Below are 276,870 nucleotides of genomic sequence, written 5' to 3'. Positions count from 1 at the left end.
TGATGCACACCCACCCCTCAGGGAGGGCAGCAAACTCTCACCAGGCAGCAGAGACCTTACAGGCCCTCAGCAGGGCAGGAACACTTCATGCCTTTTGCAGACTGGGTTCCTGTTCATACCTGTGAGCAAGAGCTGAGTCCCCCCCTCACCTACCCCAGAGTCCCAAAGCCAACTCCGCATTCGCTTCAGTGATCACGCCATGATTCACTCCATGAGCCACACTTCAGCGTATGTTTCACTTTTGGGTATCTACCACGCTCCACATGCAGTTACTCTCTGCATTGTGCATTTTACACTGAAAAGTCTCATCCGGAGTGTGACATTTCCCAGTTTGCTTTAGAGAAGACCATCTGACATGAGTGGCATGAAAAACCTCATCAAGGTCAAGACAGAGGGCATGGACTACTGTTTCGAAGAAAAGAATAGGTCTGTTGAGAGTTGGCTGCCACTCCTATCCTGTCTCCCAAACTGATTCTCTAGGAACTGGCAGCTAAGTAATCTGGTCCATAATTCCCATGGTTATTCTTCTTCCCACCTTTACAGCACATCTTGGGGACTGATTGAGTGCTAAAGCAACAAGGGAAGCCCTGCCTAAGGCAGACTTCTGCAGGTCACCACCACTCAGGAGGAGACGTGCAATGATTCCCAGCTCCAGAGGAAGACGCTGGCAGCCCAAAGGACGCTAGCGCTGCCATGTCTAGCAAAGCACTGTTGTCCTGCTCTGAAATGCGTCCAGACAGCCTCCCAGGAAGGCTCAACAGGCACTTACTTGCTTCCACAGAAGCCAAGGCAACAGCTGCCAAAGGGTGAAACAGCCCTGTCACTAGTTTCAGCTCATAAGGAAACACAGCCCCAGAGTCAGAAACAGGGAAATCGGGAAGTCGGAGTCCTCTGGAGCACAAGCAATGCCTAGGACATAAGGAGATCCCCAGGAGCAGCCCCATATGCAGCAAGCAACAAAACTAGAGCTCTGCCCTAAGGCTCACACAGCTGTGCAGCACAAGTGCCTCTTCATCTGTCCCTCTGTGTACTGCGTCAGCTGTGAAGTGCTCAGAGTTTTCACGGAAGCATTACTTATGTCCACACCGAGATCTTGCTGCCATCTTTAAAAAGTACAACACAAACATATTAGGAAGAGGAACATGCTACAAATCATGATAAAAAGCCACCAGAGCTTGCACCTTGCTAGATAACAGTCAGACAAGACCCAGATCCATAGAAAATCAGCCTCATTAATTCCACTGTGCATAGAACTACTTCTCAGCTGAGAAATCGTCAAGCTGTGTGTTAAACCACCTGTGCCTCTACTACAGCAGCATCCCAACTTTCCTCAGCCCCTCCAGCAGAAAAAGCTTCGAGCATTTCACAGTCCCCACGACCAGCTTGTTTTTCAGAACTGCAAAGATTTCAGACTGAAAAGGGAAAACAATCAAAAAGCCCTGACTCGCAGCACATCAGACTCATCCTACCCTGCAATTACACCCTCAGATCCTCCAGACATACCAACACAGGCTCCTCTCCTCTCCTCTCCCTGGCTGTGCAAACACCTCTACACAACCCTGGTCTTTCTCCCATAGGAAGACATCCTAGAAGCACGTCTCTGCTAGGTACCAACATGCTTCCAGTGTTCACGGGTGGACATGGGATTGTCCAGGCTGGACACAGGGTGCAAAACCTGAGAACAGCACATGGGCTGTTCACTTCCAAGCACCAACAAGAAAATAAAGAGAAGACTGCAGGGAAGTCACTTAAATGTTGCTACCTCTCGCACAGCAAAGAAAACCAACAAACATTGGGGGGAGCTGACTTCTTATCCCTCCAAAGCGACAATTCTTCCTTACAGAGCCTTATTTCCAGCTCTGCCCAGTGCTGGCAGGTCTACGCTCAGTGCCCAGCCCTCCAGAGAGGAAACACGCACTATGGCAACCGACGCCAAGGTCGGGCAGGCTGAGGCTGCTGTATAAGCACTCTTCCGACTCCCACACATTCAGTAAAGGGCACGCAGTGTCCTTTGTCCAGGCAGAAAACGCACTCGGGGGTTCCTGCAGAGAGGAGGGAAGACACCATCGTTTGCCTTTGGCAGGGGGAGGTTCAGACTGGAACAGGAAGGAAGAATGCTTTTCCAACGAGTTTCTCGGGAGCCGGAGTGTCCAGCTCCTAGTTCATCCTGCTGCATTCCTCACAGCTCTGCAGGTATCACAGCCCAGGTCTCCACCAGCACGTTTCTGCTCTAGTTGGCACATCTTCCCTATTTACAGCGAGCTGCTAGGACAGCCTGGCTTTCCGGCAACACCCATCTCATCTTTCCTCCCCTGCTCCCATTCGGAGGAGTGCTGCAGAAGACAGGGAAGGAACATGCGTGCACTGAGCTTTGTGGCAGTTGCAGCAACCAGCTGGGAATCCATCAGCTAGCGCATCCTGCCAGGCAGAAACCTTCCTCCTGTATTCAAGCCGATAACCGGGAAATCACTGAGCATCAGCAATTTCAGCAGCCCACTTTTCTGCCTCTCAAAACCGCTCCCACATACAAGAGCTTTAAGAAGAAAGAGCTGGAAGCTTCACTGCTTCTATCTTAAACCCACAACAGCTGCCGCAACGGAAACAAGGACGCCAGACTAAATGGGTGCATTAGGTTACAATGCCTAATGCTAGAAGGCTACAGGGAGCAAAATGAAAAAAAAAAAAGCACCAGGGAAATCGGGAGTCAACTAAACTAGGACAGAGACTTTAGAGACTTCAGGTCTACACATGCCTCAACAAATTCAGTTCACTGTCTCCCTGCATGTCCATGGACCAAGTATACGTGAGATGCCAGGGTACTGTCACAACTTGCACAAGCGATACTGTCAGGACAATAATTGCAGCTTCCTTCAAAACACAGCTGGCCTGCCAGCACTTTCTGCGTAGAAATGGGTACAGATTTTTCACAGCAAACTTTCCTGCAGGAGAAGGCGATCTAAGGATATGGTACCTGCAGAAAAACAGCTGGTTCTGGAAAAGAGTTTCCTGTGGAAAAGAGTAAATCTGACCCACAGCAAGAAGGGTTGACCACAACTGGGAGACAGAGCCGTCGTGCTCAGGGTCATCACCCTGAGGGTGATGAGGGTCAGCCCACCTGCAACAGAGCCACGGAAAAGGGATGAACTGGTGCTGCCGAGTTGCACATCTGACAGTCAGCATTTCCAAAGCTGCTCCAAAATGGGTAAAACAAGAAAGATAATCAGCTCTGTATGGCGCCCAAGAACTTCACAGCCAAGAGCAGCTGCACACACACATGTTAAGGCTTTAGAAACAAAGGCGAGAGAAAGATGTTTTGCAGATGAAGGGACAGATGGATGTGCAGTCACCTTCAGGGTGATATTAAGAACTGCGACATGAGTAAGTGCCAGAAATTAAAGGGCAAATGCTGGACTCCTAAAAGCAAAAACCAGTGGAATAGTTGCAGTATATGTCTCCATCCTGGGACACATGCCTGCTGAGGTTCACGTGAGGCACAGAGCATACTCTGTGATGCTTGTTACCACTGCCAGAAATGCCTGGTACATCTTCTGCTCCCTTAGAGCCCCTAAGAACACACAAAGAGGAGATCAGACAAGGGTCAGCACCCTGGGAGTTCATACCCCGCGTATCTCCGAGCTGCAATCCCAAGCCAAAAGATGTCGCTCAAACTCTGACGTGTATGAGGTCCTCTACCACCATTTGTCTCTGGCTCATGTGTTTCCCCCTGCTGTCAAAAGAGGGGGCACCCCAGAGCCCCATCTTCTGCCTGAAGCTCTTTCCCAACCCCAGCCTCCAGCCTGGGCCCTTCTTGCACTGCAGACAGTCTAGAGTCAAACCAACACAAAAATGACTTTAAGTACCACAGAGAGACTGTTGTGTTGCAACTTCCTCCCTAACAACAGAGTCTGACCGTTGTATTACTTGGAAGGGATGCCTAGAGGTCTCTTAGAGGTCTCTGGCTCATCCCCTCACTCAAAGCTGGCATCTGATCAGGTATCTGTGTCTAGTCAAGAGTTGAGTATCTCCCAAAATGGAGATCCCACAAGCTCTTCAGATCTCTGTCCCACAGCTTAACCATCCTCATGCAGGAGTGGGGGAGGAAAAAAAAAAAAAAAAAAAAAAAAATCTTCATCTGAATTCCTTAGATAAACTCCTTATTAAAATTTGCCTTTGCTGAATACCACTTCAGGACAAAGGGGCCAGGCACCACAGCACTAGACACTACCCCAGGCCCACCGAAAGGAATGCAGCACATTTCAGCAGGGTCCCACGGGGACAGGCTCCCTCTGTCCCAGAGCAAGAGAGGCAGCGCAGTCCACCTCCAGCGGCAGAGCAGGGAGCGGAGGCAAGGATCTGTCTTACGCACATTCTCCTATGCCCAACAAACAGGGGTCTCCTCAGCATCCAGGCAACACCTCGCATGGTTTTAAAGCCAATCTCCAAGCCCAGAAAGGATTCGCCCAACCAGCTTCCCCAAGCTTTAAAGCTATGTGTAACCCAGTACAAATTGACTGTGCTGTCGGAAACAGCCCATCCCTCCCTATCCCCTGGACAGGGAAGGACCTAGGCCAGGATTGCTTCTTTCAGCAGCAGCTGACACATGCCAGCTCTAGCTGAGTGTGAAGCTCCAGGGGTTTTTCTAGATACCAGAAGGCCTGTGTTGGGAAAGTCTGTGCTGCCCATCAGGCTGCAAGAGTCCCAGGGGCCTTTAACTAGGACTACGGAACTAAATTTGCAGCTCAGGTGGCAGGGCTCTCCTGCAAAGAGATAGCAGGCTGCCTTTATGCTCTTCCCCTTCAGCACTAAACACTCCTCTCTGTGCCAGAAGCTTCAGCTCCCCACCACCTACAATCTCTAACAGAAAACGCACCGCAGCACTGCCTCCCTGAAACTGAGGGCAAGGTGGTGGCAAGTCAGCTTTACAGGGACTTGGCCACAGTGACTCAGGTTCACGTCACTACAGAAAGGACCTGGGAGCTTCCCATCCCCCTCCTGCTTTCCAGCCCACACCTGGAAACGGCAAGACAAAGGCTACTAGGGTTTGTTCTGATTGACCAGAGCAAGCAGTTTCTGTGTTACCAATGCATGATCCGACTCCAGTAAGTGTCTGGGCTCTGAGGAAGACAGAGGAGATGGTCTGGTTAGCTTTGTATCAGATCACTCATTCCTTTCAAGACCAGAAATGTCTTACTCCTTTTATTCATTAGCAACCAAAGAACACAGCAGCTGGAGGCAACAAGGGTTAAAAAAACAACAAACCAACCAAGACCACCAACAAACACCAAAACCCCAAAACAGCACCAACATGTGCCATTAGCAGAAAGCCATTTTGCTCCTTACTGCAGTTCATGCTGTTTACAACCGCAGCTGGCCAGGGAAACATGCACCTTTCAGCAGGCCATCAGAACCAGAACAGCAGTCTTCATCACCCCCACCAGCAAGCTTGTGCTAGCACCACCAGATCAGCTGACAAGACCTTGCTTTTAAACTCTTGCTCAAGTCTGCAGCAGCTCACTAAATCCATTCTGCATCTGCTGCGCCTGGGACTACAGTGAAACACCATTAAAACCCGTTTCCAGGCTAGCGGAGACAAGAGCTAAGCAGCTGGAACGAAGCCAGGACAAGCATCTCTTCCTAGCTTCAGGATCTGATTGGGAGTCTCGCTCTGTAAAAGAGCCATGACCTTGCCCTGACAGCACGAAGCAGTATTCAAGAAGGCAGAATAATTCCCAGGAGCCAGTGCCTCTGCAGGCACCTGTCTCATGTGAAGGCTGTGCACTGGATGTGCCTCGGCAGTCTGGGACGCGGCCAGGACGCAGCCGAGACCAGCGGGTGCCCTGGGGCCGCTCCGCGTACCCCACAGGGCTCTGGAGTGCCCACACTCCCTCTGCAGCATAGCTGGGGTGGCCGCAAAGACCAGCTGACTGCGGGCTGCAGGAGTGAGCTATCATTTCCAGAAGCAGCCGGGTCTCGTAAACGGTGACAAGGCAGCCAAATTCAGAGAGACAAAGCTCTACCCGCCCAGTAAGCAACGGAGCCGCTTTACCTCTGGCTCCCCCGACCAGCTAGAGTTCTTTGAGGACCTACGTGGCTCTTTCTGAGCAAATCAAGCCTTTATCCAGCAACTCTGCCAAGGTCAAAACCTTGCCGTGTGTCCTCTGTGTCCCCCCCAGAGAGCCATTTTGGTGTCTGGGGTTAATGCTGTTGTTCCTACCTGGACACTCCTCCCAAGCAGCCGATGAGAGAACCCGCACCCCCAGCGCCTTCCGCCAACTACAGCAAAGCTCCGCCACGTCTATTTACCCTCCCAGATCTTTGACCCGATGCGTGCCGAACGCCACCCTCCTTCCCCTCACGCAGGGGTGGGTGCTTGCCGCGTCTCCAGGGTGGGCTGGGGGACAGACCAAGGGTGCCAGAGGAGACCCCGGCACGGAGCCGCGAGTCCGCCAGCAACGCCAGGCGCAGGGAAGCCGGCGGCTGCCGGTGATGTCCCGCCGCCTCCCACCGTCGTGCAAACCTCTCCCGGCCGGAGCCTTCTGCCGCAACGCCATTCCCCAACCGCATCCTCTCCCTCCCAAGAGCTTACCAGCAGCTCCAACCCCCCCCCCCCCGCCGCCCCCCTACCCCTCCGAACAGCTCAACGAGCGGTTTATTAACGGGGCGAAGGTTTGGGGGGGGAAAGCAAGGCTCTGAAAGTCGGAGAGCCAACGTTTCCGCGGCTTTGTCTGGCGGCAAAGGCCATGGCGGGGACGCCGTCACCGTGCGGCGTGTCCCCCCGCGGCGGGCGGGACCCGGCCCCCTCCGGCACCGGTGCCGGAGGGGGCCGGGTCCCGCCCGCCGCGGGGGGACACGCCGCCGGCTCCGAAGTCCGCCGAGCCCCCGGCTCCGCGGTCGCCACGACCCCGCCCGCCCAAACCTGCTCGACGCGACGTCTCGATGGCCGCCGCTCCCGGTCCTGCGGCGCTGCGGCGGAGGCGGGGCGGAAAGCGAGCCCGGCCCCTTTAAATCCAACATGGCCGCCGCCCCCCGCAGCTCGGCGCATGCGCGGCGGCGATGGCGGCGGGGCTGTGCCGAGCGTTCGGGGCTCTGCTGCTCTCCCGGGCCCGGCTGCCCGGCCCGCCGTGCTTACCGGAGGCTGCCCGCCGCGGGTTGGGCGGCTCGGAGCCGCGTTGCACCACGGACCCGCTCTGGAAGTGCCGGGTCAAGTACACGGTGCGGCCCGTGGGCATGAAGAAGACGGGCGGCCGCGACCACACAGGTCGGCGCCGGGGCAGGGGAATGGCGGGGGGGGTGGGGGGGGGGTGTGCGGGATCGGGCCCGCCTGCAGCCTCTCCCCGTGTCCCGCAGGCCGCATCCGCGTGCGGGGGATCGGCGGGGGGCACAAGCGGCGGTACCGCATGATCGACTTCCAGCGGCTGCGCTACGAGGAGGGGGCCCCGCCGCAGCCCTTCACCGAGAAGGTCATCAACGTCCGATACGACCCTTGCCGGTGAGTGCGCGGGAGCGGCACCGGGCCCTGGGATTGGGGGGGTTGCGCCTGGGGCCGGCCCCCCAGCCACCCCCGCCACCCACCGCCCATTCCCCGCGCAGGTCGGCCGACATCGCGCTGGTGGCCGGCGGCAACCGTAAGCGCTGGATCATCGCCACGGAGAACATGCAGCCGGGGGACATCATCAAGAACTCCTCGCACATCGGCAGGATGGCAGGTGGGCGCCGGGGCCGGGGGCCCGTCATCGTTGGCGGCGGCGGTGGCGGCTCCTTGCCCGGCTCATCGGCGTCCGTCTTCCAGTGTCGGCCAACGAAGGGGATGCCTACCCGCTGGGGGCTCTGCCCGTCGGCACACTGATCTGCAACCTGGAGAGTCACCCCGGGAAGGGAGCGCAGTACATCCGGGCGGCCGGTGCGTCCCCGGGCGGGGGACCCCCCGTCGGCAGCCGGGGTTGGCTTCGCGCGGAGGGAGAGGAGGGTGGCGCTCGGGGCGGCCGGTGACGAGGGGTTGCTGCCCTCCCTTCTCCCCGTGTTAGGGTGCAAAACGGCCTCCACTGTTGCTTCGTGGTGGGGCCTTGAGGTCCTGTCCTCGGGCAGGAGCACTGCACGAGGGGCAATGGTGGGGGCTCTGGGGAGTTCCCAGCGTGGGGGTGGGACACTCTGTCCTCCTGCTGGGGGCAGCTGCCCCCTCTCCCTCTCCCTCTCCTCTCCCCGGCTGCAGGGACCTGCGGGGTGCTGCTGAGGAAGGTGAACGGGACAGCCATCGTGCAGCTGCCCTCCAAGAGGCAGATGCAGGTAGAGAAGCCAAGCTGTCCCTGCCCCGGGCGCGCGGCTGTGCATCCCTGGGGAGGCCTTCAGCTCTTCCCCATCCGCTAGGTGCTGGAGACCTGCGTGGCCACAGTGGGCCGCGTGTCCAACGTCGACCACAACAAGCGGGTGATCGGGAAGGCGGGACGGAACCGCTGGCTGGGCAAGCGCCCGCACACGGGCTTGTGGCATCGCAAGGGCGGCTGGGCCGGCCGCAAGATCAAGCCTCTCCCGCCCATGAAGAGCTACGTCAACCTGCCGCGGGTCGCGGCGCAGGAGTGATGCCAGAGACCAATAAAGCGCTCCCCGCACCGCCGCTGCCGCCCTGCTGCTGCCTGTTCTGCACGGGGCATCGGGGGGGGGGGGGGGGGGGGGGGGTGTTGGAGGGTTGGGGAGGGGGTGCCGCCGTCCCTCGCTGTCCTCCCCGTCCCTCGCTGCCCTCCCCAGCTGCCCCGTGTTGCCCCCACCTCTCCCTCTGCTCCCAGCCCGCTGCGGCCGCCGTTGCCCCACGGTGCTGAGCTGCCCCCCGCGGGTTACCCCCAGCCGGGCGCGGGCCGCTGGCGAGCGAAGTTTGGCCCTGTGCGGCTCCCGTCCGGGCGGGCCGCCGCGCATGCGCGCCCGCAAAGCCGGAAGCGGCGTGGGAGCCGTGTTGGAGGTAACGCGGCGCTGCTCGGTCCCACGGTGGAGGGCCGGGCCCGTTCCTTGAGCGGAGCTGTTCCGGGCCTTTCCTTTCTGGGGAGCCCCGCGGGAGGCCTTGGTACCGGAGCCCCGAGGTGAGGTCGCTTGGCCCCCTGGCGAGGGGCTGCGGCGGCCGGGCGCCTCTCGGTGCCCTGGGAGCTCTCCCTCGGCCCACACTTCGAAGGGGCTTTGTCCCGGCCGTCAGCGGGGCCTGCCCGCGCCAGCCCGCTCCCCGGTAATCGTGGGGCCGTGCCGGGCCGCCCGCCTCCCAGGGACCGGGTGGCTGCCTGGCTGGGGGAGCCCCGTCGGCACGGGGCCGGCTTCGGCAGCTGAGCTTCCCTCCTCGGGCACTGCTCTCCGCGCTCCCGCCGTGCCCGCAGCCCAGAGATCGCCGTGTCCTGCTCCCTTATCATGTGCTGTTTTCCAAGGAGAAAGTGAGCTGTGTCTCATGCTCGTGGTGTTAGGGGCCTACAGCGCCGACCTTGAGTGCAGCCGGCTCAGTAGCGCCTTTTATCTGTTACGCTGCCGTGGTTCAAGCACCACAGGGTCGTGGATTTCCAGCCACGGCAAAGCCTCTGACTCAGCCACCCCTGCCTAGCTCCCGCTTCCCCTCTGTCTCTGCAGGCACATTTCCTGTCATGGTGGACGAGAGGCGTGATGGCAGCCTGCTTGTGCACCTGGGACCCAACCTGCAGGCCCACCCGGAGGAGGTGCTCCGGCAGCGGCGGGGCCACGACGGCCAGCTGGAGTATCTGATCCAGTGGTGTGTTGTCAGCCTGGAAGAGAGAGCGGTGGGCGGCAGCGGTGCCTGCTCTGCAGAGACCAAGCCGGAGAACATCTCGATGTGGATGTCTGCTGAAGAAGTCTGCGCCAGCTGCCCAGCGCTGCTGGGCAAGAGGGAGCTGGCAGGGCCGCGGGTGAAAGAGGAGAAGGCAGCCAGTGCATTGGGTGCAGATGTGCCGCTGGATGAAGCCTCGCTGCTGGAGATGAAGGCTGATGTCAGGAGCCTGGTGCGGCGAGCTGGGCGGCAGATGGCCAAGAGTGGGGCCCCCAAGTCCTCCATCCTCAACACCATCCACGTGCTGAGCGCATATGCCAGCATTGGCTCGCTGGCAGGTGCCTTCAAGGAGACGGGAGCCCTCGACTTGCTGATGGAGATGCTGTGCCACAAGGAGCAGCAAATCCGCCACAGTGCCGGCAAGATGCTGAGGGCCCTGGCTTCGCATGACGCAGGTGGGGGCTGGTGCTGCTCGGTGCCACTGAGGAGGTGCTGGTGGGCAGCTGAGGGGTGCTAGACCTGTCGCAGGTGTGGGATGCCTGGGAAGCAGTGTGTCTCGGGGCTCGTTGGCGAGAGGGGAAGGATCAGAGTGGAGCTTCCAAGCGGCTCCCTGGTCGTAGTTGTCTGGGGTGCTCTAAGACTTGGGAGCTCTTTCCCCTGATGGGTTCCTGAGCTGGGATGCTGACTAACTGTTAGGAGGACTTATGCCAAGGGATTTGGCAGAGCGTTGGGGTGTCTCTGCTGCATGCTGTGAGTTGGAAAGGCTCTGGCCCATTCTTGGCAGGGAGCCTTTCCTCAGGCCCTGATGGGCAGGGGCCTGGTCCTCACCCAGTCCTCTCATTTGAGAGGAGCTGCTGTGGCTTGGAAGTTCCTGATGAGGTTGAGGGACACAGCTGCCACTTTCCTGTTTGCAGGTTCAACCCGTAGCAAAGCTGAGCACCCATCCCAGAGACACACGGACACACACAGGACACTGGCACGGCTGGCCACAGACAAGGCGCTGCCTTCAACAGCACGTACATGCGGGACTCACACAAACACGAGCACAGACAGCCAAGTCCCCTCCTCCTCTTCGCCTGGCAGAGACAGAAGGTCGCTTGTGCGGCACACACGGCACTCTCCAGATTCACCAGCACTCGCCAGATTCACAAGCACACACTTCACAGATCCCTTGAGTACCAGCACGGCCCCTCTGTCTGCCTGGCACCCCTGCCGGGATCCGAGCCCTGCTGCCTGCCTCAGGGGCCCCCCTGCCCGCCACCTGGTCGAGCCCGATGCTCGGTAGCAAACACAAAGCACTCCGACACTTGTCCCTCACGCAGTCCGCTTGCAGAAGTCCCTTTGGACTTCCAGCACAGACCGCCACCCACCTCACACCCTGGCCTGGACCCAGGGCGTTCTGCTTGCCAGCTAGTCCAGCATGAAGTTTTGCTGACGAATTGCGTGCACAGCCCACGTGCAGCAGGACTGGGGAAGATACAGGCGCTCGCCCCCCTGACATCAGGCACTGCAGCCCTGCTTCAGCTGCTGGTGCTGAGCTCCTCGCTCGCCTCCCTCCCAGCAGCCAGTTTTCTGGGACAAGCACTGTTCCCTGCCTGGAGGCTGGTGGCTGAGGACCCCACCCGCTCCAGTCGCTAGCACTGAGACCCTCGCACTCGCTCCAGTAGCGGGCACCACAGGCCAGGGGCGCCTGCACCCCTAATCTGACTCCAGCAGCTGGCACCCAGTCCACCCCATGCCAGTCTCCCCAGTAGCGGGCACTCCAGGCTCAAAGTCTGTGGGACCCTCCCCAGATCCCAAGGGTGATGGCCCTCCCAGCTGCTAACGCCAGGACCCTCACTCGTGCCGGTCGCCGACACGACAGGACTCTCACACCCCCAGTCGGGCTCCAGTTGCTGGCACCAAATTCCACTCACACACACGCAGGGCTCACCAGCAGCCGGCACTCAGTCCCTCGCAGCACACGCACACGGAGGATAGAGATAGTTTTAGAAAAGATTTAAGAAGATGATGTAAGAAAACAGGACAAACCACGGCGATGGGGCGCAGGGCTCAGAGAAGCGCACTGACTGGCCACGGCTTACAGGTGACTGGCCCCTGTTATACCTCCTTCTGTGCACCCCTCTGTGTTCCTTGCCAGTTCCCTTCCCATGCACACTGCCCTGTCGTTGGCCTAGTTCCACTGAGTCCCCTCCAACATCCCGGACCCTCAGGGTTACATCCTGATCAGTTGCAAAGTCCCAGTTTGTCTGCAGTTTCTTCTTAGCACGTCAATTAGTGCAGCTGACTGGGTTCATTTCGACTTACTATCTTTGTTAACTGTAGTTGGTCAGGTTTTATGTCTCCGGGTGTTTGTCTCCTTGCCTTTCCTTATCATCCCAATTTGTCAAGGTCCTTAGATTATCTTACTGAGGAGTAAGCGTTCTCACACTCCAGATGTCCTCACTCATTAGCATGACTGACCAGATTTGTTTCTCTTCACTGCCTCCAGTAGCATTTGTCAGTCAGGTTTGTGATTCTTTCTGTTCTTCTTTATGGCTTCCTTCTTCCTATCCCTTTTTTCAGTGAAAAGATCCTTGACTGGATACACTTAAAGGAGCAGACAGTCTCCTTCCCTTACAGTGAAGACCTGTGCCAACGGGCTCGGCAGAGCCTTGGTGGGCAGGGGCCCAGTCCTCACCCAGTCCTATTGTTTGAGAGGAGCTGCTGTGGCTTGGAAGTCCCCAGTGAGGCTTGGGTGCACCTGGGAGGTTGCTGGTGGTGGTGTGTTCCAGAAGAGATCTGGCTTTCCCTGTCCTAGTGCCTGAGTTCGTGTGGATCTCCAGATGAGGGGCTGATTCAGGTTAAAATGCAACTTTTTTCTTCCCTGGATCCCTGCGCTGGTGTCAGTTACTTGGGGTTGCTCCTTTGGGGGACTCTTGCAGCTTTAGGGGTGGAAAAAATGCTGTGTTTCTCAGTGGAGCAAAATGTTGTCAAAGCCAGATTGAAGGGCAGAACGTGGTTCTAGGTGACACTGAGCAGCAAAGCTGTTCTTGCCTGCAAGTCCGTGTGGCGCGGGGAGGGTGGGGTGAGGGTTATCTTTATGGGCCCTGGAGGGTTTCTGTTGTTGTTGCAGGCAGCCGGGCCTATGTCCTGCTGTCCCTGAGCCAGCAGGATGGCATTGAGCAGCACATGGACTTCGACAGTCGCCACACCTTGCTGGAGCTGTTTGCTGAGACAATATCTTCTGAAGAGCAGTGTGTGTCCTTCGAGGGCATTCACCTTCCCCAGGTAGCAGCAGGCCCTGCCAGCCCTGGACCTGTGGGCTTGCGGGGTCTGGAGGGGCGAGAGTGGGGGGCCGGAGCTGGTGTCCTTGTCTGGGCCAGGAGGGCAGCGAGCAGCTGAGCAGGACTGGGTGTGGGGAGAGCTGGCACGGGATCTGGGCCTGGCTTGAGGGTGAGGGGTGATGGAGAGGCACATGGAGAGCCTTGTCTCTGAGGAGGGTGATGAGGGTGGGCTGAGAGGTCTCCGCTGCTGCCTGCTGGTGCGGAGCTATCACGGGAGCCTGATGACTGTGGATGAGCTGGTGGCTGGGGGCGAGCTGGGGGCCGGAGGTGCTCCTCAGGCTTGGGTCTGACAGCCGTGCTTATTGCAGATCCCCGGGAAGCTGCTGTTTGTCCTGGTGAAGCGCTACCTGTGTGTCACTTCTCTCATGGACACGCTGAGCAGTGGCGCGGAGGAAGGAGGGGAGCGGCAGGACTGCGCTGTGGCCAGCCCGGTCGCTGAGGAGAGGAGCCGTGTGAAGCAGGAGTTTGAGTTCAGCATGGCCATGGCCAACCTCCTCTTGGAGCTGGTGCACGTGATGGGCTGGGACCACAGCCACGAGGCAGAGCTGGTGCCCCAGCAGGACCTGCGGCCTCGCACCACCCACTCCATCTTCCAGCCCAAAACCCCAGCCTGCACCGCTGCCCAGGCAGGCCCCACGCCCCCACCGAAAGAGCCCAGCGTCTTCAAGACGCGCTCAGCCTTCCCGAGCCGCAGCAGCTACGTGGAGTATGTGCGGGCGAACCTGGTGTGCGGCATGCGGGTGCGCATGCTGGAGGACTACGAGCAGGTCAGCGCCGGGGACGAGGGCGACTTCCGCCAGAGCAACGACGGCACGCCGCCTGTGCAGGTGCGCTCCGCGGCGAGGACGGTGGCCGGCGAGGGTCCTGTCCGCTCTGCGGCACGGTAGGGAGCGCCCAGGGAGCTGGGGCTGGGCTGGCCTTCCCTCAGCCGGGGGTGCGTCGGGCTCTTCCTCCGCAGGTGTACTGGCAAGCCCTGGGCTGTACGTACTGGGTTCACTGGCACATGGTGGAGATCGTTGGCCCTTCGGGGCAAGAGGAGCGCGAGGGCCAGGAGAAGGTGTCCACCCTGACACGCAGCCTCAGACCGGCAGGAGGTGAGCAGCCTGTCAGCCGGGCCAGTGGCCTCTCTCCCCAGCCCTGCTGCAGCTGCACGCGGGCCTTGTGGCTTCTGCCAGTGCTGGGTGTCCCAGTGCGGTGCCGGGGCTGGAAACAGGTTAGGGGAGCAGTGAGCTAGAGGTGCCCATTTCGAGCATGTGCTTTTTCTGTTCTGCAGCCCAAAGAGGTTCAAGTGAAGATGGTAATCCCCATCTCTACAGCTTCTGGGGTCTCCTCCCAGTGTGTTCCCCCTCTCTCGCTGCCCTCCTGTCACCTTTGTTTCGCACAGCAGGCTGTGGGACGGTGGGGACCTCTTCTGCCCAGATAGTCCGCAGGAGCTCTTTCCCCGGGGAATGTGGGGAGCGTGGCAGAGGACGGGGGAACTGACAGAGCTGACGGTGCCCTTCCTTGCTCTGCTGTCCTGCAGTGGCGCAGCCGTTTTTCTGGAAGCCCTTTGGGGGTCTGTACTCCCTGCCTTACCTGGGGGAGCAGCCGGCCGAGGCTGCAGAGGCCCTGAGCCGTCCCGAGTGGTGGGAGCTGCTGTTCTTTGTGAAGAAGCTGGAGGCAGAGGAGCAGAAAGAGATCGCCTGTCTCATCCAGCAGGACCAGGGAGAGCAGGTGCGGGCCAGAGCCTGCAGTGGGGAAGCGGGAGGGAGAACACTGGGGAAGGGCCCGGGCCCGGCGGTGGCGATGGCAAGCGTGAGTTGTGCAGGGACAGCCCGGACGGGGCAGAAACGGGAGTGAGAGGAGAAGGTGAGCGGGGGATGGCAAAAGTGTGGGGAGCTGGGCACAGCAAAGGGGCGAGGAGAGGTGGGAGGGAAGGTGGTCTCCCGTGACGCTGGGCGAGCGGCTGTGTCCAGCGAGGTCTGGGTAGGCGAGGCGAGCCCAGGGGGTGATGCTGCCGGTTGGGGTTGGGTGGTGAGTGCAGGTGGGAGGCCTGGGCTGGCGGGAGCTGGGCTGGGCACAGCCAGGGGAGGGTGGCCCTGGGGAACGGCCCTGGGGGCCTCCGGCGGTGCATCCTTTCTGTGGGTTCTGGCTCTGGCTGTCACAAGGGGCGCGGGGTCTGTGGCGAGTCCATGAGGGTGAACTTGACCCCGTCTGTGCAGCTGTCGGAGGTGGATGAAGAAGCCCTGATCCAGCTGTCGGTACCTGCGGAGCTGGCCCGGAAGGTGCTGCGGGTCTTGGAGGAGCGGTGCCAGGGCAGCACTCGGCGTGACCTGCGCGGCTCCCATGTCTACGTGAAATACTTCCTCGAGAGGGGGACCGAGCAGGGTGGCGGAGGGAGCACTGCGGTGTCCCCGGAGGGTGCCAGCTGCAGGAGTGCTGGCCCTGAAGGCCCGACGGCGAAGGAAGACCTTTCGGCAGCCCCCGCTGCAGCGGCGAAGTCGGATTCCGAGCTGTTCAGCGAGCTCCTTGCGAGCGAAGGGCTGTTCTTCCCAGAGGTGACAGAGGAGCAGGCCAAAGGTAGTTGCCTGGTATGCGCGGGGGCACAGGCACGGTGCTGGAGGCGGCTCCGTTGCCTCGGTGGAGGAAGGCTCTGGGCAGACGTGGGAGGCCAGGCGTGGGGAGGGGGGCCTGTGGGTGCTGGGTCTGCGGGTGCACGGCACCCCGGGAGTTGCGGGGCTGTCGCCGCTGCTCTGACGCTTGTGTCCCTGCCTCCCTCCCGTCAGTGCTGGGCAGCTCCGAGGGGCTGAGCGAGAGGGGCTCGCTGGCCAGGATTGGAGCCGTGGTGGACGTGATCCAGAGCAGCAGCTCAGAGGTGGGGCTGCGCTTAGCCGGGCTGAAGCACATCGTGAAGATCCTGGAGGAGGAGCCTGAGGCCGAGCAGCAAGTCGGGAAAGCCTGGGGCGGGCTGGAGGCGAGGACAGTTGGGTGAGCCATGGGGTGCTGCGCAGCCTTCGTGCTGGCTGGGGAGGGCTGTGTGGGCAGGGTGGGGGAGAGGGAGTGTGAAGGCCAGTGTGTTCCTGCATGCTCAGCAGGAAGAGCAGTGGATCCTGTGTCCCTTTGCCCCAGGCAGTCTCATTTCTGGGGTGACCCAGCTGCAGTAGAGCCGTGTGGGCAGGAGAAGGTGGCTGGCAGGGCCCAGAGTGCCGGCGGCAGTGCCCAGAGGCTCTTCCTGAGGTGTCTTTTGCCGTGCAGGGAGAAGCTGGTGAAGGTGACAGTGGAGCTGCTGAGCGCTGAGGTGGCCGAGAAGGCCGTGGTGGTGGTGACGCTGCAGCTGGTGGCCGTGCTGATGGCGAAGCACGACTGGCGCGTGCCATTTGCCACGGAGGGCGGCGTGCGGGCGGTGCTGGCCTGCATGCAGCAGCACGCTGCCTCCGCCCTGGTGCAGCAGGCTGGCCTGGCGGTGAGCGTGGCAGAGTGACGCCGTGGGTGGGCAGCCGTGGGTGTGGCGGAGATGCCCGCTGCCCTCCTGACTGCCGTTGGCCGTGCAGGCCCTGAAGGTGCTGGTGGGAGCTGTGGCCGACGAGCCCGGAGGTGCCGGTGAGAAGCCCTTGCCCCTGAGCCATGCCGACGCGCAGATGATGCGGGAGATCTTTGCCAGCATCGGCTCTGCCTCCAGCGAGGGCTCGGCAAGCCTGCTGAGTGCCATCCCCGCTGCCATGAGCACCATGCAGAGCGTCCCAGGGTAGGGGCAGAGCAAGGACAGTGTCTGGGGCTGGGGGGACCCTGTGTGTGGATGGGGGGGGATAGGATAGAGGTGGGTGGCCTGTGGGTGCAGGGGAGGCTCCGTGCCTAGGGGAGGAAGGCGCCTGCATCGCTCTGTCCGTGCAGGGGCTCGTCGGGCGTGCAGAACGGCTTGCTGGTGGTGAACACGCTGATGGAGAGCCACCGGGGCCTGGCGGAGCAGCTGGCGAGCTGCGGTCTCGCCGCGGTGCTGCAGAGCTGCTGGTGGGACGGGCAGAGCAGCGGCTGCCCTCACGCGATGCTGGCCCTCCGCGCCATCAACTGCCTCGCGGAGCAGCGGCTGCCCCTGGGCCCGCAGACGGCAGGTAGCGTGCGGCCCGCACCCCGCCATGCCGTGGCCCCGCTCGCGAGGCGAGCGCCCGGGCTGGGCCCCCGTGTCCTTGTCGTGGCAGGCAGAGAGGCCCCGCTGGACCCGAGGGACGTGCGGGCGCTGCTGGGCGGCCTCGGGGACGGCGTCTTGTCCAAGGACGTGGTGGTGGCCCTGGAGCGGCAGCTCTGCGGCGAAGGCCCTGTCCCCTCTGGCGAGGTGGCCCAGCTGCTGCGGGACCGCGGGTGCTTCAGGCTGCTGCTGCGCAGCTTTGAGCTGCTGGAGGCAGAGAAGGGCACGAGCCTGAGCATCCTCAGGTGGGTGCGGGGGGCTTGGTGGGGGTCTGGGGCCTCCACAGCAGGTGTGCGAGTGCTGGTGGTGATGCCGGGGGGACACGGGGTGTGCTGGTGGGTCCTGGTGGGGCTGTTGTCCTTCACCGGGGGCAGGTGGGGGTGGTGACGGGGCTTTCCTGGGGCACAGGACCCCGTGGGGACAGAGCAGCGCGTGCCTGGGTGCTGGTGGGGTGTCGGAGGTGCCTGGGCAGCCTGGGCTCCCTGTCCCTGCGGGTGCTGGCCGTTCCCACAGGGCAGGGAAGCGGGGCTGCCTCTGGCATGGCTGTCTGTGAGCCCCGGCCTGAGTGGACCCCTCCGTGACGCAGGATCCTGAGCAAGTTCCTGGACGGTGACCAGGAGGTCGCGCTGCCCTGGCACGAGTGCGTGGAGCCCTGCCTGTCCTCCCTGAGCGCCCAGAGCAGCGACCGGGAGGTGAGGGGGCCCCGGGACTCCCAGCCAGTGGTGGGGCTTTGCCGGCTGTGCCATGCATCGGCCGGGCCTGGCACTGGGGCAGCGGGGTCCTCGCCCGCAGCAGCCCGGCCTGGATGTGGCACCGCGCTGGGAGAGGTGGGGAGTGGCCGTCCCGGCGGTGGCCGTGGCCTTGTCACGGTGGGCGCTGTGCCCATCGCTGCGCCCATCGCCGTGCCTGGCCGGCTCTCGGGGCGCTGCGGCCATGCCAGGGTGGGGGGAAGGAGCGCGGCAGCACCGCGCTGGTGGGGCGTGGGGGGTTCCCCGCTGACAGCTGCCCGCTCGGCAGGTGGTGCAGGAGGTCGTTGGCTTCCTGCACCGCCTGGCCACCGCCAGCAAGGACTGCGCGGTGGCCATGTGCCGTCTGGGCGCCCGCGAGGCTCTGTCCAAAGCTCTGGACAAGCACAGCACGGCCCCGCCGCTGGGGCCAGCCCTGCTCGACCTGCTGACGGGCTGCGAGGAGTGCGCCGGCCTCTACAAGAAGCTGACGAGCAGCATCTTGGCTGGCTGCATCCAGGTGGGCCTGGGCGGGTGCAGCTGCACCGGGGCTTGGGGTGCTGGGGCCGTGCAGCCGTCCCCGGCACCGAGGGGCAGCCGTCGGCTCTCTGCCTGCCGCAGGCCGCGGTGGGCGAGGGGAGGAGGGCCCAGGACCCCCGGTGAGAGCCTTGCCCCGTCCCGTAGCTGGTGCTGGGGCAGATAGAGGAGCACCGCCGGAGCCAGCAGCCCATCAGCATCCCCTTCTTCGACGTCTTTCTGCTCAACCTGTGCCGAGGTGAGAGCGGGGAGCGGGAGCAGGAGCCCGGCGTGTGCCAGGCTGGCGGCTGGAGGCTCCGTGTGCTCTCCCTGCAGGCTCCAGCGTGAAGGTGAAGGAGGACAACTGCTGGGAGAAGGTGCAGGTGTCCTCCAACCCGCACCGGGCCAGCAAGCTCACGGACAGGAACCCCAAGACGTACTGGGAGTCAAACGGCAGCAGCGGCTCCCACTTCATCACTGTGCACATGCAGCGTGGAGTGGTGGTCAGGTGGGCCGGGGCCGGCAGGGCCAGCGGCGTGCGGGGAGGAGGGGGCTGTGGGGCCCCGTGCGCGCCCTGCCCCAGCGCGGGGGTTGCCGGATGCGGGCAGCAGCGCGTGGGGCCGGCAGAGCCGGGGCGGGGAGGTGGGCACTGCTGGGCAGCACCGTGTTTGCCGCGCCGCAGGGAGATGAGCATGCTGGTGGCCAGCGAGGACTCCAGCTACATGCCGTCCCGCGTCGTGGTGCTGGGGGGCGAGAGCCCCGCCGCCGTTGGAACGGAGCTCAACGCCGTGAGTCTCGCACGGGCTGCTCGGGCTGCCGGGCCCCGCGGGAGTGGTGGGCTGGTCCTTGCCGCACCCTGGGAAGGTCTCGCCCCAGTGCAGGGCCCCGGGAGGTGCCCCACGGGGCGGTGGGGTGCAGGAGCTGTGCTGCGGAGCCTGCTCCTGGAGAGCTGGGCGCGGGCAGCCCTGTGGCCGGGTCTGCAGCCGGCTGGAGGGCTGGGGCTGTGAGCTGGGAGCGGGGGGAGCCCCGTGGCTGCACAGGGGCTGCTGGGGGGTAGAGGCTGTGGCTCCAGGGGGGTGGCCCGGGGAGCAGGCAGGGGGGCTGGCGCTCGCTGAGGGCGCGCTGAGGGCTGTCTGTCTGCCTGCAGGTGACCGTCCTGCCCTCGGACAGCAGAGTGATCCTGCTGGAGAACATGACCCGCTTCTGGCCCATCATCCAGATCCGGGTGAAGCGGTGCCAGCAGGTGGGGGAGCTGGGGCCCGGGCCAGGGAGCTGGCAGCGAGGGGCGTCGGGGCTGTGGCTGAGGCGCTGAGGGTCCCGCTTTTCTGCAGGGTGGTATCGACACACGCGTGCGTGGCATCGAGGTGCTGGGTCCCAAGCCCACGTTCTGGCCCATCTTCAAGGAGCAGCTGTGCCAGCGGACGTTCCTCTCCTGCACTGCTCGGGCCCGTGCCTGGTGCCAGGAGATCTGCCAGGACCGGGGGCGACTGCTGCAGCTCTTTGGCAGGTGAGTTGTCCCCTGGCTGCGCCGTCGTGTCCCTGGCATCCCAGGGCCTGGGGGGACGGTGCTGGCAGCCTGCGAGGGGACTGCAGGGCTGGGAGGGGAGCAGGTGGGTGTCCCGCCCGGACGGGGAGAGGCCCTCACTCCTGCCTGGCCGCCAGCGGTCCCAGAGGGCCGGGGCCACCACGGGGTCCCCAGGCTGAAGCTGGCTGGGTGGGCACGGCTAGCCCACTGGAGAGGCCCTGGCTGCTGAGGGCGAGCGGGGCTGCCGAGCCGTCGTGCCCGACGCGGCACAGGGCAGGAGCAACCGCCGGGCTCTGCTTCCCCGGGGGCCCCGTGGCCGCAGCGGGTGCTGGCAGCCCCGTGCTTGCTGCCCGGTCGCCGTTGCAGGCTGAACCGGGCACTGCGGCACGAGCAGGGCTTCGCCGACCGCTTCCTTCCTGACGATGAGGCGGCCCGAGCCTTGGGCAGGACGTGCTGGGAGGCCCTGGTGACCCCCTTGGTGCAGAGCATCACCAGCCCAGGTACCCCGCGCTCCCGGGGGCCCGTCCACGCCGTGCCCCGGGCTGAGGCGCCCGGCTCTGAGCCTGCTTGGCCCCGCAGACCCCCGTGGCGTCAGCCCCCTGGCCTGGCTGCTGGGCGAGTACCTGGAGAGCGTGGAGGTGCCGTGCCGTGACGCGGGCCGCGGTGCCGTCTTTGGTTCCCGTGTGCGGCGCCTGACCCAGCTTCTGGTGCACGTGGACCCTGGTGGCCCGGAGGCAGCGGAGGCGAGAGCTGATGGTGAGCGAGGGGCTGCTCTCCCGTGGGGCTGGGAGGGCCGTGGAGCAGAGCCCCAGGCTGTGTCCGTGGGGGTCGGCTGGGGAGCTCTGGGCAGGTCCCGGTGCCAGGAGGCTCCCGAGCGGGGAGGGCTGGTGGCTGTGCCCCCGCAGCGGCCGTGCCTCGCGGCATCTCCTCTGTCCCGCGCCCCGCAGGGAGAGGGGGAGACTGCTGGGGGTCGTCATGCGGAGCCCGGCCGGGGAGCCGTGCTGAGCCCGGGCTGGTCCCTTGGCAGGCGGGAAGGAGGGGAAGCAGAAGGAGGTGCCGGCCAGGGCTGCGAGGGCGGTGGCGGAGAAGCGGAGCGGCCTGCAGGGCATCGCGCAGTGCTGGCGTGGCGTGGTGCAGCAGCAGGTAGGGCTCGGAGGCACGGCGGTGGGGCCGGCGAGGGCGCGTGGGGGCCTGCACCGGGCGGGTGTAGGGGGCAGCCGAGGCCGGCGGTGCCTGGGAGCGTGGGGAGGGCGCGGGGCTGTCGCTGGCCTCTGCGGGGCCCAGAGGGGTGTGGGGACACCCTGCCACGCTTGGCACCCCGGCAGGGCTCGGGGGTCAGCCCGGCCCCACACCCAGGCTGGTGCTGCGGGGCAGGAGACGGGTACAGTGCGGGGCTGCTTTGCTCCTCTGGGCAGCCGCTGTGCTGCTGTCCTGCCCCGCAGCCCCTGCCCAGCCCTCGGGGCTGCGCTCCCGCCTCGCCGCCAGCTCTGGGTAGCCCTTGTCGGCACCGGGGCTGCGGTCGGCCCCTGGCCGGAACCGGGGCGCTTGGTGTCGTTGGAGCGAGCCTGGGGCTGTGGACGTTCCTGCGGGCCCAGGGCACGTCCCGCCGCAGGACTTGCCCCTCTCGTGCTGTGTCCCGCAGGTGCAGCGGTTCCTGGAGGCGGCAGGGCAGGCGCCAGACCTGGTGGAGCGGTACTGCGGGCTGTACCAGCGCCTGCGCGGTGCCACGGAGGAGCTCTTTGGGCAGCAGGGCGCCTTCCTGCTGGCGCTGGGCCAGGGCTTCGCGGGGGCTTTGCTGCAGCTCTCCTTCCTCGCCGCCCTGCATGTGAGTCGAGGGAGCGCGGCGCCGGGGCCCCGGGCGCGGGCTGGGGAGGCCTTGGGGCGAGCTGCGGGCGAGAGGTGTCCTGGTCCCCACCGAGCCGTGGAGCCCTGCCCTGGACGGTGCCCAACAACTGCAGGTGCGCGGCGCCTGTCACGGCATGGCCCCGGCCCCCGCACGCTCCCGCCTCGGGCTGGAGCCTGGGCACCCCTGGCCCCTGCCTGAGAGCCCCCGGGTTTCCCAGGTGCCCCCCCAGGGACTTTCCCCCGCCTGGCCCTGCGGCCGCCCGGCGAGCCCCCTCGGCAGCCAGCCCCGTCCCTCCGCAGGTGAGCGAGCGGTTTGCCCGCTACCTGGACGGGCAGATCCAGGAGCTCCACGGGGCTGGAGGCGGCGCAGGGCCGCTGCGGCGGCTGCAGCAGATGCTGGAGCCCTTCGTCGTCCTCAGCGGCCTGGAGCTCGCCCACAGCTTCGAGCACTTCTACCGGTGAGGGGTCTCTGCGGGGCCGGCGCGGCATGGCGGCGGTGCTCCTGCTGTGCTCTCCTGGCCGCGGCCGGTCTGCGGGGGCTCGTTCCCTGCCGGCGGCGAGGAGGGGAGGCCGGGGCTGCCGGGGCTGAACGCCCTGCGGAGCGGCCAGGGCCGTGGCTGCCTCCTGGCGCGGGGGCCGCGGGGCTGGGGCCGGCCCCTGGCGTGACGCTGGCGGCTGTGGCAGGCAGTACCTGGGGGCCCGGCTCCTGGTGCGAGGGCCGTCGTGGCTGGAAGGAGCCGTCGTGGAGCAGATCGGGCTGTGCTTCCCCCGCCGCTTCCCGCAGGAGATGCTGAGCGACATGGCCGAGTCGGAGGAGCTCCAGCGGCAGTTTGGCCTCTTCCAGCTGCAGGAGCGGGACAGGCGGCTGCTGGAGCCGGGCTCGGACCCGGGCGAGGTGAGCGTGCTGGCGGGGTGGGGAGGCCGGGGGCCGCCCGCGTTCCTCGCGGGGATCCGGGGCCCGTCCCGAGCCCGCCTCGTGTCCCCGTGCCCAGGCGCCGGGGCCAGCCCCGGTGGCCGATGTGCCGGCGGTGGAGGTGCTGGCGCTGTCCCCGCGCTGCTGGCCCGTGTCCCCGTGCTGCTACATGGATGAGCCCGGGAGGTTTTTCCCGGCGGCGCTGAGCTCCCCCCTGGACGAATTTGCCGAGTTCTGCCGGCGGGGTGAGTGTGGCGGCAGCGGGCGTGCGCGGGGTCCGGCTGGGGCCCTCGGCAGCAGCTCTGGCAGAAGCGGCCGAGCGCGGGGCCGTGCTGGCGGTGCCTGGCAGGGCTGGCCCCGGTGCTGAGGCCGTGTCTGGCAGGCCAGGGCCGGCTGGGCTGGGAGTGCACGAAGCCGCGGCGGCTGCAGTGGACGTGGCTGGGCCATGCTGAGCTGCGGTTCGGAGACTGCGTCCTGCATGTCTCCACGCTGCAGATGTACGTCCTGCTGCACTTCAACAGCACCCAGGTAGGGGCCGGGGCCACAGCGGCGAGCGGGCGGTGGTGGGTGCTGCGGCGTCGCGGGGCCGAGCCCTCCCTGCCGGCGGGGTCCCCGTGGTGGCGGTGGCAGGGCCCCCTCACTCGGCCGGGGTTCTCGGCTGGCCATTGCCCTGCCGCGGCCTCCTGCAGGAGGTGGCTGTGGAGGCCCTGCTGCGGGCCACGGGGCTCCCCGCGGAGCTGGTGCACCACGCGCTGACACCACTGATCCATGGCGAGGGCGTCCTGGTGCGGAGCTGCGCGCCGGGAGGTGAGCGTGAGGCTGGGCCCCGGGTGGGTGCTGGGTGCAGGGGTGGGGGTGCAGGAGTTTGCGGGGGAGGCGGGTGGGCTGTGGCGAGTCTCTGCTGGGGCTGGGGCGTGGGTTGGCGTGGGTGGCTGGGTCTCAGGCCTGCGTGTGGGGTTGGATGCTGGGGGCTGTGTGTGTGGCTGCTGCGTGGGGCCGTGTGAGGGGACGGGGATGGAGCTGGCCCTTGAGGGAGCAGCGGGAGGGCCGGGGGTGGGTGCGAGAGCCGCACGTGTGTCCTGGGGCTCCTTCAGGGCCCAGCTCGGGGCTCGGCTGACCCTGGGCCGGGTGCTAGCTCCAGGTGTGCTGCGGCTGAACCAGGCAGCCCTGGCCCGTGCGTCCGGCCGCCACCTGAGGCTGCTGCCCCGGCAGAGCTACCTGCGGGCAGAGAGGGCTGAGGTCAGCGCCCTGGAAAGGAAGAGGAACGTCCTCTGCTGCCTCATCACCCGCATCCTCAAGGTGGAGAAGCAGCTCCACATCGACAACCTGGTGTTCAGGGTATGGAGGGCTGGAGGGGCAGAGAGGGGCTGCCCGGGTGCTGCACCGTGCTGCAGTGTGGGGCTCCTTTGCTGCTGTAGGTGATTGATGCCTGTCAGAAGGGCGAGTTGGGGCCAGGGCTGCAGTTCCTGAGGTTCTTCTGCCACAGCGTGGACGTGCTGTCCTGCATCCTGCGCCTGCTGAACCAGGGCTATCTCCGGCGCCAGGAGGAGAGGCCTCACGTCTTGGAGTATGTCTCTGCTGAATCCACAACACCTCCTACCTCCCATGTCCAGCCCCAGGTTGCCTTCCAGACTGTAGAGATTAAGACGGCAGCGAGCCTGGCCTCTGCCGAAAGGAGACAGACTTTTTCCACCTTCAGGTAGACAAGGACCTGGCTGGGCTAGGAGGACAGGGCCTGGGGAGGGGGTGGGGTGATGTCCAGTCTGTCTCTTCCTGAGCACTCGTGGGTTTTATTTTAAATAAACGAGCCAAGCTCCACCTGGTCCCAGTTGGCAGTCTGTGGGCAAGCTCAGCTGGCTGATGGCTGGGAGCGTGGCCAGGCCGTAGCGCTGGTCGCTGTGCCCAGGCAGTGCTGCGTGCCGCGGGGGGGGGAAGGCACCGCGCCCTGCCCACCTCTGCTCTCTCATGGAGGGATACACAGACACACACCCCCTCCCTGCCATAATGGTACCAGCATTAATTTATTAAAATTAATCCCGAAAAGTAACCGTACAATAAATTTAAAAAAAATAGAATCTTGTAAAAAAAAAACCCAGGTGCCCCCATGCCACACCTCCAGCTGGCAGCACCGTGGGGCAGGGCTGGTTGGGAAGGGGTGGGGAGGTGAGGGGGGACACTTCAGCAGCACTGTGCCAGCCTCAGCCGCCGGAGGACGGGAAAGCGGGGCCCGGCCCAGCGGCACGAGGCTGGCAGCGGGGCCGCGCGGGGTTGGTGGGCCCTGCTCAGCCCCTGCCCCCTCCCCAGGGCCCCTGCCGGCTCCAGCACCGGGGAACCTGCCTGGGCCCAGCCCGGCTGGGGCCCCGGCTGGCTGGGGAGCTGGCCCGGCAGGCGCAGCTGGGGAGAGCAGGGGGGGCCCTGAGCCCTTTCGGGGTCCCTGCTGGCTGGTGCCACCCCTTGTCCCAGGCTGCTGTTGGGGGTCGCGGGAGGCAGGCGGCGTGGTGCCCTGGCTGGTGTTGGAGGGTGCACGGACCCAGTCTCGCTGGCCTCACCTTCACGGGTCTTGGCCCCCAGGGAGCGGTGCGGGTGTGGGATCTCCCTCTGCAGAGCAGGCAGGGGCTGGGCCGCGGAAGAGAGGGGACAAGAGCGTGTCCGTCTCCCCGTCCCCTCCTGCGACCCTCCGCAGCTCCGTCCCCGGGCTGCCCCAGCATCTCACACACTCTTCGAGTAGCCAAAGATGCCCACGGGGAGGTACTTGACGTGCGTTGGCCACTGTGCTGCCAGCTGGAAAAACTTCACATCGTTCCACTCCACCCCATCTATGGAGACTGAGAGGAGGGCGCGCGGTGAGGCACAGCCGGTCCCGTCCCTGTCCCCTGCCCCCGGCAGCCTGCGCTGCTCCGTCCGCCCCCCCCAGCCCCCGGGGGGCTTGTGCCCCCCCTCACCTCGCAGCATGGTGTTCTGGTGCTTGGCTGTGCAGATGAGGCGTGTGATCCCTTCGATGACTTGGCTTTTGGGCTCCAGGTCCTTCTCTTTGGGTTTCTTGCTCAGAAACATCACTGGGGGCGGAGGACAGACAGACAGGACCAATGTGAGGATGTCCCCAGCTGGCCCTGGGTGGGAGCCCTCACCCCAGGGCTGGCTGCACTGCCAGGGTCTCAGCCCTGCCCCTCCTGTGGGCTCCCCCCTCCTTGTGGCAAGGGACTGCGGCCCCCCCAGCTGGAGAGCACCCTGGGGTGGGCTCAGTTACCTTTCTTGTTTTTCTCCTTGGTGACCACGGTCATGGCCATGGTGCTGGGGGGCACCAGCTCCCCTGTGCCGGGGATGCGGCTGACCTGGAGCGAGCGGAAGTTGCTCTTGAGTGTGTTCTTGATACCCGTCTCCCGCTTCTCCCCCTCCTTCTTCCTGTCCGGCCCTTGCGTTGTCCAGTAGTCCACCTGCAGGCCCATCACCTCCACCCCGGGGCTCAGCGACCTGGACGCGATGGGCAGCACCATGGAGCACACGGCTGCTGGCATTGCTCCTCTCCCTCCCCGCGGCCCGGCCTGGTAACCCCGGGATGTGGCAGCCTCCCCAGCGAACGCCTCGAACTCCCCCCTGCCCCCGGCACCCGCTGCCTCAGGCGGAGAGGGGCCTCCTTACCCAGCGCCCGAGAGGCCACTGCTGACGGACGGGGAGGGCGGTGGAGTGCTCACGGTCTCCTTGCCGTAGGGGGATGCTCCGCCGGCGGCCGGTGCTGAGCTCAGCAGGGAGGGGGTGCAGGCTGTGGCATCATCCGAGTCCACTGGGGAGGAAGAGAGTGAGTCGGGGGGGGGGAAGCTGGGGGGGGACACCAGCAAGGGCCTCCCCGCAGCGGAGGAGGGAGCCAGGGAGTGTGGGCTCCCAGGGACTCACCGGAGGCGCTGAAGGACTGCTCCACCAGGCCCACCTTCACCACCTGCGAGGATGGACGCGTCAGATGATCCCCTGGCCCCTCTCCCCCCGGCCCCCCAACACGACCACACTCACCCCCACAAAGGGTACAAACTTCTGGCAGGAGTCCTCGTCGGGGCTGCGCAAGGAAGAGACACTGGTCAGGGTCTGGGCGTACCGAGCGCCGTGCGGCCAGCCTCGTGGCCCAGGGACCCCCACGCTGGCAGGGGCCGCTGCTGGCTCGCGGCCGCTGGGAGCGTCTCCTCTGCCCTCCCTCCCGTGGGACCCCTGTCCCCGACATGGCAGCACAGGGCACACTACACAAGGAGGCAGGGGGTCGGCCCCTGCGGTGCTGGGAGGGGGCTTGCATGCGGGAGGGCAGCCCTGCCCCGCTGCGGGGCCACGGCTCCTCTGCACGGCAAGAGGGACGGACGCACATGGGAGGGAGGGGGGGCCAGGCAGCGGCACAGCAAGCACAAGCCAATACCTGATATAAAAATCAAAATAGAGACTTCTCTTCCTTGCGTGCCAGAAACCAAGAGAAGGGAGAGGTGAGAGTGCAGCTGGAACACGAGCATCAACCCCCGGCAGCACGGTGCCGGCTCACGGCCCCCAGCCCAGCCCAGCCCTGGCAGCCAGTCCCCGCCGTCGGGGCCGTCGCAGCCCGCCGGAGGGGGGTGGCAGGGGACAGCGCCGCTGGCCTCTCGCCGTGGAACCCCCGCTCCCCTCAGCACCTCGCCGGAGGAGCAGAGCGCGGGGCTTCACTTGCTTCTCCCCCGGGCGCAGCCCAGGCTGGGGCCGCATGAGGCAGGACCCAGGGCCGTGCTCACCTCTTCTGCTTGTAGGTCAGCATGGCCTCAGAGATGGGGAGCTGGTGAGAGAGGCTGGCTCCGGCGATGAACTGGGCCACGCGGCCTGCGATGTCCACCGTGTCTGCGGGCGAGAGGAGTCGTGAGGGCCTCGGTGGCAGCTGGGCTCCCCTCCAGGGCACCGCTGGCCCCGGCCTGCCCCGCTGCTCACCCGCGACGGGGGGCTCGGCCCTGCTGAACAGCTCCCGCCATGCCGTGTCCAGGAAGAGAGTGCTGTATTTGTTATCCACCGAGGCCAGGTACTTGGCCAGAGGGTGAGAGCCTGTGCGTGAGAAGGGCGACGTTGGCTCCAGGCCAGGGAGCCCGGGGTGGTGAAAGGGGACAACCCCGGGGCCGGGCTCACGGCAGCTCTCACCCAGTGGCACGAGCAGGAAGCGAAGGTAGTTGAGCCAGTCGGGTGTCTTGCTGGCCAGCTGCTCCACGAAGAAACGGAGGACAACGCTCAGGTAGCTCTGGTCCCCTGCCACCACCACCTTCACCGGGGGAGGCATGTGGGAGTTACAGTTGCAGCTGCCGAAGGGAGAGAAAAGAGGACCGTGAGGGAGGCGCAGTGGCTCAGCAGGGTGGGTCGGGGCTTCCAGCTTGCTGCCACAGCCACAGGTGCAACCAGCACTGGGATCTCCCGCTTTCCCCAGGGCCTACGCCGGCTCCCACAGTTGTGTCCACAATCCCAAAGGGCCCTAACGAGCCCTAGGGGTGCCAGGGCCCTTGCCAGCCCCTCCCTGTGGTCACAGGGAGATGCCAGGCTGAGGCCAAGCTGTACTCACTATCGCTGGATGCGGGAGACCGTGGTGTTGAAGGCTGCCTGGATGTCCGCCACGGAGCAGGTGGATACGACCAACTGCTTGTGCGCCTGGAGCTGCTCGCTCACGTACTGTCAAGGCAGAGAGCTCGGGTTAAGGCACCCTGCAGGGGACAGCACCAGCCCGTGCATGCCCTGTCCCCTGTCCCCACCCACACCGTGCAGGGAGGCTGAAGCCATCCAGCCACCCCCCGTTGCACACCCCAGCACCCCGCTCCTCCCAGCTCTGCGTCAGGGGTCTGGCTGCCCTAGGGCCCTGCGCTCGCCTTTCAGCACAGCAGTCACCATCCTGCCACGGCAAGGGCAAAACCATCCCAAGGACCAGGCTGTGTCCCTTGAGATAAAGGGTTTGGTCCAGAGACCCTCCGATTTAAATCCTGCCACCCCACAGCCTGGCCCAGCTCTAGGCTAAATCCCCCTTTGCTCACTCCCTTCCCTCGCTCTCTCCCCCTGCGGCACTCCAAAATCCTTCCGTGCCTCTTTAAGTGTCCGTGTGCAGCTGAACAGTGGCAAACCTGGCAGTTTTGCTAGACAAGGGGCCTAAGAAGATGCCATGACAGGGTCTGGGACTGGGCATTGCTCCTTTTTTCCCCATCAGGACAAGAGCTAGAGCAGGAGCACGCCAAGGATGCATGGCTTGCACCACCTCTCACTGAGAAGCCCTTTCTTCTGCCACAAACCCTGCCTTGATTTTCCAGTGCTGTTTCTGCGTGTCAGAGGTAGCTGCAGGATCCCAGAGGGGTCTGACCAGTCCTGCTGTAGCTGCTGTTTGCATGTCTGTGCACACGTACGTGGCCCTGCTCACCCCCAGCAGTCACCTCCTCCGTGCACTGGGAGGGAGGTGCTCGTCAGGGGCTAAGCCCGTCCTCACATGGAGGGGGTGACCAGCATGAGGCCTCACGCACCTCCCTGCCCAGAGACCCCAGCTCTGACAGTGCAGTTCACGCTCCCTGGGAGCAGCGGGCTGCGCTCTCCTGTCTCTGAGTGGGACACAGCACCTCTGCTGCGTCCCAGGGCCTGGTGCCAGCAGAGTGAGTCTGGCACCTCTGCCAGGGCACCCAACAAAGCTCAGACCAGCGCGGTCACCGGGAGCTGGCACCAAGCAGAGAGGGCACAAGGCACAGTCCGCTAACCAGCCTCTCTGGGACTGCTCAGGGCATCGTGCTCTGAGGACCCAGCAGCGCTGGTGTGCGGCACATGGCAGAGGAGGCACACCAGACTCCCACGTGTGTAGCTCAGCACCATGCTAACGCACCATCTCCCTGAAGAAAGAGCCACACTGGGGAAGAGGTGGGCACAGCTGGTGCCAGTTTCCCTAGGACACCCTGCCACAGCTGGAAGAATGCCCTGGGACCCCGCTTCTGCTCCCCCCGCACGTCCAGCTCCCGTGGCGCCTGCTCACCTGCCCCTGCCACTCCGCGACGTTCACCAGCACAATGCTCTCGGGGAGCTGCTCGTCTGAGACCAGGATCTGGTTCAGCTGATCGTAAACAGACTTTCGGGGCACCTATGACAGCACCAGCACAAAGGTTAACCCCAGCTGGCTGCCTCGGGCGCTCTGCCCACAGCCGAAGACCTGGCAGGGGTCTCGAGCGAGAAGCCTCCAGGTGAGGCGGCTTCCAGGGCCTCACCTGGGTGCTGTGCCATGAGTCTGGAGAGCTCTCGCTGTCCAGGCTGCTGGCGCGGCCACCCTGTCCCTTGGAGCTCTGCCGGTCCTTCACAGAGGTGCTGCGGGGACGCCACAGCTGCTTGCTCTCTGCCTTGCTGTGAGCAAGAAGGAGGAGCAACACTGCTGAGGAAACCCCACCTCCGCCAGCCCCCACCCGCTCCAGGGAGCCAGCGTGGGCCCTCCCAGGCCTGGCACGGGGCGCGGACCCTCCTTACCTGGGGGACACAGCACCAGGGAGCTCGGCTTTGGTCCCGGGGCCCAGCTGGACCAGCCTGTCCACACTGCCCTCCCTCGTGGCGGCCTCTGCGGGGGCCAGCCGTGGGCACGGCTCCTCTGCAGCCAGCTCCTGAGGGCCACACACAGTCACTTCGCACACGCCGCTCTCCCTGCCCTGCTCCCACACCCACGGGTGCCCCCGTCCAGGACAGGCCTGGTGGCCCCGCTGGAGAACCAGGGCTGCAGGGCCTCGAGGGGGCTGGGCTGCATCTTCTGCAGACCCTAACCCTCCTTCCACCCTTGCTGATCTCCAGCCCAGTCTGCTTGTCCCCCCAGTCCCACTCCCAGGCTACCCCAGTGAGCAAGGTGGGGCCTGAGGAAGCCCCAGCCCGGCTCCACACCCCATCGCCTGGACTCACCACTGCAGGGACCTCCACTCCTGGCTCTTCCTGCGGTCGCAGCACTCCCGGCTTCCGCTTGTCCGCCTCGCCCTGGGGGACAGGGAGCGGGGTCAGAGCTGGCCAGAGCGCCCCGAGCAGGGCAGCTGCCAGTGACCCACGCCTGGCCTCACACGACACATGCTCCCGTAGGGGAGCCCGGTGTCCCCCTGGGACCGGCCCCAGGGGGTGCCCCCCATCGCTACCTGTCTGCCTGCACTGGGAAAGAGAAGAGGAAAGAAGGGAAGGAGCAGCCCCAGGCAGGTGCTGCCAGGAGCTGTGGTCGCAGAGGGAGCTGCAGGCACTGCGGGGATGCTGGGCTGGCTGGGGAGGGAAGGGGGCAAGAGGTGGTGGTGGTGGTGGTGGTGGTGTAACTCACAGGGCTGCCCGACTCTTGATCCTGCCCTTTCTGGCTGTGCAGACTGCCGATCTCAGTCTGGGAACCAGAATGAGAGACTCCCTCAAAGAAACGCCTGCAGAGAAACAGACAGACGAACGGACGGACAGACAGACAGACGGGAGAGAAAAAGGCAGGAATAAGAGAGGAACAAAGTCACCGTGACCCCAGCACGCCCCCGCCGGCCTGTCCCAAGCACAGAGCGCTGTGGAGAGGTCCCCAGTGGGACACAGGGCCAGACACCGAAGTGTCCGAGCGACTCACAGCCTAGGAGCAGACCAACAGCAGACTGACAGCCCCCCGCACCACAGTCTGCTGCAGTGATGCTGGGTGCAGGGACAGGACAGGGCCCCCCCAGACCAACAGGGCCGGACCTGTGACCCCAGTGCGGTGGAGGCAGGGTCCCTGTCTCCTAGCCAGCAGCAACTTCTCTCTCAGCTGATCCCCTGCCACCGCAGTGCAGGGTGAGGACCCGCCACCTTGCCCCGTCCCATTGGTACATGGTCTCTGTCAACATCACGACTCCAGCGTGCTGCTGAACCTCTCTGCCCCCTCCACACCACCACGGCTTCCAGTGATTTCTGCTGCTCTCCCTTCTCCTCCCCTTTTTCCAGTGAGGGCTCCTTGCCTCTGACTGTTGCTGCTGCATTCACTTACAGCAGCAGCTTCCACCCCCTCCTTTCTGCTTTCCCCTTTCCAGAGGCTCTGAAGTCCACAGTACTGCACACAGAATCACATGTGAGGTCGTGTAGCAGCACAGCAATGTCCTGTTTTATTCCCCAGCACTTAAATTTGCCTTTTTTCACATCTCTGAGCTGATGTTTTGGTAGAGCTGCACAGTGCAACTCCAAGGTCCTGTTCCCAACTCACAACGGTCAACACAGGAACACCCTTGGGGCAGCAGGACTGTCTCTGCCATCACAGTGTGAGAGCTTCGACCTTTGTTTCCCCTTTTTCCACCCATTATTTACTTGCCAAGGACCCCCTCCACATCCTGTGGGCTGCTCAAAGGCCAGTCTTTAGGAAACAAGCAGGCTCTATCACTGGATCTCACCCGTCAGCTTTCCCAGGACCCTTGCAGCAATCGCAGCCCATCTGCAGTGTGTGGCTTTCCTGCAGGAGATGTGAGCCAGCTTCCCTCCAAGCTGGATGTAGACATTTGCTCACTAACTCCCATGAAAAGTTTCTCCTGATCTGCCTGGTGTGCAGATGGCTTCCAAGGATGGCTACAGAGGCACTGGATATAGAGCAGTTCTTCTGTTTTACGACTCTGCCAGAGTCTCCATTGCTTTCTATCGTCCTCGTCTGGATACATCTGCAGCTTTCTACAGGATACCTACAGACCTCTGAACATCCCGGCTGCTCCTTTTACTTTCCTTTGAACATGTTTCCTCACTTGTATACAGCACGCTGCGCTGCCAGGCACAACAGTGTTTGTCAGGTTCTTTGCGTTTACTGCTCCTACAGGGACGTTTCATCTCAGTAAACGATGGTCCCCACCACAGAGCAGCTCTTCAGCAGCAGTGTTTGTACACTGGCTGGGAGAAGTCAAGGCTCGATCTTCCTCTCACTGGCTCTGCAACCAGCTGCTTCACGACATGTTTGTTTACCCAAGCTACAGGTTTAGAGTCGGCATTGTGCCCGGGTGGGACGTTTCTACCAGGTGACACAGGGATAAATGATGTCTCCTGTTATTAACATATTTCTGCTCTCTCCACCCCTCCAATCTCTGCTACAGGACCTCGGGCATTTTCACCACCCTGTACAGTCCTTACTCTGCACTTGCCTTTTCTCAGCCAGCAATTTCAATCCATACAGACCATGTTAACAACTTAAGAGTCAAACCAGAGAAATATGTAAGTTTTCTACTAATTCACCCCCCAATCAGCATATCTCCCACAGTCCTCTGTACTGTCCCAGTAATCCCACCACAACGTGACATACCCCTGGCACCTCAAAAAGGTATCTTCATCTCCTCTTTTTTCTCAGACATTGGATGTGTCTAGATTGTATACACACGGTCTGGCCCTCAACGCCCCATTTAAATGGGGCTGTCTCCCTGTTCCTCATGGAAGCTGTGTCTGTTTCTGCCCTCTCTCACTTGTAATTCAGAAGCTTTCATCCACAGAGAATGTGTTACACTGAGCACAGAGCTCTTCTGCAGTTCTCCGCTTTCCCTGTTCTGCAGTTTAAAGGCTCTTCTATAGGCATGACGGAGTCCGAGTCTCAGCAGGTTGAGATTTAGGTAAATTCCAGCCCTTCCGCACAACCTCCTTCTGTTTTCAATGAATTAGCCTCCTCTTTCCCATTCGCTTTCCAAGTCACCTCTGGAGACATTTGCTCCTTCACCTCTGATCTTCAATCAAAGGCTCTGACTGTTGAGGTCTTACCTAACAGCCTCAGTTCTAGCTCCAGTTTCACCCCAGTGCAGGAGCAGCCCACAGCTGCGTGGCCTCCCTGGTCGATCAAAAGGATGGCTATCTGCTCCCATCACCACTGGCCCAATACAGGGCACCAGCCACTGCTCACCATTAACGACTACCTTAATGCCCTTGCTCGACAGAGACCTTCCCAGTGTCTAGCAAGGCTGCCTATGACAATAAACAAACTCAACGTGAGGATCACATCTTGAATTTACAGGCTGGGCTAGAAGGTCATCACCAGCTGAGAAGGCAACGCAAGGCCTTGGAACCATGCAGTCAGTAACTAAGGACCTCGGCAGCCGGCTTCCACGTCCCCTTAGCAGAAGTACACACCCAGTAATGCGAATTCAAGGAGATACACATTCAGCACTGCCAGAAACTGAGGCACTAGAGAGCAAACCAGGCTAGGGACACTTTGCGTGCAGGCTGAAAAACAGCCCAGGGCCCAGCAGGCTGTCCAGCCAGAGACAGCAGCAAACACCCAAGGAAGATGGTAACGGCAAGTACAAGCACAAACCATCACTTACTCTAGGATGCTCTCCAAGTGACTAGATGTTTGTAAGTAGGCACTTGCAGAGCCAGAGCAGGGTCTTATATTTAAATACTCTCAATAGACTTTCCTATTTATCTGCAGTTTACATAGTTTTACACAGTTTACCTACACAAACCATTATCTAACCTCTAAAAGACCTTCCTTTTTCTCCTAGAGAACCTTTGTTTCTTTAAAGCCTTTCATGAGAGACCATGCGAAACTCCTTTTGGAGTACAAGCAGACCACCCAAGCAGCTCCCCCTTGCCCACGTGCCTCCTGTCTCCTTCACGACAACTTGTGGGTTTGTAGAAGACATGACTTCTGCCATCTTCCTGTTTCTTCCCCAGTGCCCCATGCATTCCTGAATCCAGCAGGTTTAATTTCATACAATTTGCTTGTGGCAGACCAAGTCTGCCACCCCTGCTAAGTACCTTCAGCAGGGATTCCAGCTAATCCAAACTATATTTAAAAACCAAACTATAGAAACAACAATGACAAGTAAGCTTGGCTTGGTTAGAAGAGACCCAGCGCACCGAGGCAGCCAAGTAGAAAGACAATAAAAGACAACTTGCTCTCAAAAGGACAGCACAGAGACAGACTAGCCATGAGCAGAGAGGCCAGGTGAATGCAGACCATGTGGGAGAAAAGCCTGGTTTCACTGCATGGTCCACTGGAGACCTCTCTGCTAAGTCAGCAGTGCTCAGCAGAGCAAGTCAAGCCACCGGGTGCCTGGGGAACGGGGTGAGGAACATCGCTGATGGTTGCTAGTCACATGTCTGCACAAAGGGTGGGAGCGCAGCATGCGTATCTCACAGGGACACAGGGACTGGCCCAAGCAGTCAAAAAGTGCTCGAACGACAGGCATGCTTCCGTATGGAGAGCCCTGAGAAGTCCAGGACTGTCAGCAGAAAGATACGAGAGCTGGGAGCAGCAGGGGCTTAGATTAAATAGGTACTCTTCCAGCAGATCAACAAGCATCAGATGCCAGACTAGCAGGAAATGAAATGAGACTAAATGTGAAGGAAGCCAGTTTTAATGGGCAAGTTTGAGTTTATTAGAATATGCACGTGAGGAGCTCAGTGGTGCCAACAGAAGATGGTGATGGGAGTGGAGACAAGATAACGCCTGCATTAGCCTGAGCAACAGAAAAGTGTCAAAGGGCATTTCTCCAGGTCCCACAGACTGCGCTGTCAGCCTGTGACTCCCTGGAACCCTTACCTCAGGGTGGGCTTGGGTGTACTGTGCACACTCTCATTGTCCTCAATCTCCGGGCCACTGTCACTGTTGTTGCACTCTTCCAGGCTGTCATAGAGCAAGCCCAGGTCTTCCTCCACCTCCTGGGTCTGGTCTACAGGGTCAGAGTCCAGGACCTGTGGGAGCAAGCGCAGAGGGCAATGAAGAGATACGGAGTCACCTGCATCCCAGGCCAGGGACATACAAACTCCCTCCCGGCCACGAGGCACATCATGGCACTGTTCCCACCTCAGGGAGCCAAATCCAGCCTGTGGAAGAAGCAAGTGACACTACCACCGTGCCAAAGGAGGGTGCCATGAGTGTGACATCCGAAGGAGTCTCAGACACCCATCATACTCGCTGGGAGTTAAGACACCTGGGAGGTCCTCCAGGGACTGTGCTGCACACTCAGTGCAGGCTCTCAGACAAGACCAGCTATCTCCAGGCTGACGCTGGCCTGCTGTCTCACTCGTGAACAGGCTTGCCACTGCCATGCCAGGTCCTGGGGCAGAGCCAGTGCATGACAGCACCCTTCTTCCCCTGGTTCTCCTCCCCAACAGGAAGGTGGTTGTGATTTAAGCATGAGGCCCGCAGTTGCCTTCCTGAAGCAGAAGGCTTTGGAAAAGCCAAGCTCCAGTCTGTGCCATATCTCACACCACCTTTGGTAACACCCCTGAGCACCTGTGGCTCATGCCTCGAGCTCCCAGTGAGTGGGAACCAGCACTCTGACACCTACACGTCTGCAGGAGACACTGCCACGTGGGGCAGCCTTCCTGCTTCTTACCTCCTCTGTCACTTTAAACCTCTTCAGCAAAGCCACAAATTTCTGCTTAAAGTTCGGTTGCTAAAACAAAACAAAGGAATTAAAAAGATCAGCAGAGCTACCAAAGCAGGTTCCAAGATGACTAATGTACTGGCCATGGTTACTCTCTTTAACATGCCGTCGGCTCTTCTCTGGGCCCACAGGCCCAAGGTCAGCTATGATCTCCCTTGCTCTTTAAATTTGCTGTAGGATTTGGACTAAATCTGGACTCTGCAAGAAGCCGCTGTATCTAGGCATGAGGGAGGGCGAAAGGACTCTCTCTGCTACAGGCTGGAACAGCACTTTCTCTCCATTTAAATCCCCTTTCTCCCCAGACCATCTGGTTGAGGAACGCTGCCTTCAAGCAAGAAAAGATGGGGAACAAACTCAGGAAGAAGGTGCCAGGGACCTGCAGGGCTGAAGCAGATGGGGACGAGGAGATGCTTGGAGAGCAGGAGGCTGGCAGAGCAGCTCCCCCCTTCTGCTGACAGGCAGAAGAGCTGCTAATGGCTCACCCTTCCTCATGCCAGCCTTCCCGTTCCTCAGGGAGGGAAAGAGAAGAACCATGTCATGGCAGCAAGCGAAAACTGTGTTGCACACAGATCATCACTGATGGGAAGCCAGGCTAAACACAGTACAGACCATGAGCTGGGGTACAGCCCTGAGCAACAAGTTAACTCATTAAGGACAAGAGGTTTGGCCCCTCTTCTCAGAGCCAAGGGCTCCCTCCCCGGCTCTGCACCAGTGCCAGAATCCCTCCCGAAACCCTCCTTGCTCCCTGCAAGGAGGGGAGGGAGTGAATCCCTTCCATCACGTTGTAAATGCTGATGTTACTCTGGTCATTGATGTGGTTCGGATCATTTTCCTCCTAGCCTTCTTGGTTTTCCTCAAGTCATCCTCTTCATCAAACAGATCCTGCAGACAAAAGGTCAGAGCACATCAGAGCAACTCAGAGCGCAGGGCGCAGCAGCTCCTAGAAGCTCCTCTGCCCCATGCCTGCCCCCTGTTTTGAAAAGCTTTGGTCCACTCTGCTCCCAAAGTCTTGCTTCTCAGTTCTCCTGCCTCTCTCCATGCAGGTCCTTCTCCTTCCTTAGCACTGTCCCCTGTGCCTTTGCCCCCAGGCCCCTCCTGGGGGACATACACCAGCAAGATTCAGAGAAGAGACAGCAGCTTTCTGCAAGCTGTGACCTAAACCTCTTCTCTCTGCACTGACCAGTCCCCCTGTGACCCATGTGTTGTTCTCCTGCTCTCTCCTCTCTAGGGTTAGCTCAGAGGGCGCACCTGAGCTCACAAAAAGTGTTCTTCCAGGGATCAGCCTCAATGATGCACACAGCTCCCAGGTAAACAGGGCCCTGATGTGTTAACCCAGCACGATGGGACAGGTAATGTGGAGGACCCTGAAGAGGAGTTTGTCCCTGTGCTTGACCAGCACACTACCACAAGTCTTTTTCAGCCTGAAGTGTAGGCACCACAACAAGAGGACAGCAAACAGCAGTGGCAGCTCGTCACAGGGCTAGGATGGGTCTGCTGCCTCTGACCATTTTCAGACCCAGATTGTACTTCCGAAAAGCTCTGCTCTCTCTGAGAGAGGGCAGCCTCCAGCCTGTTATCACAGGGAGACGGGAATCTGGTGCAAGGTGGAGGGACCTCAGCAGGGTTTTGTGCTGCAGACCAGACGTCTCTAAGCACACATGGGTGATACCTATGGCTCTCCAAAGTCCCTTGCCCCACCATAGACTTGACAGCAGCCCACAGTTCTTCCTTCTGTCAGGTATTCTAGCTCTCTGCCCTCTGAAACCCTGACAAATGCTTACAACTGAGATGAAAGAGCTTAGTGCGATCGGGACCCTCAACCCCTGACTGTTGCTCCAGAAACAGGACCAGGATATAAGCCACCCTGACAGACCTCCCTTACCTGACCCTGCACAGCATCATCGCTGGCTTCCTGCTCTGAGGAGAAGCTGTCATCCTCTTCTTCGGAGTAGTTATCAATGTCTGGGGAGCGATCTGAAAGCAGACAATGCAAATGCCACAGCTAAGCATGGTGCCTGTCATGGCTCCAGTGAAATGACTGGTATTGCTGGCAGGCGCTTGGGGACACACTCCGTTACTCATGCCCTGTCCCAAACGCTTGCCTTCAGGTCTGTGATGAGTGCTAACACACCTGAAGCTTTGATTTTAGGACCTGAGGGGATGTTCCCGTCCTCGTGGTCAATGGGCTGACTGGACAAAGAGTAGATGCTGATTTCAGCCACTCGGATGCTCACATCCTTCATGTTGCTGTGGAGGCCCAGAAGCTGCCCGCCATCCGTCGGGTGCTGCATCACCTAGGCAGACAGACAAACCCCTTGCCAGGGTGACACAATGGCAGCTGGAAGCCCACCCCCTCTCTCTCATAGCTAGCCAGCAACCCAGAACACTCACAGCACCGAGCACCCGCCAGCCAGCCCAGCTCGCTTCCCAGCGCTGGCACACGGAGGCCATGCGAAGCTCCCCTTTGCCCCCAGCACCCTGTACCTCGGCCATGTTAATGATGCCAACTGCAAGGGTCTTGTAGCCCAGGATCGTGCGGTTCTTGTATCTCTTCCTCCGCTGCAGCATGATCTGCAGTTTGTTGCCATCTCTCTTGAGGAAGTGTGGGTACTGGGGAAGGGAAGCACAGGGAAGATGGCAGCATGACGGCAGGGCTCAGTGTGACACACAGGTAGAAAACTCATCCTCAGTGCTGACGTACAGCACAGTCTGAACTTCTGAGCTTTGAGGTGCCCCTCAAAGGCCACCTGCATCCCACATCATTCTCCAAATACACACTGCCCAGCAAAACAACCCCTGGAGCAATGGAGCAGCTGGCCAGCAGCAAGAATCCGTGCTGTTATGACCTGAGCGTGGGCAACCACAGGAGGCCCCTCCTCAGAGGCTGCCCCCCTCACACTGAGCCCCCAAAGCTGTGCTTGCCGAAAAATGCGAGGGAAGGGGAGTGCCAGGAAGCCCAGGGGACCAGGCCACACAAGGTACCTGCAGTGAGAAGGTCAGCTCCAGCTCGGTTTCCATCAGGCCGCCAGGCGGGAGGATGTATTCATTTGATCTCAGGACTCGCTTTGAACCCTACAAGAAGATTGGTAGACTCAGGCAGCTAAGCCGGACCGCCTTGGCCACAGACTCCACTGCACCACACACACAAGTCAATGGTGCTCACAGCTCACAAGCAAAGAGCCAGTGCCTTCACTCTGTTCTGTTCCACCTCACAGAGCCACCTTACACACACCAACCACCTCTTCACAAAAGCCTGCAGTTTCTCCTGAGCTGCCAAAGGCCCCTTCTTCTTGCCCATTTGCCAGGGAGCACTTGCTCTTCCCAAGCTTGCTCTGCCTAACCCAGCTCTTTGCGCCTGGAGCCCACCACACACTGCGGGGGAGCACACTGCTAGAGCCAGAGGGAGCCCTGCATACATCACCAGCAGAGGAAGGAGAGGGTCCCAACACACCGCCCAGCCAGGAAATGGACAGGTCCTGGAGCATGTCTCTGCCCCCCAGCAGACGGACCCAGTGCAGACCCCTGCCCAAGCACAGCTGGCAGGATGGCTCTGCTGGGACCAAGGCAGGATCTCCCAGGGGAATCTGCTTGCCTCTCAGAAAGCTCTCACAGGCTTGAGAGGTGGGCCTGTGCGAACCTCATGAAGTTCAACAAGACGAAGTGCAAGGTCCTGCACATGGGTCAGGGCAATGCCAAGCACAAATACAGGTTGGGCAGAGAATGGACTGAGAGCAGCCCTGAGAAGAAGGACTTCGTAACGCTGGTTGACAAGAAATTCAACATGACCCAGCAATGTGCGCTCGCAGCCCAGAAGGCCAACTGTATCCTGGGCTACATCAAAAGAAGTGGGGCCAGCAGGTCGAGGGGGGGGATTCTGCCCCTCTACTCCACTCTGGTGAGACCCCACCTGGAGTCCTGCGTTCAGCTCTGGAGCCCTCAGCACAGGAGAGACATGGACCTGTTGGGAGTGGGTCCAGAGGAGGGCCACAAAAATGATCAGAGGGGTGGAGCACCTCTCCTATGAGGAAAGGCTGAGAGAGTTGGGGCTGTTCAGCCTGGAGAAGAGAAGACTCCAGGGAGACCTTATTGCGGTCTTCCAGTACTCGAAGAAGGCCTATAAGAAAGCTGGAGAGGGACTTTTTACACGGGCATGTAGTGATAGGACAAGGGATAATAGCTTCAAGCTGAAGGAGAGTAGGTTTAGATTAGACACGAGGAAGAAATTCTTTACTATGATGGTGGTGAGGCACTGGAACAGGCTGCCCAGAGAAGCTGTGGCTGCCCCCTCCCTGGCAGTGTTCAAGGCCAGGCTGGATGGGGCTTTGAGCAGCCTGGTCTAGTGGAAGGTGTCCCTGCCCATGGCAGGGGGGTTGGAACTAGATGATCTATAAGGTCCCTTCCAACCCAAACCATTCCATGATTCTATGATTCCTAGTCTTTTCCTCAGGCAACAGTCCTTATCTTTCCACACCTGCAGATGTTTTTTCGGACCCCCCAGGAGTCAGCAAGAGAGGCACTCTGACCACATGCCCACTCAAACTCTTTCCTGTACTTTTGTCCTATCTTTACTATCTCTACAGCTGCTGACAGAGACACTGAATGACTTGGGCGATGAAAAATGCTGTCTGCACCCCCTAGGCTCTCTTGATCACAGGGTGGCACAACTCACTGACCACCCTAAAAAGGTCCATGTCCACTGGTTGTGTCCCCGCAGGGCTGTGGGACCAGCTCCAAGTATGAAATAGCCCACGGTGGTTCTTCACTCTCTCCTGCCTCCCTATGAATGGGCCAGCAAGCTGAGATATTTATCTCGGGAGGCAACAGGGTAGGCCATTACAGCTGTTCTTGCAAAACAGTTATCATTAAATCCTAGAATACCAGGTTGAAATGGACTTCAAGGATCATCTGGTCCAACTTTTCTTGGCAAAAGCATGGTCTAGACAAGATGGCCCGTTGCGCTATCCAGCCAAATTTTAAAACTCTCCAACATTGGGGAATCCTCTACTTCTCTGGGGAGATTATTCCAATGGCTGATTGTTGTTGTGAAAAACTTTCCTCGTGTCCAGTTGGAATCTCCCCAGGAGTAACTTGTACCCATTACCCTTCATCTTTTCATGTGACTCCTCATAAAAACGGAGTCCCCACCTTCTTTGTAGGAACCCTTTAAATACTGAAACATGGTGGTAAGGTCTCCCCTAAGCCTTCTTTTCTCAAGGCTGAGCAAACACAGTTCTCTCAGCCCTTCCTCATATGGCAGGCTTCCCAGTACTTTGATCATCTTTGTGGCCCTTCTCTGGACCCTCTCCAGCCTGTCCACATCTTTTTTGTACAGCAGGGACCAAAACTGAACACCATATTCCAGGTGTGGCCTGACAAGCACCAAGTAGAGTGGGATAATTATTTCTTTATCTCTGCTGGTGACACCCTTGTTGATGCAACCCAGTATCCTGTTGGCTTTCTTTGCCACAGCAGCACACTGTTCACTTATATTGAGCTTGTTGTCCAACAGGACCCCAGGCCCCATTCCACAGAGCTGGTCTCCAGCCAGGTAGACCCCAGCCTGTGCCACACTTCTGTATTACGTTTTTCCAGGTGCAAGACCTTACACTTGTCTTTGCTGAACTTCATAAAGTTCTTGTTAGTCCACTCTTCCAGCCTATCCAGGTCTTCCTGCACGGTGGCTCTCTTTTCTGAAGCGTCCACCAGTTTGGTATCATCGGCAAACTTCAACAGGGTACACAATTGCTTTTGTGACCACTCCTTAATTTAAGCTGTGGGCTGGTGAGCAGATGGGTCAGAGCTAACCAAACAGGCACAGCAGTCCAAAGGAACGGAATCCCATCCCATATACGTTGTCACTTCCCAGGACCTCGCTGCATCCCCATGCTCTTCTCAGCTTGATCCTGACATACATCACGGCGAGCGGGATCCTAAGTTGGCCATGGCCAGAGATCCTTCAGCAGCTTAGACAAATCCTAGATGTGGCTGAGGTTAGGTGAGGTTAGAACCTTGGTGAAGTTAGAGCCTCCAGCTCTTCATCTCCACTGCAAATGGGACAGCAGCCCCAGAAGTCATGACGGGAGCATACAGGTGGCACCGTAAAGGAGACCACAGCTACATCCCTCTGCAATTAAAAAGAATAGCAATGGGCACAGGCGTGTTTCTGCATCCAGCGAGCACCAAGGAAGCTTGCTGATGGGAACTTCAGCAGGGTTCAGCAGACCTGGGTGGCACTGATATAATGCCTTACTTGCACCTCCATTGCTGGTGTTACCCAAGCTAGCAAGACTAAAAAAAACAACCAACTTATAGAGAGGAGGCAAGAAAGGCCTCCACATTTTTCAGTGATTCAGCACTACAGTTCTCATTGACACCACAGCAAAGACAAGCTCTAGTGAAACTCTCCTTGGTTTTCAGAAGGCCCAGCCTGAGCTATCTGCACCACTGATCCCAGGAACTGTAGCAGGAGTGAGACTTTCCTGTGAAAGGTCTTCCTAAAACTGAAGAGAGGAGGTGAAGCTCATCCCCTTCACCACCTGTGAGCTTACCTGGCCAAGAATGCACTGCGTTTTCCTTCCTGAACTCTTCTTTAATAAGAGATGACAGGTGGTCACTATGACAGTGCCCATTTACTTTAGCACATTTACCATGTGCTGTTTGTTCAGAGAGACTATCCACCAAAGACATGTTCTTTCATCAAACCACACATACTGGTGCAATTATTCTTCTTGAGGATGCTATTTCTGGGGACAGAGTTACAGCAAAGGAAAGGTGAGGACAGCCTGGGTGGTGCGTCCAGCGAGTGAAGGTTTCATAAACATTGTTGTCCTGCGTGTTACTGCCCTTTGCCATTATGGAAATTACACACCCAGCTCCAGTCCTTGGTTCTGGCCCTCAGTGAAACACCAGTGCACATCCATGTGGCATTGCAAGGACTGGGACAAAGGCTGGTTCATTATCACAGTCCAAGCATAAAGGAGCAGCAGCGGAGCTCAGAGACCCCTAAACAGCAGCACTTTCTAGGTCTGCGCCAGTTCTTTATGGGTACAATGACCTCTCAGGCTGCAACCTGGCTGAGATCAAGCCCTAGGAGATATCTTGCCTGTGGGACCACATGAAGGGAAGAGATCATAACGTTTCAGCTCAGAGGACCAGCTCCCAGGGCACCATGGAGTGTAGCACTCGGGACATGGGGTAGAAAAAGGGCCAGACATTGTACTGCAAATGCCTGAGGTACAGCCCTTACAGCAAGGTAGAGACACTACCTAAAGCTCAAGTTCAGCCTGCAAGGTACGCCAGGATTCATGAAATGGATAGCATGCACATATCCCGTAGGAAACACTGATCACCTTCAGGAGCAAACCACGACCCAGCAGAACCTAGCATTGCTCCAACTAAACAGATTAGAAACTTGCACCTGGAGGCTACTACCCGCCTATCAGCAACAGGGAGTTCAGAAGAATTGGGGATTTCCAGTAAGGTTGACACAAACCTCTCGAGGTTCAATAAAAGCAAAAGCAAAGTCCTTCCCTAGGTCATCCCATGACTTTGCTGCCTGGGAAGAACCCCAGACAGCCGAACAGGCTCCACAGAAAGGGACAGAGGGGATCCGGAGGGACATCAAGGTACTCCTAGATGGGCAGCATGCCCTGTTGCAGCAACGACACCCATCTCAGCCTCAGCAAATGTGCAGGCAGAGAAAAGGGATTCCACCCCTTTATTCAGCACTGGTGACACCACAACTGGATTCAAGAGCTGGTTTGGGCTCCCCAGTACAAGACAGACATTGACAGACTGGAGCAAGTCCAGCAGAAGACATCAGGATGGTCATGGGCTGGAGCACAGGACAGGAGAGAGCAAGTGAGCTGGGTTTGTTCAGCTGGAAAAAGAGAGGGTGGAGGGTTATTCTACTGCTGCCTACAGACACTTAGCAGGAGGGTGCAGAGAAGACAGAACTGAACTTCTCTCAGAGGTGCACAGGGACAGAGTGAGAGGTAAAGGGCATGAGCTGGAACATGGGAAATTACCATTAGATCTTGAGATTATTTTTTTTTTCTTCTCTCTGTGAGTGCAAGCAAACCTTGGGACAGGACACAGGAAGACTGAGGATTCTCCATCACTTGCGAAATTCAAACCTCAACTGGACACGGCCTTAAGCATCTGATGTAGCTCAGCTGTTCTGCAACTCAAGTAATGTCAGGCAAGACCAACTTCTCAGCAGAACAGCTGAGTACCACCATCAGTACTACAGGAGAACTTAACATTAGACTGTGACAGTGAAGATCACAGATGACACAGACTGCAAGGAAGTGGAAAGCAATAGGGAGAGGTTGTGGTAACAGAATTTCACTACCGAATAGACTGAAAACATACAGAAGCTTTCACTACTATACACAGGCATATGATGCCCAGGTGTGGCTTGCAACGTACTATCCCCAATTTCAGGTATAAATCTGTCCTGATGGGTCTTCTTTAAAACATGGAGTTGAGGCTAGAAGAGCATACCAAACCTGGAAAAGGAGAACTAACACAGTATGGGAGACCAGGCCAAGGCAGACAACAAAGCACTACTCAGAATTCAAGCTAAAGGTGCATTTTGGGAGAGAACAGCCCACTAAATATCATCAGCAAATTTAGTTATTTCGGGGGTAGCTGGGATTGCTCAGGCAGGAGTGGAAAATCCTACAAGCAGTTGCAAAAAGTTTAGAAACAAAGCACGAGTGAGGTGTAGACAGAAAACTCTGCATGTACCTTCCATGCATAGCAAGCATGAGCAAAAAATCCAGGTTCCTCCAGGGAGCAGGGCCAGGGTAGCAGGCAGGCCTGGTAGAGGCAAACGAGCTTCTCAGCCTGGCCTGCTTTGCAGCACACATTCTGGTCCGCTAAGCAGGGGTTGCCAGCATCATCCCTCTACAGCAGCACCAAGGGTTGAACCTGAGTCACCAGCCACATCCTGCAAGCAGCTGCAAGAAGATCTGCATCTCTCCCACAGCACCTGTCACAGGAGCCGAAAGTTCTGGGAGTGCTGGGGCTTTTCTTCTCACAGAATCACAGAATGTTAGGGGTTGGAAGGGACCTCTGTGGGTCATCTGGTCCAACCCCCCTGCCGAAGCAGGGTCACCTACAGCAGGCTGCACAGGACTGCATCCAGGTGGGTCCTGAATATCTCCAGAGAAGGAGACTCCACATCCTCCCTGGGCAGCCTGTTCCAGTGCTCTGTCACCCTCAGAGGGAAGAATTTTTTCCTCATGTTCAGACGGAACTTCCTCTGCTTCAGTTTGTGCCCGTTGCCCCTTGTCCTGTCGCTGGGCACCACTGAAAAGAGTCTGGCCCCATCCTCCTGACACCCACCCTTAAGATATTTAGAAGCATTTATAAGGTCCCCTCTCAGCCTTCTCTTCTTCAGGCTAAACAAGCCCAGCTCCCTCAGCCTTTCCTCGTTGGAGAGATGTTCCAGTCCTCTCGTCATCCTCATAGCTCTCCGCTTGACTCTCTCCTTTCTTTGAATGTTTCCTCTATTTGTGACTCAAGACTGGGTGTTTCTGAATTACGGTAAGTCTCTCTCCTGAGAGGAAGCACCATGTTTCCCTTCACACCACAATGAGGTGTAATGCCAAGACAGGTATCCGCACCTTAATGGAGCTGAGCCAGCCACATCTGAATCTCTTAATGCCACACTGAACAATACACAGAAAGAAATGCTCTGTGACATCTCCAGTCTGTTAAATTAAACAATGAGGGATAAAGGTTTAAAATCACTCAAGTGGCATAAGAGTAAGTCCCCTTTTTCACAGCAATTCAGACTTTATCTCACTGGAAGCCACTGAACATTAAATATTTAGACCACCTCTGGGAAATGGGCATATTCTGTAGATGTAGAAAGCACCCTTAGTCCTTTGACAGCGGCCTTTTCAGATGAAGGGACAGATAACAGCACGTGCCGCACTTTGAAGCTGTCTTTTAAGACCAAAAGGGCATGATCACTGTGAGAATGAGATCAGATATTCTAGACGGGCTTAGATAGAGCAGACTTAGATTGAGCAGACTGTCTCCAGTGCTGGGGCTATTGTCTTGGTGCCAGCCCCACTCACAGCTACTACTGAAATGAGAGAAAATACAGCTCCCCTTTCCACTAGTCCCACCCTCTTGGGAACTTGCAGATCCTCCCCAAATTACATGCATCAGCTGTTTCCATCCAAAAGACGGAGATGGCAACGCTCACTGGGCAGCCTTCAAACAGCTTCTTGCTAGTGTTACCTAGGAGAGGAGCAGGAGGGATGGATCCATCTGAGGCCATTCTGTAGGCAGGCCGCGCTGAAGCTGCCTACAGCTTCCATCTGCCTTCCAGGAAGGCTCAGCAGTCCCTGACCCTGCCAAGGTGGCTGCTCAGGCAGGTGGAAGTAGCCTGGGGAGCCTGGGGAGGCACAGAAATCCACCCCACTCCCACAGTGACTGTCGAGCCACAAGGTAATGCAAACAGAAGCATTCTCCTCCAGGTTCCTTCAGCTTTGCAGGGAGCCTACCCCAGCGTGCAGACACCGGTATGTGGCCTTGCAGAGAAGAGGTGACCATGTTTAAATTAAGACCCTGAATGTAGCTTCTGTTCTCTGGCAGGGAAAGGAGCCCTGCAGTGAAGAGCCCCTGTGGCCTCAAACAGTCGCTGCTGAGGGCTGTTGATTTCTTCGGCCAACAGGGTGCAAGGTTGGCCTGCAGCAGGAACAGGGCTGATCTGTTTGAAAGAGCTGGAGTCCCACTGTGCAGCTTCTTCCACAGTCTCACATTTGCAGTGCATGAGAGGGGGGGCAGCTGAGGACGTACGTACTCAGCACATGGCAGCTCCAGCAAAGAGGGGCTGCACAGGAGCCCCAGGTTCCCCAGCCCAGAGAAGCACAGACAGCTTGGGCCGACAGTGCAGGAGATAACAGGAGTGAGGGATCAGCCTAGCCCTCCCAGCCACGTGGGACCCACAGCCCCCAGCTGGCTCCCAGCCCCCCAGTCCCATGCTGCTGGCACCTGTGGCCCAGCCTTGGTCGCTCCCGCATCTCCAGGGGCCAGGCAGCTCTCTCCTGCTGAGGCTGACCCCTTGCTAAAGCCTGCACCAAAGGGGCACAGGTCTCAGGGCTGAAAGCCCAGCGCTTTCAGCTCTCCTGAATGACACCATACACACAGTAACGGAAAGGCCAACAAAGTGGGACACTGACCAATAGTGTGTGGACCACAACACCCTCCTGCTGCCCTCTATCCAGGCCCCAGGTTTAACACATTTTGCTTTCAGTTCTTTCTGTGCAAGTGAATCAGGTCTGCCATGAAGGCAAACCCCAGCTTCCAGAGCTCCACTAATACTGCAGCTTCCAGGACTAATCCAGGATTTAGATACTAATATGTGCAGCACAAAGAGCTCTGTAGGAGTGCAAAGCTGCTGAGCTCCCGCCCCACAGTGCTTTCAATGGGATCAGCAGCTTTTCTGCCAGCTGACAAGAATGAAGGAAGGACACCAGCATCCCAGCTAGGTTAGGGGAGCTGTGGCAAGGACAGCATACTCAAGAGGCATCTTGCTTCCATGCTGTCCTTTGGCAGGTGAAGAGGACGCGCCTGCACCCACAGGGACCCATCTCTTCACCACCAGCTGCAGAGAGGGAGGGGAGAGGATTGCACACACCAAGATGGCAGCAAATTCCCTCTCCCTTTGGTGACAAAGATCCTCTCCCCTCCCCTCTGCCTGGTTCAGAGCAGAGGCACCAGGCCTAGTGGGGATGCACAGAGAAAGAGAAGGAACAGCAGAGGCAGCAGTGAGATCACACAGGGTGCAAATATCAGCAGACGTCATGCACAGAGCTGCTGATCCCTTGCATCCTTTCCTTTCCACCCTTCACTTCCCAGGAGGGGATCCAGATGGAGGGCACTGCCAGAACCACCCAGCACTGAGCCTGTCTAACAGGTCGGGAATGGTGGGGTAGGGGATGCCAAACTCCAAACAGCAGCTAGAGAGGAGGGCTTCGGCTGAGGCAGCCAGGGAAGCAAGACGCGCTCTGTCCCAGTGCAGACGCCTAACCATATTCATCCCTGATACAAACCAGCACCAGGCAGCTTGCTGCTGTCCCTGGGGTGTCAGCCCCACCTGCCTGAGAGTCAAAATCTCCCCAGGGGTGCTAACAGAGACAGAAGCAATGGGTTGGCACAAGGCAAGGGACATGCAGACCAGCACTTTCACAGACGGCACAAGGATGGGCTTGCTGCCCTCAGGTAGCAGCAAGGAGAGGAGCCTACCTGAATCTTCACAGCGATAAGCACAGAGCTCAGCTCTTTGTCCAGCTCTTTCAGCACCGTGAGTTTCTTCAGGCGTAGACTGCAGAGCCTGTAAGACAGAGAGAATGGGACACATTCAGGCACCACCATCCCTGGGACCCTGCCACATGGTACCCGGTGCTCGGAAGGCAGCCTGGATGCTTGGCCCAGCCGCAGGCAGAAGCTTGGCCGAGGAACACTGGCATTCACGCGCCACCGAGACAGCCCATCAGAGGAAAAAAGGAAAGAAGGAAAATTAACGGAGCTAAAGTAGGCTTAAGGGATTAGCATACGACAGGAAGTCCAACAACAGGCCATGTGGTAAAGAGATCCCTTCCCAAGCAGGGCTGTTGCCAGCTCTGCTTAAATCTACCTTGGCCACAGTGCTGTTTATTTATAAACCAAAGCACTTAAATCCACTCTTATCCTGGACTTAGTTAAGGCAAATGTTCCCATGCAGACATCACAACTCAGCTCTTCTCTTGGACAGTATCACACAGAGCTGACTCGGGAAGCTGGGAGGCAGCAGCCCTGCAGGAAGCCTTGTGCAGCAGAGCCACCCTGACAGCCTCAAATCCCAGGCACTCAGCATGGTAAACGGCACTTCCAGGAAAAACCCACGAAGGAGCCTGAGGCTGACTGAGAAGAGCTACTTTCGCTGCTCAGAGGATTAGTCAGTGCCTGTAAGACAGCCAGCCACCCAGCCCTCCTGCCTAGGAGCCTGCAGCAGGACTCCCACGGAGACTACTCGCGAGGAACCATGTGTCAGGGAGCACAGGCCAGACATGTTTTCACAAGCAACACCACCACTGTCATGTTTTGCAAGCTAGCCTCTGTGCTCCACGTTCAACATCTGCATGGCTGCACCCAGTGGCACCCAGGACTGTTGTGGGTACCAGTGTGCTGTACCTGAGATTTAGGCCACCCTTCCTGAGAACAGATGGGCTATTCTCCAATACCTTTCTGTCTGACACACTCGTCAAATCTACTTGCCCCTGCTTTTTTTTTCTTTTTTTTAAGAACAAAAAAACCCTGCTCTTGCTATGCTAATGTACAGCAACAGTGTAGAACAGCCCAGAGGTGGAACAACACTGGAAAGGGAAGGACAGACAGCCATACTGATACTGAAGGACAGGTTTAGGGCTTAGCAAGCACTCACCTCCTACCACATGCCTGACCTCCCTGCTAAAATGATTTTAGCTTGTGCAGAAGGTTTGCTGGACTGTAACTGCAACCCTGCTGCTCTGTCCTTTGTGTTTGGACAGCAGGGCATGGTGGAGACCAGAAGTCAGGAAGCTGTTAGTGCAGGCCAGCTCTGCCCACCTCTTTGCCAGATGGGCTGGGTTCCTTCAGCCAAGGCCCAGGGCTACAGCCCCCTAAGCCCTCGTACCCTGTGCACCCCAGCACTGCAATCAGTGATCCCATCCCTGTCCACCCATCCCCTCTGAGCCTCTGCTTGTAGGAAGGGAGAAATCTTACGATCTAGGACAGGCTTCTTTCTCCCCAGAAATACTTTGGCAAGGCTAGGAGTGAGCTGTGGGGAGCGTGGCCAAAGACAAGGAGGCCACCCCTAGGGCAGAGAGGGCAGGACTGAGTGCTGGCCAGAACGACGGGGTACAGCAACTACACCAGATGTACTAAGGAAAAGTTTGCAAAGAGGCTAAGCTTGGCTAACACCATCACTAGCCAGTGCTAATTTCAACTGTCCTTAGTCCCTAGGAAAGCCACAGAGAGGAATAAGGCTTGAATGTGTAAGGCAAGGACAGAACATCTGCTCATATTTTCCATACAGCACTGATTGAGTCATGATTGTTACCTGCATGGAAAAGTTATCCCCAAAAGATTAAAACTTCCATAATGATATCTAGTCTTAATTTGAGGATATCGAAAGATTATAATTCTACCTGGCAGTTGTTCTCACTGTGAAAACACGCTCCTTACCCAAACTAATCCACTCATTAGTTCTTCATGCTCCTCTCTGAGGCACTCAGGAGTCCTGTCAGTACCTGGTATTTTTCCTTGGGGAAGAGTATGTGCATACTGATCAGCTCTGCCCACTTGGGCAGCTCTTTTATCTCAGATAAGGCACTTTAAAGCTTCTTTCTTCTCTTTCTGCCCCTCTCCAGTTTTCAAGATCTCTTTCATACAGTGGGAGACCCTGTCCTTCCCATACCACATGCAGGAAGGTGGTTACCTCCTTCCACCCTCTGCTCATCCCCCTCTACAGCACTTGAAGATCTCACTAACTCAGGTATAGCTTGTACCCTGCAACTCCAATACCTTCTCAGAACAGTGCTTTTTAAAATACCGCTGCCCTTCCCACAGGGAGTAGCACGCATGTTCTGGAGTCTAAATGTCTTTATTTGCAGCACGAGAGCACACAATTTTTAAAAGGGTGCTCCCTAGTAGGTTGGCTGTCCCTGATGACCCCCTTTTGATCTGTTACTTAACCAATCCCTGCATCACCCAGACTGGTGTCACCACTAGGTGTTTAGTGCCAGTACTGGACAGCAGTGGGTCTCACACTAATCCCTGCAGATCTCTGTAGCCCAGGATCGCTCCCCAGCGATCAGAACGGTATGGCTCTGAACACTTCAGCCAAATCCCACAGCAACTACCTCATGGGCTCACCCAGAACTGATCACTGTGTGAACCCCCCAAGTCACTGAACTTTTTGGTAGATAAGTTATAAACCTGGATCTACTTGCTCATATAATTAAGAAGAAAAAGTAGCAACTGCTCTTGAGCTGTGGAACTACTGCAAGGACTTCCTCTATATTGAGTTGTGGTGAACATGACTGTGTAACACTGACAGCAAGAGTGACTGACAGAAACAAAGAAAGTGAGCCCTAACAGGACAGTCCGACAGTCTCCTAGAACTCCAGTACTCCTACACACCACTACTGATCGTTTGCTGGTGAGAGATACTTGTCATTTCCTGGTATTATCTTCAAAAATGCTGCCTTCTTTCCACCACTAACTGGGATGGTCAGTTAGTCAAAAATCCCCTTTCCTAGTCCTGGCTTTTTAAACATGTCACAAAATAAAGCAGCTCCTGCTTTTCACTTCTTCTGCTCTACCTCCTTATTCAACCTGGTACTAAGCAGGAGCACACACCCCACCATGGCTGCTGGCTGAGGAGGTAACAAACAGGAGTAGATGTACATACACATGCACTCACACACCCATCCCTGCCACCACCCCCAGCTACGATGATGGCAACGAAAAGGAGCACAGACACAGACACACAAACGCATGCACCCCGACAGCACCGCTCACGGCTAAGGAGCAGGCACACGTGTGCTCCAACACACATGCACACAGACACACACTCACCGTAGCGAAGCAAAGCAAGCACTGACTTTCAAAGTTGGGATTCTGAACCACAAGCAATCACATCAAAATAAGACGGGGAGGGGGAAGGAGCAAGCCTAGGAACTCACCGAATTAACTGTCTGACAACATCAAAATCTCAAAGCTGAAATTTTCTGAGTATGCAATTTTCTAGAGTATGTTCTCAGACACTGAAGTCATACTTTGAAAACATCCCAAAGCATCATTCTAGGCACATTTTTTCCTTTTTTTTTCCCCGCTCTAAGTTGCAGCTTCCCAGCTGTTTCCTTTCTCTCTAGTTAAATGACGAATTTGGAGGTTTTGTTCTGAAGTCTGATGCAACACTTATAATATTATCAAAAACCTGGCCTGTGAGTTCATCTTGAAAAGCAAAGCTCCTGTAACACATGCATTTTGTGAAATTCAGTGCCAGCAGCAAAGCACTGGCTCCAGCTGTTGTTTGCAAATTTACCCAGCCTCCTGTCCCAACAGGTAACTGCTGCTCACAGTGGCTGGTTTTACTGTTGCACCTCAAGGCCAGTGTTCCGGTGAACGCCACAAATCTGTAAAGCCCCTGATGCTGGGGGAATGCACGTCAGAGGTACAGTTCCTAAGGCTGGTGGAGAGGGAAGGAACATGGGATGAAAATACATCTGTGCACAGTACAGGAGGAGCAGGTTAGAGCCTGTGCTTTGCCCACAAGCCTGAGAGCAACTAGTAAGGAGAGGAAAACAATTTTTACCTACCTATGGCCTCAGCAAAAAGATTTAGGGGTACACCATACGCAGTGGGGGAGCAGCAGCTTTAGAAGCACCCTGCAGAACTGGAGCTGCACAACTACCCAAAAGTTATCCACAAACTGGCAAAGGTGCCTGCCAGAGAAGCAGCTTGAGCTCTGTGTAAACAAGGAACATCAGACATTTCTTTCCGCACAGGACACAGGCACTGAGGAGGCAGAAGTGCCGAGGAGCACTTCCACCGGGATCATACATGGAAGATGAAGGCTAGAGTACAAAGTGAGGCAGCAACGGGGGCTCTTTGAATGGTACATCTGGCTGCTAACAGGATATAAAACCTTAACAGCAGCTCTCACACTCCTTTTGCGCAAACACGGTACATTTTTTCCACTGGCACCCTGGGCTGTTCAGCGCATGGCTTACTGACCACTGGTGAGTGGCAGCTCATTCTCCGGGCAGGGTTTTTTTCTTGAATATTTGCACTGATTTCTTTAAGCAGCAGCAGTCAGGCTCCCTGGGTTTTGCCTGTAGCTCCCATGCCACCTACAAACGTTAGAACACATCCACCTTTCCCAGCACTGGCCCTCCACACATCCTTGTCAGCACCATCACCCTTATTAGATGCACAGTCGGCTAAGCCTTTAATAGCTGCAGTTTAGCAGCTCCTCTATATTTTTCCTGACTTTGACAGCTCAGGTTTGCCTTTCCAGGCGCTATCCACCCCCGAGACCGGGCTTCTGGAGAGCTGCCAGACGTTCAGTGGGGCTCACAAGGTGCGCAGGGGACATCCCTGCACCCCTGCCGAGCCGCTGTGCAGCACTTATTTCCCGCAGAGCTTCCCACTAGAGGGCAGAAGGCAGCCAGCAGCACCAGGCACCCCGGGCCACGGGGATGCCCGGCAGACGGGCCAGTCTCACAGAGCAGCTTGTAAACACAGCTTTACCCCCTCTGATCACAGGGGTGTCCAGCCCTGCGGCTCACCTCTGACAGTGGCCAGTGCCAAGGGAGGTGCTACCAGTGAGATACCGCCTGGAATGCCCTCTCAGCCACAGCTTTCTGAAACCGAGACACTCCTGAGCTGTAAGTGCTATGTATGCACGAGACACCACTGACGCACGCAGCGGGGAGGAGAGACCTGCTCCACTTTCAGAAACCAAGTCCCTGTTGCCAGCAAACAGGAGCGATGAAATGGGACAGCAGCAGGTTCTTCATCAGGCCCCGCAGCTCGGGCATCAGGATGTGTAGGTGGGCCAATTACGTGCTTTAAGAGGAACTGGGATGAAAGCCGACATCAGCCTGCTTTGAGAGCCTCCCCAAGAGAAAGTGTGACAGAGCACTCACAGCTTGCTAGCACACTCTTGCGTCTCTGCCCTCCAGCAACTGCAACTGCTGCAGCCTGGGAAAGGCAAGTAAAGCAAGCTGCACTGAAGTGGTCTAATACAGTAGGGTGCAGAGGCCAAAGGACATGACCCCATTCCTTGGGGTCCCCAAGGAAAGAGCTAGGGCCAGGGCCACCAAATGCCTGCGGTGTGTCAGGTCCCCTAGCTGAGCTACGCGAGGTGGTGCACAGCAGAACAGCCCTGGTGCTGACCAGCAATCCTCTCCTTGCCATGAGAGGACCACTTCGTCTCCCCAACATCCTGGCTGACAGCAGCTTGCTACCAATAGCGCACATCTGCCCTGCTGCTGCATCCAGAGCAGACGTCTATCACTGCAAATTGCAGTAGGTTTGACTCCTCCCAAATCCCAAGCGACCTTCCCAAAGGAAACCCCAAAGAATGAGGGACAGGAAGACAAAACTCCCAAGTTTGCTACATCCCCTCACTTCCTGCAGAGCATTTCACAGCTTAGGGCTCTGCTAGCGTTAGGAAATCCATCCTGTTTTCCCATGTGACTATTCCTGGTCCCCTCCATCATCCTACCTCCTTCCAAGTCTAGACAGACCGAACCCAAGGTCAAAGCTGAGACATTCTGGAGGACCAGCTGACACTCTTCTTCCTTTTGCCTCTGAGGGTTATAATAGCGAAAGAATGTAAAGCCCTTGCTGAGAAGGAGGTCCTTCTCCCCACAGCAGCAAGTTGGCTGCACTATGTGACAGAAGGACAGAGGGCAAAGGCATGCTGGGAACAGCAAAGAATGCTAGTGTCAGCAGGGCATACATTACTAAGAGCAAGACAGCATCCTCAGTCCAGACAAACGGGGGGCAAAGGGAAGAAAACAGTGTCCTGCAAGTAGATACATCTACCTTTCCTTGTCTTCATGGCTGGCTGCTTGCAGCTGCCCAGAGTCCTCCTCACAGCCTTGTGTCCTGGTTAGCACATGCCCCCTGGGATGGCCATTCAAGACAGACTGCGGCGTAGTTTCAAAGAGGCCAGTCCAGACCCTGACAGTGCAGCACATTAAATGCGACCTCAGCACCACTGTCTCAAATTGGAGCACCTCATTTTTTCATTTTTCCTATCCTCACAGGAGAGAAAGCCCATCCCAACAGCCCCCCGCCATCCTCATCTGGCTGGGCAGTCCATTCTTAACTACATTAAACATCATCATCTCACCGTGTATGTACATCTATCAGGCATGCCCTGCTCCGATCAGCCCTTGGAAGAGTGCCTAACTCTTTAATCTCTGGGCAGATGATCTCAGAACAGCTCTGGTTTGGTCAGCGACCTGCCCTTGAGCCTGCTGCACCCAGCTGCTCTATTCAACACACTCAGAAGCGGCTTTCCCACTGCAGGGACCATACGTGGGTCTGCCCAGAAGCTCCGACTGCCACCCAGAGGCCTCCCAGGAACAGCCTGCTCTCCCATCATAAGCTCTCAGCACTCCTCTGTGTTCAGATATATATTTCATAGCATTGCAATACCACTGAGATGGCACAACCACTCACAACAGACGCACAGGAAAGAGCAGGTCACACCCCAAAGAGATACAACAGTTAGGACAAGGCATAGCAGACATATCAGGCTGGGTCAAATGCACCTACAAGATAAGGAGGCTCAGACAAGGGACAAGAACATTGACAGACTGTGTGCATGTCTTGGCCACCAGCAGTACCTACTAGTGATCACCAGCAACAGCTATCAGAGCTGCTTGCTACCTGTGTGAAAGCAGTCAGGTGTGAGTGAGGATCGAGCACAGCCAGATAATGGATTCACTGATTTTGTCTGGAAGACATAAGACTCACTCAGCATTACAGAAGAGATCTGTTGGATTATCTAGGAGAATGTCTTTCTAAATACCTAACATCATGTGCAAATTCATTCTCTTCCCCAGGGCTTTCAAAACTGGTATCTGGCAGCTGTAGCCAAACTGTAGCCAAAACTGTTCTTGGACCAGCCACCATATTTCCTTCACAGGGTTTTAACAGGTTATGCTTTTGAAAAATCCTTGTTAAAAGAGACCAGCCAAGATGCACTACTGAGTGTACCCCAGCCCTAAACACAGGGAGTCATGCCAGGAGAGGCACACGGACTGGCAGCAGTGCTGTGCTCAGGGTGCATAGTACTTTCCTTTCCAAAAAGCTACATCTACTACAGGCTTTCAGCTGCTTTTGTGCTGCCAAAATGTTAACGTGCATGCAGTGCACATGGATGTAGATCCGAACTACTCATAACACTGCATTTCTAATAAAAGAATGGCTGCTCAGGACAAGAGCTAATATCGCGATCCCTCTGTTTGGTTGCTGCCCATGGCGTAGTGAGGAAGGGTGGGCTCTTCCAAGCAGGAGGGCAACGAAGCAGAGGCATGCAGATGCATGGCTTCTTCAGTGCTGTTGCAGAGGTCACAGCATCCCGAATTAGGGACAGAGCAGGCCTGGCTGCAGTGGAAAAACACCTCTCGCACCAATGCCTGGTCAAGGCCATACACCAAACCAGGGAGTATTCCCTGTTCTCCAGCATCCCCACTAAGCACAGACAGCAGTGACACTCTCAAGGCAGCTGGGATTCCCACTGGCCAGGCCTGCAGCAGACTGCTCCAGAGCATGTGTGCTTTCTTTCTCGAGGCTGCTGGGCCGTCCTCTGAGGTTTGGATGTGCCTTATTGCATAGGCAAGTGTATGCCAGCATTTCTCCAAGCAAACTGCTTCCAAACAAGGCAAATGCTGCTTTCTCAGACCAATGCAAACGCAATAGTGGAGGCAAGCCAAAGGTAAGCCTATATGATGAAATGCTCCCTTCCTATTCTCAGGCAGATTTCTCTAAGCCCAACTGTCCTTTGCAGGCTCCATAGCTACAGACATCTCCACACTGTTGGAGTCAGCAATACAGGCAGCCTGGAAAAGAAGTGGACGGCTCTGGCCTACTACCTGTCTGTGTTGTGGGCTTGTGTCTGGGACACAATGCTCGCTGCCACACTCATTTCCAGGATGGCTCAGTGTGGGACACTGCACACAGCAAAGAGACAGCTAAAATCAATATATAACCTGAATGCCACCTCCTGACTGCTTCCTCCTGAGAAATGCCACCTTGTGACCCATCACTGCTGTCGACTGAGAGCTCCCACATGCTTTGCCAGCCTCGAGAGCGAATCACACTCAAGACATGCATCCTTCCTACCCTGATCTCAGGGGTCACTCCTGCCAATGGGGCTAGTCCCACTGGGAGGAAAGAGCAGCTGCTAGTGTGGCACCGGGCCTACCCAGTGCCACAAGGTCCCGGGCAAGATGAGTGCTGCTTGCGTACGCAGCCAGTGCAGAACCTGGGCAACAGGGAACAGACCACTACAGCCCGTCAGCATTGGCAGGGTTCCTCCTGCTCCTCCTCCCTAGCAAGTCTCCTCTCTCCAGACAGAATTCAATATAGAGCTCTGCCCAGCAGACCGTATGAACTAGCAGGGACTGAACCTACCAGTACAGAGAGTTAAGGCATGTACCACTGTTCACTGAGGCAAGCTACAGCCTTCTGCACATCCAGCTTTCCTCTGTGCTATTAAACACTTTCCTTCTGAGCCAAGCCACTCCAGGGAAGAGCTGCTCCATCTCTGATGGCACTGGCACAGCCCTGGACCCAGCACAGCTACCAGCCAGGCTGCTGCTGTTTTATCACAGCTTCATGCCTGCCTGTAAAGCCGCACTAAATGCCTCCCTCACACAGTACAGCTCTGCTCCACAAGCCCCCAGTCTGCCCAAGTAGGCAACATAACCACACTAAGGCAAAATGCAAGGAACAGGTGCCAACGACAAGGCAGAGAATGCCTAGCTCTCCGCTCTGATGGTGCTGCAGCTTCGAAGTTTGAACTGACACATTTTGCTGCTTGTGAGGCTTCCCTGCACCCTCCTCATACCCAGGGATGTGGGTTTTAAACTCTTCTCCTTCTGCTCTTCCATAAGTACTAAACAAAGTTGCCCAACAGGTTCAAAAGCTAAGAGGAAAGACTAAAATACTCTTGGGAACTGCATGTTTCCCAATAAAATTATTTTCCTGCCAACATTTAATCTGATTCAAGTCAGATACAAACCTGGCACCTCACAATGTAATTTTACAGTCTGGTCATGCTGCTCTGTGCTAGAAAAAGTCAGCAACAGAAGAATGCCTCACCGAAGCATCATGGCCTAGCATTATCATCCCCAGGATCTGCACAGGCTGGAACACTGCTATTTTAACAAAGTTGCTGTGCTGTCTTCCCAGATGTATTCAGCCTCTGTTCACAGCTTTCCCCACTGGTTTTCCTTTAAATCTTATCCTTCTAACCAGTTTGTAATTTGGTACCCACCTGTACTTTCATACTGCGGTGCTGCTGAAAGCACTGCTTTTCACCCACCACGCAAGAGCTCCGGGTCTCTGAGGACCACCTTGCAGGCAAAAGCAAAAGGGATCCAGGCTGACTAAAAGTGAGCTTAAATTTTCTGCATGCAATTTCCCAATGTGTTTTTAACCTCTCTGATACACAGGTCTCTTAACCCACTGATCTAGACCAGTGAGGCCACTGTGCTGACCACACACTACACAAGAACCCTTGTCTGAAAAGTGGGGGAGCTATAAAAGGACAGCTGTTAAAATCACAGGAGAACAATTACTCTGTGCATTCAGTGTCAAAAGCAAGATCAGATGGTGGAAGGGAAACCCTGCGATCTGCCTAGAAAGACCCTGTCCAAGCTGTTCCAACCTGTCACTGTCACGGACATACCAAAGATATCTCACACACCCCGTGGCAAGGAGCTGCAGCTTACCTGGTGCTACAGAGCAGCTTTCCTTTTAGCACAGAGACACCTGCAAACGCTCTCCTGTGCACTGCTTCTCCTTGTCAGTCAGCTTCAGAAATAGCCCCTCCTAGCAGAGGCATCCATCTTGTCACACCACTGCAATCCAAAGTTGCTGGGCTATTTCTACCCAACCATGCATGCTTTTCTGAGGCAGAGACACCACACAACCCATGCAGCTGCAGTGGAAGTGAGAAGGTTGTACACACCGCTATGGCTCATGCTAGACCCCTAGCCGAGGGCTAGCACGGTGTTTACCAGAAACCCGCAGCAACAGAACAGTGCTTTGTGCTCAGGTCCACCCCTGTAACACCAGGCTCCCTGGCAGCAGGCATCAAGGAGCATGGACCGGCTACCCTGCAAAAGCAGAGGAGCTGTGTCCAGGGAGCAGCCTGAGCTCCAGCAGGCCAGAGCAGGTGCAGTTTCCCCTTGAGGGCCTCTCCAGGCGAAGCACGCAGCCATTCATGCTTACTGGCACCACAAGATATCCCAGCGGGCGCAGCCCCTGCTCTCAAAGGCGCTGCAGCTTGGGCTCAGCAGCGTCAGACGGTTACTCACAGGCTGACAGGGCCCTAGGGGCTCCAGCAAGCAACACGCAGGCTAAGCAGATGATTCTCTGCACCTGGAGCTGCTCAATTCCAGCCTCTGTCCCAGTGGGACAGTACATTCTTTCCAAGGATCACTGTGCACGGCCAGCATCTCAGCAACATGCAAGCAGAGCCAGGAGCTATCATGACAGACATTTTGTCTAGCAAAAGGGTCCGTGAATAACCTAGTCTGCCTCCTCACCACATCCTGTGTTACAGCCACACGGGGCACATGCAGCCATCCAAAGACACCCTGGCCTTAGCCAATCTGAATTCATAATATACATGAAAAATTCAACATCCTACCAATCACTCATTCTCTTTAAAGCACATTTTTGTAGTGCTCACTGGAGCACCGGAGTGCCTACTGGAGAATCCAGGAACTGGAGGGACAGGTGGTTTATCACACAAACCTTCCCACCAACCCGTGGGAATCTGTGGACAAAGCGAAGGATTTCCTGCACGATAGGTGCACACAAAGACAGCTGGTGCAACAGAGGTGCTCCTTTATGCCCGTTATCTGGGCACGTGTTGGCCTAGTCAAACCTGTATGTTCAGATGTAGTGTCCTTGTTTTCTTTCTTTCTGGATTTTATACCGGAGGTTGTTAAATATTTCTGAAATGAGTTGTCCCCAGCTCTTCTACACGGCTTGTTAGAAAGGCGTATGCCAGTGCACATACCTTGGGACTGGCCCACAGGCAGCTCTGCATCAGCCAATTGAAGTAGAAGAGACAAAAATGCAGCTTTTTTGGTTCACTGATCAAACTGTAAAAGAAGCCTATAAAGGAAATAAAAACTAGCTCAAGCCCAGAATAACACTGAAAAGTTTTGAAAACAGCCATGAGGGGATACCTCTGAATCTGACGATGTCTAAGATGGAGGAAGTGGTTAAGAAGGCAGGCAATAAGACTGCAAGTGACAATTTTTAAGAGAAGGACAAAAGTCAAGGGACAACAACAAACTTAACTAAAAGAGCAAACTTAACTAAAGACCCAGGTTCTGCACATACTAGTAGGGTACCACTCAAAGGAAAACCTAGTTCAGAAATACCTGGCAGCTCCTTAACAGATATGCTGTGAAGGCACGAGACAACCCACCCTAATGCCCCAAGTGAGGGGCAACACAGCAGCCTGGCTAGATCACACTATCTTCAGGCTAAAGAGCATCGCTACTCAATCAGAGAGGAAATCACTGCAGTGCTTTTGAGTGGAAAGGCACTTACTGGGGTTCACAACCAACTACTGCGCTGCTTTCTAGAACTTCTCTGTCCACATCCACGTGAGGCTGAACTGTGCAATTTCAAACGGCCACAGTAGGTTCAGCTGCACCCATTGCTCGTTATCTACAGCCGGCTTCTTCCTGATGAAGGGTATATGCCAAGCCTGCACTAGTTCAGGTTTTTAAACATACACTAAAATTGCATTGGCAAATTTAAATTCGGCTTTACAAGAATAATCCCTGCTTAAAATTAGCATGTAATTAGAGAAGCATGTACAGGTCAGTTAAAACTAGACCCCACTGTAGTTGCTCCTGCCCTCATCAAGAATATATACAACACTGTCAGCCTTCACGTTGCAACAGCCAAAGCATGTGCAGCACAGGACCAAGGCACGTCTTTGCTCTGGGACAAAATTTACCTGCTTAGAAGCAACTAACTCTCTAGCACTGTCACAAGGCACAAGCTCATCCAATCACACCCTAGTCAAAAGTGAATATTCTGCATGTAGAAATCAGCCTTGTTCAGCGCAGGGTTTTTATCAACTTTTTCTGCAACTTGCTTTGTTTCATCTGCACACAATCATACCTAATTATCCCACATATCCCAAGTGATCCAACTCACACTCAGTGTCAAAGGGGCTTCTAGGCACCATCTGTGCCTACATGATGGTCTGTATCATCAGAGGAGATAAAAGGTGACTGCAAGGACAGGACAGGACGGGAACAAACAAACAGCACAATCGAAGGAAGGAAGAAGGTTCACTTCAGAAGAAGAGGCAAGAGGACCTTGTAAGAGCAGGATCACTGTAGGCAAAAATTGCTACTTCTGGGGAAGCCAACAATGAATGGAAGTCTGTCAGTCAGTCCTGGGAGCACAGCACCTGCCCTTGAAAATCACCTTCCCACAATCTGCAGTTCACAAGGCATAGTCCTCCAGGCCAGGATTTTACAGCTGGACCTTGCTAATAAAGTACACAGTCCTGCCCAGGCCCCAGGCCAGATTCGTCAGTCACGGATGCACAACTAACTCTTTCCAGGTGGGTGTGCTTTCTGGGGACCACACAACAGTGGCTATTCATCTGGGCTGAGAACCTCGGTCCTTCAGCAATCCTGGGTCTCCCTTCAGATTTCATTACACTTGAGCCCCAGTGCAGCAATAAAATTTGCAAAAAGCTCTTCTATTTAATCTCCTCCATAACAGCCTTCCTCCAAAGTAGATGTGCAGATAAAAGCCAAGGCAGCACTTCTTAGACCGGACACAAAAGTTGAGATATTCTATTCAAATCTTTTACGAAAGAGAAATACACCTAAAAAGTACATTGAAATTTTAAAAGTCATACTACTATACAGCTAATAAAAGCTATTTTTTGTGAACTTAAAAAAAGTTTTTGCAGTAAACATGTTTCTTAGTTTTAGAGAACTCAAAGTGAGCACAGGGAACCCAGCAGACTGATGTCTAGGAACCAGAGTCAGCTGAGTGCTAGCCCCAGCATTGACAGTCCTTTCCTGGCCTGGGGGCACAAAGCGAAGACTTCCACAAACAGAAATGAAACGCTTTGGTTCATTGGCAATTTGCAGAGTTAAGAAACCCAGCTGGAAGCTTGAAAAAGCAGAAAGCTGATTTTCCTCTTTGAACCTCCAAGTAACAGGGGAGAGTGTATACGATAAGATCTGCTAGCTCCAGACTCTCGTAGGGCATTGAACAGAATCCAGTCTGCAGCAGAGCCCTGGGGAGTCTGGTGGCAGCACCAGCAGCATCACTACTAGCATTTGGTACTCCAGCTCTGACCCATTTTGAAGAAATGAAGTTTATGTCATCTGACAGCCTTGCATGTTTCTCTTCTCACCACCAAAAGGGACAAGGGATCCAACTATCTTCCAAGTCTCTGAGGACTCCTACTAGCAGCATACAGCTCTTTAACTCTGTCAAAGAGGCTTGAGGTCCATTGTATCTGCGCTGGCAGAAATCACAGATAAGTGCACGTTGCCAAAAGTAACTAACATGAAGATGCATTGGTCTTGTTGTGCCTAAATAAGATTCTCTTCGTTGGCCCAATATTATTAGGATAAGTCCTTGTGAGTTTTCTGAAGAAAACCTCTCTCCCTGGGACATGTCTTTGTGATACGAACTGGCGAGGCACTTCCATCTTGAAATTTATGCCTCCAGCTGAGCCTGGCATTATAAGACACCCAAATTTGATGATTTTGATATAGATTTGCACTTCAATCCCAAAGCACCAGCAGAGCAGGAAACTGAGGCTGTAATCTTGGCACATATTACTCCCATATTCAAAGATTAGTTACCAGGCTACGAACTGGCAGCATGAGAAACTCTTGCTCACATCACCCAAAATCAATTCTACATACAGAGAACGGCATAAAACCACCAATGTTCATGAAAACCTGACCTGCCTCACCAACATAAAGCAAACTTGCTGTTCCCATTTTGGAAGCCGACCAGCACCTACCGAAAGCAGCAACATTGAATAAATTTCTTGCACGTTTGAGGCATCTAGAAAACTCAGCACCCGCTTGATTACCAGCTATGCACATTTGCAAAGGGGAAGAGATAGGTTTGACCTATCTAAATGCTGATTGCCCTCAGCAATGCGAGGATGGGTCTACCTACTACAACAAAAGAGGCTGCTGCTGTTCACCTGCTTTCTTCTCTGTCCAGCCTTATGCACATACTTGTCTGTTACAAGCACAGTCATTCTTAAAAGTCATTCTCATTTTTGTTCTACTGTACCACGGTCAAACGCGATCCCTGGGTACAGTACAAGCTTAAAGCAGGACACACTGCCACCCTCCAAGACTTGTCAGTTCATACTCTGCAAGTCCAGAAGGCTGTTAAAAAGCCCGTCTTCAAGGTAGCAAAGCCTCAGATGCGTAAGAGCTACTGTGCCACACTTTCCAATGTCTTCTGCAGGCTGCAAGTCATTGCACCAGCCAGTGGCACAGGGTAAGTCCCTCCTCATCCATGTCCACACTTCATTGCCTGCTGTGGCAAGCTCAAGCAAGAGCATCCTGCAAGCTGCTGCTTCATGCAGCAATGCACAAACACAGCCCATGCAAAAGCAAAAACACTCCTGGTCGAGCTCCACTCTTTGCCTGCCTTTACCAGACTGTGAGCAATGTACATCCAAAGACCTTTCACCAGGCACTGCTCTGTCTCCAGCACATGACACACAGCCATGAAAATGAAGATGGATATGGGAAGGAAGGCCAGCTTGTTCTGAATCACTCCCACTGCAGCCTGGCTTGGGACGTGCCAATGCTGAAGGAAGGCAGATCAGGGTGCAGTGGCAAAAGTTCCTCCCACCAGAGCACTTCTCTGACAGTTGTCCTGCAGCAGCAATTGCACATCTTTGAAGGCCTCTCAGGTAAGAGGAAAGAGACCCATTTGGACTAGGCTCAAAACACTCCTCTTGGGAGAATGAGGGATGCAAGCAAGAGCTACTCCAGCCAGCCAGGTTGCCAGAAGTTGGACAGTAATTCTCAGCTCCCATTGAGCCTGGTCTGAACTGGACACAGCATTTCATTGCTTGACTAAATTTCTCTTCCACTGCTGTAGGGGAAGACAAGCAACAGCAATCCTTCCACACACACACCATCCCCCCAGCTCTTCCCCTCCAGATACAAAGCAAGTAGCCAAAACACAGCTGTTTGTACTCTTCTCTTCCCTTTTGCTACTACAACGGATCACCAGAGCTTGGACGATTCACCTCATCCTCCCATCCCACTGCACGACTTAGCAAAGCTGCTGGTTATTCAGTCACACCTCCTCAAGCCCCGCAGCACAGCTCCGTGTTTCGGATGAGACGGCAGGGCACAGAAAGGGAAAGTAAGATGCCCAAGATCACAGAGAAGTCGGACACAAAGGTCCCACTTCAGACTTGCACCTCAGGTCACCAGATACCACTCTAGCAGGAACTGGTATTTTGATAGAAGCCTTTATAATTTACTTTAATGCCACAAATCTTTTCAATAAAAACAGATGGAGGTGGATTGTGCTGGGCTCTTATCGCCTTCACCAAATCCCCTTTCCTCCTCCCAGACAGCCCTGACAGGCCGATTTCCCCGACCTACTTTTCCAGAAGAAGCAAAGTTTCAGCTACTTCCCCTGAATTGCAATGAGCTTCCACACGCCAGCAAGCAGCTTCTCAAGAGCAGGGGAGTGAGCAGCCAGCACTTCCCAGGAGAAAAAGCCACACCACGAGAGAAGCAGAAGCCCTCAAGCCCTGCCACCAATGCAAGCCCACCCAAACATCCATGTACACTGCAGTGCAAAGACAGGGTTTAGCAACACTTGATGCAAGCTGGGCTCTGTACGTGAACACATATGTTTCCCCATGGCAAGTTTAAGTACGTTCTGTTCACACACATGGACACACACAGAGGTGGGAGAAGGAGAGGCCCAGCAGCACGCACTCTCCCATCTCCACAAGCCCTCTGGCAGATGTTACAGGGGTGTTGTCCTTCCCCAAACGCTCAGAGCCTCTCTATGAATTTGACTGGATCCTTGTGCCGGCAAAATGCAGGGGAGACAACTGCCAAGAGGCAACAGCAAACACCCTGGAGGCGAGGGTCACCAAAGTAAACCGTGGGTTCACCAAATCACCCTTTCAGTTTCCAGGTTCTCATTTCTGAGAGGAGAGATGAACATCTGCAGTGCAAGAGGGTCATCATACGGCCCTGTCAGCCAAAGTAGCTGTGCAACAACCACAGTGCCAGCTCAGTCCTGGGTGCCTGAGCAGGCACTGCACATTTCATGGATTAGAGCTGAACTGCAGAGTGCTGACGAGTGAGCTCTGTTTTCCCAGTGTCTGGAACAACACATGTTTTCTGTTCCCAGTTATTGTCTCCTCACTTTCCACTACACTATGAGCTATCACTGCCAGCTCCTTCAGATGGGAGAGTAGAAGGTCTGGCTGGCAGAGCTTACACATAAACACACCTGAATGGCTGCAGCACTGGGGACATGAGTATAGGTACAGAATAAAACGCTTGCTACTGCACTACTGTATATAACATGAATACAAAAAAACCCCACAGAGCTCATCAAAACCTGCAGCTGGTTCAGACCGTTGCCACGGTAAGCTCAATCATTTGTCTCCAGCTGACAGAGTGCCTCACACAATGGCTTCTGTCAGAGTCTCATCAGAATGTACTCTTTAAACTACACTTCATGACTTCCCCGGGCTTCAGCATCGATTTTTCCTCTTTCTAAGGAAAGCAAAGAAGTCTAATATCACCTGGCACTTCACAAAAAGAAACTGAATGAAGGAATATGCCTACTTTAAATACCTGTGCTGATCTCTGGGAAGTTTCAAGGGCTCAGACTAATATTTTACCAAAAAGGGATGCGTCAGATTCTTCACACTCTCAAATCAAAAAGCAAAAATAAGATTGAGCCCGAACAGTTCAACTTGCATTCCTGAAATGCAAATCTAAGCTTCATCCAAGTCTTCAGCATGCCATCACAAACTCTCCCTAAAAACTTAGGCAGCTAAAGCTCTGCAGAGAGCAAGTGTGTGTGAGTGTCTGTGAAAGACAGTCCCTCAGCAGACGCTCCCTGGGCTGGAGTTCTTCGGTGCTATAGCAATCTTCTCCAAAAAGGAACATTTCTATTTAGGATTACACTGAACAGGTATCTGAGTGCAGATCCCTCCAGATGTCCACTGGAGAGCTTTCACCATGACAACTGACTATGTATTCCTGGTATTTATTTAAACAACTATTTATCTATGTGAGGACTTTCCCCTTTGTTCCACGGCAGCCTCGCTTTTTAAAAATCTCCTCTGAGAAACCTTGCTGTATGCCTTTTGGAAATCCAAGCAGTGTATCAACTGGATTTCACAGTCCTTATGCCTCAACAATTCCAAAATGTCTGAGAGGCAAGCCTTCTTTTTACAGAAGGGGCCATGTACCAACATCATAGCTACCCATGTGCTCCACTACCTCTGTTCTTTAGCTTCTACTAATGTGCTTGATGCTTACTAGCTTATAGTTTCTCAAATCTCTCTTAAAACCCTTAGAAAAGTGTGTTTTCCCATCAGCCACTCCCAGTCTCCTGGGAATGACACTGGCTGAAGCAAGAGGCTACATATTGCACTCAGTAGTCCAGCTGTTACGGACTGGCATCTTCCAGACTGCTCCTATGAACCTAGTTGTGGGCTACTTGTTCAGGTTTTTTCCATAAGTTCTTCTGCCACCACTTCAGGCTGTAAAAGGCTTTTCCAATGCACCCACTACAGAGAAAGGTTCCAGCCATGGAAGCACCCAAGCTGTTCACCTTCAGAGTCAGGAGGTTGTGCTTGCCCTTGCTACGTTCTTTCTGTAAAGGCCCTGTCAGCCACAGTCAGGACTCAGAGCTAAGGCAGTTCCAGACCGAAACAGTACAACTATATTCATGTTCTTAGGTCCACCCTAATCCAGGCAGTGATCATGCAGATATCAAGATAACTTCACATAGCAGGATAGCTTTTTGGACTTTTTTTTTCCATTTTGTTAAAGATTCCGCAGTCTCAAACTGCACTACAATAAAGTTCGATTCCAACTGTCAGGGCTAACAAAACAGCAGAACTAAAGCAAGGCTACACGAGTACCTTTAATCCAGCCTTCTTTAATGTTCTTGTTTCAGACTTCTCTAACGGTGGTTATGTATGTCCATTCTTCTTGTATTGAAACACCCCAACCCCTTTTGCAAGAGGAACTTCATCTTCTGAATCAAGAAATACCAACCTATTTAAATAAAAAAGCCCTCCATTCTTGGAGCATAGTTTCTTAGTAAACAACTGGTGTCACAGCTTCAACTGTACTGCACTGCCCTTGCAGTGTCCAGCACTTCTGTGTGAGGCTGAGCTGTTAGTACCGCCAGAACAAAGATAGCAAAGGCAGTGTGCCTTGCACCCAAGGGATGAGAAGGGATGACAAACCAATCTGGATTTGTCGCGGTGATTCTCAAGGTCGTTCATCCTCAGACAGAAAAACCTTCTCTGAAAACAATTTCGGTCTATGAACTAGCCCATCACACCAGAAGGCACGGGCAAAGAAACAGTCATTGACGCTAAATTAACTGAAGTTACTTTGTCTCAAGACTCCCATTTCTCTAGCCTTAGAGAGAAAGAGCAAACAGAGCTTGGCAGTCTCTGAAAAGTGTCAGACGCACTACTGAACCTGTACAGCTCCCAGAAACGTGGGAGGAAGTAACACTAACACAGAGACTCTTCAGCAGAGAGCTTCCCCAGAACACGCAGAGCTGCACCAGACATCCTCTCCTTCCCTCCTCCACGAAGGCCTCCAGAGTTCCCGCAGGCACGTTCAGTTGCTGATGTGCAAAGAGACCACTGCAGCACACCACTCTTTGCGGGACAGCTGGGTGAGCACAGGGCCACAGCAGGAGAAAGCCATAGTACCGATGCTGCGGTACTCAGTGCCCTCTGTCATGTACATGCCACCACGCTGGCCTCCACCGTTGTCACTTACAGGCACCACATTCAACTCCCAGCAGATTGAGATGGGGTGAGGGGAGCACAGGGGGCTGCTCCCTGCAAACAGATTGACACAGCAGAGCCCTTCAGCGCTGCTCCCCTAGCAACCGAGGCAGCAGACAGGTCTTTTTGCCAGCTTTCTACCTACCAGCTGCCTTCACAGTATCTGCACTGCTAGCTGCATCCCCAGCACAGACAGGCAGCACTGCACACAGCCCTGGGAACAGAGCACCTTCACTGCACCACGCACAGTGCGAGAGGCGGTGCTTTTCCTGAAAATGATACTCTGACTTACATGGTCGGACAACTTTAACTGCCCCTCTGCCAAGTCATGACTGCTCGGCCTGTTTTCTTTTGGTGGACAGGTCCTTAAAGTGGTATCTGAGCAAGAACCGCCTGCAGATTCACCCTAGGAGGTGATCTTAGTGACAGACTCACAGATTGGAAAATGGCTCAGAATGACCAGAAGATGCCCCAATGAGAACCTGCTCCAAAAGGCTTCTCAGCCCTTGGATCCATGGCTTCCCTAAAATTACCAGTCAGTAGCAAGCTGCCCAACCACAAGAGTACCCTCCGCAGACAAGTCACAGAAGACAGCCAGACCCTAGGGAAGGTTATTCCCAGACCTCTTCAACCACAGTACAATCTGCTTGGTTAAAACAGACAGAATCTCCTCACACCAATGACTGCAATGTCTGTGGTCAATAAAATGATGTATTACTGTGAGATACTGCCCAACCATCTCTTTGTTGTAAGAGCACTTGCAGCTCTTACCACAGACCACTGCTGCTGTTCCTTGCCAGAGTAATCTGTTGTGGACCTCCGTGTACACACACAACATGCACAGCCAGTGGATGGGCTCTTGGAAAAAGAGCAGATAGGCAGAGTAGAGACAGCCAGCTGAGCTCAGCAGAAATGGATGAACTTCCAAGACCTACTTCCCATGCCTTCTCAAAGTACTGCAGCCATCCTGAAATCTCAACTTCCTCAAATATTTAAAAAGCTGTTGGACAGGTATCCAAAAGCATCAGAAAACTCACACCTGAGATCCAGCTGAAACTCAGCCAAAAAGTCAGGTACAACCAAACAGATCAGCATGGTCGTGCCCAAGAAACTTGATGCAGCTGCAGTCTGGAAATCAATTTTTTTTTTTTTTTTTAATTTTTTTAGTCCAGAGTAAATCTTCAGCAGCTGTGAACTGCAGCCACTGTTTCCTTGGTAACAGAGGTGGCAGGACATCTCTCCCCAGCAGGGCTCTACAGAGCCCTCCCTGGAGAGCCACAACCAGGGCAATGTGCTAAGGGCACCCTTGGATCTGCAGCCACTCCTCAGCGGGCACCCACAGCACCCACCTTAAGTCTAGTACCCTGCTGTTGGCAACCAACTGCTTTGACAATAGGTCCACAGCATATAACCACTGGACTCACACAACACACAACAGCTACAAGTCCAGGTACCACTTGAAGATCAAGAACACTGTCAAGGTCTCAACATGCCCCGGGCCTGTAAAAGACTTTCCAGGTCTGCGTCCAAAGGGTGAGCAGTGATAAATAAAGCAGTAGGTAAGACTGCAGGACGTAAAAAAAAAACCAAAACAACAACCACATTATCCAAATCAGGAGCTACTGTCCTCAAAAATAGATACAGGGCTACTTGCTCAAACTGGAACACTACATCCACAACAGAAGCATCCTCTGCAGCCCCAGTCTAGGTGCTGGTTGTGAAAGGGATTCCATCAAAACAGTTATTTTTAAGACTCAGATCTTTAACTTAAGATTTTCACTAGGTTGCGTGGAAATCTCAGGGAGAATTCAGACACTCACCAGACCCATGACCAGTACAGAAATAGCTCTGAGTTCTCCTGTCACTGACACTTCTGACCTATGATTTCCTGTGCTCCGCTACACACCTGCACTCCTCTGGCAAGCAAGAGACCAACACTGCTCCCACGGCTGGCGACCTCTCTGAGGAGAGCCACTGGTAAGGCTCAGCAGCACAGAACACCCTCTCCCTGAGCCAGGCCATGGCCGCACATAACCTTGGTGTTCAACCTCAGAGATCATCTGCCCCAGATCAAGGAGCAAACATGGTGACAGCCGCCTGAGACATCAGGGGCAAGTTTCTTGCAGACAGTTTTGACGAACCACAGCTGGCAATGGAATTTCTTGTACTCCTTACCAGGTGAGCAAAGCAGCCCAAACTATTTCCCTTTTTGTGGCTAAGTGAAAGACGGACATGCTGCAGCCCCCGAAGCCCACTGCTCCTGAAGAGACAGTTCCTCCCGCCCTTCTCTATGCACTGCCAGACGATCCTAAATTTGCACTGTGGCACAGAAGAAGGGAGTCTTGGTCATGGGTGTCTGACTACAGAGCTATGGCCAGGGAATTAGGAGGAAGGCTGGCATACACATTAAGGCTTGGGTGTTGCATTCTAACGTGAAAAGTAACAAATTTAGAGCATCTCACTAAAAACATAAACGAAATCCAAACCAAAGGCAGAGAGAGTACAAAGTTCCTTTTGCAGCAAGACACCAGTCCAGGCTACTCTTTTCTCTGCAAACAGCACGCTTCGTTACTGGAGCACGGACTAATGTTTGCAAGCACACAACAGTGGCAGCCTTCCACAAGCTATTACCTTTCCCTGCCCTGCACACGTATTCCCCTGCCACTTCAGGGACAGTCTTCGCAGAAGCCTAATAGGTTATGACCCGTTCTCCAAATGCTGCTGAAACCCTCAGATCGTGCCTAGTTCCTTGACCTGGGTTTGTCTGGAGGTTTAGTTTTACTGGGGACGGTGGCTGATTTTGTCTTTAAGTGTTGAAGCAAGCCTATTAAGCTTGCACCAGGTGCCCATAAAGAACAGGCTTGCAATTCCAGGGAACCCCTTGACTATGGTCACTCCAGCTCCCTATCATATTCAGCTGAGAGAAAACAAGCAGAGAGAAGGAAACCTATACACAGAGCAGTGAGGGATACTGGACAAATACCTTGCTAGCACAAATTCATGGAGCTGGGGGCTTTCCAGAGGAGAGAACACTACATTGGTTTGTTGCTGCACAAAAGGCATTAGCAACAAGCACAGACACAGCAGGATGCAGCTCCAGGAAAGCTTCCAGCAGCAACATATTTCAAAGGTGGGCCAGGAGATATAATTTCATTGTCCCAAGTCAGGATTCAGGATTACCTGGTAGGTAGGAAACAGCCTTCTCTCAGAGCAAAGCAGAACTGCCCCAAAAGCTGACCTCCAACTATACCCATAGTGTAAACAGTATCCAAAAGCCAGTCATCTGAGCAATGAGAGACAAGGATATCAATTAATGTCTCCCCGACCCTCCTCAGTCCAACAGTCAGCAAACAAACCAACAAAGATAACTCTTCCAGGAGAGGACAATGTCTACGGAAGAAAGTGACTTTATAGTAGCCACCAGCTGCTCCCAGCACTGTGAGCCAGCCTCCCCGTTCCAGCAGACACACTGCCCTGACACTTCTCACTCAGGATCTGCCACCAAGTTGGCGGGCACACAAGTGCTGGCCCCCAGGGGATTGCCTTAGGTGCCCCTTGGACTCTGTTCCAGCTCCAGGACAGGCTGCCATGCTCCGGCAAGTAGGTGGCCAGCAACATTCACTTGTCAGGACAGGCTTGCTTCCACTTGCAGGAGGGAACAGCACAGAGCTCTGTTAGATTGGTGCTGCCAGTAGGATTTCTGAATTTGTCAGGCTGAAAGGGAGAACGCTGACACAAGTCGCCCACATGCATGATATTGGTTCATACAAGCCAATTTCAGAAAGAGTAGAGAAAGTTATTACCATTATTTCTACCTTTGCCTGCTCAATCTTGTTGTCCTAGTTACCAAAGCCCTGGTGACTAAGGCAACCAGCCTTGGCAAGTAAGAGGCAGAACGCAATGAGATGTAACACAAATATTTAAGGTGACTCTGAAATAGCAAAAGCAGAAACAAGTAACAGCAATTCTGTGACCCCAGCATCACTCCCTGCCCCTTGATCTACTACCTTTCTCATCAACCCCACAGGAGTTTGGGAATGGACACCCAGGTATGTTTGTGATATACCCTGGCCATACAAGGTGGACTGCAAGAGCTGCCCCTGCACACCCCCTCTTCACACAGTGAGTTAACTGTACAGACACTAGCATGCACTCTCTTGTGCCCAGACCAAAGATCAGAACTTGTGCTACCATTCAATAAACAGCTCATCTCTATCCATGTATGGCCTCTGCAGCATCCAGGCTCCATGTTTATAGTGTGCTGGAACACTTCAAACGGGCATTACAAGGCGTCTCCATCTGGGAGCTGAGTAACATGACACTCCTGTGGTTTCTGAGATCACTAACAGCACTGCAAGAATTCAAGTCCCAATCACATACTTGCTCTCTGTTATTTTTATCACATACATACAACCCCCAGAACATGTCCAGGCTCAAGGCTGTGTAAAGCTAAATCAAAAGTTACTTTAAGTGAACTGTGTGGCTTGAATGGTATAAAAGGAACAACTACTGCAGTGACCATGCACCACAAAATGATCAGACACATATGTCCATCTGGCAACAATCTAAGTCTCAGAAAAACATCTATAAAAAAGCACCATTTACCAGCATACTTAAAACATGCAAGGGGTTGAGGTGATCTGGTACAGATAAGGTAGCTGAGGGTAGGGATGCTGAGATCAACCTTCCTCCTAGACAAAGATCGACATGCCACTATTACTGAATCCTGAGAAGGTGCAGAAAGACTTTGCAATGTCTGTCACCAAATTTGGCTCTATCACCTTCTTCTGGTAGGTATACAGGATAAAACAACCATGTGCCTCCCAGCGGGCATTACACTCAGCTGATTAGCCAAGGCCACTCCACAAGTTCTACATCTTCCAGCACCCAACAAGCATCTGAGAGGTGTGATGAGAACCAAAAGGTCAGGTCCAAGCACTTCCAATGCTTCCAACTTCCCTAAGTCACCAAAAGGAGCTGACACTTCTGATGTCCACAGTCCAGCACCTGCAACTCTAAACTGTTACGATCGTGACCCAAGTGCACATTCAACTGCATATAAAGCCCAAAACATTAGCAACTCTTGCTGTCTTGGAACTCTAAGCAGCATTTCACTAAGCTTTGGGTTTTTTCCACAGTTGCTGTTAAACTTCACAGAAATGGGAAAAAACTATGTACTTCATACTCAAATCAAAATTTGTAAAAATACATCAGTTATGCAGAACCTGTTGGAGTGAAAAATAAAAACTGGAACAGCTTTTGATGAACACTGCATGTTTGCCCTGAACATTAAGCACATAGTAGTGCTGGGCACCTCACAAAAAATACGAAAACAAAATTATGCTGGGATGGATGGTCAGATCCTGAAAGGAAGAAGGGAAAATATCAATCCAGATATGTATATAATACCCCATGATGCGTAATAATAAGGATGTGTTTAAAATTCAATGTAAAAGAAACAAAAAGAGACTTTTATCTCTCTCCAACCCTTAATTTCCCTATATTACAGCTGTGTCTACCATTTAATTAAACAGCTTCTTATCTGTTAGAAAACATCCACATGAAATGGGAAGTTTCGTTTTCTCCTTGGTGATTCACATTGTCATGCCTAAAGAGACATCCACCCAGGGCTTTGTGAGCATCCTCATGAGAAGGCGTCGGAGCTTCAGAAAAAAATTTGTTGAGTATGTGGAGCCAATAGTGCTGCATGCTGAACTCACAGGAGTGAAGGGGACAGTTCTGCACAGGCTCCATGTTCCAGGGAGGACCTCAGCTAGGAAGAATCAAGTCCTAGTTTACTCTGGGAGCTTTAAAAATTCTGCCTTCAAGGCCTTAGCTCAAGGCCCTGTTTGAACGACACTGCACTCAGACTTCAGAGGAACGAGCTCCCTTGCAGTAAGCACTGCTTTAAGAGCCATGTTTCTGCTTAAGTTACCAATATTTTTTCACCTAAAATGAAAACAGCACAAGTTTTCAAATTACCTCCATAAAGCTTGATTTAAATTGTGGCTTAGCTCACTCTGACCTAAATGCATTAGGCCCGGGAGACATCAAAACCTTTTAACTATGGCAGGAATAAGCAAGCAAAGGCAGCAGGGAGGTTGCAGAGAGGCAGCGGCTCTCGCTGATCTGCCCCGCTGGAGGAGGGGAAGGCGGGCACAGGGCTCCAGCTCTGCTTGCTCCCTGGAAGGTGATGCTCTCTGCCCCTACCCCTTCAGAGGCTGCTTTGCTGGTCCAGCAGGCAAACTGCCCCAAGGCCCACCCTCCTCTCCGCCTCTCGCAGGCAGAATGAATAGCAAAGCCAGGAACCAGGCTGGGGCTTGAAGGAACGTACGCAGGTTGCCACAGCAACTCTGCAAATCCATGTCACTGGAGACCACCATATTCAGCAAATTCAAACAGCAAAGCCCTCCTAGCACCTGGATGATAGCCAGTTATCCTGCTTTCTGGCAACAGGATTGCAAGCCTAAGTAAGATCAACCCAGCTCAGTCTTACGAATGGAAGATCTCCAAGGGACACCAGAGCAGCTGGGACATCCGGCGCAAGCTCAGTGTGAAGCAGAGCCAGGCTGTGAAGGTACCACAATGCAGATCCTTGAACCGCCACCATGACTGATTCCCCAAGTTTTTCCATTTGAGGGAATGACACGTTGAAGGTCTTTGAAGACTACACACATCGGTTTCAGAGCAGCATGCATGTTGTGTGCAACACAAACTGCTTGTTCTCTTGTTAAAAAGTAGCCTGAGCTGCTTCAGCACAACAGGCAGTAAAAGCATAAAACTAGACCTACTGGAGTGAGTAGTCCTCAGAACCACTTTATAAGGGCTGACAATAATTCAGAGCACAGCAGTCTTCCAGCATTTTCCAAAATCCCAGAAATAAAACTGGGCATTTTCCCTACCTTCTTGTTTACATCATCGCTCAAAGCTGGAACTTAAGTACCTGATATTAAACACCTGGCTTAAGTCTCAGTCAGACAACGCTACAATCCCTCTGGCTCACAGTATTGTCGAGTTAGCAGGCTTAATGCAATTGCTCCTGTCAGCCCTCTCGCTGTTTATAACTGCCACATAGAAAGTACAAACTATTCCAGCAATTCTAGAGATAACCTGAAACATGAGACTCATCTACCATTTGCCTTTCTGTCAGCACTGTTTTTGTCTTCCCCTGCAATATCCCAATTCGACACTAAGTCCAGCCTCACTGTTGGTGATGCTGTAGGATGCAAAAACTCTGCAACTGAACACTTGCAAAACATAATAAACCACAGACGTGCACACATTTCATTGACAGCGGAAACATACGATATATGCATCAACTCATCTTGCAAGAGAGATTTAACCCAGCAATGTGAACAGCTACGAAACATGACAAAAAATGCAGAAGATATAGATGACAACCAAGCTCTAGGACAGAGATCAGGCACATGACTACGAAAAGCCCCTGCATCAGTTACAGCCACCTCTGCTTCCAGGATTGGTAGCTACATAAATCACGTGGTACCTGCCCCCGGCTCTCCATGAACAAGCTCTGTGTGTGCACCCTGCATATGAACCAGCACCCCATCTCTTCAGAGTCATGCTGCTTGCTCCTCAAAGGGTGGGCTGAGACAGTCTCCCACAGGCTAGTTTTATCTGAGCATCCTGCACAAAGAAGAGCCGCTCACAGACACTAAAGTACTGAGTTTCAGACTCAAGGTCGACTTCCCCCACGGAAAAAGAAAGGCTTAAAGGAAAGACTCTTCAGTTCTAGAACAAAGAACCGTGGGGGTTATTTGTTAGCTGTTTCTGGCAGTTTTTTCTTGATTTTGCACTGCTTTTGATAAAGCTGGTATCTGAGCACTATTGATAGTCTGTCCAGCACACATCTCTGACGGAGAGCTGCACTCCTGATTGAACTGTCTCTAGCATAAGATTTCAAAGCCCTGTGAATATGCGTGCCACTCAATGATGTCTGCTTGCAGCCCCAGGTACACCGTGGCAATCTGGGCTTAAAACACCTCTCTGCCCAGGAAATTCTGTACCAGGTTCAAACACAACGAGAAAGGATGAGTTCTTACACACGCACACACTGCTGCAATCTCATTTGGAATCCCTATGCTTCAGTGAAACTCTGCCAAGCCTTGGTGCTATTGGAAGAGCCTTTCTTCCAGTTAGAGACACATTTCCATCTGTGCAAAGAATTTTCCTCAAGCAGTCACCTGGAGAAGGTGCCGGGCAAAAGGACACTTGATAACATACCCATTAGAACTGGTGCTCAGTGAGAAATACCTTACTCTACCCAGTTATCCTCCAAACCACCGTTAATTGAAGCCAGCCCAAAACAAAAAAATCTAAAGAGGATTACTCATCTGCGTTAATCAAAGGAATAAAAAGACATTTGTGAAGAAATAAAAAGGACGGTTTAATCTGTTTACACCAGGGCTAAATCATAAAGACATTTTCCTTATACAGCTGCCCCCCTGCAGACAAAACAGTACAGCTTCATTTTGTGGACCTCATGCTGCAAGTTGTGCCCATCAGATGGCACACAACAGACAGCATCTAGCAGATAGGTATCTGGGGTAACATGTTACTGCTCACAGCCAGTTTCCCCCTCAATGTCCCCAGGGGTCCACACGGTCCATTTCCACACTCATTTTCAGGCCCTTGCAAGAGGTCTTTGCAGAAATCAAGTATCACCCCACTCCTTTGGGAACACCAGCATCCCTTTCAGTGGGCACAGGCAGAGAAGCTGGTGATCCAAGACAGCAGCCCTCACCTCCAGAAGCCAATGCCTTGTTCTCCACTCCCTGTGATTCCCCACCACCACCGTGTGTTTGAGCACTTGAGGAACTGACTCAACCTGCTAATCCAGCAAAGAACAAACCTAAAAAATTATGAGTGGTTTCCTTGAAGGCCAGCACCGAGATGGCTGGCCACACAGCCAAGCATACACTGGAGCTAGTGCCGGAGAAAGGGTGCCAGTCCCAAGCTGCGAGGCTGGGACTGCCAATTCATGCCAACCAAAGTGTCATGCTGAGGGTAGGTACAGTGGGTTTGGAATTTGGCCTGAGAAAAGAATAAAGCTCTCCCATCTTTTGAAACAACCCAATGCATGAGTCACCCACAGGAAGCACTTTCACTGCCAACTACACATATCACCCAGCACCCCAGCAGAAAGGCATGCAACCCAGTGAGGCTTCCAGTTAAGGTGAGACAACATCAACTAGTCACTTTGAGGTGCCTCTCACCTTTCTCTCCCTCAGCATACCATAGTGCTAACACAGCTTCTTCAAGGCAGTATTGCTGGCTTTATTTGAGTACTTTTATTTCCACCTATTTTGTCCTGTGCTGAGCCCTGCAATCTGCTACACAGATTTCTATAGACATTGTTGGCTGTGCTGTGATGAGAGCTCACACAACAGCTTTGGGTCACGCGTCCCAGCTACTTGCATTGCAGAAGACGGAAGATGCCAAACAACACATACTCTTTGGCAGGGAAGAAAAAAAAAAAAGTCAAGTGGATATTTGAGAAGATACTTACCAGAAAACCATTCAGTGTCAGGATCTAACATGTCACCTCCTAAGGCTCAGCATGTAAAAATGTCCCATTTGGGTTCTTCTTGATAATTTTTAAGATTAGGAGGGACATTAAACTTAAAGTTCTGTCTTGCCTGACCTCCGGTAGAGCATATACAAACACTATATTTGCTCAGGCAACGCACGAAAAACCCACAGAAACATGGCCCACTATTTATCAGCGAGTAACAAAATAACTTGTGCTGGTATCAAGCCATCCCTGAAATTTATGGCCCTTTTTGTAAGGTATGTGAAGAGAATAAAAAGGCTACACAGCTGAAGAAGTGCCTTCCCACCAGATATTGGATGCAACGCTTTTCAACACACAAAGCAGCAGCCTGATTCCAGGAGCAACTCCTCCAGCAACACAGTGTCTGATATTCATTCACAGGAGTTGAATTTAACATTTGCAAAGCTGAAACTCAGCAACTTCAAAGTCATTGTTGCACTAAATGGCACCAAAATCTTTACACTTAGAATCAGTTACAGCTTTTTGAAGAGCTCTGACTCCCACCCCTGCCTAGATCCAGAGATGGCTTCTCAAGTTGTTCGCTAGAAATTGTTTCTTTTCCCAAAACAAAGTACTAACCAGTAGGAAAAAGCTTCCCTTCCCCACTGAACACTCACAGCCTGCAAGTCTCTGACACATAGCCAGGGAGCTACAAGATGTTCTTTAGAAATGGGGACAATTACCATCATCCATCCTCACAACCTTGCAGTAGGGCACAATCTCCAGCACCCAGAGTGCAGCATACCATGACCCGTCTGTTCTGCTGCATCTCAAGCAGACAGCAGAGCTTAGCTGCACACGAACATCTGCAAAAGCTGCCCACAGCCAGTTCCCATGTCAAGTGCTCGGCTGGTCGAACATCTGGAGGGCTTTATTGTTTCCTACCTTCTCCTCCCTGGCATGGGCCCCACTGCTGTGTTACCTGAACCCATAGACTTCATATGGTTTGGAGGCACCAATTCCCAGCTACAGTGCAAGACTTTTAGGCTGCCCTGTATGGAGTCAGGAGTTGGACTCGATGCTCCTCATGAATCCCTTCCAACTAAGAGATTCTATGCTATTTGAACTGTAAATGCCTCTTCCATCTTAACACACTCCCCTAACACCTGAAGCATGTGAACCAACTACCCTACAAAAGACTTCAGAGCAGCTGTAGGATTTGCTTCACACCATGGTCAGGCAAACTTTCAGGCTGAAACCTCCCCTTCTGGAAGGGCTTTTCTTTACTCCCTACGCCCAGGGAAAAGCAACTGAGAGGAAATGGAGGGATTCTGCTTGAGAAAAGCTTGATCTTTTCTAAGAAATAAAATTTGTAATTAACCAGCCCCCTGCTTTGTGTAAAAGCAGAGCAACGGAGCGGAGACCAATATTTCTAGAAGATACTTCACAGATACTTCACAGATAGTTTGTGTGCCCCTTCCCATCTCTTCTGGAAAAGAGAGGAAAGGGCAGGGTTTCAGGTGCACTGGAAGAGAAGGTTTCTTGGCAGGAAGAAGTAAAGGCGAGTAGTGTTCATCCCTAGCAGCACCACTGCCTGGAAAGCTGGCGTTTCTCCCCTCACCCACTGAGTGACAAACTTCCTTAGAAAAGACCGGAAAGCAGGCAGATCGTCTCCTCTCTACCAAAAACATGCTGACTAATCCCACCATACAAGAGAAGATCGAAGTCGGCTACTACAGATGAAGAAATCAAAAACATAGTATCCTTCCAGCAGCCCTGTTTCAAAGTGGACTTTTATCAAACCTTCATTTTGCCTTCCAGCAGAGCTCCTGCTAGCTCTAGAGACTCCCACTAGGCAATGCTGTTCTACAAAGGAGCAACTTCTCAGCATCCTTGCCACATTATTCCATTCTCCTTTGGGTTGGTGAGAAAACTAACCCAGAAGGGAAAAAACAGCTCCTACCAGCTTATCCCTTGCTAGGGATGTCAGCTGCTGAGAGTTAGTGCTGGATTTGCACTCAGATTGATACTATCCAGTCACGCCAAACACCACTTTCAGGCAGACTTTTCCATCTGCACTCCCAAGGCACAACAGTGCTTTTCACACACTGCAGTCATACCACCTTATGCTTGCTGTAATTCTCATGTGTTACTAAACTACTCACACTACAGGTGATTTAGCAAGGCAGCAAGAGACTGGAAGTCTGCCAACAGCCATTGAGAAACAGCTTGAAATGCATCCCAAAGGACAGGGGAAAAAACTCAAACCACACACCTCGTAGCTCAGTTTTCTCAGATCTGCAATAAAGTAGGTGCCTGAAGAACAACCTAACACTCAACACCTTTGTTACACTCAGGAGCTGTGGCCTCAGGAGCTATCTGTGGTCAGGAGCAGGTTTTTACATCCAGTTTTGTAACTGGATGTAGCACAGTAATTCACAGCATAGAGACAGATCTGATTGTAAAGCCTATGCTCACCCATTTCATCTAGAAGCTGCAGCCACCAAGAAACACACAGCTTGTCCTGATGGAAATTCCTTACTCTATTAGACAGCTTCCTTCAGAGCAAAATCTGCATACACCTTGAAAAACAGATCTTTGCTCTTAAGGAAAGCTGTTAGCCTTGATATTCAGAGGATGACATTCCCCAAAAGCATAACCTCAGCAGGCAAAGTAAAAAGAAACCAAAGCCTGCCTTAAGAATCACAAAGCTTTACAGGAAACCTCCTACTGTCAATGCAACAGAAAGCACATGCCAAATTCTGCGAGGGTGGGGAATAAAGATGGCCAAGAAAGAAATACCCTTGTGGATCCCAGGCAACTCTAAATACTTTTGTTCTCAGGTGTGTCCACACGGAAGAGCAAGATTTTTTCCTAGTCCCTAAAGTCTCAAGGCCTTCCATTAAAGAGGGGAAAAAAAAAAAATCATATTTAGGGGGTACCTGTTGTATACCTGCGTACATACTATAAGAGAGCTTATGAGGTTCAGTCCCCAAATCACAGCAGGTGTAAGTCAGAAGAAAGGAAGCATTCAGCTGAGGTGAATTTGCTCTCAGTTTGTCCTGCATGGGAGCAATTTAACATTAGTGAGAGAGTGTGGTGAAACTGAGCACAAGCAACACATCCTTGTGTTTCAGGCTGTGAATCTTAAGACAGCATGTCAAAACCGAAGTTGGGAGATCTAAGCTTGGCAACGGCTGCTCATTCGCAGCTTTAAGTGCAACATAATGCAACACTGAAAAGCTCTTTTGAATCAGCCTCTTAACTCTTACAACCTCTTACAAATTTCCAAGCCTGAAAATCTCTCTGCTACCTTGTTTCACTGCCCTGGTCATTTTACTTACCAGGTCACTAGCAGTTGCCACCCCACACCATCTGTCATTAGCAGACCTACTCAACAGTTTGTTCAGGAGCTGCTGCTACTCCCAAACATTGCAGGCTGTCCACGCATAAGAACAAGGTCACTAGGCACAACACAGACTCCTTCCCTCAACACCCCTTTTATCTAATCCTAAACGCTAAGGCTTAATCCTTCCAAGTACTTGTATCATAGCTGAAGTACGGGAAATCTCAAGGTAGTACAAAACCTGAAAATATAAAGGGAAGAAAAATAGCAAGTGCAAAGCACGGCTGGCTCTCGCCCAACCTCATCTGTCCTTTATATAATTTGCATGTCACAGGAAATGGAGAAAAGTTTGAGAACTGTGGGGACCGGAGAGATCCTAAGCAAACATCACGGGCTTGTGTTCATACTGTGATTTAGTGATACATGTCGCAAAATGGCTTTGGGTTCAATAAGACAGAAGAACACAAACTCTCCTCCATTTTTCTCGCTTCTCCCTAGGCCAGCCCCAGAGACGTGGTCAGTACCAGCTAGCAACTTCTTCACTTCAAATTGATTTATTGCTTTTTTAAAAGACTGAGCTCCTCTGTCCCAGGAGGAAGACGACACGCAACCAGCAGAGCACAGTGCAGGTGTGCTGTCCAGGACAATCACACTGGTGGAGCCAAGCATTCTGCACAGACGTGCTCTACAAGTAGCATTTCAAATACTCTGCGTCATCGCCTCTCATCACCAGGTATCATTCAGAAGCAGCAACTGTCACTGACAACACCATGAGCATCCTACAGGTGTGGAAGCTAGCATGCAGAGCTGGCACTCCAAAAAGAGTCCACAGGTACAGGGAGAAGCAGGAAGGACTAACAGTCCCGTCACCACAGCTCAAATTCAAAGGTCTTTTGCAGTGCATGCATTTCCAGAGTGTCCTTGACAAGGGTGGTAACTTGTCACTGAGGGCCATATTTTGCCTTTCAGGTGGGCAGGGGTGTGTGTTTGTGCGTGTGCGCATGCATGTTTCAGATACATGCCCAAAGAGCAACAGATGCTCTACAGAGCACTACTTGATCTACTTAGTTTTGCCTTCTTCCCAAAGAGAGTTCCGACATCTTGCACGTCCCACAGTCAGCTCTCCTTGAAAAGTCATTTACCCTCAGAGTATTAGAAAAAAAATAGGTTGTAATTAAAAACACTATGTATTTTGTGGGAAGAAAAGATATGCTATTGCAAAACAAGGGAACAAGAAGTTGTTCAAAAGTCTGAGATTATCTCTCTCAACCCCAGAAAGAAGCAAGTTATCTCCCCTTCAGCGGCTTCATTTTCCAAAGTTAGTCAAGAGCCAAGAGTCAGGACACTCACAAGGTACTCCCAGAAATCCTCAAATTGTCACCAACCTCTCTTTTTTTTTTTTTTCTTTTCTTTAACAAAGATTCCTTTTTTTAGCATTTCTTGTTCTACCTGCTGATGATGATTCTGAGAAAGCCCCTCCTCTTGCTCTCTGCCCTACTGCTTAGACAGAGAAACCATATCAGATATCAATTCACCTGCATAGTTGACAATTCAGGGATCCTTCTAGAGGGCTGTCAGCAGCAAATGTTTATTCTGGATAACAGGAATCAAATTCTGAAACCTCACATGCTTTACTTATACCATCAAATATATAACTAGTGCTGGCAAAACAACATATAACTCCACGCTTCCTTTTCATAACCTCTTTCAGGGTGCTGTCCCATCGGGGATCACAAGGAAGATGCTCTGTAGAACCGTCTTCATCTGAACAGCTGAGGCTGTAACCAACCCGGATGAGATCTACACTGAACACTTCTAACCTCAACAGAAAGTTTGTTTGGCTTGAAATCCCATTTACTCTGAAGACAGAGACCATGGAGCTTCTCTCACACAAAGCTACCCTGGATTTTAAACCTTGATCTACTTAGTTCTGCCTTCTTCGCAAAGAGAGTTCCAACATCCTGCACATCTCACAGCCAGCTCTCCTTGAAAAGTCATTTACCCTCAGAGTATTAGAAAAAAAATAGGTTGTAATTAAGCAGAGCTATTAATCTTTTGTCACTTGGGACCCGAAACCTATTCATATTCATGTCAACTGGAGTGTTTGCCACTACAATCAGGACTGGACAGAAGTGCCTCCTCATTTTTCTGAAGAGAATATAAGATCTTCCAGGGGCCAGTAACTAACTGCTCCGCTTTCTGTTCACAGCAGTATTCAGCTGGGATGCTGACCACTTCTGCTATCCCATCACCAACCATTTTTGGTTTTCAGCATCTTGTCCAAAGAGCACCATTCCCCTGGCACAGGCACAAGCTATCACAGTCTACGGCCCAGTTTCTTACATATCTCACAGATCTGCTACCTACCCAGAGGAGAAATAACCATGGCCGCAGTGGTAGAAGTGGTCTTTGGAACATGCTTCTTAAGACTTCTCAAGAGGAAGGAACTATCAGGATCTGCTAAAAGCTTCAAACTTCCCCCGAAAGGCACTTAGATCTATGAAGAAAATGGCCACATCACTTAAAAAGAGAGGCTGGAGAACCCAGTAGCAGCTAGGCAGTCATTCCTTACCTGGACAGATAGAAAGGACTCAAATTTTGGGGCCAACTGTTCTCATGCTCCTTGGACAAACTCCAAGTGGTCAGTGTGCAACCTCCTCACAGTTTCTTCAGGTAATGGTCAAGGCATGGAGAGGTCTGGTGACTTCCTTCACAGAAACCACATCCCTGTCTGCAAGGGTATGAAACCAAGACTTCTCTGTTCTAATTGGGGTCCAACAGTGTCAGGATTAAAGGATGGCAGTAACTGGATTTCTTACTGTAGTCGCAAACAATAATAAGGTTAAGAGATTTCCTTTCCCTCCTCGTGGCTAGGCTCTGAGTAGGCAGAAGTTCTAAGGCAGGGGGGCGGCTGTTAAACCTTTCCTCCTCCAGTTGCTTAAGAGGGATGTTTAGGGTTGTCAGTTTTGCCTCCTACTCACGGCTGACACTTCTCACCTCGTTGACTTAAAGGCACATTTACCTATGTATGTGAGGAGCAAGTGCACCTTGCCACACAAACAATGAATGAAATGGGCTCCTTGAAACCATTCTCCCATCACTCTGCATCCTTTCACATTAAATACCCACACAGATGCATCACTGGAAAGATCACTGCTCAAATTTTGCTTAAACTACTGCTGCTAGTCATTAAACAGAAAAAAAGCACCATTTTCTCCCACCCCCTTTCCCACACTTATATCGGCTCTTTCCAGGCTGTCTTCTCTCCTTTTACAGCAAACATTGAGGATGGTTGAGTTACCTCTGCAACACACCCAGGGACATCAGCCTGCAGACAGGAGGTTGGAAGAGAGCCAAGTTGTCCATCACAGGGAATCTAATAGGACCTCCAACTTCCCTCTAACCACTGATTTCTATGAAATATGGTTCTTCGAGGCAGTTGTCTTTGAAAAGCCAGGACAAAATTGGGCAAATAGATCAGAAGTTGAGAGAGTCGGGCAGACATTGTGTATGTTCTTAGTAGTTTCCTGTGTGAGGCTACAACTCATTTGCTGTGTTATTCACATTACCAAAACATTTGGGGGTGGTGGATTAACTGAGGACAAACCACACCATACAATTGCTTCGCCACTATGTGCACAGGAGAGTTGCAGTGATATAACCACATCCCCCAGGCTCTGCTACAGTGAGACCTCACTACTTTTAAAGAAGGAAGCAATTTAGAGTTAAGATCTGGTTCCAGGCAGAGAGGCGAGACTTAATCCATCTCTGCCACTTTTTAACTGTTGGATGAAAAGGCATGGAGTAAAACCCTCACAGAACAGGCAGCGTTTAATTATAGCACATCATGCAGCATCTACCACAACGGGACACGAGACTCTGCCATAGCTTCCTGGCGCCTCCTGTCACACAAGCTGATTTCCAGATAATAAGCACATTGTCAAGAAGCATCTCCTGAGGAAGCATTAGGATCTGCCCAGACAGCCTGCCCCAGCATGCACAGCATGCTCCTCAGTCACACAGCTATTAGCCTCTCTCATGCTCCACTGCAAGCTATGCAGATATTAATTGGCCCTACTACAGGAAAAAAGTCTTTCCTCAGCACAAAGAGCTCTTAAAACCTCAGCAGAAAGTCCAAAAAATCCCAACACACTGCTCCCCAAACTTTCTTCCAGACTCCAGCAGTTCCCGTGGTCCTCTGAGCCTGTTCACGGGATTCCCAGCCAGCAGCATCCAGATTAGACAGCAAGGAAAACTCTGCTGGCGGCCTGGCTCTCAGATGGTTTCTCTCCAGTTGCCCCTTTCTGAGCACCCTCAGGCTTTCCAGTATGTGGAAGCCAGAGAAGAATCCCCAGCCATTTTCTCTAGCTTCAGCTTCGTCTTTCCAGCTCAGGGAAATGCACCAGAGTGTATGGGCAGTCTTGTAAGGCTCTGTTTTTCCCAAGAAGTACAAATTTCTTCCTTTATGAGTACTGGGACCGTGTTGCAGGACATCGGCTTTGGGAGCAATGCTGTCACACCTCAAGATCACTTCTGCTTACAGTACAACTCCACAGTCACCCTAGCACATGCAAGCAAATGGCAGCACTGCAGCATGGAAACAAGCAGCAGGGAACAAAGCGGGAAGAAGAGGAACATAAATCACAGAATGGTAGGGGTTGGAAGGGACCTCTGTGGGTCATCTGGTCCAACCCTCCTGCCGAAGCAGGGTCACCTACAGCAGGCTGCAGAAGACCTTGTCCAGGTGGGTCTTGACTATCTCCAGAGAAGGAGACTCCACAGCCTCCCTGGGCAGCCTGTTCCAGTGCTCCGTCACCCTCAGAGGATGAGTCATAGCTACAGCTTCAGGCAGGGAAAGGGTTATTTGAGCTAGAAGAAGAGCAAGCAACTTCAGATCCTGGATCTGAATCTAAGCCTCACTTCAGTGTCCAAACCACAAGGTCAACTTTCTGCTCTATTTTCAAACAAGTTACTTGTTTAACAAAAAGCATGTGACCAAATTCATTGCTGCTGCCTAACAGCCTCCCTAGAAACATTAGAAAGAGCTTACTAAACAATCCACAGGTCAGTGGTAAGGCTACTTGCTGCAGCAAACTCTTAAAAATTATTTTTTATAGGCAGTAGAAAGGGTACTTTACTTGGGAAACATCACATCTTTAACTGGTCACTGCTTTACTAAAGACCACTGTGTTTGAACTTTCAGCTGTTCATTTGGGGTCTGCCCAAAAGCAGCCTTAGAGCAGAGAGAACAAAAAAAAGTAGAAGTCTGCAGCAGCACATTGATCTTCTCTCATTTTAGCCATGCTGAAATTAGGCATCAGCATTAGTATGGCTAACGTTATAGAACTTTTGTCACAAATGTAACAGGTTTTGAACTTTCCTGTCTACATACACAGCAGAATTGCTGCACCAGCTGTTCCCAAATGCAAGGCTGCTTTGACAAAACACGCTGCACTGCCAGCTTAGCTGAGAGCAGCAGTCAATGGCACGGCAAGGTGTAAATGTACCACACCTCCATGGAGCCACAGCACTAGCAGTCTGCCACGATACCTGTTGCTAAACAGCTCACTCCCCGTGTCTCCAGGCTAAAATAAAATGTGTTAATGAATTAACCACCACAAAGCAGTGAGTGATTACAAAAACACCACTTGCAGCATTGTCTACAGGAGGAAAAGAACAAGTGCTTAAGACACAGTGCCTTTCAACCAAGTTTGAAAGTGCAAATTGGGATGCAGGACAGGCTAGATCCTAACACTCATCGCCTAGCAGAGCTTGCTGGGGTACACCTCCAAGTCCACTGGAGATGTGCCAGTGCAGCCAGGCTGGGAAAAGCAGTGAAATGAGGTCAAGGTTAGTTCACTGATCCACACCAACTTCCTCCAGTTCTCTGCCGCAGGCTTTTGTTCTAGTGCCAATAGACACCTGTCTGGCAAACCCTGCCTCAGTGACCTAAAACACAGGGCATCCTCCATCATCCAGACTGTCCTGGTAGAGTTCTCCACAGACGCTGCCAAAAAGGGAACATGTGCCATACAGCCGCTTCTGTAATGCGGTTTAACAACTTTCCTACTAATGATGAACGCGCAGTTAAGGTTTCATTACAGCTTGCTACTTCTGAAGCAGCAAAGCCAAACATCCCATCTGTTTCCTTTGCTGTTGTCTTCAGCTGGCAAGCACTTTAGATCTGACTACCTGCAGGCTCAGGAACATGGTACCGTGGTAAGATACATCTGTGAAGAGGGCACAGGGGCAGGACTGAAGTGATAAAATAGCAGTGATACAGGACCCCTGGAAAAGAGAGTGTCAAACCAGCACGAGTATCCACTTTTGAGGCTTCTTCATAACTGTAAGAAAAAAAAACTACATAAAAAAAGAAGTTAAATTCTAAAGAGTTACACAGTTAAGATTCTTCACTCAAAAGAATGAGTCTCACCACAACTGGTAAATTTGTGCGTAGGCTTTTCATCCATCAGCAACGCAAGCTGTTAATAACCAGAGCCCATACAATGTAGTTCTCTGCTCAGATCCTTGTGGGTGGAGCAGGTCCCTGAAATAAGGGTAACTTGTCCACGCTTCCACAAATCAGTACTGCAACAGATAAAGTTATCCTCAAATAGGTATGAACATTTCATCAATACACAGGTGAGATGAACAAAGTGTAAATGCGGAGTAATGAGAATGTTGTCCTTTTGTCTGACTGGAGATTAAAGAACAAAACAGGCAGACAAAAAGCTTGAAAAGTCAAGAGACTTGACAAACATCAAGGAAAAAATAAGTTATTCATATATACAGTATGCTGTGAAATCCAAATGGACATCCTGAGTCTGCTTCTGACACAGGAGCACATAAGAAAGGAAGTAACACTTAGAGCAAGCAGCCCCAAGCATAAGGTGTAAGAGGATTGAAAGAAATGTCAGCTTACGGGACTGTATTTCAGGGATACACATACAAGAAAATTCAGAAAGCCTAAAAAAAGAAAAAAGCTTATATACATTAACAGTGGAAAAAATCTAAAAGCCATTAAAAACCAACCCAAGCACATCAAGGACATAGTCCAGCTGAAAAATACAAGCCATACAAGAATAAGATGTGGCCATTGCAGCTTAACAAGGAATAGTCTCTAAATTCCGAGAAAAAAAGCAAACTACTTTGAAAAGATAAAAACTAAGATTCAGAACTAAAGATTACTCAATTACAGGTGTGTAAGGCAAAACAGAAGCAAGGAAAAAACATGAGAACAGTGCCAAAATTATCAGCAGGCGTGTGCCGGGGTTTTGAGAGAAAGGAGCAATGAGAAGAAAGTGGACGTACTAATAAGGTCAAAAATAAATGGACTACTAGAACATAGCTGAAGGAACACAGGGAAAAGGCAGAACAAATACAAGGAAGCTCTTCTAAAAATAAATAAATAATGTAAATCTAAAAAACTCTGATCTAAATAACACAATTTCAGAGACACTGCTTGAACTGTTACTGAAGTTCAGGCAGCAGAAGAATCAATGGCAGGGTTTGGATGAACACAATCTTCTTCCCTGGCAGAGAAAAGATATTTAAGAACAGGAAAAGAGTAGCAGAACCCTTTACAAGTGAGTTACTCTTATTCTAACCCTGCTATCATTGTAACAGCACAACAGCTAACTGTTAGTGTTATTCAGTTTTGGAAAATGGATCCAAAGACACGAATTCTGCCATCATTCCAAACTGCCTCTACTGATGAGAATTCAGTTATCACATGTACAGAAAAACAGCTGAAAATACACAGCTGCGCATCGAACCTGGTCCCACATGCACTGGCTTTGGATCTCATACTACTTAAGATATACTCAAACTGAAGAATAAGAAGCATGATAGGAAGGATTTACAGCGGTAGTGTAAAAATCAGCATGAGTAGGAAAATAAGGAGAACCTACAAAAACTAGAATAACAGCCAAAATATAACCGGAGTTTTTATTTACTAAACCGAATCTCTCAGTGGATTAGACCACATGAGACAGAAGAAACCGAAAGAGCAGGAGAGACAACAGTGGGCAGTAAATTATAAAGGAGATAGCATTGAAACAGGCCTGCAGGAAAAGCCAGTGTAATTTTGAGCTGTGTGCACAGAGGCTGAATCACACTGCAGAGCAGGGAGTGGTCTCTGTAACCACAGTTGCAGTGTGTTAAGGTACCTGAAATACTGCATCTCTCCTCCAGGTCCACTGCAATGAGTATACTGAAGTATCCAAACAAAGCCTCATTTATCTAAAAGACAGAATTCTGACTATAAAAGCAATATCACTTAAGCTGTCTGCTTCCCCTGAGGCAGAGACAGGTTCCTGCTGCCACATCCCACACAGAGGAGTAAGACACTCTCACTTCTTGTTTCCCAAAACAGTATCCACCAGATTTGATGTAGCTAAAACAAAACAAAAACAGAAGCACAGCTTCCCCATCATCTGGGATGCTGAAAGCTTGGACCAGATAAGAACACCAGGTATTTGGAAAAGAACCTTGCCCAGATGCTCATCTGGCACACTATAAAATGCAGTATGTTTTTCACCCCTGGCTCTTTTTTGGAAAAACTTCTGAAGTTGACTGGAGACATTCAACCTAGAATCATTCCACTTTGCAAACAATTACACAAAAGCATCAGCATAGATTTCATCAAAGAATGGATCTGCTACAGGAACCCCGTAAGATACTGGTGCTCAGCAATTTATTCTTTTGACAGGATAAAGGTCAGGGGATCTCTGTCCCAGAGGAGGGTGTGCTATGCACATACTACATGGCTGCTACTAATCAATCACAAGTAACTGAACACACCAGAGGAAGCAGAATGAGCACTTATAGCATACGAGCACAGTAAGAACAATACAACATTTTTTACAAGCCATCAGACAACTGAGCTAACACAGCCTAGCTAATGAATGAAACACTGGAGAGCAAGGCTAGGAGGCAGCGTGGCAGGTTCTTCAAATAAAATTAAGCCTTCAGGAAAGTCACTATTAATATTCTGAAAGGAGTACACCCCCCCATCAATCATACTGGCAGAGGACACTTGTCCTGAGTTCCACTAATGAGGAGAAAGAAGGAACAACAGACACGAACTCAATTATCGTATGCTCAGATGGGAAAAATGACACTGCCGGAGGAGAAATCCCAAACGTGCTCCTCTGACAGACAAGGCACAGGGAGCAACAGATAGTGGACAACACATCAGACATCTTATGTTGCAGGCTCGTAGCCAAGCCCACAATATTAAGAATAACAAGCAATCCGATGGTTGTTTAGAATTTTTTGTTTTCTATATAGGACTAAAAGGAAATCATAATTCAAACACGGCAAATATCACCAGTTATAAGAGGCTGTTTCCTCACAAGGAACTGCGGCCTCCCTCAAGCACTCCCTGTCTGGAGCTACTCCGGTTTGTCACGGCATGATACTATCTTTTGAGGGAACAATCTGGAATCATTTAACATTCCCAGAGGTGCAACTCTGTAGCTTACCCAAACAGAAGAGATATTGCTGAGGTTGGAAGTTTACCATGAAAACGCCAGATTTACCCAGGAAACCACTCAAGAACATCTCAGGCAGATAAATACATGTTATTCCAGCCAGCATAAGTGTTTCTTAAAGCAACACCCAGTTCAGAGGCTCTTCATCACCACATCAGCTTCAGAAAAGGAAACTCTTTGGGGTTGTAGAAAAGACAGGCAACCCTCCTTGCAGAGAAGAAGCAGACGCCCGAGTCCGCAGCTGACGGAGCAGCCTGCTCCACGGGGCTGCGAGATGCTGCCAGCCCAGCTGAATGCAGCTGTGCCAGAGGAGAGCAGGTTCCTCCACACTGTACCACTTGCTCACTGCAAGGCTTTCCAGACCTCAGGCGAAGGAAATCAGGCAACCAGCTGCACAGATGAAGTCTTACCCTGCTGTCCATGATGTGCCAGGTAATCGATACCGTCTGCCCGGACAGGACAACAGGGTTGCAGAGACATTCACCTCACGACACGTCAAAGGATCACCATAGCTGGCACTCATGGGATATTTCCAGTTGTACTTGCAATAACTGCTCGCCTTCCAAGAAGACATTCATTAGGCTATAACTTTCCATAACACACATTTGGAAGTTTTAATGACAGACAATTCAGAGCACCTTCTGAAACATGATGTCCCGAAGGTGCACATACAGAGTCTCACAAAGTAAGCCCAAACCACATGCATTTCCCTAAGTCGATGCTTTTCTAACTATCGCAAGCAGCAGACACTGTGTTCGAGCACACTGTGTGGGTGGCAGCATGACTTGGAATGTTTTTGAGCTCAAGCATCGTACCGAGATATGAGATACTCTGGACGAAATGCAGTGTATTTGAATCCGTGCAGTGCCATTCACAGCATAATTTGTACAGGTAGAAACTGCCTTTGCAATCTGAGCTCAACCATACTAACACATTAGCCAAAACACAACTCGTACCTCTCACCGCTAACTAGAAACGTGATGACTTATCACTGAAACAACATCCACGTATCACTGAACACAACAGCTGTGTCATGGAAAAAGAGTAAGAGTGAACACAAGCACACAATCTTATCTTGTTTCCTAATTAAGAACTTGCATTTATGGGCTCTCCGACATTAATAGGATAAAAAGGAAGAGCAGTCCTATAAACAGAGGTTGAAAAATACCACTACGTGGAAAGAACAAGACCCCAAGTGTGTCTGCACAAAGTCCTTTCACACATTTTTTTTTTCAAATGTACTGCCTGATCAGCATACAAAACCATGAAAACAATGTAAGACATTACCTTGATGCGGACAGACATTTTACCTTGACAAACCTCTAGTTCATTTCTTGCAGTCTCCATACAGTGGGAACCTGCTACAACCCTCAAAGGTTCTTATTTGCATGGTGTCACAATAAAGACACTTCGTCCTGCCTCAGAACACTGCTATGAAGACTTAGATAACTATGAGTGGAAGTTAAGGCTGATTGATTGATTATTTTAGCAAAAGCATGCTTGCACCCTGCAGCATGAATCAACCAGGATTGCTTTCCTTCTAAGGCATCACGATGGGAAGCCAATAATCCCTATCCCAGTGGGTAGCCTAACTGAAGATGCAATGAGCATTTTGCTTGGTTTCCAGGTGTTTACTTGCTTCTGCCTCTCTGCATAATAGCCCACTGCACAGAAAATTCAGCTCTGCCTCCCCTGAGAGCCACTAGAGCCAAAGGCAGCTGGGTCTACACTATGCATTCTCAGTTCATCGGGAGGGCATTAAGGGCTTACAGATCTCTCTCAACTTGGCCCTGAAAAGAGGAAGACCGCAGCAGGAGGGAGGATACCTCCATTCTGAGAGCAAGGCAACTTCCAAAACTAAACATTCAGTGGTGCATTCCTGATTCAGCAGGAAAGACTTCCATTACGGGCAACAGTTCTTCTTAGAAAGCCAAGATCCTCCTACAAGGCACCAGAAGTCTTACAGTCACACTACTGAACCATTCAGTATGTTGGGGCTTACACTTCACAGTGCCTATTTTTACTGGTCCATACTGCCTCTCTGAAATCCTGAAGGCCTGGACACAACCTCTCAACTGACCTGCACTAACAGCCAAGCACAGAGCAACCCCACAAAGGTTGATCTAACCCAGTCCCGCTCCTGCAGCAGCCAGAGCTGCGTTTTCAGAAGATGAAACACCTGTGAAGGAGCACAGGGAGAGCAAAGACTTATGATGCAGAGCCTAGCAAAAGAAAGCACGTTCTACTGCATTAAAATCAGTGCAAAGTTCTCCTTTCCCTAGATCTGCATAGGGCTGGAAGAATTGACACTATACACACGTAAGAGACAGAGAGGCCCAAGGGAGAAGGATCATTGCCCTTGAATGGGTATTGTTTTGCCCCCACCCCCAAAGCACAGTAAGAGGAGAGACCACCTGTGCTGGGCACTGAGACAGCACAGCAGAGTTTCTACCTTGAAGAACATAATGTCAAGACTAAAACATTACACAAGCAATCGGTAGAGGAAGAACATCGGCTACCTTGAAGAACATAATGTCAAGACTAAAACATTACACAAGCAATCAGTAGAGGAAGAACATCGGCAAGCAATAAGTAAGCACAGTGCACAGACACACCATTAACCCAGCTCAGATCTTGGACTTGATCTCCCTTTAGTTTCAGTGAACGCAAACACCTGCCTAATAGGTGCCCACCTGTGAGCCACTCACTCAGGAAAGCTTGGGCTAGCTGAAGACTAGAAAACACAGAAGCACCAGTCCCACACTGGTCACTGTGGCCTGACAGGACTTCTCCAGAAACCTGCTGACTCTACAGACACAGCAGCACACGATGTTAGAGGCATGGCCTCTGACAGGAGAATCACCTTCCATCAGCTTCTTCCAATCCTAACAAATGTTGCATCTGAAGACATTCCAGAGATTAATTTCAGACTAATTTTACAGAAGTTTCCTCCAAGCTGGTGTGTCAGATGGCTGCCCCCCATGATTATCAACACACAAACAAGCTCAGGCAGTAGAACAGGCATCTACACAATGCCAGCGCAAACCGTCCGTGTGAAAAGGCACAGCATTCACCGGGCCAAAGAGCAGTTCTTCACAGAACTTCCAAACTGATGACACACCACTTCTGCTCACCCACTGGCATCCCGCCACCCATGTAACCCACATCTAACCTCAGTCTCACTATTCACAGTCATTCTGTCTTTGGTTTGCCCAAAGCAGGCCCTCCTCTCTCTAGCTCTTGCAGCGTTTCTATTTGTGAGGACTATGCACATACACATCACCATCACTAAGTTCTGTGCTTTGTATTTGCAGCTTCTTTCTGCAGGAAGTCAGCCTGGTAATTCTGTCCTGCTCTTCAAATACCTGCTTGAGAGTAAACTACCCACAAATAAACAATACCTCAAGTCACTTTAAAGCTATAGAATGATCACGGCTTCCTGCTCCACACAACAGCCTCAGCACATGTCTTCAAAAGGTGGACTGGCTTTTCACAGACGCATGTTGCAAACTCCTTCCCATTTGCTGCCTGCTCAGCCCAGGACCCTCCTTGGGCACCGCAATCACATAGGCTTCCTCTACTAGCTCGGGGCATTCTGGAACATTTCTACCCTGACCCATCTGGCCATTCAATCATCAAGATTCTCCCTACAAACACATCAGCCTTCTGCAGCTCTTTCACAAAGGCTGGTGTTCTCCCACCTACGGGAAAAACTGTTTTTCCGCTCTTGAATTTTATGCCTCTAGTTTTTGTGCAGTGCTTGAATATATCACTTGCAGACAACATACCACAAGCCCAGAGATACATTGATCTAGAGTGACTTCCTGAATCTGCCCCTTAAGCCTCACAAGAAGACCTCCCGATCAATGTCTGATGAGTGAGACAAAAGATACCTATCTCATTAACACACCCAGCACACCTCGGCTCCAAGACAGGTCTTTGCATTCCTCCCACAGGTACATCTAGCCTGCACATACCCTTAACCATACAGTCAGCAACGGCATCTACACCGTTCAGCTTGCTCACCAGCTCTGCCCACGATAGAGCTGCGAGTTCATCTGGCAGCAGAGTGAATCCTTTTGCTGTTACCTACGGTCTGGAGCGCAGGTGACACGGGTAGCCCCGCGGATGCCAGGCGGCCATCACCTGGCTTCAGGGGACCGGCTGTAAGGCCACCATTCACGTCAGGGGCGAAGAGGCTGCTTTCAGCAGCAGCATGGCCGCGACGACGTACCCCACTCCGAGATCTTCAACAGCCATCGCGGCAGACACCAGCCAGAGGCCGCAACATGGAGTCAACGCAGCCGTGGTCCGACGCTGGCACACCCGGCCCCGCCGGTTCCCGGTGCCGCAGCCGGCTCCCACTGGAAGCGCACCGGGCGGCACGGCGGGGAAACGGCGGCCGGGGTAGCCGTTCGCCGCACATCCAGCCTCCGGCTGGGGCGAGGCCCAGCCGCCGCCGTAGGGGGCGCGGCCCCAGGCCCAGCTCGGCCCGGCGGGGCAGGGATGCTGCAGGGGCCGCCGACCCCGGGGGGGGTCGGCCGGGGACCGCCTCCCCCCAGCCCGCGCCATCCCCGGCCCCGGGCTCCCCAAGGCCCCCGCAGAGGAGCGGGGCGGCCCCCGGCGAGGCCCCGGGCGCCGTGGCTCACCTGGGCACGCAGCTCGGCGCCGAACGGTCGATCTCCCACGTCGCGAAGAGGTTCATGGGCACCGGGACCGGCCCGGGACCGGCCACCGCCATCGCCGCCGCCCCGACGGCCACCGACGGGGGCCCCGCGGCGGGGCCCGAGCCCAACGCGCCGGCCGCCGCCGCCGCCGCCGCCATCCCGCCGCCGACACTGGCGATGGGGAGGGGGGGGGGGGGGGCCGAGCCCCTCGCCTCAGCGCCGGCCTCCGCCTCGGCGCGCGCGCGCCCGCTCGCTCGCGCGGCGGGGCGGGCCCGGGCGCCCCGCGGCCGCCAACCGGAGCGTGGCAGGGCGCGGCGGCGGAGGCTCATGGCCAATCAGAGCGCGGATAGGGCGAGGCCTGCGGCGGGAGACGAGCCAATCGGAGCGGGAAAAGAGCGTGGATGGCGACTTTGGCAAGCAGCCAATCGAAACCGAGAGGGTGGTGACAGGAGCGGCCAGCAGCCAATCGAAGAGGGAAAAGGACGCGGCCGCTGGGGAGGGGCCAGCCAATGGGAACAGAGTGGCCGCTCCGTCTGGGAAGGGGGGCCAGGAGTGGTGGCGATCCCTTTAAAGCGAAGAAGGCCCGCGCGAGCTCGCTGAGGGGCGCGGTCGGGCGCGCGCCCGCCCGCCCGCCCGCCTGCCCGGGGCCGCGGCCTGCTCGCGGGGTTGCCATGGCAGCGGGGAGCCCCGCGGCGGGGCCGGGCTGGGCCGCGCTGCTGCCCCCTGCAGTCCCGTGCCCACCGCGCCCACCGCCCCCCGGGAGCAGCGGCTCGGGGGGCGACGGCGGGTGAGGGGCCGTTGCGGGGAGCCGTTGCCAGCTTTGAGGCGCCGTGGGGAGCGGGGTGCCTGGGCCCCGGGGGGGATGGCTGGCGGCGCGGCGGGTCAGCGGGCGGGCGGGCGGGCGGAACGGAGACCCGCGGGCCCGGCGGGCTGAAGGTGAGAGCGAGAGGAGCCTTAGCGAAGGGAAGCTGAGGGGTGACAGCGAGCCCTTCCCCAGACCCCCGCGGGCAGGGACCCGCCGGCCAGCCCGGTGCGGGGGGCAGCGCTGCGGGGGAAGCCTGTGGCGCAGGCTCACGGAGTGGTGGGGGTTGGCAGGGACCTCTGTGGGTCATCTGGTCCAACCCCCCTGCCGAAGCAGGGTCACCGCGTTCAGGCGGGTCTTGAATATCTCCAGAGAAGGAGACTCCACAACCTCCCTGGGCAGCCTGTTCCAGTGCTCCGTCACCCTCAGAGGGAAGAAGTTCTTCCTCATCTTCAGACGGAACTTCTTCTGCTTCAGTTTGTGCCCGTTGCCCCTTGTCCTGTCGCTGGGCCCCATCCTCCTGACACCCACCCTTCAGATATTTGTAGGCATTTATAAGGTCCCCTCGCAGCCTTCTCTTCTCCAGGCAGAACAACCCCAGCTCCCTCAGCCTTTCCTCGTTGGAGAGATGCTCCAGTCCCCTCACCATCCTCATAGCCCTCCGCTGGACTCTCTCCAGTAGCTCCTCAGCAGCAGCTGAGCAAATGCATTGCTGCGGTGCTGTCATAGCCAAAATGGGAAGGGTCCCCTCCTGCAGCCCCCCCTTAGCAAGGGCCTGGCAGAGGGTCTGTCTGGAATGGCACTGCCCCTGGAAAGATGGAAAAGGAACAGTGCCAGGTCATCAGAGCAGGGTGGTGCTGGCTGAGGTGTCCTGAAAGGAGGCAGAAATGAACAGGGAGCTGCAGTGCTCATTATTTGAAACTACCTGCAAGCAGTGGCCGAGCCGACAATGGCCGAATCACAAAATAAAGAGAAGCCCCCAGCTTCTGCAGGGACCGTGCCAGGACCTGTGCTGTTCAGTACACTCAGCAGTGACAGAGCTTTCCAGGGATGCAGTGTTATGCCAGGCAGACTGTAAAATGCGGCTTATGCCGGTGGAGGGGTTAGGATTTGAGAAGCGGGAGCAGCACAAACTTGCAAAGCAGCGTAAAACATCCACAGTTTTTCTACTGTGGATCTTGAGGACAGCACTGGTGTTTTCAGATTGTTATCAGCAAGCATTTCAGGGTCACTTTCCCGAATACTGATGTTTAATTTGTAGCCTGTCCCTTGGTCCTCTTCTGTTTACTTGCATTTGTCAGTTCTACATTTCATCTGCTGTCTAGCTTCAGGTCTCTCAGTAACACGCAGGTGTTTACGTCAGCTTTCAGTTTGACTGGATGAATAATCTGAACTGCCACCAGACTTTTTCACCTTGCTCTCTGCCCCCTTTCCTAGCCTGCTTCTGCATCTGATGAACAGCTCGGATCCCAGCACAGAGTTGCCCAGGCCTCCTGTCTTGCTGTGGAACAGCTTGATAGCTGCTTTGATGAATTTTCCTTCCTTTAAGCAAGTCATTAACGCGTGAGAGGACCTTTCCTTTCATCCTTGACAGCCTTGGTTCTCCAAGAGCATTTGCTAAGGGAACTTAGCTGAGGCTTTTGTGGAAGTCCAGCTGGATCAAGGATGAGCTGCGTTTTCATAGCTCTCTGCAGATGAATGTGAAAACTTTGTTTTGCAGCAGGACAGAGTCACGTGACAGTCATGCTGGCCTGGCCTTATCTCAGCATTTCCACCCATCGTGGTTTGATTTCAGCTGGATATCATCACTGCCTTTCCCCAAAAGCAGCTGACAGCTCCAAAGGACCCTGCTAGATCTGGGGACTTGATTTGTCCCTAAAAAAACCCATCACAGTGCCTCCCCAGCTGTTTGCTTTTGTCCATTTGCATTCCAGTCTTAGTCACCATTCCCAACTATTTGTGTCGTGCTTCAATAGCATTGAGTGCTCCGGGCTTTCAGGGATGCCCTCTCTCTTCCAGGAGGCCACAGGCACCTCTCTGCTCAGCTCGAGGCAGCCTGGTGAAGTGGCAGGAGTCACCATCCCTGGAGGTGTTCAAAAAACGTGTAGATATGGCTCTTCAGGACATGGTTTAGCAGGCATGATGGTGTTGAGTTGACGCTTGGACTCAATGAGCTTAGAGGTCTTTTCCAACCTTAATGATTCTATGACAGCCTTTGACTGTGGCCTTCCAGGCAGCCCCAAGGGCCAGCAGTCCTACAGCCCTCCTGGGCCACCTCTCTGGCCCAGGAAGGCTGCTTCTCTCCTGCATTCCTGAAGGATGCCATCGCTTCCAGCCACCTTTGCTCTGCGGCTGTGCCACGCTCTGTGATCTGGGATGCATTTTCAGAGCTGTCGAAGCTCTCGGCATGGTCCCCAGGTCACGAATGGCCTTTCCCCATTGTGGCCAACACTTGCAGTTTCTTGCTGGTGACCTTCCCCCTTTTCCTGCATTTCCCTGGAGGGATGTCCAATGTGACTGAGGTGGATTTCTCTGGCTCTCTCCCTGCAGCCTGTTCCCTTCAAGTACCTCTATCCTTAGTGCAGCTCACTTTTTTGTTTCAGCCTTCTGGCTTATTCTGCAGATGAACTTATGCATTTGTTCTTCAGCTGTTTCAATGTGCCTTGTTTATTTGAGGGCTTGGCTACACAGCCTGCTCTTTGTTTTTTCCTACCTTCGTGTTATATTGACTTTGAGCCTACAGCATAAGCTACCCAGAACTGTGCTCTTCCACACGCGGTGGCTTTTCCCTGTCTTTGGGATCAAAATTTTCCTGTGTTTTTCATTGTGAGCACTGAAGCCTGGTTATCTTTCAGCTTAAATAGAGCCTCGTAGAGTCATTCTATCACTCAGCTGCTTCCCCACCTCCTCTTAAGCTGAGACCTTTCTGTGTGCCAAGCACTAGCTGAGATTTGCTTCACCGTGGATACAATCTCCGAGCATGTCAGGGAAAGCACCCAAGGAACCCTCGCTCTCTAGCATCCAGGCAACCAGCTTGGTATGTACCTCCAGAAACCCCCCAGCTCTTCAGCACAGTTTAGACACCTCACAGTAGCTGCCATCTTTGTCCTTGGCAGACAAGGCGTCACGGTGTTCCCCCATATGTTGATCAAGCCCATGCAGGGCACCTGATCCCTTCAGGCCAGCACTTCTCTCAGCCACGCTGTTCCTGGAAGAGCCGTGTGTCACCTTAGCCATTGCACCCTGGACAAAGTTGAGGTGCAGCAAGACGCGGCAGCTGCTCAGGAGCAGAAAATTTCTCCTCAGGACAGATGTCCCTCTCGAACTGCCCTGGTTTCAGCTGTGAGAGCACATTTTGTGGTGCAAAGCCATGTTGTCTCCATCACGACCATGACCTGCGGGCCCCAGCTGCCCAGAGCGGTGGGAGATGGTGATGTTCTTGGTCACCGGGGCCGGTGCCTTTGGCTGTGCCCCAGGCAGCGCAGGGCTGAGGAGCTCACCCAGGTTGCTGGGGGTGCTCTGACGGTTCATGGGGGGTGTTCGGGGAGGAGGCTCTGGCAGGTGCTGCCTGTGTCCCCCCCAGCCCCAGCCACGACAAGCAGCCGGGGGTGGCTTTGTCCTGAGTGGGTCTGGGCTGACCTGCAGTGGCTGTGGCACGAAGACCCACTCTGCGGGCTGTCCCCGCACCCGCCACTCGGGTACCTCACCTTGGGAAGCGCTGGGGTGGCTCCCAGCCCTGCAGCACCTTCAGGATTTGTGTCACAAACCTCAGTTTTCAAAATCCTTTTGAGCGCAGGCTGCCAGGACCGCACGCATCACCGGCTACCGCCTTCCCCTCCGGCCACATCGTGGTGGTCCAGCTCCTGCCACCGCTTTGCACCAAGTGCCCCTTAGCACGCTGTTTTCCATGATGGTCCTTTCACTCCTCCGAGCTGCTGACAGAAGAAGTAGCAGCACTCACTCTCTGCCCCATCAGGTGCGTAACGCTGCATGTGGCTGTGTTTGAAATGACATTTTTTTAATAGACACCATTTTCTCAGAAGCCCAGCATGCACCCCGAAGGATGTCATCACCATTGTGTAGCTCCATCCCCTCCACTCCACATTTTGACACATGGTTACCTGGAGTGACTCTGTATGTTCGTTCCTTTGTTTTCCTTTTTGGCATACCTGATGTCTTGCTTCTCCACTCTGATGTCACCTTCCAGCACCTTGCTCACATTAGGACTTTTCTTGATGTTAAAGTACCGTTCAGCACTCAGAAGTTGTTCCCGGTTTGTTTTTTTAAATTGCATTCCTGAAGGATGCCCATCAGCTCCAGCCACCTCGTGGCCAGGCTCTGGGGACCACGAGGCTCTGCTGGAGCAGCTGAAGCTCTCAGCATGGTCCCCAGGCCACTGCCAGCCTTTCCCCATCACAGCCACCGCTCGCTGTTCCTTGCTGACAAGGAGTTCCCCTTCGAGGGTGTCCAGCGCAACTGAGGGGTTTCCCTGGCTCCCTCCCAACAGCCTTTGAGGGGGTTGCAGTCACCGCCCCAGAGGGACTCTTCAGCGATAACGGTGGGGTGCAGGTGTCCTAGGCAGCGCAGGGCTAAGCCGAAGATGCTTTTCATCCTGGGTCTGGAGCCAGCAGGAGACAGCGAGCAGCTATCTGCCCGAGAACCCTGGTGCACCCCTCTTTGGTTTCCTTCCATTTTGCCTCTGGTCACAGCTGCATCCACACGCGAACTCTGGCATTCCGGTTCCAGCATCGTGTTTTAGAGAAGGACGTAAGGATCTGCTCTTGCTCTGGTTGCTTATTTTTATGTGCCTTGTTAAAGCAGCTCTTTACTGCTTCCCACGCGAATGTTGTCACCTCCTGTCCTAGCCTCTGGTGGAGACTCTGGGTTTTTATGATTCCAGCCCAGGGATGAATCATCTTGTCTTTAGCCCTGCTGCTTGGTAGCCGCCTCCAAAACTGCTCTCCTACCTCTGTGGTCACCCCCCAGGTGCCTCCACAGACAGAGACCCTTTGCTCCTTCTCCCTGCAGCCTGCCAGGCACTGCCCTGATGCTGAGTGAGAGCTGGCACTTCTGTGTCCAGAGGGAAAGACCTAGGTTTTGGTTCTGTGTTGGCTTCTCACCTCATGCCTCACAGCACTCTCCACTCAGCTTGAGGGCTGCTTTCCTTTCTGGAGCCAGGTTGTTTTGGCAGCTTTGTTTCCCTGCTCTTTCAGCCCTTCTGGAGATTGCTGTTTTTTCCTTGACTAGGAGAATGATCCCACAGTGAAACTCCTTGCCTTGTTGCACCTCTCTAACCCAGAGCTCTGCTCCCCACTCACAAGCCCGCCACCAGCCTGTGTCGACCACCCGAGTTCACCGCGGGACACCTGAGCTGAGCCTGGACGCTAGGTCAGTGTCTCCGTTCGCCAGGTACACTACAGGTGGGATTCCCACCACCTGAGATGCCCCGGGGCATCGGGTACAAGAGGGGACTGAGGGCCACCCTGTCGGCAGCCGGCGGTGAGGTGGGCTGCGCTTCTCCCGGCACTCGTGGGCTGTGACCGGCACTTGTCGTCTCACTCGGGTCTCTGCCCGGTTCTGCTCCTAGCCCACCTCTGCAGACCCGAGCGCCTCCCCATGTGCTGAGACACCCAGGTCTGCAAGGAGCTCTGTGAGCGCGGAGTGGAAATGTACCGGGAAACCTTCCCTGTGTCGCTGGACCTGAATCAGCCGGGAAGGAGCTGGGAGTGGAAGGCAGCAGCCGCCGGGGCTGGCAGGGGAGCGCTGGCGGGGAGCGATGGTCGCCAGGGCGAGGGGAACCTGCTGCCTGCGCTGCCCCGGTGTCCTGATGCTCCCGTGCGTGGGTGCCCACCGGCGGGGCCCCGGCGACGGGGGGGGGCCCCGGTCCCTCCCGGTGGGCAGCCGGCCGGCAGGACCCTCGCCAGCCCCGGCTTCCCACGGGGGTCCGGGTCGGGGCCCGGGGCGGGATGCTGGCTGGAAGGTGGGGTGCGGGCTGCGGCCCCAGGGCGGCGGCGGGGTGCCGGGGGGAGGTGGGCGGAGGGCACCGGAGCGGGAGGGGGCGGCGGGCGGTGCCGGCCGCTCCGGTGAGGCGGGGGCCGCCGCAGTGCCCGCCCGCCGGGAGGGGCCGGGCGACGCCGCAGAGCCGCCGCCGGGCCGCAAAGCCGGGCGATGCCGCGCCAGGCCCGGGGCTGCCGCCGGGGCTGCCCCCCCCCCGCCGCCGCCGCCGCCGCCGCCGCCGCCGCCGCCCTGCCCCGGCGCCCCGGGGAGCCGCCCGAGGTAAGCACCCCTTCCTCCCCCCGCGCCCCTCCGGCGCCCCGGGCGGGCCCGGCCGCTGCGGGCGGGGGGCCGGCTCCGGCTCCCCCCCCCCCCAAGGCTTGACCAGGCCGCGGGGCGAAGCGCGGGAGAAACCCCGCCCGCCGTGCGGCACCCTCCGGACCCGCCGCCTGCCAGCCCCCGCTCGCTGCCCCGCAGAGGCGCCCGTGCCCGGCGGGCCGGGGCTCCGCCACCCCCCCGGCGTGCCCGGGGCCCCGAGCCGAAGAGCGGGAGCTGGGGTGGCTTGGGCTGCACCCGTCGGTGCCCGCAGGGGTGGCTCTCAACCTCACGGCCCCCATCCCGCTCCCAAGCGCTGGCCCCATGGGCGAGTGCCCGCCGGGGGACCAGGATGGCGTCCCAGCCAGCGGGCAGCCATCGTGCCACGCCATCGGCGGGCCAGCTTCGTCCTCCATCTCAGCTGGGGGCCTGGCTCCCCTCCAGAGCAGCTGCCGAGCCGTGCCCGGCGAGGCCACGGCGCCGTCCTCCCTCCGTCTCCGGCCGCAGCGGCGCTTGGCCAGCGGGAGGGAGCCTGACGAGCCCGTCCGAGGCAGGCAGGGTGCTTTCAGGGACCGCACTTTGCTCTGCCCCGGCCCGGGAAAGCTGAGCATCCAGCTGAGATGCGGGGCCTGTTGCAGAGCTGCTTGTGTCCTGGGCCTGCGGGCTGGGGCTGCTTTGCTTTGCTGTCAGCGCATCGCGTGCAGGGTGGGCATGGGCCAACAGCTGTAGGCAGAGCTCTTGGGGAGCGTGAAGAAACTGAAGATGTTGGGCCGGTTTCTTCCCTCCCACCCCACAGGACAGCCAGGCTAAAAATAGCCTCATGCTGTGCGTGAAAATAAAGGAGACTAAAAAGAGAGCGGTTCTGGATCATAGCAGTTAAGGACCCACTTGGGTTAAAATCATAGATACGGTCCTGTGTGCCTTGGCGGGGAGAATGTAACCAGTGCCACTGGCTGGGAAATCCTGTGGAAAAGAAGGCATGTGCCTTTCACAGGAGCAGAGACTAACTAGCGTGATGAGCTACTGGAAGAGGCAGTCATCTGCATGGTGGGGGGGAGAAGAAGAGGGCCCAAGGGTGGGCATGGGGAATCCCAGCAACTCCCTGAGGGCCCTGCCTGTTCCTCTGTGCAGGATGGTCCCCCCACCGCCTGTCAGCAAGCCTCATGTGTGCCTCTCCACTGTGCTCATCATGACCAGCCTCGTCCTCATGGACGCCTACCTGGTGGAGCAGAGCCAGGGCTCCAGGAAGCTGGGCATCTGCGTCATGGTGGCAGTGGGTGATGTGTGCTTCCTGCTGGTGCTCCGCTACGTGGCCATCTGGGTCGGGGCAGAGGTAAAGACAGCTAAGCGGGGCTACGCCATGATCCTCTGGTTCCTGTACGTCTTCGTTCTGGAGATCAAAGTCTACTTTGTATACCAGAACTATAAAGCTGACCGGAAAAGCCTGGATCTCATAGCCCGCAAAGCGCTGACCTTGCTGCTCTCCATCTGCATCCCAGCCCTCTACGTGTTGTTGGTGGCCACGGAGCACATGGACTACGTCAGGACATTCAAGAAGAAAGAAGATCTCCGCAACCGCCTCTTCTGGGTCATCGTGGACATGCTGGATGTGCTGGACATCCAGGCCAACCTGTGGGAGCCCCAGAAGAAGGGGCTGCCGCTTTGGGTTGAGGGCATCATGTTCTTCTACTGCTACATCTTGCTCCTGGTCCTCCCTTGCGTGTCCCTCTGTGAGATCAGCATGCAAGGGATCGGCATCATGCCGCACCGGATGATGTTGTACCCCATGCTGAGCATGCTCACCGTAAACATCACCACCATCTTCATCCGAGGCAGCAACATGGTCTTCTTCAGGGACGCCCGGGTCTCCAGCATCTTCATGGGCAAGAACATGCTGGCCATTGGGCTGAAGGTCTGTACATTTGTGCAGTACCAGCGGCATCGGCACCACACGCCCGTGGGGCCGGACCTGGCCCCGCAGCACAGCGCCCAGGCCCAGCCCTCCCCTGGGCTGCACAAGTCCCGGGACCAGCCTGCCTGCCCCGAGGAGCTGGCCCGGGACAACACGTGACAAGCCAGCGGGAGCCACAGCCGGGCCACTGCCACGCTTGGCCGTGCCTGCAAACCCAGGGCGGGCTGCTGAGCTCCCCGCCCGGATGGAGGGCGACGGCCCTGCTCCCTCCCTTCCTCCCTGGGCGAAGCTGCTCCAGGCCTGAGGGTCGCATGGCCGGGGACCCCCGCAGCAGCCTCCGTAAGGCCGCGGAGCGGTTTGGGACCTCGGCACCCCACCGAGCGAGATGGACACAGAGCAGAGGATGAAGCCAGGTTCGCCTGCCGCGTGCTGTGCCTGGCCAGGGCCCGGCAGCCCTGCCCGCGCCAGGGTCCGCCATCAGCACTGGCCAGCCAGGGCTTGGGCCAGGGGGGCTGCTCGGGGACGCTGAGGGCCCCTCATTCCGCTGCTGGGGCTGGCCCTGGCTCCAGCTCCGTGCTTGGCAGCAGCCGGCTCCCCGGGGTGTGAGCCGGGGTCCCCATGCTGGGGGAGCGAGGCCTGGGGCTCCCGCTGCCTGTCACCCCTCTCAGCCAGCCCAGCGGGTGACTGTCCTTTTTCGTATCTCCCTCTTTGCAATAAAAGACCTGAGCCCCGCAGCCTCCTCACGTCTGTGTCCCTCCCTGCTGGCAGTAGGTCCCCAAGCTCCCGTGGGTGCCTGTCCCTCGTGTGCCTGGATGTCCAGCTGCAGAGAACATCTGGGGGGGGGTGGGGGGATTCGCTCAGTGACCGCCCAGGCCTGGGGAGAGCATCCCAGGCACCTGGCCCTGAAGCCATTCCTCCTGGCCAGCAGCTGGGAGAGGAGAGGCAGGTCCTTGTCAGAGGCTGGTGGGCTCCGAGGGTGTCGCTGGGGGGGTGGAAGCTTTGTCTGCCACCACTGCCTGTGCAACCAGCTGTAGTTACATCAACTGGTGCCAGCCATGCCCAAGGGCTGCCCTCCCCAGGGACACCCACAGCAAGTCCCCACGCTCCACGTGGAGGGACACCAGAGCAGGTCTGGCAGGGACACACCTTCGAAACAGAAGGAAAATAACCCAACTGACGCCTCGAGTCTGGGAGGCCACGGGGAAGAGCAGCACCCCTGGCAGTAGAAAGCTCTCTGGAGATGCTCGAAGCATCTCCTCCTCTTGGAGCTGGTGTGGCCATGCTGCCACCTGCCCCAACGCCCAGTGCCACCGCAACGCTGGCTGAGCTGGGCAATGCCCCAGGGCCTCCCCCGCTGCAGGGTACTGGGCCCAGGAGCTGGCAGGGAGGGACAGCCTGGTAGATCTGCTCCTCACCGCTAATGTGCTGAACAGAAGCAGGTGACATCCCAGGGAGGATGTCCTCCTTGCAGGCAGGGACGCAGGCCACAGCGGGAAGGAGCCCTTTGGCTCTAGAGGGGCAGGAGGGGAAAGCAGGACCACTCTGGGGTTTGCTCCCTGCTGGGCAGGACCTCCCAGGAGCTGGGGATGGGGACACATGGCCCCACAGCAAGGCCCTGGCAGCAGTGACACAGGGGTGAGCCACCTCCAGCCTGTCCAGGCCCCAGTCTTCCTCCCTTCTTGCACCGAAGTATGGGTGGACATTTGTTCAGCTTCAGATTGAAAACGGAGCGCATAAAACAGCAGACGAATGCCACAAAGGGGGTCAGGAGAGCCTTGGGCTTCGGTGCAGCCACACTGTTCCCAAGGTAACTCTCCTCTGAAGGCAGAAGGATGCGGCAGGCTCTGCATCCCACATCACGAGGCAAGCAGCGGAGGAAGCGGCAGCCAGGCGCAGTGCAAAGCGCTCAGCCAGGCGCAGGCTGAAGGCAGCCGAGGATTTCCATGTGGGCTCCAGCCAAGCTGGCACATCCCATTTCCACTGCCTTTCCCCAGTTACACTGAAACCTGTCACCAGAGCAGAACTCGCGTCACCCACAGGAATTGCAGCAGGGGCAGACGCTTCAGCAGCACCCTGAGGTGGGCGCAATGGAGTTGCTCATCATTCCATTTCTTGCTCATTGCAAGGTCTTTCCCCAGGCCCCACACACCAGCTCCCACCCACACCCAGCACGGCTGTGCCCAGGGAGCACTCTGCCATGCAGAGCTGAGGCACTCTCCTTGAGAGGGATCCTCTGGGTCACATCTGCATCAGCCCCCTGCCGGCATAGCCACGGGAGACGGGGGCAATCAGGAGTGAGGAGGAACAAGGTGGTCAAATGTAATGCTGGAGAGAGGCATGAACTCCCGTAAGTTCAAACACTTTTGACTGTAACAGCACCGACACGGGCAATAAAGGAAAACTGGGGTATTTTATTTCATACAGAATCAACTAATAGCCCTGCGGACAGCACCCTGAGAAGCGAAGCAGAGAGGCAGCCCTGCTGGAGAGATCCCAGGCAGCAGTGTGCCCTGGCTGCGAGGAAGGCCAGCCGGGGCCTGCATCACCAGGGCGCAGCCCACACAGAGGGGCGCGATCCTCTCTCCTTTACTCAGCGCTCGTGAGATTGCATCCAGGCTGGGGCCCCAGGTGACAGACGCTGGTCCTCTGGGCTGAGGATGTGAAAGTTGTCAGAGGCTGCAGCACTGCAAGGAAAGGCTGGGGGAACAGGGTGTGCTCACCCTCAGGAAGAAAAGGCTTCGTGGAGACCTAAGAGCAGCCCTTTCCCACCCACCCCCCAGACCTATGACAAAGCTACTGAAAACAAGACAATCATTATGGACTAAAACCAGGCAGGTTTCCTGGAGAAGGGGAAAAAAATAGAAGTTTCATCTTGAAGCAGTGGAGCAGAGGCCAAGGGAGGTGGTGGCATCTGTCCTCGGACATTCCCAGACCCATCTGAAGCAGCCCAGGTCAACCTGGTCTGCAGTCAGTGCTAGCCCTGCTCTGAGCAGGCATGGTACCAGAGCCCTCACACTTGAGGTCCTTTCCCGCCTCAGCTGGCGCCTGGTAGGACCTGGAGTAGAGCCAGCAGCGCAGGGTAGGGCTGGTGCTCTGCTAGCTAGAGGAAGAGACGAGCAGGTGCAAGGACAGACAGCTGTCAACACCACGTGCATCTGCATGACAGACTTGTCACCACCCAGGCATGGTGTAAACCACAAGTGAAGAGGACATTTCAGCTACAGAAAGCACTCCTGCCTTCAGTTCAGCCTCTGCTCTGCTGCCTGACAGCATCACTGCACAATGGAAGGCAGGCACTGGGAAGAGGGATGGCCATCTTCCAGGCTTGACCACGGCAGAGCGAGTCCCAGGGGCAGACAGCAGCATGTCCGCCCAGCAGTCACAAGTTCTGCGAGGGCAGGCGGCGCTTGTCTTTGATGGCATTCCTCTTCCTCTTCTTGTTCAGGAAGCTCTCCAGCTTTCCGCTCCTCTTCAGCTCTGCGTATTTCTCAGCTAGCTCCAATTTCCGCTTCTCAGCTGCAGAGGAGAGGGGAGTGAGGTTTTAAACCGAAGCCCAAATCATCTCTACAGCCCTTCTCACCTCTCCCTCCCCGGCTTGTCCCTCGGGTACCAGTGCTAGAACTATCCCTCCACAGCTCTGTGGAGTGTCAAGGACAACTCGCTTACACAGTGCTTGGAGTCCCATCAGCAGTACTCCCTCTAGGTCTTCCTGCAGCACGTTCACACCGAGTACTTACACTTCTTCAGGAAGAAAGGTTTCTTTCCCTGCTTGGCCAATTCCCGCCGTTGCCTCTTCAAAGACAGCTCCCTCTCCCTCAGTTCCTGCTTTTTTTTCTGTGCCTGTTCTTGCTGTGTCTGTACAGAAAGGATGGCGTGTGTCAGCAGGCATCTAGGCAGACCTCAGGTTGCACATCCTCTCTTCCAGCGCATTGCCTCACAGGAGGGGAGATGCTGCACGGAACTCACCACGCGGTTCAGGAGCTGCTTGAGTTTCTCCTTCTGCTCCACGTTCCGGCATTTTTTCAGCTGCTTCTGAACCATCTGAAGAAGAGAGCAGAAAGCTGCCTGAGCGCCTGCCTGCCTACTCCACTGTGAAAGGCCTTTGCGCAAGCTGCCCCTGCCAAGCAAGGTTTTTCTGGCCAAGGACAGGCACACAGCATCACCTCCTTCTCCCGCTTCTTGATGCTGTCCAGGAAGCTGTACGTCTTCATAAATATTTCAGGCTTATATTCTCCAGACAGGTCATCAAATCGAGGGTCTCTGTTGACCTGAAGGCAGGGTATGCAAAGGTAAGAGCTGTGGCCACGATCACCCTGTTAATAGCCTGCTTACTCTCCTTCCATGGATCAGAGCTTGCAGGTTTTTTTACGAGCAATATTACGCGCCCGCCATTGAAAACACCCGCAGCTGGCAAAGACTGAGTCCAGTAATCCAGGCAGCAGTCCCTCACAAAGCCATCACGCCTGCACCCAGTCTACCAGGCCACAGGCATTTCCATACGCAAGCCGACCACCCAGGAGTAGCCAATTCAAGGAACAGCAGCACGACTGCTGCCTCCAAACACCTGCAGCTCTGGCTGAACACATGTTGTCAGGGTGATGGATTTGGGAATTCAAGCCTATCTAGACTTTCACAGATTACCTAGGTCAGGCCTTACCAAAAGAGAGAGACCGAAGGAGATCTCTAACTGTAGAAATTAATATATTAAGATACCCAGCAATGGTAAGTCAAACTTATATTCAGATTAGAAACCAGACGGACAAGAGCATCCAACCTGATCAGTACTGAGCAAGGACCACCGCTTGCAGCGCAGTTGTCATTGGTGGCAGCCGTTACATCTTCTAGAAACACCCAGGTCTCAAACGCTCGCATTACATCCCAAGTGCATTACGCAGGGCAGCAGGCTGCAGAGAGCAGCCGCTCCTGCTCCCGATCTCCCCAGGCACACGCTGGCACCACCTGCACTCACCAGACAGCGGTCCAAGCCCCATCCTCCACAAACAGCCTGCGTCATCCTCAGCAGCCCCACTACCACCTCTGTGCCCTGTAAGCATCGCTAAGGGAAGTCAGCTCCGGAACTGGGGAGGGGGAGCACCCACCTTCTTTTTAACAGAGATGACCTGTCGCAGAAAAGGTACGCGCTTCTTGGCAGACATCTCCAATGGCCTGAAAGAGAGAAAAATGTACTTGAGAGGAGCAAAGGGCAAAATGAGGCCCAGGCTAACGTGCCAGGAGGTCAGCCAGACCCTCAGGAGAACATTAGCGCACAGTGTCGAAACGGCAGACTCTCCCCGCTCCTCACCATGATACTTACAGAGAGCAAAGAGGTGACTTGGTCAAGAGCCAGACAAGGCTACTACTACAAAATGATCTACAAATGCATGGCTAAAACAATCTTACACAAAACTCGATACAGCCCCATGTATCACGTGAAAATCCACCACCTGCATCAGTAAATGCGCTGTACTAGTTATTCCTCTCACTCTCCATGTTTTCCTTCATCATGCAACAACCCCTTTCTATTCCTGGCCCACCAACCCATCCACGTCTTGACTCTTGACACTGAAAGGTGAGACCAAAGATGGGAATTTCTGCACCAAGCTGGTAGTTACACCAGCCAATCCTACTGCGGCCAGGCGCAGTGAGAAAGCACACCGCAACACCAGTAAAGTAAAGGTGTGCCCCCAGGACCAAGGGCCATACAGCTCCCGGTACGTATCCCCAGAGAGACTTCACAGGGAATCAGGACGACAAGGACCATGGTGACGACCAATTAGGTGAACAAATTCTCCCCGCAACACAGGGCTTCAGAGCTTGGTGCTTTAGGTGTAGGAGGGGGACAGTATGAGGTGGGAGAATGGGGTGTTACTCTCCCCCTATTACTTGGATGCTGGGTCCTGCAATTTGTTGGTACATCAGGTAAGTTCTCAGCAACATCAGCAGACCTGTGAACCACCCGTGAGAGTGGGTTATACCCACATTCAGCAACACGGTAGCACGGGGGCAGGAACACAAACAACCCTGCAGGCATGAGTTCAGTTTTCCAGACTCCGCTTCGGGCCACTTTCAGTGTACTTTCATGCCTGCTGATGTGGCTACACCCCCGTACAATGCTCTGGTGTCAGCTTTACACAGCACTGCTGAAACCAACACAGTTCCAGGGGATTTCCCCAAAGCCCTTTTTTTTTTTTTTTTTTTTTTTTTTTAAGAAGCTCACTTTCATAACAAAAACATGAGAGAAACAGCATGTGGGATTTACAGTGATGCATTACTTAAAGGATTAGGGGAATTAAATAAAAACAGAATTATGCAAAACGTGTGGTAGAAGTAGAGACACCGTGTGAAGATATTGCACAACACAAAATCCCCCTGACTCTTGGGTAAAAGGTAAAGCAGAAACATTATTCTAATCAACTGTTTACGGCAGAAGAAGCACATACTCAGCAGAGACTCACAAATTGGTTAGGGAATGCCAGTGTAACAGCGGAAACCTGTTCAAATCACTTAGATACGACTCTGAGGACTGAAAACCAGCTAACTACTGCAAATAAAGGGTAATGGTACCACAGCTGTTACCAGTGGGAGCCTGTGGAGGACCGTAAAGAGATCTGATAGATTTCTGTTGTGTTAAACACATTTTATAGTCACCACATCAACAGCACCTACAGAGCATGCAAACAGGAGATGTAAAGACCACCGAGGACAGGAAAGTCTGCGACGATAAGTACTGCAGAGTGGGGAGAAGGAAAATCAACAGAGACAAGCCACAGATGAGACAACAGCAAAAGGATGGATGAGATCGCAGAACAGCCGGCTGTCACTGCAACTCCAGCCAGTGAGACCCAGGCAGAAGATGCTGATAAGCTGGAAAGGGGTTTTGAAAACAGCACAGTAACTATTTCAGGGCCCAGGGGACGCAAGTAAAGCATTATCACACAACTTCAAAGAGAAGCATACCGTGCCGTGGGTTAAAAGTGCCTTAATACAGCAGGTGTAAAGAAACTGAGAGCCGCTGTAACTACCCAGTAACAGGTGGCTGCTGGGGATTTGAACATGACAGAATATTAAGAGCTCCGAAACAGCAACAGAGAGTTCCCAAACGAAACACTACAGTGAAAAGCATTACTCTGTAGCACATTAAAGGAGATCTGTACCAGCTCCAAGGTAATGGCAATACCGTAAGGAGCTCCCAGCGTAAGGTCTGGGGTGCAGAGAGCACGCACGCACATTTTTCTGATCAGAAAAGAGCCTCCTTACCCCTTTTTGCCTTGCTGCTGCTTCGCTGTAGCTTTAGCAGGTTTTGTAGTTTTCTTCCCACCGGTCACCTGCTTGGACACTCTTGTTCTCACATCGCTCTGCATCTGCAGTAGTTCCTCAAAAGACAAGTGAGATTCATCTGGAAGAGAGCGCAGGACACACCTGAGCCAAACAGCTTCTCAAGACACTTCCCACCCCCAAAATTCCGCCAGGAAGGATGTCTCAGAGCCCGAGACAGTGACACCACCCCTATACAACCGCATGGCAGAAAGAAGCCACTGCATCCCTCAGCCTTTGATTTCTCTCCCTCTCTCTGCAGCCTTTAGTGCTCCCCAACATGTCTCTGCTTCTCTCTCCACCCCACAGCACACACAAGACCAGTTCAAAGTTTTTACCTGCTACAAAGAGTGGTACGAGCTCTGCACTGCGCTGTATTTTGGCCGCATTGCAAATTCTCAGGGGTCACCTCTCAGTCCGGACTCTTTCACTTTCACAGGCTGTTCTTGTCCCTTCGCCTCCAGGCAGGCACCACCACCTCCCTCACACCATGAGACCAGCCCCAGGTGCAGGAAAGCCACACGGCCTGTTCAGTCGCTCTGTTAAGGCTCAGAGACTCCCTCCCCGCTGCCCATCCACCACAGCTCTGCTCACTCTGCAACGAAGCGATTCCCACAGCAGAGCCTCCCCGGCACTCCAGAGGCCTGGAGACTACGGAAATCCAGACACTCCACCTCCACCATCTCACTACCAACAGGAACAGCTTATTGCCCGACCCACTGGGGGGAAGAATGAAATCCCACAACACCACAAAGCAGTTTCATAATCCAGCCATGCCCTGAGGTCCCAACAGCGTTATTTACACCTTGTGTTTCATAAAATATTCCTTCTCTCCTCTGACTGCTGACTAGAAGACCAACACAAACAACACAAGAAACACCAAAACCAATTCTTCGCAAAGTGCTGATGAATGCACGAGATATTCCTTTGGAATTTTCTGTTGCTATGTTTCTTTACTATCCCTCAGTGACAGTAATCTTTAACACTTCTTATAACCACAATGTAAAAATATTATCAACAATCTTTCTGGATTTACACCTCTGGGTGTTCAGGGCCAGTAACCAGAAAACGTTTCTTCAGGTAGCACTTGGATGTGCTCATACTGTTCTCTGGATGGCAGGGGCAAGAAGGAACCAGAAGGTTTGCACTGGCTCCCTGCTGAAGGAAAAGGTCTTGGCAAACACCACCTGGGTGGCATCTGCCTGCTCAACACCTCTGAGCAGTGACAGGCACGCGGTCTTTCCAATACTATCAATTTGGCACAAAACACCTCAACTGTGGCCTAGCAAAAAACAACCCCATTGCCTGTGGCGGACTGACCTCGGCTGGACACCAGCTGCCCACCAAGCTGCTCCATCGCTCCCCTCCTCAGCCAGACAGTGGAGAGGAACTATAACAACAGGCACGTGGGTCAAGATAAAGACAGAGAGATAACTCACCAATCATCAGTACAGGCAAAACAGACTCAACTTCGGGAAAATTAATTTATTACCAATCAAATGGCAGTAGGGTAATGAGAAATACAACCAAATCACAAAACACCTTCCCGCCACCCCTTCCCTTCTTCCTGGGCTCAACTTCACTCCTGGATTCTCGACCTCCTCCCCCTGAGCAGTGCAGGGGAACAGAGAATGGGGGTTGTGGCCAGCTCATCCCATGTTATCTCTGCCGCTCACTCTCTTCCCCTGCTCCAGCGTGGCGTCCCTCCCACGGGAGACAGTCCTCCACGAACTGCCCCAGCGTGCGTCCTCTCCACAGGGCGCGGTCCGTCAGGAACAGGCTGCTCCAGCATGGGTACCCCATGGGGTCACAAGCCCTGCCAGCAAACCTGCTCCTGCGTGGGCTCCTCTCTCCACGGGTCTGCAGGTCCTGGCTGCAGGAGCCTGCTCCAGGGTGGGCTCCGCACGGGATACATCCAACTGCGTGGGGTCCCTCCATGGGCTGCAGGGGCTCAGGCTGCCTCACCATGGCCTTCATCACAGGCTGCAGGGGAGTCTCTGCTCCGGTGCCTGGAGCACCTCCTCCCCCTCCTTCTTCACTGATTTTGGTGTCTGCAGAGTCGTTTCTCTCACGTAGTCTCACTCCTCTCTTCCAGCTGCTGTTCTGGAGCCGTTTTTTTTTTCCCCTTCTTAAATACGTTATCACAGAGGCGCTGCCACCCTTGCTGAGACAGCCCCTGGCCAAGGCTGAGCTAATGGGACATGGGGGAAGCTTCTGGCACCTTCTCACAGAAGCAACCCCCGTAGCTCCCCCACTACTAAAGCCTTGTCACATAAACCCAATACACTGCCCCATGACATAACATTTCTGCATGCTCTGCCCAAATCTGCCACCAAATTCAGGAAGCAACATGAGGTCAAGTCACATTGCCTCAGAGCATGGACTCATTGTCCCAGTCACTCTCATGCTGGCAATAACCAAGACTTTCTGCTTCAGAATCTCTCCACAGTCTAGAAAATCTAATGAGCATATCCAAGCGCTGCCTCTAGAAATGTTTGCTTTTCGCTCGCTGAACACCCAGGAACTCTGCCCTGTCAACGCTTTTTAGTCCTCTGAGCAGGGTGAAGGGAACACTGGATATCCAGTTTGCCACACAAGGGACAAAGGAAATGTGAATGCAGCACTATTTCATCACACTGCTGCCCCAAAACAGCCTTCCCACTTATCTTACTGCGGTTTGATACCACAGAATGGTGGGGGTTGGAAGGGACCTCTGGGGATCACCCGGTCCAACCCCCTGCCGAAGCAGGGTCACCTACAGCAGGCTGCACAGGACCTTGTCCAGGCAGGTCTTGAGTATCTCCAGAGAAGGAGACTCCACAACCTCCCTGGGCAGCCTGTTCCAGTGCTCCGTCACCCTCAGAGGGAAGAAGCTCTTCCTCATGTTCAGATGGAACTTCCTCTGTTTCAGTTTGCACCCTTTGCCCCTTGTCCTGTCGCTGGGCACCACTGAAAAGAGTCTGGCCCCATCCTCCTGACACCCACCCTGCAGATATTTGTAAGTACATATTAGGACCCCTCGCAGCCTTCTCTTCTTCAGGCTGAACAAGCCCAGGTCCCTCAGCCTCTCCTCATAGGACAGATGCTCCAGTCCCCTCACCATCCTCGTAGCCCTCCTCTGGACTCCCTCCAGTAGCTCCTCATCTTTCTTGAACTGGGGAGCCCAGAACTGGACACAGTACTCCAGATGGGGCCTCACTAGGGCAGAGTAGAGGGGAAGAAGAACCTCCCTCGACCTGCTGGCCACACTCCTCTTGATGCACCCCAGGATCCCATTGGCCTTCTTGGCAACCAGGGCACACCGCTGGCTCATGTTTGACTTGTCGTCCCCCAGCACTCCCAGGACACCCAGGTCCCTCTCCGCAGAGCTGCTCTGCAGCAGGTCCACCCCGAGCCTGTACTGGTGCATGGGGTTGTTCCTCCCCAGGTGCAGGACCCTGCACTTGCCCTTGTTGAATTTCATCAGGTTCCTCTGTGCCAAACTCTCCAGCCTACCCAGGTCTCGCTGGATGGCAGCACAGCCTTCCTCTCCTGCTTGGGCTCCCACAAACACCCTCGCCCTCTGCCTTCTTCGGCATGGCAGCTCTGTCGTCCCTTCTGATCTCCCTCAGGTTTTCCATCTTTCCCCATGGCACTCTCGTACAACCACTTGTTGCCTGCCTGCCCAGACCATGACACCACCTGCAGACCAAAGCACCGTGCCCGCATTTCAGAGCTGGGCGCCAAGCAGCTCAGCAATCTAAAGTAACCACACTGTTGGGGTTCGTGGGGAAAACCAATAAATTCTGGGACTTAGACACGAGCATCTCCCACCACACTGTTCAAATTCAGTGCAGAGAGCTTTAGACCGCTGCTCTATAGGAAAAACCTGTGCTAATTATACAAGTTACTAGGGTGCAGAGCAATTAAGTCAGGGAGATGTCTGAGTACCCCTGGCTACTCCAAGCATCACTGGAGAGGCACACGAAAGACTCTGAGCAAGGACAGTCACAGGGGCAAAGCAAGCGTTCAAGGAAACGCGGGATGACGTGGCAGCCCCTCTAACGTTGTGCAGAGGCAGGCGAGGCACCAGTCGCACCACAACGCTCCGCTCGGCCGCAGCTCCGGCCGGGCACTGTCAGAGCAGCAAAGGCTTACGAGGCGCCAGTGAAAAGGAGATAAAGACACCACGTAGGAGAGGATCGGAACAGGGGTTTGGTATCGAGCCGGCAAAGCGGAGGCCCGCAGAGCTTCCCCCGATGAAGTATCTCCATACTGGGATGGGACACCGGACCAGAGTGCCCGGAGTCGAACGGGGAAAGCGCTTCCCGCACGGCAGCCCCTGCGGGCACCCCGCGGCCTGCTTCTGCTCCGCTCCGCCGTCCCCCCGCCATCTTCCCCCCTTCCCCCAGGTTTCCGCGGGCCGCTCCCCCGCCCGCCGGCCCGCCCGGCGGCAGCGGCGGTGCCTGGGCCGTGACGCCTCGACCGCGTCACTTGGGAGCTGCGTCGCGGACCCGGTGACGCCGCGCAGGCCGCGACCGGCCCAACCCCCGCCCCGAGGAGGGCCCGCCGCCCCGGGCCGGCCCTTACCTCCCCCGCCGGGCCCCGAGGGGCTCCCGCTGTCGTCGCTGCTGTCGCCGGAGCTCTCCTCCTCCTCCAAGGCCCCTCTCCCCCCACCCGCCGCCGCCTGGGCCCGCCAGTCCCGGCCCTCCGGACGCGCCCTCATGGCCCCCCACTCCCAGCACCGGGGCCCCGCCCCCCGCGAGCCGATCGCGCATGCGCAGACAGATCGAGGCTGTGGGCGGGGCTGAGGGGTGTTTATTGGCGCAGACAGGGCGCGCAGCGCACCTGGGCGGCGGGGGGCCACGCCCCCTCCAGAGCGTCTCCCGGGAGCGGGGCGGGGCCGTGGGGGAGTGGGGCGGGGCCGTGGGGGAGCGGGGCGGGCGGGCAGAGGCTGTCGGCCAGGGCGCGGAGCTGCGCGGCCAGCTGGCTCAGCTCCCGGCCCGGCGGCGGCGTTGGCGGCGGGGCGGCGGGGCGGGGCTGCTGCCGGGCGCGCAGGTAGGCCGCCTCCTCCTCCCTGCGGCGGAGACGGGGCTGAGGGGCGGCCCGGGGGCGCGGCGCCGCCCCGCCCTCCGCCCCCCCCACTCCCCGACCTCTCACCTGAGGTAGCGGCTGGTGCAGGCGATGGCGCGGCCGCCGCCGTCCCGCCGCGCCGACACCCGGAGCCAGGCCCAGGTCCGGTCCCGGCGCAGCAGGCGCAGCACTGCCGTCTCCGCGGCGGTCCCGGCGCCGAGCGCTGCGGGCGAGGGGCTGCGTTAGCCGGCGGCCGCGGGGCGTGCGGCCGGCCTGCCGCCCTGGCCCCGGCCCGTCGGGAGCCCCGGGGCTGCCACTCACCCACGGCCCTGTGCTGGGCCGCCGCTGCCTCGGCGTCCTCGGGGTGCAGGAGGCTGTACCACGACCGGCCGAGCAGCTCCTCCCGGCGGTAGCCGAGGTGGTAGGTGACGCTGGGGAGGACAAGAGGAGTGGGGGACTGAGCCGTGTGGGCAAGGGGCGGCTGTTGGCGTGATGGAGGGGAGGGTAAGGAGAAGAGCGGCGAACGAGGGAGGGAGGAGGCTTGGGAAGCGTCTGGGAGAGCCTCACTCGCCGCTCGCACCAGGCTTGGTGAGAGGAAGCCTTGGCTTTGCCGCCCGAGATGCACAGCGGGGGCTGAGGTGCGAGCGGGCACCCCTCACCTCTCCGTCACGTCAGTGAACCGCATGTCCAGGACGTGCATGCTCTGGAACAGGTCGTCCTGGGAACCGGCGTCGCCGTCCGCGGGCAGCTGTGCGACTGGCGTGCAGAGGGCCAGGAAGGCGGAGGGGGAGGCCGGCCAGCACAGGGCCGTGAAGCGCCCGCGCACTGCCATGGCCCGGTTCCCCCCATGCTGCAGCCGGAAGGCCTTGGAGGTGCGCATCTCGCTGACAAACGTGACCTCTGCGGGGAGACAAACCGGCCGGAGCGGGTCAGGGGCTCCCTCTCTCCGCTCCCGGCAGGGCCAGCCCTGGCTCTCTGAGCATGGCCGCATGAGATGCCAGCCGAGGCCTCCCTTACCCCTGCCGGGCTGCTCCTGGGCGAGGAGGAGCTTCTTCCACACATCCTCATGCGCTCGCCCATCGAGGATGTCAAAGACTGTGTCCCCCTGGGCGAGCAGCTCCACCTGACGAAGAGGGAGCTGCCGCTACCAACTGTGCCCACTCCGCTGGAGCCGCAGGCCGGCAGCTGCCAGGGCAGTGTGCCGCGCACGCAGCAAAGGCACCGGGACGGGCACGGGGACAGTGACCTCATGGCCTTACCATGGAGAGGCCCAGGACCTGGGCCACGTTCTCCGAGATGTAGACCAGCTTGCCGCTGGCTGAGAGCACGAGCAGAAAGCCCGGCAGCAGGGAGAGCAGCTCGGTGCCGAGGGCTGGTCCCGCGGGAGGAGCCCAGTCTGCAGGGGGAGCGCAGGGTGAAGCGCTGGCTTGAGGCAGGAGCGGTCCCCGTGCAGAGCCAAGCCCGCCTGGGGTACAGCAGTGCCATGGGTACCTGGGGGGAACAGCTGGGCCCCCCGCAGCCGGAGGCACACCAGGGCCATGGTGTGGAGGTAGGAGAGCCGCTCCTTCTCCCGCGTGGAGATGGGCAGCAGGGAGCGCAGCGACTGCAGCTCCACGTTGATCTGGTCCCGGCGGGCCTTGGAGGCACTCTTGGTTGACCTGCAAAGCCAGCCGTCTGGGGACAAACGTCCAGGGAGGGAGAGGGACAGCATGCCCCACCTGCCGCCCCGGGCAGAATGGCAAGCTCGGGGATGTGGAGTGGAGATGCTCCCCTAGAGAGGCTCAGCACCCGCGCCAGTGCCTCCAGGAAAGCAAAGCTTTGGTGGCTGTTTCGGTGCAGCGGACGCAGGCAGGGGTGCTCACAGCTACCCAGGGGACACGGTGCTGGTGTAGCTGGTGCCCAGGCTGGACAATGACCTGTGCTTTGTGGGGGGAGCCCAAGTGACACTACCTCTCCCCCCCCAAACCCCACAAGGAAGGAAACTGCATCCAGTGCCAGAACGTGAGCCTCAGCCTGTTCCATCTGCCTTCACTCTTCCACCACCCGAAATCCCTCTGCCCCTCCAAGCTCCCGCACCTCCTCCCCACACACCGGCTGGCAGCGAGGTGGCCCGGGGCTGTCCCCAGCCGGGGGGGGGGGGGGGCTGTCACAGGCCTGCAGGCTCACCTGAACGGCCTTGAGGCACCAGGCGCCTGCTTGTCCCTCCGGGGCAGGCAGCTCGTCTCTGCCTGCAGCGGCCTGTGGCAGTGGCTGCAGAAGATGGTCATGGTGCCGGCACTCGGGGGCCTGAAGCTGGCAGCCTGCTGCTGCCTCTTTCGCCTCTGGCTGTGTCTGAACCTGCTGACCCCGCTGCTGCTCCCGGCCTCCTTTTGTACCCTCCTGGGGCGCAGGGGCCAAGCCGCGGATGGGGAGCGTTACCCCTCCTGACGCAACTGCCGACAGCTCGCGGCTATTTTTAGAAGGCAGGCTGCTAAAAATAGCCCTTGCAGCCGGCTGCAATCTGAGAGGGGAAGCAATAAAAGGAAGCCAGGGTCTTTAAAGCAAACCTGGCAGCTCAGGAGGGGGTGATGATGAAGGTAGCCGTGATCCCCCCGTGGGGCACACATCCGCCGGACTCCCAGCTCACAGTTGCTGCCAGCTCAGCAGAAGGTCCACGCTGGTCTGAAGGCCTGCGGCTACCCCACCGGCCGCTCTCCAGCATCACTGATGAGCGAGCCGGGTGCTGGGAGAGGGGGCTGATATGTCAAGCAAATGCGCTGGAGACATCTGGAGCAAGGTGGTGAGCAGCGTCCCATCGCTGGGTCTGCAGCAGCATCCTGGCAGAGGGAGGTCAGGGCCACAGCACCCCTGAACCTGAGGGAACCCCTGAAGGGGAGTGGGGTTCCTGCGAGCCTCTCCCTCGTGAGCCCCTTCTCTTCCCAGAGAAGGCTTTTCCCCACCAAAGGTTTGCTCTCCCGGAGGCAGCTAGCATGGGGTGCAGAGCTCTTTTAGGGTCTGTCTCCACTCAGTCTCCCGGAGCCTGTGATTCTCCCCAGAGAAGCCCCAGTGACAGCCATTCACGGACAGAGCCAGGAGCACCTTGGGGAGCCTCTGAGCTCAGCACTGCAAGCCTGTGTGGTCTGCGGGTGTTTCCTGGCCCCCTACAAGGAGAGAAAGCTTGGTGCTTTAGTGCCAGGGAAGGGGAAACCCAAAGGGATTTCCCCCAAAGGGAGACCCTTTGCCGTGACAAAAAACTCCCAATGTTTTGTGGCATGGTTTGAGAGAGCGCACGTGGCTGAGGCAGGGGGCTGAGCAGGGGAGCTGGAGCTGCCGGGCAACGCATGGAAGATGCCCGCCCAGCCCTGGCAGGTAACCTGCGGGTGCCAAGGGCCGCAAAGGGGGAGCCCGGACAGGGGGTGCTCTCCCCAAGCCAAACGTGCTGTCAGCACACCCCGGCTCCCTTCAGGCCCCAGCCCTGCCATGGATGCTCGTCACCCACTACAGCGAGGTGCTGCCAGTACACGAAGAACAAGCTCTTGTCACAGTTCCGGTGCCTTCTGTTCTCTTGCCACGGGGTCTTCACTGCTCCCATGCCACTCCAGGCTGCTCCACTGCACCCACATTGGCCACCTCTCGCCAGCTGAGGAGCCCAGGCAACACCGTGCTGCTGGGTGAGCAGCACTTCACCCTGGCTACATGCTAGCCTTCAGGGCAGGGGAGAGGGCCTGAGCCTTCTGCCACCCGATCCCGGCACGCAGCCACCACCATCTCTCTGCTGCCCTATGACTCTGGCATCCCAGGGACCACGCCAAGCCCTTCCCTGGGCTCTAGCTTCGCTACAGTTGCCACTGGAGCTCCTCTTCACATCAGAGGCCTCACCTCCACGGGAAGGGGCACCTCTGTGCCACCCAGCAGGGCTGCCCCAGACACCCCTCCACCTCCCTCCCTGGGGGAGGGAGCTGTGGGGCACCCACGCCGCAGTCTTGCCCCTGCACCCACCTTCCTGAGGTAGCACAGCCCAGGAGACAGGCACCATCTTCCTCCCTGCCCTCTCCCAGGCAGGAGGCAAGCACACCAGGGCAGTGCTGCTGGGGGGGGGGGCTAGCCCCTCTTCTCCCACCCCAGTCAGGGCTTTGGCTCAGCGGCAGCAGTCTGCAGCTGTGAGGAAAAGCACCTGGTTCGGTCTCTCCCCTCCCACACCCCCTCTCCCCCACCACGTTCACCTGCTAGGACACACAGAGCAGCAGAAACCACATCTGCCTCAGTGTTCATAAAAACTCCCCCCAGTTCTTTTTTACAATGGGAGCTGGGCAGAGGGTCCAGCTGGGCCCAGGCCCCCGCACCAGGCTCAGCTTGGGGCTGGGACCCACCGTCCGGTGCCAGGAAGCTGGTCAGCGCTGGCATGGAGGTCCCTGCTCTCTCGAGGCGGCGCAGGAACAGTTCATAGCCTGAGGCCAACCCCAGGGCCATGGCTGGTGGTAGAATTTGATTCAGGCCCTTGGGAAGTGGCCGGGGACCAGGCCGGCACAGCTACAGCTCCACAGGCGAGCGGAAGGAAGGCAGGAGATGCTGGAGTCATCAGCAAGGAGGGGAGTTCACAGTTGTGCTGCTGTGGCGAGCCGATTTCTTCTTCCCTGGTGGCCTGCTCTGCCTGCACACTCGTGCTGCCCAAAGCATGGCAAGGGCAGAGGGGGGCCTGGCTAGGGCAAGACAAACTGAGCTCACGTGTTCCTTGCTTGAAAGAGCTAAAAACTCATGCAGGCAGTGGAGCAAGAGGTCAGTGTGTGGCGGGGCGAGGGCAGGGTGGCAGAGGGATGAGCCGATGTCAGTCCTGGGAGGAGACGATGGGACGGCTAATGGTGCTGTTTGTTGTCATGGCCGAGAGCTCCGATCTGTAACACACCGATGGGATACGCTGAGAGAAAGCACGTACACAGCACTCGGGGCTGGAGCCTCAGCCTCAGCCGTGGTCTCCAGCCCAGCCTGCCCCAGAGCCGCACAGGAGGGTCCCAGACAGCCCTCAGCCAGGGCTGGAGCCCCCCGAGGACAGGGGGCACCCATGGGGTGACCTCCCAGCGAGGCATGCAGTACCTGATGTCGTGGGGAAGGCAGGACTGGTCCAGGCTGTACTGAATCACTGCTAGCTTACACAGCGTCTTTAGACTGGGGCCTGCGGAAAGAGAGCAGTTAGCCACAGCAGCCCTGGTCTGGGCACTACGGGGGTGTCCAGGCACAGGAAACGGGGCAGAGCACCCCGGCCATCCCTCTGAGGGACAAGGCAGGGTGCACAGCAGGGACAGGCTGGAGCGGTTGTCTGTGCTCCCACAAGAAGTCTGTGTGAAGGAGCGCGTGAAGAGCCATGAGCCCAGCTCAGGCCTGCGAGCCCAGCTGCGGCTCTGGCTGGTCTGCCTTAGGCCGCGTACACCAGCCAGAGACGGCTGCCCGGCTCCAAGAGGCAGGCACCTGGAGCCACGCAGGACATGGTACGGTGCTTCAGCAGGGCCTGCTCACAGGGCACCTTGCGGCAAGAGGTGCAAGCTGGGCACGGAGTGCTCACGTACTGAAGTCGAGGATGTAGAGATCCGAGTGATCCATCAGGTCGAATTCATCACCCATTCCCTCTTCTGGAGACGGGCTACAGAAGCCAAGCAGAATGTGTCAGTCAGTGCCAAAATGCTTGTACACCAGTTACAGTCCCTCAGGCTCCCCAAGGGCTGAGCAAGTCCAGGACTGTTACTGGCCTGCCTGCCCCATGCAGGTGCCCTCTGATCCCTCCTGTCCCTCTGCTTCCCCCAGCAGCACCCAAAGCCACCACGCTGCCAGCTCCTCGCGGAATAGGCAGAGCTGCACAGAGCCAAGGGGCAGAACCACACACCATCTCCTCCGCAAGCCACAGTAGGGAGCAGGGTAGCTGCCTCTTCACACATGACCATGATGACTCCAGCAGCGAGCCTCACCCCCACCTTGCTTGCCTCTGTTGCTTTGCTACACCTCCAAACACAGGTTCCGCTCTGCAGGGAACATCCACGTTCCCTTCTCGTACACTGCCCAGCCTCTGGCCAGTTCATGCTCCTCGTTCCCCAGGTACCTCCCAAACCGCTCTCCAACAACTGAGCAACGCTGGGGCCTCCCCTCGAACTGTGGCACCCACCCTCAGGGCACAAGGAGGGTGCTGGCAAACAACTGCCTCCAGAGCTGAGCCTTGCTTCAAGGTTCTGTTTGCTCAGGAATTTCCGTGGATCCAACCCTCCACAGAACTCCACTCAGAGAGGCAAAGCTGAGCCCCGGGATGAGGCTGAGGATGACTCTGAGCAAGCTAGAGAAGGGATGTCACAGCAGCTCCCGAAGGCAGGTAGGCAGGCACGCTTGCACAAGCATCTGTCCCGCTCTTTGTGTGACAAACAGGCCCCATGGGCTGCTCCACAGCAGGCAGGCATCACCTGGAGAACCTAGAGCACTGCTGGGGATGAACCAGCTTCCCAGCAATGCTGTGTCACGGAAGGCTGCCTTCATAACGTGTTAGGAAACACATACAGATCAAACTGCCTGGGCAGGCAGGGGTCAGGCCATCCCTACCTGTCCCCAAACACCGCACGGGGCAGCACGACACAGCCCACACCACATCTTTTTACAGACCTCAGGCCAGCTTCACCTCACAGCCAAGGGGAGGCATGCAATGGGAAGTACAAGGATTTGGGAGAACATCACATGGGACAGGCATCTGATCTAGGAAGAATCAGACACCACACAATGGCACACTACAGAGTCCAAAAAGCTCCGCTGGTGTCCCCAGTGAAGTAGGCAAGATAAGCTGGAGACTCAACAGGACTTGTTGCAAGGCTCTCTAGTCGTGCTACAGGGCCGCAGATCATGGCAGCCATGACCTGTCTCCAGAGACGGTGGAAGACTCAGCAAGCAGCTAGTGACCGTCCAAATTTTCTGCAACCTGGAGGAGCAACGAAAGGAGCCATGTGCTGCAGGCAACACTGCTGTGCTCTCCCTGCCCAGCTCAGCTCTAGCTTCCCAGGGCTGCATGAAACATCTGCAGACTGCCACACATTACTCAGGAGCCATGCCATGGAAACCTGTGAGCTGGATTCTCCTGTCTGTAAGCCCTCAGGAGCACCGATGCTGCTGGAGACAGAGGCAGCACGCACTGTACGACACTGCCCCAGCACTGCAATGGGCCAGAGTACGATAAGCCAAGCTGCTTTCTCTGAGGACGATACGGAAGGTGCTTCGCAGAAGTTCAGCTTTTTCTACAGAGGAGCAAAGGCAGCAGCAGAGAATAAGCAGCTGTCGCAGACGCTGAGGTCTTCACCTGGCTTAATGGCAGCTCTTTCCCTCTTTGTCTGCAATAGCCATATGTACCTGCTGCATCAGCACAAACTCTCCAGCAAAAGCCCGCAGGTTAGCAACCTGCAGCCAGCAAAACATCCTATGTTATTAGCTTGCGTTCCTCCAACCAGGCCAGCAGCTGGACTGCTTTTGGGTTCTGCTGCATGAGCTGAAGTTGTGTGCCAAGCGCAACAGCACAAGGTCTGAAACAGATTCTGCCCAGCCACATGCTGTTCATCGTTCCGCTTCTCACGTGGTTAAGATCTACTGCAACTATTTCGGCACAGCCATTGAGATGTTGTAAGAGAAGTTTAGAGAAAGCAGCTAGGAAACATCTAGGAAACACCTGTGTGGCAGGGCAAGCGCAGACATTTCTCAGTCTGACTCAGGAATCACTGTGGACTCCAGCCACAGCTCCCTGGTTTTGCCAAAGTGGGGATGACATTTCAGAAGACTAACTGAGCATGTGTCGGGCACTGATCGGTGCAGCAGTCATTTTAAAACAATCCGAATTTGCCGATACTCCCGTCTGCGTTGGTCCTGGAATGCATGACTTCAGGCATTTCTAGGGAACAGAGAGCCTCACCTATGGTTTCCTGCCTTTGCGGTCTTGACAGAACAGCCAAAACACCCGAGAGACCGGTCACTGCCTCCCCTAGCACAGAGACACCAGCCTGTGCTGGAACAGCAGTGCTTGGACCGGGGGAAAACACTCCTACAGCTGATAGTTATTTAGAGAATTTGAAAGAAAGGAAAGGTATTTCAAACCCTGCTTTGGTTTGTGAGGAGGCAATTTAGCATGACCTCACTGCTTAGCCGGCACCTCACGCAATGACTTCTCACCCCAGTGTCACTTGTCACCTATGACCCACTAAGCTTCACATCTCACAGGACGCGAGACAGTACCTGCGCCCTGCCGGGTTCCCATAGCCCCAGCACAAACTGCGGGGCACAGCTCACTGGTGGCAGAGAAGACCTGTTGCTGATGGGTCCCATCTGCCCGGATACAGCCAAGAGCCCCCTTAATTCCACCCCCTGTGCGCTCACCAGGCCACAATCTAATCTCACATCCACGTCACAGGAAACCCTAGACCATCTCTTATCTTTCAAAGGAAAGCCAGCAGGCACCACGTCTGTGGTTTTAATCACCAAACTGCAAGCGGCGAGGGGAAGCCCGGAGTTCAAGACCAGGAGAGCCGCAACTCCCAGACAGCAGGATGCAGGGCACCCCTCTGCCAGCCAGAGCCCAGAAAAACTGCTCGTTCCAGCTGCACAGCAACTCGGCGTGTTGGCAAATGCTCTGCACCAAGCACCCAGCGAGAGCCCCTGCTCCCTCACCAGAGCCAGGCATTTCTAAGCCTTGTCAGGGAGAACACAGCCTCAAGCCAAACCTGGATCGGCATCTGTTCAGCTGGACTCTGTTTTACAGCATCCCGTCTCTCTCTCACGGATGGTCTCTGCATGCTGAGGTGCTGATAGGTTTGGGAGGACACCAGACCAGGGCCACAGCTGTGACACAGCTAAGGGGAACACTGAGCTCAGTGCTACATGACTTTCTGGTCACTTAAATGGGACACAAGTGACAGGATTGCTGCTAGCCACAGCTAGAGACCACAGCTGGAGCAAAAAGACCAGGCTGTGGGCAGGACTACAAAAGAAACTAAGCATCTGGATGCCCCAGGAGCAGGTACCCTGCAGAAGTGCCTCTGGAACAGTCTACAGTGTTTGTGAATCCTGTAAGGGAAGGTAGGACACAGAGGGGTTTTGCCCACCCGTCCCCCAGTGCTGCTGCCCAGCTGGCTCATCCTCCCAGGAGCCCGGCTGGATTTCCCCACCCCCACCCCACACCGTAGGCTCCCCCTCCTCCTGCCCGGCCAGGGGAGCACAGGTCAGGAGGCAGACCTCGGGGAGTTCTCCATTACAAAGACTTCCTGGAAAAATCCTTATCTTGCCAGGCAGCTCCAGAATACACCGGATAATTGTTACAGGAAGCAAGCGAGGTCCCTACCCCCAGCTCCCCCTTCCCCAGCCTGCAAGACTCTCCCCCTCCAGTCCAAGCAGGCTGCATTCCTAGCTGCCAGCAGCTCTTCCCATCCCAAACTAGCACTGATGAACTGGCCTGCGCTGGGGTTGAACCTGAGTTATGGAGCAAGTTGAATACCGAAGTCATTCAGTGGAGAAGACAAGGTGCTAAGGTGCTGCTGTGTTGCCTGGCAGAGGTGGACCAAACTCCAAAAAGCTGGTGGCAAATCTGTTGTGGTTTGCCAGCATTTCCTAGGAGTGTCTAGGCTTAACATCAGAGTTCAGCTGCTGTTGTAACACAAATCCACACACAGCATCTGAGAGCATCCAAAACTTCCATCAAGCCCTACCAAGCACAGAGCAGTACCTGGTATCTGATGAGGAGACCGGGCGAACTCAGCACCTCTGCATACCTCACCTGCACTAAGCACTCCCTCACACCCACATGGACATCCTACAACTGAGCACACACCCCCAGCACTCCTGAGGCCTGAAGGCTCTTCAGTCCATCACACACTGGCATGGTCAGCCCATCAGAAGAACCTGCACTGCCTTGTCCTCTGCCCCAACCTGTCTTCAGAAGTATCCCCAAAAAGCCACTGCCAGAGTCCCAAAGAAAGCCCCAAAACTTTCCAAACCGTGCAGAGGGCTGAAAGCATTTCACATGTCTCTGCAGGGTAGATGCTGGCAAACAGGCCCATGCTCCAGAGCTGCAATTTGTCATTCCAGACAGCATGGAACATGTCCTGGTGATGGACCACTTCCTTTCTTTTAGCAGCTGTGAAGGCTCTTGGCCACATCCAGCTGCCCTGCACCCTGACAGTATCACTTCCAGTGTTTGACAGCTGAATCCTTAACACCAGGTCCCTTTTGTGAATGGAAGCTTTGCTAAGGAACACTGGCACAGAAGGGAATGTTGCCTTGTGTGTATGGGCTCCTCAAAACAGCTCCCAGCTGAGTGACATCCCACTGCGGCTTGGCAGACACCACACTTGCCAATGAAAGAAACTCTGGTGGGAGAAGCAGAGCAGCATGGAGGGGAGGATAAGTCAGTCTGAGGTCTGCTACAGCACAGCAGACTAGGATACTTGCGCTTCCGACGGCAGGATCTCCTCCCTCCTCCCCATCACCTTTCATAGAAAGCTCAACCATGGCACAACCCCTCCTGACCAGCACGTTACATACTTCTGCCTCTGTTTGTACAAGAAGGCTTGTCACCAGTTGCTTTACAAGCTTACATGGCATCTCCAATCTCCCCCTTGGCCTTTTTCCAGAGAAGCCCTGACCCACGTGGTTTCTTACACTTGCAAGGTAGATGGACAGTTGCCACGTGCCTCTAAAGTAGACCTGGCTACAGCACAGAGCAGAACATGGAGGGACACTGTGCTGAAGGGAATTGCAAACCCTCTCAGAGCCACCCCACACAACTCACCTGGTGCCTCCAAAGAGAATGATTTTGTCCCCCACTCTGCAGCAGCACTGCCGGCGTCGAGGACACGGGCCTTTCCCCTTGGGTTCAATCTTCCTCCAAGACAGAGAAACTAAGGAGTTGAAAAGAATGCACCAGCTTGTCACAAGAGCCTGGTACAAGCAAGTTATGAATTTAAACAGATCACAGAAAAACCAGAGGCCCGCTGCCCCACAGACACCAGCTAGCCAACATCCACCCTCCCTGCCGACCTCCTTGATAGCAGAAAGTGATGTGCTTTTGTGAGGTGGTTACTGAAGCGTCCCCTAGAAGCACAGCACAGCCCTGGAGCTCTGCCTGCCCGAGACAGGAGCTGCAGGTCGAGGCTTTTGGCTTGCAAAGCCCGAGCGCCAGCTCCCGCAGGCTGCCATGGCAGCAGGTCGGGATTGAACCTGCGGGATTGCGCAGGGAGCTGCGCAAGGCTGAGCTCCCGGAGCAGGCAGGCAGGCTCCCTTCCCCAGCCCCCTGCTCCGGCCCGGCCCCGGCGGGAGGGACACCCGGGCACCGGCCCCATCTGCTGGCAGCCGCTGCGGGTGCAGAGCATTCTCCCGGAGGGGAGACTGCTGGGACAGCTCGCTTGCAGGGAGGGGAGCGTGGGGAACAGAACCAGGTGGAGAAGACAGGATGCCCAGAGAGGCTGTGGAGTCTCCTTCTCTGGAGATATTCAAAAGTCGCCTGGACGAGGTCCTGTGCAACCCGCTCTAGGTGAGCCTGCTTTGGAACAGATGATCCCCAGAGGTCCCTTGCAACCCCTACCATTCTGTGAACTTGCGACAGCAGCCTTTGTCCTTGCTGCTCTGTGCCGAGGATGCTGGGGGGGAGGCGATTAATCACTAATGCGCAGCAGCAAAACCTTCAGGAGCTCTCACACTAGCTCATAGATCAGCAAGTTGGCTGCTCTCAGGTAACTTTACCACGCAAGGCAATTAGCAAACAAAATCTGTCTAATGGACTGCAAAAAGTGCCCGAGGACCCCAAAACAGCCGACAGTTGACTGATATTCAGGGTACCAGCTGAAGAACCACCCCTTCTGCTGCACAGTTTGGTCTGGTACCAAGAGAGCGTGGTATGGCAATCCTGCAGCTCAGGTTGAGTGGTTTCCCCAGCTACGGTCTCTCACTCCCCTAACCCCATTGCTTTCCCTGTATCTTTTTTTCTGCCAGCACTTCTGCATATTTAAGAACAAGATGAAGTTCTGCCAAATGCCCTTTGATTAGCTGCATCTTTGAGCAACACTTCCTTTTCCACTCTCTAACTGAGATTTGGAGACAGTCTGAGGAGGAACAGGCATCCCAAACACAGTAGCAAGTTCCTGTTGACGCTGTCAGAAGAGTCATTTCCCCCCAGGCAGCCTCCTAGCCCTTGGAGAGTATGCTTGCCTGAGCACTCACACGCTGGAGAGCCTTGAGTGCTATCATTGCAACAAGTTAAAAGCATAAATACCTGGATTGAATTTCCAGAGGTCGTGGAAGTGTCTGTTCAGGCGTGCGTTGTAGCCACCAAATACATACAGCTCGCCGTTGTAGCTGACTGTGGGGAGTAAGAATAGGCATCAATGTGCCACCCAACGTAGAGCCCAGCAGACTCCTGTCCCAACATCAAACACAAAGCAAAGTGGTGCTGGCTATCCACCTTCGCTTACATCATCTTCATGTGCAGGGCTGCGCGCAAGGCTTTTCGGTGGGCAGCAGCTTTCTACAGAAGCCAGGCTCTGTGCACCCCTTGCTAACCCATGTCTCCACCCAGTGGACCAAACACCCCTTCCGAGGCCAGCAGGAATTGTCATATGCTGTCCTCCTCTCTCAACAGACCCACACTCACACGCTGAATGGCTCCGTCGGCCCTCCGGGAGCACTGGAGTTGGAGGGGGGTCCAGCCAGGAGTTTGTTTCTGTATCAAATACTTCAATGCGGTTACAGTAGATCTCATTGTTGGAGTGAAATGGCCCAAAACGATCAGCTCGGCCACCAAAGACGTACATCTTTGTTCCAATGATGGTAGCTGAATGGAAGTCTCTCCAGCGAGCTGGTGTACCCTGCAGAGACAGGGTAAAACAGAACAAGAGAAAGCATGCAGATTTCCCAGGGAGATGACACATCTTGATGAGGAAGTTGGGGTGGCTTCCTTCTCCTGGAGGACTTCCCCTCCCGCAGATCCCAACCACACCAGACAGAAGCTGCGAGACAAATGTGTGCAGCAACCCCAGAGAATAGCAGATACGAGAATTCCTCCACAAACCAGAGTGAAAAGCAGACACTGACCTTGGCAGAGATTAAGGTCCACGTCATGTTTGTGGTGTCCAATTTATGGATGTCGTTTGAAAAGCAGTCAGCCTGAAAGACAGCAGGGCAGCCTGGTCACAAAGAGACTGAGAAGCCTGGTCACATCTGACCCCAGGAAGGACGCTGTTCTACAGACTTGGAGCATCCCTTTGGAGTCAGTACTTTCCAAGACACGGTGCTTGCGCCAAAACGTCAGGGCAGGCAGCACACTAAGCATGAGGGAGGCAAAGCCCATTTCTCCTCAATGGTGTCCTGTCTCTCCCTGCAGCTCTCCCATTTATTTGGTGCTCAGTTCTGCCCCCCTCACCTCCCCCAAAGGCAACCCTGCACACAACCCATACATTCACAGCAGAATCCTCCCTCTACTTCATGCAGCAACAGAAGAAAGGGGCACTAACGGGACAGTCAAACTGGCTCTGTTAAGGCCACCTGATGAGAGGCAGAAGCTAAGATTTCTTCTGGGAAGCTAAACATCTAGGAGCAAATACAGTTGGGGGTTCTGAGGATCCCACAACACCTGTCTGCAGCTAGCTGCCTGGAATAGCCTGCATTCATATGAACAGCACAGCCTCCTGCTCCTCCAGGCAGGGGAGACAGCAGCAAAACAGGCCTTTTAGGTCTTGGTTAAAAACAAGCCACATCTGAACTGCTGCTGTAATCAAGATCATGGATTTGGCATGCTATTGTCCTTAGAAGAGGTGGAATAACCTGGGGACTGCCATAAGAGAGCTCCAGCTTTCTTCTGAATAAACAGACATGACTTTGCACAGCTTTTCTGGAGCCTGATGATAGGCTGAAATAATATTTACCCGCTTCTTAAGATCACAGCCTAAGGATTTGCTCAAAGCAGCATTAGGCACACTGACAGCTAGTGCAGGATGACCTTCAGCTCCAGGTATGCTTAACAGAAGGGCAAGCATTTGCTGGAGGGGATCAGCAAGCTGTGAGAGCAGGTACAGAATACAGGGAACATGCACCAGATTAGGACAAAACCTCACAGCAACACTGCAGACATTGGAAAGTGTTTTTTCTGGCTCATTTCTCAGCCAAATTAAAATAAAGGTAGATCAATACATATTTATTAAAAATGTTATGTAATTATCAATCTAAATTTGGCTGAGAAATGAGCCAGAAAAGAAAAAAAAAATTATTTTTCCCTCTATATGTCTTGGGGAAGAAAAAAAAAATCCACCATTGTTTAGGCCTACTTTCCCAACCATCTTCTCTGCAGAACAATGAGCATAAACTGGGTAATTAATGCCATAACTTTGCCGAGTTATAAAATGAAAGCAACTATGGATACAGATATGCCCCTGCATCCTGCTTCTACTAATGTTCTAGGCAGGAACACCCTCTTTACTAAGAGATTGCCAAACAACTGTTACAGAGACTACTTACCAGCTGCTCATAGCCTCCGAAGATAAACATGCTTTTTGCCAGGACACAAGCTGAGTGGCCATCTCTTGCTCCTGGGACCATTCCAGACACCTTTGGCGTGAACCACTTGTGTGTGTCTGAAACAAAACAGGAGGCAAAGCTGAGAAAATACAGTATTTGTTGGGATGGGATAGCTCTTTACTACTGTTCTTCATTTCCAAGACAGAAATCCTTCTCTTTCACACCTAGCACCTGCTTCTCCAGAGAGGCTGCAAGCTTCTTCAGGCCAGGCTACCTGCCCGAGCCTCCACAGAGGGGCACGGTGACAGAGGTCTCAGTTCCTGGACACAGCCGCTGGCTTGCCCAACCTGACAAACAGCTCACGTTTTAAGTGTGAGGTAGTGCAGCACTGCTTGAGTAATGTTATTTTTATTGAACCTCTTGCAAAGCCTACTCGTGAGTCGCTTATCAACTGGGCATTTACAGTTTCAATTACAATGAAGCAATGATGCTAAGTGGCTCAACTGCCCTCACGGCGTGGAGATGCTGACTAACTGACTGCAGAGAAACAGCTCTCAAATCCAGGCGAAAGTCACTTAACCACAAGCTCACCATGTCAACACAGCTGCTGTGCACATCCCCACCTCCACAGCGCAGCTCTCCCTATCTTATCTGCTTCTCTTCTTACATTCTCATGTCCTCTTCAAGGGGAGCCTTCCTCACTCTCCACCCTTGATGGTTCCCTTCACACCGCTCTCCATGAGCCTGCACCAGCCAGATGCAGCTCCTTACCCCACACGCTCCAGGGTGCTTGATTTAGGAGAGGACTTTAAATGCAGCCAGAGCTGTTCTCCATGCCAGGGCAGCAGGGAGCCAAGCCAGCGACTCACTGCCAAGTACAAACAGGCACCTGTCCCAAGAGCCCAGAGGGGCACAGATAAGCCTCGAGGCAGCAGAAGACTTTCCTCCCCACCCTCCCTCACCACTGCAAGCTGCCAAGAGCAGTGCTTATTTCAGGAAGCGGTAACATTGGAGCCAAAGCAGCATTCTTCACAAGGATAATTTCTCTGAACTTGGCCTGTGGCCACAGCTATCCACCTAAGCTTTGGCTGGAAACACCCAAAGGGTCTTGCAAGGTCAACAGAATCCCTTGGGCAGCCTCTGGTGAGAAAGCTGCTGTGGCTGTCAAGTTCTTTTCCTTCATGGGGCTGCTCCCAAGCCCAGTCACACAGCAGCAACAGCAAGAGCTCACCCAAGTGCAACACATCAAATTAGAGATGGAAAATACCTCGACTTGTGATATGCTTGGCACCCCAGGGGACAAAATTTCACTCAGCTAGGACTTTATCCAGCCTGATGTCACTCCTGCAGTGGAACTTACACCAGACACAGGACTGCAACTGCCAGCCTCACTTTCCAGGATTGGCAGGCGACAGGCACAGTGTGTACAGACAGCTGCAGAGGGTTTGCACCAGGACTGAAGTCTGGCCTTTCTGTCGATTTTCACCTAATGCTAAAGCCCTGGAGTTGGCAGGGAGACCAGGCAGCTCCCGCTACAAGGTCTCTGTGGAGGCAGAGGTTTGATGGTGGCTTCCCAGCTGCATGCGTCAGGGGAAGGGGGAAACCCTGTGCCCAGAGAGCAGCTCCAAGCTGTGAGACATTTCCTGGCGAAGAATGGAACCCATGACCAAGCACCTGAGCATGCAGTTTCCTTGCAAGTCCAGCAAGCCAGTTACTGGTCAGTATTTAGATGGACTTGCCTCCAAAACCCAGAGATACTCCCTTCCTTTCCTGACACTCCTGTCTATCCAGTTCCTGATGGTACCTGTTCTCCTCAGGTGCTCCAGCAGCACTATGGAGAAGCCAGCGGGAAGGCTCAAGGACTTTATCTTTCAGGTTTATCTAACTTGACTCATGCCTTCCCTTTATTTTGCCCTCCTGTCCCTGACTAATTCTGTGTTTTACTCCTCACTCTCTTTCAGGCTTTCAGAAAGCAGGACCTCCCTGGGGAGGAACCACAATCCTCAAGAGCTCTAGCCCCTTCTCACTGCAAACTGCAGCCACATTTAAGGAAACACACATCACACAGAGAGAACGCTTCAGTTGTAGCTACTATCAAAGAGAGCACACAAAGCTGACAAAAAAATTAAAACCGTTTTGACTGTTAGATAAGGTCAGTAATCTATGTTCAAAGGCTTTTACAGAGAGTCAAGCGTGCAGACATACTGGCCACCCTTCTCCCCTTCTAAACATGCTGAAACAGCCAGTGAGACCAACTCCCCACTTGCACCATTTCCTCCAGACTGTCAGTTTGTAGAGAGACTGAGGGACAGGAAAACAAGTCAGAGAGCAGGTCTCATCAAGAGCAGTTGTGACAAGGAAGAGTGAGAAGCTGGAACTTACTGACATCAAAGGCATAGAGCACGTTGCAGGCTCCCTCAGTGTCATTGCGGCCACCCCATATGTAGACGGTGTCGTCTATGAGCACTGCCGAGTGGCCATACCTCATGTAGGGCACCTCTCTCACATGGTCTCGGCTGTTTGTCCACACTGGAGGCAGCTTGATCCAGCGCAGAGACACTAAAAGCACAAGTTTGAGCCCACGTCAAATGGTAAGCCCGCTACACATGCTCACAGGTCACAACCCATCCCACACGGTGTTTCCCCCCCCCATAACAAGGTGCAGAAGAAGTCTAGCAAGTAAGAGAAAGCTGTGTCTGACCCTGAGTCGTAGCTAGCTAAGGAATATGGAAGCACAGTTTTCCACAGGCCCCTGTCACAGATGAGACGAGAGGAAGTACTGGAGGACCAGAGGACTCTGCATTCTGCATCAGTTACACTGAAGAAGTTTCCACTCTGGCTCATCCTAGACTTGTGAGTGAAGGTACAGCACACACACAAAAATATAGGGAAAGGAAAAACTGCAGAGGTGATAATGAGTGCAGACACTACTTCAGCCTAGTGACATTTCTGAAGGGACTCGAAGCTGGAAGAATGGGCAGCACAGGAATAATTCACAGCAGCAACACGCCAGGGAACACACCTGAAGGCACCACCATTTGGACTTCCAGTAGTGCAGTTTAAGTAAAGCAATGCAGCAGCTTTGTAGGAATGGGGTTTGTTTGCTTTTGTTCTGCTTTTTAAGCTTTAGATGAGACCGCTGTCTGACTCCTTTACCCCCATCCATATCCGAGTTCTCCCTGCTAACCTTGAGTTACTAAAAGGAGTTGATTGTGATTACAGGCTCTCCTTCCTGGCAGCCTGCATGTCACGTTCAGCAGCAGCCAGAGCAGCCAACAGGTATTACAGGGTTTAATGGCAGTGCAAGAGTCACAGCGAATGTTACGTGGCCACTACAGGACAGCACCCAGACATCCTCTTTCTGCCACACATACAGCCTCCAGTTTTGTTTTCAATGTGGACATGACACAAAACATAGCAGAAGCCAGACTGCAATTCTCCTGAAATACTAACACAGGGAAAGGGTCAGGCATCTGAAAAGGCGAGCATCTATCCCAGAGGCAGAAAGGGCACTGGGGAAGCACAGCCAATGCTAAAGTCAAGCTAGACAGGATGTTTCCTACCTAAAACACAGTATTCCTCTTTGGAAGACTGAAAGAGATCATTCAAAATCTGGTATCTTGGCTTTAGCACTGGAACCTGGCAACGCTAACTGAGCAAGGGCTTTGAAAGCTTGTGTCACCTCCCACGTGGTGGCTGCAGCATCGTGACACTTCAATATTTGGGAGTGGTAAGAAGGGAAGACAATGCAAGAGCATTCCTTTGGGCATGGTAATTGTGCTTCCACCATAGGAGTGGTGCTCTACCGGCACATTTTACAAGCTACAAAGTTCAACTGTCTCGACTGTGAGAGCCCAGCCTCTCTGGATAGAGATGAACGTCTTTGTTCACAACATTCTGAGCTACGCTCCCCTCCCACACTGTGAGGAGGTCGCCTTGGCAGCCCTATGTAACCAACACCTTTATCTCCTGCTGCATGAGTCGGTCTTCTCCACAGTCAGATTTAGAGGAGTGAATTGACCGCATCTTACAGACAAACTAGTTTTATCTACGTGTCACGTGCATGTTAGAAGAGCATTCAGCATGCTGTCTAGTTCACAAAACTGGTCATTGGTTCTCTGCCCATCCAAGCATCTGTGCAGTTTTTCAACCACCTGGCTAATTATAGGGAAATACCTCATGGACCAGCTCAGTCACCTCTTCAATTCAAAGAGCACTGACTGAAGAAATACAGCCTCTCACAGCACAGTCATGGCTCCAACTCAGCCTCCTGACAGATGCTGGCTACTCTACAGAAATGGCTCCAGCTCCAGGTGCTTTTCTAAGCCACGTTGTGAATCTGCATGATAGCTGCTGCCGAAATGGGAAGGCCTCCATCCTAGCCACACGCTCCTGCTGACTCCATCATGCTGGCAGCAGTTGTCAGCTGTCCCCACAGGCAAACAGCTCAGGAGTCTAAACCTGGAGACTTAACTGAGCACACTGGCTCCCAACCTACCCCTTCCGCACTAGGGGCAGCTGAGCATGGTCACACCGCAAACTGGATGGGGGACCTAAGCCACCTAGACATCACCTCTTTGTACCCAGCTGAGTAACCATTCACAGAGAACAAAGACAAAACAAGCCATTGGCTATGTGGTTACTGCCAGTGAGGCCTTATCCCAGCAGCCTGCTGAACTACAGGCCCTCTGTGCCCTGCCTCTGAAGCTGAAAATACAGGGCTGCACAACAGAAGAGGCTCCCATCTACACTGATACTTTTTTGGAAACTAAGAGTCAGACAGCACATTACAGAGTGTAACATGTTAAGCAGCAGTGGGCAAGAAAACTGATAACCAAGTCCAGCAAGCCACTCTTTGGTGCACCACAAGGACTCATTTACCTGCATTAAAAACATGGATGTCAATCTGCCGTAGAGTCTCATAGTCTTCTCCAGAACAATATCCGCCAAAGGAATAGACCTTGTGCCCGACAGCCACGGCCGCGTGGTTCACCCTCCGTGGCCCACCTTCCAAGTGCACTGCCCACCGTAGCATTCCTCCCTGCACGCCAGACAGTCTTCAGGGCCACAGCCGCATGCTTCCTGGGCCACCACGACGTCACCTGGCTCTGTAATAGAGACAGAATGCTAAAATAAAGTCATCCATCTTGCAGGTCTTCCTGTCTTCCTTGAATGACAGCTACAAAGGTCACATTGCTGTATCCTCACTCATCTGCCTCCCAACTGGAGACGGTTTTACTCTCCCCTTGGGAAGGGGACACAAGGCAGGTACCATAAGCTCAGCAAGGCTCAGAAGAGCAAGCAGAGATGCCCTTGTGTAAAAAGAACTCCTCAGGGTGGCTGTCCAGGCAGCCCAAGCCAAGCACCTTTGCCGAAGGCAGCCGAGTGCTGCGCGCCCGGCCATGCCCCGGTCATGAACACATCATGTACACGCCAGAACAATTTGTCCACATGAATGAAAACACACAGTGAGAGCCAATTGTGAAGGTGAAAAGAACAGAGCCACAGGGAAGAGAACATGCTCTTTAGATCAGTCGTGAGAAATAGCAGAGGAAAATATATATATAAAAAAAAACCCCAAACACACAGTAAAAACCCCATAGAACCACCCCCACATAAAGCAACCAACTCCTCAGTACGGGGGTGGACTACAACACCAGCATTTGGACTCACTGGTTTGAGCACTAGGGCCCAGCTTAATTAAACATGAGAGAACAGAAATCCCCTAGTCTGGGGAGAAAGCTCTTTGCTAATGATCAGAACAAGGCCTTTTTCTCCTGCAGCACATTCAGGCACAACTCTGAAAATTTTGTAAAATCAGATCTCCGTTAAGAAACTGATATGCTTCATGCTTCAAACAGATGGCTTCGATCAGCGCTCAGAGAAGTCACCGCAGCTGATTTTTGCGGAGATTCTCCTTTGGATCTAAGGATTGCAGCACAGTCCTGCCCGGGTGTTTCTGAAAAAGCAGGTCAGTTCAAGCCTTTAACAATTTTTCCCCAGCTGAAAACCAGCCATTAGAAAAGATGTTGGTGTTTCAGACAGCCTGAATGAAGTTGCCTTTTTTATTGTTTGGTTTTAGCTTCTTGGAAAACGTGGTCAGCATGGTCCCACCCCACACCCAGTTTTGCAGAACACAAAGAAGTTTGTGGATGGCTTAGAAGGACGACTAAGATTCCTACACATTTTCTCTGTCCCTTTTTGGAAAGAAGTGAGTTTTCGTAAGGAGAACTTTCCTCCTGTTTAAAGTTTCTGAAGTAGCTGGAGAGCAACTAGAAGCAGCAGCACCATGCCGCTCTGCTCCAACTGGCCTCCTCCAGCCCCTCAGCCAAGCAGAACCGCCGCTTGCAGCCAGGCAGTTCTATGGCCCATCAGCACCTTGATCACCGCAGCATCTGCCCCATTCTATCCCCACCTGGGGAAAGAATCAGAGATGCCACCCAACAGGGAGCTCCTGGCATGGAGCTCTGGCTTCCAGGTCCAGCCATGCATACGACAGACAGTTCAAAAGCACCCAGAAACCAGTCACCTCATTCCAGAACTCCTAAATCTCAGCAAAATTTGAGTAATTTATTTTTAAAATTATTTCTTTTTCAAGTTGTTCCCAAAATAGAGACTGTACCCCAAAGTTACAGCAACAGGACACATGCAATGTCTGAACAGAAAGCACCCTGCAGTCTTACTTGTAACGGCTGAGCGCAGACCAAGGAGTCCCTCCTGCGAAGGCGCTTATTCCTGCGGCAACCACCGTAACCTGAATTGCAGTCAGCAACCCAGAAAGTCACATCAAGCATCTCTCCAGCAGAGCTGCTCCAGAAAGGCCCAGGAACAGCCCCCCTCTGCTACAGGCTGTGCTTCCTTGTATTTCTGGAACCACCCCAAATTCAGGTGCAGCAAGTTTGGGTTTTGTTTTTTTAAATTACTACACTTTTGGTTTTTTTAAGCTAGGCAGCAACTCCTGTGTAAGTCCCCCACAAAGCTACAGAATGGATGAGTTTCCATGGAGACCACCAAAGTCACCTTTCAGGCTATTTTGAAGGCTTCACATATCTAAATCTGTTTCCTGCCTCAGTCATGAGTTATCACTGAAAAATCTAACCAATATTTTCCTCAAAATCACTTCTTGGTTAAGTGATTCTGTAAGAGACTCCTCAAGGAGATTAAGTGGACCTTATCACCAGTGTCAATATTTTCAACATTCTTCAAACTGAGCCCGATCCTGGGAGCTCAAGAGGATGAATCTTACTTCCAAGTTCTCCTCTTGGTGTGGAGGAGCACAGCAGCCCGGCATGGTAGGCAGGCACCGTACCAAGCCACCTGCCTTTTTTGCCAGAAAGGCTGGGAAAACTCTTTGTTGCCCTTGGGAGCTCACTGCAGCCGTGTGCCGAGGAGCGCGCTGCTGCCAGAGCAGGACACTGGTCCTTTTGCTCCAACAGCAGCCGGCTGCCCTGCCCGAACAGTTTCGCAATTAAGATCAGTTATAGGAACACGGCAAACGAAGGCTGCGCACCCTAAGCAGCCTGGTCAACTGAAGAGGCTCAAGGCCCAGGTGGTTACACGGTAGGAAACTATCTTCACGCTGTAGCAACAACACTGCAAAGTTGTTTCCTACAATTGCAATCGCTGGGGGAGGTTTTTGCCCTGAGCTCAGCCCTTCCCGGGAGGCTGGCGGCTGTACGCAGGCCCGGGGCGGTGGTGGGGGCGGTGGGGTTGGAGCTGGCTGCCCTTCACCTTGGCTGGGGACGGGGACACCCCTTCAGAGCAACCACGAGGCTTGGCCAGCACAGCCTCCTGCTGCCGCTCGTCAGACCCGGGGCGCGCAGAGACACTCCTCCGCTTCATGAGGAGCAAACAACCCGAAGCGTGAAGCGATCCTTACAGGATGGTTTATTTAAAGGCAAAGGAAAACACAGGATTTAACAAGCTGCCAGGGTTCTTCCAAACCCGGGTGCTCTTCTCTATACTGTAATAAAAACATCCAGCCAGACTCCATCTTCTTCCCCTGTCACCGGCCACAGCCCTACCCCGAAACTGTCATGCCTTCCCGCCTCTGCCAAGCACTTGTTCTCCCCTTTTCAGTCATGCAGAGGTCCACCCACCTCTCCTCCCTGCACAGCCCCGTCCCCCGAGGACCCCCCACTCCTCCCCATGCCTTCTGCATCCGGATCCAGCCTCTCTCCTCTCCTGCCTTTTTTGGAAATCATTTCATTAGAGCAGTCTTCTGTCCTAAAGTCAATTTTCCTCCCGCATTTCCCCTCTCTGCAGGTACGAGTTGAACACAGTTTTTGAGAAAAAATTATTTTCTGTCCTACAACTATGCACGCTGTTAAGTTCCATTTCAGGTTTTCATTTCCAATAATTTCTACGATATAAATGAGGACAGAAATACACCACTTTCCAGCCTCATTTCTACGAGGACTTATTAATAGGGGGCATTAATACACTCAACATTAGGCAGTGAGCCTTAGGTGTCCTTAAAAATTACACAGGGCACAGCCGGGGGGAGAGGGGAATCGCATAACTGATACGAAAATATTTACTAACAATTTCCCCCAACTGTACGATATTGTTATGCAAAACGCTTTCTGTGACTTCTCATTTAGGACACCAGCAACAGGGATGTAGGCTATAAAACACAGAAATATTGATAAGATGGAGGCAGATTGTACCAGAGAACCGCGAGGGCGCTGCCTGTAGGAGGGGGTACACATCCCAGCTCAGGCAAACCAGGTGCTTTTTCACTCTGCACCACAAACCAAGGGGACAGTTGGTGACATTCATCATGGATCAGAGCAAGGGCTTTCACACCAAAGAAAAATTAAGCTTGAATCACAGAAGCTGCCAAAAGCCAGCAGGGTAAGAGGAGGGTTCCCTTCTACACGTATCTGTGCACACACTGAGCTAAGCCTGTGTGCCTTTTCTGGATCCTGCTGAGCCACCCTTCTCCCCACCGGCACTGCACCTCTTTTAGAGCACCCTCCGCAGCTCATCTGCGCCCACAGCAGAATCTGGTTGAAGGTCTGAGGAATCTCCTTTGGCTGATTCAGCATGTCCAGCTGGTATCGTGCCCTAGCACCCCCAGGAACTATGACCATATGCTTACAGGGAGACCAAAAAGCTCCATCAAAACAAGCACAAGTTTCTTACACAGTGAGAGAAAGGGTTTTCTAGGTGAAACAAACCCAAAGAAACTGCACTCCCACACGCTCAGTTAGCTCAGCATACGCTTGCTCATCTTCGACCAGGAATCTCTGGCTGCCTCTCTTCGCCCAGTCTCAGCTGGGAGAAGTGACATGCAGAGCATCGTGTCCATACGCGCACTCAGGGTCTCCTGGGCAGAAGGGCATGTTTGCTTCTGCTCAAGCTACCACTTCCAAAATCTAATAGGTCTTTTCATCTCATTTTGCACTCACACAGGCAGCAATCATGCAATCTTCACAACTCCTCATTTCCCTGGTCTGGCGTAATCTATCCAGAGTTACAGTCAAGCACAGAGAATGCAGAGAAATTTGGGTTGACGCCCTAGACGGTCCTGTCATTAATTGCCAGAAATAAGAATGTTTCTAAAAATCAGGTTATACTTCACCTACTGTTGAAGTACCTGACGCTGACGATGCTGGAAATGAAGCGAGCGCGGAAATGAGTTGTTCCTGTGTCATTAAGCACAGGGAGGCTAAAATTACAAGGTGCTTGAAATAACCTGCTGTGGTCCCACAGAAATGCCTGAAGCACTCCACTGACTGTGCCCGGCACCACAAACCCAGGTACACAGGCAACAACAGCCGTCAAGTGACCGCAGGCTGGCCCCGTGGCTGCAGTCAGGTGTGACACCCGACCACAAGCGGAAGCTCACAAGGCTGGTAGCAGAGAAATAGCTATGGACATCCTTCTACGCCTCCCTCATTTTTCGTCAGCACTGAGATCCAGCAAAGGGAGCGCAGCAATCCGCCTGGGGCATTTCACTGCTGAGCAAGGGAACAACCAGATTTTAAGCCAGCTCTGCACTCTTCAAACGCAACACCTGTAGACAATGCTCTCAAATCTCTGGCTGTGCTGTTGTCTGAGGATGCACATCATGCCTGAAACGGCCTTCATCCTAACTGGCCCAGCTTACCCTCAACAAGAGACTATCAGCACAGCATACAGCCATCTGGGATCACCAGAAAAATCACTCAATAATTTCTCAGTAGCATACCTTCCAAAACTGCTGCAGTGACTTGAGCAAAGTGGCATAGACCAAAAGAGCAGTCACGGATTTTTACAGCCAGGTTTTTCAGCTGTCTGTTCCATTTGCTTTAGACTATTTTCAACCCCTGCAATTAGCTACAAAAACTTTTCACTCGAGATAGAAAGCTGCTGACCATCTTCAAGTACAGCAGCCAGATGATAATCATAGAATGTTAAGGGTTGGAAGATCATCTAGAGATCATCTAGTTCCACTTCATTGCGCAAAGTGAGTTCAGTGAGGTACCTTGTTCCTCTACAAACCCAGGAAGAAACCCAGAGCCGTTTCAGAAAGCTGCCCGGATCAGCCTCGCTGCAGTCAATTCCCACAGCCAGAGGGAGAAACCCAGCAGAAAGCGGCCCGGATTTTCACGGGCTCTCTCCATCACCCCCAGAATTACAGCACCGCCCCAAGCAGAGCAGCCTGCCGGCCCCGCAAAGTCGCTCCGGAGAGCTAATCCTACCGTGTGCCTGCCTCGGTCCCGTCTCCCAAAAGCTGCCAGCCACAAGCTTTAGTAACACTTAAAATAGCCCAGCCAGCTCACAGCAGTCCACACGGACAGAGCTATTTCAAGCACACCCAACTCGCTGCTGTCAGAGGCAGCAGGCGAACGACCCGCTTTCCTCGCTGGCGCTTGACATTTATCTGACGCTTTGACTATTTACGCTCAGGCAGGGCGAAATCGCAAGCTCTGCACATTCAGCAGCTCGGACACCGGCAACGCGATTCCGGCACCGGTAAACGAGACGGCGCTGGCAGAGCCCCCCGAGCTCGTTAGCCGAGACCCCTCTGGCAGCCGGCGACAGACGCGTGAGCCACAGGCCACGCCGCCCAGGCAGGAGCCCATCCCGGCCTCTCGCCCCGCAGACAGCGGCGCCCGACTCTCGCCCGGGTGTCCCGCCCGCCGCCGGCACCCAAAGCCCAGCGCCCGCCGAGCCGGCTTCTGCCCTCCCGCGCCCCCCAGACCCCGCTCTGAGGGGTGCCTCGGCCTCCGGCTGCTGCCGGGGCGGCCCTCGGCGGGGAGCGGGCCCGGCAGAGCTCTCCCCGCCCCCCCGGGCCCCTCAGGGCCGCCCCGCTCCGAGGGGCTCGGTGGTCGCTGCGGCCCCGCCGCGGCCGGGTCCCTCCCAGCCCCGGCCCCGTACCTGGCGGGGGGAAGGCGGTCGGCAGCCCCGCTCCGACGGCCGCGCCCGCCGCTCCCTGGGACTTGTAGTCCGGCGCCGCCCCGCCCGGGCCCGCGGGCGCTCTCTCCCCCCCCCCCCCCGGTCGCCGCTGCCCCACTGGGGCACCCGTTACGCGGTGCGCGCGCGGGGCTGAGGTACTGGCCGGCGCGCGGCGGCGGCGGCGGCTCCGCGAGGGCCAGCGCGCCCGGCCCCCCCCTCGCCACCGCCGGGCAGCCCCGCGCGCTGGCGCGCCGGCTTAAAGCAGCAGCGCGCCTAAATCTCGCCGCGCGTGCCCGCGCCCCCGCCTCGCGCCGGGGTCTGCGGCTCGGCCGCCGCGGCCCGGGCCCGCGGAGCCGCTCCCAGCGCGCCGGGCCCAGGCCCCCCAGCCCAGGCCCCCCGCGGGGATGGCCGCCTCGCCCCCCCCCCCCCCCGCCCAGGGACTACTACACCCACAGTGCCCCGCGGCGACGGCGCCGCTTCCGGGTGGCGGCGGGGCCTCCCCGGCGCCGCGCCCGGTGGATGGCGGTGACGCCGAGCATGGGGCCGGAGCGGGTGTGTCCCGAGGAGCCGGGGCCGCCGGAGGCCCCCGACGGCGCGGCGGGCTGGAGCGGCGATGAGGAAGAGGAGGAGGAGGAGGAGGAGGAGGAAGAGGGGGAGAGCGGCGGCGGGTACTTGTACCAGCCGCTGAGCCAGGAGCCGGAGCAGGGCCCCGGCGAGGCGGGCCACCCAGCCGCCCCGGCGGGCTGCGGCGAGGCGGGCCCCGGCCTGCAGGAGCGGCTGCAGGTACCGCCCAGCGCCGCCGGGCCGGGCCGGGCCGGGGCGTCCCCGCGGGCGGCGGGACGGGCCCGACCCCCGCTGCCCGCCTTTCTCTGCAGATGCTGAGGCTGCACCTGCCCGACCCACCGGCGGACAGCGAGGAGGAGGAGGAGGCGGAGGCGGAGGAAGGCGCCGCAGCGCAGAGCAGCCGCAGCTCCATCCCCATGGACGCAGGTAACGGCGCGTCCCGCCCGGGCGGGCCCCCCGCGGGGGTCTCGGCCCCGGCCTCACGCCCCCTCTGCCGGCAGAGCACGTGGAGCTGGTGAAGAGGACGATGGCCGGCGTGAAGCTTCCCACCCTGGGCATCCCCGCCTGGGCCAGCCAGATCTCGGAGGACCAGTGGAAGGACGTGGTGCGGCGCACGCTGCAGGCCCGGCAGAGCGCCGGCGGCCCCAGGCCCCAGTGGGAGTGAGGGCAAGACTGCAGCGCAGGGGCTGCCAACCCTGGCCCTCCCTCCGCCACCCTGGAGCCGGGTGGTGGTGGGAACGGCCGGTGTCGAGCTTCCCATTTCTCCCACCGATGCTGCCCGACTCCCCTTCCCGCTCCTCTTTCCGGGTTCTGGCTGGCGCGTGAAGTCACCGTGATGTCCTTGTTTTGGCTTCCTCTGTCCCCGAGGGGCCCGAGCAGTTTCCGTACCTGTGTGCGTGTGGAGAGAGGGGGCTCGGCCGGCTTTGCCCAGATTCCCTCGGGACAAACGCTGTCGGTGCTGGAGAAGTCCCCCTCCGCGCCAGGGCCCCTCCTCCCAGGACAAGGGCCGCGTGTCGGAGTATCAAAGGTGGAGTCCAATCTGTCTTTCCAAGAGATCGGTTTTATTTAGTTCTGTACATACAGGGACATCTGTACAAAATCCAACACTTTCATACTATGTAATGCTCTACTGAAAATAAAGTACACCATATGTACATATGAACTGTAAGCAGCTTAATACTTGTGTCCAGGGGGTGAATGCAGTAGTTAGTTTTGCTCGTTCCCTCGGGAGGAGGGAGCCAGGGGGAGAAGAGGCAGCTCCAGTTCTGTCCCTTTGGCTGATGTGGGGGGAAGGCGTAGGCAGAAATGAGCAGCGCTAACGCTAGAAACCGAGCGTCGAGCAAGGGGTGGCCGCGGCGTGGCAGACAGGTCTGCGTGGGAGCTGTACATGTGGCAGGGGGGTGGTGGTGCATTCACCCCCCCCGTCCCATGTGGTCCCCTTCGTAGGTGTCGAGGACACTGGAATGAATAGGCAGCAAACGAACGGCAACGTGAAGGTGCTAAGTGTAAGTTCCCTGACCCAGAACAAGACGCGCAAAGCTACGAGCACACCGAAGCTGTACAGCACGCAGTCGTGACACGCTGCGGCCCTGCCCCTGCACGTGGCACAGCCTCTGGCCCCGCTCGGGCATGGCCGCTGGCGGAGGCAGACCATCCGCAGGGCAGCGGCTGCCAGAAGCCTCCACTCCTTCTGCCGGCAGAGCAGCCCGCGGCAGGGAAGGGCAGCCACGGCCTAGCAGCGAGCGGGCTGGAGCGGGGGCACGCGCATGCTGTAGCACTCTGAAGATGAAGCGGCGGCGGCAGCTTATGAGGCGACGTGAAGCAGGCGAGTTGGAAAGCCTGTACTGCGACGGGGAGAAACGTCCTCGCCAGCCCTCGTCCCCGCTGCGCCCCGAGACGCCCGCCACTCCCCTGCGCCATCCGGCATCACCTAGCGCACGTCTACATGCTGCGCCAGGCATGAGGTAATTGATGATTGGCAGCTGACCGTGAGCTCGGACTAATGTTCAAAATAAGCGATAACCTCCCTGAGGTGTTTCATTAAGTCTCCTGATGAACTGGCCCGTGGCACGAAGTGGAGGTGGGGCCCTGCGTGGCTGCGGGTGACCTCGCGCATCCTCACGCTTGGCAGCTGCTCCTGAGAGACGGCGCCGTGCCCAGCGCGGGCCAAACGGAAAGAGAGCTGAACAGGGCGGCGGGGTACGGGACACACAGGAAAAAACAGCTTGGTGTGGGCTGGAGGAACGATGTGCTGCACGCTGGCGGTAAGATCAGAGGGGATGAACCTCTGACCTGGGAACGGCTCACTGGCGAGGACAAGCAGATGCACCAGGACCTTCTGCAACATCCCGTGATGCTGCAAAGCAGCGTCAGGCTAGCACCGACCCCACAAGCTCCCTGCGCTGCTGCAAACCCACGTAAGCTCATGTGTCAAGCAAGCAAGCGCAGCAGGTAAGAAGCGAGGAAGACTCCCTTTTCCGTCAATCACAAGCCAGCCTCTCCGAGGTGGCACCTTGGCCTGGCACCGAATTGGCACCACCAAAGGCAGGGGAGAAAGCTGGATCACAGCAGCACCCAAGCGCTGCGCAACCCCCTGGGCGATCAGCAAGTGCGCTCTAAACGCTAATTAGCACAACAAGTCCCTGATGCACCATACGATAACTAACGAGGGCCTCGGGCCACAGCGGGTGCCAAAGTAACAGGGCAAGGCGGACTTTGCTCAGAGCACCCACGGAAGCGATTCAGCGGTAGCACCTAGCCATCGGTCACACAGAGGAGACAACTGAGCGCCGAGAAACTCAGCCTGGCCCCGTAACGTGGATCCATTGCTTCCACTGCTTTGCAGAAATGACTTCAGCAGCACAAGCTTCCTAGGAACCCTGGTCACTGCAGAGCTACGGATGGGATACAGCAACAAAGGGAGAGCTGCAGGAGCATTTTAATCGACCGGGGAGAGGAAGAAAGCAGAAGTCAGTGGCTGACGTCTGCTACAAAAAGGAAGTTAAATCTGGGCCCACAGTTAACCCAAGACACTGGGATGGAGACGAGTCAGCACGGACCAACACAAACAGCTGAAGGAATTCACTTTCCCACAAGAGAGCTTCTAAGGATGCTCTAGAGGGAGGGCTGCAATAGCGAGTGGTGCTTGCACCCAGCATCGCTGGGGGTGGCGAAGCACTGAGCCCCGTCTCTGTCACAGAAAGGGTTGTAGCCGGCAGCAATGGCACGCACGAAGCAGACGGCGCCCAGGCTGACGGGTGGGAAGGCGCCCTGTTTAACTGCACACAACACACCACCTCTCCTGTCCTGAGCGGCCACCATAACAGATGGAGCCCGAAAGTCATGGCCTCAATGGATATTTTTGGACATTTATGGACATTTTACAGACATTTCACAGGGGTGGTCCACAGACTAAAGGAATGCTACCTGTGCATTGTACCAAAGGATGGGACAGGGAGTGGTGGTTAATGAGGACGTATTGGATAGCGTGGGACCCGAGCATGATGTAAATGGTATGGAATATGGGGTGGAGAATGTGGTGGTTTGGGCTGGGCTAGAGTTAACTTTCTACATAGTAGCTGGTACAGGGCTATGTTTTGGACTTGTGCTGGAAACAGCGTTGATAACACCGTGATGTTTTAGTTACTGCTGAGCAGCACTTACAAAGAGTCAAGGCCTTTTCTGCTTCTCACCTCACCAGCGAGCAGGCTGGGGGTGCAGAGAAGCGGGGAGGGGACACAGCTGGGACAGCTGACCCCAGCTGACCAAAGGGATATTCCATGCCATACGATGTCATGCTCAGCATATAAAGCTGGGGGGGAAGAAGAAGGAAGAGGGGGAGACAGTCAAAGTGATGGCGTTTGTCTTCCCAAGTAAGCATTACATATGATGGAGCCCTGCTTTCCTGGAGTAAGTAGTGAACGAATTTCTTGTTTTGCTTTGCTTGCACGCACAGCTTATGCTTTACCTATTAAGCTGTCTTTATCCCAGCCCATGGGTTTTCTCACTTTCACCCTTCTGATTCTCTCCCCCCTTCCCACTGGGGCAGGGAGTGAGCGAGCAGCTGTCTGGTGCTTTAGTTGCCCACTGGGATTAAACCATGACAAACCCCCACTCCACTGACAGGGGAACAGAACATGGGGCTTGAAGCAAAAGAAAGGTGGAAGCGAACATCTCCTCTGCTGTACATGAGACCCTGCAGCTGTTGAGCTGCATCCCAAGGCAGGGCAGAGAGGCAGCAAAGGCCCCCCCCCAAACTCTGCCACAAGCTCCTGCCCTGAGCTCCGCCTGAGCTCTGACCGCCACAGGGTTTGGCTGGAGAGGCAGCACGGGGGCAGGCATGGCGGAGACGGGCACTTGGGGCTTGTAGCAGCAATCCGAGCCACGCGCGGTAGCTTCTGGCCAACGCAGAGCCCGTGCTGCAGGGCAGCAAGGCTCTGGCTCTCGGGCAGAGTGAGAATCAGGCAGCAGCTGGAAATGAAGCAGCTGCTGCCCGGGCTGATACAATCGCAGGTCAGGCAGGCTCCCTTCACGCACACACACCCGAGGTGGAAAAGCAGGAGGAACAGGAGGACATGACAGTGGTGAGATACAAGTTATAACGTAAAACGAGATCTACCCGGGAGGGATGCGTATGGAGTGGAGGACAGGCACAGCTCACCATGTTCATTCCTTATTTATACATGAGAACTGAGTGCATTTCCGTGACCCCTGGGGGAAAGGGATGGGGCAGAGCTTCCCGGGCCAGCTCCTGAGCCCGTCAGAGAGCCTCCTGGCTTGAGGTGAGAAACTCTTCCGCTCTCTTGTGGGCCTCCAGGGCTTTTATAGTGTAGACGTCCTGAGGAAGCTCAGATTTCCGGCGCAGCAAAACTTTCTCCTTCTTAATGTCTTTCAGCATCTACAGATAAACCAAAGGAGTCAGGGATCAGTAGCAAAGCCCTTCACCCTTTCAGCCTCCCCATTCTCCAGCCGCTCTGGGATATGCTGGGGGACACCGCAGCATGCTGCAGAACCGGCTGAGAGCCAAACACAGACCTCAGGGACACAGAAAAGTCCCGCTTGCGTTTTTCCCAGTGTGGGAAGGTTAGATAAACTCCACTCTTCCGACTACATGTTGATCTCTAACGATTAGGGATGAGAACAGTGGCATTTACCCTCAGAACACTCAAAAAGAGCCAGTTCTGGCTGCTGGACCCCAGACAGACTATGCTGACGTCCTGGCTGGTCTGAGAGTACTTGTGGAAGGACCCCAGCCACCTACTCACTTGCACAGCCTCTGTCTCCACCGTTTTCTTCAGTAGCTGTATATCCTCCGCAGTCGGGGTCTCCGTTTCCATACAGCAGATGGGAGGCAATGATGGAGGTGCGTAATACATGGGGTACTGCAGACAACACAGACAGCTGCAGAGTCAGCGTGCCACCCAGCACCAAGCCTTCTCCCCCAGCATCCTCACACAGCACGGCACACTTCTTCCAGCTGCCCTCTCCGGCACCCGCAGGGGTAGCAGTAGGTACACAGACAGGAAAGGAGCATCTTGTCCTGCCCATTCCTACCTGTGCCCTCTGAGCCACAGCACACTGCACGCACAGCCACAGCTGACAGAGGAGGTCATAAACACATACACGCTCTCTATAAGGCATTACTTAGCGGTCAGCGCTACATAGAGCCAGGGTGGTAAAACGCTGCCAGCACCCCCAAAACACTGGGTTTTGGGAGTGACAGACCGCCGCTGCAGCTGTGTGCACAGGCCTGAGATCAAGTGTTAGAGCTCACTCTCGTGAGCCGAGGAAAAGGGTCAAGACCCCCAGCCCATTCCTGTCTCATTCATCCCAAGTCCTGCTGTTACCCACCTGGGGGTTCAGCCGGGCCAGCTCCTCTATTTTCTGCCACATTTCTTCTCGTTCTTTCATCCTGAACCTTCCCCTGCAGAGAGAGAAGGAGAGAGCACAAACGCAAACTCCTGGGGAAAGTGCAGCTTTCGTTCACAGGAAGACAAAAGCAAGACACAGCAGAAAAGCGCAGGCAAGGGGAAGAGCTGCTCCATCCTTCAGAGACCCCTAATTCTACCTACAGGTGAGAGGTGGCAAGAGGAGGGGATACACTGCAGCTAGCAGGAGGGAGGCAGGCACACCTCGTGCTCACCTCGGGGCACAGGGTAGCAGTAGTGGGCTGCACAGGTGCTTTTTCCCCGGCTTTGTGCTGCAGGAGTGGACCAGGGCGAGTGGTTTCTGGAGTAAAGCAATGACACTGGTCTGGATGTCAAACACGCATTTTCCTGGTGCCCCACAGATGCCAAGGGACAAACTGCCATTTCCAACAGAGCTGGGGCACAACTGCCCACAGTTCCCTCTCTCTCCGGCCATAACACTCTGGAGAGCTGCCCAAAGCCCCAGGCACAGCTCTCGAACTCAGCACAGATTTTGGCACAGACCTTAAGTGACTGTTCAACAGGGACACCTGTAAATCCCAGGGCAGTGAACGTTCCCTGCAAACAGAGGTGAGCATCCACCACTCCTTGTTATTCTCTTCTACATTTTAAACATCTGCACTAAAAATCTCTGCTTTACTTCTGATTTTAACTACCTGGCTTTCATCCCAGCTACTGGTCTCTCTAGCGCCTGATGTATCTATGCTAAGGAAGTTCTTATACGGTGTTATCACCTCACACTCTTGAAATAAGAAAGGAGGCTAAAAATGAGAATGAAGCTGCCAAGCACTCAAGCGGCAGACTACTCAATCAGAGAACATAGGGTCAACCACACCCCACCCCCCCCCCCGAAAAAACAAACCCCAAACGAACAACTCACACCTCGTTTTCTGACACAGCTCTGGAGATGTCTGCAAGGGACTGTGATCAGGAATCAGCACTGATCTTCACTAGCTCTTTCCTGCCTTATCCCCAATTTCTCCATAATACTTTTTAATGTCTGGTAAACAGAAACCTACGTATTACTCCAGTCTTGCAACTGGATATGTAGACCAATACGTCTGTCCACAAAGGCCCTTGCATCATGAAGGCCACTGTCCCTCCAAAGCAATGTCTGCTTTGCCAGTATCATGTCTACCACCATGCCATGTAAGGGCGTAACAAAGCTCGTTTTCTTTGGCCAGGGTACATCACATTACTGGTCTGGTGCACAGCGAGCCAAGGGCATTCATGCAGTCAGTCAGCTCCGTGCATCTCTAGCATGAGCTCTTTCATTGCAGATCACCAAAGCAGACTGAATAGCACTGGGGAAGCCCTCTGCTCATCGCACTTCGAGATCCACCACGTCATCCATCATGTGCTCAGCTGATACTGCAAAAGACCACTTTGCAAAGAGAATACCCAGTCTAAGAGCACTGCTTCTAAAAATCAGAAAGCCTTACAACTGTCAGCCAAACAAGTATTTCCAGAGAATCAAAGAAAGTTTCATCCTTATTTTGATGCCACATTGACTTAGCTGTAGTATTACAGCTGTCCAACATCCCTCCATAGCGGAAGCTTCCTCCCAACCTCATCAATCAGCCTGGTTTACCTCCTACACTAGGACATTTCCATTGCAGTTTATCTGAAAACGTCACTCACCCATGTGAGTCTTCGGAGAATCCTACCTTTCTGAACAGCAACACCTCACAGGACAGTGCTGAGTCTATGGGAGCAGCACCCCCAGCCCTGCTTTCTGGGCGATGTGCACCTCATCAGCTCCCTTCATTCCTGACCCCGTTACTAGCAGTATGAGAAAGCCGCTGGCAGGACATTTGGAAAAAGAAGATCTATATTGGGAGGTATCTTCTCCTTCCCACTGCTGTGTCCTAATGCAGTAGGAGGCACGGTAGCTGCTCCCAGAGAGATGTCAGGTATCAGGGTGGCCCCAGGGCATGCTGACACCACACTTCTTGAAAGGCAGTGTTCAAGGCCCTTGCACTTTTACAGCGGGGCACATTCAGGACAAGAAACTGCCTGCCCCAAACTCCCCACTGTTTTCTGAAGGGTTCTGATAATTCAAACAGCTTCAAGACGTCTGGGAAGATTAGTAAGACGCAGTCAGTCCATCTGCACCAAACAGCAAAGAGCCTCCCCACACGTCCCGGGGAGCGTCTGCCTCTCTGCGATCAGCCTTGGCTGCAGCTCCGCAGCCAGGGGTGCAGTGCTGACAGGCCTGAGCTGGCATGTCACTTGTAAGCATAGTAACTAATTAAAAACATAGTTAAGCCATTTCTGAGCAGGGCTCTCAACTCCTAGTTGCAGCCTAATTGTGTACCTATGAGTTCTCTCCTTTTCACTGTCACATTCACTGGCTTTGTTTGCACGTGCAGTTCTTCCCACATGTGGTATTTCCTAGTTCACAGCACAAGCTCTCTAGTGGAAAATTGGGAAAACACTTCATAGGCCTCTCTTCCTTTCCCTGTCTACGCTAAAGAAGCCTCGGCATTTCAGACTCGTCAGTCTCACTGAATAAGGCTGAGGTCCTCTGGAAAAAGCAAGGCATCGCACAGTTAAAGGTCAATCCTGCATTACAGTGATCCAGCCAGCATTCCCACAGGCAGCCTTTGGCACGCTACTTTACTCCGGAGGCACTCAACATCACAGTCTCACAGGTTTTTATTAGGAAAAAAAAAAGTACTATTTCTACTTGTTTTAAGCCTCCATATTTGAAAAGAAAACGGCAATTGACTGCGACGCCGCATGACTGTCCAGTGACAGGCGTGGCCTGCAGTCACCTCTGCCAGGGAGGCGGCAGAAACGAGCCGCGGATGCAGCATGTCCACTCCACTGGAAAGGAGGCAACAGGACCGGCTGCTCACCAGAACAGGTCGCAGCACTCCGCGGAAAGAGGAGCAGGTAGCAGAAGCGCAGGAATGGCACCAACAACTCCGAGGCAGAGTCTTCAGCTGTGAAACGGTCTCGTTCCACCAGGAAGACACCGCTAAACAACCCCGTCTCCTGCCTGGGAAACACGCTTTTTCTAACCTCATTCATTCCTTCGACGACCTATTCTATTACACTCCGGAACATGCAGCCACAGTGTTAAGTGCACATGGATTCACTTGTATTGCTTGGATATTTTAAAGACACGGAGGGAAAAGATGACATTTTCACAACGGTCTTAAGCAAAGAACTCGGGCATACTGCTCTCACAAACCCAGGTTTCTAATCCATCTTCCCAAGTGCACACTCTTTTCCCCCACCATCATCCTACGTCCTGCCCAGTCCCGGGCCCCTTGCCTAACAAACCTCTATCTCCTCACTTCTCCTCTAATTTGTTCTCTTTACCTATCGCATTCCTACTATGCCTTGACATTAAGAATAACTCCAACACCAGCCCCAGCCTGGCTCTTCACTGTAGCCCTGCCCAAAGTCCTCCTCGCACAGACACGCTGCTCTTCCCCCCCAGCTTGCTGTCCTACCCCATCGCCTTCTCCCACCATTTTCCCTTTCTAGCCTGTCCCTACAGACCCTTCAGAACATTCTCTCCCAGCTCTAGCATCCCTTCAGAGGGGACCTTTTCACACTTCTCAAGCCAGGAACAGCCGCTAACACTGTGTTAGCGATGGCAGAGTTGGACCTTCTTGTTTTCAGCTGGAATGGCCTCCTTGGCTGGGACCCTGTGGCAGGGAAATCCCACTTAGCTGAGGAATTGCATCATGCTCACCGCAGGTAAACTCATCTCAGATTCAGCTGCTAAAAGACATTTTTACATCCCGCCCACCAAGCTTTCAGCTGACATTTTACCAAATTTGTATATGTAGGGGAGCAAAAGGTATATCCTTCATAAAAACCCAACACGAGGTTTTCTGAAGCACAAGTGGGCAGAGAGGCACTAGAGAAAAAAAATCATCTTAACACGAGCAGAAAAGAGTGCAGCTCTACTCATCCATTTCTTGGACAGCTCTGAGCTGCTTTGTTGACCTTTTCCAGAACAATCCTCCATCAGCCACACACCAGTGTTGGGAACAGTCACTTTCAGCAGGTCAGCATGGGTAGAAACTAAACAGGCAGAAAAATCTCCTGATGGAAAACACCAGGTAGATCTCATAGTACAATAGGCTGTCGCTGTGACTTAAAATATATGTGCAGGCACTTGTGGGCTTCACAAATGGGTAAAAAAAAAATTCTGGCTTGCTGCCAGTTTAGATGTGAACAAAACCTTAATTTCTCCATATGCAGTTACCCGTCCCCAAACTCTGATTCATATCTCGACTTTGTTATTTATTACTGTTTCACAAAACAACTGAACATACCCCAGAGCTCCCCACTGCCAGCAAGGGTTAGCACTGCTCTCCCCACCGCCACCCTTGTGGCAGTCCTGCTCATCCAGCAATGAGAAGCACGATTTTCTGTCACTAAGTCAGCAGAAAACAGATCCAGGGAAGAAAAAAAGAAAAAAAAATTCCTTCTAGCTTACTGAACTGACTCAGCTCACCAAGGCAAGTCATACAAGCACCAAAGCCAGCACAACAAAGCAGGAAAAGTGGAGTTTTTTCCTCTTTACAGTACCATGGCACAGCTACTTGCTGAGCTCTTCGAAATTCCAGGTACTGCTCCATCCTTATTACTGGAAAATTGAAAGCCTCCTGTGGCATGAAAGATGCATTATGCCCATTGCAGCAAAGCTCTTCAGAAAGTATTTCTAAAGAAGGAGGATTCCACTGGCATCACTACAACATATACGAACTGGTAAATATTTCCAAGGCAGAACATAAGCGTCTCTGCAAAGCTGTGTATCCTCTACATTGCAATTTATTTCCTCATGACCCAGCAAACTCTGTTACTCTCCTCCAAGCTATCTGCTTCAGCAGAACTGAAAGGATTTTTATCCGGGCACACATTTTACTTCTTCATCCCTACACACAGTTATTGCTGAGGAATTCTACTTATTGACAAAATGATCTGCACCACCTTTCCATTTCCCCTCTGCCTACGGGCATCAACCACCTGTTACTGTACCCCAAGGAGACTCCAGGATGAGCTGAAGTTACTTGCCAAGAACCTCTTACTCACTTCTGCTTCTCTGCCTTGTATTGCTGCGTGCAGTCATCAAAAAGCTTTTGGTTCATCTCCATGAACAATTTCAATGCATTGTAGATCAGCCCATGGATTGTCCTGCAAAGAAATGAGGAAAGGAGAACACGTCATAGTGGTATGCTCCAGGTTCTCAGCCCTGAGTTAACACCAGCAGCACAGACAAGAGCTAACAGCAGCAGCAACTCGTATGCTACAGCAACGTGACAGAAGATTTTCACACAGTCCCAGCTCTTAGCATGGGAAAACGCCCTCCAACAAACACAGCAGAGACTACTGAACTGGGCTTGTTCAGCCTGAAGAAGAGAAGGCTGCGAGGGGACCTTATAAATGCCTACAAATATCTGAAGGGTGGGTGTCAGGAGGATGGGGCCAAGCTCTTTTCAGTGGTGCCCAGTGACAGGACAAGGGGCAATGGGCACAAACTGAGGCACAGGAAGTTCCGTCTGAACATGAGGAGGAACTTCTTCCCTCTGAGGGTGACGGAGCACTGGAACAGGCTGCCCAGGGAGGTTGTGGAGTCTCCTTCTCTGGAGATATTCAAGACCTGCCTGGACAAGGTCCTGTGCAGCTTGCTGTAGGTGACCCTGCTTCGGCAGGAGGGTTGGACTAGATGACTCACAGAGGTCCCTTCCAACCCCTACTATTCTGTGTGATTCTGTGTATTGCACAGAGAGAAAGAGACGGAGAAGAAAGAGAAGACTACCGGGATAGGTCTGCTCTACTGTGGTCAGACTAAGCAGTGCAAAAATATGCATTCACGCATTTATTTCTTTTAGTTAGAAACTGGAAAGGCAGGATGCCAGGGACCTTCAGGGCTGTTCTCACAGGGGCTTTACCCAATCTAGCTTTAGTGCCTCCCACAGTTCCCCTCACATATACACAATGACTTTTTTGGGCTGCCCGGTATTCACGCATGAGCTTTGTCACTGAGCTGCCCAAAACACAGACATTCAACAGCCCCATAGAGATGGGAACCAGCATGAAGAACACCACAGAAGAAAAGCCGACTTCATGTAAGCAATTTATGGATAGGTTGCGAGGTCTCTCTGGGACAAGGTCTCTCCCGGGGAATAAAAAGAAGCATGGAAGCTCTCTCTGAAACACCTGACCCAGAGGCAAAAGATGAGAAACTCGGTAGATTGAGCTCTATGCCTCACCAGCTCTACAGCTGGAATAAGGAAGAGAGCTACAGCCCTTCTGGACTTACGCAGGCTGTCGGACAAAGTGTTGGAGTAGACAGATCTATGGGAAGGAAGAGCAGAATCTAAGGTACTCCACCTGCCCTGAGAAGATGTGGCTAGTGCTAAAACAAAGACAAGGACAAACGACAGGAAAACAGCTTCAGGACTTCTTCTGCCATACCCCTGGGGAGGAGACGAGAAGCAAAGACAGAAACAGCAGAATCATGAATCTTGACTGGTGCAAGAAGGAAACGGAACTGGTGAAGAGTTTTAGACAAGAACATAAAGTCCTTTTCTGAACTCTGATCAGGAGGGGCAGTAACACTGAGTGAGAGTGTTTCTGTGTCCATCTGTCTCCATGCACACATGCATATGTGCACACACAACATGCGTGTGTGCACACACATGTATGTGCCCATCTCCACATGCATGTGCCTGTTGGCACACACATGCATGTGTATCTGTGTGTTTGCATGCGTCTGTGTCTACCCTGGTCTTTAAAGCACCCTTGACTGGTGGCTCAAGTTCATGCTTCCCGATACTGCGAAGAGAAGGAAGCAGCTGAACAGCAGGTGAGCTCTCTGCTAACAAGTTCCACCTCACAACCCTGTCTTTGCTACCACAGTATACTCCTAAGCCATGGACTCGCCCAGCCTCCCTAGAATTAGTTATTTTGCTTTCTTCCATCCTCTAGAATAGAGGAAGATGACTTTTTTTTTTGTTGTCTTGTAGTTTTTGCTGGAATACTGTGGACTGAGTATTTTTAGCTAATTCATTACAAGGAAGTGAATTTTACAACTTGAATTAACCAGGTAAGAAATCAACTGAAGAAGCAGTCAGAAGAAAGGAAATTCACGGGAGAATGATAAAACAGATTAATATCAAGGAATCAGACACAGAGGTCAGTTCTGCTTTCTCTGTTCTTCCTATACTCAAAGAGTCAGGCACTGCACTAGCCAAGGTCCCTGGTCACGGAGAGCATATTGGTGATTGTTAGTTAACAAGCAGCCAGAAGTCGACCAGAAAACCTACTGCACACCTCCAAGAGACCAGCAGCATCAGCGATATGCAGGTATCAAACTCTGGGTAGACTCAATGGTCCCAAGATAGGTCATTGCAGGCACCTGACCTCTTGCAAAAGCAGGCCACTGTGGTCTGCTGTGGCACTTGTCCATGCTGATACTAACAACCCCTCTGGCTCAGCACCCGGTGTCACCGAGCGCCACGCGTCATCGCACTGTAGCAGCATGCCCAAAGATTGCTAGTAGGTCAAGCAATCTTGCATGCACAGCCAGTGCCAGGGCATGCGGAAAGACCTACTTGTTCCAGTGACTCTTGGAGTTCTTGTAGAGCGCTGGAAACATGATCGGGAGAATTTTGGCTGCGTTATCGCTGATCAGGCTCATGATATATTCGTTGTTCCAATAGTACAGTGCTCGCTCTGCCACCTGCAGTGGGAGAGAAAGCCATCCTTGGAGAGGCTCCTTCCAGTAACACCTGTGGTGCACAGGGAAACTGTGCGGTGCCGAGACCAGAGCTTGCCACCAGCCAGCTGAGGAGCAACTGCTTCCCCACAGCGTGGGCAGCAGGGCTGACCTTCGCCAACTTCTACAAAGCCATTCATCCCTGCTGCCCAGCCTTCTTTGCCTTAGCCTCTGCCAGACACTTCTCATCTTCCTGGGGAAAACCTCACATTCTTGACTAGGCCAGCCTACTGTCGATACACTGGTGACTCCTACATCCTTTACGCAACACTTGAGGACAGTAACGTCATCCACTCCAGGTCCCAGCTCAGATTAGCTCCAAGCCTCCTTCGTCTCCTCAGACTGTCCTCTGTAAAGCTCCATTCCTTCCATTCTTCCCTGGCCTTCCCCACAACAGTCTCTCTGGGCTTTGGAGCACTCTTCAGTCACCAGGCCCAAAAATCATCCCCCTGCTTTAGTAAGGGTGAAAATATGGAAAATCTTGGGGCAGCCATCCTGCTCTAACAAGACAAACAAGTCTAACAAGTTTTCATATAGCGGTAGAGTCAATCACAATTCTTCATATTTAACCACAAATCTGGGCAAAGCAGATCATCAGGCTAATTTCTCCATTTAATGCTAGCTTGACAATGGCTTAAAAACCTAGGAAGAGAGAAATGTGGTCTCAGTTTTGTATTTCAGATGACGGAGAGCTCACTATATCCCCTTAATGTATTGTTCCACATGAGTAAACGAAGTGAAACTCAGCTCGTGTTCACTTACCTAGCTTTGGTTTCCAGCTATTAGATCTTGTTAAGCCTTTGCCTGCTAGATGAACACACAATCCACTCAGAGAAAATTTTCCCCCACCAAGGTGTTCAGACTTACCAAGAAGTCAGTTCCTATTTTTGCTCTCAGACAAGCTGCAGACATAAAGACTGTTCAACCTGACTATATAGGACACCTTTGGGGTTAATTTTCTTAGGCTGTAAAGTGTTCGCACCTTCTCCAGCTTTTTCAGTCTTGCTTTTCAAACAGTTGGCAGCAGATGAGGACGCCTCTCCTCCAGCCTTTGCCATAGTTTATTCAAGCTTCTTAGTTCCCTGCGGTAGCTCCTTCCACACCCAAAGATCGTGTTAGTCCTTTGGTTCCCATCACTGCACCAGTAATCCATGTCCAGCTGGTTTCCATCAGGCTCCTCAAGTCCCTTCCAGGAAACAGTGATCTTTTACATACACACGTGACCTAGACTGACCTAATTTTTGGCTTGTGAACACATGACTTTGTGCCTCTCTGTACCAAAAGACAGACTGAAGCCAGTCGGCCTTACTGTGCAGTCACACTCACTCTGGGAGGGCTGTGTCACTGTTTAACACCCAACCCGTACCTGGGTCAGCCACATGTTTCACCCACAAGCCAACTTCTTCCTGGGCACTCTTCACGACAACCTAAACCAGTGAGCCAAGAACACCTGCTAGGAGCTACTACCAGGTCCTACAACCCCAGACATTTTAAACCGTAAGACGACCAGACACAGAGACTGTTTTAGCCTGGTACTACAGCCGGCTTCCCTTCAGTGGGAACAAGGAAGAAGCAGACTCTTGCACTTCTTCAGGATACCTCTCTCTTTGCCCAGAATAATACAAACCACCATCTCTGCACACTGTCTCTTTGGTTGGCCTCCCTCGAATACCTTGGTTTTACTGCAACGGGGTGACACTGGATGGATCTCCTCTACGTTCGTTAGTCAAAACAGGAGGTGGCAGAGCACTTCTGCTCCCGCTCCAGCCTGCTGCAATACATGGTGCTGAATAGCACAGTGCAGCTGGAGGGACTCCACCAATCCACTTTGTTTTCTCTTTGGATGAATTTGCTCTGTGATTGTGGTGAGGATTCTCACCGCCTTCCATGACATGCCACCCCAGCACTCACCCTGGTCACACCTCCACGTGCCACTGATCCACAAAGACAAGTCCAAAAGCTGTGGTGTCACCCTTACAAGCCATTGCCCTATACCCTCCCTGAGCTGCAACCCACCTGGAAGTGTGGGCTGGAGACACACTTGGCCAACTGCCTGAACAAGGGCTCCATAACCTTCACAAACTCAGATGGCTCAATCACGTCCAGGATCTCCTCCAGCTCATTTAGAAACATCACCTCCTTGGGACTGTGAGTTTTCGGCCAGAACTTCAGCAAGCCCACAATCACCTGAGTAGGGAGCGTACAAAGACAATGTTAGAGGCTGAAAGTTAACACCTGCTGTGAAATAAATTTTTAAGGGTCTGGTCACAACAGCAGAAGGGAGGCAGTAACAGAAGAGACTTTCTCAGAAAGTCAGGGTGGGTTACTAGTGAAGAAAGCAGAGGAAAGCCCAAACTCTGCCAAGTTACACACAAGACAGCAACACTGCCCAGGCTGCTACGATTCTGTACTACAAGCACAAAACTTAGAACCACTATTCTTCCCAAACACTGCTTAACACAGAAGGCTCAAACCAGAGTGGGCAGCGGCTGGCAGAGCAACCATGGAATATCAACTAATAACATTGGAACTGCTATGGAAAAGGTCACCGAGGCATCATTATTCAATGCACCGCAGAGCTTGAACGCTGGGGAGCACCCAATAAATAATGCAATCGATGGGTTTGGGACAAGTAAAAGGAAGTACCACTCCACACAAAATTAATTTGATTACGGAGCTCATTCTTGCAAGAGTTTGTAGAGACTCAAAGTCCAAACAGGCTCCAGAAGGGAGCAGACAAGTTTATGGAGGTTACATCTAATTAAATATGACAATGCAGATGCAACTTCCGGCTGAGCAAACTATTGCTTACAAGATACCGGAAGAATATACTAGGGGAAGGGCTATATGCCACTTGATTTTATTTATAAATATTGCTTCCTTCCCTACATCTGCTTCTAGACATAGTCAAAGGCAGGATCCAACATCCTGCAGATCGTCACTCTGTTGGAGCCATTGGTATGGCATTTACAGAAATGCTAACTGTGGACACTAGATTCACACACAACTGGTGGTAGGAGTCAATCTTTCAAACTCTGTGTACTTTAACAACCTGACCCTGAAGCCAGCATTCATGAGGAAGTTCACAGCAGCAGAGGGACAGCAGTGGGCAACATCAACATTAGAAACATCTGAGCACTATGTTTCCAGCAACTCAAGGTTTGAGAAGCCAACGGTTTGGTATCCTCGGTGTTTGTCATCACTCAGGCCGGCCACTCAGGCAAGAGTTAGCTTGAGTGACTCAGACATAATTTCTCCTACAGCTAAGGCGGTGCGAGGTGTGTCAAGTCTGTCTTTGCTTTTACTGAGCACATCTGAGGCCTTGCTCACCTGGCAGTCATTCAGACTGCTGTTAACGCAAGAGCTACCACGTCAAGCCTTGCTGAGCAAGCTTCTGGGAGGCCCACTCTAAGCAAGTGTGGACCTAGTGAGTGATCTGGCCTCCTTCCAGCACTGGTGGCAACATCTCCTAGTGCTTTCAGAGCCTTGCTGATGCATAAGCCCTCTAATTCTTCAGGACTTCAATAACCCCAGTCATCTCACGAGTCTATTCAAAACCTTCACAAGCAGGATACTTCAGCAGGACACCATCAGTGGCAATGCGGCCTTGGCATGCATGGTTGAGACCAAATGTAATACCCATTGAAGGTAACGAAATCGGGTCTTCTCACTGCTTTCCACAAGCACCAAACCAGACCTGGGTCTCTAATCCAGGGGCCACTAATCCATTACCCAGTAAGCAGTGACGAGCTATGAAGCTTTACTATTTGAATAAGCTGCAAAATGAATCCTGGAAATATCGACAGATTTCTATTTCTCTCTTCTCCCCCATCCTACAGTAAGTGCTTTGGCAGGAGGCTGTTGGGCTGGACGTCAGCCACAGGAAGTACTCAGCACGATCAGGAAGGTACTTTGCGCAGTTTGTTTCAGAGCAGGCTTTTGGGAACACAGGAAATGGAGGACCCACATTTAATGGGAAAGCTGGGAGGTCTGCTTCAAGCCCTGCTGGTGTCAGAGCTGAGGAGCCAGAAAGCTGACAACAGCTGACCAGCTTCCACTGAGCACAGTCAGGCTCACCATGAACGCACACATTTCAGCCGGAGAACAGAACGACCTCAGCCAGCATTACTCATTAAAATGCTCACACTTTCTGGTGCTCCCTGCTACAGTGACACAAGCACGCGTTCTTTGGCCATCTGCTGTTTTGAGGCTGTGAAGCTCAGCTCTGTAGAAGACATTTCCTGGCCTGCAGTGGGTGGAGAAACACTTGTCTCCTGCTTGCACCCTCTGCCAAGCCAGCATATAGCCTGGTTAACACTGCAGGTCTGCGCACCCAGTAACTGCAATATGTGAGGCCCCCATCTACGCTGCTCACATGTTTTAGAACCCGGTGTTTCCCAGCACTACATCCTGAAGGCAAATGCGTCTAAAATGTGACTTAGTGTATGGAGGTAGCAAACTGATGCTAGAGCAGGAAGGAGAACACTTTCACCAAGGAACAACGGCTTGCCTAAGTAGACCTTTGTGTCCCAGGTTCCTAACCTCATCCTCACAGTTTTTCAGCCAACTCTGGCAGTCTGGAGTGAACTCTTACTATTTCAGGGTCCCCACGAGCTCACGCTGGTTCCATCACATACCAGATGGCCATGTGTTTTGTCTCTGCAGCATCTGCCACAAGCTGAAAGCTCTGCCCTGAAAGGACAGATTGGTATCGTGTTCCTTCTGCTACACCAAGATCCGAAGCACAAAGGAAGATTACAGCTCGGCCTCCTGAAGCTTTCAGGAGAGAATGCTAAAGGCTTGCACATGAGCAGCACAGCCCCTTCTGCCCACAGGGTACCAGGCAAACCCAGTAAACAATCCAGCTGACTCCCAATCTCTTTAGCCTTTTTTCACCCTTGCTGTACTCTAAGCAAGACGTGAAGCCTTTTGGGACTTGACTGACACACAGAGGTTAAGCAAGGTTACTCACCGGCTCTGTCAAGCTGCTGTCTTTCTCCAAGAACTGTACAACACAGTATGCCAACTGTAGGAAAAGAGACGTGGAATAATTAGAGCTTCCTCAAGTGTACCTGAGATTCAAGTGCCACCACCACCCTAGGCTGGAAGTCACATTACACCCTCCCCAGTGTCTGTGACGAGCAGGCAGCTGCAGCTCCAAATGAATCTGGTTCTTCTGACAGCAAGCAAAGGCTCTATGACCAAGCAGGCCTGAGCTCAGCATGTTCATGCAGCATAAAGGATAAAATCTGAGCCACCTAGAGCAGTCCACAGCTGATGCATTCAAATACAAGCACAGCTGCACACATGGGAAGGAACAAACCTGACTATCACAAAGCCCTGCCCCATACAAACAAGGCTGGGAGAACAGACATCACTGCTCAGTACCCATGCTTTTTCCACTTCCTAGCCCAAGTTCTGATCTTCTCCACTCTTCCGTTTTCTAAATTGCAAGAAATTAATCTCTATACCAGCCTAGCAGCCCAGCACACTGATTTCTCCACATATCTCAGCAGTGACTAACAGCTGACACACCACACGCACCGGCTGATGACTGCGGCTCGGAATTTTACCCCTCTGGTTTCAGCAGGGCCCCAATATTTCACAAACTTCCAGTACAGAAAGGCAAAGCAGGCCACAGCATTAGGTCAGCAGGAAACGGCAGGATACCCTCCTACCAGGCAGTGGCAAAAACCACACACGAATACATACAGGCTCAGGCACCGCAAAGCTGGGACAATCTGCCACAGTAAGGGACTAGTGCAGAGCCCAAAACATCTCACAGCAAGAACTTTGTCCAACACAGTAATGCAGCCCTGTGACTAACTATAAGCAAGTCTGAACAACGGCAATTACAAGAATCGCTGTCTGCCCTGGGAACTACACCACTTCTCACCTGGGGGTGGTAGACACTGAGAGATTTCACCTTGTGCAGTGGTAACAAGACTCTGATCAGGAACATCTTGTGCTCTTCCTTCAGAGGCAAAGCAAACCCATTGATTATGCTGAGAAGAAATAAGAGTCTCATTAACATCTTTACCCAGCAGAAATACAGTATCTCTCACCTCACAAGAATCAGTGGCTTGCCCTAGCTCTTACTAGTCACTTGAGAAAGCACCCACTACAAGAAGCATGGTCCCTAGGGCCCAACCTGCACGCCATGCTCAAGCGAGAGTATTTCCTCAGCAAGCACGGCTGGGAAGCACCTCTGACGGGGCCTGGGCTCTACTCTGTCCTGTGCCAGGCTGAGCCCACACACACTTCAGCAGAACCTCTGGGGAAGGCGAGCACAGAGACAGCCCAGTCCTTGAGACTTGTACTTTACAGAACAGGAGGATGGTGGCATAGGAGAGAGCTGCAAACAGAAGGGCAGCTGAAGCCATGGAGAAGGCTGCCCACTGCTAAGGCTTCTCAGGGCCATGAGGAACTCTTTTACTGTCTACTGAGGCAAGACAGCAAATGTGACTGGACTCAAACTTGAAAGAAAAGCACACAAATCTGGAGAGGAGAAGGCTACCACTGTGTCTGTTGGTAGGCTGGAGAGTACTTTCACTCTGTGCTTCATCAGACTGAGATCCTCTGGAAGAGGTGGCTCCTGCAAGAACTGCTGAAGGAAGGCACTGACAGCTTAGGCAGCACGCTGGGCTGGGAAGTCTCACTGACCATGGGCCCTCTGGGACTTCCAAAAGTGCCCTTACCTTCCCAGGATCTCCAGCAGCTCTGCAATCCCGTTGTGATGCTCTGTTTCGTAGATGAACCTAAAGAGAAAAGAAGAATGAGAGGTCTTTGCCAAACGCCGCCTACTGTTTGATAAGCAAATGGAAGGAAAAACACTGGAGATGGGGAGTTTCCTAGCAAATAACAGAACTCCAGGACAACAGGGTAAGGTGTAAGAGACAGAAGCAAATAAATTCACGGCCCCTGGATCAGCTAAAGCTCACAGGTCCTAACATTTGCCATATGCACTGAAGAAGGCGCTCTCATATCCTCACTGCTCTTAAGCACAGGTGAATGCAATCCCCACCAAAGCAGTGTGACATAACTGACTTACTTAGCAAATCACTGTCTCGATTGGAGAGAATCACAGCCTAGTGCCCCAAATTTACCTCACTGGATTGTCCCACCCACTCACTCGGCCAGTGGCACGAAAACATCTCACCTGTAAAATATATTGTTGATCTGCCGCCTCACGTACGCTCGCAGACCCAGGAACTTCCCATAGATCCTGTGCAGAATAGTCTTCAGGAAGTCTCGTTCTCTGGGGTCTTCACTGTCAAAGAGATCCAGCAGCTGTGGGGAGAGAAATTCAGTCAGTGTCTGCATACTGCATGTCTGGACAAAGCTACCAGCAACACTGGGCACTGCTCCTGCTCTGCAAAAGTGGCTCTTTCAGTTGAGTGATGCCCTCATCACCCTGCGCACAGCAGTCGCTTCCGTGAAACATGCAGCCTCCTAGTCACAAGCTGGAACCATCAGCACTTCTTTCTTCTTCAGAACAGTGATGGCCTGCACACTCTACAAAACTACGTGTCCCTCGATTTCACCTGCAAGGCTTCCAGTGCCCCTCTCCGCCTGCACAATGAGTGATGAGTTCCAGGGACTACAGCTCACACACACTCTTGCCCTGCACAGAGAATTCTGGCTGCTCGTTCAAGACTAGACAAAGGAAAAAAGAAAACCCACATCATCAAGTACCTGCTGACAAAGCTAGACTGTTTGCAGAACACCCTGACCAAAATCTGCTCCATGTCTTTCATAAAGGTGGTGCACAGTGGCAGGGGTATCGATTACTTACAGACAGTACAAACTTCTGGTCAATGTATTTCTTGGCTACGTTTGGTTGAAAGTCAGGCGATTCCAGGAACCGGAGGAAGAACTCATACACCAGCTATGAGGGGAGAAAGAAAGATCGCTTAGAAATCCCCCTCATCCTCTCACCAGTGTTCACTCCAGATTTTAAATGTTTCCCTGCTCCTTAAGGATTCGGGGAAAGGCTGGGAAGCCTGAACAGGAGCACAGAAAACACAGGAACCTGTGTTTTCCCAACTCCACTGCCCTTGCTCTGATGGGCAAGGGGCCCATGGCACACAGCTGCCCAAGTGTGCATGAGATCTCATCACCTCAGGTCCCATCAAAGACAACAGCCACCTACTCAGATGAAGACACTAGGCATGGGAAACTCTTCTCCCTCCTTCAGCCCACGTCTTCACAGAGAACAGAAACCTCCAGAGGAGGTGGCAAAGGCTCCGGCTTCATTGGAAGCCCCTGAGACACACCAAGGAAGAACAGAAAAGCAGAGAAATTAAATGGACCCCAGGAAAACACATCATGTCCTCTGCCTCCTGGGGACTGACTCCAGATTGGCTTGGCCCTGCTAAGCCATGCGAGCTGCATGCTATGTCCCGCTTCAGCAAAGGGCAGCTTGCTTTAAGAAGGCTGTCAGCGCTGAAACAGCAGTTTCTGGTCCTGCTGTCCTCCTAGAGGGATGATTCCATTCCAGGGCTGACCCTGTTGAGCGCTTCTGAGGGGTCACTTGGCCAAACAAGAGCACTGCATCCCAAAGGTCTGACTCTGGAGTTGAAGGAGCTATGGGGCCACCCATCCACAGGTAGGGCCCAGCTGCCAAGGACAGCAGCACAGAGAAAAATGAAGTGATGACCAAGGAACTCAGCACAGCCTTGCCACAAATCCACACTGGCTGCTGCTGACTGAGAAACACATGCTTCCTGCCATTCACCGCACTCTGGTGCTGAGGACACACCATTTCTATCGATGCTCACATCCCCATGTCAACTGCAGCAGTAAGTGATTAACCGCTGCTGCGGAACTGCACCTTATTTCCTCTCTGTATTTTCTGCTTCATTCTGCAGTGCCTGGCTCTGGTTCTGACTTTGCCTGCTTGACAACACGTCCCTGTGCAAGTGCCTGGGGAGGCCCCCGTAAGCTTACCTCCTGCCTTCCACTGCTGAGCTCTGCTAAATCACGCTCACTGTTGCTTTCACAACCCTTTCACCTAGTTTGTCTTAAAGTCTATTTCCCAGGACACACAGCCTAACGAAGAGATCCTTGGCTCCCTTCCTCTCTTCTTCCCCTCCAGTTCCCTGTCTTTTCTGATCAAACATTTGCTCCCAGTGAAGGCAACTGAACTACACCCAGCATACAGGAGACACGTTAGCAGGTGCCAGCACAGACTTTGCTTTGGCGCCAAGCAGTCCTCTTCCTCCATGTGCCTCCCTGGGAGCAAGGAGAGGACCGCTGAAGTAGACAGGGGTGCTGTCTCCAATGCTGCTAAAGCTCAGAGGATTAGGGCTCTTGAGCCTTCGGGAGGGATATTAACACTGCTGGGAACTGCTTCTTACATAGGCAATACGGCACAACTCCCTCACTCCCAGTGAAGTGTTCGCTCCCAGCCTACCTCAGGGCCGCGTGGGACTACAGCCATCTGCAGGTGAAGGTTGCACACAGCCATCAGCCTGTTCCCAGGACACCTCTGCTGCCTGCACTGCCTACAAGCCACCTCTGACCCACGGGTGGCACGCCTGGTCTCTCCCGGTCCCCACACCAGCAACCCTCACAGGCTGGGGAAGCAGCCAGCGGCAGGGCTGGCAGGCTCCAGCACTACACGGACGCTCAACTTCCTGGAAATAAATTCACCAGATCCAGATCCCTCACTCCTCCTCACCTGAAGGTGCGGCCAGGCAGCCTCTAATGTAGGCTCATCTTCCTCAGGGTCAAACTCCGCGCCTGTGGGATTGGATGACGGTGGGAGCGTCCGGAAGAGGTTCACTGAAAACTGAGGTGAGTGAAAAGGCATATAAGTGACATCCCCACACCCCATGATGCCCCCCCTCCCCCGTAGCAAAGCCTTCACTCACAGCAACACACCGTGATTTGCCATAGCTGTGCCCACAAACAGACCCGTGCCTAGAGGCTGTGGGGTCACAGTCTGCATATGAACTCCACAAGTGCAGTCGCTGCCAGAGACGAGAGCTCCCACCTCTCCCCCCACCCCTTCTCATTCTGGGGGTTGGCAGGTAACAAGGAATGGGTAGGAGTGGGGTCATACTCTTCTCTGAGAAATGCCTATCCCCTCCTCCCCCTCGTGCTTCTGAACAGTCCCTGTTGCTCTGGCACACAATCACGTAGCGGCCCCATGCCCTACCATGATAACAGCTTCAGGATAGATGGCCTCAGTGACAACATCACGGTTGTGTGTGATGTATTCTACCATCTCGTTGAGACCTGCTCGCTTCACCTCCTTGAATTTCAGGTCACTCAGGGGGTCAGAGATGAAGTCAAAAAGCACACAGCACTGCCGCAGCTTCTGGATGAAAAGCTCTTCTCGTTCGTGTGGAGGAGCATCTGTCAGAGAAAGCAGGGACGCCTGTCCTTGGAGATAGGCAGAACACCTTCCTGGTTTGCCCAGATATCAGCATGGTTCGCTCCCTGTCCTGCATTCCCCCTCCCCTGTCACAGCCCCCCCTGAGCTGGCGGGGGAAAAGGGAGAGGCGGGGCAATCCCCGCTACAGAGATGGGACAGTGGAGGCAGAGGGATTGCAAGGCCTCTGGCGCACCTATCCCATCAGGCAATTTCAAACATGGTAGCGGTTTCTGATCTGATACGCACTGATGCCTTCCCAGTGCAAGGTGCACTGGAAAAGGGACTCGCTACATACCAGTGACACCCACGCCCCGCACCCCACAGTCACAAAGGGAGCTGGGCAGAGCATGCTGTAGCCTAACCCACCTCCCAGAGTGCAGCCCAGGAGAGAGCGGCCAAGGTGGCAGAGTCCCTATATTAACAGTATTTTCTTTTTGCTATGTTGCCACTGGAAACTATGCACTGCTAAGGCCCACCAGGCAAACTCACCTCTTGCTTGGAGAACGGCTGCTGAGCCGCAAAGCTGTGGCCCTTCCTAAAAGCACTGCCTGTTTCTGCGAGCAATGTCAGCAACGGGTCTGGCTGAGTGACTGCTGAGAATGCTTTCTCCTTGTCGGCACTTAAGTCATGTTTAATAGCACCATTATGTAGACTAACTGCTAATGCTGGGTAATTGCCCTAATGTGGGCAAGTTCAACAGCACTACCATAATTTGCAATGGAAACAGAGGAGGAGGAGGCCTGGTCCTCTCCCAGGAACGGGTGGCTGTAGGAACCAAGAGCAGTCTGCACCAAGGTCTCTGCACTTCACCACTTCCCTGCACAACCTGCTGAAGAATCTGAGCCAATCCTAAGTACACACAGGCATGAGGGTTTAAACCAGTTCAAATGGGAAGGCAAGCACTGAAGTTCGTATCATGTATCCTCCTTTTCTTTTAGGCTATCCGCCAATTCTCAACCTGCTGCCAAGCCAAGCACCTTTCCCAGAGCCATCCCTGCCACACTGCCGACAGGAGGTTAGCAGGACACTGGCAGGGTGGCTTTGGGAAGAGCCCTTACACCACCGCACTTTGCCTGGAGAAGGTGCAGCTTGTCATGCAGGTCACCCCCACCCCATGGCTTCTTTACCTTTAAGGGCTGGGAGCTTTTGCAGTTCTCGGTTTTTGCTCAGATTGAAGCGAGAAGAGCTGTGTCGGCGCTCCTTCTTCACAATCTGGGGTCCCCCCGAGTACTTAATCTTATTCAGCTGGGTTGGTGGGGGAGCACTGTTACTGGGCCGCTTATTTGAAGCTGTCTGCTGCTGCTGCTGTTGCTGCTGCGGCTGCTGCTGAGGCTGCTGGGCCTGATGGGGGAGAAGAGAGTAAAACAACTCATAAGCTTTTATCTACCAGCCTCACAAGCAATCAGACACCGTCAGCATCTTCTTGGGCTGAAGAAACCAGGCACATTTTTCACTGTTGCACTTGCAATTCAGTGTATGTCACCCACTCCCGCAGGGCTTTAGACCGGTTGGTTGCATTTGCAGCATACCTACAAAGTGAACATCAGTTTTACTCCTATCTGCGAGGTACCACAAAGACACCGGAGCCTCTCAGTACACCAGGTGCTATGGATATGGAAAGCAAAGCCACATCTTGCAACAAGTTACAGGAGTTTGTTGGCACAAAAACGCAGAAATAAGAACTTTCTGTGGTCCAAACAGAAATCTCAGTGTGCCACTGTCACCGATCACAGCACTCTGCACAACATACAGCAAACAAGTTTTGAAAACTAGCAAGTTGCCTCCTTATGCTTGTGCAGGGAACCACCTGGGAAAAAGCAAAGCAGCATGTAGTACAGAGCAGACACGGTGGCCCTGGAAAGGCAGAAGACCACTAAAATCACTGCTGCATCCATAGACCAGGAGCTGCTGGTACATGAACCACACAGGCCATACCCAAACCTTAGGTGCCAGGGTGTGGGCTTTCCCATCCTATCCTGGCTGCTCCCTCCATCTCTGCGTTGGCTCAGCTTCACTGCTGTCCAGACTTCTCCTGTCGATTTGCTTTTTCCACATCACCCCTTTTAGCCACACACACTCTTTGCCTCCACTTTCCTCCAGCAGACATCCTCTCCACTTCATGCTTGTTAAACAGCACTTACAGAGGCACTTTCTTAGCAGGTGACCAAATACTCAAGCCAGTGTTTGCTCAGCTCTGTTCTGACCTTGCTGAAGCTCTGCTGGTTCAAGTCCCACTTGGGCCATAATGGCTCGGTAACTGACCCTTCAACACCACACTGACCCAACTCATGGAAAAATTAATAAGGAAGAGGGCAACATCCCGCCAGCAAGCCTACAGAAGAGGGCTCGGCTGGAGTCAGCACTCAGCCTACTCTGGCCCTGCTGCGTTCGCCCAGCAACGCTCCCTTCCTCAGCTCTGCCACCTCCTTCCCGCCAGCACACGAAGCCATGGAGCTGCAGGGTGAACCTGCCTGGACAAGGTCCTGTGCAGCCTGCTGTAGGTGTCCCTGCTCTGGCAGGAGGGTTGGACTAGATGACCCACAGAGGTCCCTTCCAACCCCTACTATTCTGTGATTCTGTGATTCTGTAACAGGGATAGCACAATGGATTGGGAGCAGAGACGGGTGAAATCATTGGATGCCACTCCCTCCTTCCCCCACAGACTCCCAGCTGCCATATACAGCACAGTGGTACAAACACACACCTTCCCAGAACAGTGACCAGCGGGATTTCGAGGGAAAGCACCAGCAGTGCAGAAGCTCATCAGAGCCCCCCTCCAAACGACATATGGCCAGTCTCTTCCTGCGAGGAGCAGCTGAGCTGCAGCTTGCCCTGCGCAGTCCTTACCCTGAACTTCATCCTGATGGTTTCCAAAGAGGTGCAGCACAGTGCAAGAGCAAGAGCTACTGCACTCGCAGCACGCAGGGAGGCAGCAAGGTAGGAATAGGGAAAGCTGCCTTCAAGGAGACACTGCACAAGTGCAAGGACTTCCTGTGAAAAACAGCACCCAACACGACAACCCTTCCGTCCAGCCATTACTTTGAACCAGAAATCAGAAATCAGAAATATTTTGGATCTGGTCTGGCTCTGCTTGAAGGAAATCTTAAGCAGTTCTGTTTCAAGCCCATCTACAAACCAAGGTGGAGGGAAGACAACAAGATTTGAACTCTCTTCAGTTTAGATTTGATCTGATTCCTTTCATGGAGCAGCACTGTCCCACGATGAGAGGAGGGCGCAAGATGAGCTTGTGATGAAAACACCTGTGTCTCCCAGACAAAGCAGGCCCGGACTACAAATTGGAGGCAACTTATCCTGAACAGTGGTCTCTCCTCAGTTCAGTCAAGCTGAATCCTTGCTGGCAGCCTTTCAAGGGTGAGAATCTCATTCCTCACCCTGAATATCTGGCCATCAGGTCAGCATGAGCCACTCAGATGTTTCCAGATGCTTTTGGGAAGGCTAGTCCTCTACTCTGCATCACTCTCCTTCCACAGGGAAGAAGGGCAAAATCTGAATGCTGGGCCACCACGGAGAAAAGACGGTACAGAGAGAAATAAAAGATGCATCGGCAGCTTCACAGGTAACACCGAGGGAAGCAGGACGCAGGGGTCCTCCAAGGTGATGGGACATGCCTGTGCCCTCCTCACCAACCCAGAAATGCCACAGGCACAGAGCATGGTGTGTGTACTGCATGGTAACAGACTGTGGCCACACTGCCTTCATCAGGGGTCTGCAAAAGCCCTTGCCACTAGCTTCTACAGTCTTCAACAGCTGGCATGAAGAGAGACAAAACACAGCTCCAGGTTTAGCTGCTAGTTATTTAAGAAACAGACATACGCCCGCAAAAATCACACAACCAAGTTTTCTAGAGAAAATCCGATGATGGGGGAGGCCAGACATACTCTTAGGCTGCAGTGCTCAGAGGGTTTTAGGACGGATTGCTTCTATGTGGACTGTCACGGCACCAAGCTGAATACTTGCTTTCAGGAGGTGCTTCCTGTGGCAGGCCTGCTGTTCTTCTGCCTTCAACACCTCTCACCTTGGCCGCATGAATCAGAAGCAGCTTGTTATAAGTTTTCTAACACTTTCTTCTCTGTACTTTCCATCCCTGAAAACACAGCAGACTGCTAAAATCGAAAGCTTTACTCTCAATGCACAGGTATCCACCTCACGGGCTGTTTCCCCGACGTCATCACCGGCTGCCCACTACATGGCTGCAGGCACACATCTACCTGCCCAGGCTCAGCCCCTTTGTGACAGGCAGAGCTCACACCACCAGGGCAAAGCCAGCTGCTCGGCAGACACTGTTTCGCTGTGCGAGCTGAAGTGACCGGAGAACAGCACAAAGCTGTTTGCCCAAGCGCGGTGCGGCAGCCCCACCTTTCCCGCTGCGGTGGAGCGGCTACTCGTGCCAACTCCCCCAAGCACAGGCTCCCTGGCTTCACAGCACCTCCTCCCCACTGGTTCCCACCACCTCTGCTCCTTGATAGGAACCTGCCTGCACAAGTCAGTGAGCCCCAGGCCCCAGGATCGCTCTGTGCCATTTCTCTTCACCCCGGGCTCCCAGGTAGAGAGGCCCTCTTTCCCAGGCCACCCTGAGCCATGCCAGCTCTTCCTCCGCTCTCCTACCCGTGCATGACCTCACCTCTGCAGGCACTCCGACCGCGGCTGGGTGCATCGCCACTCGGAAAGCCCTTCTGCCTCACTGGTCCCTTGAGCATCCCCCGCTTGCTAAGCTTTCTCAGCACAGATCTGCTCTCAGCTCCTCCTCCTCAGATGACTCTTCCCTTCCTATCCCTCAAGTCAGTACCTGCTCTCTTTGTCTGCTGTTACACAGCTTCCCTATTAAAATCCAGCTCTCTGCCTCAGAAGCAACATCAACACACTGTAACGCCTGTCTGAATAATGAACTCCTGGTACTGCAGTAACAAGCCCCATGGAGATATCTGCAAAACACGTAATACAGCAGCTCAGTGAAAAGGAGCACCCTCTCCCAGAGCTGCAAATCTCACCAGCGAGGCTCCAAGCTGCCCTTGAGGCTGCAGAGCAACTCCTCTCTCCTCTTTACTGCTGCTGCTAATCCCTGCTCCCACTTCCAGGTCATTAACTCTCTTCCCCACCCAGCTGCCTCTCCCAGTCTTTCTGGCCAGGAGGAGTAACTATTTCTCATGCTCTCATTCAGCGCTGCCTTGGTCTCTGACGTTATTTCTTTTTTCTCCTTAAATAGCCACACAGAAATTCTCCACATTCGTATCTTCATCATATTCCAGAGGGAACGAACTAAACAAACCTTTCCTTTCCCACTCTCTGCTCTTGTGTTTTCCTCCACTGCTCCTATCTCTTCCTGAGCAAACTGCCCCCATAAAACCAGGGGCTGGCCAAGCTCTGCTGCCTCTTCACCTCAGATAGCTTCACCCCACAAAAGAGCACAGAACTATCCCTGTACTTACGAGGGAACTAAAACACTTGCCTTCCCTTGTGGGGTTGCGTCTGCTTTTGAACATATCCGCCCTTCCAGATCAGCTCCACTAAAAGCTCCTTCGCTGCAGAGAACAAAGCACGACGCTTAAGGGTTTCTGGACTGACTCCTACCCTCTTCATCTCCCTCCACAGAGATCCCCATAGAAGATCCTCATCTGCCACAGCTGCTCAGATCTGCCAAACCAGAGCTGCTCTTCAACAAGCTTTACTCATTCCACCAGCCAGACAACTTGCCTACAAAACAAGTCACAACTTTCTGGTACCAGGATAAATTAGGGCTGAGTCCTCCCCTGCTCCTTGGAGCATGGTGTGAGAAAGGAAAGCGCACACTGAAGAGCGCTGCCCAAACACTGCTCTCCTGCTGCAAGGCCATTAAGCATGTATTGAAATATGAATAAAAAAGAAAATTCTCTTCAGTGCATGCAACTTTCACTCTAGAAAAGGCAACCAACCAACTCTAACTCCAGGGAGGAATTTACAGGGCACAAAACTCTCACAATGGCAGCAGAGGCACCCAGGCTAGGTCCAGCCCATCAAGCCCACCAGGCAATACCACTCCTGGTGTCTCATGAGTCAGACCACCACCTGCTTCTGACACACGGAAGGAGTCTTGCTACCAGCACACGTTACCTAATTCCTCACGGTCCCCCAATGTGAAAGTCAAAATACCTTTCTGTGTTTCCTGAAGAGCAGGAAAATCGCATTCAAACTGGCATACATTTCTTCTTATCAAGCAAGGAGCTCTCTTCCATTCTGCAGCAGAGCAGTCCGGCGACAGGAAAGCACCAAGAGAGAACAAACGTCACCGCGAACTCAACAGGGAAAGGGAGAAGAGACCTGTGGCAGCGCACACTGCAGAGGTGTCTCCTTCCTGCTCTGCTCTCTGTTCCTATGATCAAAGGAGACCCAGCCTTCCATCTAAAAGTAGGGCTGGATTTTGTCTGGAGTATGAGGAAGTGGCTGGGTATGTCTTGTGGGAGGGAAGGTTAGACGCATCACTTCTAAGTTTCTCCTGCACCCAGGCACAACCAGACATTACACGCCGTTTCAGGCCACCGAAGGAAGCTTGTAGCCTGCACTATTCTTCCTCTCTTACTGCAACGCTTGCAACCAGGAGAGCAGCATCACAGCCCACCGCTGGCTGATGTGGATGGGGACATCAGAGCGCCCTGCTTTGATGGCTATCCGTCACCCTTGCGTCGCAAGACCCAGGCTTTCCTTCCTCTTCCCAGAGCTGTGATCTCAGCAGAGTGCCAAATAAATAAAAGGTAAGCCCGACCCCACGATGCCAAGGCAGGAGTTCTCTCGCTTCCTCGGAGTCGGCAGACAGCTGTCCCAGCAAGCTGTTTTCAGCTGTATACACAAAATAAAATGGGCAGAGGCCAAGACCAGGACGGGATACAAAAAGAGGATCTACAAAACTGCTACCTTCTCCAAGGCAAACAAACTCCGCTTCTGATTCCTTGCTGGCCACACAGCAGGTCAGGCACGGGCATGGCTTGGACCCTGAAACCAAGTGGCTAGTAGCAGGGATATTTTCTGAGGCTCTGCAACACAGATCTGTGCTTTGAATAAGACTCCAAAATAACCTTATTTTGACCACGACCACCCCACCGAACTACGGATTTCTTCCTAGTCTTCAGTAGTCTTACATGCCTCCTATCCTGAAACCTCTAAATCACATGTGCAACGTGTTCCAGACAAGAATTGAGCACACAGGCTTCTCCAGACATGTAAGTGGCACAGCTCGTTTGCCAAACTGCAGTATCAAAAAAACCCCCAACCAAATCCCATACACAGATGCACACTTCCTTGGACACGCGTACAACGCTTTTCCGAGCCAAGTCTCAAAATCCACAACCACACTGTTTGAGTGCCGGACAAACTCAAGTCTACCAGAAAAGTTCTGGTTTACCCTAATTTTTGCCCCTTGTGAGCACACCGTATTGTATTATCACGCTCTGCCAAGGCCATTCTAACGTGTCTAGGTTGGCAACATCAAAACTGAGAGCGAAAGACTCCGCACAGCTGGGAACACAGACTGTGCCTCCTTGTGAGTAAGTCCGTGCTCAGTAATAAGGCTGTTCTACCAAAGGAGAACCATTTAATTACCTCTATTCTTTCAGGTGTCCTATCTATTACTTCCTAATCTGACTCCCCCAGAAAACGCCTCAGAAGAACACGTTCCTTTTCTATTGCTTCTCCCTACTCTCCCACTCCGACACAAGGTGACAAACAAGGAGTTTATTGCGCTCTGCTCTGACAGGAGCAAGGAAGCTGCTTGCGTCTGTCAGGCTCCCTCCTTCTTGGTAACCGTGGCTCTCCCCTCTCTGCAGCCAACTTTTCCACGCTCTGCCCACCTCTGCGAGCAGCGCTCGCTGTCAGCTTTGTGCCAAATCTCTTTTTGCAGGGCTGCAGGGTATGAGACTCATCCTGTCTCTTCCACAGTTGCCGATGCATTTGGGCCAACTTTCCAGGGGAACCAACTTCATCTTAACTTTCGTCTTTGCTGCTGTCTTCTCCGACGCCTTACGATCCCGGCGACACGCGTTATCTGGCACAGCAGCTTGAGGCAGCTACAATGAAAGGCGTTTTCCTCCTCGAAGACAAGCTGCACAGGCACGCTGCCGTACCCAAGGCGAAAGCCTTACCTCTTCCGAATTCTCTGCCCCGCCATCCTTCCCGCTACCGCCGCTGCCGCCGGGCTTTGTGGTGCTTTTGGCAGACTTCGGGGACTCCTGAAATGACAACGAAAACACGCTCAGAGCAAATCTCACCCGGCGCAGGGTTCCAGCATCTCTTGGCAGAGGTCTGCGGTGCTCGGCCACAGACACTCCCCACCCCGCTTCGGGCGGTGACCCCCGTCACCCTCCTTCTCGGGGAAGGGCACCCGCAACGACTCCCCCCGCCGCGGGGGCACGTCCCGTCCCGTCCCGGTCACCTCGGGCTGACAGGGCCCCGCGCCCACCCCCTCCCCGGGCCAGCCCTTCCCCGGGACGCGACTACAAGCCGCAGGGGCACCCACAGCCCCGGCGGGCGCAGGGCCCGGCGGCGGCAGAGGCGGACCCGGGACGCGGCCGGCCGGCGGGGCCGGGAGGCGGTGGGGCCGTACCTCCCCGGCCGCGGGCATGGCGGGGCAGGGCCGGCCGTGCCCCGCGGCCCCCGCGCCGCCTCCTGCCGCCTCGCGAGCGGGCGGGGAAGACCCCGCAGCCCCCCCGCCGGCCTCGCGCGGGGGCACCGGCACCGGCGGCCGCCCCGCCCGGCGCGCGCGCCCCCGCCGCCCTCCTGCACCACCCGCCCCGCCCGCCCCGGGCGCGCGCCCCCGCCCCCTGCCGGCCGCAGCCCCGCGCGCGCCCCCGCCCGAGGGCCGCGCCGAGGGAAGGCCGCGGCCGCGGCGGGAAGGGCGGCGGGAGCGGGCGGCCGGTCACCGGGCCGCGCCCCAGCGCCGCCGCCGCCCGCCGCACCTTCTCCTTCTTCAGCTTGTAGGGCATGATGAGCGCCGGGCCCCAGCCGCTCCGCGCCCGCCGCCGCTGCCGCCGCCGCCTGCGCCCGGGCCCGGCCGCAGCGCCCTGCTCCCATTGGGCCAGCCGTGCCGGCCTGCCTAGCAACAAACTCCGCCACCGCCGCGAGCCGCTGACGCACGGCAGCGCATTTTTCTCATTGGCGAAACCTCACGCCGGCGCCGGGCACGCCCCCGGGGGCGGGGCAGGACGGGGCTGCGGGCGAGCGGCTCTTCCGGGGCATCGCCGCCAGCCTCGCCGGTCCGCGGCGGGATTGAGGGGTCGGAGGCGCCGGTGCCCGGGGGTAATCCCCCAGGGAGGCGGCTCCAGGGGCGTGCGAGCAGAGGCGGGTCTCTACGGGAGCCCCGGCCGCGGCGGGGAGGCGCCGAGCGGCTGCCCGGGTCCCCCGGGTTCCTGCTGCAGGCAGGTGCCTCCCGGCGGGCGGGAGTGGAAGTGGCGGGGGTCCCGCTCCTGCTGCCGCGTCCTGCGGAGGAGGAGGAGGAGGAGGAGGAGGAGGAGGAGGAGGAGGAGGAGGCCCAGCAGCGTGAGCCGGCCTCGAGGGCTGTCCCCCGCCTCGGCGGGGCCGGTGCTTGTCGGCGCTCCGAGGCGGGGGGACCCATGGGTGGACCCGTGGATGGATGGATGGATGGATGAGTGGGTGGGTGGACGGGTGGACCCATGGATGGATGGATGGACCCATGGGTGGACCCATGGATGGGTGGGTGGGTGGACCCATGGATGGACGAACCCATGGATGGACCCATGGATGGATGGATGGACCCAGGGGCAGGTGGAAGTGTGTGTGTGCGTGCGGCAGCACTGCAAGGCGCAGCACACCCAGAGCAATGCACCTGCTGGCGATGGAGAGGATCCATTCCCGGGATGTGGGTCTCAGGACACTTGCCTGCTCGTGTGGGGCAACTCGGACAACTCATTGGCGGGTGGCCCTATGCCCTCGCTGGAGGGGGACAGCCTCCAGCAGCCTGCAGATGTGGCCTCCAAGCTGATGGTCAACATGGGGAAAAGCGACCGGTGAGCAGCAGGCTGCCCTCAAGTTCATGGGTGTGAACTGAGCAGGACCTGCTGGCAAAGGGCCACCATGTTAGGGCTCATGATGCCTAGGCGGTCTAAGGGCAGCCCGAAAGCTTGTTGTCAGCGTGCTTAAGATGGTGGCTGCTGGGCTGTTGCAAGAGCTCCCATTCACGTTGGCCAAGCCAGCGGTAAGGATCACTCTGACTTTGATCGGGTGAAGCTTTTGTTTAGAGCCTGCATTGTGTGCACTGTGGGCTTGTCACTGGGAAACCCGTGGTGGGTCCTCAGCCCTGCACGGACGCTCCGCACAGGGTGCGCTCTCAGAGGGGACATGGCACACCGGTGGGGAGCGAAGGGGGGCACTGGGCTGTGTCAGAGGTGCTTCAGCAGGAGCACAATCTTTTCAAAGTCATCAGACGAACAAACCTGGCGTGGCACATGGAGGGAAAAAATTTCCCTATTACAAAAGATCAGTCCAACAGTTTATTGTCAGCGTGCTTATCACCATCATAGAATCATTAAGGTTGGAAAAGATCTCTAAGATCATGAAGTCCAACCAGCAACACCATGCCTGCTAAACCATGTCCTGAAGTGCCACATCTACACGTTTTTTGAACACTTCTAGGGATGGTGACTCCACCACTTCCCTGGGCAGCCTGTTCCAATGCCTGACCACTCCTTCAGTAAAGAAATTTTTTTTAATATCCAACCTAAACCTCCCCTGATGCAACTTCAAGGCCATTTGCTCTCAACCTATCGCTGGTTACTTTGGAGAAGACACTAACACCTGCCTCACTACAACCTCCTTTCAGGTAGTTGTAGAGAGCAATAAGGTCCCCCCTCAGCCTCCTCCAGACTAAACAACCCCAGTTTCCTCAGCTGCTCCTCATAAGACTTCTTTTCCAGACCCCTCACCAGCTTCGTTGCTCTTCTCTGGACACACTCCAGCACCTCAATGTCTTTCATGTAGTGAGGGGCCCAAAACTGAACACAGTACTCGAGGTGCGGCCTCAGCAGCGCTGAGTGCAGGGGTACGATCACCTCCCTGCTCCTGCTGGCCACACTTTTCCTGACACAAGCCAGGATGCCGCTGGCCACCTTGGTCACCTGGGCACACTGCTGGCTCATGTTCAGCCGGCTGTCGACCAGCACCCCCAGGTCCTTTTCCGCCAGGCAGCTTTCCAGCCACTCTTCCCCAAGCCTGTAGCGTTGCATGGGGTTGTTGTGATCAAAGTGCAGGACCCGGCATTTCGCCTTGTTGAAACTCATACAGTTGTCCTTGGCCCATGGATCCAGCCTGTCCAGATCCTTCTGCAGAGCCTTCCTACCCTCGAGCAGATTGACACTCCCACCCAGCTTGGTGCCATCTGCAAACTTACTGAGGGAGCACTCAATCCCCTCATCCAGATTATTGATAAAGATGTTAAACAGCCACTGGCACTCAAGAGGTTTGCCGGGAGTAGAGTAAGGCCTTGGTTGCTGTTGTCCCTCTCCCACGTCATGCAGGAGTGACCCTGGCCAGAGCACCAGCACAACCATCTGGGTGCTTGTGAGCAGGGCAGTGCGCCAGCGTGAGCAGGTAAAAGCCGCTTGCTTGAAGAGTTTGTGGCTATCGCCATTCCCTCTCATAAGTTGTCACACTGAGTTCTGGATTGACTCTCCTTGCTGTTCCTCTGCCGACTGATCCTGGAGGAGCTCAGCTTCACCAGACTGCTTGTTTGGCCCCTGAACTCCACCCAGTGCCAAGCAGCTGGTGTTTGGGCCTAATTTTCCTAAACCTTCCAGCAGAGAAGTTGCATCCTGCGGCCTCGGCCACTCAGCGGCTGCCTTTTCCAGCTGGGGTCCTGCGCACCCAGTGCAAGCACATGAGCAGCGAGACCCACCCCATGCCAGTCTCAATTTCCAGCCCAGTCTTGGTTATGAAGGATGTGTTTGCAAAGAGCAGAACTGTAGTTTTCCAAGTTTGCCAAAGAGCTCTGGAAGAGGTTTCACCAGGAAGCTTTCTGCTGCTGCCTGCCCTTTGCTCAGTGTCCAGCCCCTGCAGCAAACGCCAACAAGCGAGCTCTGCAGCGCCCCCAGCTGGGGCTCCTGGCAGCGCCCCCCCCCACACCCAGAGCTGGGGACCACCTCCTCGCTGCCGTCTCCATGGCCGCTGGTGCGTGATAAGGGAGGGGACTGTGATGGCTCCAGGGCATGAGATCCTCAGCCCAGGGTGGGCAGCGAGAGAGCTCACACACGGTTCTCCTTCACGCGAGAGCGCTTGACTGTTGTCCTCTCTTGCTGCCTGGGCAGCACAAGTTGGGGAGCTCAGCTCTTCTGCTGCTGCTGCTCCAAGGGCTCCTCGAGGCCAGCTCAGGTATTTGACAGCTGGGTCTCGGCCATGGCTATCGGTGGTTCTGGGGGGCTCGGAGGAGCTTTCTGAGGAACGACTGGCCAGCTACTGCTGCAAAGCCACAGGAGAGGAGGGACCTTGTCTGCTCCTGCCTACTGTGCCCCACAGCCATCCCGGCTGCCCTCCCTGTCACCCCACCTTGGTGGGTGATCGGCGGGTGGGTGGCTGCAGCTGGCACTCACTGGGCCTTGGCATGAGGTGTGCCGGGGGCTGAACCCTGAGCAGGGGGCTGGGAGGGGCACAGAGGTCTGGGGATGCCTGGTTCCAGCCGCAGCCCCCTCAGCCTTGCTTGATGCCTCCCAAGCTGTGCTGCCCACTGCCATGGTGGAGGTACCACCTGACCCCGAGACTGTCCCGGTGCTGGGGGAGCTGGGCTTCCAGCTTGGGCTGCTGCTGGAAGGTGTGTGAGCCTGCAGCCCCCCTGCTGTGGCACAAGGTGGCCATCAGGGTCATCTCCAAAGGGAAGGCGTTGGAGGATGAGCTTAGGAAGCTCCTGCTCCTTCAGAGGCAAGCAGGGGGCATCGGCAGGGCGCAGCGGGGAGGCGGGGGGGGGGCAGCCCTGAGCATCATGAAATGCTGCGGGGCAAGGGGGGGCATCGGAGGGGCATCAGGGGCTGAGGGGGACAGGGGGAGCGCCCTTTGGGGAGCTTCATGGGCAGCGGTGCTACTGGGAGGCTCAATGGGGCCAGGGCGTCAGAGGCACCGAAGGGCCAGGGAGTGGCTGGGGGAGTCCGTGGGGTAGGGGGGCACCGGGCAGGGATTCAGAGGGGCAGGGAGCTGTTAGCAGTGGGGGCTCCAGGAGGATGGCAGCTACGGTGGGCGCTTCGTGGGGAGCTGCCAGGGGTTAGGGGAGCACTGGTGGGTAAAAGGGGCGGGGGTGCAAGGCAAAGGGATGCCAGAGGGGGGCAGGCCTGTCCCACGTCAAGCCCCACTGCCCACAGTTTTGAAGGTCTCCATCTCCAGCTTCTGCAGGAGGGTGGCCCTGCAGGGTGCTGGTGGGGAGTCCCTCAGGGCCTCCCCACATGGGGGCTGCCCACCAAGGCGGCGCTGAGCCAGACCTTCTGCAGGTCCTATGCTGAGGCCTGTCCCAAGAACCTGCAAGGGCACAGTCCTGCGACCCCTTCCTGGCAGACACCTGGAGCAACCGGGGGCATCCTCCACGCCCTGCTCCTGGGCTACATGCCCTTCGATGCCACCCACCTGCAGCACCTCTTGCGCCAGACCCGCGGCCCCCCGTCTTCCCCCCAAGGCAGCCCCCACCCCAGGACTGCAAGGTGGGGGGCTGGAGGCAGCCGGGGGGCATTGAGGGCAGTGGGGGGGGGGGGGGGGGAGAGCAGAAGACGGGTCAGGGGAATGGGGGGCAGCTATGGGGCTTTGGGGAGCACCTAGGAAGCATCAAGGGGGAGCTAGGGCTGAGAGAGGGCATGGGGAGGGTGCTGGAGGGCAGCTGGGGGGCAGGTAGGGGCAGCTGGGGGTTATCAGGAGAGAGCTGGAGGGCACTGCGGGGGCCCTGGGGGCAGCAGAGGAGCTGGGGGGCATTGAGGAGCACGGGGGCAGCTGGGGCACCAGGGGCCAGGGACGTTGGGGTGGGAGCGTGCAGGGGTCTCCCAGAAGATGGGCTTCCCCCAGGACCCACCCTGACCCCCGTGTCCTCCCAGAAGGTGATCTTGCGCCTGCAGTGCCCAGCCCACCAGAGCCTCCAAGCTGTCGAGCTGCTACAGATCTGCTGGGTCTCTCAGTTCCTGTCCCCAGGGCATGTGCACTCAGCACCCATGTGCAGTTTTGGGGCCCCCTCGAGACTTCAGGGAGCCGCTAATAAAAGCCTTGAAGCCTCTCTTGGCTCCCTCTTTCCTGGCAGAGCTCCCACCATGGAGAGCCCCTGCAAAGGACCTCCCCCAATCCACAGTGGCATCACCCTCTGGACCACAAAGCAGCCTCCCCATCTGTGGACATCTCGCCATCTCCCAAAGCCTCTCTGTGACCATGGGAGCTGCCAGGCTGCAGGCATCTGGAGGTTCCCACCATGAGCAGAGCCACCTCCAGCATCCCAGGACCGTTCCTCCAGTCCCTTTGTCATCTTTGTGGCTCTTCGCAGCACTTGCTCTGCTATGTCCGTGTCTCGCTTGTACTGGGCAGCCCAGAACTGGACACCGTGTTCTGGGGGTCGTCTCACCAGGGCTGAGGAGAAGGGAAAGATTAACTCTCTCCACCCACTGGCAGCACTCCCCCTCATGCAGCCCAGGAGGCTCCTGGCCTTTGTTGCCCCAAGGGCGCACTGCTACCTCACATCCAACTTGGTGTCCACAAGGAGACCTCCAGGGCCTTCTCTGCAAAGTTGTTTTCCAGCTGGTCGGTCAGCCTCCAGCATCACATTTCTTCAGCATTATCTCCCCTTCACAAAGCCACGCTGATCTACTACTCCTGATGGATGCGACGAGGAAGGCCAAGGCCCACCTGGAATTGAAGCTGGCAAGCGATGTCAAAAACAACAAGAAGAGCTTCTTCAACTACATCAGCAGCAAAAGGAAGGCTAGGGACAATGTGGGGCCGCTGCTGAATGAGGCGGGTGTCCTGGTGACGGAGGATGCGGAGAAGGCAGAACTACTGAATGCCTTCTTTGCTTCAGTCTTCAGTGCTAAGACTGGCCCTCAGGAACCCCAGGCCCCGGAGGAAAGAGAAGAAGCCTACAAAGAGGACGACTTTCCCTTGGTCGAGGAGGACTGTGTGAGGGATCGCTTAAGCGATCTGGATGTCCACAAATCCATGGGCCCCAATGGAATGCACCCACGAGTGCTGGGGGAGCTGGCGGATGTCATTGCTGAGCCACTCTCCATCATCTTTGAGAGGTCCTGGGGGACAGGAGAGGTGCCCGAGGACTGGAGAAAGGCCAGTGTCACTCCAATCTTCAAAAAGGGCAAGAAGGAGGACCCAGGGAAATACAGGCTGGTCAGCCTCACCTCCATCCCGGGAAAGGTGATGGAGCAGTTTATCCTGGAGGCCATCATCAAACAAGTGGAAGAAAAGAAGGTTATCAGGAGTAGTCAGCATGGATTCACCAAGGGGAAATCATGCCTGACCAATCTAATAGCTTTCTACGATGACATGACTGGCTGGGTAGACAAAGGGAGAGCCGTGGATGTTGTCTACCTTGACTTCAGCAAGGCTTTCGACACAGTCTCCCATGATATCCTCCTAGGGAAGCTGAGGAAGTGTGGGCTGGATGAGTGGTCGGTGAAGTGGATAGAGAACTGGCTGAATGGCAGAACTCAGAGGGTTGTCATCTGTGGCTCTGAGTCTAGTTGGAGGCTGGTAACAAGTGGTGTCCCCCAGGGGTCAGTACTGGGCCCAGTCTTGTTTAACTTCTTCATCAACGACCTGGATGAAGAGTTAGAATGTACCCTCAGCAAGTTTGCTGATGACACCAAACTGGGAGGTGTGGTAGATACACCAGAAGGCTGTGCTGCCATTCAGCGTGACCTGGATAGGCTGGAAAGCTGGGCAGAGAGGAACCTGATGAGGTTCAACAAAGGCAAATGCAAGGTCCTGCACCTGGGGAGGAACAACCCCATGCACCAGTACAGGCTTGGGGTGGACCTGCTGGAGTGCAGCTCTACAGAGAGGGACCTGGGCGTCCTGGTGGACGACAGGTTAATCATGAGCCAGCAGTGTGCCCTGGCTGCCAAGAAAGCCAATGGAATCCTGGGGTGCATCAAGAAGAGTGTGGCCAGCAGGACGAGGGAGGTTCTCCTTCCCCTCTACACTGCCCTGGTGAGGCCTCATCTGGAGTACTGTGTCCAGTTCTGGGCTCCCCAGTTCAAGAAAGATGAAGAGCTACTGGAGAGAGTCCAGCAGAGGGCTACAAGGATGATGAGGGGACTGGAACATCTCCCCTACGAGGAGAGGCTGAGGGAGCTGGGCTTGTTCAGCCTGAAGAAGAGAAGGCTGCGAGGGGACCTAATAAATGCTTATAAATATCTGAAGGGTGGGTGTCAGGAGGATGGGGCCAGACTCTTTTCAGTGGTGCCCAGTGACAGGACAAGGGGCAATGGGCACAAACTGAAGCACAGGAAGTTCCATCTGAACATGAGGAAGAACTTCTTCCCTCTGAGGGTGGTGGAGCCCTGGAACAGGCTGCCCAGGGAGGTTGTGGAGTCTCCTTCTCTGGAGCTATTCAAGACCTGCCTGGACAAGGTCCTGTGCAGCCTGCTGTAGGTGACCCTGCTTCGGCAGGGGGCTTGGACTAGATGACCCACAGAGGTCCCTTCCAAACCCTGCTATTCTGTGATTCTGTGATATGGCCGCGTTGTCCTCCATGTGTCTGGAAATGGTTTCCAGGATTATTTGCTCCATCACCTTCCCAGGGATCAAGGTGAGGTTGGCCAGCCTGTAGTTTGCTGCATCCTCCTGCTTGCCCTCTCGAAGACAGCAGCGACACTTGCTTTCTGCCAGTCCCCAGGAACGTCTCCCTGTCACCATGGCTGTAATTACACAGGTGATGGAGAATGGTCTTGGAAAGACTTCAGCCAGTTCCCTCAGCACTCCAGGGGCATCCCATCTGCTCCCAGGGACTTGTGTCTGTCCCATTTGTTTCAATATTCCTCAAACCAGTTCTCCTTTCCCGAGGGGAACACTTCCTCACTCTGGGCACTCCCTCTGGCCTCAGAGGCCTGCGATTCCTGAAGGCAGCAAAGGCCAGAAAGTTTCAAGGCCGTGGCTGGCTGCTTATCATACCTCCAGCATGCACTGCTGCCTGGGGTTTACCCTCCCCACATGCAGGACTTTGCAAGTCCCTTTGTTGAACTTCATAAGGCTCATTTCTCCAGCCTGGGCAGTCACCTCTGAACAGCAGCACAACGCTCTGGTGTACCAGCGGCTCTTCCCAGTTTTTCATCATCCAAAAACTAGCTGAGGGTGCGCTCTGACCCACCATCCAGGTCGTGAATGAAGAGGAGAAAGAGTAGTGGCCCCTGGAGCAGATTGCCCAGAGAAGCTGTGGATGCCCCATCACTGGAAGTGTTCAAAGTCAGTTTGGACAAGGCTTAGAGCAACTGAATCGAGTGAGATGTCCCTGCCCATGGCAGAGAGGTTGGACTAGATGATCTCTAAGGTCCTTGCCAACCCAAACCACTCTATGATTCTGCACAGACTCTCGAATTCCTGGAGATGAAGTCACCAGATCTGCAGAATCTGGAGGAGATTCATGGAAAACTGAGGTGAACAAAAAGGGGTTTGAATGACATCCCTGCACCTCGTGACCCTCTGTCACTGATCACTGTCACTGGCATACAAGAGGGTCAGTGTGGAGAAAACTGTGGAGAGATGCCTTTTGGACACCTTCAGACACACTGGTGAAGAGTCGCCCGGGCAGGCAGGTGAGTAGAAATGCTTCCCAGATGCTTTACTTCTTAATTGACAACTCTGTAACCTGAAGAGCACTACTCATTTCAACACGAGGCTTTCAGAAACTAGCTTAGCTACAGCCAAGGATGGATGAGGAGAGTGGTGGAAGCACTCTAGCTTTGCTGGGAGGCTTGGCTCAGCCCCTGCATAGCCAACTGGAGCACTAGCGCACTCTGAAACTCTGTCCAGCTCCGCTGGCTTCAGTCAGCTCTGTGTCTAGCGTCAACTAGGAAAACTAGCAGGTAGCAGGCAGGGGGTTGTGCTGATTTGGGAACATCAGCAAGTGACACTTTTCTGAGTCATCAGGAGCATTGTGAGACGGACATTTCCAAAGCTGGCTCTACCCTTAGTAACCTGTGTTTTCCTGCCTTCAGGAAGTCAGCATGGAAGGATGGCTCCACGGTCCCCTCCATCTGAACTCTCCATAATTTCCTCTGCATGGTCCAACTTGGGGACAGCTGGGTGAGCAAAATGAAGAAGCATGTGGTGCTGTGCTGCAAAGGCAGCAGCTGGAGGAACGCTCAACCCACCGGAGAGCCCTGCCCTGCCCATCAAGCACAAACACATGACACCAACTTAAGCTATGGAATTTGTGCCGTGATCGGTGGCTATGGAAATCTTGTAGCATCAGGTTTCCCTCTTCGTCCTGTCAGAGAGGAGCAGTCTGCAGAACAGAAAGCTGTGGATAGCTGTCCTCCTAGCAGGCCTCTCTGCACTTCCAGATGTACTGCTGCCTTCCTCAGGAGGGTTCGGTCTCCTTCTGCTCTGCCCTGAGTCACCTCTCCTTGGCTTTTGCCCCCCTTCCAAGCACCTCCTTAAAGGAGGTGGTTCTGCCCTTTTCTGATTTCTCTGCTGCTCTGAATACCCTTGTTCTCTCCAGAGGCTTATTTCCCAGTGCTTTCCTAACCAGTACTTTCTCCTGGCCTTTTGGTATTCCTTCAGTGTCTCCTGCTCTGGATTCTGCCCTTTGGGGAGACTTGGTTGAGCTCATGCACAGCCAAACACAGCTCTCATCCGTTCTCTTGATAATGTTAGCTAGGATCTGTGCTGACCTGCTGTCCTTTGCTTTCCACCTGTCTTTCTCATCTCCAGACCAGGCAGGTGAGTTCAGGTGTGGCTGCCTCTGGAGAATACAGGGTGGAGAGGAGACTGCCATCGGTGCAGCCCAGCAGCCTGTGTCCTTGCCCCACAGCCTGTCTCCAGACCTCTTCCAGATCATTCCAGACATACAGGAACCCTACTCAACGTGTCCTTGCCCATAGGGATAGTTTCTACTATAGCTCTACCATAATCTTTGTTCATGCCTTGAGCTAAGAAATCTCAAATTCTTTCCCAACCTTTGCTCTGACTGGATTTTCCTGTTCTTCCTGTACATGCTCTTTGTAGAACCACAAGAAGTTACTGGCTGCTAAAAAATCCTGTGGCAGCACATTCCCTAAGCTGTTTTGCATCGTTCAGATGAAGTATTTAGTGACCGCAGACAGTAGCATTTCACCCTGGTTTGCCTATAACAGCAGCAGAAGTACGGTTTCAACAAACTCCCATCAACTCTACCAGAATTCAGCCTTGGCATTTGGGCTCGTGCTGGTTTTGGCTGTGGTAGAGTTAATTTTCTTCATAGTAGCTGATTCGGGGCTATGTTTTGGATTTGTGCTGAAAACAGTGTTGATAACACAGGGATGTTCCAGTTACTGCTAAGCAGTGCTTACACAGAGTCAAGCTTCTCACCCCACCAGCGAGCAGGCTGGGGGTACACAGAAGCGGGGAGGGGACACAGCTGGGACAGCTGACCCCAGCTCTGACCAAAGGGGTATTCTGTGCCATATGACATCATGCTCAGCATATAAAGCTGGGGTAAAAAGAAGGAAGGGGGGGATGTTTGGAGGATGGTGTTTGTCTTCTCAAGTAACTGTCATGCATGATGGAGCCCTGCTTTCCTGGAGATGGCTGAAAACCTGCCTGCCAATGGGAAGTAGTGAATGAATTCCTTGTTTTGCTTTGCTTGCGTGCACAACTTATGCTTTACCTATTTAACTGTCTTTGTCTCAGTCCATGGGTTTTCTCACTTTTACCCTTCTGATTCTCTCCCCCCTTCCCACTGGGGCAGGGAGTGAGCGAGCAGCTGTCTGGTGCTTTAGTTGCCAGCTGGAGTTAAACCATGACAAACCCCCACTCCACTGACAGGGGAACAGAACACGGGGCTTGAAGCAAAAGAAAGGTGGAAACAAACATCTCCTCTGCTGTACGTGAGACCCTCCAGCTGTGGAGCTGCACCCCAAGGCAGGGCAGAGAGGCAGCAGAGGCCCCCACAAACTCTGCCATGTGTAGGACATAGAACGCAGAGACATGGGAAACGAAAAAATCAGAGAGACAAGCACACTCTCCTTTGGTGTTCAATGCATGTAAGAGAACAACCAGTCTTTCCAAAAGCCTGGCTGAAAATTTTCATAATTATGATCTGGTCAAGAGAAAATCTTTAAAAGGTCTCAAATGTTATGAGAAGCTTCCAGAGACATGACAAAGCACATATCAGCACATTATACAGTACTTCCTGCTAGCTAGCCATAACTGCTGATATAGTCAAGGCTTGTATTTTAACAACTGCTTCCTCCTTTTTGGTCCACTGCCTTGGCTTTGCTTCTGGGGTTAATTGATTCGTGTATTTCTCCTGAATCTCCATGTTCCATCAGGTGTGGGATCAATCAGCAGCAGGTCAGAAGAAATGGATGTGAGACGGCTGAGATCACTTGTCCAAAGAGCCATTTCCCAGGAATTGCTTCACTTTTTCACTTTACAGGAACACAGAAGGTACCCCAATAAATTAACCCAGCAGCAGCAGTGGGAGACAGAACTCGTGAGCATGGCTGCTTTCTGCAGTACGTTGCTGTCCTGCTCCTCAATGATACGGACAGCACAGTCACCAGCTATTGCTGATATTGGAAAGCATGTTTTATTTGTTCTTTATTTGCCACCACTTGTTTCCAGTGCAGAATCCCCACACTGCTAGGGAAGCTCTGTAGCAAGTTAGCCTTGCCTGCGTGCATCTGTAGTGATCAGCAGATGAAGATGTGCTTTCCGAAGTGGTATCATAACCTCCCCAGAAGGCTACAGACTGAATGGGAATGACATCTAAAACTCTGATGTGGCTGCCTTCTGCTTCAGAGAAAGTTTTGGAAGACAAAATAGTGGAAGGCAATGACCTCTGACTGTTCAGGGACCAAGGCTATGATTATCTGTGTCATCTCAGTTCTTCATTCCTGTCCCCACTAATGAGTCTAACAGTCAGGGCTACTGCCAGTTTTGCCTCTCTCCGCATCCTCATACCAGCTATGCCGTTTCCCCATGCTCAGGTGTCTGCTGTAGCTTATCCTCTAGCTCCGGGCAGGGTCTCTCAGCCCCTCCAGGCCCATGCAGACCAGGTGCCAGTCTTTCATTTGCAACCGCTCTGTTTCACAGAATCACAGAATGGTAGGGGTTGGAAGGGACCTCTGTGGGTCATCTAGTCCAAGCCCCCTGCCGAAGCAGGGTCACCTACAGCAGGCTGCACAGGACCGTGTCCAGGCAGGTCTTGAATATCTCCAGAGAGGGAGACTCCACAGCCTCCCTGGGCAGCCTGTTCCAGTGCTCCGTCACCACCAGCTCTTCACGCCGGTGAAGACTCAACCCTCCGCTGCCCCTCCGGATCCGCTCCGGGTGCTGGCGTGCCAACACTTCCAGTCACCCGCCGGTTTCCATCACGCCAGAGGGGTTCTCTCCCAGGCCGCCGCACTGGGCCACGCACCAGCGCAGCACCTCATGCTCCACCACCGGGCCCTGCGCTCCACAGGGCCAATGCCCCCCGCGACCCTTCGCTCCCAAAGCCGGCAGGGCCTTCCGCTCGCACCACGACAGACCCCTCGCCCAGGGAAAGGGCTCCCACGCCGCGCAGCCAAGCGCGGCCCGCGCGTCGAGGCCCCGCCTCTGGCCGCCAACAAAATGGCGGCCGGCGCTTTTGCCCTCAGTAAAGATGGCGCCGCGGTCCCTCTGAGAGCGCTGGCAAGCGGCGCCTTCGCCGCCAGCCCGCTGCGGAGGCGGGGATTGGCCGGGCCGGGCGGGGCGGGGTGGGGCGTGGTGCGGCGCGGCTCGAGCGCGGCGCCGGGCGAGCGGCGGCAGTTCGCGGCGCCGCTCCTGCTGTCTCCGCCGCCCCGGGCCGCCGCTGCCGCCGCGCCCCCCCCGGCATGAGGAAGCGCAACGAGTCGGTCACGGTGGAGCATGAGCGCGCCTCCGCCGCGCCCGCGCCCCTCGACAAGGGCTGCAGCCTGAGGCACAGCCTGCGCCTAACCCCCGCCGCCGCCTCCGCCGACGCGGGCATGAAGCGACCGCTGGGCAGGTGAGCGCCGCCGCGCCCCCCCGTCCCTGCCGGGCCCGTCGCCCCTCGCTGCAGAGACCCTCGGCCTCCCCGCCGCCGGGCCTGCGGCCGCAGCGCCGTCTGCCCCCTCCTCAGCGGGGCCCGCCGGGGGCCTGCGGGGAGCGGGGCCTCGGGCGGCGGCGGGTCTGTGTTTTGCGAGGAGAAGGGGCCTTTCCCTTCCGCGGCCGGTGACGTCCGAGGAGCCCCCGGGGCGGGCGGGTGCGTGGGAATGGGGAGTGTTTCCCTACCCAGGCTGCGCTTCCCCTGAGGACAGGCTGAGGGATTTGGGGCTGTTCAGCCTGGAGAAGAGAAGGCTCCGGGGTGACCTTACTGCAGCCTGCCAGTACCTGAAGGGGGCTCACAGGAGGGACGGAGAGGGACTTTTCACAAGGGGGAACGGCTGTAAACTAAAAGAGGGCAGATTTAGATTAGATATTAGGAAGAAATTCTTCACCAGGAGGGTGGTGAAACACTGGCACAGGTTGCCCAGAGAAGCTGTGGCTGCCCCCTCCCTGGCAGTGTTCAAGGCCAGGCTGGATGGAGCTCTGAGCAACCTGGTGTAGTGGAAGGTGTCCCTGCTCATGGCAGGGGGGTTGGAACCAGATGATCTTCAAGGTCCCTTCCAACCCAAACCATTCTATGATTCCCCGGCTCTGGTGTGCTGGGGGAGGGGGTGGGGTAAAAATGGTTAGCACATAATTCTCTCCGACAGAGAGAGTGTGTGTGAGGAGCAGGGGCCTGCAGGTAGGATATCTTTTTAAGAAGTCGGTGCCTGTCAAAGTGATCGCATTCCGATAAAAGAATCAGATTTAGGTGTCAGTGGGAGAAGCCTATATGCGTGGCTCCGTTGAAAAGAGTTTAGCTGTGGCTTTTTGCTAGCTATGTCAATGCTTTAAGCCTTTTGTGCCTGTTTATGCTGGGAAAATGTCTGAGTTATGTAAAAAAATGAAATCTGGACTGATAGAAGGTGCGCGTAAGCTGGAACCTTCTTCATGCAAGATTTCAGGGGGATGTAATGCTCAGCGAGGACCGACTTACAGTTGCAGAAGGCTAGGAAGGAAAAGACGCAACCTTTTAGTTTCATCTACACCAATGTAGTGCTTTTCTTTGACTGCGTTTTGAAAGTGTGAAGAGTATTTTTCTATGATTCTATGATTGAAATAGCCGTGTGGTTTGGGTAGCTGAAGCCAGATTGCTGTGCTTTGGGGACACAGCAGCCTGTTAAAAAAAAAAAAGCGCGCTTATCAGTGGATTTCTAGAAAATGAGCCAATGTGGCTATTTCTCTGGTAAATTGTTTGAGAATTTTTCTGTTCTCGTGGACAAAATTAGCATCTGAAAATAACTTTTTCCTGTTCATGATTTTTGTCCGGTTCAAAGACAGAGGCTTTGAAATGTTATTTCTTTTATTGGTTAATAGCTATTCAATTTTATGCCCTGGAGGTAAACCTTCGGGATGTTGTCAGTGCTCTGTTCGTGTTATGATAAGCTTTTGGTAATCGAAAATGGCGCTGGGTTAATCGCTCTGTTTTAGTGACTGTGCAGTAGATCGGACTTTGTCAGCACTCTGCTTTTATAACATTTAAAAATTCAGCATATTTATTCCGTTTGTCCAAGTGGGTAACTTCTAAGACCAGTGGTAATCAAATGATGGCTTATTAACTTCTTCAACATTACGAATGGCATTCAAGTACTTTCTACTGAAGTGTAAATGCTCCTTGAGTGATGAGGGTTGAGCAAGCCCTAAGAGCACATAGCATGGGCTGTTGGCTTGATCTGACTAGCAGGTACTTTGTGGAAACCAGACATAGCACAGCTATTAGATACACAGTATTGTAAAGGCCAAACTAAAAGCAGGGAAAACACATCCCATCTGTGGAAAGTTTTCTTGTACTTATTTCTCCATTTGTGCTTTTGGAAATGGTCAGCAGGCAGATTTTCCTCACTTTTCTACTTTTCTCCACGTTGAGCCTTTGAAATCTGTTTCAGAAATCCCTGAAGTCTTACATGCGTGGTGGTTCGGGATGTTGGGTTTTTTTGTGGGGGGATGGGATGGTGGGCATGTCAGGTACTATATTCCATATAGCAGTGTTTCTCAAACTCTTGACATTGTAGGGAAGCCTTATTTGTTTGGAACTCACTTTCCACATCTCAAGATTTTTTTTTTTTTTAAAGAGTCCTGTAGATAATCCTATACAGAGTTTCCAAAATGGTGTGTGTTTGTAACTGAGTAAAAGTGCAAAGTGGAACAATCTCTTCTGTACTTCTGTTGTTATTTTCTACTGTCCTGGGTTGGGCTGTCTGCTTTTCTTATTGACTTTCAGTGGACCTCCTTTGACTTCCTCACCTTGTGAGCCTTCAGACAGTGGTTTGCAGGCAAGATGTTTGGGTCTGCCAGTACCTTCTGGTTGTTTTCCACAGGCTAACAAATACACTGTGCAAGTGTGAATCTGAGCGTGCAGGAATGGGAGGTTCAGGCAGGAGAAGGCATGATGGCCGGAGATAAGGCTGTTGTCTGGAACAGCTGCCCTGGGTCAGGTCAGAGGGCTCTGTAGCTCCATATCCCACCTTTGGCAGTGGACAGCAGTGGGTGTTTAAGGAAGAGCATGGGGAGGGTACATGTACAGTGGACCTCCCTTGGGGGGTACCCTGACTGTGCCCAGTTCTGTGGCCAGCAAGTTGCTGTACGAGTGTCTAGATCCTCATATTTTGATATGCAAAGTCATGCTGCTGTTGCAGCATTCCTTACACGACGGGGTATAAAATTAGTGTGTGTTTGTGGTGGTGTTTTCAGTGTGTTGCATCAGTTTTACTCTCCAGCTCGCAGAAACTGTAAGGGAGTGAAAACTCTGCTGCAAGGTTTCTTGGATGGTGGAGGTGGCATAATATCTGGAAGTGGGGATTTGTACCACAGCAAACTATTCTTAGCAGCGTGCTCATTGACTAAATAGTTAAAATCAGCACTTCTGGTGGCTGCGAGTTCTGCGGTAGGGGAAGTGGGGCTGTCTGCCTTTCATACTGCTGTTATTTAGTCTCTCTGCAGACTTGGGAAAATAGCACATACGTTTGGCTTCCATACGTGGGTTTCCATCTTGTCTTTGTAAGTGATGCAAACCCCTGGTTAGAAAAGCAAACCGAGCTGGCAGCAGCCCGAAGTGGCTGCGTGGTTCTGCAGCCGAGGGCTGGTGGTGTGGCAGGGGTCAGGGGTGCCGGGGGCTGCAGAGGCAGCGATGGTTCCTGTTGCAGCAGTGATCAGGGTGGTAGAGCAGTAGCAGAGCTTGAGTGTGCGCTTCTACGGCAGGGCCCTTTCTGGTGACGTCCAGTTCCTCAGCAAAGGCTAAACAGCACTATAACTATAAATATAAGTAATGTTTGCAAAATACAGTATTGACTTGCTACCAGCAGCAGCATATTTTAATTTTGCTAGCACTGTATTTGTCCCTCTGTTTTGGTTCAGTTGTATCGTCACACTGTGCTCATTCATGCAGGAGCTGAAACTCATTCTGAAGAGGTGGCTGTGTGTTTGAGCTACTCTGTTGCAGAAAGCGTGTGTGTGTGTGTGTGCACATATGTATAATGGAGATGGATGTGTGATAAATAAGATTTATGTGGCTTTGGCTAGTGTATACTGTAGTCGGTGTGGCTTTTCTTAAGTGGTTTACAAAGATCAAAGAACAAATATAGGTATTTCTGTTTTTCTTCCATAGGTAGCAGTAAAATACAATATAGTGGTTATCCAGTAGCTACTTTAACAGTCTGTGAACGGTTTGTTTTTTAAAGAATGGAGATGTTTTGTCTGAAACTATTAAACGCAATAATGCAGTACTGAAGAAGTGGAGTGCAGTGCTTGGCTTTCCTGGTATCAGTGTTGTGTGTCAATGGCCATTCCTCTAATACTTTTGTTGTGATGCATTTTCCAGGTGAGAGTGTTTAAGTGCTAGATGGTTGTTAAGGTAGCATTGTGTTTTGGGTAGTTGCTCTGACTTGTTTTTGTGGTCGGTGGCTCTGAGGAAAAGCATTTGAGTGGCCTTAAATTAAAGCAAAGTCTCCTATCTCATTTCTGCTGAACCCTGATCCTGGTGGCAAATGGTCACATGTGTATTACCATTCACTTCTGTGGCCTGGTCCTTATCTGTGCCTTGTTAATCTCAATCAATAGTCAGACTATAGACCTGAAGTGTGAATTTTGCCGTTACCTATTCTCTTATAAACACTCGTTTGCTGCAAATGTTAAAACTTGTTTCTGTCTCTCTCCATGCTGCGAAGCAGTGAAGAGCTGCAAATCCTTTGTGTGTAAGCTGTATACTTTGATATTTTGTCTTCCTGTGTTGCTGGAGAATCTTGCTGTCCCTCAGGCTGGCTTTTCAGTTATCTCGGCTAACTTCACTCCTCGCGACCCTGTTCTTGGTATAGGTGCCTGCAAGGTGCGCATTTTTTGGCACCCTTCCACTGGCTGTCCAGCCTGTGTATCCCACAAGCTAGATCTTTTTTGTCTGAATATATTAACAATTTGGCATAATTTCAGTTTCACTGTAGTCAGCCATGTTTGCCTGCTTGTTCGTTGTGTGCAGCGCTCTCGGTGCTTTCTCTTGAAAGGCAGAAGGTTGCTTTTATGGTACCCTTTCCTGGGTATTTTATGAAAATATAGTGAGGTGCAGAAGACAAGAGGCGGCACCAGTCTGCTGGTGTCTTTCCCTTTGATGCGGCTGAATTTTACTGGAACGGTGAGTGTACCCATGCATGTGGAATGTGATGTGTGATGACCCTTGGTGCCATCCTGCCCCAGCAGCTGAAGTGCTCCATGCCTTCCTGTGTCTCTTTGGATTTAAGCAGCAGTATCTTTCCTCTGAGAGAAGACTTGAAAACTCTGCCATCTCTATTATCCGTCTCACCCCTCCCCCTTACATCTCTAGGCCTAGCCCCTTTTTTACCTATTGTTACTTTGTCTAGTAGTGTTTGCACAATGTTTTTAGATTATTCCATTGTAGTCATTGTAGCCAAGATGACAAATTTTTTAATTGTTCTCCTGCAAATTTTCATCAGTATCTTCCTTAAGAGTTTGATTTCCCCCCCCCCCCCCCCCAAGTGAGTTTTGTGCTATTGCTGTCTTCAGGTTAAAACAGTTACTTGTTAGTGCTCTTCAAGGTGGAAGGGTGCTGCTTGTGTAGACACATTTCATCACTCATGCAGCTTTTTCACCAGTTCCACCTTCCTACTGGGTAGCTGCTGCTATTTCAGTTGTTCTTGATAGTTGTTCTTGAGCAAAGATCACAAAGGAGCCGTGAAGTGGTTTCCAGTCACTTGCCTGTGCTTTCTTCCATAGTAAGTACACGTTGAATGACAGTTCCTCATTTGTGTAAAATGTGTAAAAGTGGGTTGCTCTGTGTGAGGACTTTTTGTGTGGAGTTTGGGCATTTTTTTGGTTACAGTTGTTGTGAAGAGAACGCACAGTAATATTTTGCTCAGATCTGCCAAAATGGGATTGTGTAATTCCTTCCATGTGTGTTTGTCTCTTTTTTTTTTTATGAATGGGAACTCTGTGGCTGTATCTAAATCCTGGTTTGTCTCATGCGTTGTCAGCCATTTTGGCAGTTTATGGCTAAATGAGTGCCTCCAAAATGCTCCGAAGTTACCCAGTTTGGGGCATAAGGTGTTCAGTCTCTGCACCATCTTCCCAATTTATTCAGCCTTTGCAGCCCTTGTAATTCTCTTTCCTTGTGCTCATATTTTCCCCACTCTTTCTCAAAGATGTATAATTCGTTCAGCAAAAATAGCAAGACTCCCTGCAATGTGGGGAGTTATTAGTTTTATTTCTGTGTTTTTTAATCTGGGATTTTTTTTTTAAGGGCTTACTGATTTGTAAGGCCATCATGTTGATGTGTAGCTGACAGTTCTGTGCCTTGGTGTTTTACTGTTAAAGCCTATCTTTCCTGTCTTTCACCATGTTCATCACTGACTCTGTTTTTTGTGTTAAATAGGCATGATTTACTCTCTCAGGCATCTCTTGAGACTTCTAGCATCCTCCTGCAGGCCTGTCTGTATGACCTAAAATTTCTTTCCTTGAATCCAGCTTTCCCATGAGTCTCTCTGGATTTTCCTGCACAGCATTTTCCTGCTGCATCTGCTCTGTTATGTCATCCTACAGTCTTGTAGTCTCTGAGCAGTTTGCTCAAGCCGCTGTATTTCTCTTGGAGAACTCTTCTTGAGCAGGCATGCTTCAGAGTGAAGACAGCTTGCCCGCTAGTTACAGCTGAGTTTTGTGTCCATCTCCTTGAACTCCTTATTTCGTTGCGGTGCCGTACTTCTAACAACATGCGTGTCTCTGGGTTTCGTTGCTCTGTTTTGATGGCTTATGCCTGAATTAATGATTATTGTGTTGTTACTAATTACTTTGTAATTCCTATAAAGTCCGTCTCTACTTAGGAGATGTATGGATTGCAGACCTCTGCTTCTCAGCATATAGGTGATTCTGGGTAACTGCTGGAACTAAGAGGACTTTCTGGTCACCTCTGGTCTGTGGAGATCAGGGGTCTTCTCAGCGTAGTCACAGTCTTTTCTGTCCCTTCTCAGCTGACCACTGCTGGTTCCTCTGGGCAATGAGGATAATCATGGGCTGGGTTGTCAGCCAGTGGGATGCTGTGCTATAGGATGACCATCTAAACTGAGCTTCTGACATCAGCACCAAGTCCTAGGTTTCCAGATGCACTTTTCCTTCTAGATATCCCTTTTTCCCCTCTGATATCCCCATATCTATTTCCAGCCTGTTTTCACTTAAGCAGAGGATCAGTGGTCTGCTTACGACAAGCTAATTTTTGATGGTGACTTGCTTTCATGCTATAAATGGCATGTAGTTGCTGAGCCAGGAATCTAGTTCTCCACAAGTGTGGTCATAGGTCATCTTCATCTCAGTGAGTCTGTAGGTTTTCTCCGGGATGCAATGCATATGCGTCTCTAATTGGTGAAAACAATGTTGTGGCGTTCTCATGAAAACTAATGAGAGTGGCATTGTTTCTTCTTCAGAATCTGCTGCTGCGGTATGTACAAGAGGCCTGGTATACCCAAGCAGGACTTCTGCTGGAGGTGAAGAGTCCTGCCTAGTGAGTCCAGTTTCCTTTTGAAAGGCACCATGATGTCTCCTCTTAGGAGGCTACAGCTAAGTTATTTTATCCTTCCAAGCCTGAAGGGCAGGTCAGATAGTTTTGGTAATCACTCCAGAATGTGAGATTAGTCAATAGGCTACTACAGCAATTCCCCTACAAAACCCTGGGTTTTGGAAACTCTGTAGGTAGCTGCACTGTAAGTGTCATCTTGGTGGTGTTATAGTAGTGGACAGCTTCTGATGTGAAGAGTGAGTGATTGTAAGCAGGGGAAATTCACTAAGGCTGTAATGTGAGAGCACTATGTTAATGTAGCTGTGACTGAATCAGTACCACAAGAAGATTAAAAGAAAGTGCTTCTGGTGTATTAAAAGGGTAACAGGAGACCTAGGAGACTTTAAAGTCATTAGCCTCAGGTGGAGTCTGTGCAATTTTAATGGTAAGAGTTAATTTGCAATTCAGCGGAAGAACATTTAACAGCTAAATATATATACTAATGAAGATAGATCTGCCCTGTGGAAGGGAGGTCTCATTGTAAAATGTGACAGGTCTGTCAACATTACACCCTGTTTGATGAAAGCATCAGTGGTAAAATTGTTTCTCGAAAGCACTTGACTTTGTACTGTAGTTTATTCTGTTGAAACGGCTTGCACTGCTAATGGAGGGCATGTTATCTGTATTGCAAACTGGCTCAGCGGAGAGAGAAACAACCGGGGAGTTATCCTGGGATTGATGCTTGGGCTCAAGGTTGCGTAATTTTGTGTATCAACCAATGATGAGACACTGCTGGTAAAACTACGAGGAAGAGAGGGTTAATGAGGGCTGACAAACAGGGCAGTCAGCAGTCTGGGCACCTGGTGAAATAGCGAAAAGGTCACCAGAACACAGGTTAAAGGTGGTAAGGCAGGGTGGCGGGGAAGAGCGTAGGGGATGGAAACTGTGACAAAGAGTGAAGTTGTTCTAGGTAATCGCCTCTGCGCGCTGTCAGGAGTCCTTTCGCACAGGCCTGGCATGAGCCTCGCCTATCCAGGAGTAAGGCTGCGATCCAGGCTTTGCCCTTTTGCCTTGCTGGCACACATCTCTTTCTCAGAGCAGTAAGTGTTGGTAAAACAGTGCAACGCTGAGCTTCAGAAATCTGCCTCTTCCTCATTGAAGGCAATTTAAACTTGCAAGTAGAATCTCCTAATTTCGACTTTTAAGTGCCTTGATCGTTTAAAGTATGACTGTTGAACTCAGCTAACAGGAAGCATGTCTGTGTTTACTTTCCAAATCCAAGTGTTTGTTTAACCCAGATTTATTTCAACAATGTAACCCTTACTGAGTAGCAGAGCAATAAAAAGATTGTTAGACTAGAAAATTAACTTTTAAAACACAAACACTTGAAAATATTTGAAATAAGTCTCACAGCTGCCATCTCCTTGTTCAAAACAATCTATCAAACCACAGGAAGAGCATTTTAGAAATCAAAAGAAGAGCATGAAAACCCCAGGCATTGAAATTGTCCTCTGAATCTAGCAAATAACTGAAGCAAAACCTTCCAGTGGAGGGCATATAGGATTGAGTAATGCAAATAGCTCAATCTTTGTGGAGTATATTTTAAAAAGAAAAAAAAATCCTCCCCCAGATACACTGGCAAGGTTCACTTTTTTTCAGTAACTGCCATGTCAGAGGGATGCAGAATGGCTTGAAGCACAGATAACAATGTAGAATTCCTCTTTTAATATCTCTTAATCCCAGACTTTTTCTCTCGTATCATGCTTGGGATAACACTGTTCTTCTGTTACCTCCCTCTTGTATTTTAATAGGGGTGATGTGTGAATAGCAAGAGTTGGTGTTCTTCTCAGCCTCCAGAAAGAAGAACTCATGGGTGGGCCAAGATGTGGGTCCTACCTTTCACTTGTAGCGTGCTTCTTGTAGATCAGACACAGGACAAAGAATGGTAGCTGAGATTTCAAATAGCCTGTCTTATAGTTTCTGTGTTGCTGTTCTGAATGTGAAAGGTTATATTAAAATCAAATTTGTACCCACTTTAAGTGCTGGTTAATTCTTCTTGCAAAAGAGATTGGTGTTGAATAGTAAGTGGAATGAGGTCGTGTGGGAGCCTTGTCTCTCTTTTTACTAAAGGTGTGCAGAATAAAGGACTTGTGTAGCATAACAAAAAAAAACCTCTTGGAAGAGTACTTTTCAGTGGGATACATGCAAGCTCAGAGCAGAGAGGAGTAAATGCATTTACCCTGTCTAGAGGTTGATTTGCCTTCCCTTGGCAGTAAAACTTCCCCTGGGGTGACTTTTCTGAGACAGAGAAGCCTACACAAAAGAAGGTGATGTAACTGGAGCTTTGGAGTTAGACTTCCAGGTTGCAGCATCCTTGCTTATGGAGGAAAGTATGTGCAGGGTGTTTAAGAATCGAGGGTAGGTTTTTAGACTTCCTTGGCATCCCCAGGAAGGGAAGCCTGGCTCTCTTTGCTCCCCTTTCTCCCTCTCCTATCTCACTTTTTGTAAAGTTTTAATTGGTTCCAGAGCAGCTTTAGGAAGCACGAATAAAGCTGACAATGCCAGTTTTATACTGCTGAATATGAAAACTGTGAATTGGACACAGTCGTTGGAAATAGCCCATTCTGTTGTCCTTGCAAATCCAGCAGAAATGCAGTGAATAACCTTTTCTTCCAGTTTCCAATAGCTTTATGCTATCTCCAGCAGAGCATTCTTTTCCCCTTTTGACTACCAGAGTGGGGACTACATTTTGCTTTAAACTTTGTGGCAGGCTGATGTACAGTGCTGCAAAACGTTCTATTTCTGTGCAGTTACGTAGAAACTCCAACACCTGCTTTTCACTTTCCTTGAGTTATGTGTCTTCTGGCTTGACTCTTCAGAGATTTGCAGTATTAGCAAAGGCTCTGGTTTTAATTGTCATTAATTTTTCAAGCCTTTGTACTTTGGGAGTTGTATCCTCAACAAGATGATAGCTAAAGCTGCAATCCCTGAATAAAGCACAGGTGAAAGCAGGAATGGGTTAGTCTTCCTGGCTGTATGTAAAATAACCCCCTGTTCAAGGTATGTCAGAGGCTGACTGTGGTTCTGTATCTGTTCATACATCTGTACTTTAACCATGGCTCTTGCTTTATGGCCGTGCGCTGTTCATTAAGCCTCCCTTTTTGAACAGGTCACAATTACAGAGGGCACTGTGACTGCCAGCTAAATGTAGCAGTGCTCAGCTGACGGTCAGCCTATGTAATGTTTTGGCATTGTTTAACGTTCTTGTTTGCTTGTGTGCCTCTAACAGGGAACTGGTGGTTCATTGTAATCAAAATGTATTACCAAAGATGTGTTGTGTATCTAAAAGGTGGCAGTATCACTGCTAACACAGAAGCGTTTTTTTTTCTTCAAGATTCCAAGGAGGAATGGCTGCTGATCTCTGCTGGCAAAAGCAGAGCAGTTGGACAAATACAAGACGACCTTCTTCATGCATTTAAAAGGAAAAAGATCTACAATACACAAATGAGACTTTTGCTCAGGTGGTTTAAAAGAGAGCCGGAGCCACAGAGCCTGCCAGTAGTGGTAATTCTCAAGCTATGTGGCTGGTGACTGTCTCCCAAAAACGGTTGTGTGAAAAGAAGACTTCATCTACACAGAGTTGTGCAGCTCGGAATTACGGACCTGTTCATACACACTAATCTATAGGAACAAAGTCTGAGTCCATGGATTCCTGTTACTGCTGCAAGGTTAACACACGCGTGCAAGTCTGGTGGATTTACAGCATGTTAACAAGTTTTAAGTGGTGGAAGGGGAACTGGCTTGGCTGTACTGTATGCTTTTTCAGTTACGGTATGCATTCAACAGGCAAGTGGCTTTATGTTCACCGTAGTTCCTAACTGCCGTTTGAGTATTAGATGTCTAAATTGGTTTTGTTCTTGAACCTTTGCTTGTGCACGCTGATATTCCTCCTCGTGAGGAGAGTGGTAGAGAGAAACAAGCTGTACTGCTTCAAGAAAAATCCGACTCAGCTGGTCTCAAGCTCCTGTTTTTCACTTCTGGTGCTGTTTCAGTCTTTTCGTGTTTATGCTCTGTTTTTTCCTCTTTCATTTGCAGCCAGCTTTGCGTTCACCAGCTCGTGGACTAGGGAGAGGGCTGTGCCTTTAATATAAACCAGCTGTCAGTTGTGAAATGAGTGGAAAACTTAAGAATTTGGTAAACACTGTGGAGGCAGTGTACTTGCACCACAGTAGTATGTCAATGCCAAGCTCAACTAAAATCTAGTGTGGGTGACTTCAGATTTGATTAGTGTCAGCGGTATTGCTGGGGAGCTCTGGGGAAAGCACATTCTTAGGATTTAAACAAATGGTTCATACTAGAAAGGTTCTAGCACAAACTAATTGGCTGTTGCAGAAGTTGCATTCAAGGCAAGTCAACAACCTTAAAACCCTAATCCCCAAGCCTGCTTTTCTGTCCCATAAGTCCATTGTTCAATTGCCTAGAGTGTAATTATTCATCTTTTGCTACAGACCTAAAATAGCAGAAGCATCTGCTCCTTGCTTCTTCAAACACAGCTTTCAGGTTAATCGTCACACACAATTCACACTAATACTATTTTATGTAAGTATTGAGAAGTAACATAGCTGTTGCTTAAGCTATGCTGTTAGTATACACTAAATCAATCAGTACTGTGTTGTCGAATGTTCAGCTTGTTCTTGTCTCTGTCTGTGACACATATGTAGATTTCATGCAGTTACAATGTAAGTTGCCAAGCTCCTGTCCTTCAAAGGAAGTGCCAATACTCACAGTCATTTAATTAGACAAGCAGTGTTGTAACTGCCTTTCAGGGGTAGTTGGCTTAGGCGATGATTGTGAAGAGTAGAGCCCCAGGTGTGGCACTGGGAAGGTACAGGGTGATCGAGGGGGGGAAAAGTTGGATGTAGCTCCCACATGCTGCCCTGTGGGGTGTGTAAATGCTTGTGTGAGCCTTTCACTATCTTGTTTCATCATCTGCTCTGCTTTTTGCAAACAGGTTTCATTGCCAGAGGCCCATACTTTACCTGCAGGCTGCTGCATAATTTCTGCTCATTAACATTATACATTAACGTGCCTTTCCCTCACTTTATGGACTTTTTTTTTTCCCTGCTGCACTCTGAGTCTCTGCATGACCCTCCCTGGCATTGCATTGCTATCAGCTGACTGATCAGCAGTGCCACCTTCTTTCCCTTGCTCTGAGTGCTGGCGCTGCATTTCCCCCTCTTGCTGCACCAGGGTCTCGATTCTTGCAGGTCCTACCCGAGATCTTTTCCTGTTCCACAAGCTGAAATGAGGCTGTTGAGGTCTCAATAGCTGGAGCTTGCTGGCCCCTTCTGAAATCCCAATTCATTGAGATGCTGTCCTTTACTTTGCAGTTATCTCTAGGAGAGGCAGACCTGAGTTCTTGTAAATGACTGACTAGATGGCTTCCTTCTTGCTGTTTATTGTTTTAAGTTAATGTTTAATTGGCTGACGTTAATCAGAAGGAGACACAAAAGCAGTCTAAGAGTCTGGGCTGTAAGAGGGGAGCTAGGTAATGAAGTGGTGGACTGGGAGAATTTGGGAGCTTAAAGTTTCAAACCTCATCTGCATTCAGATAGTTGGAACAACGCTACCTGAAGCTCTTCCCGGGGCCAAAAGGAGATGGCCTGTAGGCACGGCTTGGTTTTGGGCTGAAATGGATAAGGAAGATTGAGGGAAGAGCTTGGGAATAGACAGTTTGTAATGAAGGGAGGGAAAGGAGGTTGCTTAAGAGGAATGTGTCTAAGGCAGCAGTTGTAGTCTCTGTGAGCTGATGCTACTGCCAGAAAAAAAGGTCCCGGAGGCTCCTCCTTTGGACAGGCTTTTCCACCATGACTGCTAGGCTGTGTCTACTGACCGACCAAATTGAAAAGCGATTTTTATATGTACTTGCATGTATCCACTATGATGCAGATACAGGTTCAGATTTTTCCTACAGTGAGTTTTCTTTTGTGGCCACATGAACGTTTGCCAGCTTCAGGCTGCGTAGGTATGGAAGTGAACGGGCAGTGGGATAAACTGCGTAGTTTACCAATGTACAGCTTGTCAAATGAACTTAAGTGACTTCTCTGACTGAAAGGTGGTGTTTGGGAGATTTTTTAAAGATGATAGAAATCCAGTGAGCCTAACTGAAGGCAGCATCAGTAGGAATTTGACTGATGTTACGTGGGACACTGTTAATGGAAAATACGGGGTGGGATGCTGAAAGTGTTGGTTAGTGTATAGACAAAATATTCTGGTTCTGTTTGCTGACATGCAGCACTTCTCTGGAGCTGTGTATGCAGCTTTTAGTGTCTTTCTGTGATGCTGCTGTGAAGAGAGAAATAAGCTAGTGCTTATGATAGCTTTCTGCTGTGCTTTAGAAATACAATGTACTATTCAGCCAAAAAAAAAAAAAAAAGGAAGAAAGCGTTTTTTTTGGTGTGATAGCAGCAAAGAAAAGAATAAATTTCAGTGTCTGGCAGTGTTTTTCTGTGGTTAGAACAGTTTGAATTTCCTGCCAAATGCTAACTCAGAAAGTTTTATGGGTGTACTGACATCTCCTTGTTAATGCTGGGTTTTGAGCTTTTGCCTCTGTTGGGACACCTTTACTTTCCATCTCGGTTAGTGGGGTGTCTGTTTAAAAAATGGGCTGTAATATATTCTGATGAAGCTGAAGGTGGAGCTTGCATGTTCAGAAATGTTCTCAAAAAAACTCAGCTTGCCTTTCTTTTCTGTTTTTTTTTTTTATGAAAACCCATAGGCTTTAAATTGGTTGCCTTTCCACTGTCTTATTAAACCATTATTCCTGTTAGTTTGTCTTGTAATTAAAAGAGAAATAGTAGAACATCACAGCTGTTTGCTCCTGGGTACAGTCAAACTAAGTAGGCTGGTGGGAACTATGGAGTGGAGTAGCTTTTTCTGGGCTGGATCTGTGCCGATGAAGGCTTGAGTGCCTTACTCCATCCTAGCTTTTCAAGGCCAGTATTTAAGAAGGTGTGCTTAGTGTTTTATTTAAACCCCTCTTCCACTTTCTCATTGCTGTAAATAGGGCCATTTGGTAGCTTAGCAGGACTTTGAGATTTGAATAGTGTTTTCTGTCTCTGCCTACTGGGTAATCGTTGTTTAGCTTTTGAAGTACTCTGGTACACCTTGCTCTAGGAAAAAAAACTGTTCAGTGAAAAGTCAGCTGGTCTGATTTGTTGTGTGCACCTGGTGAACTTCAGTCCGTCTAGCTCAGCTCTGCATCGCCAGAGGGACGTTCATGAAGTGTGGGCTGTTGCTCTTTGTCAAGAGTTGGTAGGAGGAATTAAGCAGACAACGGTGTTAGGCAGAGTGTCCTTTGCAGGGTGAGGGAATAGACTGGGTGACTTCTCAGGATCTCTTATAACCTCTTTGCTGTTCATGAATCTATGACATGACTAAAATAGTCCCTGATTTCGGATGCTTTTCGTAAGGCAAATGGTGAACATTTTAGATGATGCAGTGATGAAAGCCATAGGATCAGTTATGAATTTGCCTGTTGCATCCTCTGTACCTTTGATGGCCTAGAATGGAAATTTACTTTGTATTAATTGGCTGATGATTCCTGGTAACAGATCTAACAATTCTTACTGTTAATGCTTGGCTCTATGTGCAGGTAGATTTATGCTTGAATTATAGAGGCTGTCAAAGAACAAATAGATACCCAACCTTTTCTGTCTCATCTCAATAGCTGAAAGATCAGGTTGTCTTTTGCAACATCAGAAAGTAAATAGTGTCCTTCACAGACATGGCATGTGTCAGTAACAATTTCTTTTGCTGCTGGATGCTTGCAAAATCCTTTACCCATTTAAAAATATGCTCTGCACTGCTCTTTGCAATGTAATATCTTTATTCTTTTGAAGAAGTGCAGAAGTGATGATGTTATACTGCAGTTTAGTTTTCGAGAGAGAGTAGAATAGTTCTTCAGAAAGTGCAAAGGTTCAAGATTTTAAGGAGGTGGCAAAGGAATCTGGTAGGACTAATTTTCTTCTTGTTTTTCAGATCTTTCCAAGAGCAAAGATTTTTGGGAATTGGTTGAAACTAAAAGTCTGTGACGATGCAGATACCCATGCAGTTTATGTCCATGATTTTTTGGGGTTGTTTTACGAAACAGGCTTGGGGAAAAAAAAAGAATAATGCCTTTACATGTGTGTCTTGTTTCCAGGATTGATGTTTATGACTTTTAGATGATTGCTCAATCCCTAGAGTAGCAAGATGAGTTTGGGGACTTTGATTTTTCTTTTTGAGTTGTTTTACAGTGAACTGATCCTGTTAAAAAGGATTCTAATGCCAAAGGGAGGGACCAGTTGCTCAGATGCTAAGGATTCTGGCAGATACAGCTGTGTTACCACTGGCTTTCGTGTATTCGGGGCAAGATTTGTTTTCAGGATTGGATGAATTTTCTATAATTCAACCACCCTGCTCTCTATACAGTGCCTCCAGTGAAGCAGAATGAAAACTTGGCTGCAGACTTCTCATTGAGGAGAATTCTGCATGGCTGGGCTCAAAATAAGAGTCACGTGGTTGCCTATTTGCCTATGCAGCTTCGTTCACTGTGCACAGAAACCAGGAGGGAACAAACCTTTTGACATTAGCATCTTTTCAGTTTGTGTTTGGCTGTATGTGAAGCAGGTTTTGCAGCAAACTAGAGGAGAAAAAGACTCATATTAATCTTGTAGTGGAAAATTGCTTTGTTGCGTGTCACTGCACAAGCTGTGCAAAAACTGCTGGTAACATTTTGGAGTGGAGATGAGACCCACCGCCTGCCTATGAGCTCCCATTCGGGAGCTGGGAGGCTCTCTCTGAATGTGCTTTCACACAGTTGGGAGGCTGGTAGGTTTTCTTCCTGTTTTATTTTCTTGGCAGGGAACAAGTGAAGTAAAACAATAGATTAATTAGCTTCGGTGGCTCAGATGGCCTGTGCGGGGGGAGAAGAAAGATCGGGTGATCCTTTCACCCTTCAGGGACCTGTAAGAAGGAGGAGCCCTGTGCAACACAGCTGTCCAGCCTTCCTGTGGGAAGATGAATGCTTTTGAAGATCCGACCTGGGCTAGTAACTGTCTCTTGTTTAAACCAAGGCTAGCAAGGAAGGCTGGAAGGCTTCAGTGACTTGATGTGTGGGCTGTCCTGCCCTGTGCGTAGCTGCTGTGTTGTTTCTGCATACCTCTCTGTGCCTTGGGGCTCAGTTGCAGTTTCCTGATTATAGAATAGGTCCACCTTTGTTTACCCAAAGTAATTCATCCAAGTCCTGTAAATTTCCTTTGACCGTCAGTTTTTTGAATCCTTTGCACATGTCTTTGTCTACCTCCTGATTGTTATGCTCTTGATCCTTGTCTGTCGGGAGGAATGTATTGATTTTTTTTTAATGTTTTCTGTTAGAAAAGTGGGGGGATGTGTTCTTATTATGCCATTATTTCTGTTATTTATTTCTTCCTCTACCACTTTTAAAGTTACTTTTGTCACCTTGTAATCGCGAGGTGCCTTATGTGACCAAGAATGAAAATGGTCTTGGCTCTCCACACCCTGTGCCCTGAAGTCCTGCTGGGAGAGGACTGCCGGTTTGCAGCTTGAACAGCTGATGATTTGAGGGACGCCAGAGAAACAGAATTGCGCTGATCAAATGTAGATGGAGTCTCGTACTTGGGTGTCCGTGAGCATTTTGTTTGACTGTTGCCTCTGCTAGATGCCAAAGGCCACGTGGGCTGTATGTGCGGTTGTCTGTAGGTCCTTTTGGGACTGCAAGCCCAGTGTGTGTGTGCCTGATAAATTTTGTGCTGTTCTTGTTCTACAGCAGCTCTGATCGTAAGTCTCTTGTGTCACCCTTGGCCTGCCCTTGCACCCTTACAGCACAGCTGATAAGGAGATCCTAATGGAAGCTCTTCTGGTGCACTTCTGATACAGAAGTGATTCAGGTGCTCTGCAGGGGAAATTTAATCTGAATCTGTATGCGGAACATGCCAAGGTAGTGTGGTCATTGGGCACTCTGTTCACGAAACCTCCCAAGCTTGCTGGAGAGCAGGGAGGAACACCGCTACTGTGAACTGAAAGATGCCCATAGCAAATCTGCTTGTTGTGGTTGCTCTTTGCAGACACACTGTGATTGTGGACAACGGGTTGAAATCCCTGTTGCGTGACGGTGCAGCACTTAAATTTTAGTCTCGCAATTGTTTTCTGTGGCGAGATGAAGGATGTTTGTGCCTGCAGTTCCCCTTAGCGCTGGTGGCGTAAAGATAGCACACTCAGGAGAAGCTGTGATGAGAGGACCCCCAGCTTCTTCTCACTGGCCAAATAATCTTATTGTCTGCCCAAATGCAAAATATACTTGTTCTGGATGAATATAGGACCTTCATCCAGGTGGAAATTATCAGGAAAATTTTCCGTTTCTGATGTTGTCACACTTTCAGGAAAGACTTTCTTCTTTCAGATTGAAGTATGTCTGGAGAGACAAAGTATTTTTCACATCCACTTGGAAATCTACATGAAGCAAAAAATACTTCAGATTTTGCCCGTGTTTGGGCAGAACCCAGAAGTTGGGGAAAAACCTTTGGTGAATGAAGGGAGAAAATGCGATGTCAGTGGGGATTTTTTTTTATTTTTGGCGTGACTTGGGGTTGGGTGTTTTGGGTTGGTGTTGAGTTGTTTTTGTTGTTTTTGATTTTTTTAGACATTACTTCTTCCTGGAAATCTGTTTATCATACTCTTCAGTGTGTTCAGTTTGCAGCTGCTTGTTCCCTAACTCACTTGTATTTTCCAGCTAAGACTGACCGAGTTCCCTGGTGAAAAGGGGGTGAAAAGTGTGTTACGGCTGCTTTTGTGTGAGCACACAAAAAGCTCCCTATGCAGGGCATTTATTTCCTGAAATAGCTTTTCTGCAGAGGAGCAACAGTTTAATTTAGCTAAATTGCTCATGAAAGAATTACCTGATAATTTTACAACGCCTGTACATCAGTATGTTGTCTTAGATTTATCACCAGAAGATGAGCTGTTTGTTGGGGGATAGAGGTTTTGCCCTAGTTGCATTTTAAGTAGACACCTCCCTGGAGATGAGGTTTAAATGTCACGTTACCGATTAGCATTTGGCATGGGGTGCCAGAGCAAAGGAAGGTATGTCTCAGCTCAGTCTCTGAAGAAGAGAAAACTAACATAATTCCTGAACTCTGACAGCATTACTCAGACTATGTTATCTCCATTGTTTTTGCTCCTGGTTCCAGCTCACGGCTGTGTCATGCTAAGTGCTTTGGCAGCCCAGGCATCTGAAGAGCCTATGTTTTGATGTGTCCTGGTTGTGCCTGGAGGAGTTCAGACCTCACTCTGGTGCCTTTCTAAACAGCTGGGCTTTCTCTGTAGGACTGGAATGCTGGCGTATGCGTAAGTGCCCCAGGAGAGCTCTGTTTGGCTGCAGCCCCAGGCAGAACAGCTTGCTGGAAAGCTTGCTGCCTGAGTGCTCACCCGTGTTACATTTCTCAGTGGGAGGGTGGTGATGGCAGAGTCACCTCTCGGTATAAGGCAAGAAGAAACTGCAGGATTGTGTTCACTCTGAGCAACCACCCAAACAAGACAAAAAGTTTTAAGGCAAAGACACGCTTTCCTCATTGAAGAGAGCTAGATTGTATCCTGACTGCTCAGCGACTGAATGTCAGCTACCCTTCAGTGATCTCTCCTCCCCTTCACTTCCACAAACCTGTTCCAGCAATGGAAGTAGGCAGTAGGTGCTAACGTGGGGGTGGCAGTGGAAAGCTGGTTTTGAGAAAGGAGAGCTGTGATCCGTTGTGATGAGCCCAAGCAAAATGATGTGTGTGGTTTTTTTTCCAAAGTTGTGGGGTTTGCGTGTGTATTTAGCTGACCTTACAGCATTTGACAGTGGATTGCTCTGCAGACCGTGGCTTTAGCAAATGTCTGCTGGGCCCCTCTCAAAGGCCACAACTGTAGGCAGACTTTGGGTTGCTTGTTACTGCTTGTGTGCTCAGGACCTCTGCTGCCACCTCTATTTGCTGCTCTCCGTGGGGCAGAGGTGGGTCAGTCCAAGGCTTTGGTACTCGGTAGTGTTCTTCTAAAGCCCCTGTTTTGTACTGTTTCCTCTGCCAGTCCTTTGCTGTTTCTGCTTTCCTTAATACTTTAGGAAACTGGGCTTGAGGTATGGAAATGTCACTAGAAGCCTTGCTGTCTTTCTTCACCTCTTCATTGTCAGGTTTGCCATGGGAAGTATTAAAATCTGTTGAACCTGTTGACGTGGGCTTGTTGCAGCCAGAGCTGGCCGGCAGTGTCTTAGCAGTATATATATATATGTATTTTTTTTTTTTTTCTCCTCTTGGAAAATGGCAGTTCCTTTAGCTTGTCAAGAAAAGTGTACCAGTTTTGGTGGTAGAAGTTCTGGAAGTCCACAGTCTCGTTCCTAGGTGAGAGGAAACAGACAGGTACTTGTAAGTAGGCAGTAGTGTGATGGAGGCAGGTTGTGGAAGAAGAGGAGGATAGCTTGTTCCCTGTGACTACCCTAGCAATTGTGACAAAAACTGACGTGGTGCAGGATCTGGCATGTCTCCTTTTTTTACTGCACTGAAAAACTGTTCCTGAGAGCCTTGGCTTTAGCCTAGGGCTAAAAAAGCTGTTGATCTTGAAGATTTTGGTGCATGATTAAACTGTTTCCATCCCAGTTCTGTGTGTACGCTCATATGTCTTGTAGAAATGCTTAAAAAAGAGGACTTGAGGCTCTCTGTTTGGTAGTTTCAACTATCTGACAGTGCTCAAACCCTCTTAGCACTAGTGTGGACCAAGTTCAGTGTGTTGGCTCCTAAAATTACCAGGTGGGAAATTAATAATTCCATGCCTTTTGGAAAAACTGATCTCTGCTTTCAGCTGCCAGTAGTTCCCGACGCTGAGAACTGGTTGCTCACTGGCGTGCAGTGTGGTTCCCGCTCAAGACTGTGGGAAAGCAAAGGAAGTTGTCTTGCATGTGTTTTAGTTCTTGATTGCAATGATAGTTGAGGGCGTCGGTGTTTCTACCTGTAAAATGTTAATCAGCTAGATCATTAGAAGTGCACCTTTATGTATACATACATGCTTATATATAGATACACATGTGAGTGTGTGTGATAATTGTTCTGAGGCAACAAAGTATATTTGGAGAGAAATTGCTTTACTGCTGCTGTGTGATCCTTCGAGGTTTTTTTTTTTTTTTTTTATTTGGGTGGTTGTTGGTTTTGGTTTTTTGTAGCTTGCTCCTTCCAGTCAGAATACTTAAGAGAAAATAGCAATAAAGTGTTGGGACAATTGTTCCAAACTCAGTCTGGACTCATAGAGAATGATGACGCAGATAAGAAATTTCATAATGTTTTACAACTTAGAAAGATATGCTTTCCAGGCCATGGAGAGGTATGAACCCTTTTTTGTTTGACAAGGCAGAATGACTGCTCCAGTCTGTACATGAGATTATGGGTAATTTTATCAGTCTCATTACACATAATTCCTCAAAATATGTGAAAATCTAACTGGACAAAATCTGGCTGATAGCCATTTAAATAGGAAGTACAGTCAGGGTACTTTTTGGAGACAAACATGTGATATGCATTTCTAGAGATCCTGAAATCTGTTGAATCAGCAGAAAAAAGCTCTTGTTAGAGTGTTTTAAAATGTAATCGGTGGGAAGTTTCTGTTCCCTTTTTCTAAGCTGTGCATCATCAGCTGACAGTTTGGCTGCTTCTGCTTCTCTCAAACAACTGAGGCTACATAACCCATTTAAAGTTAGTTTTGTTTAAAGAGTAAATGACCAGGTTTTCAAATACACCAAGCACACAGATTGTTCTGAAAATTGCTTCATAAAATTCCTGCTGTATTCAGATCTGTGTCTTTTTTTCTTTTCTCTTATACAGGCGATACGGATTATGGTTTCGATTGCGGAAGTTAATAATCTGGTTGCTGGGAGTGTACATAGCCATTCCATTTCTAGTAAAACTTTGCCCTGCTATTCAGGCGAAGCTGGTCTTCCTAAACTTTGGTAAGTAACTCAGCCTGTTGGGATGGGTGAGGGGTGAAGGAGTGGAGTGTCTTTATCTTTCATTTGTCTGCTGTCACTTTCACCCTGTGTGTGTGCAGCTTGTGAAGGATATGAACTTTCACATGTCACAAGTGCTCCAAACTATGGTTTGGAAAGCATCCTCCGTGGCCCTAGTAGTCTTTGTAGTATGTCTCTGTATAAATAGTGACCAAACTGAAGCCAACATTCAGCCAAAAGGGTCTCCTTCAGAAAAACTCTGCAATATGTTGAATGCATTTTTCCAAAGAGTTCAACAGAGTTGCATGAATAGACAGCAAGCAAGTGAAATTAAGTCCAGTGGATTGTTTTCCAGACAATGACTCTTCACCTGAAAGGATTTTAGGAGAATATTCTGGGTGGGATGGAAGAGACCTGTTCAAGCAGTCAGACTGAATGTTTTCCTTGTGTCTGTTTAGCCTTTGCATTTGGTCAAACTGATGGTGCAGTGGGTCTGGTGAGCTGGCTCAGCTCCAAGGTCGCCCAGGGCAGCTTGAGCATCCGCAGGATGGAAAATGATGGAGCATCACTATGTGGGAGACACTTCTTTGTGATCTAAATTTGTCTTTAAACCTCAATTGTGTTTTGTAATGAAGTTTTGAAAAATACCTTCCTTTGATTATAGAAGCTCTGGCTAGAAGGACCAACTATGAATATGTTGCTTTTATACAACTTCCATGATTTTGATTGCATGCTCTGTATATTCTAACACCTTGTATTGTGGTCACTGTGAAGTGTGCACATGTGTGGGCCAGCTCTTGTGCCTTGATTGTTAGAACTGACGGCTGGGTAACGTGAATAATGCAGGTTACTTCCATTTTCATCACCTTACTTTTTCAGTGATGATGTGCATCTGCCCTTGCAGAGTTTTGTAAGGTTCCATGAAGTTCCTACCTCTATTCATTCCTAAGTGACCAAAATAATTGTCCTGTAACGCTTTATTACGCTAATACTTGCACTAATCGCTGCAGTGTTGTTCCTACTGCTTTATGTAATGGCAGTCGCATTTTACTTGTGAAAGTACTCACATGAAAAATTATTTGCCTTTATACAAAGTGCATTCTAACACTCTTATTAGAAGTACCTTGGCATGTTTGAGTAATTCCTCTCCATTGGAGAGTGACATTTCTCCTTCAGAGGAGTGGTGGTGGGTTTGCCCGGTCATATTGTTCTTTAATCACCTGGGTATAAATCAATACAGTTCAGCCATCTTTTTCTCCTCTTGTGTAGTTTGGGATTTGCTTCGAAAACAGTAGCAGAGAGCTTCAGGAGATAGCTAAGGATCAATTCATAGCTGTACTCCCACTGTTAGCAACCAAACCAATGTCTGGATTTGTTCTTGTAGACAGACTTCTGTTCCAGGTTGTGAGATGCATGGGCATATGGGCAGAGATCTCAAGCTGTCTCCATTGGAAGTCTTCAGAAAACTCAGATTTCTAGAAATATAAATACAGAATAGATCAGACTTAATATATCAATGTGATTAACAAATCATGATTTTTGTCATATGATGTGTTGCAAGGGATACCAGATAGCTCTGAAATGTGTCACTAAAATAATCCCTGATGTGCTAAATCTCCGTGTGATGTATTCCTGTACGATGACGATAGCAATCTGTTTGTGTAGAATAGACGGGCCGTCCCAGTGGTAAATACCATACATAAAATTTTCTGATATTTCTGTATTTTTGTGTTGCATCTGAGGTAGATGTTTACCTGGCCCCCCATCACTGTAACACTGATATGTTCCTTTTCATATCTTTGTAATACAATATCTGGCCAGAAAGATGTAACAGATTTGGCAGATGGGAAAATCAAGGCACAAAAGTTGAATAATTTTCCCAGAACACTGCTAGAAGTGACTTGTGCGCCTGTCCAGACCTCAACCACAGACCTTACCATCATCTTGGAGGATCCACCACCCTTGTGAGATCTTCACTGAATTCTGTGGTGACAGCGCAGTGACCCAGCACATCTCTCATGGCATGCATGCTTTGTCTGGGACCCTTCCACATGCTTGTGCATCAGAGCAGACACTTGCACACATGTAGATTTGCAGTCTTAAGGGGCTGGATTTGTCAGGTTCCTATTGCATGTTGTCTGCCTTAGTTTTTGTGCTTGTGGAATGTTTAGTGATACTTTTGAGTAAGTGAAGTGAGATTTGACTGTCACCATTATCAGTGCTTTTTTGTGTGTCAATAGCACAAAAATTTTGTGTTAATTGTTGTGCCATTAAATTTCAAGCAGACAGACTTCCTGGTTCTGCTGGAGTGGAGCTCAAGTTTGTGGGAAAAGCCTGAATCATTGGGAGAAGAGAGTCCTTAAAACTGCTTGATGCTGTCAGTAGATCTCTGTAGCATCTCTATGGTACTGGGTATGTCAGAGTCTGCCTAGAGAGGCCACACAGAAGTAGTGATGGAAAAAGAAACATTTAGACTAAGCACCTCCCCTCATTTAGCATATTGCACAGTGTCTGTGAGATGTAACTTGTGAATCAAGCAATGGAAAACAAAGTGCTGAAGACTCTTGATGTTTGACTTTCCTGATGTTGCTCATGTTTGAATCATTGAATATAACAAGCAATGAACAACTGTGTTGTAGAAGTTGCACAACATAAAACATTTGGAAGAGTGAATTGAAGTGTGATGATTTTATTTTCAGGGATCACTTTCTGAAGAGATGAAGTTTCCAGCCTAACACGATCTCTTAAATACTGCAGTGTCTGGGAGAGACAGCAATTATTTACAGTCTTTGGAGGGTAGGCTGACAAACTGCATATCCTCATCAAAGGCTCAGGAGGACAGCTTTTGACAAAATTTGTCTTCTCTTACAGGACCTGAGCAATGTGGTGTTTGCTATTTCAATACAGTATCTCCTTTAGAATGTTATATTATAGAGGCTGAAACCACATGTTGTCCTGAAACATGTTACGGCTCTGGAATGCATCCTTTATCCCAGGAATTTGTCTGATCAGTAACTTTCGTTACAGCTAAAATGCAAACAGTAAAGGTTTGTCAAATCAGCTAACTCACCCCACTGATGCAGCAGGAGTGACTATCTTGTGTCTGGGAGATTTACAAAGCAGACTGGGTAGAAGTGGTTAAATGTGTGCCACAGGAAGCTTTTGTCTGTCTCCCTGTCTCTTCATTTTAGCATGCTCCCTGTTTTTTTGATGGTTGTTTGTGTCGTCTTACCTTGCTCTGTTTGATGTTTGTATTTTAGTCACAGCTGTAGCCAGTTCGTCCTTTCACACAAAAAGAGTAATGTCTTCCCAGCACAGCGGACCAGTTTGTACAACTCTCCAGTGCCTTGGTAAAGCAGTTTTGTAAGAAAATAAAGGTAAAAAGTTTCATGTTACATTTTTTCTTTCTTTTTTTTTTTCCTGTTTCAGTGAGGGTCCCATATTTCATTGACTTGAAAAGACCACAGGATCAAGGTTTAAACCACACCTGTAATTATTACCTGCAGCCAGAGGAGGATGTAACCATTGGAGTTTGGTAAGGAAGCCTGTTCTATGCAGTATGTGCTGTGTGTGTTTATCCTTCCTTTTGTTCTCAATGTTGCCTATCCCGTATTTTTGCTGTGCCTGTGACAACCATGACCTGCTCTGATTTGTGAATGTTTGTGTTTTCCTCTGCCAAGTGACCAAGTTCATGTTGAAAAGTATGCAAATCTCTGGAGCTCATCTGAACTTGGATTAGTAATGCATGAAACACAATTGGACAACCTGTGCATTCAGAGAAACTTCATAATTTGGGATCGTAAAGGTTCCAGGTCTGCATTGCTACAAAGATTGTGCCTTCATATCAGGCGAGACCTAAGGAGTCAGAAGTTTCGTCGTTCAACTGCTGTTCGTATTTTGTTTTGCAAAATAAATGTGGGGGAAGTTAGGAAAACAGGATCAAAGTGTTCAGAGTAGGAGGAAGAATATTCTGCATGTAAAACATATGTAAGGTTTGGAGAGTGGGTGAGGAAGGAACATGCAGTTTACTCTCTTAACAAAACAAGTGACAGTGTCAGAGCTCACTTGTCATTTCTTAGTCAAGAAGAAGGTTTTGTAGTCCCAAGCAAGGGCAATTCATTTTAGCTTCTTGTTTCTCAGGATCAGCATAGATGACTGGTTCTCTGTCTGAAAAAGTCTGCTTTTAGTATTATTAGACCAGCTCAAACCAGCTGCTGCGTCTGTCTCATGATCACTTTCTGTTGTGTCTCAACACCAGGAGTTTCAAAGCCACAGATAAGTTCCTGCTAGCTTTGAAGAAAAAGTAGTGCCTGTGGTTTAAATACATATTAAAGAGCAGCAAACACCTGAAAGAATGGCTAGACCCCATGTCAGGTGTGGAGGGAAGGGGACTGTTCCTTAACACAGCCAGTGATGTTAGATCTGTAATCCATGGGATTTGGAGTTTTTGGTTGTGTGCGTGACTTTTATGTGTCTGCTAGTGCAGTAGAGATTTTTCTCTTCACTTGAGGGCATATGACCTTTTGAATAGGACAGTGATATTCTGATACATAAAGATGGTTCCTTCCCTTTAGGTGAATTTTGGTGAAAGACATGTTTAGAACTGGAAGTTCATACTCTCCAGGGTAGGCTGATAAATAACAGTTTGTGTCTTCACTCGGACAATTAAAATTCTACCTGCTAAGCTGTTGAATAAGTTTAGATTGCAGTCTTGAGATTTTTTATTTTTTTCCCCATACAAATGTACTGTGTGTCTTCACTAAAACAGAACTTCCAGCTTTTGGTGGCAATTTGGACTCTGTGTTGTTTGTCTTGATACTTTTGAGATGGGTTTTTACGGAAGTTGGGAGCCTTGTTTTAACGCCAGTGTAAGGTCTTGTGTTTGGTGTACTTCTGAAACGAAGTCCTCAGTCTGCTATGTTCATAAGCTTGCAAAAGTCTTGAGATAGAACAGCTGGAGAAATTGAGTGCTACAGTTACAAGTGCTTTTTACATCCTTGAACTCAATGTCTGCTGGCTGCGTGCATGCCAGTAAGACTTTTTACATTCTTTTCCCCTGTGTTGGCTTGTCCTCTGAGCTTTACATCTGGGAGGAGGCTGTGTAGATGGGAGTTTGTCTTTCTTCCAAGGAGAAAGGTATGCGAATATTCAAGTTACTTCTGACAGCTGTAAGCTGGCTCCCTTCTCAACAGTCTGAGATGGTTGTGGACATGTACTCGTATTCAGTGTTTGTCTTCTAGAGTAATTATCCAGTTTAAATACCTGCTTTCTCTTCAGTCTGCTGTTCCAGCCTTTCCATTCCCCCAGTGTTGAATGCTTTCTAACAGGCTGCCCAGCTATATTATCTACAGAAGAACAGCTTTGAGTTAAAAATTCCTAGCTCTTCTAGATTGCAGCTTTTCTAACTAAAATGTTATGCCTTCAGGAACCTGGTATCTGAAAACAAAATATGTGATCCTTCTTATCAGACCCTGAGCCTCTCTTTTTCCTCAGATCGACTGTGGAGTCAGATATGCCGTCTCCTCGCTGAACATTCTTTCCAAAACCAGCTAACTTTGGTGATTATTCTGAATATCTGCTGACCTAGCTGTGAATCTTATTTGTGGTGTATGTTAATTGAAGTAATGATATGTCATAAAAGCAGAGGAATTGAGATTCTTTCTCAGCGGGAAGTTCAGTGATAGTGCTTTGGGTTTGCCTGTGAAGTTTGATGCCTTGCGGAGCCCTGAGTTTTGAAGGCAGCGGTGATGGAGGTGAAAATGTAGAAATAACCCTAGCCACTGCCTTTTAAATTTGGCTTTTTGTCAGCTGATCATGATGGTTTTGTGACAGTGGGTGTGAGGTGTGTAATGCTGCGTTAGAGTTGATCAGAAACTCAGAATTCAAGTGGCAGACACTGAGTAGCAACAGGACAATGTATTTTTTTCCTTCTGTATACAGGCACACGGTCCCTGCAGCCTTAGGGAAGAATGCCCGAGGGAAGGACCAGTTGTGGTTTGAAGATGCTTTGGGTTCCAGCCATCCTGTAATTCTTTACTTGCACGGCAATGCAGGAACAAGGTGAGGCACAAAACAGCGATGACTGTTTCATGCTGTGTTTTCCTGGCTTGCTACACTTTGAACACATTGATTAAAAAAAAAACAAAAATCTTAAAGCAGTCCTTTCTTTTAGAAGAAAAGCATGATTTAAGAAATGATGCCTCTCATTTATTGAATGTGGGAGTAAATTTTTTGCGATTACCAGAGATATCTGATATTGTAGCTTACTTTGTATCCTTTGTCTGCTGGAAGCCAGGAGACTGTAACACTTACTAGATCAGGTAGGGAGAAGTACTACTTTTCAGTATAGTGATCTCTGAATCAAGACATGGGATAGTATTAGTGTTTCCATAGAAGTGATTTAAATGCATTAAATAAATTAAAGTTCCTTTCATGAGCTTATTTTAGTAGTTAACACATTCTGAGGAAGGAAAATTGGAAGGAAAGAGGAAGGTAATGTGCTGGTCTTGTTTCATTATTGCATATGTACAAGACATTTGTCTGGAACAGAAGCATTTCTAAAATTTGTAGTTTTATAGTTTACTGTGTGTATTGGCTAAAGAAGTAGATTGGTTCTCTAGACTTTGTTGCTGGATGCTAAAAACCATTAGCACAGCATGAGACTTCCTTGAGGTTTCTCAGAATCACATTATTACTGACACATCTCTGCATGATACAGTGCTTCAGTTATTAGAACTTGGTCTTTTTCCGTACTAATATGCATCTTACAAAGAATATCAGCCCCTTTCTGAGTTTTGAGTTTTGAGTGCTGCTGCATGTTCTTTTGAAGCTGGTGTCTGCTTGCAGATACTCTGCAAGAGCAGAAATGTTGTGGAAATACAAGTTCCGTGATGGTAAAGCAAAGAAGCTCTTTCTTAACTGTGCTGGTAGTGAAGGTTTGCTAGCCTCTACATTGCAGGAACATTTTCGTTTTTCACCTAAATTCTTGTCTGAGCAGTGTTCTTTTTTGGTACGAGGGCATGGTGTGGAAGGTGCATACTGTGAGCCAGGAAATGCATGAGCACATGGGTCTTTGGCACCTGACTTTGTCGTCTTGTGCTGATGTATTACAAGGTTTAGTCAAATTGTTGCATTGTTTATCAAATACTGCTTTGCTTGTTTTCTTGCCTTTATTGCGTGTAGCAGATGATACTAATGGAAGCTATTCTGCAGCTTAATGGTGGTAATTTGGGACCAGTATCTCTTATGGGCGTATTGATGAGATTTACTTCTTGGCTTCTCCAAGTGCTACTGAGATAAAGTACTGAGCTATGGATCAATTACATATTTCACATTTTGCTTTACTCTGGGCATTGGAGAAGCTGGAGGTGTACTGGCTTTGCCATTTCAGCTTTAATATATATTGCTGTGTGTTTTTACACTGCATATTCAGTCTCTTGTCCAAGGACTGCTTTATTGATGAAGGCTGCATTAACCATAAGTAAAAGGCACTGCCTTGGCTTTCTGGTTTGCCTGAGTGGTCTGGAGCTGAGGCAAAAGTGCTGTGTTCACTTGATCCGCTTAGAAAAAAAAAAAAATCCTCTGTTATACTTTGAGGAATGCATGAAAAGGCACCAATGTGTGCACATCAAGGGCGACTTTTCAAGTAAGTTTATCTTGTTCTTCTGTAGACTTGTATGATTCAAAGTGGCTTACAAGCAACCCGTTGCATTTTGCCCTGAGTGTTTTTGGCTGCTTTAGGTAACTTGTAGTGCAGTTGGAACTCACAGCTTTTGGCTGACAAATGCATGTGTTCTTAGAGGGAGATCTGGAAAGTGGAATTTTGGTTTAGAGGCTGCACTGACCAAATCAGTTGTAGTGTGAATGTTACAGTTTTCATATGAGTGCAGGAGTAAATCTACATTTACTTCAATCCTAGACTAAAATTTGAGTGTGGATTAGCAGTATCACATTGTGGATATATTTTAAAGCATGTAATGGCATGTCTAGACTCCTTTCCATTTTATTGTCGGATTTCAATTTATGAAAAAAACATTAAAGCACATTCTTCCCCTGGACTTATTTAGAGTGTTTGACTTCTGTTTTCTTTGCTCAGTCTTTTGCACATGTCTTTTCGTCCCTGTGCCTGGAGCCAGGTGAGAAAATCCAAGGGCCAGTTTCTTGGGTTAATGTGGTGAGTTCTGCTGAGAGCATCACACTTGAGAGAGCTGGAGTTACTGGCTGGGGCAGTGCTGGCAACAGGAGCATAGGGTCTGCAAAACCAACAGGGACAGGCTGTTTTGGATGTATTACAGGCTTTGGAAAAGATAGATAGGAGAGTGGGTTGAAAAGTTCGTCTTTACCTGCTGTGAGAAGAGATTTATAGGGAGAAGCTGATTTTAAAACTGTTCTGCATAGCTCAGCAAAGCCTTGCTGTCTCCTTGAAGCCTGTGACAAAGTAGTTATGGTGTTTCTTGTGTTTGGTATGTTTGTGTTAAACTGGAAGCCTGAGGCAATTGGGAGAGTCTGTTTCTGGAAGCTTAAATGTTCACCTGTGGTGTTTTGTTTTTTTTTTTTTTTTTTTTTTTTTCTCCTCTTCATGAATCACTTTCGCCAGAGGAGGGGATCACCGCGTGGAGCTTTACAAGGTAAGTGACTGCACGTGTTGTCCAAGTATTTGCATTAACACATCAGATGTGCACAGACTTGAGAAGACTGCTCATTATAGCCCACTGCCAACCAGCAGATAGCTTAGGGCTCTTAGTCTCCTCTAGATATGAAGTATGTATGGGAAAAGGAGTCTGTAAGCCGTGAGCACGCTTTCCCGTATTAAAAGATATTTGAAAGGTCTTTTATTTGCTGCTGTTTACTGTCAGCTGCAACTGAGCTAACCAGGTTCTTTGCCAGGAATACTTTCACAACACCATTTATAGGAAAAAAACCAGAAGTTTCGTTTAATCACAGCTGTAATTTGATTAATTATTCTAGTATACTAATTTGAGGTACCATTTAAGAGTATTCTTTCATGTGTTACCAGTCTCTATATGTTTACCCTCATGGAACAGAGTATTTTCACTTGGAAGGGACCTATAGTGATCATCTAGTCCAACTGCCTGACCCCTTCAGGGCTGACCAGAAGTTAAAGCACATTAAGGGCATTGTCCAGGTGCCTCTTAAACACGGCCAGGCTTGGGGCATCAACCATCTCTCTAGGAACCCTGTTCCAGTGTTTGACCACCCTCTCAGTAAAGAATTGCTTCCTAATGTCCAGTCTAAACCCCACCTGGCACAACTTTGAACCATTCCCATGCCTCTTATGACTGGATACCAGGGAGAAGAGATCAGCACCACCCTTTCCACTTCCCCTCCTCAGGAAGCTGTAGAGAGCAATGAGGTAGCCCCTTGGCCTCATTTTCTCTAAACTAGGCAAACCTAAAGTCTTTAGCCACGCCTCACAGGACATTTCTTCCAGCCTTTTCACCAGCTTTGCCCTCCTCTGGACGCAATCGAGTACCTTCACATCCTTCTTAAATTGTGGGGCCCAGAACTGCATGCAGTGCTCAAGGTGAGGCCGCCCCAACACTAAACACAGCGGAATAGTCACCTCTTTTGACCATCTGGTTATGCTGTATGTAATGCACCCTAGGACGCAGTTTGCTCTCTTGGCTGTCGGGGCACACTGCTGGCTCCTATTGAGCCTGCTGTCAACCAGAACCCCCAGATCCCTTTCTGCAGGACTGCTCTCCAGCCACTCCTCTCCTAATTTATACTTGTTCCCAGTGTTACTCCATCCCAGGTGCAGAATCTAGCATTTGTTCTTGTTAAATTTCATGCCACTGATGATTGCTCAGTGCTCCAATCTATCCAAATCCCTCTGCAAGGCATCTTGTCCCTCAAGAGAGTCAACAGCACCTTCCAGTTTGGTATCATCAGCAAACTTGCTAATGGTGCATTCAACTCCTGCATCCAGATTGTTGATACATATATTGAACAGAACTGACCCGAGAACTGAGCCCTGAGGAACACGGCTGGTGACTGGTCACCAGCCGGATGTAGCCCCATTAACTACAACCCTTTGAGCTCTGTCCTTCAGCCAGTGCTTCACCCAGCGCACAGTGTATCTGCTCATCTCACAGGTGGACAACTTATAGAGAAGGATGCTGTGAGGGATGATATCAAAAGCCTTACTAAAATCCAGAAAGACTACATCTACCACTTTCTGTTCTTCCACTAGGTGGGTGACCTTATAGAAGAATGTCAAATCAGTTAGGCAGGATTTCCACTTTGTGAGCCTGTGTTGACTGTGCCTGATGATTGCGTTATTTTTTAAATGCCTTTCAGTAGTACCCAGTATAATTTTCTCCATAATTTTTCCAGGAACTGAGGTTACACTAACAAGTCTGTAGTTTTCCGGCTCTTCCCTCACGCCATTCTTGTAAATTGGAGTAATGTTGGCTAGCTTCGAGTCAGCAGGGACCACCCCAGACTCCCAAGACCTTTGGTAGATGATTGAGAGTGGTCCTGCCATAACATCTGCTAGCTCCTTCAGTACTCTGGGATGAATGCCATTAGGCCCCATGGGCTTGTGAACATTCAGCTGATACAGCTGGTCCCTTACAATTTCAGTGTCCACAAGCAAAGTCACTGTTCCCACACTCGTGGTCATCTGACTCAGGGGACCGGGCAGCCCAAGGTCTATCAGTATTATTAAAGACTGAGAAGAAAAACCAACATTGAGTGCCTCCGTTTTTTTTCTTCATCCATATTAGTCAGATGACCATCTTCAACAAGTATAGGTCCAATATTTTCTTTAGACCTTCTTTTGCTATTAACATACTTAAAAAAAGCCCTTTATCTGAAACAGCACTGGCCAGTTTCAACTCTAATTGAACTTTGGCCTTTCATGTCTTCTCCCTGTATGTATGAACCACAGCTCTGTCGTCTTCATGTGAAGCCTGACCTCGCTTCCAGAGATGAATTTCTTTTTCCTCTTGAGCTCCATGAGGACTTCCCTGTTCAGCCAAGCTGGTCTTCTGCCCTGCTTGTTTGACTTGTGACACAATGGGATTGCCTGCTGCTGTGCTTCAGAAAGGTGGTTCTTAAAGACTGACCAGCACTCGTGGACTCCTAAGCTGTCAAAGGCAGATTCCCAGGGCACTCTTATAAATAGTCCAGGGCAGCAACTCTGCCATCCTTTTTTTTTGTTACGTTGAAACTTTTAAATTCAACCATTTCATGATCACTGTGGCCAAGACAGCCACCTACCATCGCATCTCCCACAAGTCCTTCTCTATTCACAAATAGCAAGCCTATGGGGACATCTTTCCTAGTTGGCTCACTGAGTACCTGTGACAAGAAGTTATCTCCTACAAATGTCATGAATTTCCAAGACCTGCTCGTCACAGCAGTGTGGTATTCCAGGCTGATGTCTGGAAAGTTGAAGTCTTCCATAAGGACAAGGGCTACTCATCCAGAAATGTATCCTAATTGCCAATAGAATAACTCATCAGTGCTTACATCCTGGCTGAGCAATCAGCAGTAGACACCCACTGCAACATCTTTGTTTTCCATCTCTGTAATCCTCACCCAGAGGCTATCAACCACGTCATCACTAACTAAGTTCTGTATAATCAAAATGTCTCCGTTATGTAGAGTGAGACACCTCCACCTCACCTGCCCTGCCTGTCCCTCCTCAACAGCCCCTGGCCCTCCATCCCAGCACTCCAATCGTGGGACTCATTCCACTGAGTCTCACTAGCACCAATCATATCATAGTTCTGGGAAGTAACCAGCACTTCCAGTTCATCCTGTTTGTTTCTCATACAGTGTGCGTTGGTGTACAAGCATTTAGGATATGCTTGTGAGCCCTCTGTGCTGCCAGGAGCAGTGTAAATGTTCCCACTAGCATTGTCACTCTCGGGCGATAACATGCTGACTCTTGGCTTACCTACTGCAATCCTGTTGGTATCCCCTTCCCCCACTGATTCTGGCTTAAAGCCCTCTTGATCAGTCCTGCCAGCTTATGCCCAAAGATGAGTTTTCCCCATTAGGACAGGTGGATACCATCAGGCACCAGTATACCTTGTGTTTTGAAGGCTCTTCCATGGTTTAAGAGCCCTGAGTTTTGGCAGAGGCACCAGTCCTGGAGCCAGGTACTGATATCCTGGGCTCACCTGTTTCTTCTGAAGTCTCCCCCCATTACTGGGAGGATTGAGGAAAACACTACCTCTGCTCCCGAATTTTTTAGCATTCTGAAATCTCTTTTGATCAACCTCAGACTTTTTGTTGCGACATCATTAGTGAAAGAGCAGGAATGGATAGTAGTCTGAAGGTTGTATTAAGCTCTTCACTGTTGTGGTGACATCCCTAATTTGAGCCCCAGGGAGGCAGCAAGCTTCCCTGAAAAGAGGGTCTAGTCTGCAAATGGGTGCTTCTCCTCCACACAGGAGGGAATTGCCAACTACCGTAACTTGCTGTTGTTCCTTCTTGGCACTGGTCTTAGCGCAGGTTTTGTTGCGAGGATGCCATACATGATGCCATACATCATCAGATGCCATACATCACCAACTGCTGGGAAAATATACATGGATTGAGGCCAGCTTGGATTCCTTGCACTGTTCAAACTTCTGAAGGTGACATTTGGTCTTTTAAACACCAAAATGTTGGGCCGAGACAGTATAAACTTCCCTGTTGGTCCATTAGTTGGCTGGGGTAACAAAGCTAGTACTTGCCTATTCGCAAGTACTTGCCTATATATTTTTGTTGCAAAAAGTATATTCAGGGTTGCCGGTGTAGGGGTTACTTCATCACTGGTCAGGCAGGCAGGTTCAGCCTGGCTTTCCGCCTTTCCTATGGCACAGTGCATTTGTTCGAGTGGTGCCATCTCAAGTGCTGAAAATTTTGTTCAAAACCTAATGAATTTCCCAGAGGTAGCACCATATGTGAGAATAGGCCATTTCAGCTGCCTTGGGTATTTTGCCTGATGGTTTTTGCGGTCATTTATTTTATTAAACTCTCTCTTGGCTGAAATTCTCACAGACAATTTCTTGGTCTCTCATCACGTATGTGTAAAAGCCAGAATTATTTTTGCTGGCTCATTTCAGAGGGGTCTGAGTCTGTGTTTTTCCTGTGAATTTAACTGTCATTTCCTTCTCTTTATAATTTGCGTCAGAGTGTTGGCACTCATTAAGCTTTGTTGCGATGCAGCTCCGTATGCAAGATCCCCTGCCACAAAGTCTTTCTAATTCAGATTGCTTAGAAAATGCTGTTTGACATCCCCAGGGAGGCAGGTGCTGCTTCTTTTCCTTTAAGAATGAAGCATGTGCTAAATTGCAGAAAGCTCGTTGAAGAGACAGTCTTGTGTGGTGATCTATTTCGTTGTTTTTCTAGGAACCAGCCTATGCTGCAATGCATTTTGTACTGACTAAGACAGGCAGAGCAGTTGTTCTGGATTTTGGCTGAGCAAGAGTAGTGGTGCTTCAGAATACTCAAAGGCTCCGCATGCCTCTGTGTGTTTCTGTGTGTGTACACGTATGGAGAACACAGTTTACCAAAACCCAGCATTTCTGTTCCTGGGTCTGGTATTCTTCTGCTTCTGAGAACATAAATAAGATGCTTAGTTTGTGTTTTTCAGTCAGTTAGCCACGTGTGAACACACAAATGGGCTTACCAGAACCACGCCAGAAACTCCAGGTTCATGCTTATTCCAGCAGAACAAAACAGGCTGGATTGCCGTCCTTCTTGCTGGTGCAGTTAGTAGGCTGGAAGCAGCAGGGAAAACCCTCTAGAGGAGGCTCAGAAGGGAAATAACAACTGTAAGAGGTCTCTGTCCTTTCTTTCAGAGTGATTGATTTGTGTGAGCTGCTTTTCTCAGCAGCAGCACTGAAAATTGAGGCTGTCACTGCTGCACAGTCTGTGAGCAGCAGGTGTCTGAAATAGCTCTTGCCTGAGTTGATGTATGTTTGAAGACAATAACCAGAAGCAGGAGCCATGAGGAAGCCAGTAGGAGGAGCAGCAGGGGAGCAGTAACCAGGTACAAAGTCACTTTGAGGGGCATGCTTTCCTCTAGTCTGCACAAGCGTCCAGTTACTCTTTGCTCAGACCTGGTTTCCAGATATCACAGTTACCAGTGTATTCAGGGTCACTGTGCTATTCACATTATTCAATTTTTTTCATGCTTGAATAATGCAACTCAAAAGGTTTTAAAACTGATAAGAATCCTGTTCTCTACCTTGACTGTCAATGACAGACCACCACAAGCTCCTTCTGCAATTCATACTTGTACATTGAGGCTTTGGCAGTGAAGCTTTTGGTTGTTACTACACTGGTGTGCTGAGGTAGTGAAGAGCTGATGCAGAGGATTTTTTGCCCACTGCATGAGGTTACCTAACTTTATAGCAGCACATGAAACAATACAATATTGTTACAGGGGCGTAAGGAATTGCTTTAAATAAAACATTTGGCGTTGTTACATTAAACACTCTCTTACAGGTCAAAGGAAATGCCTGTTGTCTGCAAAGCCAATTGAAATCTTACTGGCTTTGTCTGAGACCTTTTCTGAACTAATTCTAAGGGGAAAAACAAGAAAGAAAAATACTCTTAAAAGACTGAAACAGAAGAGGTTGCTAGTGCAGGGCATGGGATTAGGATGCTCCCAGGGTTGTTGGCTTCAGGCAGGGATGTTGCAGCTCGTCATCAGCTGTCTGCGTCCTTCACCAGGAGGAGCTCGATGGTGGAGGTTCTTCATTCTCTTGTGTGTCCGCTGTCGTAGGCCGTACTTTGGCCTTGCTTTGCATGTCTGCTTTCCTCGTGGGAAGTGGGTGTTTGGGTGCTGCAGCTGCTCACTGCCAGGGTAGGAAGGAAGGTGCATGGGCAGCAGAGCCATGCTCTAAAGCAGAGAATGCTGTCAGTGTGGGGCCCTGCATTGTGAAGGTGGAGGTGGGCACCTTACAGCTCTGGCAGCTGCAGTGCTGGTAGTGACAGTTTCTGCTGCTTTTCCTGCTTGTTCCTGTTCCTCCTCTGCCTCATCTCTTCCCTGGAGGAGAAAGGCAGCTCTGAAGTGCAAGAGCGGGTCAGAGCCCACAATTGGGCTTTGGCAGATCCTTGGAGGAGTCGGCCCCTGAAAGTGGTTCACCTGTATCTTGGCTTTGAGTTGAATGGGTGCAGGAATGGGAGGCTCCATTGACATCAGATGACCTGCATCATCTTTATCCTGGCTCTTTGTCCCTGCTCTCTGCTAGGGAGAGGAGAACTGGGCACACCAGCTTGTGCCGTGCTGGGCTTTGAGGAGGCAGGTCTTGGTGGCCAAGGGTCCAGACTGTGGCCTGCCTAGGTTTAGGGGAGCATGGAGATTGCTGCTGCCTGTGCCTGGAGGTGTCTTGAGGGCATCCTCGTTGCTTTGTGCTGTGAGAGGGCTGGTGCTTTTGGCAGCTGACCAAGACAAGAGCCAGACAGATGGATGTTACAGCCTGCTTGCTGCCAGGTGCGTTTGCTTTGTGTAGCCTTGCTCCTAGTGGCAGGAGGAGAATTTGGCTGGGGGTGCATCATGCTATTCCTGTCCCTCTTCAGGAGACTCCATGCTCTTTCCAGGCATGGCTTATGTCTCGGATGCTTCCTTGCTGCTTTTGGCTGTGCTGAGTGGCAGGATTTGTAGGGGTAGCGCTGTGCTTGGGGGTTTAGACTCAGATTTGAGTTAAGGAAAGCTGGAGGCCGCTCTGTGGTGATCTTCAGCTGGTTTGAGGTGTAGGTGGTGGCTAGTGCAGGTCAGACCTATGTTCTGAGGAGGTAAGTGCAGGGCGAGAACCTGGTGCTGAAGGGCTGTTTGCAGGAAGACAAACAGAGTGGGAGAAGGTGAATATTCGGGTGGAAGAAGGCAGAGCTGCCAATGGGAACAGTGACCCGGGGCAAACAGCGATACTCCCCTGCTGCAGGGGCTGAGCTCCCCGAATGAGGTGGGTACCAGCCCTGACAGCACAGGTGCAAAGTGCACATGAGCATAAACATAAAAGAAATCTGGGATGGAGATCAAAAAGAAAAAATGTTTGAATTGAGGACATTATCAGTTAATTATTTATCAGTAATTAAGCAGATAGAAATTGAAGAAATAGTTGAATAACAAAGTCTGTAGTGGAACTGGGATACAGTTGGCTTTGAAAAGGGAACCTTAGTGCTGTGTGCGTGATGGCAATGGATGTGTTAAACTCGGCATATTTTTTAAGAAGAAATAGAGGATGGTAAAAATCTGTTTTTAAATGTAACAGCTGCTAATTAAAACAAAGGTGCGTGTATTTGTTGTTGAGAAGAGATGCTGCCAATGCAGCCAACGCATAACAAACATGTATAGAAGATAGGTAAACTGTCAACAGGCTAAATAATTTTAATGGCGTGGAAAAGGCTAGCTTGTATGTGATATCTTAGCAGTAAAATAACATTGTAAAGCTGAAAAGCAAATTTTCCAAGAAGGAACTTTGTGTTCTGCACGTCCAGTCAGAGGGTCCAATATGTAAGTGAACATATAAAAAATGGTATATAGTGATTCTGATAGAAACAGCTGTCCTACAGCACCTAATTTGTTAATATTTTACCTGATTATTCTGCTATTGTTATGTAGGCTGCAGTGGTATTCTGTACTGTGGTGTTGTATATACATAACCACATCTCTCTGTGATGTTGGCATAGTTATTTGCACGAGGATATTGAAGAAACAGTAACTTAAGAGTGCAGATCCCAGAGTGGAACTACTGCATATTTAATACCTCTGCTGTGAAGGACTTTTGCTATGGAGATGCATACAGTAGGGACCTTGTCACCTCCAAGGGAAGCCTCTTGAAGGATTTAGAGGCGAAGAAAGAGGAACAGGAATTTTGTGAAGACACCTGAACAGAAAAAAGCAAAGGAGCTTTGAGTGACTTGGAAGCTGTTGCAGTTGCATCTGCTAATATAAATTCCAAATAACTGTTAATGGGGAAATGGCATTAAAAGAAGGATAGTGGATTAGCGTGACCATGGCTAGTGCCAAGAAATAACATAACTAAGTGCTGCAAGGGTGAGCATGATGTAAAGTGTTAGTCTTGATGGGGAGGGGGGAGTGTCAGCAAGCAGCAGGGCAAACAGTGTGATACATACGTGAAGTTACTGGCTTTCCATCTTCAGCCAGCCATTTAGATCCCAGTGGGACCATGGAAATGCTCTCTTTGTTTGCAGTCAGGCACCAGTTGTCTGTGTAAGCTCCAGTTGTACTTGTTTGCATACTGTGTGCCCCAAACTGTTGTAAATTGTCTAACTGTTGATAACTCTACCCAATATCTGTATATGTAACCTGTTAAGGTTAAAATTGTACTATTCCTTTAGAAGTAATGCTCAGCTTACAGGTATGATTCCAGTTGTATGCTGTGATGGTCCCAGGATCACTAGGTGTGTTATATAAAAAAAAATTGCAGCGAATGCTAACCCAGCTGTTAATGCTGGAACTCCAGCTTGTGGTGCAGGGAGCCCTGAAGGTAGTGAATGTTGCACACCATGCAGGTGTCCTATCTGACACAGTGCTGCGCAGTCCAAACCACCAAGCGGTGTGCCTACCTGCAGTCCCACTAGGAATGGTGTCCTGCTACAACAGGGAGTTTTGAACTTGGCATTGCATCCTGTAGTTGTCATCTTAATAGCAAGCTGCATTGTCTATCAAATCAAACAGCAACCGATTAATGGCAGCATATTACAATGAAGAGCTATGCACTGCTGTCAGACCTGTGCAGGCTACCATGAGGCAAGCTGAAAGGGTAAACACCTCTGAGAAAATCCGTTGCTCGGTCCTGGTGAGAAGCCTTGAGCCACAGGAGGGTTTGCAGTATCCTTGCCGGACTCGTGAGCGATAATCTGCAGTTGGTGGACTGCAAAAAAGGGAAATTACGCGCATAGGGTTACAAGGCTGCAGTATAGCCACTGCCAGTAACATGGCTGAAGCTGGTAAGGCTTCTTCTGACCTTCTTTTGTTGCTCCTTGGAGCACTGTCCTGAGCTTGTTTAGCCATGAAAGCAATTGTCTAACAACCAGGTGGCCAATGGCTACCTGGTTTTACTTTTGCTAAGCTTTGTATAATTACATGCCATAGCCGTAACTGTAATATAAATAGTAACAATTCTCATACAGGTAGTGTTACAGAGAAAATCACTCATGTTTTATGTACAAGTTACAGATACAGTTACTCTGTGTCAAATGAAACACTGGTGACACCCAGCATAGTGATGCAGTGTAGAGGAGTACAGGCCTGGTATGGCAGCAGAGATCTCAAAAGTGGGGACACAGGGAGCGTTGCAGAGGGGCATGGGTGTGAGCGGGCATGGAAGGGGGCATGGGTTGACCCCAGGCACCTCTGGGGTTGTGCACAACCTGCCAGTGGTCAGCTAAAGAGATGCGGACCTGGGAGCTGGGCAAAAATGGGTTTAGGGGTAACAGAGTTAAATGGTCCAATGTGTGTTGGAACACACCCTATAAGGTAATTTGAGATGTAACATGCAGTCACAGACAAGTGAAGAGAAAGAAACATCCAGTGCATGTCCGAAATGTATGAAAATTAGCCCCAGATGGATCCTAGAGGGAAGCGGGAGAAGCCATTACCATCATAGTCCTCCCAGCAAAGGAGCTGAGTTGCCAACTTACCTGAACACCCCTCTTTCTATGTTGTCCTCTTTTTCTCTTTTGACTTCACTTCCAAATTCTCTACCTCCTCTACCTGCATGGCACAGGGGGACAGGGAGTGGGGGTTGCAGTCAGTTCATCACATGCTGTCTCTGCTGTTCCTTCCTCCTCAGGGGAGGACTTCTCACACTCTTTCTCTGCTCCAGCGTGGGGTCCCTCCCATGGGAGACAGTCCTCCACGGACTTCTCCAATGTGAGTCCTTCCCACACACTACAGTTCTTCATGAACTTTTCCAGCATGGGTCCCTTCCACAGGGTGTGGTCCTTCAAGAACAGGCTGCTCCAGTGTGGGCCCCCATGGCGTCACAAGTCCTGCCAGCAAACCTGTTCTAGCGTGGGTTGCTCTTTCCATGGCTCCACAGGTCCTGCCAGGAGCCTGCTCCAGTGCGGGCTCTCCACAGGATCATATCCTCCTTCGGGCATCCACCTGCTCCAATGTGGGGTCCTCCATGGACTACAGGTGGATATCTGCTCTACCATGGACCTCCATGGGCTGCAGGCGCACAGCCTGCCTCACTATGGTCTTCATCACGAGCTGCAAGGGAATCTCTGCTCCAGCGCCTGGAGCACCTTCTCCACCTCCTTCTTCACGGACCTTGGTGTCTGCAGAGTTCTCTCTCTCACATGTTGTGACGACTGTAACCTGCTGCAGTAGCTGTTACACAGTTCCCCCCCCCCCCTCCCCCCTTCTTATGTGTGTTGTCGCAGAGGCGCTACCACCGTTGCTGATGGGCTCAGCCTTGGCCAGCGGCAGGTCCGTCTTGGAGCCAGCTGGCACTGGCTCCATCAGACATAGGTCAAGTTTCTAGCAACTTCTCAGAGAAGCCACCCCTGTAGCCCCCCCACTACCAAAGCCTTGCCACGCAAACCCAGTACAATGCCAATTTGAATAACATAAATGAAGCAGTTGTACTGTTTCACTGGAAAACCTGGAAGTGTTTGTAGGGGAAACAGTCGTAGGATATTTGTGGATCTCAAGGGCAAAACTGTTAAAGGGAGAATCAACATCTAAGCTTGATATGAGGTCCAGGAAACAAAAAAAAAAAAAGCCAGTGGGCTGAGAAGATCAGTGTTTGAAAAGCTCTGTGCCTGCTACACTTGAAAGCTGTAAGTTGTCGCTTCACCATGTCAGGCTCTTGATGTTATAAAGTAGATCCCTGCACCTTGGCCAGAGGCAAGAGCATGGCTGCTGTGCAAGTCTCTGTGATGGGTTTCTGCATGTTTCTCTCCCCTCCAGGTTCTCAGCTCCCTTGGGTACCACGTGGTCACGTTTGATTATCGAGGTATGTGGCTTCTAGTATTACGAAACATTTCTAGATCTCTCTTTCTGTAGAAGCAACAAAGAAGTTGCTCTTTTTTTTTTTTGTTTTGGATCTCAGGGGAGCTGTTGTTTTGTAAACACTTGCTGTCAGCTAATTTGATGTGGCTATTGCTTCTTTTTTCCCTCATGAGTATCCAAAGAACTTCCAAAAATTTCTTTCCAGTGCCTTCCTGTGTAGCACTGCTTCCTGGTGTCTAGCTTGGTGGGCTCTCGCTTCTCTGTCCTCATGCACAGGGCTCGTTAATTTGGGAGCTAAGGAGCAGAGTCTGACCCAGGCACGTATGCTGCCACAGCATCCAGTTAAGGCATCCTCCAGGTGCACATCTGGAAACCAGTAAGCCTGCCCAGACATAGTCTTTTGGATGTGATCTAATTGTATTTCCTGAGGTCACATGGGGAACTGAACTTCTTTTTAAAAGCTGATAGGTGAGATAAGACATAAAGTAAATGATTTGCTAACAATTGATAACATCCTCAGCAGAAGCCATGGCCATTTTGCAGCTCTGTGCCACCAGCAGTCAGGTATCTGCTGCTCTTTTTTTTCCTTCTTTGTATTTAAGCCATGGCTGCAGTGTGATGCCACTGGAGATACAGGAAAGAAATTAATCTGTTGCATTTTTATCAAGAAGACATCTGGGAGAGGTTTATTTGTAGGAGCATGCCCTGTTTTTCAGTCCTGCTGGCAGCTGCTTCTCTGGCTGCTGATTAGGTATCAGAAGGGATGTGGGATGCTTGCTGCTTTAGTGTAAGATGTGTAGACATGCTGCAGTAGTGACAGAGCCAAAATAATCGGGAGGGTGGAAAATTGCTTGAGGGCATTGATCGAACAGCGTGGACAAACTGATGTTGCAACAGCTTTGTGAAATGTGCTTGGTTTTTGACGCTAAGCATCCAATATTTAGGCTGTTAGAGACTCCACTTACAAATTGGTTACATGCAAAAGCACCGAAGGTTTGGGAGCTGGGCTGTTGCAGGTGGGTATGTGCAAAGTGTGGCAGTGTTTGAGATCCAGCTCTTGTTTTTGTTGTTGACTAAATCAACAAAAACTCCTTGGCAGCCAGCAGTTACCTTGTTTAAATGACTGCAGATCAATCAGGGCTTTCGGCCCCAAAGTATAACGGTGCAGAGTGAAATAAACAGAAACTGTCCATGTCCCAGGTCCCTTTGCGCTTTCGGATGGGCTGCATGGGGAGAGCTGCTGCGAGTTTGTGCAACTCTCAGAGGGGCTATTTGTGTTTCAGGCTGGGGCGATTCAATAGGCAGCCCGTCAGAGAGGGGGATGACCTACGACGCCCTTCATGTCTTCGACTGGATAAAAGCAAGAAGCGGAGACAACCCTGTCTATATATGGGGACACTCCCTGGGCACGGGGTAAGCATCTGATCTCAGTGGGACTTAGCAGCTCCTTAAAAACATTAGACACTGACCTTGGATGAAGGTGCTGTTTGCAGTAATCCTGGGGCTGGCTTGGCTTGGAGTCTGTGGCGTAATTGCTGCAGAGTAGCTTCCCCTTTGCACTCTGTAGAAGGAGAAGGGCTACACTGAATGACTATGCAGGCGTTGATCTTGAACTTTCATTGACCAGAGGATTACACTGGAAAAAAGGAATAATATAATGCAGATTGACCGAGGGGAGAGAAAGTAGGACTATACTGATCTCTTGCTGTGGCAAACCTGTGTCTATCTGACATTCAGAGCAGAACATCAGGCTTCTCTGATACTCTGAAAGAGTATCTCAGACCAGCCACACAGGCATGTGACTTGCCCTTACAAAACGTTTTCTCCTGTCCTGGCAAACATGCTGTGTGGCAGAGTGGCCTGGGACTGTGGTCCCCAGCTGAGTTCCCTGGTGACAGTCGTCAGCCTGGAGTTTGAAAGTTTTTGAAATACGCTGTGCTTGGAGGATTCAGCAACTTTGGAAATATCCCTGTCCCGTTCAGGAGATGCACAGGGGAGACGTTTTTGCTTTCTGACCCAGCTATGGGAACTCTTTTCAGTGGCACTCTGGGACCCTGCGCTCCAGCTGCCTGGAACACAGCAGCCTTCTGCCCATACCCCCGCATCCCCCTCTTTCTTGCTCAGCACTTGTTGTGTAGGGGTAGGAGGCTGTGTCACACAGCTGCAGATATGCAGAGAGCCACCTTAAAGGAGATCCTTCCAAGAGTTACATGGTGTGCTGATTCCTTGGACCTCTTTGCTTACCTAAATGCAAGCACCTGATGCCATTTGAGACAGTTGTATGTGGGAGACCTGTGGGAACCCAAATCATTGTGGGCTGGCTGCCCAGACCTCAAACAGTGTGAGGGCCTGGTGTTATGGCTGTTGAGCTGTACCTCGGCCGCCTACTAACACTAGAGCCTGGTGCTTTGCAGAGGGCCTGTGCCAGATTAAATGCTCATTGTTCTTCTTTCCAGGGTTGCAACAAATCTAGTGAGGCGTCTCTGCGAGAGGGGTAAGTCTGGTGGGTGGATGCTCTTCCCGCCAAGCCCGGGTCCTGCTGGTGTCCCAGACCTCCGCATATGTTTGCGGTCGTGACAAGGCTGTCCTTGGCGCACCGTGGTGGTGGGTGCTCTCGTAAGGCAGACCCCTGACTTTGCTGGCTGTCTGCACCTGTGGATTTCAGCACATTGCCTTCGGCTTTTCAGAAACGCCCCCGGATGCCCTGATACTGGAATCTCCATTCACCAACATACGGGAGGAGGCACGAAGTCACCCCTTTTCTGTGGCAAGTACACAGTGGCTTTCAGACTAGTGGCATGTCATTGTATGCTTAGAAATTAACCTTCTGAAGTGACATAGCTGAGCTAACTGCATGACTTCTGGAGCAGCAGTGATATTTATAAGTGTCAGGGATAAAGAGCTGCACTTGAGGGGCAGCTCCTGGGAACATCAGTACAATAAGCAGTACTAGAGCTGTGTGTGGAGCCTGCTTAAAGAAAACAGAAACGGGGATCAGAAAGGGCAGTAAATGTAGGGCAGGGAAGACAGACTCTGCTCTCACTGCAGAGAGTTCAGCCAGCAGCCCAGGGATGTTACTGGGATGGCAGCGGCCTGCTGTCTTACTACTGTTTGTGTAACTCCTGCTGGTGCCTGCCACTAACACAAATTTTTCCTCTCAGATATACAGATACTTCCCTGGGTTTGACTGGTTCTTCCTTGACCCCATCACGACAAGTGGAATTAAATTTGCAAATGATGAGAAGTGAGTTCCCTCTTTGGGGTTTCAGCTGTGGCTGCAGTGAGCCATGGCAAGCATCAGGGAGAATAGACATCAAACTGCACTCTTTTCATTGAAGCATTATACTTGCTGAAGGGATTTCAGTTGCTCTCGCAACCCTGAGTGCAACGCAGCTTTGCACTGTAGAGTTCTTTCTTTTTTAATTGATAAGGACAGATGCAACAGAGAGCACGGAGACTACTTATGGAGATGCTCATTTGTTCTGTGTGATTTATGCTTTTCAAGTGTATGTTGCATGTTCAACAGTAGCATTGGAACATTGAAGGTTTGGGAACATTTCTCTGCTGTGCATTTGCATAAGCCACCCTGCATGTAATAACATTGTGTGTTTTCACTGAGCCTTTCAACCTAAAGCCTGAGTATTTGTGAGTTTGGTTTCCAGTATTGAAACAAAACCAGACTTTGGGGGATGATGCTTTCCAGTGGGGTGAGCCACTTTTCTCTGGTCTAAGCAGCAAATAGCTTTTCCAAAGATGCCTTTCACTAGTAAATGTTCTATAGATCAAATGAATGGTGCCCAGATAGTAGTGTTTTCAAGATCTGAACTGCAGTTAGTGACTCAGAGGACGTGTTTGTCATTGTAGTTTCCTTAAAAATCCAAGTGTGTTAGCGTTAGTGTGATGGATTGCTCTGAGCCCTTGTGACAATGTCATCTCTTTTACAGTGTGAAATACATTTCCTGCTCTCTGCTCATCCTTCATGCTGAGGATGACCCGGTGGTACCATTTCATCTAGGAAAGAAGGTATGCAAACTGATCTGGTGGGAGGAACTGGTGTGGATAGAATGACATCCCAGCCAGTCAAAAAGTCAGCAATAGGAAGGCGTGTAGAAATGCATAGGCCGAAGGGACCACAAATTCTGTGGTGTTAAAGGTGGCAAATCAATAGTGAAACAGAGCTAGAGCTAGCAAAGCTAGTCAAGCCAGGGCCCATAACCCACCCCTGAGAGGGGTGCTGGTTTGGCAGGGGTGGCTGGTTTAGAGTGACACATGTCCTTCACCTGCCTCCCCTTGAACTCAGCTTTACAACATTGCTGCGACGTCACGGAGTTTCCGAGACTACAAGGTGCAGTTTGTTCCGTTTCACACAGACCTCGGCTACCGGCACAAGTACATCTACAGGAGTCCAGAGCTACCTCGAATACTGCGGTAACAGCCCAGCTAACTGGGGTCTCCTCTGGCTTGGAGGTGGGGGGGCTGGTGTTTGGGGCTTGGGGGCACACTGTGGCATGCGCCCAGGAGCAAGAGAGATGTGTAACAGCTGCCTGTACTGGGCAGCTCTTCTGAAAACCCCTTTGGTCTCCAGAGAGGGTGAGAATACCGGGGCTGGCTTAGCACAAAGTCAGAGCTCTCCACCGCCCTGCAGAGCAGGTTTTGGGAAGGGGAGCCACAGAAAGCTGGGAGCGCTACTCCTCTCTGCCTTGTCTTGGCTATGAGCTGGATGCTCTGGAGGAGTTGTTTGCAGAGCAGCTACTTCTGCTTGCCTCTTCTAGTAGGAGCCACTGATGGGTGAGAGCAAAGCTCAGCGCTGTTCTCTGTAGTTGCAAGTGCTCAAGCCCTAGCATTTGCCAGGGGAATGGGAAGACCTGCAGGCTGGAGCATGCACGGGAGTGTTGGAGAGCTGAGCGTCACTGCTGTGTTATTTCCTTTTCTAGGGAATTCCTGGGAAAATCTGAACATGAGCGTCATCACTGAAGACTGGCTGCTTGGCAGCACAGAGATTTTCCCTTTCTTTCCTTCCTCTCTCTCCTTTTCTCCCCTGCTCCCTGTGGGTCAGTCTGCCATTCTTCCATCCCTGGCACTAGAGGAGGTCAGGGGTTCCCACTCTGGTCCTGATGTGTACCCTTGGCAACTCCAGCTCCCGGCATCAGCATCTGCGATGGTAGAAGAAAGAAGTTGTTGTCGTCTTTTTTGGCATGGATGGAGGGGTGAAAACGGACCAGGAGCCGGTACCAAACCGTGAAAAATATAAAGCACAACAAAGCCTGGCCAGTCCAGCATGGTACCACTGAGGACAGACATTCCTAGGACATGTGTGTCATGACCAAGGGTGTTTCTTTCACTTTTAAACACTGCTGCTGTTTTTGGATCACATAGAGACTCATTTGTAGGCGAATGGCTTTTGCCGTGTCTCCATACCACAGGTGTCCTGCTTGACTTTGAGGTGTTCTCTTTCTAGGAAATACATGTTTTGCCTTCCCTTTTTGCTAAGTAGCTGTCATTACAAATACACTAAAGATCCAGGTGGTGAGAGGTATTTTTATTTAGCTCTTCAGTCACGATGTGTTGCGTTGGGCTAGTTGCACACATTTGGAAATAAAATGAAAGATTTTTTTTATTCTTCCTTTTCAAACTTCTATTTAATGGAAAAGGTTAGTGCCCTTTTATCTTTTCTGTACCCTTTTCCTTCTGAACATTGTTTCTGCTCCCATCGCTGCTTTCCTCAGTGGAGCTCCTCCCCTTCTTCATGTCCACTTCCCATTAGGACTGAAGTGACTTATGTAGCTAAATTGCAAACTTGGGCATTTAAGCCAGAAAGCATGAGATTACCTTTTTTTTTTTTTTTTTTTTGCTTGATCTGCCCCTTCCATGAACACCTTGGGCCCAGTACGTGGGAATGGATGTCTTCCATTCTGCTTGTACACACCCAGAAGACAGACATGTGCTTCCTTTGCATGGGAAGGGCAGGTTTTTGCTTTCATCTACTTTTTAACTCCTTAGGTGAGGTTTTCCTGTTCCTGGTGGCTACACTGTTCCTCTGTAGTTAAAATCAGGCAGTGGTATACAGTTCCTGATGCAAAAATTAACATTCTGGAGTGTGTGTGTCGTCTCCCCCTTCACTCCCTCCACCTCCCTTCTGTGCTTTGGGCATCCCAGGTACTTCCAGTAGCACTTCTCAGTCCACCTCACAGCTATGGTCAAAGCATGTTGTCCAGGAGCCAGAAGTGGGAATGGGCGTCTCCCATGGGGAGAGGTTTTGGGGATGTTCTTGCCCTGCTTGGGGCCAGAACAAGGGCTGTTTTATGCCACTGAGGAGCTCTGCAGTGGGATGGGAGAGGGTCATGTGCTGACTCTGTGGTGTCTGGCTGGGGACCTGGCCCTGCACTCCGTCAGTCTCTGTAGACAATACCAGGTGCTGTAGGTGTAGTCACTAGTGCTCAGAGTGAATTGTGCTGCCCAAAGGGTCTGTTCAGGGGTGTAAAGCGTAGTATAAACTGCTCAGCATGCATCCAAGTTATATCTGCAGGCTCATACTAGTTGCAAAGCAGACAGTAGCTTGTTCTTGTACTGAGATTCTTCTGCCATAGCGTGGTTGTCCCTGAGGTTTCTGACCATGATACTCATAAGCTAACTGTGCCACTTAAATTATGTTTGATGCACTTGTATTTATTGCACTGACAGAAGAGAAACACTTACTTGGCTCTGGAGAGTGGTGTGCACATTCCAACTAATACTGCTGCTGGCAGCTGGCTTGGGGCAAAGCGCAGCCTGTGCCGGGGGCTGGCTGGCTGCCTTCCTCCCGTGTGACAGAGCTGAGGGTCCAGCATGTGAACCGCTGGTGTTGGTGATCCCAGCACCGCCATTCCTGTTAGCAGGCCAGTGATACGCTTGGAAATTTAAACAGAAATGTTTATCTAAAACTGGTGTAGTTTTAATAAAGGCATTGACTGCTGATCGGTTCAGCTTCACCTGTTTTACCTGGCAGTTTTTGGGACTTTTGCCCAGGTGGGCAGGTCAACTGGGTGTGTGGCAGGGCTGCAGCAGAACTGTGCATGGGAGATGAGCTCCCAGCTGGGACTGGGCAAGTCTTTGTGCCTGCTGCCAGCTCTGGGCGAGTGCATCTGTGCTTGTCGTTTTGGCTGTAGCTGAGGCTCTGCTTCCCTACTGGGGATGGGGGAAATGGGATCTGTCTGTGGGGTTTCTAGCACAGGAGCCCTGTCTCTCATTTGCAGGGCAAACCCCACACTGTAAACCCTTCCCCCCCCCCCGCGCGTAGTCGGTATGCCAGCGGCGCAGGTACATGGCTTTGGCCCTAGCTAGTCCAGTGCAGTCGTTGGTGCCAGCTCCCTCCTGTACACCCCATGCATGGGCAAGACTGACCTTTTTGCCACAGGCGTGTTTCCCCCATGACAGTGCCAGCACCCCAGCACTGTGCCAGCTGCAGGGGACCACATCCTCTGAAGCCATATCTGGGGAAGGCCAGCATGGCTTCAGGTTGCAACCTTGAACCCAGAGGTGTGGAGCAGTCACAAGTCAGCCCAAAGTCAAACCTGCAGGTGTTCTGCTTGTTTTAATGAGTTGGTGTCACACAGGGGAGTACTGGTGCAGTACACAGCGCTACGGGTGTTAAACTCTGACCCCAGCACTGGGAGGGACACATGGAACAGCATGACCCAGCTGTGGAGGGACGCAAGAGATGTGATATACGTGCAGCCTCTGGGTAGCACACAGCTGTGCCTGGAGAGCCGAGAACCTGCTTGGGGCTGATGGCAGCAGACACCCAGCTGGCAGTGGCAGGTACAACCCTCTCTATGCAGACATGGAGGCTAAAAATCCCTGTAGCAGCTTGGTTACTGGACTTTTAGTTAATAAAGAGGTATGGGAGGAGGCTACAGCAAGCTCCATGGCAAGGAAGTTGCTGACCCAGGCCCTCTCCTCCTTGTAGCACACGGTGTTTGATGTTGGTGCCTGCGCTGGGGCCAGCTGCTCTAATAGCCAGCCCAACCTTCTCTAGGTGTTACAGGGGAAGGGGGTGACCGGAAGGGCAGGCAGTGGCCTCTCCCTCCCCGGCTTTGACGAGGATGCAAGACAAGCTCTGTGGTGGCTGAACCTGCTTGTGGGGCAGGGTCAAGGAGGCCAGGCCAGCATGCATGCAGAAGGAGGGAGGAGGATTTAGTTGGAAAGGCATCGTTAAGTATGGAGCACAGCTGTGGAAGACTTATCCGTGGTCATCTCACTAAAAGCATTATGCAGCACATGCAGGCTGGATACATGGGTACAGACACAGAGTCCTTTCTCCTCTCCCCCAGCTTCTGTTCCCCAGTCAGGGCTCCTCCTCAGTGCATCCTTCTGCCCTCCTGCGGGAAAGGCCTTGCTTCTGCAGAGCTGAGCCCATCTGACTGGTGGTGAAGTGCAGGTGAGGCCTCCCGGGCTGGGAAGCCATCCCTCCTTCCTTCCCCCTGTGCTTGCATCAGTCCCGGGGGAGGTTGGGTGGGGGGATTTTTGTGGCAGATGGCTCCACGCCCCAGATCTCCCGGGCATACTCCATGATGGTCCTGTCACTGGAGAACTTGCCCGAGCATGCAATGTTCCTGATGACTTTCTTGGTCCACTGCCGGGGGTCCTGGGAAGAGGAAAGGCAGTGTCAGCAGTTGGTCCCTCGCCAGGCTCTGTCCCAGCTCACAGCCTGGCACGGCACCGGCTGCGCATGCTCCACGCTGGTTTAAACACTGGTGTGGGGCGGCAAAACCTGCCTCACGCCTACACGACATGGTGTCCGTGAGAAGACCTCCACGCTCATCCCAGCTCCCCCCGCCTCCCCGCTGCACCGCCACGGCGGAGGACCCCATCCCTCCCCACCCGGCAGCGGGCGGCTCTTACCATGAACAGCTGGTCCACCTGGCCTTGGCATTTAATGTAGGCCTCGTAGTCGGCGAACACCTTAAACCTGAAACCCAAAGCGGAGCGAGGAGGCCAGGGTTTGCCTCCTCCTGTGGGCAGGCAGGGCTCAGCCCCTGTGCAGGGGCACCCAGGCCCGCCGGGAAGGAGGTGTTCGCTAGGACTCACCTGTCGTGGTACATGAGCATGTTGACAACGTCCTTGAAGCAACCAGGGTCTCGAGGGGAGAAAAACCCGCTGCTGATCTGGTCGATGGCCTGCCGCAGCTCCGGCAGCCGCTCGTAGTACTCCCGGGCGTTGTACCTGCACCCAGGAGAGACGGACTGATGCTCTCCCCTGTGGCCCAGCAGATGGAGAGCGGGACCTGACGTGTCCAGGGCAGGGAGGGCAGGCCAGGACATCGTATGGCTCCCGAGTGCAGAGCTGTGTCCATCAGAGCACCCTGCCAGTGGTTCTGAGACCAGTCACGGTGCCCGAAATGCTTTATGCCCAGGATCACGTCCCTTTCACAGCCCCTGCGCTCTGGGTGAGCTGCCTGGGCTGCGTCCGTGATGGACCATCCACTGACCAGCCCAGGGCAGAGGCTGCCTCCAGCCCCTCTGCTTTTTTCTGCTCCAGATCTGCCCAGGGAGCAGGGTGTCCCTCCCAGAGATCGTGGCTCTCCCTGCCAGAGCTGGGACCCCTATCCCCCTCCGACAAGCCCTGGTACTCATTGGGCTCTCCCCAGCACCAACCCTTGGCGATCCAGGGCCTCCACATCCTCCACCCGCATGCCAAAGATGAAGAGGTTTTCTTCGCCTGCCTCCTCAGCCATCTCCACGTTGGCCCCATCCATGGTACCAATGGTGAGGGCCCCGTTCACCATGAACTTCATGTTGCCGGTGCCCGAGGCCTCCGTGCCGGCTGTGGAGATCTGCTGGGAGAGATCTGCCGCCGGGATCACTGCCAAGTGCAAGAGAGAGAGGTGTTACTGCTCGGCACACTGCAGCTTGCCATGACCGGGGCCCAGGACAGCAGCCTGGGCATCTGCTAGTGGCCCTGCTGGCCACAGCCTCAGCCCAAACAGCGTGGCTCTGTGGACAGAGCCAGGCTCAGCCCTGCCACAACCCCACGCAGCTGCTGTCACTCCTGCATGAAGCTGGCTGCCTGCCCTGGGTGGAGCCCTCAGGCCCTTCCTATGGCAGAGCCAGGTGACCTGCCATGAGAGCCTGTCAGGGCAATCAGTTTCTGGGCTCAGCTGGGACACGCCCAGCTCCTGACATGCCCTTACACGAAACCAGACGTACCTTTCTCAGCCAAGGATACCCGATAGTTCTCCAGGAAGATGACCTTGAGCCTGTCCCCCACATAGGGATCGTTGTTGACGACCTCACCGATGGACGTGATGAGTTTGATGATCATCTTGGCCATGTGGTAACCAGGGGCTGCCTGAAGAAGAGCAGCCCAGAAATGGTGAAGGCTTTTAAGGAAGGGAGAGCATGAGAGGTGCCAGTGCGGGTCCTCACTACCAGGAGAAGCTGGGGCTTGCCTCTGCTGTTCACATGGATCAGCAAAAACACCCTACTGGGAGAAGTCCTGAGCCATAGGGAAAGAGTAACGGGGCCTTGTTCAGTCTGATTAGTCCATGAAGGTGTTTCCTGAAGAGCCTGCCAGCAGACACAGCTGGCTAACCTACAGCAGGCCCGGCAAAGCCCCAGAAAGGGGACAGCACCTTCCCCGCATCCCCACTGAGCCATGCATGCACGGAGTCTGGAACGCACGTTACCTTTCCTCCGATCATAATAGTCCTGGGCACAAAGGATTTGGATGGATCACTTCTGATGCCTGGAAGAGCAAGGTGTAACACAACTGAAGTGAAGATGAACTAGACAGAGTTTACTGCGTGCATCAGAGATGGGCTGGGATCCCAGCCCATGTCACGTGGACACAGCAAACTTGCAGGACCCTGAAGCCCAACCAGACATCTGCTGGAGCTGTGCTTGGTGAAAATGGGCTGCAAAGTCCTCAGAGAACTACTCAAGCCAGCACGATGCAGAGCTCCACTGACTTGCCTCCCTTCAGGAATGGGCGGGGGCCCAAAACGTACACTGGGGAGTGGGATTTCAACTTGCACCAGGTTAGTCCTAGCACCTGCAGCACAGGTGTGTGGGTTACCTGGGCCCTGTGACCCAGCTGGGCTGGTGACGTGGGCTGCAAGCTTTTTCTCGGAGCTCTGGACAACCCTTCAGACACTCATGTCTTCCCTCCTGGAGAGAAGCCCCTCATGACAGGAGGGCAGAGCTTGGCTCAGGAGTCCTTGGCCACCAGCTGGCCTACTTTTACACAGGAACTCTGGCAGTGACAGGCTGGGGGACACCCCTTGCCTACCAGCCCAGGCAGGACTTACGGTTGTAGAGGGTGACAGCATGCAGGCAGTTCAACAGTTGCCGCTTGTACTCATGGATTCGCTTGACCTGAACATCAAACATGGACGAAGGGTTGATCTTGACCTTGTACTGCTCCTCCAGGTAGGCTGCAAACTTCAGCTTGTTCTCCTGGAAAGAAAATCTGATGAGGAACTAGCGTGGGTTCCCAGGCTTTGCGTCAGAAGTGAGTGTTTGCTGCTGGGATGTTCCTGGGAGCATGGTGCCTTCAGCTTTCCTCCCCCCACCCCATCCCCAGTGCACATTACCTGTTTGACTTTTGCCACATCCCTGATAAAAGCCTCGTTATTGATGTAATCCAGTAGCTTCTTCAGCTGGCTCAGATCCGTGATAAAGTCTTCCCCGATTTTCTAAAAGAACAAAGAGAGGGATGTCCCACCCGTGAGACACCTCACCCAGCCACAACTGTGCTTCCCCAACAGAGACGCCACAGTCCTGTTGGGAATTGGAAGAGGCGCTCTGGCCACGAAAAGGTGCACAGCCTCTTACGGCAAGGTTACTTCTCTCTGTCATCAGGGAGCCCAAAGGTACAGGCGAAACGGGGCACTTGCAAAAACCTGAGCAAGTCCCTCTCTCCCAGGGAGCTGTAGAGGGAGGATGTGTGCACATGTACCAGGGCTTCCTGGCAGCTGGAGAAACTGATGGGCAGGACATAAAGATACCGTTAAACGCAGGATGTTGTTCAGCTCTGGCATATCGCAGGGTGAAGCAAAAACCTTTGCTAAAGGGCCTGGTAAACAAAGGAGACGGAACTGGGGCTGGAGCTCCAGGAGAGCTCGTTTGTGCCTGTGAAGCTGAATGCTTTCGCAGACGCCCCGTTTCATGCACCATGGTACTGCCTGACAGGTTGCATGTAGCCACTGCGAGGGCAGGGAACCGGATCCAAATTTCTGCAGCTATTTTGGCCAACTCTCCATCACCGACTTCAAAGCCCAGCCAATCTCACACTAGACGTGCAACAGGCATGCTCCTTCCAGGCTGTCCTCACTCACACCCGGCCAGCGTCAGCCTCGGGTCTCAACAGACCACACGAAGAGGTGATCAGAAGCAAACGGATCACGCTCAGCCCCTCACTTCAGAGGCTTGGGACTCACCTCAGCAATAACGTCGGCCAGTCCCGGGTTGCACAGCAGGAGCCAGCGCCTCGGTGTGATCCCGTTTGTCTTGTTCTGAAACTTCTCCGGCTCCAGCTCATAGAAATCCTTGAACCTGGAACACCAGGGAGCTCTGAACCACCTGCCACCACCCACAGCTTCAGCCCTCTGTGCTCCTGACTCAGGGCAGTCTCTGGGGATCTCCCTGTAACAACCGTGAACTCTCCATGCTGCCCCTCAACCCCTTCCTCAGCCATAGAAACATAGAATGCTTTGGGTTGGAAAGGACCTTTAGAGGTCATCTAGCCCAAACCCCCTGCAGTGAGGTTGCTCAGAGCCCCGTCCAACCTGGCTTCAAATGTTTCCAGGGATGGGGCCTCCACTACCTCTCTGGGCAACCTGTTCCAGTGTTTCACCACCCTCATGATAAAAAATTTCTTCCTTATATCCAGTCTAAATCTACCCTCCCTTCGTTTAAAGCCATTACTCCTTGTTCTATCGCAACAGGCCCTGATGAAAATATTTTCCCCATAATGTCAAGGGTTTCACCAGCTCCAAAGGGAGATGAATTAGACCTTGCACACATGCGAATGAGATGGCCTCCCCAGCCTGCTATGCCCAGCAGGGCAACCAAAGCAGACCTTGACACCCGATGGCGCCAGCTAGCCCCCCAGGCTTGCAGGCAAAGCCCAGTGAGTGGAGAGGGTGCGTGCCTTGGGTGTCCCCCAACTCACACTGAGTTCTTCACAATGTCCGAGTGGATGCGGGCCACGCCGTTGACTGCATGGGAGCCAATCACACAGAGGTGCGCCATGTTAATACGTTTGCAGTCTCCTTCCTCGATCACCGACATCCTCCGGAGACGGTCAACGTCCCCTGGGTAGAGAGCTGCCACCCGCTGCAGGCAGGCAGAAAGAGGGACATTAGCGAGCCAGCCGCAGAGCCTGGGAACGTTCCCTTCCTAAAGGCAGCCAGATCAAGAACCCCCCGCGTTCCCACAGCCTGGGACCAGCCCAGTCCCTTACGTCCAGATGCATTTGGTTGAGGGCGTAAATGATGTCGAGGTGACGCGGCAGCAGCTTTTCAAACATGGAGACCGGCCAGCGCTCCAGGGCTTCAGGCAGCACCGTGTGGTTGGTGTAGGCACAGGTCCGTTTCGTGATCTCCCAGGCCTGCGTTACAGACAGCAAGTTAACGCACGCGTGCCCAGGCCAGGAGGAGAAAGAAAACCCTGCATGAGGACAGGACAGCAGCTCCTTCCCCTGCAAGGTTCGGCACGGGCCTCCCAGCTCTGCTTACCTTGTCCCAATCCACCTTCTCCACATCCACCAGGATCCGCATGAGCTCTGGGATGGACAGGGCGGGGTGGGTGTCATTTAGCTGAATAGCCACCTGCAACACAGACTTGCTAGGCTCAGACCTGGCAGTGACAGGACTGGGATGGCATCCCGCACGCATGGGGTTTGAGCGAGGGTCAGCCCCGAGCCTCTTCTCATGGTACGCATCCCAGAAACAGAGTCCCCAGGAACGGAGCTATTCAGCCTTTCCAAGTTTTGCTCTAAAAGGCAAGTTTTCCCTGGGAAAATAGGCCCAGAGCTCACCTGTTTTCCAACCCAAATTGCCAGGGTCTTTGTACATATGATCCCACTTGGTCCTGAGCATCCTGCTCTCCCTCATGACAGGCAGGTCTGGCTGAAAAGCCCCCGGACCCTCTCTGCCCACACACTCACCTTGTCTGGGAAGGTTTCAAAGCATGTTCTCACAGGGTCTCGACAGCCAAATTTGGAGGACTTAAAGCGGCGGATGATGTCTTGGAGGGTAGCAGCCACCACAAAGTACTCCTGTTTCAGCCGCAGCTCCTTGCCTTCAAAGAACTGCAAGTGGGGGGACCACAGCCATCAGCGCTGCAGCTGCCATCCCCAGCTGGCAGCCAAACCCCCTGGAGATGCTCCTATCCACACTGGTGGGCTTCCCAACAGGCCTCACAGGTTCAGCACCTCACTGGGGCAAACGTGGATGTTTCTCATAACTGCCTCTGATGGGGCAGCAGCTGTAGGGACTGACGAGGGGCTCAGCATCCCAAACAGCTGCCTCCAATGGGGAACAGAACTTGCAGCATCCGTGCTCCTCCTACAGAGCAAGCGCAGCTCCCTCCCTCACTGCTAGACCCTTTGCAGGATTTTTGGACCAAGGATTTTTGGAATCCCTGCAACAGCCAGGAGACAGTGTCTCTGGGCACACCAGCTGCATCCCATGCACACTACACATCACACCGGTCTATTTTAAAACACCAGCAGGAATGAGAGGGCAGGGGTAAAATGCGGAGATGAGCCTTCCCAGCACAGCTGCTAATCCATGACCAGACAGTGAGGGCTCTTCCCTTTTGGATCCGGTGCAGTGAGTGCATGGCCTGGGACAGTCCCTGCAGTGAGAAATCCCTTGAACTGGGGCTGGAAACGAGTCCCCGCCTCATGGCAGGGGAAAGGACAACTTACTTTTGCAAAGGGTGAGCCATGTAAATTGGCACCTGCCTTGAATTTGAAGGAGTAATATGTCTTCCCCTCCTTGCACCAGGGAAGGCATCAGCTATACAATATGGGCCAGACTCTGAGCTGCCATCAGTCAGCAGAGACCTTCTGGAGCCAGCAGAGCTGTGTCTCTTCACTGAGAATTATGGGGCCAACCTATTACATTAAGAATCCTCAAACCAGAACAATAAACAGCAGTGGCCACGACCTTCCCGTGCTTGCAAACAAGGCGGTACAACTACAGGGAGGATGATCCCCAGCAGCAGGAAAGAGAGGCAAGAGAGTGACTCACGTTGTCATTTGGGTACAGGACTCTGGATATGTTTTCTGCCAGGTTTCTGTCCAACACCGCCTCAATGTAGTCACCCACGTTGACTGCAGAAAGAGAGAAATACAGCTGTGGAGATTCAGGCAGGTCCCTGACACTGCGATTTTCCCTCTTCTCTTGCAGAGAGATTTGTAACAGGAAGATTCAGGCTGGTATTAATGAAATATGAATGGGAAGGTGCATGTGTGAAAGGCACCAGAGAGCCAGGAAGAGACTGGGTAAGAGAAAGGCACATCTCCATGCAGTTCCTCAAGCCACACATATCGGGAAGGACAGACAGAAACTGAAGACAGATAGCAGCAGAGAAGGCAAAAACAGGAAGCGAGTGACCAGCCATCATGCTTAAGGACTAAGGAGAAATGGGGCAGGGCAAAGAAGCACAAAGACTGCAATCACACTGAACTCCTAAAGGGTACAAAAGGCTCATCTGAAACCCAGCTCACAGCTGCCACTGAAGAATTGAGGAGACATTATGAGGACTCGAGAGCCATCACCCCTTGTCCCACACAAGTTCTCCTGGCAGGGCTGCTTGGACACACACAATCTGTGTTTGCTGGTAAGGAAGAATAAATCAAATCAGTCTAGTCAAAAACCTTCCCCTCCCATAACAGCCTAGCTCTGACATCTGGTACGTCAGCTGCTCTTCAGCACTACAATCTGAGCCTGAAAAATGCCCTAGAGAAGTCACATGGAGCCCCAAAGGAAACCAACAGTAAGGTGGGCTGTGCTGTTCTTTTCCTTCAGCACTAAGGGAAGATGCTGCAGGGTGACAACCCTCCATGGTGAGTGTGGGTTTGCAGCTCATTTGGTGATGTGGGGAACGCAGTGGCAGGTGGTCTGTCACTTGGGGAAGGCAGAGGTAGGTTTCAAGAGCACGATCAGCCTGATGGGGATGGGAGCAGGACGGACGGGTGTCCTGGTGCATGAGGGCTCTGGAAGCAGTTGGAGGTAGTGCAGTCCACGGATGCGCACCCAGCGCTGTGTTTTGGAGGTAGCCAGGAGGTGTGGATAAAGCAGGCCAGGTGCTATGCACACAGAAACAACCACATCCCAGCCTGACCAGAAGAGCGTCGAGGGACAGCACTTACACTCTTGGAGGTTGAAGTCATTGGGTGCTTTTGCAGACCACAGCCTCATGGTGTTCACAGTGTTGTTCTTGTACCCGGGCACTGGCGTGTCGTAAGGCATAGCAAGGACAACCTGCAGAAGAACAGTATTCCCCTCTGATTAGCAGCACGGTGGCCTCAGAGAAGGTGGGAAAGTGGCTGAAACCTCTACAGGAAGAATCCAGAGGACAAAGACAGCTCCTGGCTGTGGTAAGGATCTCACCCCACTAAAACACACCTGCTGAGCTTCACAGATTTCCCTGCATCATGGGCACTTCGAGCACCCACTGGCAAAGCATTAAGAGCAGAAGCAGAACTGTTTGGAGCTTTCACTGACAAACTGGAGTTACAAGCCCATCAAGGAAACTAAGAGAGATGCAAGCAACCTGCTGACCTTCCTATACCAACAGGTGTGCCTATTAGTTATTCACCAGCGCATCGCAAACATCCTCACCTGGCCACCGCGACTCCATCTGTGCTGTGGTCGGGCCAGGGCAGCTGGGACCTTTGTGTTTCCATCTGGGATGAACTCCACAGCCTGAATCCTGCCGGTTAGCCTTCCGCAGCCTGCCAGGACCAAACCCTACCACCACAGCACCAATCCCAGAGCAATTCACCCAGTGGCCAAGGTTTGTTGAACCTGTCTGGGTAAATCCACCAAGATCTCCAGCGCCCAAACTGAAGGTGAGTGCAAAACTATTAGTGCAGCCTACGGATGATGCTTAAGCATCAGGATGCTGCACACACGGCTAGAGGGAGTAACACTGGGGCTCCCAGCTCAGATTACACTAGCCAGGCAAGGCTTCCAAGCTTGTGTGCTCCAGCTCGCTGCTGTGCCAACATCTGCATGCCTCCAGACCTGCCGAGCAGCAAGGCAAGGCACCCCACAGAATGACAGAATGACAGAATGGGAGGGGTTGGAAGGGACCTCTGTGGGTCATCTAGTCCAAGCCCCCTGTCGAAGCAGGGTCACCTACAGCAGGCTGCACAGGACCGCGTCCAGGCGGGTCTTGAATATCTCCAGAGAAGGAGACTCCACAACCTCCCTGGGCAGCCTGTTCCAGTGCTCCATCACCCTCAAAATGAAGAAGTTCTTCCTCATGTTCAGATGGAACTTCCCATGCTTCAGTTTGTGCCCGTTGCCCCTTGTCCTGTCGCTGGGCACTACTGAAAAGACTTTGGCCCCATCCTCCTGACACCCACCCTTCAGATATTTAGAAGCATTTATAAGGTCCCCTCGCAGCCTTCTCTTCTTCAGGCTAAACAAGCCCAGCTCCCTCAGCCTCTCCTCGTAGGGCAGATGTTCCAGTCCCCTCATCATCCTCGTAGCCCTCTGCTGGACTGACTCCCTGACCTCTGCCTGGAACAAAGAGGCTGAGGGCTTACGCCAGCAGAGCTGAACGACGCTTGCAGAGCAAGGCCCTGATCCTGCAGCATGGAGCCTGGGCTGCCTCTCTGGTGCTGGCGAAAGGAGCCAGCACCCTCCTGAACAAGTCAGTGTGCACTGGCATGACAGCCCGGCAGCCAGGGGCTGTCCCCAAGCAAAGATGTGAGAGGCAGGAGAGAACTGAAGGAGCTGTGCTCACAGGGCAGGGAAAACCCAGGCAGATCAGCATGCTGGCCCTGAACAGCCTCTTCGTGCTGGCATCAGCAACACCTCCCCTCGGGGGAGAATCAGCAAGAGCTCAGGCTCTCAAAGCTGCTATTACCAGCTCCGAACAAGGAAGCAGGCAGAAAGCCTGCCCTGCCTGAGCCACGGGACTGGGGCACGCATCACGTGAACTGAACGATGCTATATTTGGAGACTGCGTCTTTGGCTTTTTTGAGCCTTTCCAACTTGTTCCCTTAACGGCACTATCTGAAAATCCATGTCCTTGCAGGAAGCAGTGTTTCCACTGCGCTGCTTGGGATCCCTGAAACCCCCGACTGCTGCCAGGGTCAGAAGAGGAGCACACTGAAACACAATGGCACTCGGTCCTCAGGTGGATGTCTGCTTCCCCAGAGAGCTCTGGCATGGTGCCTCCACGCTGTTCACGGGGCCGTGGTGTTGAAGCCCTGCACTGTCTGTGTCCTGGGTAATGGCCAAGGTCACTGCACAGCCTTCGACAACCAGGGTCCCTGCTAAAAGACCTGGTTTATTTCTCCTCTGAGCGGGCCCAGGCAACTGCAGCTGAGCTTCAGTTCTTGGTGCTGAAGAGGATGGCTTGGCTTTATGCCTGTGCGCTCCTCGGATGGACAGAGCTGGCTCATCAGGCTGAGACCCTTGAACATCATGGGAACAAGGCTAGGTTATGTCCCTGAATCCCAGAGAAATTCATAGTCCTTCCTTCCTCTACCCTGGGCAGTGCTTAGACAGGAGAGGCTGAAACAACTTCAATCCTCTTAATAAATCTGTGCCTCTTTAAAGCTTGCCTTCCCCAGCTGAGACTGGAATGCATTTGCAACACAGCAGCCTGTGCTCTGAGCAGAGACGTGCTCCTGAAGCACAGCACTACTTCCCCAGCCGTGGGAGGCTGAAGAAGCGTTTGCTCCCCACAATGCCACAAAACAAGGCCTCCAGACAGACTGGAGACTTGAAACCATGCCTCCAGCCTCCCCTGACAGCACTTTACCCATCAGGCAGGTCTGGGAAAGAGGAACTTGCTCTGACCACGGGAGTTAAACGCCCACAGGATTACTCCATGGCCACCCTACGAGACGAATCTCCACTCACAGCAGCAGCGCCAGAACCACCTGCAAAACTACTGGGTTTGAGTGAGCGGTAGCCAGGAGCAGTGCGGAAGGAGCCTAGCACAGCTGCCAGGGATACAGTCCTCCTCCTACACAAATCCATGCAGGACTGCAGGGCTTCACCCTGGAGATTAGCAGAGAAGGAGGCCCCAACTGATATGAAGCTACAGCTGTGACTGAACATCATTCCTCTTCTTCCTCAAATCCTGCTGCAGCTGTAGCCAACAAAGTCACCTCCAGAATCGCAAGGGTAGCAGAGAGAGTTTTGCCAGACCGGGAGAGAAGCAAAGTCTGACCAGCTCAGCGACGGACTCTCCCCCTGCGCGTTACCCTGGCCCATCCTCCTCTAGTCCAGCACGGAGACAGATGCTGGTACCTGGGTGTCGATCCACTTCACGCCCTCGGGGGTGTGATCCACGCGGCCGTAGAAGTGCACGGGGAGCATGTACTCTGGGCGAGCTTTCTCCCAGGGATTGCCGTAGCGCAGCCAGTCATCGGCCTCCTCCACCTGCAAGAGGCAAACGGAGTTCAAGCGATGGCTTGCGTCTCCAAGCGAAGGCTAAACCAGGCTCTCCGAAGGGAGGCCAGCTTAAAAGCAAAGCTTTAGTAAGCTGGCTTTAAAAACGGATACACAGAGGCCTCTAGAGGACAGCTGGGCTTTTCGAAACCTGGATGACTACATCCCGGCTGGTAGAAAGAAATCAGCCTCTATGTGATTTGCGGACCTGTACAGTTTAAACCATCCAAACTGCACGGAGCCCTGCAGTCAGTCTGTCTCGAGGGCTTTACAACCAGTTTGACCATGATAGCGGGGTATGTGGGATGTGGTTCCCTAGAAGCCCACCGGTGCCGTTCCTGGCCACGAACCACCTCGTGTAACCCGTCTTGCTGTCTGCTCTGCCCTCCACCAGAGAGGACTTCTCCTCTCTGCTCACAACTGCACTGACGGGAGTGAAGTGAATGCAGCAGAGCCACCGAGGCGGATGTGCACCAGCAACCAGAGGGGCTGAGGCACTGGGAGAGGTGCTCTGTGCCTGCAGGCACTTCTCTGCCAGGCACGGGGCAGGCCAGAGCCACAACCCAGCATCACCACCACCCCTGCTCTTTTTTCAGTAACATTAAGCCAGTTGCAGTGGATGCTTTTTTCCCCTGTTTTCACCATTTGTAGCGCCCAGCATTGCAGCTTCTTTGTGGGCAAGGAGGGAAAAACAGCCCTCAAACCTCTCACCCTTCCTAACTTATGGAGAGCTATTCTAGGGGGACAAAAGGTCCTTTATGCTCAGAAGCAAGGCAAGTCTCCTAATGGAAACCATTTCCAGGCATACACTAGGGATGCACAGGCATAACCTGCCAGCTTGGGGCAGTTTTTTAGCCTGTTTTCACTTGCAAAATATTATGATCATTAATGCTACAGGAGAGTCCCTGTTTAAGCTCCTGCTGCCAGTCTCCCAGGGAACTCGCAGGAGCAGCAGCACCCCAGGCACCTGCACGTGTTCCATCATGTTCAAGTCCATCCTCCACCAGACACCTTCTTTAGGTGTTTAGCCACGTCTCCGTCCTCAGCCTGACTCCTTGTCCGCTCACCGCCAGGCTGGGTGGGACTCTCGGGTTGCTGCAGCTGTGTCGTGGAGCCCCGGGCAGGGAGACCTCTGGCCCCAGCCATGCCCTGCGGCCTGAGCTCCAACACCATCTCGCCGGGTTGGTCACCGGCGTGGACAAGCTGGCACATGTCCCCGGGTGAGTGCCTGCCGCACACGCACACCGCCGCCCCCATCACTGCTCTTTGCTCAGGCGGTCAGAGCCCTGGGGTCAGCACAAGCGGTGGGAAGTGACACCGCCTGTGGCACCAGGTGACGGGCCCAAACGCGCAATTTACGAACGGCCCAAGGCACCGCAGTGCCGTTTGTGTGGCCACAGAGAGAGGTGGGCACTGCAGCATGAACCCGAAGGAGAAAGGGTGACTGGAGTCTGCCAGTGTACCTGCCAGCCGTCGACGATCTTCTGATTGAAGATACCGAACTCGTAGCGGATGCCGTAACCATAAGCCGCCAGCCCCAGCGTGGCCATGGAGTCCAGGAAGCAAGCTGGAAGAGCAGAGCATGGTCACGCTGCAAGGAACCTCACACCTCGCTTGCTGCGCCTGCTACGGCATGCTGAGCACGAGGGTGAGGAGCTGCCACAACCAGCACCGCTGGAAACATCTATTGCTCAGAGGAAATCCCCGTGCAGCAGGGACAGAGGGGACAGCCTGCAGCAGGACCCCATGCACGTCCTGCCAAGCCACCACAAACACCCCAACGTTGCTGGTGACAAGGACAGGTCACCAAAAACCCAAATCCAGCCTTGTCGCAGTGAGAGGTCTTGTAAACTTGCCAGAGGTGCCCACGCCTTGCTCTAAGCCTGGCTGCCCGGTAAAGGAGGGCTTCTGACCCCGACTCGCTGCCCCACCACCCACTTCGCTATTATCACTTTCAAAGCAAACCCTTCCAGCCCTCAGTCCGGGGCAGCTCTGGTAAGGATCAGCCCCGGCATTTCCTCCACGTTGGGGAGCTCTCATCTCCAGCAGAGTCCCGTGGGACAGGCGGACTAAAATAGCAGCCAACAATCTGCCTACGCGAGAGCTGCTGGGGCGCCTCCGCAAAGCGAGAGGTTTCACAGGGGAGGTGAGGAGAGAGGCTCCAGCCAGCCCATTTCAGCGCAGCCCTGCCTGCTGCGCTGCAGACCACGCAGCCACGTCTCCTGGATGCTCTCACTGGGGAGGGCTCGTCTCTGGCCAGCCAGGAGCAGGCAGGAGGGCACCACGCTGCTGGAGGGCTGCGGGGTGGGCGCGGGCTGAGGTCTGCACGCTGTCCCGCCGCGGTGCCTCCAGACAAGCCACCCTCCGTCCCCGCGTGCTCTGCCTGAGGAGGGAGCTCCCCTCTCCCCATGTTACCTGCCAGGCGGCCCAGGCCTCCGTTTCCCAGCCCAGCATCTTCTTCGATTTCTTCCAGCTCCTCCAAGTCCAAACCCAGCTATCGGGGAAAGAGCCACAGCAGAACACGTCAGCACCCGAAGCCCATGCCCTGGGGCTGCTCTCCGGGGAGGGCAAACACGCATCCCGAAACAACCCACGCCACGGGAAATTAAACCTGCAGGAGTCTTTGCACCCTCCCACCTTCCCTTCCTCACAAAGCAGCTCACCAGCCCCTGGTCCCCGGGCAGCCCAATTAATTGGAAAACAATTTAGCCCATCATCAAACGTCGCTTTCCCACGAACTAGGTTTCCTTAGAGACCTCAAACAAAACACTGGTCTCCTGGCAGGCCCTCACGTCAGGAGGCCCTTCCACCGAGCTCGCTGCTGGAGACAGGATGGCGAATGGCCAAGCCAGCGGGCAAGGGACCGCCGAATCCTGCCTGGGTACGTGTGCCGCCCCTCTGCTCGTGCCCACCCAGTCCTTGAGGAAGGGCACGACCACGCTGGCAGCCGGTTACTGCAGCGCTCGCCATTACGCTCCGTGCCTCCCCGCATCCCGCCCAGCCCACCACCGAGCTCCTTGGCTGCAGTCCACGGCTGGAAGTGGTTGTCTGCTCTGCTGCATCTCTTGGGCCATTTGTTCTCCAGCCCGGGGGCTGCTGCCGGATGAAGGCTGAGCGTGCCAGCAGCAAGGACACTCCAGGACTCCAGAGATGCTGCCTCTCAGAGGGCAGCAGTATCTCACCCCGGTGGCACAGGGGGCAGGGGGGAGTCAGGCCGACACCATGGCTGCTCCCCAAACCGCTCTCCCAGTGCTTGAGCGGTCTGCAGCCACAAGCTGGGGAAGCCTCGTGGACACTGTGACGGGGTCACGAAAACTGAGGCGAGTTCTCTCAGTGACAGAGCCATGCTGGAGACGAGACCTCCTACCCCAGCTGGCCACCAGCCGTGACGAGCTCCACATGTCGGAGGCTACAGCGAGGGAAGCCTCCACTCGCACGCCAGGCCAAATCAGCGTGTGGAAAATGCCTTGCAAAGGGACTTGAGGATCCTCTCTGAAAAAAACCAGCCTGCCCTCCGAGGCACGACACCGTGGAGAGGAAACGTGTCAGGTCCCTCCCTGGAAATCCTCTCCCATCCCTCGGCAGGGAAAGTGCCGGCCAGGACGTTTCCTCAGCAATCACAGCACCTTACTTTGAGAGACAGTGACAGAGCCCAGCTTCTGCCTGGAAGTGTAACTTGGATCAATCCGGTAGCACGAGGGGGAAGAGGAGGGGGAAAATAAAGCTTTTGGGTGAGAGAGCCCAAAAACTCTGTCAAAAAGGTAACTGTTCTGCTGCAGGGATGGCTGCAAGCCTAAGTAACCATGGCCTTGCGTTTGTGATTGCCTTGGTGGTACTCAGCTGTGGTTTCTTCCAGTTTGAACTCATCCGATGACATTTTAATTAAAACAAACAATTTCCCTCCTTTCTTCCTTCCCAGTGATTCACTTTCATCTGGCAGCACTGCTGCACGGCCTTGTGTACCTGCAAGTGTGAGCTGTAATTTGGTGTTTTCGTGCTTCGGTTTCCCCTTCTGGCCCGGCCTCCCCCATTAGACTACGTCTCCCGCGATGAGCCATCATCTCTCCCAGGTCCGGAAAGCTACTTGCGGCCTGGGAGTCCCTAGCCTTGTGGGATACTGGCTGTTGCTTTCTGGATCCTCTTCTGGATTTTCCAAGCCACTACAGGAAAACAGTGGTTTGAGAAAACCATGCTCCAGCTCTCAAGCAACCCTAAGGTCCCCCCGTGGTCTTCTCTAGGGGATGAAAAACACTAACAGAGAGCCAAGCCTCACTTCGTCTCGTCAAAATAACACATCCTTGGGAGGAAGCCCTGGGAAATAAAGACACCCATCCCTCCGCGTGGAAGAGTTTGGCCAGTTCCTCAGGGAGACCCCAGTACCCCAAGACTTCACCTGGTAAATGGCTTCGTCGCAGGCGTTCTGCAGGCCCAGGTTCACCATGGTGTTCTGCAGGGTGCGGCCCATGTAGAACTCCAGGGACAGGTAGTAAATGCGCTGGGGAGGCAAAGCAAGACGCTTAACACACAGCACAGCACTTGCCTTTCGCCAAAGTCACTTAGAATCAAGAGCAGACCCAAGCGCTTTCCAGAGCAGGGATGTCTTCCCAAACCGTCTCTTGGCGCCTGCTCCCGAGCACCACGCACCGCAGTTTGTTTGTCGAAGGATCTCGCGCGGGACGCGAGCCAACCCTCTGCCACGCATCCCCCTGCCAACAGCCTTCTATAGAAAAACCTCGTTGCCCGTCAAGTGTTTCCCTAATTAACTTAGGGCAAGAATTATCTAGGATGCTGAACAGTGTATTTATACACTGACAAGCTCAGCTGAGGTGATGCTTACGCTGGGCTTTTAAAGTTTTCCCGTGCCAAGCTGAAGCTGATCCAGAGCCTGCCGAAAGCCGGCCGCGCGAGCCCCCTGCCCTGCTCACGCCGGCCGGGTGCAGGGCCAGGCCCCCCCTTTTCCTGCTAGTGATTCTCCAGCGCGCCAACCGCACGGGTCCTCCTCTCCTCCCCGCGGTAAGTTCCTGTTGAACGAACAGAAAGTCCCATGGGTGCCAGGGTTCCCGGCACAGCCCTGCGTGACAGGCTGCTCGGCGGTCACCTTCCCAGTTCCCGAGGAGCCACGCCTGTGCCACGGACGCGAGTGAAAGCCTGTTTGCGGCACGAGAAGCGGGCTGCGCAGACCTCTGTCCCCGCTTGGATTTATCGCTATAGATACTGTAATAAGCAGACAGGAATTTTCAGCGGAGCAATAGCCTGACTTTAAATTGTGCTTCCCCTTGAGTCTCCTCCCTTCATAGCTGGGCTCTTTCCCCGCTACCCTCGGGACACGCTAAGCAGGAGGATTACCCGCTCTGCCACCTCCGCCGGGAGCCAGAAAGGGTCCGTCTGTCCCTTGGGGCTCATGGGAAAGACTGAAAGCGCCGCACAGTTGAATAAAGGCTCTGCTCCTTTCAGTCTCCTGCAGGGATGCGTTTCTAGGGAAAAATCTAAGCACCGGGGCCAGTCAGCAAACCTGCGCCAAGCTCCTCGTAGCCTTCGTGGGATCTGCGCAATCCCTTCTGTTAGCGCAACAATACGGATCAGAGCGTATTTACGTGAGTAAGGATAAAAAGGCCGGCGTAACTCCCAGCGTGTGCGCAGCCGTACCGGCGTGAAAGTGCAGTTTGTTTCTCCTGCCAAGGCAATACTCACAACCCCGAGAACAGAGCTGACTGGAGGAGGCCGCCGCCTGCACGCTGGGAAGGTATCTGCCTTCTCCAGCGCGCACCTTCCCCCTGGGGCGCTCCGGTTAAGTCTGGATTGGCCCTTAATTCGAAAGGCTTAGGGCTGAATAAAGTCCTGCAGACCCCAACACCTCCAGCACCGCCGTCCTGACTTGACAAGCGGGGAGGAGAGGGGGGAGCAGGCCCTCACTCTGCTCCAGAGGGCACGTGAGCATCCAAGTACCCCGGGAGCCACCAGTTCCCAAGGGCTTGGCAACCTAGGAGAGCTTGTCTGGTTCGTACGAGGCAAGAAACTCCTCTCCATTCTCGGAGCCAAGCTGCCTGCAGGCCCTGCGGGAACAAAGCCAGGACATGGCTGCGCTGAGGCATGTGCTGAGACCTGGAGGTGACGATGCCCACCGGGGACACCACTGTGGTGGTGCGAGTGCAGGGCACGGCTGCAGTGAAGTGTGCAGAGGAGCCGGCAGCAGCGAGGAGAGAGGATGCAGCCACGACCGGGCGTGGGGGCTCACAGTCATGGGGATGCCAGAGGGGGGACGCGGCACAGCAAGGCTCGTCGGGACAGGGCTGCAAAGGAGCCATGGGGACATGGCCATGGCAAGATGTGCGTGAGGGACACAGCCGGGGCAAGGCCTGTGGGGACGAAGCCATGGTAAGGTGCAGGTGAGGGACATGGCCATCGCGATGCCCACGAGGACGAAGCCATGGTCAGGTGCACAAGGGACACAGCCATCGCGATGCCCAGGGGGACAAAGCCATGGCAAGGTGCAGGTGAGGGACATGGCCATGATGATGCCCACGAGGACAAAGCCATGGTGAAGTGCACAAGGGACACGGCCATCGCGATGCCCAGGGGGATGAAGCCATAGCGAGGTGCAGGTGAGGGACACGGCCATGGCGATGCCCACGAGGACGAAGCCACAGTGAGGAGCACAAGCGACACGGCCATGGCAAGGAGCCACAGCTGCGGTGACGCCCCAGCAGACGCAGCCACGGCGGGGTGCGCGCGAGGGACAAGTCCATGGGGATGCCCGGCCGGGGCTCACCTTGGGGTCCCGCTCGTAGTAGTGCTGCTGGGTGCGGATCCAGCGCCCGACCAGGTGGTCGCGCACCGTGTGGGCCAGCGCGAAGTAGTAGTCGCGGGGGGTGGCGACGTTGCGGTCCTTGACGAGGGTGAAGTGGAGGTGGCGGTTGAAGCTCTTGCGCACCTCGGCCACGTCCCCCAGCCCCGCGATCCCCCGCACGCTGATCTGCTTCCGCCGCTCCCCGTCGCTCAGCGGCGCCGCCATCCCGCCGCCGCCGCGCCGCCCGCCTCTCCCGGCCCCGCCGCCCGCCTCTCCCGGCGCCGCTGCCCCTCCTGCCGCAGCCGGGGACGCGGCCGCCGCGCCTGCGCCTCCACCGCCCGCGGTGAGCCCGAGCCCCGCCCGCTGGCGCCCGGCCCGGCCCCCGGCGAGGGGAGCGCCCGCCCGCCCACCTCCGGGCCGGCCCCGCAGCGCCGGGGCGGGCCGCGGCACCGGGACGGGGAGGGGGGAAGGGAGGCCGGGCCGGGCTGACGGGGACGCGAGTGGCGTGCGGGGAGTGGGATGGCCTGTGGGCATGGGGATGGCGTGCGGGGGTGCGAGGGACGGGGGTGGCGGGTGGGGACACGGTTGGTATCTGGGGCTGCGATGGCTTGAGGGGATGGGAAAGGCCTGAGGGGACACGGATGGCATCAGGGCACTCCTTTCTCAGCCCACTGGCCCTGCGGGCTCCGGCACCGAAAGCCACAGCGCTGCCACGTTTTCATTTTAAATGGGGGTTTTATTGTCGGTACAGCGGGGTTCAAGCGTCCCCCGCGCGCTCAGCTGCAGAGCCAGCAGCCACGCGGCACCGCACGCCGCCACACCACATCCCAGGGAAAGGACGAGGCTGCGGCCACGAGCCGACAAGTCGGGGCTCGTGCTGCTGGCTCCCCGGGGGGCTGGGCTCTTCTGCACCCCCAAAAGACCCCTCGGATCTGCTCTAGGCATCCATAAAAACACAACACGGTTCCACAGTCAGATTACACACAGTGCAGCATGTCCTCTCTGGCTCCCGCCGCCTCCGAGATCACTTCCAGCCGCACACAGGACGCCGCTGGAGTGGTGCATTGCAGCTACCCTCCACCACGGCTCAGTGCAACCACAATACATTCATTTATCAAAGTGAGATGCGTTTGCAGGAAATGGCACCCAAAACACCGTGTAAATGCTTTCATCTCAGGCCCTGCATCCACCCTGCAAAGGCACAAGCATCCGCGAGGTCCAATGTGCTGTGGTCAGGGTTTATTTTTGTGGCTGCGTCTTGTTTATCGATCTTACCCTGAGCGACTCTAGAACTGTCAAATCCATCGTCACCCCTGCACCCAACTCCTAGGCCTCGCTTGTCTGGATCCAGCAAATCCGATGTTGCCTTCCACCGTCCACCCCTCAGCAGCCAAGGAACCAACTTCAGGCTGCAGGCTTTAACCCTACGGGACTCACAGGCTCTGACTGATGCCTCTGCGTCCATATCCATTTTCCAGAGCACTCCGGAGCTTTGCTAGTGCAGCAAGTGGAAAGCAGAGCTGAGACTTCCACACTGTGTTTCAAAGCTGCTGCCTGTCAGCAGCACATCTGTGTAAATGCACCATCTTTGCGCGCACACACCCAAGTTCACCTTCAAACACGGAAGTACTAAAATAAAAACCACCACTGAAAACTGCTGACAAACAGGAAAAACCACCCTGAAATCAGGACAGTAAAGAGTTCCTTCTGGAGTGACCGTTTCCTACAGTGACTTCAGCACAGTACAAGCAAATAGTACAGACATCTTCCAAAGAGGTGGATTTTTCTCATAGAGATCACAGATGTCCTGCAGAGTCTTGGTTTTCCTTCAACAATGATCACGTTTTACGACAGGTTGACTGCAGATGCTCTCAAGTCAAGGCTTATTCTTCTGACACTGCACTCTGCACTGTAGAAAAGAGCTAGTGATGGTGGGACTTGGCAAGCGGTGGGAGGAAAGGGGCCTAGTTTATGACGACCTCACAAAGGACTCTGGAAGCCAAAAGCAGGCCCTTCAACAGATTCTTCCGTGTTGGGCTTCCAAAAGCTGAGATTCCCAAAAGTCACCTTCAAGGAGCTTTAGTACTGCAGTCTATTGAGTGAGTCGATGTAATGAAAAGTGGCTCCCAACGCCCAGCTTGTCTCAACGTTGTCAATTTTCCGGGCCAGCTGGAAAAAACAAACAAACAAACAAGTTAAACTACAGTTCTCTGGCAGAAGGAGCAGCACACAAGGTGAATGCAGTGCTGAAGGTTATCACAACTGGTTATCATCACCGTGGGGACTGTGCCTCCACGCCCAGCCACAGGGCATGTGTTGTAGCAAGAAGGCAAATCAAGGACTGAGCTACTGGCGTGACAACTAATGCCTCGGCACCCTCCTGCCCGCTCTCCCCAGCCATCCTGTTTGTGCACCACCTTAAAGACTTGGCTCTTCGGGAAGCCCAGTTCTTGCAGGAGGAAGGTGATGTACGTGAGGTCCATGCAGAGAAAAGGGCTGCTTCCAGGGCTGATCTCCATGGTCTTACACACTACAGAGAAAGAAAACAGTGTCTGAATGTGCACTGTGGGCTCAGGCCCAGCATCAGCCCAGCTTCGAAAAACCTCAAATGAATCCATAAAACACCTCTTGTCAGCTGAGTGGCACAGTGATGGAACCTGTTACAACAGGGTTGAGATGACACGCACGCATCAGCAGAAGCACCAAAGCTCTGGCACACTGGAAGGAAGATCAAGGCATTCTGTCTCTCCCCTAAGACAGCTGAGTTTCTTGGATGAAAAGGGCATCCAACTTTTCTCCTACCTACTTCAAGCCTTTAAAAATCCGCGCAACCTCAGATGTGTTATGTTTCTCGAGCACAAGCACTCAGCAGATGTTGACAAAACCAAAGGGAAAAAAAAGAAAAGACAAAAGAAAAGAAAAAGAAAAGACAAACCCAAAATAAACCCCACTTCCTTTCTCAGGATGAATTACACAAATGGTAGTCCAGAAATCAGAACTGCAACAACTGCTCAATCATTCATAAAGTTTACCAAAAAACCTCACGTCAGTTTGATCAAAGCCTGAGTCTGTGGTATTAAGAAAAGAATGTTTACATTTGTACATCTGCGTAGGCAGTTCTCTCTGCAGCCGATGAAGCCAAAAGCTATGAACCGGTTTTCCCTTTTTCCGATTAACAACCAAGCATATGAGCAAATCTTGAGACAAAAAGCAAAATTCAACTGGATTAGAATGGGTCATGCTAGCAGGATGAGACCCCCCACATCTGTTTTAAAAGCGCGACTTCAGGACCACTGTTAACTGGCAAGTTTGTAAGCAATTCTTGAGAGAGTTCTGAAATATAAGTATTGTAAGATGTGCCTTCTGTGGGCTGCAAAAGCAGGAAGTAACATAAAAAATAGTTCAGATTTTCAGAAATAAGCAGAAATGTTGGTGAGAGGCTCTGGAAAGAGGTGCTCAAGACAGGTGCTCAATACTACTTAAAACAAAAAAGCAGGCTTCTTAGCATGTCACACATTTGCCATCTGGGTATGAACTTACACACAGTTGCTAGTGTGTGTTTGATTGTGTTTTACTTACCATATTTAGCTGCAATTTCAAAGTCACCGACAGTTAAGCTTCCTCCTTTTTCTTTATCTAAAAGGAAGAAAAAAAAAGTGTTCTTTTATGAGTTTTGTACAAAGGCAATTGTAGATTCAAGTCATAAAAGTTGTTTGGAAATCAAACCTTGAGCCACTGAAACCAATGTCAAAACTCACACTTGCTTTAAAGTTCAAAGAACCTTTAAAAGATTCTTAATATAGATTGAAAAGCCTTGTTTTATGAAGAAATTTTAGCCTCGTTTCCTGAAGAAACATAGTTTACAGACTCTCTCACCTTGTCCCCACGTCACGTGCTGCCCTGCCCTGTGATGCCTGAACACAGTTAACGCCTTTGACCAGATCTGACAGGGCAGTGGTGCCCTGCGACATATTAAATCTGAAATTATTTGTAAAGCAAAGTGGCTGAGGAGGGGAGTGTATTTGTCTATACTAGTTTGAGATCTCATCATCTGCCTTCTACCACTGAACATGACAGCCTTCTGCACACCAGCATACCACTGGAAAAGAGATGGGATGTGTTCTGAATACATGTGGAACTACCTGAAAATCTTCATTCCATCTGAAAAGGTCAGTGAAGCAAAACACACAGCCCAAGATCGTAAGTCTGATTTGCTTTACTGCCCAAGAAATGTGCTTATCATTACAAAGGTCATGGTGGTGTTGGGCTGACAGTTGGTCTTGACGATCTTAGAGGTCTTTTCCAAACTTTGTGATTCTATGATTCTAAGGTCTTTTTTCTATTTTGGATTGTAGAATTAATCAGACACCAACGACTTCTGAAATGCAGACAGTTTGTTTAAAAAACATTACTGGAAGTTGCAGGTCCTATCTCACACCCCGAGCCCCTTCTCTATAGAAATTCAATAGCGTTCAATATCCAGTTGAGACCAGTGCTGCACAGCAGTGGAACAACAGACTAAGTTCCATGAGAGCTTCGACAAGCATCGTGAAGTGTAGAAGTGTTACCATTTCTTCCACAATTTGTCATTTAAAATGAAACGAAAACAGGAGCAAACGTACCGATCAGACCAACCTCTGCTGCACGGTCATAGTAGTAGGAGAAAGCGTAAAAATCCAAGTCCTTCACTTCCTCAGCTTTATGCACTTTTCTGTAGAGCATCTTTGCCACTTTGTTAGAACAAGACTCATACAGAGGCTCACCTAAAAGAAGGCAAAGAAACCCAGCATATCATAGGCAGAGAGTTAAATACACGTACAGTTTATTCAGGATCCACCAGGAAACAGGCTCCCTTTCGCACAATGGCGCTGCATAATTTCTTACAAGCTCTTCACAGAGAACTGAAATCTGCATCTTCTTCCAGTGGCAACACTTGCCATCCTCAGGTTGGGATGAAGTGTGCGACAGATCAGAGATGGACAACATCATTTGAGGCAGAAGGAGTTTGAAAAACCTGTTCAGGGATTGCTCAACTCCATCTGCACTACTCCTAGCAGCCTTGCTGACTGGACAGACACACCATGGCACAAGAGGGAAGAGCTGCAGAATCTCTTTAACAGCACGTCAAGAGGAGCCAGGCAGAACAGTAAACAGAGAACCTAGTGACTTTCCAAGGGCCTGAGACTGTAGCATTCACTCTGCTAATAGCATGCTGGCCTAGATAGGAAGAGCGGTAAATCACTATACCTGCCTTCTGTCCTTTAATTTTGTATACAATCTCAGCATGTTGCCACTCAGATTTGAAGCCAGGTGGTAAACAAGGGCTGATCAATTCCTCCCCTTCTCCTACTGCAGAAGAAAACAAAGCCATATTAGGGAAAAACATAAGGAGTTAATTTCAGATCCCTCACCCCCAGGCCTGCTCCATACTGTCCCACAGCCTCAGCAAGGCACCTGCGAGCCCCAGTCATGGCTCAGACGTCCCATGGCCCCACGGAGCTGGCAAGAACCCAGGTCTCCTGGGATACAGCACTGTCACCTCCTGCATTCCTCTCAAATGCACCCAGCCACAGCGACAGGAGTCCACATACCACTCAGGAACCTTGACCGCTGTGGGAAGGGGACGGACAACTCCTCCCTCCCCCAACAGGGCTACATACCCTATGCTCAGAGCCAAGACTCAAGGAGTGCCCATAACTTACAGGGTTTTCCCTCCACTCCTCCTAAAATGGCGAGCCTTGCTGACATCAGCCCGAGTCCCAGGTAACTGCAAAGGGATAAAAGCCTCTGTGAACAACAAACATCCTTCCTCTGACCCTCCACTGAGAACTTTGCTGGGACATGCCAGCCTCCTCTACACAGTCCCAGCAAAAACAGCTTGAGTCAGCAGCTAATGCACATAAGGGGAACAGTGTGACAACCCACTCTTGTATTGCCCTTACCCAGAAGGATAATCTCTCTCTGAAAAAGCCCAGGCAATAGCTCCAACGGTAATCTGGCTCTTGAAGAACTGGGAATGTTGAAGGCATTTGCCTAACATTTCTCCTACCCTCCTCAAAGGCAGCACAGCCTCTGGTATACAGAACTGACTCTTTGAGCCCAAACACACCGCACAGCAAACACAGGTGGGAAGAAGCTGCTTCCCTCTGCCCAGAACACAGGGAGCAGGGGAGGACAGTGAGGGAGGAACAGCAGAGGCAAAGCGCTACGAACTGACCGCAGCCCCCATTCTCCATACCCCTGCGCCGCTCGGGGGGGAGGAGGCAGAACAGCTGGGAGCGAAGATGAGCCTGGCAAGAAGGGAGAGGTGGGGGGAAGGTGTTTTTTATTTTGTTCTTATTGCTCATTATCCTACAGTTTCATTGGCAATAAATCAAACTAACTTCTCTAAGTCGAGTCTGTTTTGCCCATGTCGGTAACTGGTAAGCGACCTCCTCGTCCTTATCTTGATCCATGATTGACAGAGGGCAAGTAATAGAGCAGCTTGGAGGGCACCTGGCAGGCAGCCAAGGTTAATCCACCACAACAACGTGGCTCAGGCTTCTTCGCTTCTTCCCAGCACTCATTTGCAAGGACCCCACTTCAGCAAAACACCTAGACCTCACTGGCTTCATAGAAAGCTTCTGTCTCTACAGTGTGCTGACTTTCCCACAACTAACCTGTACGAATACAGCTTGTAGGTGTTGTTAAACATCTGAAATGAAGTTGTATGGCCAGTTGGTGATGTCTGGAGGGTTGCCTGGAGGTAGAAAAAGATGTCACTGCAAGGTTTCTGCCAGCAGCAGCAAACACCAACAGTACAATCTTCCAAAACATTACGAAAAATGTGAAGCAATCCTAGCATGGTTCAGAGAGAAATGATGAATTTGCAAGTAGTTTGATTTGACTGCTGACACACGAGACAACCACAAAACTTGGGAGCTAAAATAGTATCTTCACATGAAAGAGTCTAAACTGGTTACACTTCTATTTGTATCCACACCAAATTGGTGTATAAAAGAATTATTTTAATTAAAAAGGAATCCTTATTCCAGCTCTCAACTGCTTTTGTCAAGAGGCCACAGCAACTGCCTCTTCACGTGATCTCTACTAGGGAAAACTGTGTGCCAAGTAATACGAAAGCCAGGCACACGTTAACTTCCTACTCAAGAGAATTCAGCTGTGAACTTCCAGAAGCCAGAGGAAAAGCACACCACTGCACTGGCCAAGGAACAGAGTGAGGACCAGCCTGTGGTCTGAAGAAATGAAAGGGTAATTATCTCAAGCACTGTGCAGCCTCTTCCCCAAGTGCACCAGCACCGCCAGCGCGTTCGTGGGGAGCAAAGCTCAGGCCACGATGCTATTCATGCTGCTCCTATCTTAACACCATCTCTAAGCCCAGAATTTCCACATCCTAGACTCTTCACATCCCCTCTCATTCTCTTGTGAGAGATGTCTTGATTAGCCCATGCTGGGACAGTAGATACAGCATCCCTATCCTCTGCTTTTGTGCAGCTTTTCTATAACCAGTATCTCTGCTCAGGCCAGAGCCTTACGATTCCACACCCACAGCGCTTCCAGCTCACAGAACACCTATGAAAATGCCACAACAGGAGGCTGAAATGACAAATGTGAGCATTTATTTTTTGCCGCATAATAACAGTTGCTCCTCAGCATTCATTTGCAACTGGGCGAACTCAGGAAAACCAGAAGCAAGGATTGTGAAGGCATGTTACAGTGTTCTTAAAACCCAATGTAGGCCAAATGTTGAACTTGAATTCATTAACAGCATTGCCTTTGAGTTCTTCATTATAAGCAGCACAAATGGAGAGTCAAGGATTAAGATGCTCCAGCGAACACTGCATTTTCCCCAAGAGAAGGCAGACCTGGCAGACTCACCACATGCACCGCCGACCCATGCAGTTGGAGTCAGAGGACTGACAGCGTTGTGAATGCCTCCGAGACTGACTATAACAAGGCACATGTGACCAAGTGACCTGGGTTCTTCTGTCAGAAGTGTGGCTTCACGTCACACCAACAAACACTTGGTCTGTTTCCAAGGGAAACACATCCCAGCAGTTGCTGATTTCTGCACCAGCATTTCCCAACAGTGTGCATGTTCACATTACCTCCGTGCGCGGAAGGAAGGTGATCTGTGTTGATCCACCACCCAAATCCAGCATCCCTACACTTCTCTTCTGCGGATCGTCTAGGCTACCTGAAATGTGTGACAGAACAGAGAAAGCTATGGTGGATGCTGTGAGAAACTGGCTAGGAACAAAACCAGAAGTACAGTGGTAAAGCAAGAGGACAATCTAACTCCATCTGTCAGCTTCCAGACAGCACTAAATTATACCGTCATCCACTGGGCACTTATTTTGGCTTTATCACAGTGACCTGAAAATCTTCAAGTGACAGAGTTTCTCTTATTTCTCTGGTGGCTGTTCATGCCCTAATTACAGCAGCTTTGGTTACTGGATTCCTAAACATTTTTCAGTGGATGCAAGGACCCTTTTGCAAACTCTACTCTGGTAACCACTTTGTAACACAGAAGAATGTGGTTTTCTTGGCCACTTCTCTCTGATCCCTTAGTGATTTTTTGCAGATTCCTATGGCCAAGGGGATGACTGAAAAGAACTGGCCTAAGAGACTCAGCTCTCTTGGAGTTCTTCCTGCTGCCAGCTCAGACCTCTCTTCTCATTTAAATCCAGTTCTTCTCAGTTAGATCCTTCAAATACACCTTCCTGACAACACTGGTTTGTGCCAAGTACCTCGGTATACTTCATCATAGTTCATGTTTGAAGATCTCTGGTACTCCCTGTGAGTATAAAAAGCTTTAGAGCACATGTCATATCGCTCCACACATTGTGCGTGCTGAACAGAGCGCTCGGACTGCAGACTGCTTTACTTACTGTCAGCGACAGCTTCAGCTTAGTTTTCTCTTTACTCTTCAGCTACCCTTTTCTAACTCTGCAGTGTAAACACTTGTGGTATTTCTATGTTATAAATCTGTAAGGAAGTAGCACAGCACTTTCTTTCACATTAAAAATCTAGCCAGAGCTAGTAGCAGACTCTAAAAAGCAATAAAATGCTCTGGTACCCTACAAAGAATTGAAAGAAAAGCTACACTGAACATCTAGGAAAAGGGATGAAACTCCTCACTCTGTCAAGTAAATGGCCAAAATCCTAATAACTTTAAAAAGGCCAAGCCAAAAACAACTGCTGACTTTTTCCCAGACCCTTCTTTCCCCCACTCCACCCCAGTGAATGAGTAAATCCCATGTGGGGTGGAAAACCGCATGAATTTCACAGCATCGGTCATATCTTTATGCACATGCTCACGTTTACATACCTGTTAAAAAATTTACTGTGATCCAGGCTGAAATACCTAATAAGGAAAAGATTCAGAAGACGCACTGTTAGATCCTACCATTTCATTTTATCTAACAACAGTAACAATAAGGTGAGCCGTATTACATGGTCTTCCTGCTTTAGGACCTGTTTAGCTGGAGGCACTTTAAAGTTATTTTCATGCAGTTTAACTGCACCGTCTAACCAAAATAATCAGCAAACCAGAGCTTGCCATCCAACAACAGAGACACCAGAGGCCATCTGCCACAAGCTCCCTTGTCCCGCTTTCACAAATGGAGGACTTCTAATACACAGTCTCCAAAGGACGTCTAGTGGAGACCTAAGCAAGAGGGACCTTCAAGAAAGGTGAACAGGACTGGCTGAGCAGCCCTAACCCACCTTGCCCCAAAGCCAGTCTTTCCACAACTGTCCATAGCTGTCAAAAACCAAGACTAGATGCCTTGAACAAAGAGAATGACCTTCTATGCCAGAGCTTATGTGATAACTGGAAGAGAAGCCCCATATATGAAATGCCTGGAGAACCCGGTATTTCACAAGTCAAAAACTTAGGTGAGAAGTCACAAAGGCTTCAGTCCTTAGCTAAAAGATAAGGAAATGACGGACACTCTGTTCATTTTCTAGGAAAACATCCTAGAGGGCTTTTGTTTGATGTCAGGCACTCGACTTTCCTTTTGAATACTAAGAATTTTCATCTTTTCAGTGTTCTAATTTTCTTATTTTCCTCTAAGCATTTTTGTGACCCTCACTGTTGCTGTCCTCTTCTTGCTTTATAAACCTTTTCTCCATAAATTAGATGAATTAGTGGGCCTTATGTTAACAAATTCAAATATTTATCCATGTGGTTAAAACACAAGGCATGCTAGGGAACATGGTCCAGTTCAACCCTTGGCTGAACCAAGGCTGTCACTGCTATTAATGGTTTTAAGACAAAACAAAAAGAAGAATTACAATGCCTTTCTTCCATTAAGCAGTAAAAAAAGAACTCATAAACAGCTCCAAACAGCTCCAGCTATTTTAAAGTCTGGTTTCTAAGCAGATTTAAAACACATTTCAACACTCAGTTACTTAGAATTTAGACATGCTTCTTTAAATCATTTTAAATCGGGACTGATTCTGGGCTCCGTCCTCAGCACTTTTTGATGAACATCAACTTACTTCAGCATTTATTTTCTTCTCTATGTAACATTTTTTTCAGACTGAATTCACAATCACATTCATTAGGTCAGTTATAATTAACATTATGACCAAATACTTCCAGAAAGCTCTGATGAGCATTGTCAAGGCCAGGGTGTGCAAAACCAGTTGGTGAAAACCATCTCAACAAGCAGATATTCAGAAACCTTTCCAGAAGTGCTGACTGCACAGTGGCTTCCTGGTGATCCCACAGCAACTGCCCAGCACTCAGAGCTTAGAAAATCAGGACAGAGTTCATGACTTTAAGTTGGAAAACGTAGCACAAGATGTCTTTGGCAGGAACTGCCTGAGGCAGTGTAAAAACTGTGTCAAACCTGCTGCTTGTAGGTTCCCACTACAGCGAGTGGGGACTCATCACAGTGCAGCAGGAATCTCCAGGGTTGCAGAAAGGGTCTCCACAAGTTGGCCTACCTTCATCGGTTCCATTCATTATCGACACGCAGTTGTCCCTCACGAAGAAGGGGGAGGCCTGAAAAATCTCCTTCACCTGTAGTTCAAATAAAAGCTACACTTAGAGAAATCCTTCTTCAGCTGGGAAGCAAGTTTTTTTAAAATTCCAGTTTTACACAACTGCTCATCTTCTTGGGCCAAATCCTGACTGCTGCTAACCTGTTTGTTTTAAGTTCAAAAGCCCAACAAGCATCAGCCTGCGCTCTGCTATAAAAGGTCAGTGATTTGTATGCTGGCTCTGCAGTTTGGTGCAGAGACAGGGATGGATGTGCGGGTTTTCAAGCATGAAGACTGCTCAGAAATGCCATTAGCAAGGGATGAACATGGGTAGGGAAGGGAACCCAGTTTACTCTGCTGCAACTGCCAACCTACAGGGTATTATATATGCATGCGAGAGGCAGAAGACGGACACCCCGGCTTTCAGGAATGCCCCAGGGAATGGCATTTTTAACAGGGGCATGTTGGCTGTTAGAGTTCCTCTACACTACATCCTACATGAGGCAGCAAAGCCCTAGGTTTCCAGAGTCCTCTAAAGCAACAACTGCAGCCATTCCAGCTGAAATTCAGCATGGAACAGAACGGGTCAGCTTGCAGGCAGCACAGAACAATACAGACATTGGTTTCAATCACACCACATTTCTTCCTTCCAATTATTGCTTAGAAAAAGAGTACACTTAGAGCACACTTAAACTTTTGCTGCAGCTGTAAGGTCTAGAACATAATATTTTGTTTATTTTTATAATATTTTAAAATAGTAAACATATTTTATATGCCTATAAATACAATTTACATTATTTCCAATCAATATAAAGAAGCAATCTTGCAGCAGCAGGCTGATAACACAACCAATCAAACAGCAGAGAGTTTTTCTCAAAATAGAAGGATCCTGGTCAAAACCACCAACAAACATGCCCAGCAAGAAGAAGCTTGTGGTGACCGATTGGTGTATCTCATTACACTTGTCACGTTATACATCATCTCCAGACCTATTTGGAGCTGCCATCATTCCTCTGTGCTTGTCCTCACACAAGTTCTCTCCCCAGCCCCGCTTGAGGTCAGGTGGCTCTGTACTGCTTTCAGGGTTAAATGACAAGAATGCCTCATGTACATGAAGACAAAGGAGTATGTACCCCGCACAGAAGGAACCAAATTTTGCTATAAAATCTCTGGAAAACAAACTAAAAGACAAGAACTAGTACCTTATCCAGCAACTTCTGAGCTTTCTCTCCTGGCAGCAACCGTAAGCCAGCTGTGGCTTTCAGGACCAGAGGAGTGAACTTCCACAGCTCCATAGGAACTTCCTTCTTCGCCACCTCCAGGAGCTCTTTTATGCCCTGGCCACTCTGTGAGAAGAGAAAGAATTAAAAAAAAGGGATCTTAGAAACTCTTCAGATTTGCCCTTCGGTCAGATGTATGATTCACTGTAAGTGTGGAACAGAGACAAGTGAATATCACAAGGGGTCAGCATGAGACCCGATGGATATAATGGGGATTATCCAGCAACAGGCCAGAAACAAACAGGAAGAGTCACTTTTTCAAACAGTGACATAGAACTCTGCCACTGAATGTTTTGGCTATAAAAGGTTCAAAAGGCAGTATGATGACAAATCCTTAAAAAACAGTACAACACTATGGGCTAGGTGTAAGTCTGGCTCAGAAGGTCCCTACATCCCTGTAAGCCAGAAGGTAAGGGAGATGGGAGAGAAGTCACTTAGCACTTGGCCTGTTTTTTAGACTATTTTCCTGAGAATCCAGTTCCCGTCACTTTTGGAGAAGGCTCTGCTCCAATCCAACACGGATCTTTTTCTTAACATGACAACACAGTCATTTTCTTAAGTGCATCAAAATCCTTAAGAGACAGGAAAAACATCCACTGTGCTTAATTAACGACATCACTGAGCAGAACTACATGCATTCTGTTCCTTGCTCCTCTGCGTGTTGACCAACTTTTAGTGTGGGCTTGTATCGTCTGGAGACACTTCCCTGAACTGAGACAGCTCAGCATACTGCAAGATGTGATTTGCAGGGCATACCAACAACAGGAGGTTTTGGTGCATGTACTTTTACAGTAACGGAAAAAAAAAAAATCACCTTTTCGACATCATCGGCATATGCGGATAGACCTGGCTTCAGAGCTTGAAACGTCTCATGGGTTAATCTGGGAGTCTCTGTTCAAAAGCAGTATTCCAAAATAAGTAATGGTACAAATCATTTTGCACACACAAAACCAATTTTACAAATTACATCATTCTGTGCTAATGGAAGCCAACTGAAGCCTCTGTCTAATCAACTATCAACAGCCACTCAAACTTTAAATACAGCCCTTGCTATGGAACTAGGTCCCAAGAAAAACATTTTTAAAAGTCATGATTGTTTTTCAGGTGCTGGTGTCCAATATGCATATTCTTCATGAATATCAGACAATCACCAGATGAGTGCACATTCTCTTTAAGCCCTTTCCAAACTGCACCGATAACAAAGACCTCACATTTCAGCATGCTCTGTTCTGGCTAAACTCAACTCCAGCAAAACTCAGTGGAAGCTTTACCACCATTTTCAACGGCAGCAGAGGGAGCCAGACCTACGTATTTTGGATACCTGCAGTATAGACAACATACAGGAACCTGCAGGCAAGACAACATGAACCTGACAACATCCTCCTCCTGTTACCAGCTGCACTCCATGAAGTTCCCTGCAATACACTCTGAAATTGTTTAAAGGGAAGCAGGCAAGGAAGAAGCAAAGATTTGGGAATACACTGAAAGAAGAATGAAGGAAATCCATGGACTGTTGTTTAAGGTCTTTGGTGGCTAAGCCTCACACTAGCCCGTTCCGCAAATCCAAGGTGCTGCTCATAGGCCAATCACACCACACACCACACTGCTAATCCTCAAAAGCATTGCCAGGTCGCCTACTAACAGCATCCACACAGGTTCTTTCATCATTATCAGCTTCACAAATAGGAGCTGACCACACCTAAACAAATGAAGCACAGGAAAACTGGAGTTTTCTCGTACACTTCTGTCTCGCTCCTCAGCAATAATTTCTGTCCAGATGCATTACACAGCAATAGATGCATTACACAGCAATTTTAATCGAACACTGAAGTTCTGCAATTTAAATCCAACGCTGAAGCCAAGGATGCACTAAACCAGACAACACAGAGTGAAGGAGCTCGCTGTCAGGAACTGGAGACAGCCAACAACCTCATGGTGAAAATGTGGGGGAATAAGGCAATCTGAATTTATAATCCTCTCTTCCACCAAGCAGTGTGATGAAAAACTGCTCTTCTTCAAGGCATCGTTCTAAAGGTACAGCTGCTATTTAGTTCACGTTCTGACATTACAGCATTCTCTCCTTGTTGAATGTTTTGATAATTTCATCCAAACCCACACGCTTGAATCATAATACACTTCCTGCTGGCTCTCTAGAAAGAGCTGAAGCATGTTTGTTCAAGTAATCCCTAGAAAAGCATCATCAATAATCTGCTCCACATGTTATGGAAGAATTAATCTACCATGCAATGAGTAGGCCATACCTTTTGGCTGCTGTGTAAATTTAAAAATATGGATGCGAGTTCCTGTGCTTCCCGCATCAAACATAATTCCGTAAAAGACCGAGAGATCTGTGGTCAGTGTGTGATGGTTCACTTTGTCTCCCCTGCTTTCAGCAACTCCTTCTGTTGCTCCCACGACTGGTTTGGAATCCAAGTGCCATTTTATGTATGCAACATAAATAGCGATGCATGCCAAAATCCCAAAAGCGAAGAATCGCTTTGATATCTTCATGGCTTCCATTTATCAGATGTTTTCTTTCTTCCCTTTATCGAATGTCTTCTTTCTGGTCTTTCACACAGAACAGGTCATTCCCACATCACTTCTACATCCAATAGAAAAGAAAAGATAGGTTTTATTTTCTAAACCTGCTGAAGGGATCTAAGAGTATGATGGTTATTTGATAAAGGACTTACAGGAGTAAACTTGACTTGAGCATTAGTTAAATACTTAACTGTCAGTTGGTTTAGATCTGTGGGAAGAAAGTTGGGCATGACTGTCAAAGTAAGCAGTAAGTCACTGCTTGGTGACTTTACAAACAGCCTGGTAAAAAAACTTCATGCATGGAGTGCCAGGCTGCTGCTGGCAAGCAAAAGGATTCATGCCTGCAGCTCCTTACGTAAGACTGAGATACCAGCTACTGTCTTCAGTGCTAAAATCTATCTCAGTTAACCCAGGGAAACTTGCAGTTCAATGCTTACATTTATTCCAGAGGACAGTGTAGAATCTTGCATTCAAAAAGCTGGGATTCACCTGTCAATTGCTTGTAAAACCAGGCCTAGCAGCAAAATCCCCCTCTCCCACATTGTTTGTCCTAACCATCCAATGCCTCCATGGCTGCTGGATGCCTCTGAGACCACACACTACTTTCCCAGTGGTTTGGAAGGAACATACCCATCCTCTTTCAGCATGCCATTCAGATCTACAGCTAATTTTAAGACATGAAGCTGCATAAATAAATCTTCCCCACTGCTACTAAGGCCTAAGAAGGAATAGCGTAAAGAGTTTAGAGAAGCTAAATACAGTAACTGAGGTGGGAAGGGACCTCAGGAGGTCTCTCATCCAACGCCCTGCTCAAGGCACAGGCAGCTAAGGGGGCCCACCATGTTGTTCCGGGCTACATCCAACTGCATCTTGAAAACCTCCAAGAATGGAGCTCCCACAATGCCTATGGGCAACCTCCATCATTCGCAGTTGTCTTTGTTAGTTCCTGGATGGTGTAGGAGGTCCCAGAAGACTGGACAAGAACAATTTAAAATCAGTGTTTAAATGGCAAGAAGGAAGATCCAGGGAATTAGACTGCTGCACCCTCCCCAGCTCCAATACCAGGAAAGAAACCACAGCAAAGAACGCAACACAACAAATCTACAGGCACCCTCGTGATATCACCCAGATGATTAAAAAACAGACATTGGTGATATATGGGCAGCAAATTACACTACACCTTTCTTTTTTTCACGGCGTAATGAAGAAGAGAAAGCAAGCCAGCTGATGAAGATGACTTAAACAAGATTTTGACATAGGTGTGGTCTGTTTATGATACGAATTCAGGAGGTGTACAGAGGGCGTGAGGGGAGAGGAATTTAAATTCAAGGTGATTACAGTGCATTGCCAAAAATGGGCAAGAAAAAAATTTATAAAAAGGGAGGCGAGCAAAACCGCAGGCAGAAATACACATGGAGAATAGAGCAGCGTAGGGATAAAGCAACCGCAGGCTGTCATGAAAACAGCAACCAGGGAGACGGCATTGCAAAAAAATGAAAAAAAAACCCTCCTGGCTTGTATCAGCGGGGATGGAGATGTGGGTGCTGCCTACCGCACACCCCCGGGGTGACGGCTCCCTCCGCCCCGCTGCCAGAAAGGCCTCAACCCCAGTCACACCAGAAACGTGTCGCGGGGGGCAAGCCGCGGGAGCCCGAGGGTGCTCTGAGGGGACGGCAGCCTCCAGCGCGGGAAGGGGAGGCGGGAAGGGTGGGGGGAGGCTGGAAGGATGGGGGGGGAGGCGCAGCGGTCTGCCGGCTGTCGGGCCGCGACCGCCGCGGCACAGGCCGGCAGGCAGCCCGGGCCTGCGCGGTCCCGGCGCGGCCCCCGGGGGCGCCCGCCCGCCGCCGCGCCCCGTCACACACGGATCCCCGCGACCGTGACCGCGACCGTGACCGTGACCGCGACCGCGACCACCCGCCGGTGCGCGGCGCGGCTCCCGGCCGGCCCCGCCGCCTGCACTCACGCCGCTGCCGGCCCCTCCATGCCGACGCCGCTGCCCCGCCGCTGCCACTGCGCAGGCGCGGTGCGGGCCGGTGTGCGTGGCTGCGCCGTGTCCGTGTCCCGCTCCCCGAAGGACGCGGGGCTCGGGGCGGGCTGCTCCGTGAGGAGAGGCCGGGGCTGCCCCGCGCCGGACACGGCCGGTTCCGCAGCAGACACTCCCCCCCCCCCCCCCAGCAAGGCCCAGCGGGGCCCCTCAGTGCTGGCGCCCCCGGGAAAATGTGCTTTAAAAAAGGGCTAACGGCCGCAAACCCAGCGAGGTGCGAGGAAAAGGTGTGAGAGAAGGAGGGGGGAGGCGGTGCCGGGCAGAGGGTTCCCGGCAGAAGGCGGCTGCGGAGCAGACCTGGGCCAGAGGCCCTGTAGCCCTGGGGTGAGGTGGCCAAAGATGGGGCACCCTCCGCTCCCTTGTGAGACCCAGCCCCGGCAAGGGCTCCTCACCTGCGCGTTTGGCCGGGCTCTGAGGCGGGAGGCATTGGTCGGTGTGAGCAAAGCGCACTCTGGGGGAGCTGCTTTGTCTTTTGCTCCGTGCCTCCTGTTCCTCTAGCAGTTTTTCTGCTTGAGTAACTTCATGACTCTCCTTCCACCTATATCCTTTTGTCTTCCACCAGCTAAAACTGCTCCTGCAGCAGCCTGCTGCTCCACCCGGTCTGGAAGCATGAGGAGAGGCGGTTTGGGAGGGAGGGCGCCTGAGCGCCCAGCAGCAAACATGAGGCATGAAGAGAAGAAACGGAGACCAAGGTTTGGCAATCCCATGCAGAGCAGAGCTCCGCGCTGTGAGGCTGTTGGCTGCCTGTGAGAGTCCTCCCGGCTGACGTGCAGAAAGCAGACTCCACAATCTGTAAGACTGTAAGGTAGGTATGTTTATTTGGCGCTGGGCGGCACGGGGGGTAGCCCCACCAAAGTCATGCGCTCTGGACAGTAACTTGCTCCTTCAATTTATACAGTCAAATATTATATATTCACCAAATTTCCCAATCCGCCTATACATATGCATGACTTATCCCCACTTGTATTAAAATCAGTTCCAAAAAGTGATTTCCATAGACTCCTCCCAGCTGTTCTTGCGCAGTGCCTCCTGGTGGTGGTCGTCAGGGGTCCCAAGATGAAGGCTCATCCTCTTCATCATGGTGTTCGCTGATTGACCTTTGTTTCTGGGCAAACTCAGTTCTCTTCTGGCTCCCATCCAAACTGCAAGGTCAGTCTTAGCCACTTCTAAGCGACTCCCCAGCCTTTATCGTGTACTACTCCCCTCTGTAAGAAAATGCAAGACGCTCTGCCTCAGTTAATTCACACAATTGATAAGCACTATCAGTTCTCTGCAGAGCAACTATCAGGCAGTGCTGCTTCTACTAAATTCCTTAACTATTAGGCAAGGCTGCTTTTACTAAAATACCTTTAACCCTTTCCTTCACGGCGAGCCCTGCTGTTGCTCCCGCATCTCCATGCGGGTGCAGGCCTCTGTGCTGAGACACCCCACTGCAGGAGTGAGCGCAGAGTCTCCCAGGGTGTTGTTTATTCCAGTAAATGTCTCCCTCGTAGCAGTGTTTGGAAAGTAAATTAGGTTGTTGTTTTGGTTTTTTTTCCCCAGCTCTGTGGGCAGCAGGCATTGAGAAATTTCAAATGATGGTTACTGTTCAGCTCAAACTCCCTGTCTGTTTTACCCAGGTACACAGAATCATAGAATCATAGAATGGTTTGGGTTGGAACCGACCTTAAAGATCATCTAGTTCCAATCCCCCTGCCGTGATCAGGGACACCTTCCACTAGAGCAGGTTGCTCAGAGTTCCATCCAACCTGGATCCATCCAATCTTTGAGAGGTCCTGGAGGACAGGAGAGGTGCCCGAGGACTGGAGAAAGGCCAATGTCACTCCAATCTTCAAAAAGGGCAAGAAGGAGGACCCAGGGAACTACAGGCCAGTCAGCCTCACCTCCATCCCAGGAAAGGTGATGGAGCAGCTTATCCTGGAGGCCATCATGAAGCAAGTGGAAGAAAAGAAGGTTATCAGGAGTAGTCAGCATGGATTCACCAAGGGGAAATCATGCCTGACCAATCTGATAGCTTTCTACGATGACATGACTGGCTGGGTAGATGAAGGGAGAGCCGTGGATGTTGTCTACCTTGACTTCAGCAAGGCTTTCGACACAGTCTCCCATGATATCCTCCTAGGGAAGCTGAGGAAGTGTGGGCTGGATGAGTGGTCGGTGAAGTGGATAGAGAACTGGCTGAATGGCAGAACTCAGAGGGTTGTCATCAGCGGCGCTGAGTCTAGTTGGAGGCTGGTGACAAGTGGTGTCCCCCAGGGGTCAGTACTGGGCCCAGTCTTGTTTAACTTCTTCATCAACGACCTGGATGAAGAGTTAGAATGTACCCTCAGCAAGTTTGCTGATGACACCAAACTGGGAGGTGTGGTAGATACACCAGAAGGCTGTGCTGCCATTCAGCGTGACCTGGATAGGCTGGAAAGCTGGGCAGAGAGGAACCTGATGAGGTTCAACAAGGGCAAGTGCAGGGTCCTGCACCTGGGGAGGAACAACCTCATGCACCAGTACAGGCTTGGGGTGGACCTGCTGGAGAGCAGCTCTGCAGAGAGGGACCTGGGTGTCCTGGTGGACGACAGGTTAACCATGAGCCAGCAGTGTGCCCTGGCTGCCAAGAAAGCCAATGGGATCCTGGGGTGCATCAAGAAGAGTGTGGCCAGCAGGACGAGGGAGGTTCTCCTTCCCCTCTACACTGCCCTGGTGAGGCCTCATCTGGAGTACTGTGTCCAGTTCTGGGCTCCCCAGTTCAAGAAGGATGAAGAGCTACTGGAGAGAGTCCAGCGGAGGGCTACGAGTATGGTGAGGGGACTGGAGCATCTCCCCTACGAGGAGAGGTTGAGGGAACTGGGCTTGTTCAGCCTGAAGAAGAGAAGGCTGCGAGGGGACCTTATAAATGCCTACAAATATCTGAAGGGTGGGTGTCAGGAGGATGGGGCCAAGCTCTTTTCAGTGGTGCCCAGTGACAGGACAAGGGGCAATGGGCACAAACTGCGGCACAGGAAGTTCCGTCTGAACATGAGGAAGAACTTCTTCCCTCTGAGGGTGACGGAGCACTGGAACAGGCTGCCCAGGGAGGTTGTGGAGTCTCCTTCTCTGGAGATATTCAAGACCTGCCTGGACAAGGTCCTGTGCAGCCTGCTGTAGGTGACCCTGCTTCGGCAGGAGGGTTGAACTAGATGACCCACAGAGGTCCCTTCCAACCCCTACTATTCTGTGATTCTGTGATTCTGGCCTTGAACACTGCCAGGGAGAGGGCAGCCACAGCTTCTCCAGGCAACCTGTGCCAGTGTTTCACCACCCTCATGATGAAGAATTTCTTCCTAATATCTCATCTAAATCTGCCCTCTTTAGAGCCATTCCTCCTTGTCCTATCACTACACACCCTTGTGAAAAGCCCCTCTCCATCCTTCCTGTGGGCCCCCTTCAGGTACTGGCAGGCTGCTATAAGGTCACCCCAGAGCCTTCTCTTCTCCAGGCTGAACAGCTCCAACTCTCTTAGCCTGTCCTCGTAGGAG

General features: G+C 52.6%; 12 protein-coding genes across 32 annotated transcripts in view; 5 read left to right on the top strand and 7 right to left on the bottom strand.

Annotated features, from left to right (window-relative positions):
• KLC4 (kinesin light chain 4) overlaps positions 1–7,011 on the bottom strand; it is a 23,819-nt gene extending 16,808 nt beyond the window's left edge. For 4 of the 6 annotated variants that reach the window (XM_075413272.1, XM_075413273.1, XM_075413274.1 and 1 more), the window contains exon 1: positions 6,304–6,579. In XM_075413272.1, coding sequence (XP_075269387.1) covers positions 6,304–6,564 — 261 coding nt within the window. In that variant the 5' untranslated portion in view covers positions 6,565–6,579. Of the gene's footprint in view, positions 1–6,303; positions 6,580–6,916 lie in introns of those variants that run through there. The other 2 variants (XM_075413275.1, XM_075413276.1) reach the window with 2 other exon arrangements.
• Positions 7,012–7,025: 14 nt separating this feature from the next.
• MRPL2 (mitochondrial ribosomal protein L2) lies at positions 7,026–8,611 on the top strand. The gene is made up of 6 exons (XM_075413279.1): positions 7,026–7,258; positions 7,348–7,489; positions 7,591–7,706; positions 7,790–7,900; positions 8,210–8,283; positions 8,365–8,611. The coding sequence occupies exons 1-6, from the start codon at positions 7,054–7,056 to the stop codon at positions 8,575–8,577; spliced, it is 861 nt and encodes a 286-aa protein (XP_075269394.1). The 5' UTR covers positions 7,026–7,053; the 3' UTR covers positions 8,578–8,611.
• A 146-nt stretch (positions 8,612–8,757) lies between these two features.
• LOC142360495 (cullin-9-like) lies at positions 8,758–24,812 on the top strand. Of its 8 annotated transcripts, none has more exons than XM_075413263.1 (30): positions 8,758–8,950; positions 9,598–10,206; positions 12,867–13,021; positions 13,386–13,904; positions 14,036–14,171; positions 14,600–14,790; positions 15,279–15,636; positions 15,843–16,044; positions 16,312–16,519; positions 16,608–16,801; positions 16,948–17,165; positions 17,253–17,484; positions 17,826–17,931; positions 18,257–18,484; positions 18,649–18,739; positions 18,817–18,988; positions 19,163–19,268; positions 19,628–19,723; positions 19,812–19,987; positions 20,372–20,505; positions 20,585–20,761; positions 21,033–21,148; positions 21,648–21,830; positions 22,151–22,308; positions 22,535–22,745; positions 22,843–23,008; positions 23,146–23,291; positions 23,453–23,570; positions 23,899–24,101; positions 24,182–24,812. In XM_075413263.1, exons 2-30 carry the CDS (start codon positions 9,612–9,614, stop codon positions 24,464–24,466), a joined length of 5,880 nt encoding a protein of 1,959 aa, XP_075269378.1. In that variant the 5' UTR covers positions 8,758–8,950; positions 9,598–9,611; the 3' UTR covers positions 24,467–24,812. The 8 variants fall into 8 exon arrangements, with proteins under 8 accessions (XP_075269378.1, XP_075269380.1, XP_075269379.1 ...); XM_075413262.1 differs by having other exon boundaries at positions 8,871–9,068; positions 23,905–24,101; XM_075413261.1 differs by having other exon boundaries at positions 8,871–9,068.
• LOC104334355 (phosphofurin acidic cluster sorting protein 1-like) lies at positions 24,766–95,116 on the bottom strand. Of its 3 annotated transcripts, none has more exons than XM_075413269.1 (25): positions 94,941–95,116; positions 48,353–48,440; positions 39,068–39,157; positions 38,570–38,695; positions 38,217–38,379; positions 37,968–38,059; positions 36,887–36,967; positions 36,035–36,094; positions 35,236–35,387; positions 31,045–31,138; positions 30,648–30,719; positions 30,228–30,358; positions 29,975–30,107; positions 29,746–29,850; positions 28,309–28,415; positions 27,897–28,051; positions 27,693–27,803; positions 27,503–27,605; positions 27,160–27,192; positions 26,769–26,811; positions 26,655–26,697; positions 26,403–26,544; positions 26,011–26,234; positions 25,706–25,819; positions 24,766–25,588 (listed from the first exon to the last, which is right to left on the bottom strand). In XM_075413269.1, exons 1-25 carry the CDS (start codon positions 95,114–95,116, stop codon positions 25,473–25,475), a joined length of 2,754 nt encoding a protein of 917 aa, XP_075269384.1. In that variant the 3' UTR covers positions 24,766–25,472. The 3 variants fall into 3 exon arrangements, with proteins under 3 accessions (XP_075269384.1, XP_075269385.1, XP_075269386.1); XM_075413270.1 differs by having other exon boundaries at positions 29,975–30,071; positions 94,941–95,076; XM_075413271.1 differs by lacking the exon at positions 27,160–27,192 and having other exon boundaries at positions 94,941–95,088.
• A 5,958-nt stretch (positions 95,117–101,074) lies between these two features.
• LOC104334341 (transmembrane protein 121) lies at positions 101,075–104,703 on the top strand. Of its 2 annotated transcripts, none has more exons than XM_075446106.1 (2): positions 101,075–101,148; positions 103,201–104,703. In XM_075446106.1, exon 2 carries the CDS (start codon positions 103,202–103,204, stop codon positions 104,138–104,140), a length of 939 nt encoding a protein of 312 aa, XP_075302221.1. In that variant the 5' UTR covers positions 101,075–101,148; position 103,201; the 3' UTR covers positions 104,141–104,703. The 2 variants fall into 2 exon arrangements, with proteins under 2 accessions (XP_075302221.1, XP_075302217.1); XM_075446102.1 differs by lacking the exon at positions 101,075–101,148 and adding an exon at positions 101,988–102,036.
• A 1,669-nt stretch (positions 104,704–106,372) lies between these two features.
• On the bottom strand, positions 106,373–116,012 carry RRP36 (ribosomal RNA processing 36). The gene is made up of 7 exons (XM_075413259.1): positions 115,865–116,012; positions 111,239–111,377; positions 109,081–109,147; positions 108,145–108,249; positions 107,948–108,022; positions 107,719–107,836; positions 106,373–107,497 (listed from the first exon to the last, which is right to left on the bottom strand). The coding sequence occupies exons 1-7, from the start codon at positions 115,998–116,000 to the stop codon at positions 107,361–107,363; spliced, it is 777 nt and encodes a 258-aa protein (XP_075269374.1). The 5' UTR covers positions 116,001–116,012; the 3' UTR covers positions 106,373–107,360.
• A 4,571-nt stretch (positions 116,013–120,583) lies between these two features.
• KLHDC3 (kelch domain containing 3) lies at positions 120,584–142,308 on the bottom strand. 3 transcript variants are annotated; one of them, XM_075413256.1, is made up of 11 exons: positions 142,202–142,308; positions 135,716–135,942; positions 133,217–133,393; positions 130,835–130,950; positions 129,416–129,487; positions 128,976–129,189; positions 128,598–128,684; positions 127,119–127,227; positions 121,888–121,961; positions 121,418–121,496; positions 120,584–121,218 (listed from the first exon to the last, which is right to left on the bottom strand). In XM_075413256.1, exons 2-11 carry the CDS (start codon positions 135,867–135,869, stop codon positions 121,152–121,154), a joined length of 1,149 nt encoding a protein of 382 aa, XP_075269371.1. In that variant the 5' UTR covers positions 135,870–135,942; positions 142,202–142,308; the 3' UTR covers positions 120,584–121,151. The 3 variants fall into 3 exon arrangements, with proteins under 3 accessions (XP_075269371.1, XP_075269372.1, XP_075269373.1); XM_075413257.1 differs by lacking the exon at positions 142,202–142,308 and adding an exon at positions 141,523–141,931; XM_075413258.1 differs by lacking the exon at positions 142,202–142,308 and adding an exon at positions 137,518–138,882.
• A 390-nt stretch (positions 142,309–142,698) lies between these two features.
• On the top strand, positions 142,699–143,945 carry MEA1 (male-enhanced antigen 1). The gene is made up of 3 exons (XM_075413260.1): positions 142,699–143,002; positions 143,095–143,209; positions 143,284–143,945. Exons 1-3 carry the CDS (start codon positions 142,739–142,741, stop codon positions 143,445–143,447), a joined length of 543 nt encoding a protein of 180 aa, XP_075269375.1. The 5' UTR covers positions 142,699–142,738; the 3' UTR covers positions 143,448–143,945.
• Positions 143,946–143,977: 32 nt separating this feature from the next.
• PPP2R5D (protein phosphatase 2 regulatory subunit B'delta) lies at positions 143,978–175,869 on the bottom strand. 3 transcript variants are annotated; one of them, XM_075413253.1, is made up of 16 exons: positions 175,781–175,869; positions 174,968–175,054; positions 167,966–168,179; positions 166,620–166,819; positions 166,140–166,250; positions 164,253–164,345; positions 163,617–163,747; positions 163,156–163,215; positions 162,354–162,462; positions 161,430–161,483; positions 158,474–158,644; positions 156,294–156,421; positions 153,769–153,870; positions 148,634–148,706; positions 148,048–148,164; positions 143,978–147,680 (listed from the first exon to the last, which is right to left on the bottom strand). In XM_075413253.1, the coding sequence occupies exons 1-16, from the start codon at positions 175,805–175,807 to the stop codon at positions 147,543–147,545; spliced, it is 1,815 nt and encodes a 604-aa protein (XP_075269368.1). In that variant the 5' UTR covers positions 175,808–175,869; the 3' UTR covers positions 143,978–147,542. The 3 variants fall into 3 exon arrangements, with proteins under 3 accessions (XP_075269368.1, XP_075269369.1, XP_075269370.1); XM_075413254.1 differs by lacking the exon at positions 175,781–175,869 and adding an exon at positions 175,429–175,502; XM_075413255.1 differs by lacking the exon at positions 158,474–158,644.
• Positions 175,870–188,778: 12,909 nt separating this feature from the next.
• Positions 188,779–237,066, top strand: ABHD12 (abhydrolase domain containing 12, lysophospholipase). The gene is made up of 13 exons (XM_075413252.1): positions 188,779–189,009; positions 210,021–210,145; positions 213,572–213,677; positions 216,083–216,202; positions 218,739–218,769; positions 230,052–230,097; positions 231,377–231,506; positions 232,550–232,587; positions 232,781–232,860; positions 233,255–233,337; positions 234,038–234,116; positions 234,394–234,521; positions 235,028–237,066. The coding sequence occupies exons 1-13, from the start codon at positions 188,858–188,860 to the stop codon at positions 235,065–235,067; spliced, it is 1,158 nt and encodes a 385-aa protein (XP_075269367.1). The 5' UTR covers positions 188,779–188,857; the 3' UTR covers positions 235,068–237,066.
• Positions 237,067–237,636: 570 nt separating this feature from the next.
• Positions 237,637–256,761, bottom strand: PYGB (glycogen phosphorylase B). Its single transcript, XM_009939942.2, has 20 exons — positions 256,487–256,761; positions 254,111–254,212; positions 252,133–252,211; positions 251,181–251,284; positions 249,577–249,708; positions 246,453–246,564; positions 245,329–245,411; positions 244,239–244,382; positions 243,808–243,900; positions 243,534–243,680; positions 243,243–243,406; positions 242,509–242,623; positions 241,663–241,764; positions 241,378–241,525; positions 240,757–240,815; positions 240,278–240,419; positions 239,726–239,933; positions 239,160–239,294; positions 238,974–239,040; positions 237,637–238,716 (listed from the first exon to the last, which is right to left on the bottom strand). The coding sequence occupies exons 1-20, from the start codon at positions 256,727–256,729 to the stop codon at positions 238,564–238,566; spliced, it is 2,532 nt and encodes an 843-aa protein (XP_009938244.2). The 5' UTR covers positions 256,730–256,761; the 3' UTR covers positions 237,637–238,563.
• A 458-nt stretch (positions 256,762–257,219) lies between these two features.
• ENTPD6 (ectonucleoside triphosphate diphosphohydrolase 6) lies at positions 257,220–273,372 on the bottom strand. 2 transcript variants are annotated; one of them, XM_075413249.1, is made up of 14 exons: positions 273,281–273,372; positions 271,038–271,378; positions 269,591–269,667; positions 268,699–268,842; positions 267,461–267,536; positions 265,836–265,871; positions 264,613–264,701; positions 263,164–263,243; positions 262,207–262,271; positions 261,752–261,853; positions 261,127–261,267; positions 260,084–260,140; positions 258,922–259,034; positions 257,220–258,673 (listed from the first exon to the last, which is right to left on the bottom strand). In XM_075413249.1, exons 2-14 carry the CDS (start codon positions 271,294–271,296, stop codon positions 258,584–258,586), a joined length of 1,329 nt encoding a protein of 442 aa, XP_075269364.1. In that variant the 5' UTR covers positions 271,297–271,378; positions 273,281–273,372; the 3' UTR covers positions 257,220–258,583. The 2 variants fall into 2 exon arrangements, with proteins under 2 accessions (XP_075269364.1, XP_075269365.1); XM_075413250.1 differs by lacking the exon at positions 273,281–273,372 and adding an exon at positions 272,498–272,900.
• Positions 273,373–276,870: the final 3,498 nt, after the last annotated feature.

This window comes from Opisthocomus hoazin, chromosome 2 (genome assembly GCF_030867145.1).
Source record: "Opisthocomus hoazin isolate bOpiHoa1 chromosome 2, bOpiHoa1.hap1, whole genome shotgun sequence".
NCBI lineage: Eukaryota > Metazoa > Chordata > Aves > Opisthocomiformes > Opisthocomidae > Opisthocomus > Opisthocomus hoazin.
This window is presented reverse-complemented; position numbering and strand designations above follow the sequence as displayed.

Excerpts from the sequence above, each read along its gene's own strand:
- MRPL2 (XM_075413279.1), top strand. The coding sequence starts at position 7,054 with ATGGCGGCGGGGCTGTGCCGAGCGTTCGGGGCTCTGCTGCTCTCCCGG. Across the intron at positions 7,707-7,789 it reads GCACATCGGCAGGATGGCAG|TGTCGGCCAACGAAGGGGAT; the intron begins GTGGGCGCCGGG and ends TCCGTCTTCCAG. Across the intron at positions 8,284-8,364 it reads CCTCCAAGAGGCAGATGCAG|GTGCTGGAGACCTGCGTGGC; the intron begins GTAGAGAAGCCA and ends CCCATCCGCTAG.
- LOC142360495 (XM_075413263.1), top strand. The coding sequence starts at position 9,612 with ATGGTGGACGAGAGGCGTGATGGCAGCCTGCTTGTGCACCTGGGACCC. Across the intron at positions 19,269-19,627 it reads TTGGAACGGAGCTCAACGCC|GTGACCGTCCTGCCCTCGGA; the intron begins GTGAGTCTCGCA and ends GTCTGCCTGCAG. Across the intron at positions 23,292-23,452 it reads TGCACTTCAACAGCACCCAG|GAGGTGGCTGTGGAGGCCCT; the intron begins GTAGGGGCCGGG and ends GGCCTCCTGCAG.
- LOC104334355 (XM_075413269.1), bottom strand. The coding sequence starts at position 95,116 with ATGGCGGCGGCGGCGGCGGCGGCCGGCGCGTTGGGCTCGGGCCCCGCC. Across the intron at positions 38,060-38,216 it reads TCCTAAAATCAAAGCTTCAG|ATCGCTCCCCAGACATTGAT; the intron begins GTGTGTTAGCAC and ends GTCTGCTTTCAG. Across the intron at positions 31,139-35,235 it reads ACACCCAAGCCCACCCTGAG|GCGTTTCTTTGAGGGAGTCT; the intron begins GTAAGGGTTCCA and ends GTTTCTCTGCAG.
- LOC104334341 (XM_075446106.1), top strand. The coding sequence starts at position 103,202 with ATGGTCCCCCCACCGCCTGTCAGCAAGCCTCATGTGTGCCTCTCCACT.
- RRP36 (XM_075413259.1), bottom strand. The coding sequence starts at position 116,000 with ATGAGGGCGCGTCCGGAGGGCCGGGACTGGCGGGCCCAGGCGGCGGCG. Across the intron at positions 108,023-108,144 it reads TCAAGAAGCGGGAGAAGGAG|ATGGTTCAGAAGCAGCTGAA; the intron begins GTGATGCTGTGT and ends TCTCTTCTTCAG. Across the intron at positions 107,498-107,718 it reads ACCTTTCTTCCTGAAGAAGT|CTGAGAAGCGGAAATTGGAG; the intron begins GTAAGTACTCGG and ends TCTCCTCTGCAG.
- KLHDC3 (XM_075413256.1), bottom strand. The coding sequence starts at position 135,869 with ATGCTACGGTGGGCAGTGCACTTGGAAGGTGGGCCACGGAGGGTGAAC. Across the intron at positions 127,228-128,597 it reads CCTCTGGAAATTCAATCCAG|TTTCTCTGTCTTGGAGGAAG; the intron begins GTATTTATGCTT and ends TCAACTCCTTAG. Across the intron at positions 121,219-121,417 it reads TGCCTTCCCCACGACATCAG|ATCGGAGCTCTCGGCCATGA; the intron begins GTACTGCATGCC and ends GGTGTGTTACAG.
- MEA1 (XM_075413260.1), top strand. The coding sequence starts at position 142,739 with ATGGCGGTGACGCCGAGCATGGGGCCGGAGCGGGTGTGTCCCGAGGAG. Across the intron at positions 143,003-143,094 it reads GCCTGCAGGAGCGGCTGCAG|ATGCTGAGGCTGCACCTGCC; the intron begins GTACCGCCCAGC and ends CTTTCTCTGCAG. Across the intron at positions 143,210-143,283 it reads CTCCATCCCCATGGACGCAG|AGCACGTGGAGCTGGTGAAG; the intron begins GTAACGGCGCGT and ends CTCTGCCGGCAG.
- PPP2R5D (XM_075413253.1), bottom strand. The coding sequence starts at position 175,807 with ATGCCCTACAAGCTGAAGAAGGAGAAG. Across the intron at positions 166,251-166,619 it reads ATCCTGAAGCTGTTATCATG|TTTTCAGTGAACCTCTTCCG; the intron begins GTAGGGCATGGG and ends CACTCACCTCAG. Across the intron at positions 147,681-148,047 it reads TGGAGACAGAGGCTGTGCAA|ATGCTGAAAGACATTAAGAA; the intron begins GTGAGTAGGTGG and ends GTTTATCTGTAG.
- ABHD12 (XM_075413252.1), top strand. The coding sequence starts at position 188,858 with ATGAGGAAGCGCAACGAGTCGGTCACGGTGGAGCATGAGCGCGCCTCC. Across the intron at positions 210,146-213,571 it reads GCTGGTCTTCCTAAACTTTG|TGAGGGTCCCATATTTCATT; the intron begins GTAAGTAACTCA and ends TTCCTGTTTCAG. Across the intron at positions 233,338-234,037 it reads AAATTTGCAAATGATGAGAA|TGTGAAATACATTTCCTGCT; the intron begins GTGAGTTCCCTC and ends TCTCTTTTACAG.
- PYGB (XM_009939942.2), bottom strand. The coding sequence starts at position 256,729 with ATGGCGGCGCCGCTGAGCGACGGGGAGCGGCGGAAGCAGATCAGCGTG. Across the intron at positions 254,213-256,486 it reads ACTACGAGCGGGACCCCAAG|CGCATTTACTACCTGTCCCT; the intron begins GTGAGCCCCGGC and ends TTGCCTCCCCAG. Across the intron at positions 251,285-252,132 it reads AGGCCTGGGCCGCCTGGCAG|CTTGCTTCCTGGACTCCATG; the intron begins GTAACATGGGGA and ends CTGCTCTTCCAG.
- ENTPD6 (XM_075413249.1), bottom strand. The coding sequence starts at position 271,296 with ATGGAAGCCATGAAGATATCAAAGCGATTCTTCGCTTTTGGGATTTTG. Across the intron at positions 269,668-271,037 it reads ATTTACACAGCAGCCAAAAG|AGACTCCCAGATTAACCCAT; the intron begins GTATGGCCTACT and ends GCTTTTGAACAG. Across the intron at positions 265,872-267,460 it reads AATGAATGGAACCGATGAAG|GTATTTCAGCCTGGATCACA; the intron begins GTAGGCCAACTT and ends TTTCCTTATTAG.